This window comes from Hemitrygon akajei, chromosome 3 (genome assembly GCF_048418815.1).
Source record: "Hemitrygon akajei chromosome 3, sHemAka1.3, whole genome shotgun sequence".
Classification (NCBI taxonomy): domain Eukaryota; kingdom Metazoa; phylum Chordata; class Chondrichthyes; order Myliobatiformes; family Dasyatidae; genus Hemitrygon; species Hemitrygon akajei.
The window spans coordinates 204,397,456-204,685,813 of NC_133126.1; the positions used below are offsets into that span (position 1 = coordinate 204,397,456).

Below are 288,358 nucleotides of genomic sequence, written 5' to 3' on the forward strand. Positions count from 1 at the left end.
AGGAACAGATTTGTAATCAGTTAAGGAAATATGTAAAAATAATAGGGTTGTTGTCATGGGGGATTTCAACTTACCTCATATAAACTGGAACCTTCTTAGTGTAAGGGGCTTAGATGGGGCAGAATTTGTTAAGGGTATTCAGGTATGTTTCTTAAATCAACATGTACAGTCCAATGAGAGGGGGGTCTGTACTGGAGTTAGTGCAGGGTAATGAGCCTGTCCAGGTGACTGACCTTTCAGTGAGTGAACAGTTAGGGTCAGTGACCACAATTCCTTAACTTTCAGGATAGCTATAGATAAGAAGAGATATAATCTTTGTGGAGAGTTTTGAATTGGAGTAGGGCAAATTATGAAGGTGTTATGAGGGACTAGGAAGCATTAGTTGGAAACCCTTTTTCTCTGGTCAGTCCACATCAGCTTTGGAGGGTGTTTAAAGATCAGTTGCACAGAATGCAGAAAACATATGTTCCTGGTAGAAGGAAAGACAGGGATGGAAAGGTGTCCAGAGCGATGATGATTTTAGTCAAGAAGAAAAAGGAAATGTATGTCAAGTTTTAGAAGTTAGGATCAAATGAAACATATGAGAGGTATAAAGAAGCCAGAAAAGATTTAAAGGAACTTAAGGAAAGCTGGGCTGGGGAGGGGGGTCATGAAAAGTCCTTCTCAAGTAGAAACATAGAAAACCTACAGCAAAATATAGGCCCTTCGGCCCACAAAACTGTGGCGAATGTGTCCTTACTTTAGAAATTACCTAGGGTTACCCATAGCCCTCTATTTTTCTGAGCTCCATGTATCTGTCCAGGAGTCTCTTAGAAGACCCTATCGTATCTGCCTCCACCACCATCGCCAGCAGCCAATTTCACGCATTCACCACTCTCTGCGTAAAAAACTTACCCCCGACATTTCCTCTGTACCTACTTCCCAGCTCCTTAAACCTGTGTCCTCTTGTGGCAACCATTTCAGCCCTGGGGAAAAGCCTCTGACTATCCACATGATCAATGTCTCTCATCATCTTATACACCTCTATCAGGTCACCTCTCATCCTCCATCGCTCCGAGGAAAAAAGGCCGAGTTCACTCAACCTGTTCTCATAATGCGTGCTCCCCAATCCAGGCAACATCCTTGTAAATCTCCTCTGCACCCTTTCTGTCGTTTCCACATCCTTCCCGTAGTGAGGCAACCAGAACTGAGCACAGATCTCCAAGTGGGGTCTGACCAGGGTCCTATATAGCTGCAACATTACCTCTCGGCTCCTAAGCTCAATCCCACGATTGATAAAGGCCAATACACCATATGCTTTCTTAACCACCGAGTCAACCTGCACAGCAGCTTTGAGTGTCCTATGGATTTGGACCCCTATGGGCTCGGACCTCCAAGTAGGATTCAGGTGAATCCCAAGGCATTCTAGACATTCATGAAGAGCAAGAGGAGAACTAGGGAGAGGATAGGACCACTGAAGGATAACATTTACTTGGATGTGGAGAATATGAGTGAGGTACTTGACTTCAGTATTCTCTCTCACGATGGTGAGGGAGAATTTGCTGCTGATTCTCAAGTCAGGAAACTTGAAATAAAAAGCAATGCTTCAGACTGACTAACATCGAAATAGCAACTGTTGTCACCCCTCTTGCTGTGGAAGGAACAATATCTGTCTCCCCCTTGGTAGTATGAGAGAGAGAGCCTGTGGGATGTCGAAAATATTGGAATGAACCCTACCAGCCTACAGATCTTTTAAAGAAAGGGGCTTCCCTTCGTCCACTATCAACTCTGCCCTCCATCGCATCTCCCGTATTTCACGCACCTCTGCCCTCACCCCATCCCCCCGCCACCCACCAGGGATAGAGTCCCCCTGGTCTTCACCTATCACCCTACCAGCCTACAGATCCAACGTATAATCCTCCATAACTTCCGCCACCTCCCATGTGATCCCACCACCAGCCACATCTTCCCGTCCCCCCCACTCTCGGCTTTCCGCAGGGATCGCTCCCTACGCAACTCCCTTGTCCATTCATCCCCCCTATCCCTCCCCACCAACCTCCCTCCAGGCACTTATCCCTGCAAATGGAAGAAGTGCTACACCTGCCCCCACACTTCTTCCCTCACCACCATCCCAGGCCCCAGACAGTCCTTTCAGGTGAGGCACCACTTCACCTGCGAGTCAACTGGGGTGATATACTGTATCCGGTGCTCCCGATGTGGCCATTTATACATTGGGGAGACCCGCCGCAGACTGGGAGACAGTTTCACCGAACACCGGCGCTCAGTCCTCCAGCAGTGGCGGGATCTCCCTGTGGCCACACACTTCAATTCCACAGACCACTCCCACTCCGATATGTCTGTCCATGGCCTCCTCCACCGTCAAGATGAGGCTGCGTGCAGGTCGATGGAGCAATACCTTATCTCCCGCCTAGGTAGCCTCCTACCTGCTGGCATGAACATTCAACTCACAGACCTCCGTTGATACCCCTGCCCACCCCACCCCATCCCTATCTATAATTTTAGTCTGGTTCTCTTTCTCTCTCTTTTCCCCCCCTCACTATAATCTCCCCCCAGCCCTACCTTTCTTTCTCTTTTATTTCCCATAATTCTCCACCTTCCCCTTAGCCCATTTCCCTTCAGCCTATCACTTCCCAGCTCTCTACTTCATCCCTCCCCCCTCGACCATCCCATGTTACTTCACTCCTGATGAAGGGTTTCAGCCCGAAACGTCATCACTACCTCCTCCCATAGATGCAGTCTGGCCTGCTGAATTCTACCAGCATTTTGTGTTTTTATTTATTTCCAGCATCTGCAGATTCACTCATGTTGCCTTGGAATGAACAGTTAGTTTTTGATGTACTGTCTCACTTTGGGGGTGTTGTTGCCGGTATGGTGGGTGATGGGAATGCTGATGCTGCTTGTGTATGGGAGGGACAGGGGACTCTGCTGTTCTTACCTTATATTTCTGCTGTTCATTCTTTTGGGTTTTCTGTTTTGAGGATGTCTATGGAGAGTAATAATTCCAGGTTGTATATTGCATACATTCTCTGATAGTAAATGGAACTATTGAACTATTTGCCAAGGAAAAGGATAGAGAGGATCAGGAGATCAGTGCTGAATGTATAAATACGTAAATTCATTTAGAACTCAAAGAGGAGAAAGTGTTGGGCTTCCTAATGAATATTAAGGTGGATAAGTTCCCAGGACCTGATGGCATTTACCCCAGGTAATTGAAGTAGGCAAGAGCTGAGAATGTTGGGGCCCTGACCAGTATCTTTGTGTCCTCTCTAGCCACAGCCAAGCTGCTGGAGGGCTAGCGAGTAGCTAGTTGTACCTCTGTTTAAGAAGGGAACAAGGGAAAATTCTGGCAACTATAGACTGGTGAGTCTCATGACTGTTGTAGGGAAATTGCTGGAGAAAATTCTTAGGGATAAAATATATGAGCATTTGGAACACTAATTAGCATGGCTTTGTGTGTGGCTGGTCATGTCTTACCAACCTGATGAGCTTTCTGACAAGGTGATGAGAGAGATTGATGAGGATAGGGCAGTGGATGTTGTCTGCATAGATCTTAGTAAAACATTAGACAAAGTCCCTCGTGGGAGGCTAATCCAGAAGATTAAGATGCATGGGATTCTCTACCAATTGACTGTTTGGATTTAGAACTGGTTTGCATATAGAAGACAGGAGGTAGTAGTTGTAGTGACATACTCGAGCTTCAGGTCTGTATTTGTGCTGGGACCTCCGCTGCCTGAGATGTATATAAATGACCTGGATGAAAATGTAGATGGGTGAGTTAGTAAGTTTACAGAAGATATCGAGATTGTTGGAGTTGTGGATAGTGTAGAAGACTGGCGCAGAGTACAACATGATACAGACCAGTTACAGAAATAGAGAAGTGGCAGATGGAGTTTAACCCAGATAAATGTGAGTTGTTGCACCTTAGTAGGGCAAATGCAAGGAAACGGTACACTTTTAAGACTATAAAACCATTAGACATAGGACCAGAATTAGGCCATTCAGCCCATTGAGTCTGCGCAACCATTCCATCATGGCTGATCCCAGATCCCACTCAACCCCATGCACCTGCCTTCTTGCCATGTCATTTGATGCCCTGAGCAATCAGGTAACTATCAACTTCCACCTTAAATATACCCATGAACTTGGCCTCCACTGCAGTCTGTGGCAGAGCATTCCACAGATTTACTGCTCTCTGGCTAAAAAGGTTCCTCCTTACCTCTATTCTAAAGGGTTGCCCCTCAATTTTGAGGTTGTGCCCTCTAGTTCTGAATAGCCCCAGCATAGGAAACACCCTGATGCACCATCAATAACTCTCAGAGACGTGAGGCGAGATATAGGCTTTTATTGGCTGGAAGAAAGAACAAGCAGCAATTGACCACCACACTGCATCCTGGAGACTGAGGCCGGGGCGGTGTCTCCAATCGCCTTTATACCAGGGTATGTGGGAGGAGCCACGGTCAGTGGGAGGAGCCACAGGAACAGTCAGCAGGGTGGTGGTGTCCAGACAGGTATATGTAGTTCACCACACACCCTCTCTACGTCCACACTATCTATTCCTTTCAACATTTGGTAGGATTCAATGAGATTCCTATGCATTCTTCTAAATTCCAGTGAGTACAGGCCCAAAGCTACCAAACACTCCTCATATGTTAACCCCTTCATTTCTAGAATCATCCTCATGAACCTCCTCTGGACTCTCTCCAATGACAACACATCCTTTCTGAGATGTGCTCAAAACTGTCAACAATACTCTGGTGCGGCCTGACTAGTGTCTTATAAATGCTCAGCATTACCTCCTTGCTATTCCCCTTGAAATAAATGCCAACATTGCATTTGCCTTCTTTACCACAGAGTTAAACTGTGAATTCACCGGTTGGGAGTCTGGCATGAGGACTCCTAATTCCCTCTGCACCTCTGATGTTTGAACTTTCTCTCCATTTAGGTAATAGTCTGCACTATTGTTCCTTTTACCAAAATGCATTATCATATATTTCCCAACACTATATTCCATCTGCAACTTTTTTGCCCATTCTTCCAATTTGTCTAAGTCCTGTTGCAATCACATTGCTTCCTCAGTGCTACCTACCTCTACACTTATTTTTGTATCATCCACAAACTTTGCCACAAACCCATCAATTCCATTATGCAGATCATTGAGAAACAATGCAAAAAACAGCAATCCCAATACTGACCCCTGAGGAACACCATTAGTCATCGGCAGTCAACTAGGAAAGAGCCCTTTTTATTCCCACTCACTGCCTCCTGCCTGCTAGCCATTCACCATGTCAGTATCTTTCCTGGGACACCATAGGATTTTATCTTGTAAAGCAGACTTATGTATGGCACCTTATCAAATGCCTTCTGAAAATCCAAATAAATGGCATCCACTGCCTCTCCTTTGTCCACCTTGCTTGTTACTTCCTCAAAGAACTCTAACAGATTTGTCAAGCAAGATTTCCCTTTACAGAAACCATGCTGACTTTGGCTTATTTTATCATTAGAGTGAAGTGACATTTGCAATCTTCCAGTCCTCCAGGACCATGCCAGAGTCAAGTGATTCTTCAAAGATCATGACTAATGCATCTGTTATCTCTTCAGCAACATCTTTCTGAACTCTGGGATGTAGTCCATCATGTCCAGGTGACTTAGCCACCTCTTAACCTTTCAGTTTGCCTTCCAATGTTTCCTTTGTAATAGCAATGGCACTCAATCCTGCTCCTTGACATTCACGGTCTTCTGGCACACTGCTCATGTCTTCCACAGTAAAGACAGATGCAAAATACCCATTAAATTCATCTGCCATTTCTTTATCCCCCCCATTACTACCTCACCAACATCATTTTCCAGTGGTCCAACATCAACTCTCACCTCCCTTTTACTCTTCATAGAACTGGAAAAAAAACTTTTGATACCCTGCTTTATATTGGTTAGTGTGCCCTCATATCTCATCTTTTCCCTTCATACAACTTCCCAATCACTTTTGCTACATTATATGGCCTTTCCTTGGCTCTTATGAAATCCTTAACTTCCCTTGTCAACCGCAGTTGCCTACCCCTGCCATTGGAGAACTTCTTCCTCTGTGAGGTACATCTCTCCTGCCCCTTGGGAATTATTCCCAGAAACTTCAGCCATCTCTGTTCTTCTGTTATCCCCACCAGTATCCTCCTCCAATCCACCTGAGTAAGATCCTCGCTCATGCTTCTGTAATTCCCTTTATTCCATTGTGATACTGATACATGTGAGTTATGCCTCACCCTCTGAAATTGCTGTATGAATTCAATCATATTATGATCACTGCCTCCTAAGGATTCCTTGACATTAAGCTCCCTAATAAGATATGTGTTAGTATACGACGCCTAATCTTAGATAGCCTTTCCCCTTGTAGGCTCAACCACAAGCTACTCTAAACAACCATCTCTTAGGCATTCAACAAATAGCCTTTCTTGCAATCCAACACCAACTTCATTTTCCCAATTCCCTTGTACATTGAAGTCCCTCCCCCATTGCAATTGTGACAATATTGTGGTGATATCACGTGCAATGATGTGCTGGTACATGATTGGACAGAGCACTGAGCATGATCGGGGTTGACAGAATGTTGCAGCATGTGGCTAGGTTAAGACGTAGTTTTGTTTATTACTGTAAATAAAAGTTCTCTAATTCTTCCAGAGTATGATTCTTCATTGTTAACCCACAGTATGTTTAAACAGAAGTAACATAACATGGTGTCAGAAGAGGTTCTAGAAGAATAATACAGGAGAATCGAGAATGGAAGATAATCAAAAAAAAAAGAAAAAAAAGTTTGAACTGTAAACGGTAAAATGCAAGGGTTACAATCCCCATCAAAACTTCAGCTGACTGGCAATGTAGCTGAGAATTGGTGGATATTCAAGCAACAGTTTGAACTGTACTTATTGGCAGTCGATTATGAAGAATAATTGGAAAAAAAACAAAGCTGTGCTTCTGCTCCATGTAATCGGGAATGATGCTGTAGAGGTATATAATAATTTTGTCTTTGAAGATGGAGATAATTTCAATTTAAAGTCAATAATGGACAGATTTGCAGTATTTTGTATACCTAAGTGTAATTTAACATATGAGTGATATAAATTCTTCACACGTGCGCAGAGAGCTGCTGAAACAATTGATCAGTATGTTACTGAGTTAAGAAAGCGTAGTAGAACATGCCAATTTGGATTTCTCACTGACTCTCTCATTAAAAATAGAATTGTTTGTGGCATTCGAGATAATGCTCTGAGGGAAAGGCTGTTGAGAGAGCAAAATTTAAATTTTGAAAAAGCTTTGGCATTTTGCAAAGCTTCTGAGACCATGACGATGCAGGCTGAAGAGCTTTTGTCGAAAACTGCAATGTAAACTCTGTAAAAAAGCACCAATATATCAAGAAATATAATAATACATTGAAAAAACCAACAGAGAGAGAGCAAGATGGCATTTGAGAGAAAAAAGTCATGTGATCGCTATGATTGGGAACATCGTCCAAATCCGTGTCCCACATATGGCAAAATTTGCAATGGCTGCGGTAAGATTAATAATTTTTCACGCTATTGTAAAAGTAGAAAGAAGGAAAATAAAATGAAACAAGTAAATGCTGTGCTTGAAGATGAACGTGAGGAATTTTAAATACTTTGTGAAAATAAACAAAGTAGGAATGACTGGACTAGTCCATTGCAAGTTAATCAAAACAATATTCTGTTTAAACTTGATACTGGAGCGCAAGTAAATATTCTTGCAAAATCTGAGTTTAATGCTTTAAAGCCAAGACTGTAGTTACATCTGATGAATATAAAAGTGACTGGGTATTCAGGTGCAGACATTCCAGTTAAAGGAACATGCATGGCAAAGCTACCACACAAAAATAGTGTGCACACACTTTCATTTGAGGTTGTGCCAAAAAATGTACAGTCAATTCTGGGTTTATCTGCCTGTGAAAGACTTAATTTGGTGAAAAGAGTTTTAGTCTTGGATAATGACACAGAGCTGAAGCGATAGAATGGTGCATTACAGTCGGCAGAAGGTGATCACAAGTACACTGCAGATGCTGTGGTCAAATCAACACATACAAACAAGCTGGATGAACTCAGCAGGTCGGACAGCATCCGTTGAAATGAGCAGTCAACGTTTCGGGCTGAGACCCTTCATCAGGACTGAAGAAGGAGGGGGCAGGGACCCTATAAAGAAGGTGGGGGGAGGGTGGAATGTTCCAGGTGAAAAACCAATCAGAGGAAAGATCAAGGGGTGGGGGAGGGGAAGCAGGGAGGGGATAGGCCGGAGAGGTGAAGAAGGAATGTAAGGGGAAAGCACTATGGGTAGTAGAAGAAGGCAGAATCATGAGAGAGGTGATAGGCAGCTAGAAGAGGAGGCAGAGTGAAAGAGGGATGGGGGAAGGGAGAGGGAGGGAATTACTGGAAGATGGAAAATTCGATGTTCATACCAAGGGGCTGGAGACTACCCAGATGGTATATGAGGTGTTGCTCCTCCAACCTGAGTTTGGCCTCATCATGACAGTAGAGGAGGCCATGTATGGACATATCCAAATGGGAATGTGAAGCAGAGTTAAAGTGAGTGGCAACTGGGAGATCCTGTCTGTTGTGGCAGATGGAGCAGAGGTGCTCGATGAAGTGGTTCCCCAATCTGTGCCGGGTCTCGCCGATGTAGAGGAGGCCACACTGGGAGCACTGGATGCAATAGATGAGCCCAACAGACTCACAGGTGAAGTGTTGCCTCACCTAGAAGGACTGTTTGGGGCCCTGAATGGTGGTAAGAGAGGAGGTGTAGCACTTACGCTTGCAGGGATAAGTTCCAGGTGGGAGATCTGTGGGGAGAGAGGGAAAGATGTCCTTAGTGGTGGGGTCCTGTTGAAGGTGGCGGAAGGATAATGTGCTGGATCTGGAGGCAGGTGGGGTGATAGGTGAGGACAAGGGGAACATGGTCCATGTTGTGGTGACGGGAGGATGGGGTGAGGACCGAAGTGCGGGAAGTGGAGGAGATGCGGGTGAGGGCATCATTGATGACGGCAGTAGGAAAACCACGATTCTTAAAGAAAGAGGACATTTGGGATGTCCTGGAACAGAAAGCCTCATCCTTGCAGCAGATGCGGCGGAGACAGAGGAACTGGGAATAGGGAATAGCATTTTTACATTTAGCAGGGTGGGATGAGGTATAATCAAGGTAGTTATGGGAGTCAGTGGGTTTATAGAAGATGTCAGTGGACAGTCTATCTCCAGAGATGGAGACCAAGAGATCGAGAAAGGGGAGAGAAGTGTCTGAGAAGGACCAAGTGAATTTGAGGGCTGGGTGAAAGTTAGAGGCAAAATCGATTAAATTGACAAGCTCAGCATGGGTGCAGGAAGCAGCACCAATGTAGTCGTCAATGTAGCGGAGGAAAAGTTGGGGAGAGTACCAGTATAGATTTGGAGCATAGACTGTTCCACATAACCCACGAAGAGGCAGGCATAGCTGGGGCCCATGCGAGTGCCCATAGACCCTTGGACTGAAGAAAGTGTGAAGAGCCAAAAGAGAACTTATTAAGTGTGAGTACCAGTTCCGCCAACCTGAGGAGTGTGGTGGTGTTGGGGAACTGGTGAGGTCTATTGTCCAGAAAGTAGCAGAGGGCTTTGAGGCCTTCTTGATGGGGAATTGAAGTGTATAAGGATTGAACATCCATGATGAAAATGAAGTGGTCGGGACCAGGAAACTGGAAGTTATTGCAGAAGTGGAGGGCATGGGATGTATCCCGGATGTAGGTGGGGAGGAACTGAACTTTGGGTGACAAAATGGAGTCCAGGTAGGCAGATACAAGTTCGGTGGGGCAGGAGCAGGCTGAAACTCTAGGCTTACCAGGACAGCCAGGCTTATGGATCTTAGGGAGGAGGTAAAACCAAGCAGTGCGGGGTGTGGAAATTATGAGTTTTTTTGGCTGAGGATGGAAGGTCTCCAGAGTTGATAAGGGCAGTGACGGTACGGGAGACAATGGTTTGATGTTTTTTGGTTGGATCCTGTTCCAGGGGTAAGTCAGAGAGCTGCCGTTCGGCCTCACTGAGGTAGAGGTCCGTCCGCCAGACTACTACGGCACCACCTTTGTCTGCGGGTTTGATGATGAGATTAGGATTAGTGCGGAGAGAGTGGAGGGCAGTGCGTTCAGAGGTTGGAACAGGAGAGAGGAGTGGTGAAGTTGAGACGGTTGATGTCTCGGCGACAGTTGGAGATGAAAAGATCGCATGCAGGTAGAAGGCCCAGTGGGTGTGTCCAGGAGGAGGAGGAGGGTTGAAGATGGAAGAAGGGGTCATCAATAGGGGGAGGGGAATCCTTGTTGAAGTAGTAGGCTCGGAGACGTAAGCAACGGAAGAAGAGTTCAGCGTCATGCCAGGCACAGAACTCACTGAGGTGTGGACGGAGGGGGACAAAAGTGAGGCCCTTGCTGAGCACAGAACGCTCTGCCTCAGAGAGGGGAAGGTCAGAGGGGATGGTGAAGACATGGCAAGGGTTGGGGCTGGGGTCAGAAGGGGGTAAAGAGTGGGAGGTCTCAGGAGGAACAGGGTGTTGGGATGTTCAGAGAGAGTGGGCTGAGGGGAATGGAGGGGAGACGAGGGATGGAGGGAGTTTTGGGAGTCGCAGGGAGGATGGGGGTAGTAGAGGAATGAGACGAGCGGTAGGACCCAGCGGCAGTAATAACAGTCCCGGTTTTTCACCTGGCACATTCCACCCTCCCCCCACCTTCTTTATAGGGCCCCTGTCCCCTCCTTTTTCAGTCCTGATGAAGGGTCTAGGCCCGAAATGTTGACTGCGCCTTTCAACGGATGCTGCCTGACCTATTGAGTTCATCCAGCTTGTTTGTACGGGCAGAAGGAGATGTAACTCGACTGTAGGTCCAGCTCATGGAGGCAAATGCTGACATGGAGAATATAAAAGCAGTAGCTGCAGTGTCTGAGACGACCAAACAGGAGGCAATTGATGATGTGAAAAAGCAGTGGCAGGAGGAGGTTGCTTCAATGCTAGCGATAATGAAAGAGACACTGAGAGAATATGAGATTCAGTCTAATCACTGTCTAGAGCAAGGACACTCACAGTGGGCATGGTATAAGGAAGAAGTGAAAGCACAAGTGAAGGAATTGAGAAGATTTATTGAAATGATGAAGTTTCAACATAAAAAAGAGATTATACAGTTAATGAATGAATTACATGAAGAAAAGAAGATTCGTATTTCATTACTAACGGAAGTGGAACGTAAATTGACTGATCTAAGGAGACGTTTGTCTGAAGGACAAGGAGACAAGGTGGGGATACAAGATAAAATGAGCACATGGACACAGACCAGATCATACATGGTCCAAACAGAGGAGGGAGCAGCGTTAACAAGAAATCACAAAGACCTCTGATGCACCATCAATAACTCTCTGAGACGTGAGGCGAGATATCGGCTTTTATTGACTGGAAGAAAGAACAAGCAGCAATTGACCACCATGCTACATCCTGGAGACTGAGAGGTAGGGCTCAGGCCCCAATCGCCTTTATACCGGGGTCTGTGGGAGGAGCCACAGGAGCAGTCAGTGGGGGGGGGGGGGGGGGGGGGCGTGTCCAGAGAGGTATATGTAGTTCACCACAACCTCAAGAAAGAGCCTACTTCAGAGATTCAGTTAACGGATGCAGACGAGTCAAAACATGTAAATAATAACAAGGAAACACAAGATCTGTGTGAACCACTTAGGAGGTCTACTCATGTTCGTAAACCCACAGAGAGACTGATAGAGACTTGTTGAATTATGTATTTGCTTTGATTAGTGTTGTTAATTGTTTTTCTTTTTAAGGAAAAGAAGATGTGGTGATATCACGTGCAATGATGTGCCAGTACATGATTAGACAGATAACTGAACATGCGCGGGATTGCCAGAATGTTCCAGCACATGGCTGGGTTAAGACATGTTTGTTTATTACTGTAAATAAAAGTTCTCTAATTCTTCCACAATATGATTCTTTATTGTTAACCCATAGTATGTTTAAATAGAAGTAACATAACAATTATCTTACTAAATGCCCTTTCCAGCTCTCCTTGCAATCTCAACCCCACATCTTGTCTACAAATTGGAGGTCTATATATGTTTCCCAGAATGGTTTTTGCACCCTTGCAGTTTCTTAACTCCACCTACAAAAATTCAACATTCTCTGACCCTATGTCACCTCTTTCTAAAGGTGTAATTCCATCTCTTATCAATAGAGCCACACCACCACCTATGCCATCCTGCCTGTTCTTTTGATACAAAGTATATCCTTTGATGTTAAGCTCCCAACTATGGCTGTCTTTCAGTCACGACTCAGTGCAAAGGTGCATGCAAGCTTGATTTTGTTTTGGCCCATTGGGTCTGCTCAGCTATTTCATCATACCTAATTCACTTACTCCCTCAGCCCCAATCTCCTGCCTTCTCCCTGTATCCCTACATGCCCTGACTAATCAAGAATCTATCAACCTCTGCCTTAAATATACCCAATGATTTGGCCTCCACAGCTAACTGTGGCAACAAATTCCACAGATTCTTCACCCTCTGGCTAAAGAAATTCCTCATCTCCGTTATAAGAGGACACCCCTCAATTCTGAGCTTGTGTCCTCTGGTCCTAGACTATCCTACCATAGGAAACATCCTCTCCACATCCATTTTATCAAGGCTTTTCACCATTCAATAAGTTTTAATGAGATCACCTCATTCTTCTGAATTCTAGTGAATACAGGCCCAGAGCTATCAAATACTCTTCATATGACAAGGTGTTCAATCCTAGAATCATTTTGTGAACCTCCTTTGAACCATCTCCAACATCAACACAGCCTTTCAAAGAAAAGAGGCCCAAACCTGCACAATACTCTCAGTGAGGCCTCACCAGTGCTTTATAAAGTTTCAACATTACATCCTTGCTTTTATATTCCAGGACTCTTGAAATGAATGCTAACATCACATTTGCCTTCCACACCACAGCCTCAACCTACAGATTAATCCTTAGGGAATCCTGTTCCCAAGTCCCTTTGTGCCTCAGATAGTTTGTATTTTTTCTCCATTTAGAAAATAGTCTACCCTTTTAAATCTGCAGATGCTGGAAATCCAAGCAACACACACAAAATGCTGGAGGAACTCAGCCAGCCAGGCAGCATCTATGGAGAAAAGCACTGTTGCTGTTTCAGGACAAGGCCCTTCATCAGGACTGGAGAAAAAAGGATGAGGAGTAGATTTAAAAAGTAGAGGGAGGGGACGGAGAAACACAAGGTGATAAGTGAAATCTGAAGGGGGAGGGATGAAGTAAAGTGCTGGGAAGTTGATTGGTGAAAGAGATACAGGGCTGGAGAAGGATGAAACCAACAGAAGGTCATGGAAGAAAGAAAAGTGGAAATTGGAATGGGGAATGGTGAAGGTGGGGGGGGTTGGATTTCTGGACTGATCTCTACCTTGTTGAGTACTGGCGATAACTGTCAAGACACCTCCTCTTGCTTACCCGTCAAACAGGACCCCACTAAGGAGCACCAGGCCATGGATTCCCACATCATCACTGACCTTATTAACTCTAGGGATCTCCCATCCATTGCCATCAACCCCATAGTTCTCTCACCCACACTTCCCATGTCTATCTCCTACTCATGATCCATAAACCTGCCTGTCCAGGTAGACCCATTATTTCTGCATGTTCCTGCCCTACTGAACTTGTATCTGCATACCTCGACTCAAACAGTCCTTCCAGGTGAGGCGACTGTGCGTCAGTTATCTACTGTACCAGTGCTCCTGGTGTGGCCTCCTGTATATTGGTGAGACCCGACATAGATTGGGAGACTGCTTCGCCTAGCACCTACACTTCTTCTGCCAGGAACAATGGGATCTCCCAGTGGCCACCCATTTTAATTCCACTTCTTATTCCCATTCCCATTCCGATATCTCAGTCCATGGCCTCCTGCTTCTTCTGGCAGATGGAGTGTTGGTGCTCGGCAAAGCAGCTGTCCAATCTAAATCGTGACCCACCAATATACAGGAGGTCACACCAGGAGAACCAGATACAGTATGTGACCCCAAAAGACTCCCAGGTGAAGTGTGGCCTCACCTGGAAGGACTTTTTGGGGCCCTGAATGGTAGTGAGGGAGGAGGTATGACACTTGTTCCGCTTGCAAGGATAAGTGCCACGAGGGAGATCAGTGGGGAGAGATGAATGGACAAGGGAATCATGTAGGGAGCGATCCCCATGGACAGCAGAAATAAGGGGGAGGGAAAAATGCGCTTGGTGGTGGGATCCCATTGGAGATGGCGGAAGTTACAGAGAATTATGTGCTGGACGCAGATGCTGGTGGGGTGGTAGGTGAAAAAAAGAGGAACCTGGTAGGGTAGTGGGAGGGTGGGGTGAGGGCAGACGTGCATGAAATTGAAGAGATGCTGTTGAGGGCAGCATTGATGGTGGAGGAAGGGAATCCCCTTTCTTTGAAAAGGAGGACATCTCCTTCGTTCTGGAATGAAAAGCCTCATCTGAGAGCAAATGTGGCAGAGTCAGAGGAATTGAGAGAAGGGGGTGGTGTTTTTACAAATGACAGGGTGGGAAGAGCTATAGTCCAGGTAGCTGTGAGAGTCAGTGGGTTTATAATAGACATCAGTAGATAGCTGTCTCCAGACATAGAGACAGTGCGAATGAGAAAGGAAAGGGAGGTGTCGGAAATGGACTAGGTGAACTTGAGGGCAGGTTGGAAGTTGGAGGCAAATTTGATGAAATCCATGAGCTCCACATGCGTGCAGGAAACAGCATCAATGCAGTCATCAATGTAGCATAGGAAAAGTGGGAGACGAGCACCAGAACAGGCTTGGAACATAGACTGTTCCACGTAGTCGACTGGGATCCACTGAGCAGACTGAGCCAATGGCTACATCTTGTTTGAAGGAAGTGAGAGGAGCCCAAGGAAAAATTATTTAGAGTGAGGATAACTTCTGCTAGATGGAACAGAATTGTGGTGGAGGGGAACTGATTTGGTCTGGTGTCCAGCAAGAAACAGAGTTTTCAGGCCTTCCTGATGGGGGATGGAGGTGTATAGGAACTGGACATCCATGGTGAAAATAAGATGATGGGGGCCAGAAAACTTGAAAGCGTGTGAAGTGTCACAGATGTAGGTAGGAAGGGATAAGACTAGAGGGGGTAAACAGAGTCGCTGTATGCAGATGTGAGTTCAGTGGGGCAGGAACAAGTTGAAACAATGGGTCTACCTGGACAAGCAGGTTTGTGGATCTCGGGTCGGAGGTAGAAATGGGAGGTGTGGGGTGTGAGAACTATGACGTTGGTGACAGTGGATGGGAGATCCCCAAAGCTAATAAGGTTGATTACGGTGAGTCGGTAAGTCCCACTTTATTTCTTCTCCCAAAGTGCATGACCAGACACTTCCCAACACTGCATTCCATCTGCCATTTCTTTGCCCATTCTCCTAATCTGTCCTTCTGTAGCCTCTCTACATCCTCAAAACTACTTGCTCCTCCACTTATCTTTGTATCGTCCACAATCTGTGAAATAAAATCAATTTCATCATCTAAATCATTGACATATAATGTAAAAAGAAGCAGTCCCAATACAGACATCTCTGTGGAACACCACTAGTCACCAGCAGCCAGCCAGCAAAGGCCCCCTTTATTCCCACTCTTTGCCTCCTGCTATTCAGCCACTGCCTTATCCACGCTAGAATTTTCTTGTAATACCAAGGGCTCTTTACTTGTTAAGCAGCCTCATGTGGCACCTTGTCAAAGGCCTTCTGAAAATCAAAATACACAACATCAACCAATTCCCCTTTGACCATCCTGCTTGTTATTTCTTCAAAGAATTCCAAAAGACTTGTTAGGCAAGATTTTCCATTGAGGAAATCATGTTGACAACAGCCTATTTTATCACGTCTCCAAGTACCTTGAAACCACATCCTTAACAATTGATTCCAACAACTTCAATCACTGAGGTCAGACTAACCGGCCTATAATTTCCGTTCTTCTGCCTCTCTCCTTTCTTGAACAGTGGAGTGGCATTTGTAACTTTTCAGTCTTCTGGAACCATTCCAGAATCTAGTAATTCTTGAAAGATCATTACTAATGTCTCCACAATCTCTTCACCACCTCTTTCAGAACCCTGGGGTGTACACCATCCTGGTGACTTATCTACCTTCAGACCTTTCAGTTTCCCAAGTACTTTCTCCCTAATAATGGAAACTTCACACAATTCAGACCCTTGACACTATGGAACTTCCAGCATACTGCTGGTGCCCTCCACAATGAAGACATGCCAACTACTTATTCAGTTCATCAGCTATTTCCTTGTACCCCATTACTACTTCTCCAGCATTGCTTTCCATTCTCACCTCTCTATTTTGCTTGATGTTGCTGAAGAAACTTTTGGCATCATCTTTATTATTATTGGCTATCTTACTTTTGTATTCCATCTTTTCATTCTTAATGACATTTTTACTTGTCTTCTGTTGGTTTTTAAAAGCTTCACAGTCCTCTAACCTCCCAGTAATTTTTGCTGTATTATATGCTCTCTCTTTGGCTTTGACTTCCCTTGTTAGCCACACTTGTGTTATCTTGCCTTTAGAATACTTGTTCCTTTGGTATATACCCTGTGCCTTCTGAATTGCTTCCGGAAATTTCAGCCATTGTTGCTCTGTTGTCATCTCTGCCGGTGTTCTTTTTGAATCAATCTTGGCCAACTCCTTTCTCATGCCTCTGTATCCCTTTACACCGTTGTAATACTGATACATCTGATTTTATCTTTTCCTTCTCAAATTTCAAGGTGAATTTGATCCCCTTCCCCTAAGGTTATTTTACCTTAAGTTTCTAATCATTGCATAAGACCTAATCCAAAATATCTGCCCCCCTCGTGGGTTCAATCATGAGCTGCTCTGAAAACCATCTTGTAGGCATTCTAGAAATTCACCCTCTTGGGATCCAGCAACAACCTGATTTTCTCAATCTACCTGCATATTAGTCGGCTCCATCTTGGGTACTAGCTTACAAAGTACCCAGGACATCTTCAAGGAGCGGTGTTTCAGAAAGGCAGCATCCATTATTAAGGACTTCCAGCTCCCAGGCCATGCTGTTTTCTCACTGTTGCCATTGGGTAGGAGGTACAGAAGCCTGAAGGCACACTCTCAGTGATTCAGGAACAGCTTCTTCCCCTCTGTCATCCGATTCCAAAATGAACATTGAACCCTTGGACACTACCTCACTTTTTAAAATATGTAGTATTTCTGGTTTTTTGCATGATTTTTAATCTATTTGATATACATATACTGTAATTTATTTATTATTTTATCTTGTACTTTTTTCTTCTATATTATGTATTGCATTGAAATGTTACTGCTAAGTTAACATATCTCATGTCACATGCCAGTGATAATAAACTGATCCTGATTCTGATATTGAAATCCTTCATGACTATTGTAACATTATCCTTTTGGCACTAATTTTCTATTTCCTGTTGCAATTTGTACACCACATCTTCACTGCTGTTTGGGGGTCTGTAGATAACTCACATCAGGGTCTTTTACCCTTGTAGTTCCTTAGCTCTATCCAGAATGATTCAACACCTTCTGAGTCTATGTCACCTTTTTCTAATGATTTGATTTCTGCCTACCTGCCTGTCCTATCGATACATTGTGTATCCTTGGATGTTAAGCTGCCAGCTATAATGTTCTTTCAGCCATGAGTCAGTGATGCCCACAACATCATACATGCCCATCTATAACTGTGCTAAAATTTTATCTACTTTATTCCATATACTACATGCATTCAAATATAAGACCTTCAGTCCAGTATTCACACTTTTCGATTTTGTCTGCCTGTTACATTTCAACTCATCTTGTTACACATTGCCTTTATCTGTAAACCAACTACCTAACCCTCAGCACTATCAGTCCGGTTACCCCACTCCCCCAAATTAGTTTAAAACCTCCTGAACAACTCTAGCTATTTTTTGGTTTTGCTGACATTGAGTGAGAATGCTTGGATATCACATCAGTCTCATCCCTCCTTGGTGACCCCATTATTCTGCTTATGAAATACACTGGTTCTCCTTTCTGTGGTGTTATCTGTACTTGATGGGACAGGTAGTGTTGAGAAAGCAGGGAGTCTGCAGAAGGACTTAATCAGATTGGCAGAATTGGCAAAGAAGTGGCAGATGGAATGTAGAGAAGTGTATGGTCATGCATTTTGGTAGAAGGAATAATGGCACAGACTATTTTCTAAAAGGGGAGTAAATTTAAAAAAAAAATCAGAGGTGCTAAGGGTCTTGGAAGTCCTTCTGCAGGATTCCCTAAAGGTTAACTTGTAGGTATGGTCACAGACAAATGGAATGTTATTATTCATTTCCAAAGGACTAGAATACAAAACCAAGGATGTAATACTGAGGTTTATAAGGCAATGTCAGACCACACTTGGAGTATTGTGAGCAGTTTTGGACCTCTTACCTAAGAAAAAATGTGCTAGCATTGGAGAAAGTCCAGAGGCGGTTTATGAGAATGATTTGGGAATGAAAGTTAAACACGAATCTCATTTGTTGGTTCTGGCCTTTATTCACTGGAGCTTAAAAGAATGAAGGAGAGCTAATTGAAATCTGTCATATATTGAAAGACCTAGATAGAATGGACGCAGAGAGGATATTTCCTATAGTGGGGAGAGTCTAGGGCCAGAGGGCACAGCCTCAGAATAGTGGGATGTCCCTGTAGAACAATGTTGAGGAATTTCTTCAGCCCGAGAGTACTGAACCTGTGGATTCAATGCCACATGTGGCCATGGAGGCCAAGTCATTGTGGATATTTGAAGTGGAGGTTGATAAGATCTTGAACAGTAAGGGTGTCAACGGTTACTAAAAGGAAGGCAGGAGAATGTGGGTGGGCAGGATAATAAATTAGTCATGATGTAATGGCGGAGCCAACTCAATGGGACAACCAGTCTAATTCTGCTCCTATGTCTTATAGTTTAATAGAATTGTGATCTTGGTACATTTGCAAATTTTCATTTAGCTCTGAATTTCCCATGATCAGTCACTTTGGAAAACCTGGCTGCAAGCCAGTTACACTGAAATAAATTTTAATGGGTTTTTGTTGCTGTGAAGTCAGCTTAGACTTGATCAGACCTAGATGGGTTATGTCTTAAGTGGGTAAAACTTGCCCAGGAGTTCCAGGATGCTACTGGTTCAGTTTGTATTTGGGCTCAAAACCCATGCTGGCTAAGCACCACTCTTCCATACGATACCCAGAAATTCTGTCTGTTACTCCATGGCTTGGTGGAAACAACTTGTTATTTCAATTAAACACTGTGGTGCTTTCCATGCATTTCCCTTTCCATGCACACACAAGTCAGGATGTGGATATGAAAGATTTCCAATTCACTGAATATCCCTTGGAGCAGTTAAGTCAATCATCAAGAAATGGAAAGAATATGGCACAACCGTAAATCTGCGTAGAGCAGGCCACTCTCAAAAGCTGAGTGAACATATAAGAAGGGGACTAGTGAGGGAGGCCACCAAGAAACCTGTGACATCCCTGTAAGAGTTAACAGCTTCATTGTCTGAGATGGGAGAGACTGCATACAACAACTGTTGCCCAGGTGCCTCACTGGTTGCTGCTTTATGGCAGAGTGGCAAAGAGAAATCCACTGTTGAAAAACCTCAAATGAAATCTCACCTAGAGTTTGCCAGGAGGCATGTGGGAGAATCTGAAGCCAGCTGGAAGAAGGTTCTATGGTCTGATCAAACCAAAGTTGAGTTTTTTCACCATTAGACTAAATGCTAAGTTTGATGTAAGCCAAACACTGCACATTATCAAAAACTCAGCATCCCTACCATGAAGCATGGTGGTGGCTGCATCATTAATAGAAATGCTACACAGCAGCAGGCCCTGGAATGCTTGTGAAGGTAGAGGGTAAAATGAATGCAACAAAATACAGGGAAATCCTAGAGGAAAACCTGATGTAATCTGCAAGAGAACTGCCACATGGGAGATTTATTTTTCAGCAAGACAAGGAACCTAAACATAAAGACAAAGCTACACAGGAATGGCTTATAAACAGCAAAGTTAATGTTCCAGAGAGGCCATGTGAGAGTCCTGACCTCAATTTAATTGAGAATTTGCGGTTATTCACTCACAATCCCCATGCAATCTGACAGAGTTTAAGCAGTTTTGTAAAGAAGAATGGGGAAAAATTGCAGTGTCCAGATATGCAAAGCTGATAGAGATCTATTCACACAGACTCAGGGCTGTCAAAGGTGCATCTACTAAATACTGACTTGAAGGGGTGGATACTTATGCAATCAATTATTTTGTGTGTTTTTTTAAATTTGTAATTAATTTAGATCTAATCAGTGTCAAATAAGCCAAATTAAATCCACTGTGATTCAATATTGTTAAACAATAAAACATGAAAACTTCCAAGGTAAGTGAATACTTTTTATAGGCACTGTATTTGCTATTGCCTTCACAATCCTATATTCCTACATAACTACTTCTGATATGTAATCACTGTTGTAACTTGGCAGTAACACACTTTAGCTTAGAACATAGAACAGGACAGGCCCTTGAGCTCAAAATGTTATGCTGAACTTTTAACCTACTCCCAGGTCAATCAAACCTTTCCCTCCTACATACTCCCCCCCCCCCCCCATGTTTCTGTCATCTGTGTACCTATCTCTTTAAGAATCTCTTAAATGTCCCTATTATATCTGCCTCTATCAGCACCCCTGGTATGGAATTCCATGGCCCCACCACTCCTGAGTATTTAAAAAAATACTACCTCTAACATACCCCCCCATACTTTCCACTAATCACCTTAAAATTATGCCCCCTTGAGTGTGTTACCAATTTCTGCCCTGGGTTGTCCACTCTATGCCTCTTTCTGGACTGTGATGGAAAGGAAGTTGCAGGTAGTCAAAATTGCTCAATGTGTCACTGTCACAAGCCTACCCACCATCAAGGACAGAAAAAGGCCAGTAATATCATGAAAGATCCCACTCCCATCAGAAGCATCTACAGCAGGACCACCAGATTCAAAAACAGTTCCTTTCCCCAAGCAGTAAGGCTGACCAACACCTCCATCCTCTAATTCATCCCTCCACACCCCAACCACCACTACTTTATCATTTCCTGTCAGTCACCTTATGTAGGCACTCCAGTGCCTAGTGTCACTTTATGGACATGTATCAATGTACTGTATATACACTAATTCATGTATTTGTGTTTTTTTAAATTAGTGTTCTTTATCTGTTGTGTGTTTTTGTGCTGCATCAGAGCCGGAGTGAAAATTAATTCATTCTCGTTTACACTGGAGAGTCGGGCTGGAACTGGATGAACTCCAAATCATTCTGCAAGTTCAGGGGGTGATAGATAAGACATATAGAGAGGTAGTTACAGCCAAGGTGCAGGATACAGGAAACTGGATGACAGTCAGGAAAGGAGTTAAAAAGCAATGCAGAGTACCCCTAAGGCCATTCCCCCTCAAGAACAGGTATACCATTTTAAGTATTGTTGGGGGCATGACCTAGCAGAGGAAAGTTACAGTAGTCAGATCTCTGGCACTGTGACTCAGATGGGAAAGGTGGGGGTGGGGGTGGCAAGAAGAGACACACTGTAGCCATAGTGGATCTGCTAGTTAGGGGAACAAAAAGGAGGTTTTATGGGTGAAAATGAGATTCCTGGATTGTATGTTGCCTCCTGGATGCCAGGGTCTGGGACGCCTCAGAATGAGTCCTCAGTATTCTCAAATGGGAGGGTGAAGTCAGTTAGTGGTTCATGTAGCTGCCAATGACATGGGTAGGACAAGTGATGAGATTTTGCATAGGGAATTCAAGGAGTTAAGTGCTAAATTAAAGGGTGGGTCCTCCAGGGTTGTGATCTCACAATTGCAACCTACACTATGTGCTAGTGAGGCCAGAACTAGGAAGATTATACAGTTTACCACGTGGGCTAAGGAGTTGATGTAGGAGGGAGGTCAAAAGAATTTTGGATCATTGGGCTCTCTTCCAAGGAAGGGGGGACCTGTACAGAAGGGATGGTTTGCACCTGAACTGGAGGGGGATTAATATTCTAGTGTGAAGGTTTGCTAATACTGCATGGTGGGGTTTAAACTAGAGTTGCAGGAGGATGGGAACCAGATTGCCAGAAAAAGGTTGAGCATGGTGCAACTAGTGTCCTTAGTTGTGTATATTTCAATGTAAGAAAGGCTGATGAGCTCAAGGCATGGATCAACACTGGGTACTATGATATTGTAGCCATTAGTAAATCCTGATTGCAGGACAGCCAGAACAGGCAGCTCAATATTCTGAGATTCCGTTGTTTTAGACGTGATAGAGCAGGCGGGATTAAAGGAAGGAGGGGTGGTGTACTTATCAGGGAATGTCACAGCAGTACTCAGGCAGGACAGACTGGAGAACTCATCTATTGAGGCATTATGGATGAACCTAAGAAATAAGAAAGGTATGACCATTATACTGGGGCTATATTACAGACCACCCAACAGACTGAGGGATTCAGAGGAACAAATTTTTGGAGAGATCACAGACTGCTGCAAGAAACATAAGGTTATTATAGTAGGTAATTTTAACTTTCCACATAGTGACTGGGAATTCCATGCTATCAAAGGACTAGATGGAGTAGAATTTGACAAATGTGTTCAGGAAAGTTTCTTCCATCACTACATAGAAATCCCAACAAGACAGCATGTTGGGAATGAGACAGGGCAGGTGACAGAAGCCTGTGTAGGGAAACATTTGCATCTAGTGACCACAATATCATTAGTTTCAAAGGAAATATGTAAAGAGATAATTCCGCAGTTGAGATTCTAAATTGGAATTAGGCCAGCGTCGAAGGTATCATAAATGATCCGGCAAGTGTGGATTGGGATAGGTTGTTTTCTGGCAAAGGTGTACTTGGTAAGTGAGAGGCCTTCAGAAGTGAAATTTTGAGAGTACAATGCTTGTATGTGACTGTCAGAATGAACGGTATGGACAACCAGTGCAAGGAGTCTTGGTTTTCCAGAGGTATTAAGGTCCTGGTTAAGAGGAAAAAGGAGGCCCACAGCAGTTAGAAAGAAATGAAGTGCTTATGGAGCATAAGCAATGCAAGAGAACATTTAAAGAAAACAGGAAAGCTGAAAGAAGGCATGAAGTTGCTCTGGCAGACAAGTTGAAGGAGAATTTTCAGGGGTTGAACAGATACAGTATGTGCAGAGCAAAAGGATTGCAAGGGACAAAATTGGTCCTCTGGAAGAACAGAATGGTAATACACACATGGAGCCAAGACAGATGGGGGAGATCTTAATGCATCAGAAGACAGAGTCAGAGCCTATAGAAGTGAGGCAAAACTGCATCAACTTCATGGAGGAAGGTGTTTGCTATCCTGTGGAAAATCAGGGTGGATAAATCCCCAGGGTTTGGCAAGGTGTTCCTTCAGACCCTGCGGGACGCAAGTGCAGAAATTGCCGGGAACCTAGCAAAGATATTTAAATCATCCATGAGAGGTAGCAGAGGAATGGATAGTCTATGATGTTCCACTATTTAAGGGCTCTGTATATAAACTAGGAAATTATGGGCCAGTGAATCTGACATCAGTGTGGGAAAGTTGTAGGAAGGTATTCTAAGGGACCAGATGTATAAGTATTTGGATAGACACAGACTGATTAAGGATAGTCAGCATGGCTTTGTGTGGGGCAGGTCAGGTCCAACCAATTTAGAGAGTTTTCAAGGAGGTTAGCAGGAAAGTGGGTGAAGGCATGGCAGTGGAAGTTGTTTACATGGACTTCAGTAAGGCACTTGACAAAGTCTTGCATAGGAGGCTGGTGAAAAAGATTCAGTTGCTTGGCATTCAAGACCAGGAATTAAATTGAATTAGACATTGGCTTTGTGGGAGAGGGCAGAGAGTGGTAGTAGATGGTTGCCTCTCTGACTGGAAGCCTGTGGCTAGTGGTGTGCCACAGGGATCTGTGCCGGGTCCCTTATTGTTTGTCATATAGATCAGTGATCTGGATGATAATGTGGTCAACTGGATGACACCAAGATTGAGGATGTAGTGGACAGCAAGGAAGGCTATTATGTCTTACAGGGGTATTCTGCATTAGCTGGAAAAATGGGCTGAGAAACAGCAGATGGAATTTAATGCAGACACGTGTGAAGTGTCTTTGGTAGGACCAGCCAGGGTGGGTCTAAAACAGTGTACGGGAGGGCACTGAGGAGTGTGGTAGAATAGAGGGATCTGGGAATACAGGTCCATAATTCATTCAAAGTGGCATTACTGGTAGATAGGGTTGTAAAAAAATCTTTTGGCACATTGGCCTTCATAAGTCAATAAACTGAGTTCAGGTGTTGGGATGTTGAAGTTGTATAAGACATTCGTGAGGCCTAATTTAGAGGATTGTGTGCAGATTTGGTCACTTACGAATGCCAAAGATGTCATCAAGGTTGAAAGAGTACAGAGAAAATTTACAAGGATGTTGCTGGGTCTGGAGGACCTGAGTTACAGAGAAAGATTGAATAGGTTAGGACTATATTCCTTAGAACGTAGAAGACTGATAGGAGATTTGATAGAGATTGAGGGGTATTGACAGGGTAAATGCAAGGTTGGGTGAGACTACAACCAGAAGTCATGGGTCAAAGGTGAAAAGTTTAAGGGGAGTGAGAGGGGAAGCATCTTCACTCAGAGGGACGCGAGAGTGTGGAATGAGCTGCCAGCACAAGTGGTGCATGCAATCTTGATTTCAACATTTAAGAGAAGTTTGGATGGGTACATGGATGGTAGGGGTATGGAGGAGTCTGGTCCCGGTGTAGGTTGATGGGAGGAGGTAGTCTAAATGGTTTTAGTATGGACCAGATAGGCCGCAGGGCCTGGGTGTGTGCTGTACTTCTCCAAGACATACTGAAAATGACAATAAACAATCTTGAAATTTGAAGTCGCCTCTCCTCCTTCGAACTTGAGATGAGAGCTACCTTAGCGCAAGGGAAATGGGTACAAATGCTATTGAATAGGATAAATAAAATAACACAAGTCAACTTTTGCAAATATTTATGGTTTTTCAACTGATTTATTTATGTCACTCAGTTTGCAAAGTTTGTGCAATGTAGCTTGTCTTAACCGAACTGTCCTCACCCATCCTAAGGCAGCAGGACATGAGGACCCTGAGGATCCCTCAGCCCCGGAATGTCCATGTCCAATGTCCAAACCCTGACTCAGCTGTAGGCTGCAGAGACACTACTGGGACCAGCAGCCTGCACTGGGCAAAGGGGAAATAGCAGCAATTAAGGATGGACCTGGGGACAAATATCTTCCCCTTATCACTCACCGATACACAAGAGTAGTAGCTGCCATTAACACTCATGCACACCATCTTCCTGCAGATTCCTGGTTGAACACTTTCATGTTCACTACTCAAGAATAGCAGTAGTCTTGTAGAGAGGAAGGAGGTGGCACCTATAAGATGCAGCAATGGATTAACCAAATTTTCAGAGAGATGAGAGACCTCCCCCCAATGGGTTTAACAGCATGAGAATCATGTTAGCAAAAGGAACGACATGTCAACAAACAAACCTCTCTGATAGTGACTGCACTTTGGGAAATGGGCAAAAGGGGTCGATTAGTAATTAATCACAATTATTAGATTAGCTATGAGTTATTGCAGTGAACCCTTGTCTGCTGATAGTTTCAGCTTTAATTTAAACGGGTGCAGATAGTATATGGTTTAATTTACAAACGTGTTCACATACAGTCCCAGGACACAAACACTGGGGGGAGCATGGGCAACAGCAGATCATAAAAGAAAAACAACAAAATTGGAGATGGCTCTGGCCCACGGAGAGCAGCGAGTCCTCAGATGTCTGGATTGTGGGGTTTGGGGTGGGGGTGGTTTCCACACCAAAGATCAGGTTCTCATAGAAATCCCTCCCTCCGGAACTGCTCCTGCAGAATGTCCTTGTACTCATCGAAGCCTCCTTCCACTCTCCTCACGGTGCCACAGCCGCATACCCAGAGCTCTTTGCATACCATGCGGATCAGTCGCTCATCGTGAGACACCAGAATTACTCCGCCCTGCCAGAACACACACAGAATCACTGCAGCAATGGGGCAATTATAGACGCACATTTCCACAGAGTACATGCGCATGTGCTCGCACACTCACTGGCACAATTTCTCATTAGCTACCAGTGCCTAGTGCTGTTCCACGGGGGGAACCGCTCCTTTTTACATTATGTCAATGATTTCAATGATGGAATTGATGACCTTATGACCAAGCTTGCAGAGTATATGAAGAATGGTGGAGGGGTAGGTAGTGTTGAGGAAGCAGGGAGTCTGCAGAAAGACTTATAGACAGATTGGCAGAATGGGCAAAAGTGGTAGATGGAAATGTATGGTCATGCATTTTGAGAAGGAAGAAAGGTGTAGCTTATTTGCTAAATGGGAGAAAATTCAAAACTCAGAGGTGCAACATGGGAGTCCTCATGTAGGATTCCTGAAAGGTTACAGGTAAGGAAGGCAAATGCAATTATACCATTCATTTCAAGAGGGCTAGAATATAAACACAAAGGTGCAATGCTGAGGCTTTATAAGACATTAGTCAAACTGCACTTGGAGTACTGTGAACAGTTTCAGGCCCTTTGTCCAAGAAAAGATGTAGGCAACACACAGAAAATGCAGGACTCAGCAGGCCAGGCTGCATCTATGGAAAAAAGTATATTCGATGTTTCAGAGGCCAAAACCCTTGGCAGCACTGGAGAAGAAAAGCCGAGGAGTAGATTTAAAAGGTGGGCAGAGGGGGAGAGAAACACAAGGTGATAGGTGAAACCAGGAGAAGAAGAAGAGGTGGGAAGTTGATTGCTGAAAGAGACACAAGGCTGGAGAAGGAACAATCTGATAGGAGAGGACAGAAGGCCATGGAAGAAAGAAAAGGGGGAGGAGCACCAGAGGGAGGTGATGGGCAGGCAAGGAGATGAGGTGATTGGGAATGGTGGGGGAAGGAGCATTACTAGAAGTTTGAGAAATCGATGTTCATGCCATCAGGTTAGATGCTACCCAGTCTAGGTGTTGCTCCTCCAACCTGAGAGCGCCCCGTTGCGACAGTAGAGGAGGCCATCGATGGACATGTCAGAATGGGAATGGGAAGTGGAATTAAAATGGGTGGCCACTGGGAGATCCTGCTTTTCCTGGCAGATGAAGCGTAGGTGCTTAGCGAAGCGGTCTTCCAATCTACATCTGGTTTCACCAGTATACAAGAGGCCACACCGGGAGTACTGGATACAATAGATAACACCAACAAACTCACAGATAAAGTATCGCCTGGAAGGACTGTTTGGGGCCCTGAATGGTAGTGAGGGAGGAGGTGTAGGGGCAGCTGTAGCTCTTGTTCTGCTTGCAAGGATAAGTGCCACGAGGGAGGTCGGTGGGAAGGGACAAGGGAGTCGCGTAGAGAGCGATCCATGTGGAAACCAGAAGGTGTGTGGGGTTGGAGGGGCGGGAAGGAAAGAGGTGCTTGGTGTTGGGATCCCGTTGGAAATGGTGGAAGTTACAGAGAATTACGTAGTGGATGCAGTGGCTGGTCAGATGGCAGGTGAGGACAAGAGGAACCCTATCCCTGATAGGTTAGCGGGAGGATGGGGTAAGAGCAGACGTGCATGAAATTGAAGAGATGTGGTTGAGGGCAGAATTGATGGTGGAGGAAGGAAAGCCCCTTTCTTTGAAAACGGAAGACATCTCCTTTGTTCTCCACTGAAAAACCTTATCACATATGGAAAGGGCTAGATAGAGCAGATGCGCAGAGGATGTTTCCTATAGTGGGTGAGTCTAAGACCAGAAGGCACAGTCTCAGAATAGAGCGATATCCACTTCGAACAGAGATGAGAAGGAATTTCTTTAGCCAGAAGGTGATGAATCTGTGAAATTCATTGCCACAGGTGGCTGTAGAGGCCAAGTTATTGGGAAAATTTAAAGAAGTTGATATGTTCTTGATTAGTCAGAGAGTCAAAAGTTATGGAGAGAAGGCAGGGAAATGGGGATCAGAGGGATAATAAATCAGCCATAACGGAATGGCAGAGCAGACTCAATGGGCTGTATGGCCTGATTCAGCTCCTATGTCAATGTCTTGTGGTCTTGCAGGAGCCAGAGCCGCTGTGTGCATGGTCACCATTACTGGGGCTTGCAAGACGTTGCTGAGCCAGCTGTCAGCAGTGTTTCCGACCTTACAAACATGATTTGCTTTAAATTTGCTTCACTATCTGATCTGCATTAAAGAGACTGTGGAAATCCCAGTTCTCTCTTCCATTTCATTTGCAAACTAACCCTGGTATAAATGTTATGGAACACTAATGGTTAACTGCATTTTCAAAGTGGACAATTAAATGCCCCAGCAATGCGATCTCGGTATACGCAGCTGAGCTTTGGGGTGGCATGGCAGCATTACTGTGACTTCAACACTCACTGCGCCAGTGACAAGGGATCAATATCTGCTGCTGTCTGTAAGGGATTTGCACATTCTCCCTGTGAGCATGTGGGCTTCCTCCAGGAGCTCCGGTTCCCTCCCACATTCCAAAGGCATACCAGTAAGTTGTGAGCATGTTATGCTGGCATGGGAAGCATACTGGCTCTTGTGAACTGCCCACAGCACGTCCTTGGACTAAGCTGCTGTATGTTTCAACGTGCACATGACAAATAAAATTAACACAGTGGATTCCCATTAGTTGTGTCATCAGTTAATTGGGCAGCTAGTTACTTGGGACAAAAAAAACTGGAATTTCCTTTGTTTAATCTGGACACTATGAATTCAATTGGGAGAGGAGGCAGTTGCTGAACAGTTTAACTAATGTCGATCACGTGCACTTGCGTAGATGTTAAGACACCACAGCATGCTTAGAATGAACAGGTCACTTGCATGTTCATGCTCAAAAAGTAATGGTTCTTATCACTAATAGTCAGCGAGAAATAAGCAGTAAGACAATTCAGAACTTTTTGCTCATTGAGGTTTCAAGCATTCAGGCTTGGAGATCCTAGAAATGGCCAGAAGTGAAAATGAAATGATTTCACTGCTTCAGCAAGTTAGGAACTATGAAGAACTGGAAGGTATTGATAATCATCTTGAATGATACAATGAAAATGAAGATTTGGAGGATGCAAATCTTGTATGAAGGCAGGTTATTATCTGCACCAGGTGCCTGCACTGATTTGTTCACTTACAGTCAATGAAATGAACACGGCAGCCAGCATACACTGAATGAATTCCTCTGTCAATAACTATTAGGAACTAATACACAGTTCTATAGTACTGTAGTAGTATTGGTAATGTTTGAATTTGTTCTGTACCTCATTGAAATACAAAATTTGTTACTCAGTTAAATCGCAGTTTCTCTTTTTTTGTACCTTTTTAACTATTTTCATGAAACTGGCTAATTAAGCTGGTCATTTAATTGGGCCAAACTGTACTGGTCTCGATGTGTCCCAATTAAGCTAAATCCACTGAATTTAAATCTTTATCTTTATATTTGATGCTTATGCAGGGAGTCATCACGTTCTTGGCTGTAGCACATTAATCATATTCTTGGAAAATATCCCCAAGTAGTTTACCTTAAACTTCTCCAATGCATTTCCCAGTGCCTCTATTGTCTCCATGTCCAGGTGGTTGGTTGGTTCATCCAGGATATAGAAACTGGGGCTGTATGTTAAAATAAAAAGTAATACAACTGTGAGACTGAGAAATGACCACTGCTGATAATCACCAAGACCAGAATCCAACAACTGGTACAGAAATGCAGTGAGATACTGAGTGAACTTGATACCCTGATAAACACAAAAGCCCCAACCAATCCACCACACCTGGTCAAAATCACTCACCCCCTCAATGAACAGACTCCACAACCTGTGCACTCTCTTTCAAGGAGACTACAACTCATGTTCTAAATATTACCTATTATTTATTTCTCTATTATTATCGTTTTCTATTTATACAATATGTTGTCTTTTGCACATTGGTTGTTTGTCCATCTTATTGTGCACGGGTTTTCATTGTTACTATTGTGTTTCTTTATGTTTACGGTGAATACCCACAAGAAAATTAATTTCAGGCCATAGCAGTGCCTCTACATTATTAGAAGGTTTTGAAGATTTGGATAGTCATTTAAAACTTTGACAAACTTCTAAAAATGTGCAGTGGAGAGTATCCAGACTGATTGCATCATGGCCTGGCATAGAAATACCAATGCCTACAAAAAGTAGTGGATACAGCTCAGTCCATGATGGGTAAAGCCCTCTCCACCAATGAACGTATCTGCATGGAGTGCTGTTGCAGGAAGGCAGCATCCATCAAGGATTTTCCCTGCTGTTATCAGGAATAGTTATTATCCCTCAACCATCAGGCTCTCGAACCAGAGGAGAAAAACTCACTCAATTTCACTCACCCCAACACTGAACTGTTCCCACAACCTATAGACTCACTTTCAAAGGCTCTTCATCTCATGTTCTTGATACTTATTGCTTATTTATTATTATTTTGTGTGTTTTTTTTGTTTCCTTTGTATTTACTGTGAATGCCTGCAAGAAAATTGATTATCAGGTCTGTATATGGTGGCATTTATGTACTGTGATAAAACATTTAGAGCCCTACCATCCATGTACCTATGGAAACTTCTCTTAAACACTGAAATCGAGCTTGCATGTATCACTTGCACTGGCAGCTTATTCCACATTCTCTCCACCCTTTCCTTTGAAATTTGAAAATCAGCCCAATTGACAGTAGTTCAACATGGATACATGGAGAGAGTGGGGACCAAGTTTAAGCTTGAGAACATTCTGTGCAGACCGGTAAGTGTTGAATAGGTGTGCACTATTGTATGTCTGGGCTTTTAATGACTGTATAAGTCAAGGTCAGGTGACATTTCAGCCCTGAGGTAGGATGAGACTAGAACTAGAGGTGATGGATTAAGGGTCAAAGGTGAAAAATCTAAGGGGAACTCGAGGGGAACATCTTCACTCTGAGTGTGGAACCAGATGCCAGTGAAAGTAGTGGATCCCGGGTTTGAATCCGGCCGGTTCCTTATATGCATTCTATCCATGCTGGGTTAAGTGTCGAGTTAGCAATTCAGCTTTCTAAAAGAAAACAGACAAAATGCTAAAGAAATGGCAAAGATTGCCACTCGATGCAGAGAGAAACAACACCAAAATGGATGGGAGGTGTGTGGAGGGCTATGTTCATGTGTGGGTCGATGGAACTAGATAGAATAAACAGTTCAGCATGGACGAGATGGGCCAAAGGGCCTTTTTCTAAGCTGCAGTGCTTTATAATTCCATGACAGCAGTAATAACAGTTCATTGTACAAAGAAAGGAAAACCTTCAACCTCTCTATAGTGGAGATGTAGGAAGCACTATAATTAAGTCCAGACTTGGCAAGCAGAGAAAGCCATGCCAGTACTCAGTAACACTGAGGGATGGCTCCCTACCCAGCCCTGCTGAGATCTGATCCTGACTGCGGTGAGTTAGTATGTTCCCATTACCAGTGCATGGATTTCTCCTGGATTCTCTGGTGTTGTCAGAAATCCCAAAAACATGTTGTCTGTGAGCTAACTGGCTGTAAATCACTGGGTGTACCTGTGTGTGCGCGTGGTCTCTGTGTGTATGAATAAACATTTCTAAGGTTTCCAATCACAAACAAGAGCAAATCTGCAGATGCTGGAAATCTAAGCAACACAGAGAAAATGCTGGAGTAACTCGACGTAATGTCGACGTATCGGGCTTTGACCATTCTGCAGGACTACCATTGTGTGTGTGTGTCTCTTGGGCTTCCAGCTGGGGGTAAAGGTATCATTTTTAACTGATATTTCAATGACAAACGCCACCATCTTCATCAGGGATGATGCCTAGGCATGTCTAGTCTAGTGGTATATATACCCCCACCATCTGTCCCTTCTGATTGGCTTAGTCCTCATCCAATCAGGTTTCCATTACTTCACCTCGTTTACAATCAAATTCCAGTCTCTGTGTACTTCTGTCAAGGTGCCTGTGTGCATGTCACTGTCCCTGTGTGTGCTTGCCAGTACACGTGTGTGCAAATGTTCAAAAATTCAAAATAAATTTAATATCAAAGTACATATGTTAGATCATAAGACTATAAGCCATAGGAATAAAAATAGCCCATTGGCCTATCCAGTCTGCTCCGCCTTCCAATCATGGCTGATCCTTTTCTCCCCCCCCCCCCCACTCAGGCCCACTCCCTGGCCTTCTCCCCATAACCTTTGATGCCGTGTCCAAGCAAGAACCTATCAATCTCTGCCTTAAATACACCAAATGACCTGGCCTCCGCAGCTGCCTGTGGTAACAAATTCCACAAATTCACCACCCTCTACATCTCTTTTAAATCAATCTCCCTGTATCCAGAGGCTGTGCCCCCTTGTCCTAGATTCCCTCATCATGAGAAACATCCTTTCCACATCTACTCTGTCTATGCCTTTCAACATTCAAAAAGTTTCAGTGAGATCCCCGCTCATCTTTCTAAATTCCAGCGAGTGCAGACTTAGAGCTATCAAACGTTCCTCATATGATAACCCTTTCATTCTTGGAACCATCTTTGTCAACCTGCTCTGGACCCTCTCCAATGCCAGTACATCTTTTCTTAGATGAGGAGCCAAAACTGTTAACAATACTCAACGTGAGGCCTCACCAGTGCCTTATAAAGCTTCAGCATCATATCCTTGCTATTGTATTAACACAGAAACATAGAAAGACTACAGCACAATACAAGCCCTTCAACCCACAATGCTGCACCAAACATGTACTTAATTTAGAAATTACCTCGGGTTACCCTTAGCCATCTATTTTTCTAAGCTCCATGTACCTGTCCAGGAGTCTCTTTAAAGACGCTATCGTATCCGCCTTCACCACCATCAGCAGCAGCCCATTCGACGCACTCACCACTCTCTGCGTAAAAAACTTAGCCCTGACATCTCCTCTGTACCTACTTCCAAGTACCTTAAAACTGTGTCCTCTCATGATAGCTATTTCAGTCCTGGGGAAAAGCCTCTGACTATCCACATGATCAATGCCTCTCATCATCTTATACACCTCTATCAGGTCACCTCTCATCCTCCATCACTCCAAGGAGAAAAGGCCAAGTTCACTCAACCTATTCTCATAAGGCATGCTCCCCAATCCAGGTAACATCCTTGTGAATCTCCTCCGCATCCTTTCTATAGTTTCCACATCCTTCATGTAGTATGTCAATGTACCGTATGCCTTCTTATCCACACTGTCAACCAGCGCAGCAGCTTTGAGTGTCCTGTGGACTCGGACCCCAAGATCCCGCTGATCCTCCACACTGCCAAGAGTCTTACTACTAAAACTATATTCTGCCATCATATTTGACCTACCAAAATGAACCACCTCACACTTATCTGGGTTGAACTCCATCTGCCACTTCTCAGCCCAGTTTTGCATCCTATCGATGTCCTGCTGTAACCTCTGACAGCCCTCCACACTATCCACAACACCCCCAATCTTTGTGTCATCAGCAAATTTACGGACCCATCCCACCAAGTCAAGTCACTTTTTATTGTCACTTCGACTATAACTGCTGGTACAGTACACAGTAAAAATGAGACGTTTTTCAGGATCATGGTGCTACATGAAACAGTACAAAAACTACACTGAACTATGTGAAAACAACACAGGAAAAAAAACTACACTAGACTATAGACCTACTCACTACCTCATCCAGGTCATTTATAAAAATCATGAAGAGAAGGGGTCCCAGAACAGATCCCTGAGGCACACCACTGGTCACCGAACTCCATGCTGAATATGACCCATATACAATCACTCTTTGCCTTCTGTGGGCAAGCCAAATCTGGATCCATAAAGCAAGGTCTCCTTGGATCCCATGCCTCCTTACTTTCTCAATAAACTTTGCATGGGGTACCTTATCAAATGGCTTGCTGAAATCTATGTACACTACATCTACTGCTCTACCTTCATCAATGCATTTAGTCACATCCTCAAAAAATTTGATCAGGCTCGTAAGGCACAACCTGCCTTTGACAAAGCCATGCTGACTATTCCTAATCATATTATGCCTCTCCAAATGTTCATATATCCTGCCTCTCAGGATCTTTTCCATCAACTTACAAACTGGGCTATAATTTCCTGGGCTATCTCTACACCCTTTTTTGAATTAGGGAACAACATCTGCAACCCTCCAATCCTCTGGAACCTCCGCCGTCCCCACTGATGATGCAAAGATCATTGCTCGGCAATCTCCTCCCTCGCCTCTCACAGTAGCTGGGGTATATCTCGTTCAGTCCCGGTAACTTATCCAACTTGATGCTTTCCAAAAGCTCCAGCACATCCTCTTTCTTAATGTCTATATGCCCAAGCTTATTAATCCATTGTAAGTTCATCCCTACAATCGCCAAAGTCCTTTTCCATAGCAAATACTGAAGCAAAGTATTCATTAAATACCTGAGCTATCTCCTTCGGTTCCATATACACTTTTCTACTGTTACATTTGATTGGTCCTATTCTCTCACGTCTTATCCTCTTGCTCTTCACACACTTGTAGAATGCCTTGAGGTTTTCTTTAACCCTGCTCACTAAGGCCTTCTCTTGTCCCCTTCTGTCTTCCCTAAATTCATTCTTAAGCTCCTTCCTGCTAGCCTTATAATCTTGCAGATATCTATCATTACCTAGTTTGTTGAACCTTTCTTATTCTAGACCTCTTGAAATGAATGCTAACATGGCATTTACCTCCCCCACCACCGATTCAACCTGCAAGTTAACCTTTAGGATGTTCTGCACAGGAATCCCAAGTCCCTTTGCATCTCATTTTGGAGTTTCTTCCCGTTTAGAAAGTAGTTTGCACATTTATTGCTATGACTAAAGTGCATGACAATGCATTTTCCAATATTGTACTTCATTTGCCACTCTCTTACCCATTCTCCTAATCTGTCTGTCCTTCTGTAACCTACCTGTTTCCTCAACACTACCTGCCCCTCTACCTATCTTTGTATCAGAATCAGAATCTGCAAACTTGGCAACAAAGACATCTATTCCATCATCTAAATCATTGATATACAACAGAAAAAGAAGCGGTCGCAACACTGAATCCGCAGAACACCACTAGTAAGTGGCAGCCAACCAGAAAAGGATAAACAAGAGAACATCTGCAGATGCTGGAAATCTGAGCAACACACACAAAATGATGGAGGAACTTAGTAGGCCAGGCAGCATCTAGGGACAAAGTACAGTCGATGTTTTGGACCTAAAGCCTTTGGCTGAACCTTTTATTCCCACTTGCTGGTTCCTATCAATCAGCCAATGCTCTAACCATGCCAGTAACTTTCCTGCAATACAACGGTTCTTAACTTGGTAAACAGCCTCATGTATGGCACCTTGTCAAAGGCCTTCTGAAAGTCCAAATATACAACATCCACTGCATCCCCTTTACCTATCCTACCTGAAATCTCCTCAAAGAATTCCAACAGGTTTGTCAATCAAGATTTCCCCTCAAGGAAACCATGCTGACTTTGTCCTATCTTGTCCTGTGTCAGCAAGTATTCCATAACTTCATCCTGAACAACTGACTCCAACATTTTCCCAGCTACTGAGGTCAGGTTAACTGGTCTATAATTTCCTTTCTGCTGCCTTCCTCCTTTCTTAAAGAGTGGAGTGCAGTTGAGTGAAGTTATCCCCTTTGGTGCCTGATGGGTAATAACTGTTCCAGAACCTGGTGGTGTGAGACCTGAGGCTCCTATACCTGCTTCCTAATGGCCTGTGTGTACTTCTGTGCATGTGTGTGCCTGTGTGGACAGCAGGGTAACTACAGGAGAGTTGTAATGTGGCGGAGTAGGTGAAGAGGTTACAGGGAAATAAGATAGGGATTGTGGAGTTGACGAGAATGCATCATGAGCTAGCATGCTCAGCAGGTTCAATGAATAGCCTTCAATTTCATGAGAAAACAAGAAATATGGATGACATTCATGGGGTAGAGAGGAACTGAATTGCAGCAAAAGGCAACAACAGCCAGAACAGAAATAAAGTCATCTCAGAAACCAAAACAACACACACAAAATGCTGGAGGAGCTCAGCAGGTCAAGTGGCATCTATGGAAATGAATAAACAGTTGATGTTTCAGGCCAAGGCCTTCATCAGGACTGAGAAGGAAGTGGGAAGATGCCAGAAAAAGGTGGTGGAGGAGGACAAGCTAGAAGGTGATAGTTGAGTCCAAGTGGGTGGAGAAAGGGGATGAAGTAAGAAGCTGGGAGGTGATGGGTGGAAAAAGCAAAGGGCTGGAGAAGAAGGAAGTTGATAGGAGAGGAGAGTGGACCATGGAAGGAAAGAAAGCGTGGCAACAGGGAGAGGTGATAGGCAGGTGAGGAGAAGAGGCAAGAGGCTTGAGTGAGGAAATGAAGAGGGAAAGGGTAGTGGGAAAAAATTACGAGAAGCTGGAGAAATTGATGTTCATGCTATTAGGATGGAATATGAGGTGTTGCTCCTCCAACCTGAGAGTGGTCTCATCAAGGTCACGGACTGACTTGTCTGACTGGGAATGGGGATATTTTTATTCAGTGGGTCCAAACTGGGAAGCTTGAAAATGGAGCTGGAAACCGTGTGGAAAAAAGCAGTGAGGATGGCTTTGCAAGCTCTCTTTGGATGCAGACTAGTGGTGTGGGAGGTAATTAAGGAAGAAGACCAAGAAATGAAGCAGAGTATGGAAAACAGGGAAGGCTATGAGGTACATGTGGCAGCAGAATTAGGACAATCTTCCTATTGAGTCTGCTCTGTGGAAACTATGAAGTACCAAAGGGCTAGAAGCACCCTTAACACCATCAAAATCCTTTTAGAAGAGGAGTTAGCAACCTTTTTATGCCATGCATCTTTACCATTAACCAAACGGTCTTTGGTCCCTAGGTTGTGAATCCGTTTTAGAAGAACGACGGCAGAATCTCATGGAAAGCTATCATCAAATATTAAAAGGCCCAGACTGAGTGGACTTGCAGAGGATGTTTCCTATATTGGGAGAATCTAGGACCAGAAGGCACAGCCTCAGAAAAGAGGGTTGCCCCTTTAGAACAAAGATGAGAAGTAATTTCTTTAGCCAGAGGGTGGTGAATCAGGAATTCTTTGCCACAGGCGGCAGTGGAGGCAGGGTCACTGCGTATATTTAAAACAGAGGTTGATATGTTCTTGATTCATCGGAGTATCAAAGGTTACAGGAAGATGACAGGAGAATGGGGTTGAGAGGAATAATAAATCAGCAGTCCTAATGATGCTCCTGTCTTACAGAAATGGCCCTTACAGAGCAAAGGGAAAGGCAGTACAGACTGGGAGTGAAATGGCACAACTGGCCAGGTAGAACTCAAAGGCACAGGCCAAACTGACTACAAATCAACAGATGGTCAGGAAAGTCACAGTGATTACCAGGGCATCGTCATCTGTGCAAACGCCACCCTGCTCTTCTGTCCCCCTGATAGACTGGCAACAGGTCTCACTGCCAGGTCTCCCGATATCCCATAACCTCCCAGCTGATGTCGGTATTCCTCTTCTGTCTTCCCTGTAAACATCAGATCAAAAACAAAACCATTTAAGCACAGCTTAGGATTAGTAATACATCCAAGACTCACAATATAAAGAAAGATTAGTGTTGTTTCTTGCCACGTGTACATCAAAATAAACAGTGCCACACCCCGTTCTAAGTCAGATCAAATCTGGGCAGTTGGGGCTTCTCAGCAATGATTGGCAGTTCTGACCTCAAACCTCCACTGCCTTATGGATATACCCACTCATGGGGAAGGCTTTGGAAATTAACTCCAAGGAAAAATCTGGAGCTGGAATCCCTAAAACAGTCCTACGTTTGAGTTCACAATGACTGGCAATTCCTGCAATGCTGTTGGTGCCAAACTGTATGGGTCTCTGCCTTTCTTTTGTATTCATCAGCTGTGTGGTGAGGGAGAGCTTGCTGCATGGGCAACAGCTTGCTCTCCATATTGAACTGCCCTGACTTGCATATTACATAAACTGCTAGGACAATCCCGACCAATGGAGGGGCCTCAAACACCTTATAACTCTTCAACATGACATCCCAACTCCTGCGCTCAAAACGTTGATCTACGAAGGCCAAAGTGCCAAAAGTTCTCTTTATGACCCTATTTACCAGTAATGCCACTTTTAATGAATTATGGATCTGTATTCCCAGGTTCCTCTATTCTACTGACTTCCTCAGTGCCCTACCATTCAATGTGCAAGTCCTACTCTTGGTTGAAGAAGAAAATGCCTTGAGCCTACGCTCAAGTTCATGGCATATCCTCTTTACTATCTCCCCTCCATTTCATGTCAAGAGTATATCAATGTCTTAACTGTGGAGGAACAGAGGGGTTAAGAAGGTGTATGGTGCATTGGCCTTCTTTAGAAGGGGGAGTTGCGTTCAAGAGTCGCGAGGTCTATAAAATTCTGGCTGGTCCACACTTGGAATGTTGTGTTCAGTTCTGGTTGCCTCATTATAGGAAGGATGTGGAAGCTTTAGAGAGGGTGCAGAGGAAATTTACCAGGATGCTGCCTGGATTAGAGAGCATGGCTCATGAGGTTGAGTGAACTAGGGCTTTTCCCTTTGGATGAGAGGATGAGGGTGACTTGATATAACACGAAGCATCAAGTAACACTGAGGAAGCAGGAAGGCTGCTGAAGGACATGGACAGATTAGGAGAATGGGCAAACAAGTGGCAAATAGAATACAGTGTAAGGAATAAAAGCATAGACTATTTCTAAACCTGAAGGAAATTCTGATAGACTTGGGAGTCCTTGTGCACGATTCCCTAAAGGTTAATTTTCAGGTTGAATTGGTGGTGAGGAAGGCCAATGGGATGTTACCATTCACTTCGAGAGGAGTAGAGTATAAAAACCAAACATGTAATGCTGAAGTTTTCTAAGGTACTGGTGAGGCCTCCCTTGGGAGTATTGTGAGCAGTTTTGAGCCCTTTATTTAAGAAAGGATGTGCTGATATTGGAGTGGATCTAGAGCAGGTTCATGAGAATGATCCCGGAAATGAAATGTTCATCATATGAGGAGTGATTGATGGCTCTGGGCATTTATTCGCTGGAATTCAGAAAATGAGGGGGGAGTCTCATTGAAACCTATTGTATATTGAAAGGCCTAGATAGATTACATGTGGAAAGAACGTTTCCTATCATTTAGGACCAGAGGGTACAGCCTCAGAATAGAGGGATGTCTATTTAGAATAAAGATGAGGAGAAATTTCTTCAGCCAGAGGGTGGTAAATCTGTGCAATTCGTTGCCACAGATGGCAGTGGAGGCCAGGTCCGGGTGTACTTAAGGCAGAGATTGATAGATTCTTGATTAATTAGGGTGTGAACGTTTACAGGGAGAAGGCAGAAGAATGGGGTTGAGAGGGAAATACAGTATATCAACCATGATGGAACAGCATTGGAGACTCAATGGGCTGAATGGCTTCATTCTGTTCTTATGCCTTACAGTCTTATGATAAGAAGCATTGACCGAGGGGATAGACAGACATTTTCCTAGGGTGGAAATGGCAAATGCAAGGGGGCATAATTTTAAGGTGATTGAAGGAAAGTATAGGGGGGGATATTAGAGGCAGGCTTTTTACACAAAGAGTGGTAGATGTGTCGAACGTGCTGCCAGGTGATTTAAGCAACTCTTAGATAGGCACATGGATGATAGAAAAATGTAGGCTATGTAGGTGGGAAGGGCTAGATTGGCTTGGTACACGGATGACAGAAAAAGTGACTCTGTGACTCTAATAACATCATGGGCAGAAGGGTCTGTACTGTGCTGTAATGTTCTTTGTTCTATGTCAATAAGTGAATGAAGCAGAGTGGAGAAGTTGAAAAATTCAAAATTCACAACCCCTTCAGTAAATTTCTCATCGCAATCTTAACTGTACAACTCCCTTCCCCAAGACTGTCTCCACAATTCACCTGGGGAAATGACCCCTGGTATCAACCCATGAATTTCCTATAGAATCTCAGTAAAGCTGCTAAATCTAGTGACCTTAGGCATGGCACGGTAGCGTAACGGTTAGTGCAATGTTATTAAAATGCTAGCAACCCAGATTCAACTTTGCTACTGTCTGTAAAGAGTTCATACGCTCTCTCTGTGTCCACGTGGGTTTCCTCTGGGTGCTCCGGTTTCATCCCACATCTGAAAGATGCATGGGTTATTAAGTTGATTGGTCACATGGATGTAACTGGACCAGAAAGGCCTGTTACCATGCTTTATCTCTATATCAGGGGTTCCCAACCTTTTAATGCTATGAACCTCTACCAATAACCAAGGGCTCCATGGAGTCCAGGTTGGGAGCCCCTGCTCTAAACAAATAAATCTAACTTCCACTGAGTACACAACATCAATGCATGGTACGCAAACTGTACCATGGCAGACAGGAAGGTTCTACAATGGGTAGTCAAAACTGAATTCAACCTGTACCAAAATAGATTGTCATGGTGAATGCAGTGTAACACCTTGAACTGACTGCTTCAGTGCGCTGATGCCCTGCTCTCATCATCACTCCCCAACTAGGGTATTGTGGTGCAAGTTACCTGGGAACTTGGTTGCCAGAAGCTCCACTGAGCTGATGTTCATTTCCAGCTGGTCTATGTGATGCTGGCTGAAGTACCCAATTTTTAAATTCCTGTTTGGAGAAAAACAGAAAAACATAGAAAACCTACAGCACAATACAGGCCCTTCAACCCACAATGCTGTGCCAAACATGTACTTACTTCAGAAATTACCTAGGGTCAGCTACAGCCCTCTGTTTTTCTAAGCTCCATGTACCTATCCAGGAGTCTCTTAAAAGACCCTATTGTATCCCCCTCCACCACAGTTGCCGGCAGCCCATTCCACACACTCACCACTCTGCGTAAAAAACTTGCCCAACATCTCCTCTGCACCTACTTCCAAGCACCTTAAAACTGTGTCCTCTCATGTTAGCTATCTCACCCCTGAGAAAAGCCTCTGACTATCCACATGATCAAAGCCTCTCATCATCTTATACACCTCTATCAGGACACCTCTCACCCTCCACCACTCCGAGTTCACTCAACCTATTCTCATAAGGCCTACTCCCCAATGCAGGCAACATCCTTGTAAATCTCCTCTGCACCCTTTGTATAGTTTCCACATCCTACCTGTAGTGAGGTGATCAAAACTGAGTGCAGCACTCCAAGTCTGACTAGGCTAACCAGGCTCCTATATACCTGTAACCTCTTGGCTCTTAAACTCAGTCCCTCAGATGATGAAGGCCAATGAACTGTACGCCTTCTTAACCACATAGTCAACCTGCGCAGCTGCTTTGAGCATCCTATGGCCTCAGACCCCAAGATCCCTCTGATCCTCCACAATGCCAAGAGTCTTACCATTAATACTATATTCTGCTATCATATTTGACCTACCAAAATGAACCACCTCACACTTATCTGGGTTGAACTCCATCTGCCACCTCTCAGCCCAGTTTTGCATCCTATCAATGTCCCGCTGTAACCTTTGACAGCCCTCCACACTATCCACAACACCCTCAACCTTTGTGTCATCAGTAAATTTACTAACCCATCCCTCAACTTCCTCATCCAGATCATTTACAAAAATCACCTATAAAAAGTGGTGGATACAGCCCAGTCGAACACAGGCAAAGGCCTCCCCACCATTAAGCACGTTTACACAGAGCGCTCCCACAAGAAAACAATATCCATCATCAAAGGCCTCCGAACAGCAGCCAGGATGTGGGGTAAACACGAAATGGACAAGACATGTAAAAAGGTCAATCAGGAGGGATTTTAATATACAATGGTGCTGGATCTTAGGAGAGGGAATGCGTAGAGTGCATATGAGATGGCTTTTTACAGCAGCTTGTGGTTGAACCTGAGGGAAAAGGCAATTCTGGATTGGGTGTTGTGTAAGGAACCAGATTTGATTAGGGAGCTTAAGGTTAAGGAACCCTTAGGGTTGAATGGCGTCATTCTGCTCCTATGTCTTACAGTCTATCATCCACACCATACTCTCTTCTCGCTATTACTATCAGAAAGGAGATACAGAAGACTTAGGTACTACTCCACCAGGTTCAGGAACAGTTAATACCCTTCACCCATCTGGTGACTGAACAAGCATGAATAACTTCACTCACCACGATTCTGAACTGATTCTACAACTCATTTTCTCATTTTTATTTGCAGTTTGTCTTCTTTTGCACATTAGTTGTTTGTCTGTACAAGTATATTTTTCGTACATTTTACTGTATTTCTTTATTTTTCCTGTAGATGCCTGCAAGAAAATGAATCTCAAAGTTGTAGAGGAAATTTACCAGGATGCTGCTTGGATTAGACAGCGTGTCCTATGAGGATGGATTAATTGAGCTAGGTCTTTTGTCTTTGGAGTGAAGGAGGATGAGAGGTGATCCGACAGAGATGTAGATGATAAGACTTACAGATCAAATGGACAGCCAATGACTTTTTCCCCAGGGCAGAAATGGCTAATATAAGGGGGCATGAATTTATGGTTAGTGGAGGAAAGTAGGGGGTTTGGAATATCAGGGGTAGGCTTTTATTTATTTATTTATTTATTTTACACAAAGAGCGGTGGGTGCTTTGAACGCCCTATCAGGGGTGGCAGTAAGACTATAAGACATAGGAGCAGAATTAGGCCATCTGGCCCATCTAGACTGCTCTGCCATTCAATTATGGCTGATCCTTTTTTCTATTTCCTCCTCAACCCTAGTCCCCGGCATTCTCCCCGTAACCTTTGATGCCATGTCCAGTTAAGAACCTATCGATCTCTGCCTTAAATACACCCAATGACTTGGCCTCCACAGATGCATGTGGCAACAAATTCCACAAATTCACCACCCTTTACTTACAGAAATTTCTCCGCATCTCTGTTTTCAAAGGGCGCCCCTCTATCCTGAGGATGTGCCCTCTTGTCCTAGACTCTCCCACCACGGGAAATATCCTTTCCACATCTACTCTGTCTAGGTCTTTCAACATTCAAAAGATTTTAATGAGATCCCCCCCCCCACCCCATCCTTCTGAATTCCAGCAAGTACAGACCCACAGCCATCAAACGTTCCTCGTATGAAAACCCTTTCATTTCTGGAATCATCCTTGTGAACCTCCTCTGGACCCTCTCCAATGCCAGCACATCTTTTCTCAGAGGGGCTCAAAACTGTTCACAATACTCAAGGTGAAGCCTCACCAGTGCCTCATAAAGCCTCAGCATCACATCTTTGCTCTTGTATTCTAGATCTCTTGAAACGAATGCTAGCATGGCATTTGCCTTCCTCACCACTGACTCAACCTGCAAGTTAACCTTCAGGGTGTTCTGTACAAGGACTCCCAAGTCTCTCTGCATCTCAGATTCCTGGATTTTCTCCCTGTTTAGAAAATTAGTCCGTACATTTATTTCCTCTACCAAAGTGCATGTCCCAAATCCTCTGGATCAATCTGAATGTTTGACAAGTCAATCAGACAGATACTGGAGCCCCCTCTCATTCATAAAGTCAGTCTTGGACTAAAAGCTCACGTTCTGTAATGTGTCAACAGATCTCACAGGAGTGTGAAGTGTTAACTTGGAAAGATCCAGTAAGATAGCAGTGCACTCGGATGTAGTGGCCTCTGTGGGCCTAACCAAAGGTGTTATTGCTTTTTTTAAATGACTTTTTCATGATTGCAAGGCATTGCTGCACATTCAGAACCGCAGTTCTCCCCCATCAGGAATGCTGCAAGTCCGATGTCAAAGGAGCTGCGTGACCTCAGTTGTAATGCAGAAGATGTCTCACGACATGTTGTCGCTTGCTGCAGCCACCCAGAGGTGATGCTGAAGGTGGTGTGGCACATATTCCTTGCAGGACTGGGTGGCAGGCTCCTCCCATCAGTGCTGCTCTCCAGTGTTTGCTCGGTGGAAAACAAGCTGGATTGTATTCATCTGCTGACTGCTGCGGGCTGCCGACAACATCCATGGACTCAGGGATTTGTACTACTTTAGATTGTTTTTGTGTAACTACGTTTACTGCTGGTTGTGTGTTTTGCACCTTGGCCCCGGTGGAACACTGTTTCATTTGACTGTATTCATGTATGGTTGAATGACAACTGAATTTGAACTTGAATATACTGTCAGATTAGAATACAGATCCATGTTTCTGTGTTTCCTGGCTCCCTCGGTTCAAATAGTTGTTAATGAACACCGAATAAAATAACAGGTCATATTAATAATATCGCTCTCTGCGATGTTATGTCGGCTACACCCAACTCCAGTCAAATGAAAACTTAATTGATGCTCAGAATAATTCTGGTGGATGTCAGAGACGAGTTTTATTTCCACACAGAGAGTGGAGGGTATATGGAACACCCTGTCAAATGTGGTGATAAAGGCAGACACATTAGTGACATTTAAGAGAATCTTAAAGATATGTGGATTACGTGGAGGATTATGTGGGAGAAAAGGATTAGATTGATCTTGGAGAGCAGCACAACATTGTGGGCTGAAGGGCCTGGACTGTTCATAGACTGGAGGTCCTGGACTGTGCTGCAGTGTTTTATATGGGGACTGGTAAAGCCATTATTTCTCCTCCTCACATGGAGGCTGATTAGAATTCCACCATGTGCCTATTCCTCATTGTCTGTGATGCATTTATCCTGCTGTACAGAACAGGTATAGCAGGAGGAATGCAGCACAGGTGGGGAATCGGAAGCATTGAAACATTGTCAACACATCCACTTCAGTAAGTGAGAATAAAAATTTCATGTCTTATGGTCTTTTGACTTCTGCCAGAGAGAACCGGCACCTATTTCCCACGGCAGGAATGGCTAATGCGAGAGGATGATAGAAAAATGGAGGGTTATGTGGGAGGGTAGGGATTGATTGATCTTGCAGTAGGTTAAGAGCCGAATTATGAACTCTTGAGAACAAATGAACAAGTGTCCTCTTCCTGTGGTGTTCAACACTGAATCTCTAAGGGCACTCACTTCAAACCCTCTCTAACTGAGCAAAGATATATACAGCATAACTAGATTGTACCTGTGTGCGTGTCTAATACCCTGAACAGGTGCCAAGTCCCCAAGCAGCAACTTTAGCAATGTTGTTTTACCAGCGCCATTCTCGCCAACCTGTAAACAGAAGATAAGTTAAAAAATAACATAAGGCAGAAGGCTTTTACACCAAAAGATGTGTGGAAATATGAGACAAAATATATAAGAAGCTACTTCATGTAACAGTTGGGTGGAAAACAAAACAGGGGCAGAGATTTAAAGTAATTTCTGACTGGGCAACACGGTAGCGTACTGGTTAGCGCGATGCCGTTACAGCTTGTGGCATCGGAGTTCGGAGTTCAATTCCAGCGCCTTCAGTAAGGAGTCTGAATGTACTCCCAATGGAATGCGTGAATTTTCTCCAGGTGCTCCGGTTTCCTCCCACAGTTCAAAGATGTACCAGTTAGTAGGTTAATTAGTCATTGTAAATTGTCCTGTGACAGACTACGGTTAATTCACGGGTTAATGAGCAGCACAGCTTGATAGGCCTACTCTGCGCTATAGCTCAATCTATAAATAAATAAGAGTGGGAGGGAGCAGAGCAAAGTGACAGGACTGAAATTATAAGATTAGCTCTATTTGTCACATATCAAAACATACAGTGAAGTGCATGTTTGCGCCAAAGACCCACATAGTCTGAGGATGTGCCAGAGCGGCCTGCAAGTGTTGCCATACTTCTGGCAGTAACATCTCTATCTCCTTTACCATAGCATTGGAAAGGGATAGGAACAGACAAGTTAGGAAAGCGTTTAATTGGTGTAAGGGGAAATATGAAGCTATCAGGCAGGAACTTGGAAGCATAAATTGGAAACAAATGTTCTCAGGGAAATGTACGGCAGAAATGCGGCAAATGCTCGGGGATATTTACGTGGCATTCTGCATAGGTACGTTTCAATGAGACAGGGAAAGTATGGTGGGATACAAGAGCCATGGTATACAAAGGCTGTTGAAAATCCAGTCAAGAAGAAAAGCTTACAAAAGGTTCAAAAAACTAGGTAATGAAAGAGATCTAGAAGATTATAAGGCTAGCAGGAAGGAGCTTAAGAATGAAATTAGGAGAGCCAGACGAGGCCATGAGAAGGCTTTGGCAAGCAGGATTAAAGAAAACCCCAAGGCATTCTACAAGTATGTGAAGAGCAAGAGGATAAGATGTGAGAGAATAGAACCAATCAAGTGTGACAGTGGAAAAATGTGTATGGAACTGAGAGGAGATAGCAGAGGTACTTAATGAATACTTTGCTTCAGTATTCACTACGGAAAAGGATCTTGCCAATTGTAGGGATGACTTACAGTGGATTGAAAAGCTTGAGCATATAGACATTAAGGAAGAGGATGTGATGGAGCTTTTGGAAAGCATCAAGTTGGATAAGTCTGCAGGATTGGATGAGATGTACCCCAGGCTACTGTAGGAGGTGAGGGAGGAGATTGCTGAGCCTCTGGCAATGATCTTTACATCATCAATGGGGATGTGAGAGGTTCCAGAGCATTGGAAAGTTGCAGATGTTGTTCGCTTATTCAAGAAAAGGAGTAAGAGATAGCCCAGGAAACTAGAGACCAGTGAGTTTTACTTCAGTGGTTAATAAGTTGATGGAGAAGATCCTAAGAGGCAGACTGTATGAACATTTGGAGAGGCATAATATTAGGATTAGTCCGAATGGCCTTGTCAAGTGCAGGTCGTGCCTTACAAGCCTGATTGAATTTTCTGAGGATATGACTAAACAAATTGATGGAGGTAGAGCAGTAGATAGTGTATATGGATTACAGCAAACCATTTGAAAAGGTAATCCATGCAAGGCTTACCAAGAAAGTAAAAATGGATGGGTTCCAAAGGGAATTGGCTTGCCTACAGAAGGCAAACAGTGGTTGGAGACCGGTCATATATTGCACAGAGGTCTGTGACCAGTGGTGTGCCTCAGGGATCTGTTCTGGGACCCCTTCTCTTCGTGATTTTTATAAATGACCTGGATGAGGTAGTGGAGGGATGGGTTAGTAAATTTGCCGGTGACACAAAGGTTGGGAGTGTTGTGGATAGTGTGGAGGGCTGTCAGAGTTTACAGCGGGATATCGATAGGATGCAGAATTGGGCTGAGAAGTGGCAGATGGAGTTAAACCCAGATAAGTGTGAGTTGGTTCATTTTGGTAGGTCAAATATGATGGCAGAATATAGTATTAATGGTAAAACTTTTGGCAGTGTGGAGGATCAAAGGGATCTTGGGGTCCAAGTCCATAGGACCCTCAAAGCAGCTGCGCAGGTTGACTCTGTGGTTAAGAAGGAATATGGTATATTGGCCTTCATCAACCGTGGGATTGAGTTTAAGATCCAGGAGGTAATGTTACAGCTATATAGGACCCTGGTCAGACCCCACTTGGAGTACTGTGCTCAATCTGGTCAGATCACTACAGGAAGGATGTGGAAATTATAGAAAGGGTGCATAGGAGATTTACAAGGATGTTGCCTGGATTGGGGAGCATGCCTTATGAGAATAGGTTGAGTGAACTTGGCCTTTTCTCCTTCGAGCGACGAAGGATGAGAGGTGACCTGATAGATGTGTACAAGATAATGAAAGGCATTGATTTTGTGAATAGTCAGAGGCTTTTTCCCAGGGCTGAAATAGCTAACACGAGTGGGCACAGTTTTAAGGTGGTTGGAAGTAGGCACAGAGGAGATGTCAGGAGTAAGTTTTTTTACACAGAGAGCGGTGAGTGTGTGGAATGGGCTGCCGGCAACAGTGGTGGAGGTGAATATGGTAGGGTCTTTTAAGAGATTCCCCGATAGGTACGTGGAGCCTAATAAAAAGAGCACTAATAAATTACCCTAGGTAATTTCTAAAGTAAATAAAAGTTCAGCACAGCGTTGTGGGCCAAAGGGAATGTATTGTGATGTAGGTTTTCTATGTTTCTAAGTTAGCATGCCCACAATTTACTAAACCTTTCGAACGTGGAAGGAAGCACCTGGAGGAAACCCATGCGGTCATGGGGAGAATGTACAAACCCCTTACAGAGAGTGGCATCAATCAAACACAAGTTGCTGTAAATCATTATGTTAATCACTATGCCTCCGTGCCTCAAACAGTGGTGGTGGTGGTGGGAGAAACCCTCACCACATTTCATCAGTAGCTGGGTGTGTACTTGAAGAACAGTCACATGCAAGGCAAGATACGGTTGGGCTTGTTTTCAACTCGAACTGACACACTGAATAAATAGACTATAAGTCATAGGAACAGAATTAAGTCAGTTGACATATTGAATCTGTTCCACCATTCCATCAGGGCTGATTTATTAATCCTCTCAATGCCATTCTCCTGACTTCTCCCCGCAACCTTTGACACCCTGACTAATCAAGAACCTACCAAGCTCCACTTTAAATATACAGTGCCTATAAAAAGTATTCACCCCCCCCCTTCCCCAGAAGTTTTCATGTTTTGCTTTACAATATTGAATCACAGTGGATTTAATTTGACTTTTTTTTGACACTTTTGTGTCAAAGTGAAAACAGATCTCTACATAATGATCTAAATTAATCACAAATATAAAATAAAAAATAGTTGATTTCATAAATATTCACACCCTTCAAGGCAATATTTAGATGTGTCATGGTCCGGATCGGTTCCCCTTTAAATTTAGTTAGGTTGCAATCCGGACCATTGATGCCTTGTTCCCTTTTAATTCCGTTTCACGCGTCCCTTGAGCTTGGCAATCAAGGTAATCTACCCTCGACCAGAACCGGCAGCTTATAAGCCCTTGGCTTTAGCCGTTCGGCGCGAGAGTGTTAAGAAGCCTTTGCAAGTCGCTGCCATCGCCACAACAACAAGCCAGAGTGATCCAGCCCGCATCGGAGTACCAGCAATTCACCTTCCGTCACCAGAGTGATCCAGCCCGCATCGGAGTACCAGCAATTCACCTTCCGTCACCAGAGTGATCCAGCCCGCATCGGAGTACCAGCAATTCACCTTCCTTCGCCAGAGTGATCCAGCCCGCATCGGAGTACCAGCAATTCACCTTCCATCACCAGAGTGATCCAGCCCGCATCGGAGTACCAGCAATTCACCTTCCATCGCCAGAGTGACCCAGCCCGCATCGGAGTACCAGCAATTTACCTTCCGTCACCAGAGTGACCCAGCCCGCATCGGAGTACCAGCAATTCACCTTCCGTCGCCAGAGTGATCCAGCCCGCATCGGAGTACCAGCAATTCACCTTCCGTCACCAGAGAGGGTCCGGGCAAGGTCAATCTGCCAGGGGTGAGTGGAAGGCGGAGTCCTGACTCGATGTTTATGCCCCTTGTCTGTGTCTACCCCCGAAGAAGAGCCCCGGCTTGGTGCTTGAGCTGAAGGCGGAGTCCTGACTCGATGTTCCTGCCCGTTGTCCATGTCTACCCTTTGAAGAAGTCCGGGCTCGGTGCCTGAGTGGAAGGCGGAGTCCTGACTCGATGTTCATGCCCTTTATCCATGTCTACCCTTTGAAGGAGTCCCGGCTCAGTGCCTGAGTGGAAGGCGGAGTCCTGACTTGATGTTCCTACCCGTTGCCTCCGTTGGGCAGGTCCGGCCAGACTGCCACTGCCCGGCGGGGTTCTACCCCTTCCTACCCGTTGCCTCCGTCAGGAAGGTCCGGCTGGACTGCTGCTGCCCGGTGGGAGTTCTGCCCCCTTCCTACCCGTTGCCTCCGTCGGGCAGATCCGGCCAGACTGCCGCTGCCCAGCGGAGGCTCCCCCCTTTCTACCCATTGCTCCCCAAGGGCCGTGGCTGTCCCAGTCCCCAGGGTCTGAGTCCAAGGTCCGCGGCTGTCCATGCTCCCCCCGTCCAAGTCCAAGGTCCGCGGCTGTCCCAGCTCCCCCCATCCAAGTCCAAAGTCCGCAGCTGTCCACGTTCCCCCCGTCCAAGTCCAAGGTCCGCGGCTGTCCCAGTTCCCTGTTTCCAAGTCCCAGGTCCGTGGCGATCCAAGTCCCTAGTCCCCTAGTCCGAGGTTCATGTTTCTCTTTGTCCTCGATTTCCCGATCTTCTGTGTAGCGAGTAGTAAACGCTATTTTATTGTACCTAAGAAAGACGTGTTTGTGTCCTGCATGTGGGTCCTCTCCCAGCACCCTTATCCCAACCTCGTCACAAGATGTACCAAGCCTTGTACATCTTGTACACAAGCCTTGAGTCTGTGTGAACATGTCTCTATCAGCTTTGCACATCTGGACACTACAATTTTTCCTCATTGTTCATTGCAAAACTGCTCAAGCTCTGCCAGATTGTATGGGGATCATGAGTGAACAGCCCTTTTCAAGTCCAGACACAAATTCTCAATTGAATTGAGGTCTGGACTCTGACTTGGCCACATCAGGACGTTAACTTTGCCATTAGAATGGCTTAAGCCATTCCTGTGTAGCTTCAGCTTTATCCTCAGGGTCATTTTCTTATTGGAAAACAAATCTCCCAAGTCACAGTTCTCTTGCAAACTTTTCCTCCAAGATTTCCCTCTATTTTGCTGCATTCATTTTACCCTCTGCCTTCACAGGCCTTCCAGGGCCTGCTGCAGTGAAGCATCTCCATAACATGATGCAGCCACCACCATGCTTCACAGTAGGAATGGTGAGTTTTTGATGATGAGCAGTGTTTGGCTTATGCCAAACATAGTGTTTATTGGTTACAAGGGTGTAATTGGGCAGCATGGGCTCGTTGGCTTGGAAAAGGCCTGCTACCATGCAGTACCACCAAATTAAAATGATAGGGCACCACAATAGCATACCAGTAAGTATGGCACTTTTACAGCTCAGGGTATCGGAGTTTGCAGTTCAAATCCAGCACCGTTTGTAAGGAGTTTGTACATTCTCCCTGTGTACTGTATGGGTTTCCTCCCACAGTCTAAAGGCCTACCGGTTAGTAGGTTAATTGGTTATTGTAAATCGCCCTGTGATTGGGCTAGGGTTAAATCGGTGGATTTCTGAGCGGTGCAGCTTGTTGGCCCAGAAGGGCCTGGTCTGCACTGTATCTCTAAATAAATAAAGATGTGACAGCCACAGAGGAGTTTACAAACACTGTCAGGCATGCACTGTTCCCTTATAGATCACAATACCATTCCATCTGTACCCTGCCTTCCATATCATGCCTGTGCCGTTATAGAGCATTACAGCACAGAAACAGGTCCTTCAGCCCATCTAGTCTATGCTGAACTGTTACTCTGTCTGCTCCCATTGACCTTCACCTGGACCATAGCCCTCCATACTCTTCCTATCCTTGTACTTATTAAAACATCTCTTAAATGTTGAAAATGCTTTCACATCCGCCTTTCCTCTGGCCATTCATTCCACACTCGCGTTCTGTTAAGCATTTCACCTTTCACCCTTAACCTTTGACATCCAATAAGCCAGAGAATAAATATACGTACAATGCAAATCCGTGACTCCTGATCAGCAGACACTGAGAGGTTTTTGAAGATGGGACATTCAGTAGTATAACCGAAGTCTACATCAGTCATCTGTAATATCGGAGGTGACAGCTTCTCAAAATTTTCAGGGAACCTGAGGAGGGAAGGCAAGAGTAATAACAAGTAATTCACAGGAGAATACAGATGCCGTGCCGGATTACAGAAAATAGCTGAGGTCCCCTTCATTTATTTGGGACACTATGCCACTTAATTGGGACAGGAGATTGTTGCTGAACAGATTCTAATTAGCATGAGTTGTGAGGCTGTTAGACACTACAACATATTTAGAGCAAATAATTTTAAATAGTGTCACTTTCAAGTGCTTGTGACAAAAATCATTGTTTTTTGATAGCTGGCGAGAAATAAGTAGAAAGACGATTCAGAACTGCTTTGCTCATGGCTGTTTTAAGCATTCAGGCTTGGAGAAGTTATTAACAGCCGGGAGTGAAAATGAAACAATTTCATTACTTCAACAAGTTAGGACCTACGAAGAATTTGAAGATATCGACAATCATGTTGAATGTTACAATGAAAATGAAGATTTGGAGAACGCAATCATCAAAGCATTGATTGAAGGCAGTCCATTATCTGGACTAGGTCCTACTGATAATTTTGGTCACTTACAGTCAATAAAAGTGAATATGGCAGCGTACACTGGATGAATTCCTCCACTGATAACTATTAGGAACTAATACACAGTTTCATAGTATTGTAGTGGCATTGGCATTGTTCTAAGTTGTTCCATATTTTCTTTAAATACATAATTGGTTACTCAGTTAAGCAATAGTTTGTCTTTCTGATAGCTTTTTAACTATTTCCATGAAACTTCAACCAATTGGGGCAGGTGTTTAATTGGGCCTAAACGTACTGGTCACAATGCGTTCCGATTAACCAAATATACTGGGAATGCAGTTAAATTACAAACAAGATGCAAGACTTTAACATCCAATGGGAAGAGTAGCCAGAGGCCATGGGAGCATAATGGAAAGTGTAATGTTACTACAGTGCCAATGACCCATGTTCAATTCCAGCCACTGCCTGTAAGGAGTTTGTATGGTCTCACAGAGATCGCATGGGTTTCCACCCACATCTCAAAGGCGTACAGGGTAGCATTAGAGAGTTATGTACATGCTATGTTGGTGCCAAAGCATGGTGACACTTGTGAGCTGCCCCCTGCACATCCTCAGACTGTGTTGGTTGTTGAAGCATACGACACATTTCACTGTATGTCTTAATGTACATGTCACAAATAAAGCTAATATAATGTAATCTAAATGGGGTGTATGTGGTGTCCAGGATGGTGTAGCCCCTCTGGTGAAGGGGCTTGTTGTGTCCAATCTGGAGCATCTCATTCAGCTTTGGTCTCCACCAGACACTCAGCTCTCACCTGTGGCTCCAAGTAGCGACAAAACTGGGGCCACACCCCGGTGCACAATTTGACAGGCGGGCTAAGACAGGTGAGGGTAGTTGGCAGGCCTCATACCCTGGGGAGATAGGGACATGCCTGCGCTAGCATGTGAAGTCAATTCTGGTATACTGGGTGGATGAGATCAACAGTGTGACCCAATGGCCAGGAAGGTGGTTCTTCAACAAGGCACAGATGATGTCATGGTTATCCACTGCAACCAAGGAAGTCTCCAGTTTGTGATAACTACTTGTGCCACGGAACTTCTGAAGCGAGAGAGTGGAACTGCCCCAGTGAAACAGCTTTTCTACTTTACAAATTCTCTCACACAGGCTTCCTGCCATTACTCGATATGATGGACAACCACCAACGTAATCAAAATAGCAAGCATCCTAATCCATCATTCTCTATTTCAGCAAGGTGGGACAATAACATGCCTGTCTCATGCTACACATGAGCCTCTCCAGATTGAACACAGAATAATTCATTCTTGTGCTTCATCTGTACATATTTTGAACAAAGGCTTTTTCTATTCTGTCCACCTGGCCATTTTTATTAGGTCTCAATCTCACCTACTTACTCAACTAACCATCAAAAAATTATTTAATTAGATCACAAGAAACATTTGTGGTGCTGTTCTGATTTATTGTACAATGTGCTTGTTAAATTACCCTGCAACTTGAGTTATCCTGTGAAATTAAATACAACTGAAGCTCTACAGATGGATTGTGCACTTACTCAAATATCTGTTTATAATCCAGTTTTTGCCAAGTTCTGTCTCACACTGTTCAAATCAGCCTCCCCCACCCACCACAAAATTCAGAACCTTAATTTGAGGACCAACATTACCCCTTTCTTGTAACTACTTTTAAGCATGTGTGCAGTACTGTGCAAAAGTTTTGTGTGTGTGTGTATATATATATATATATATATGAGCTAGGGTGCCTAAAACCTTTGCATAGTACTGTAGTAATTTTATGTATTAGACTGTACTGCTGCCACAAAAAAAGACAAATTTAATGACATAAACTGGTTCTGATACGGTTCTCCATTGTAGACTGAGAATGGGAAGGGGGCAGGGGAGAGGGGAATCACAGTTGGGATAAGGGAAGGAAGATGGAAGGGAGCAGAACACCCAAACCCAACCTCACTATCAAACCCACAGATAAGGGAGGTGCTGTAACAGTCTAACATACTGACCTCTACGTTGCTGAGGCCCTGTGATAGCTCTCTGTCCCCCTCCACTTACCTACCCCTCAAACGGGACCCCACTCAGGAACACCAGGCTGTCGTCTGTCACACCACCACCAACCTTATTGATTCTGGGGATCTCTGATCCACCGCCACCAACCTCATAGTTCCCATACACCACACCTCCCGTTTTACTTTCTACCCAAGATCGACAAATCCACTTGTCCAGGTAGACCAAATCACAAACAAGAGAAAATCGGCTGATGTTGGAATCCGAACAACACACACAAAATGCTGGAGGAACTCAGCAAGCCAAGCACATCTATGGAAAGAGGTACAGTCGATGTTTCAGGCCGAAACCTTTCTGGTGGACTGGAGAAAAAAGCTGAAGTGCAGATTTAACAGGTAGGGGGAGGGGAGAGAGAAACACAAGGTGATAGGTGTGGTGATAGCATGTGTCATGTGTCAGAATGTGATTGGACCAAGTTGTGAGCATGCACAGAACTGACAGTGATCGAAAAGCTTGTATGTTAAGACGTGGTTGCTGCTTGCTGTTAAACAGAAGTTCTAGTTATGTTCTTGCAAAATATGTGTCTTTATGAGTAACCCACGGTACGTATAAAGAACACAACATGGTGTCAGAAGTCGGTCTGGAAGAAGAATTCGTTTCGCTAACAAGGGAGAAGTGAAGATAATCGAAAAAAGAGAGTGAACTTTTTCGTTGTTTGCTAACAGCTTTAATGGAAGTTTTGCAACCCCCATCGATGCTTCAGCTGACTGGAAATATAGCTGAAAACTGGAAAAGATTTAAACAGCGTTTTGAAATTTATTCATCGGCGATCAGAGCAGATAATAAAACAGAGAAAATGAAAGCTACAATTCTACTCCACGTGATTGGGGATGATGCATTTGAGGTATATTACCGTTATACTTTTGAAAAAGGAGATAATTTGAATCTAAAAACGATAATTGGCAAGTTTGAAGCATTTTGTATACCGAAGCGCAATGTGATGTATGAATGGTACAAATTCTTTACATGCAAGCAGAAAGCTAGTCAAACGATTGATCAATTTGTTACGGAATTAAGAAAACACAGTTAAGCATGCCAGTTTGCAGGGCTGACGGACTCCTCATTAAAGACAGAATTGTTTGTGACATTCTGGATAATGCTCTGAGAGAAAGACTCTTAAGAGAACCAGACGTAAATTTAGAAAAAGCTTTGATTCTTTGCAAAGCTTCTGACATCGTAGGCTAAAGAGCTTTTTATTGAGAGCAGCATAGATGCTGTAAAGCGCAAACATATTAGAAAAAATAATGAAGCGATAATGAAACCGACGGAGAGCAAGACGTCATCTGAAAGAAAAAAACTTGGTGATCGCTGTGAGCGGCAGCACTGACCTAAAAAGTGTCCAGCATATGGAAAAATGTGCAATCATTGCAGTAAGAGCAATCATTTTTCACGCTGTTTGAGAAGTAGAAAGGAAATAAAACACGTGCTTGAAAATGATAGATAGATAGATAGATAGATAGATACTTTATTCATCCCCAAGGGGAAATTCAATGTTCCTCCAGTATGATATCACATAAACACAAGACAGACCAAGACTAACTGACCAAAAAACCACATAATTATAACATACAGTTACAACAGTGCAAAGCAATACCATAATTTGATAAGAGCAGACCATGGGCACGGTAAAAAAAAAGTCTCAAAGTCCCAGATAGCCCATCATCTCACGCAGATGGCAGAAGGAAGAAACCTCCAACGTGGCAAAACTTCCCGATGCAGCCTCTGGAAGCACCCGAGCACAGCCAACTGTGAGTCCGTCCGAAAACTTCCGACAACTTCGTGCCTCCGACCAGCCCTCCGACACCGAGCACCGAGCACCATCTCTGCCGAGTGCTTCAACCCCGGCTCCGGCCACCAAGCAACAGGCAAAGCCGAGGATTCGGGGCCTTCCTCTCTGGAGATCTCTCCGATCGCTCAGTAGCAGCGTCAGCAGCACAGGCATGTCAGAAGTTTCGCCAGATGTTCCTCCGTGCTTCACACATCCGTCTCAATCAAATCAGGATTGTGCACGGCCCCTACTTACAGATAACGGATATTCCTTACTGGAGTGGCCGCTGCGCCCTGCGTCGTCGTGCTTTGTGAAAATAAACTAAGTAAGAATGACTGGACTATGCCATTGCAAGTGAACCAAAACAATATTCTGTATAAACTGGATACTGGAGCTAAATGTTCTTGCAGAATCTGAGCATTAAAGCCAAGACCAAAGTTACATCAGACAAATATAAAAGTGACTGGGTATTCAGGTGCAGACATTCCAGTTAAAGGAACATATCACACAAAAATAGGGTGCATACACTTCCATTTGTGGTCGTGCCTAAGAATGTACAGTCAATACTTCATTTATCTGCCTGTGAGAAACTGAATTTGGTGAAGAGTATTAGTTCTGGACAGTGACACAGAGTCAGAATACAGTGACTTGATGAAAGAGGGAGAGAGAACACAATTTGATTCCAACGCAGCAAAAGTAAAAGAAGTCATAAAGAAAGATCCCAGACCCATCCCTTTGTTACCAGCATCTGACAAAGCATTGCCAGCAAAACCAAACTTGCCGGTACAGTACAATACAGATCTGAAGCCAAGGTGTAACAAGGATCAGGATCCAATTGAAGAAGTGAAAGCTCAAGTGAAGGAATTGAGAAGTTTTATTGAAATGATGAAGTCTCAGCATAAAAAAGAGATTACACAGTTAATGAATGAATTACGATTTCTTCTCAAAGACCTCAAGAAAGAGCCAACTTCAGAGTTTCTGTTAACTGATTCAGACCAGACGACACATAAAAATAAGAACGAAACACGAGAACTGTGTGAATCACTTAGAAGATTTACTCAAGTTCGTAAACCCCCAGAGAGACTGATAGAGACATGTTAAATTATGTATTTGCTTTAATGTTGCTAATTGTTTTCTTTTTAAGAAAAGGAAGATGTGGTGATATCATGTGTCATGTGTCAGAACGTGATTGGACCGAGTTGTGAGCATGCGCAGAACTGACAGAACTATCGAGAAGCTTGTGTGTTAAGATGTGGTTGCTGTTCATGCCATCAGGTTGGAGGCTACCCAAATGGAATATAAGGTGTTCTCCAACCAAGTGTGGCCTCATCATGACAGTGGAGGAGGTCATGATGGACATAGCGGAATGGGAATGGAAAGAAGAATTAAAATGGGTGGCCGCTGTGAGATCCTGCTTGTTCTGGCTTTGATGCTTGGTAGAGCAGTGTCACAATCTGCATCGGCTCTCACTGATATACAGGAGGTCACACTGGGAGCACCGAACACAGTAAATAACTCCAATAGACTTACAGGTGAAGTGTTGCCTCACCTGGAAGGACTGTTTAGGGCCCTGAATGGTAGTGAGGGAGGAGGTATAGGGGCAGGTGTAGCACTTGTTCTACTTACAAGGATAAGTACTAGGAGAGATGAATGGACAAGGGAGTCGCAAAGGGAGTGATCCTGTGGAAAGCAGAAAGTGAGGGTGGGGGGGAAGAGGGAAAGATGTGCGTGGTGGTGGGAGTTTGAGAATTATATGCTGGACATGGAGGCTGGTGGGGTGGTAGGTGAGGACAAGTGGAACCCTACCCCTGGTAAGCTGGCAGGAAGATGGGGTAAGAGCAGATATGCATGAAATGGAAGAGAGCAGCGTTGATGGGGAAGGAAGGGAAGTCCCATTCTTTGAAAAGGAGGGCATCTCCTTTATTCCAGAATGAAAAGCCTAATTCTGAGAGCAGATGCCGCAGAGACGGAGGAATTGAGAGAAGGGGATGGCATTTTTACAAGTAGCAGGGTGGTACGAGGTGTAGTCCAGGTAGCTGTGAGAGTCCATTGGTTTATAATAGACATCAGTAGACAAGCTGTCTCCAGAGATAGAGACAGTGAGATCGAGAAAGAGAAGGGAGGTGTCGGAAATGAACAGGTGAATTTGAGGGCAGGTTGGAGGCAAAGTGGATGAAATCGACAAGTTCAGCATGGGTGCACTTTTCCTACAGTACATTGACGACTGCATTGGTGCTGCTTCCTGTGGGCAAGGAGATAAGGTGAGAGAGGGAAGTTTTCATGATTTATTGTTTTACAACTCTGAATCACAGTGGATTTAATTGGCTTTATTTGACATTGATCAACAGAAAAAGACTCTTCCGTGTCAAAGTGAAAACAAATCTCCACAAAGTGATCTAAGTTAATTACAAATATAAACCATAAACTAATTGATTGCATAAGTTTTTACTTCCTTCAAATCAGAATTTAGTAGATGCAACAATTATAGCCTTGAGTCTGTGTGGATAGGTCTCTAACAGCTTTGCACATCTGGACACCGCAATTCTTCCCCATTCTTCTTTACAAAACTGCTCAAGCTCTGTCAGATTGCATGAGGATCATGAGTGAACAGCTTTTTTCAAGTCCAGCCACAAATTCACAATTGGATTGTCTGCACTCTGACTTGGCCACTCCAGGGCATTAACTTTGTTATTTTTAAGCCATTCCTGTGTAGCTTTGGCTTTATGCTTGGGGTTATTTTCTTGCTAGAATACAAATCTTCTCCCAAGTCGCAGTTCTCCTGCAGATTGTACCAGGTTTCTTTCAGGAAATCCCTGTATTTTGCTGCATTCATTTTACCCGCTACCTTCATAAGCCTTCCAGAGCCTGTTGCAGTGAAGCAACCCCAGCATGATGCAGTCACCACCATGCTTCACGGTATGCAAGATATGTTTTTGACTATATGCGGTGTTTGGCTTACAACAAACATAGTGTTCAGTCAGATGGCCAAAAAGCTTTGGTTTTATCAGACCACAGAACCTTCTTCCAGCTAACTTCAGAGTCTCCGATATGCCTTCTGGCAAACCCTAGCTGAGATTCCATGTGAGGTTTTCTCCCCCAACAGTGGGTTTCTCTTTGCCACTCTCCCATAAAGCTGCGACTGATGAATCACCTGGGCAACAGTTGTTGTATCCAGTCTCTCCCATCTCAGACACTGAAGCTTGTAACTCCTCCAGAGTTGTCACAGGTCCTTTGATGGCCTCCCTCACTGGTCCCCTTCTTGCACAGTCACTCAGTTTTTGAGGATAACCTGCTCTAAGCAGATTTACAGCTGTGTCATATTCTTTTCCATTTCTAGATGATTGCTTAACTGTAGTTTTTGCCAGGATACTGACTCACCAGCAGTTGGACCTTCCGGATACAGGTGTGTTCTTACTACAATCAATTGAAACACCTTGAATGCACACAGGTGATCTCCGTTTAACTAATTATGAGACTTCTAAAAACCAACTGGCAGCACCAGTGATGATTTGGTGTGTTACATTTAAAAGGAGTGAATACCTATGCAATCAACTATTTTGTGTTATTATCTGTAATTAAGTTACATTACTTTGTAGAGATCTGTTTTCATCTTGACACAAAAGATTTTCTGTTGATCAGTGTCAAAGTGTGAAAAACAGCCAAATTAAATCCACTGTGATTCAATCTTGTAAAACAATATAACATGAAAACTTTCAAGGAGGAGTGAATACTTTTTATAGACACAGTATACATATCAAGACTTTTGCACAGTACTGTATACTGAGCGTAGTCACAGGAAAGCAGCATCAAGGACCCCCACTATCCAGGCCATGCTCTCTGCCATCAGGAAGGAACCTTCAAATCCAAGCCACCAGGTTCAGAAACAGTTATTATCCCTCAACCAGTGTGAGGTTTCTGAACCATTGTGGTTAACTTCACTCATCTCAACACTGAACTGATTCTATGATCTGAAGACTCACTTTCAAGTACTCAACAAATTTTCGGGTAGATGGAGCTCGTCAGCCTGGGAAGGCAGTTCATCTAAGAGAGGGAAAACTCTGATTTCAAACCTCCGCTGCCTTGCGGATATACCCACACATGGGAAAGGCTTTGGGAGTAAACCCTGAGGACAAATCCGGAGCTGGAGTCCCTAAGGCAGTCTGACGTTGCCTTCAACCTTGTTCTGGCAACTCCTGTGACAACACTGATGCCAAGCTGTATCGGCCCTTGCCCTTCCCTTGGATAACATCGGTGTCGTGGAGAGGGGAGACGTGCTACATGGGCAACTGCTGGTCTTCCATACAACCTTGCCCAGGCCTGCGCCCTTGAAACCATTCCAGGCGCAGATCCATGGTCTCGCGAGACTAACGGATGCCACCACAAACTCCTGTTCCCAGTATTATCTGCTTATTACCCCACTGTTTTCTTGGAGGGAATTCCATGATCTTGACCCAGCAACAATGAAGGAACAGTGATATGTTTCCAAGACAGGATGGCGAGCGACTTGGAAGTGGCTTTCAAAATGGTGGTGCTTCCAGCTATCTGTTGTTCTCGTTCTTCTAGATGGTTGTGGTCGTGGGTCTGGAAGAAGCTGCCTTAGGACTTTGGTGTGCTGTTGCAGTGCATCTTGTGACAGTACACACTGCTGCAACTGTTCGTCGATGGTAGAGGGATTGGATATTTGGATGCATAATAAACCGATTAGCAATACATCATTAGGATGTAAAAGAAAATCTGGCAGAAACACACAGTATCATAGGAAGAACATGCAAACTCCAGACAGACAGCAACCAGACACAATACTGTTTGTGCAGCAGTGCCCTTCAAATTATGAAGACCCTGCCTCCATCTCTAGCTCACTATTCACAGTATCTAATGAGACAGCTTGCTCAGTTCAATCCTGTAAGTCTCCTCAACGCTGAGAACTCTGTGCCGCATTCCTCTGCTAAGGAATAAGGCAATGGTCAAAACACACTGGAATTGTTCGGGAAGACTAGAAAATTGCAATTGTCAATCCACTCTTTAAGAAGGGAGGGAGGGAGGGAGGGAGGCAGAAGAAAGGAAATTATAGGCAAGTTAGCCTGACTTCAATGGTTGGGAAGATGTTGAAGTCCATTATTAAGGATGAGGTTTAGGGTACTTGGAGACATATAATAGGCCAAAGTCAGCATGGTTCCTTAAGGGAAAATCTTGCCTGACAAATCTGTTGGTATTGCAGGAAAGATTCTAGCATGGATAAAGCTTTGGCTGATTGGCAGGAGGCAAAGAGTGGGAATAAAGGGAACCTTTTCTGGCTGGCTGCTGGCGACTAGTGGTGTTCCACTGGGGTCTGTGACGGGATTGCTACATTTTACATCATGCATCAATGACTTGGATGATGGAAGTGATGGCTTTGTGGCCACGTCTGCGGAAGTTACAAAGATAGGGTAAGGAGAAGATAGTGTTGAAGAAGCAGGGGGTTTGCAGAAGGACTTAGATTAGGAGAAAGGGCAAAGAAGTGGCACAGTGTTGGGAAGTGTATGGTCATGTATTTTGATAGAAGGAATAAGGTGTGGAGTACTTTCTAAACAAAGAGAAAATGCAAAAGTCAGAGGTGCAAAGAGACTTGGGAATCCTCTTAACCTTCCCTAATAGTTAACTTACAGGCTGAGTCGGTGGTAAGGAAGGGAAATGCAATATTAGCATTCATTTCAAGAGGACTAGAATACAAGAGCAAGGATGTGATGCAGAGGCTTTATATGGCATTGGTTACTTACAATGAATATGAATATGATGTTTCCTATAGCAGAGGAGTCTAGGATCAGAGGGCACAGCCTCAGAATAGAGGTGTGTCCATTTAGAATATAAATGAGGAAGAATTTCTATTAGTGAATCGGTGGAATTCATTTGCACAGAGGGCTCCAGAGGCCAAGTCATTGGGTATATTGCAAGCGGTGGTTGATAGGTTCTTGATTGGTCAAGGTGTCAAAGGTTACAGGGAGAAGGCAAAAGAATGGAGTTGAGAGGGATTATAAGTCAGCCATGATGGAATGGCGGAGCAAAGTTGATGGTCCAAGTGGCCTAATTCTGATCCTATGTCTTATTATCTAACAGCATAAATTCTAGAACCTCTTGGAAATGGTGCTCTCACTTACACAGAGCAGCATATTTACTACTGTATATTCACGATTGTTCTGTTCATTCTCAGTATCTAGCATATATAAGAATGGTGCAGCACTGAGCAAGATAATTTCATGCAACTCGAACATTCCACTCACCTTATCGTCACGTCTGGCTCCTTCTCAAGAGGCTTCAGCTCTGGCCTGGGGAATTAAGATGGCACAAGTTCAAAAGGCGTTGGAAACAAAACAATCCAAGTATCACATTTTAAATTACGAGGTGTAACAAATACTCCACAGGCCTACCTGTTTCGCAGAGCAGTTATCCCTGGTTTAGAATTAGCTTTACTAGAGTACTACAGCACAATAACAGGCCTTTTGGTCCATCTAGTCCATATATGTCAAACTCAAGGCCCGCGGTGGAATTATCTTTGGCCCGCGAGATAATATCTAATTACTATTAAAGCTGGCCCCAGTAATCGAAGCGCCTATGGCGTATGATATGGCTAATGCTGAGTTTATTCAGGTACCAGGTTTTCAGGGTTTTTAGTGTTTATTCGGCAGTCTTGCTCGGCAGTCTTCTTCATAAGAAACGGAATTTGTAAAGTGAAACACTTTGTAGTTATGGCAGAGACTGAGACACATGAGAGCAGGCTGAAAAAACAGAGGCAACGAAAGCTGCGTTCGCACGCGTCCGACTGATCCGGCCCGCATGAAGCTGCATTTTGCTCAATCCGGCCCGTGACCTCCATACCAAACTATTAATCTGCCTAGTCCAGGGGTTCCTAACCTGGGATCTATGGATCCCTTGCTGAATAGTATTAAGTCCATGGCATGAAAAAGGCTGGGAACCTGTGGCCTAGTCCCATCGACCCGCACCTGGACATATCTTTTTCATCCACATCTCTATCCAAATTTTCCTTAAATGTTGAAACTAAACCTACATCCACCACTTCCACTGGCATCTCATTCTACACTTTCACCACCCCCTGAGTGAAGAAGTTCCCTCTTGTGTTCCCCTTAAACATTTCACCTTTCACTCTTAACCCATGACCTCTGTAGCCCCACCCACTCTCAGTGGGAAAAGCCTATTTGTATTTTCCTCTGATAATTTGGTATACCTCAATCAAATCTCCCATCATTCTCTAATGCTCCAGGAAGAAAAATCTCCTAACCTACTCATTTTTGCCTGTAAATCAGGTTATTCAGCCTATTTTTTCAGCTGGTCCAGATCCCACATGCTAGTTTTCCTCGCTGTCCACAACACCCCCAATCTTGGTGTCATCCACAAATTTGTTGATCCAGTTTACATCATCTAGGTTGTTGATATAGATGACAAGTAACAATGGACCCAGCACCAATCCTTGCAGCAAACTACTAGTCATAGGCCTCCAGTCAGAGAAGCAATCATACACTACCACTCCTTAGCTTCTCCGGCAAAGCCAAGGTCTAATCCAATTCACTACCTCATCTTAAAGACAAGTTAGATACAACTTACTACAGACCAAAGCCATGTTGACTGTGCCTAATCAGGCCTGGTCTATCCAAATACTTCCGGAATATATCTGGTCCCTTAGAATACCTTCCAATAACTTTCCCACTACTGATGTATGTCAGGCTCACTGGCCTATAAATTCCTGGATTATTCGTAGGGCCTTTCTTGAACAATGTAAAATGATTAGCTACCCGCTAATCCTCTGGCTAAGGACAGTTTAAATAACTCTTCTGTCCTAGGCTCCCACAAGGTCCATGGGGTTTTCTTGTCAGGCCCTGGGGATTTATCTCCCTTAATTGCCTCAAAACAAGCACCATCTCCTCTGTAATCCATAAACCAAAACAACAGCCTTCTCTACATCTGCTGTGACTCCAGAACTGGCAGGTAGTAATTTCAGTGTCTGTACAACAATAAGTCTCTTCGGTACAACAATAAGTCTCTTCTGCACAATAGATTACAAAAATATAGCATTTTAATCCAGACAGTCCCTGGGTTACGTACGAGTTCCGTTCCTGAGTCCGTCTTTAAGTTGGATTTGTACGTAAGTCGGTAAATCCGGTATTATTCAGCATCAGTTAGTCAAACGTTTGTCTTCGTATATAGTATATATTTTACCTTTCTATGCATATAAAACACTTAAGAAACATATGTATTCCAATAATTAAACCACTGCGTTGCTTAGTAATAATTGTAGTTTTCATCGGGGCAGGGCCTTTCACATGCTCCATTATTCTCACTTTATCTGTTATCCTTTAAATTGTTCCGATCATTGACTGACTGTAGCCTAACACTTTTCCAATGACCGATGGCGTTTCACCTCTTTCCAAACGCTTTATTATTTCCACTTTATTTTCAATTGCGATCGCTTCTTGTCAATGGAACAGAAACACTGCGGGCGGTGGGTACTGAGCTGCGCCGGCTCCTGAGGTCCACTGGGTCCTAAAGACCACCGCACTGAGACAGGCTAAATGGGACAAGTGGGGGCTGTGCTGGGTTTGGGTATTTGATCCTCCACAATATTCCGCGTGGGAATTTAAACTGGAGGTGGCAGTGTTTTTTTTTACCAGGTCGAGTTGCGAGCTCGACATCAACCCAACACAGATGGTATGGGAGTCACTGGATCAACATCAACACAGCACGGGAGCGGTCTGTCCTGGATCGAACTCGAGCCCGGCACTGTCTCACTAGCCAACCGGAATGGGGGGGGGGGGGGGGGGGGGGGGTCCAGGGTGAATCTTACTCTTACTAAGAAAAATTTAAGCCAAATACAAGGTTAAACACTTAACCCAGTGTCAACGGCAACAACTTAAAATGGCGGACGGCGTCATGATCCGACTTAAAATGGCAGACAGCATTCTCCTTCCTCAGTTCGTAAATACACGTTGTCCGTAAGTCAGACGTTCGTAACTCGAGGACTACCTGTATAGCCACTGTAAATATAGCATCTTAATTGATCCATCAAGCAGCAGCTTATTCCCATGACATAGAAAATAAAACACAGGAACAGGCCCTTTAGCACACAACGTTGTGCTGAATCAAATAAGTTAGTAATCAAATGGCCAACTAAACCAGTCCCTTCTGCCTACACAGTGTCCATATCCCCCCATTTTCCTCACATCCATGTGCCGATCTAAACATCTCTTAAAAGTCCCAAATTTTTCTCTCTCTACCAGCACAACAGGCAGCACATTCCAGGCACTCAGTACTTTCTGTTAAAAATATTTGCCTCCACATCTATGAAATTACTCCCTCGCACCTTAAATTCACACCTTCTGCTATTAGACATTTCAACCCTGGGAAAAAGATACCGTCTACCTACTGTACCTATGTCTCTCATCTTATAAACCTCCCCACAGTCTCCGCTGCTCCAGAGTTCGTTAACTACCTAAGTTTGTCCAACCTCACATCGGACATGCCCTTCAATCTAAGCAGTTTCTTGGTAAACCTGTTCTACACCCTCTTTAAAGTCTCAACATGCAACCTACAATGGGGTGACCAGAACCATATGCAATATTCCAGATGTGGCCTAACTAGAGTTTTCTAAAGATGCAATACAACTTCCTGACTTTTGAACCAAATGCCTTGACTAATAAATGGTGTACATATGTAGTTGTTCATTGTGTCCCCTAGTAGTTACAGTTCTTTATGATTCTGGAAGCTTCTTGGTAATGTATTATTTAAATAGGGGCCATCTGATTGGTTGACTCTTATTTACAAATTTGAATGTCTTACCTATGGGATACAAAAGCAATCAACACATTGGACAGCCATGTTTTAGACTTTTTCTGTTCTTTGCACTTAGCTACTGGACTTCAACTCTATGCTTCCAATTCTTTTTGCTTTATTAGCGCTTAATAAAATGATCGTGAAGCAACAGGTTTCATGCCACTTTCTTGACTTCCACAAGAACCTTGAATCAAAAACATCAGGATCCTACACAGGGGTGGTAGTAGAGGCAGATACATTAGGGGCATTTAAGAGACTCCTAGATAAGCACAAGGATGATAGAAAAATGGAGGGCAATCTGGGAAGGAAGGGTTAAATTGATCTTGGATTCGATTAAAAGGTCAGCACAACAATGGTTGGGATGAAGGGTCTGTACTGTACTGTAATGCTCTATTTATAAACTAAACTGTAAACAGTCAGTCCAGGACCACTGTTCTGGGAGAATGCATTAACAGATCTCTGGTCAGAGACCATAAGACCATATGACATAGGAACCATCATTCAATCACAACTGATTTATTATCCCTCTCAGCCCCATTACATAGAAAACCTACAGCACAATACGGGCCCTTTGGCCCACAAAGTTGTGCCGAACACATCCCTACCTCAGAAATTACTAGGCTTACCTATAGCTCTCTATTTTACTAAGCTCCATGTACCTATCTAAAAGCCTCTTAAAAGACCTTATCGTATCCACCTCCACCACCATTGCCGGCAGCCCATTCCACGCATTCACCACTCTCTGAGTAAAAAACCTACCCCTGACATCTCCTCTGTACCTACTCCCCAGCACCTTAAACCTGTGTCCTCTTGTGGCAACCATTTCAGCCCTGGGAAAAAGCCTCTGACTAACCACACGATCAATGTCTATCATCATCTTATACACCTCTATCAGGTCACCTCACATCCTTTGTCACTCCAAGGAGAAAAGGCCGAGTTCTCTCAACCTATCCTCATAAGACATGCTCCCCAATCCAGGCAACATCCTTGTAAATCTCCTCTGCACCCTTTCTATGGTTTCCACATCCTTCCTGTAGTGAGGCGACCAGAACTGAGCACAGTACTCCAAGTGGAGTCTGACCAGGGTCCTATACAGCTGCAACATTACCTCTCAGCTTCTAAATTCAATTCCACGATTGATGAAGGTCACTACACCATACGCCTTCTTAACCACAGAGTCAACCCTGCATAGCTGCTTTGAGCGTCCTATGGACTCGGAGCCCAAGATCCCTCTGATTCTCCACACTGCCTAGAGTCTTACCATTAATACTATATTCTGCCATCATATTTGACCTACCAAAGTGAACCACCTTACACTCACATTCTCCTGCTTTCTCCCTGTAACTTCTGATACCCTGGTTCATCAAGAAATAATCAACCTCAGGTTTATAAATACCCAAAGATACGGCTTCCACAGGAATCTCTGGAAATGAATTCCACAGACTCACTACCCTGATCGCTGTTCTAAATAGACATCCCTCTATTCTGAAGCTGTGCCTAGAGAATGTTTCCTAGGCTCCCCACCCTTGGAAACATTCTCTCCACATCCACTCTATCTAGGCCTTTCAATAGGTTTCAATGAGCCCCCCCCCCCCACCCCCATTCTTCTAAGCTCCAGCAAATACAGGCCCAGAGCCAGCAAACACTCCTCATATGTTAACCCTTTCATTCCTGGAATCATTCTCATGAACCTCCTCTGGATCCTCTTGAATGCCAGAACACTTCTTCTGAGATAAGGGCACCAAAGGTCGGGTGAAATCCTGGCCAGCTTACGCAAACCTCTCCATCCAGTATTTGATGGAGCCCTAGGTACAGCAAATGGTAGTTAGTCAGTAGCCATCTACAACCCACTGAATGCTGCAGTCTGGTGCTGCCAGAGAAATCGAGCCACTGCTCTTCTTACAAGTTCAAGTTCTAATTTATTGTCCTCTGACTTATGTACCTACAGCCAAACAAAACAATGTTCCTCTGGACCACGGTGCAACCACACAGCCTACATGAAACACAGCACATATAACAAAATATTACCAATAAATAAGTTAATAAAATAATAATTCAAAATGTATGGTGTATGCAGCACAGGAAAACAGTAAACAGTTCGCTATCCTAGTGACGTGACCTCGGTAGTGGCAGGGTATTTGTTAGTCTCACAGCCTGAGGGAAGAAACTGTTACCCAGACTGACATTCCTAGCCCTGATGCTCCTGTATCTCCTTCATGATGGTAGTGGGTCAAAGAGATTGTGGGATGGCTGGTAGGGTTCCTTGACAATGTTTTGGACCCTCTGTCTGTAATCCTCTTGGTCAATGTCACAGATGGAGGGAGGGGGAGGAGAGGGAAGTGATCCTCTTGGCAGTTTTTACTGTCCTCTGTAGCGTCTTGCGGTCCGACGCGTTGCGGCATTTGTACCACACAATGATGCAGCCAGACAGGACACTCTTGATGATGCTCCTGTAGAAAGTTGTTAGAATGGGGATGGGGAGCTAGATGGGAACTAGATAAAAACACTTAAGTATTTTATTTATTTCTTTAATGAGCTATATAAAGAACTGGTTAAATGTCAGTGTTTGATCTAAGTGACCACACATATGATTAAATGGTTGCAGAACTACACCTAAACTTGTCTATTGACCCATGGAATACTAACCAAGGGAGCAATGATGCATGGCTCCTAAAGGTTGTGATAGCTGGGGGGCAGGGAAATAGCTCCCTATTGAATGCTCCCAATGGTGTGCCCTCAAATAGCCTCTGACACCCAAGTGCTGGCCTTCACGTGTGGCTTAGCTACTAAGCTTGGCGGAACCATTTCTACAGACAGGAGAAGAGGCAAAGGCAGGATACTGGTATCTTAGAACCAGTCGCTTTGAGCACTGGTGGAAGGCAACTCATCTAGGAGAAGGAAAGCTCTGATCGCAAACATTCACTGCCTTACGACTATACCCACTTATGGGGAAGGCTTGGGTAAACCCAGAGCTGGAGTCCCTAAGGAATCCTATGTTGAGTTCAATGCTGACTGGCAACTCCTGCGACGCCGCTGGCTCCAAACTGTATCAGTCTCTGCTGTTCCTTTGGATTCATCAGCTGGGTGGACAGGGGGAGCTTGCTGCATGGGCAACAGCTTGCTTTCCACATCGTACTGCCCTGGCTTGCATATGACAGCTAGGATGCAACTTCTGTGTCCACCCTGATAACTACTAATGTCATATGTTTTCAAGACCTGTTCTTGGCAACAAACTGATAAATCCTCTAGATTTTATCTCAAGAGAGCAAGAACAGCAAGTCCAACTAATTAGAGGACTGTTTTGACTTTCTTTCAAAGTTATCATTGCTGTGTGTCTCCAATACTCACAGTTTCTCCAGGAGTTTCAGTTTGCTCTGTACTTGTGAAGCCCTGTTGGCATTATACCGGAATCTGTCAATGAACACCTAGTGGGTTGAGAAATATGGTTTGTTTAATAGAAAATCAGCACTTGGCTTCACATATTTTCATAGAACACAGAACACTACAGCACAGTCCAGGCCCTTCAGCCCACAATGCTGTGCCAACCTGTCAACCTAAACCAACACTTCCCTCTGACATAGCCCTCCATTCCTCTATCATCCATGTGCCTATTTAAGAATTTCTCAAATTTATTTATTTAGAGATACAGCATGGAATAGGCCCTTTTAGACAAAGTAAGCACCCAACAACCCACCTAATTTTACCCTTGCCTAATCACAGGACAATTTACAGTGACCAATTTAACTACTAACTAGTACATCATTGGACTGTGGGAGGAAACCGACACGGTTCATGGGGAGGATGTACAAACTCCTTACAGAGGGTGATGGAATTGAAATCCAATGCCCCGAGCTGTAATATCATCACACTTACCACTATGCTACCGTGGTGCCCCATATTCCTAATGTACCACCCCCGTCAATGCGTTCCACACATCTACCACTCTCTATTTAAAAAAAAAATTCTCTGATATCCACCAACACTTCCTTCCTATCACCTTAAAAGTGTGCCCCCCTAGTATCAGCCATTTCTGCCTTGGGAGAACGAGGCAGTCATAGATGAGAGCTACAGGGAGGTAGTCACACCTAGGCTGCCGGAAGCAGGTCTTTGGGTGACAGTCCGAGGGGGGAAAGCGAAGGAGAGTAGATAGGTAGTGCAGAGCACCCCAGTAGCCATTCCCCTGAATAATAAGTTTACCATCCTGGATGCTTTGGTGAGGACGACCGACCAGGTGTGAGCCACGGTGGCAGGGCCTCTGGCACTGAGTCTGACCCTGTGGTGCAGAAGGATGGGACGGAGAAGAGGAGAGCTGTCGTCATTGGAGACTCTATAGCCAGGGGAGCAGACAGGAGATTTTGTGGACGTGAGAAGGAAACCCGCATGGTTTGTTGCCTCCCGGGTGCCAGGGTCCGGGATGTCTCTGACCGGGTGCATGACATCCTGGTACGAGAGGGAAAGCAACCAGAAGTCGTGATACATGTTGGGACCAACGACATAGGTAGGAAGAGGGATGAGGTCCTGAAGTGTGAGTTTCGGGAACTAGGCAGAAGGCTGAAGAACAGGACCTCAAGGGTGGCATTCTCAGGATTGCTGCCAGTACTACGTGATAGTGATGGTAAGAATTGGAGGAGATGGCAGTTGAATGCGTGGCTGAGGAGTTGGTGCAGGGGGCAGGGTTTTAGATTTTTGGACCATTGGGATCTCTTCTGGGGAAGGTGGGACCTGTACAGATTGGGTGGGTTGCACCTGAACTCGAGGGGGAGCAATATCCTTGCTGGTAGGTTTGCTACCATGGTTCGGGAGGGTTTAAACTAATTTGCAAGGGGGATGGGACCCGGAGCAATAGAGCAGTGAAAGAAGTGCATGGAGTAAAGCCAAATCTAACATACAGAGAGGCTTTGAGGAAAGAGCAGCAGAATAAAGGGTTTGATCTGCTTCCGTCTGGTAGGCGCTTCAGATCCCTCCAGACTAAGACTAATAGGCACTGGAGAAGTTTTTTCCCTACTGCGGTCACTTTGCTGAACAGTTAACTGCCGGTTAACTGTTGGCTATTACTCGGATTGCACTACCTGTATGTATAATCTATACATACAGGTAGTGCAATCCAAGTAATAGTTAGCCGACAGTTAATATTTATCATTATTATTGTTATGAGCAGAGAGACAACATCTGCCGGAAGTAAATTCCTTGTATGTGCATAGGTACTTGGCGATTAAAGTCTGATTCTGATTCTGATAAAGGTAGTAAGGTAGAAGGGTTAAAGTGTGCGTACTTCAATGCAAGAAGCATCAGGAACAAAGGTGATGAACTGAGAGCTTGGATACATACATGGAATTATGATGTAGTGGCCATTATGGAGACTTGGCTGGTACCGGGGCAGGAATGGATTCTCAATATTCCTGGATTTCAGTGCTTTAAATGGGATAGAGAGGGGTGAAAAGGGGAGGAGGGGTGGCATTACTGGTCAGGGATACTATTACAGCTGCAGAAAGGGTGGGTAATGCAGCAGGATCCTCTTTTGAGTCAGTATGGGTGGAAGTCAGGAACAGGAAGGGAGCAGTTACTCTACTGGGGGTATTCTAAAGGCCCCCTGGTAGCAGCAGAGATACCGAGGAGCAGATTGGGAGGCAGATTTTGGAAAGGTGCAAAAATAACAGGGTTATTATCTTGGGTGACTTTAACTTCCCTAATATTGATTGGCACTTGATTAGTTCCAAGGGTTTAGATGGGCAGAGTTTGTTAAGTGTGTCCAGGATGGATTCCTGTCACAGTATGTTGACAGGCCGACTAGGGGGAATGCCATACTAGATCTAGTATTAGGTAACATAGAAACATAGAAAATAGGTGCAGGAGTAGGCCATTTAGCCCTTCGAGCCTGCACCGCCATTCAGTATGATCATGGCTGATCATCCAACTCAGAACCCTGTACCTGCTTTCTCTCCATACCCCCTGATCCCTTAAGCCACAAGGGCCATATCTAACTTCCTCTTAAATATAGCCAATGAACCGACCTCAACTGTTTCCTGTGGCAGAGAATTCCACAGATTCACCACTCTCTGTGTGAAGAAGTTTTTCCTCATCTCGGTCCTAAAAGGCTTCACCTTTATCCTTAAACTGTAACGAACTGGGTCAGGTCACAGACCTGTCAGTGGGTGAGCATCTGGGGGACAGTGATCACCGCTCTCTGACCTTTAGCATTATCATAGAAAAGGATAGAATCAGAGCGGATAGGAACATTTTTAATTGGGGAATGGCAAATTATGAGGCTATAAGGCTAGAACTTGCGGGTGTGAATTGGGATGATGTTTTTGCAGGGAAATGTACTATGGACATGTGGTCGATGTTTAAGGATCTCTTGCAGGATGTTAGGGATAAATTTGTCCCAGTGAGGAAGATAAAAAATGGTAAGGTGAAGGAACCATGGGTGACAAATGAAGTGGAAAATCTAGTCAGGTGGAAGAAGGCAGCATACATGAGGTTTAGGAAGCAAGGATCAGATGGTTCTATTGAGGAATATAGGATAGCAAGAAAGGAGCTTAAGAAGGGGCTGAGAAGAGCAAGAAGGGGGCATGAGAAGGCCTTGGCAAGTAGGGTAAAGGAAAACCCCAAGGCATTCTTCAATTATGTGAAGAACAAAAGGATGACAGGAGAGAAAGTAGGACCGATTAGAGATGAAAGTGGGAAGATGTGCCTGGAGGCTGTGGAAGTGAGCGAGGTCCTCAATGAATACTTCTCTTCGGTATTCACCGCTGAGAGGGAACTTGATGACGGTGAGGACAATATGAGTGAGGTTGATGTTCTGGAGCATGTTGATATTAAGGGAGAGGAGGTGTTGGAGTTGTTAAAATACATTAGGACGGATAAGTCCCCGGGGCCTGATGGAATATTCCCCAGGCTGCTCCACGAGGCAAGCGAAGAGACTGCTGAACCTCTGGCTAGGATCTTTATGTCCTCGTTGTCCACGGGAATGGTACTGGAGGATTGGAGGGAGGCAAATGTTGTCCCCTTGTTCAAAAAAGGTAGTAGGGATAGTCCAGGTAATTATAGACCAGTGAGCCTTACGTCTGTGGTGGGAAAGCTGTTGGAAAAGATACTTAGAGATAGGATCTATAGGTATTTAGAGAATCATGGTCTGATCAGGGACAGTCAGCATGGCTTTGTGAAGGGCAGATTGTGCCCAACAAGCCTGATAGAGTTCTTTGAGGAGGTGACCAGGCATATAGATGAGGGTAGTGCAGTGGATGTGATCTACATGGATTTTAGTAAGGCATTTGACAAGGTTCCACACGGTAGGCTTATTCAGAAAGTCAGAAGGCATGGGATCCAGGGAAGTTTGGCCAGGTGGATTCAGAATTGGCTTACCTGCAGAAGGCAGAGGGTCGTGGTGGAGGGAATACATTCAGATTGGAGGGTTGTGACTAGCGGTGTCCCACAAGGATCTGTTCTGGGACCTCTACTTTTTGTGATTTTTATTAACGACCTGGATGTAGGGGTAGAAGGGTGGGTTGGCAAGTTTGCAGACGACACAAAGGTTGGTGGTGTTGTAGATAGTGTAGAGGATTGTCAAAGATTGCAGAGAGACATTGATAGGATGCAGAAGTTGGCTGAGAAGTGGCAGATGGAGTTCAACCCAGAGAAGTGTGAGGTGGTACACTTTGGAAGGACAAATTCCAAGGCAGAGTATAAAGTAAACTGCAGGATACTTGGTAGTGTGGAGGAGCAGAGAGATCTGGGGGTACATGTCCACAGATCCCTGAAAGCTGCCTCACAGGTAGATAGGGTAGTTAAGAAAGCTTATGGGGTGTTAGCTTTCATAAGTCCAGGGACAGAGTTTAAGAGATGCGATGTAATGATGCAGCTCTATAAAACTCTAGTTAGGCCACACTTGGCGTACTGTGTCCAGATCTGGTCGCCTCAGTATAGGAAGGATGTGGAAGCATTGGAAAGGGTACAGAGGAGATTTACCAGGATGCTGCCTGGTTTAGAGAGATGGATTATGATCAGAGATTAAGGGAGCTAGGGTTTACTCTTTGGAGAGAAGGAGGATGAGAGAAGACATGATAGAGGTGTACAAGATATTAAGAGGAAAAGACAGAGTGGGCAGCCAGTGCCTCTTCCCCAGGGCATCACTGCTCAGTACAAGAGGACATGGCTTTAAGGTAAGGGGAGGAAGTTCAAGGGGGATATTAGAGGAAGGTATTTTACTCAGAGTGGTTGGTGTGTGGAATGCACTGCCTGAGTCAGTGGTGGAGACAGATACACTAGTGAAGTTTAAGAGACTACCAGACAGGTATATGGAGGAATTTAAGGTGGGGGGTTATATGGGAGGCAGGGTTTGAGGGATGGCACAACATTGTGGGCCGAAGGGCCTGTAATGTGCTGTACTATTCTATGTTATGTTCTATGTTGAAATGTCTCCGGCTGTCCTGTTTATGCCTGCTATCATCTTGTACAATTTTGGAGAGCTGGCCTCATTCTCTGTCACTCCAAAGCCTTAGTTCTCTCAACCTCTTTTTATTCTCAGATCCAGAGGATTCAAGACCAGTCCCTCAAAAAATTTCACCACCATAGACGTAAGTGCTACTGGATAATAGTTGTTAAGACAGCTCACACTACTCTTCTTGGACACTGGTATAATTGGTGACCTTTTGAAGTAGGTGGGAACTTCCAATAGCAGCAATGAGAAATTGAAGGTGTCTTTGAATTCCCCGCCAGTTGGTTAGCACAGTTTTCCAGAGCCTTACTAGGTACTCCTTTTGGGCCAGCGGCCTTGCAAGGGTTCACCCACTTGAAGAACAATCTGACGTAGGCCTCCGAGACAGAGATCACAGGGTTAACGAATTTCTCAACATACGTCAGTGATATTAAACCTCATTCTGATTCTGAGATCATGGCTGGTCTGTACCTCATCTGCATCTCCCTTTGCCTAGGTGTGGATCGGAAAAAGCTGCAGAAAGTTGTACAGCTCCATCATAAAACCAGCCTCTCCAGCAATGGGGACACCTTCAAAAGGTGAGGTTATTAAGGACCCCCATCAGCCAGAACATGCCATCAACACATTGCTACCATCAAAAAGGGTGTACAGGATCCTGAAGACATACATTCAACATTTTAGGAACAGGCTCTTCCCCTCTGCCATCAGATTTCTGAATGAACAATGAACAACCTGATGTACATTACCTCATTATTTTTTTGCTCTTTTTGCAACACTTAAATATTATTTTAAAATATATTCGAAATTGTTATTTATAGTTTTATTATTGTCATGTATCACAATGTAGTGCTGCCACAGAACAGCAAACTTCATGACATGCCAGTGATATTAAACCTTTCTGGTAGAAAGCCATCCGTGCTCCCTGTGCAAAGATAAATACCTGTATATGCTCTCTATACTGTTGTTGAGCCTCATACTCCCGCTGCTGATTTTTCAACCTCTCCGCTTTGGTCTTCACGAAGTTCTCATAGTCACCCCGATATGTTTCCAACCGGTGTGAGTGCAGATGAACGATGTCAGTGGCCACAGCATTTAGAAAATTGCGATCATGCGACACCACCAGAATAGTGGACTGCCAGGTCTGGAAAGTAACACCATAAGACCATAACACATTGGAGAATAAGACCATTCAGCCCATCAGGTCCTCTCCACCATTCTGTTATTGCTGATTTATTATCCCTCTCAACCCATTCTCCTGCCTTCTCCCTGTAACCTTTGATGCCCTGACTAATCAAGAACCCATCAACCTCCATTTTAAATATACTCAACGACGTGGTCTCCACAGCATCTGTGGCAATGAATTCCACAGACTCACCACTCGCTGCCCAACAAAATTTCTCCTCATCTCTATTCTAAATGAATGTCCCTCTACTCTGAGGATGTGCCCTCTGGACATAGACACCTCGACTATAGGAAATATTCTCTCCACATTCACTCTATCTGAAATCATGGATTTACTTTCACTGAATTAGATTAACTGATAACTTCAGAAATCAGAGGTGTAAAGGGCCCATAAGACCACAAGATACAGGAGCAGAATTAGGCAATTCTATTATGGCTGATTTGTTATCCCTCTCAACCCCAAGCTTCTGCCTTCTTCTTACTGAAAGCAATACAGTGATAGGGCAGAGAAGGTACTGAGTGCCAACACAGAGTGAAGACTCACCTGCAAGTAGTTTTCCAGCCACAAGATGGCTCGCACGTCCAACATGTTTGTAGGCTCTGAGAAAATCAGAAAGTTATTTCTGAGAACACTGACTGAGAATCCAAGTATCAATCTCAAATTTAATTGTCATTCAGCTATATATGACTAATCAGAAGAAAATGTGTTCTTCCGGAGCCAAGGTGCAAAACCAAATACCAACTGTCACACACAGCACATGATTACAATAACAGTGAAACATAGTCACAAAAAAATAATAATCTACCCCATGCCTGAGTATTATGTTCTGTAGATTGATGTTGCATGGAATGTTGTTGGCGCGAACAAGCCCTGCAGCAGTCTGATCATTCCGTGCCAGTGTAGTCACAGATGAATACAATCCAGCTTCTCTCCACTGAGCGAACATGATGAACAGCACCGTCGAGAGGGGCTAGCCCCCAACGCATCAAGGACACCACACCATGTTGCCTCATGTGTCTCCTCCCCTGGGTGACTGCAACAGGCAACTGGTGGCATGAGGGACTGGTTCGTGAAATAACCAGGGGCATGCAGTTCTCCACAGTCAGTCTCACCATAAACCAGTGAACCAGTCTTGCAGTATTCTCTATTAACATCTGAAATCAGCTATTTCATTTTTAACCTCAAAGGAGATGGTATACAGACACTTAAGTAGATGAAAAGTGCAGTTGCTCGTAAAATTGTGTCAATTCCCCTTGCAGGGACGGGGCAACCAGTTAAGACCACAAGACTATAAGACACAGGAGCGGAACTAGGCCATTCTGCCCATTGAATCTGCTCTGTCATTTGATCATTGCCGATTTATTATCCCTCTCAAGCCTATTCTTCTGACTCAGAACAGATCAAACTGCCCCCTTGGTCCATAATGTTATACCCACTCTTTAATCCAGTCTAAGATCAAATTAACACTCCTCCCCCCACAAAGCCCTCTATCTTTTCTTACATCCATGTGCCTATCTAAGAATCTCTTAACTGACCCTATTGTATCTGCCTCTACCACCACCCCTGGCAGGGCGCTCCATGCACCCATCACTCAGTAAAAAACCTACTTCTGACATCTCTCCTAATATATTCTTCCAACATCTGAAGTAATACCCTCCCATACCAGCCACTTCTGCCCTGGAAAGGAGTCTCTAGCTGTCCACTCTATCAATGCCTCTAATCATCTTGTACACTTCTATCAAGTCACCTCTCATCCTCATTTGCCACAAAGAGAAAAGCCCGAGCTCACTCATCCCATCCTCGTAAGACATGCTGTCTAACCCAGGTTGCATCCTGGTAAATAGACTCAGAATAAAGGTATGTCCCTTCAGAACACAGATGAGGAGGAATTTTTTCAGCCAAAGGATGGTGAATCTGTGGAAATCAATACCATACAGTTGTGAAAGCCAAGTCAATGGGTATATTTAAAGTGGAGGTAGGTAACTTCCTTATTATTAAAGGCGTCAAATGTTATGAGGGGAAGGCAGGAGAATGGGGTTGAAAGGTATCAGCCATGATGGAATAATGGAGCAGACATAATGGGCTGAGTGGCAGAGAAGGTTCTAAATGGACGTCCCTCTATTCTGAGGCTGTTCCTTTAAATCCTACATTTCTCCATGATAGGAAACATCTTCTCCACATCCACTCTATCTAGGGCTTTGAATATTCAGTAGGTTTCAATGAGATCCCTTCTTATTCTTCTAAATTCCAGTGAGCCATCAAAGGTTCCCCATACATTATCCTTTCATCGGAGTACTGTACATAAGGTAATACATGAATTGCATGTCTGAAAGAGGCAACTTACCATCTAGTAGCAGAAGATCAGGTCTGAGAGAGGAGAGAGAGATTAATGTAGATAGCTGTCAAATCACACATTAACATCACATTGTTGTTCCAGGCTTGTACCCCAACTACCAGCAAGGCAACAATTCTGCCTCACATTTCAGGCTGACAAAACACATCAAACAACAATTGTGAGCAAAAAGCCCCAAATCAAAGATGGAACAATTACACTACTAAGGCATGGAGTTTAAACTGCACACTGCAGAGGACAGAAAGCTCCACAGTAAAGGTTGAGTCAATGGCGAGGAAGAAAAATGCAATGTTAGCATTCATTTCGAGAAGATCAGAATATAAAAGCAAGGATGTAATGTTCAGGCTTTATAAAGCACTGGTGAGGCCTCACTTGGAGCATTGTGAACAGTTTGGGCCCCTTATCTAAGAAAGGATGTGTTGACATTGGAGAGGGTTCAAAGGAGATTCATGAAAATGATTTTGGGGTTGAAAGGCTTGTCATATGAGGAGAATTTAATGGCTGTGGGCTTCTACTCATTTGGAATTCAGAAGAAAGAGGAATGATCTCATTGAAACCTATCGAAAATTGAAAAGCCTCGATAGAGTAGATGTGGAAAGAATGTTTCCCATGGTGGTGGAGGAATCTAAGACCAGAGGACACAGAAAAGAGGGGTATTCTTTTAGAATGGAGATGAGCAGGAATTTCTTTAGCCAGAGAGTGATGAATCTGTGGAATTAGTTGCTACAGGCAGCTCGGGAGGCCAAGTCATTGGATATATTTAATGCAGAGGTTGATCGATTCTTCATTGGTCAGGGCATGAAGGGATACAAGGAGAAGGCAAGTAATTGGATCTGAGAGGGAAAATGGATCAGCCATGATGAAGGGGCAGAGCAGACTTGATGGATCAATTGGTCTGATTTTGCTCCTGTATCTTATGGGTAATCAAAACTGCCCAATGCATCACCAGCACCAGCCTACCCACTATCAAGGACATATATTTAGAAAGGTGCTGGAAAATGGCCAGTTATATCATGAAGGATCCCATACAAGTTCCCTATATGCACATCTATGTACATCATGCTACAAATGTGCAGTAGGGAGCATCCTAACATGCTATATCACTGCAGGGTATGGAAACTACACTGTGATAGACAGGAAAACTTTACAATGGGTAGTCAAAACTGCCCAATGCATCTCCAGCACCAGCCTACCTGCAATCAAGGACATTTATACAGAAATGTGCCAGAAAAGGGCCAGTAACATCATGAAGGATGTTACCCGCTCTGCTCATGAAATGTTTGACCCACTCCCATCAGGAGGAGGCTTCATAGCATCCACATCAGGACCACCAGACTCAAAAACAGTTACTTTCCCCAAGCAGTAAGGCTGATCAACACCTCCACCCACTATCCCACACCCCCAACCACCACTACTTTATCATTTCCTGTCACAGTCAGCTTATGTACCCCTGTGGGTAGCATCACTTTATGGACATACAATCAAGGAAAATGGCCAATCTATGTATATGAGCTATCTCCTATTTATATTTATTGTGTTTTTATTATTATTGTTATTTACTTTGTGTTTTTTGTGCTACATTGGATCTGGAGTAACAATTATTTTGTTTACCTTTACACTTGTATACTGGAAATTACATCAAACATTGTTGAATCTTGAATCATAAGACCATTAGGGTCCTAAGACTGTCATAGCCGGGGTTGGTAGTCAGGATAACCCCCCACTACCTATAAAGTGCTCCAAACGGTGTGCGTCTCTAACAGCCTCTGACAACCAAGTCCAACACTTGGCCTTCACATGTGGCTTCGCTACTAGGTCCAGCGGAACTGTTTCTACTGACAAGAGAAGGGGCAAAGACGGACCACTGGCACCACAAAACCAGTTTCTGCAGGCAGGTGGGGCTCGTCAACCTTGGACAGCAGCCCGCCTAGGAGAAGGAAAACTCTGATTTTAAAACTCCGCTGCCTTGCGGCCATGCCCACCCACGGGAAAGGCTTCAAGAGTAAACCTCAAGGAAGAAATCTGGAGCCGCGGTCCCTGAGGCAGTTTGATGTTGCTTACAATTTCACTTTGGGCACCTCTGCGACGACACTGGTGCCAAGCTGTTGTTGTATTGGCACTTGCCCTTCCTTTGGAATACATCAGTGACGTGGAGAACGGGAACCCACTGCATGGACAACAGCCGGTTCTTCAAATCTTCCCGCCCCGGCTTCTGCCCTGGAGAGGGCACAGTCCACCAGAGGTGCAAACCCATGATCCCCCTTGGGATCAATGGCTCCCTACTACTACCAAGACCATTATTAAATTGCAACATGCAGCCTGAATGATATGTCTCACACACAGACTGCAGCTTAAATCACAAATTATTTTCTTTTCTCACGGGCTCTATTATACAACTTTACTCTTCAGAACAACCTATTCATCATTTTGAGTACAGCTGCTATTGAAATTCAAAAGGTAGGCACTTGCCTTTTCTCAGAAAAAAGAACAATATTGTAGGGTTGGACCATTTCAAAGTTCAAAGTAAACTTATTATGAAAGCACATATATGTCACCATACATTTCCGACGGTTCAATCTGCAGCAGGAGCAGGCCACGAGGTTTCTCACATGTTGGGATGCTTGTTTAAAAGTACAGAAGGGGCAAGCGGGGCAGCCATTGTCGGGAGTAGGCCAGTGGTGTGAGTAGGATTGTCAGGATTTGGCTCGACAGAGGCCTTCGCTCTGGGTAAACTACTGTTAAGGTTCCTTTCTTCTTCTCGCTTACTGTAACTAGTGTAGTAAATGGCTGTTGTATGTCTTCATGCTGGATGTTAGAGTCCTGGGAGAGCCAGAGTCTACCAGGGAATGACATTGTGTGAAGTGCATCCAGCTGTAGCTCCATGAAAACACTGTCAGGGATCTGGTGCAGCAGCTGGATGACCTCTGGCCTGTACAAGAGAGTGAGGAGATAATCGATCAGAGTTACAGGGAAGTAGTTACCCTGAAGTTGCAGGAGGCCAGTAGCTAGATGACTGTTAGGAGAAATGGAAATGTGAATAGGCAATTAGTGCCCCTATGGCCATTCCCACAAAAATAAGTATACTGCTTTGGATACTGCTGTGGGGGATGACCTTCCTAGGGAATGCCACAGAGATCAGATTACTGGCACTGAGCATAGGTGCAGAAAAGGGAGAAGAGGGGAGTGATAGTGATAGGGGACTCAATAGTCAGGAGATTCTATGGACATGAACGGGACACATGGATGGTCAGGGATCAACAACATTTGTTTGCATCAACAACATTTTGGAGAGGGAGGGAGAGCAGCCAGATGTCTTGGTACATATTGGTACCAATGACATAGGAAGGAAAAGCAAAGAGGTCCTGAAGAGAGAATTTAGAGAGCTAGCAGAAAGCTGAGAAGCAGGACCTCCGATGTAGTAATTTCTGGATTGTTGCCTCTGCCACATGCCAGTGAGGGTAGAAACAGGATGATTTGGCAGATAAATGTGTGGCTGAGAAGCTGGCAGAGGGGGCAGGGGTTCAGGTTCTTGGATCATTGGAATCTCTTCTGGGGATGGTACGACCTGTTCAAAAGTGATGAGTTGCACTGAACCCAATCGGAACCAATATTCTCACAGGCAGGTTTGTTAAGAGCTGTTGGGGAGGGTTTAAAATAATTTGGCGGGGGGGTTGGGAACCAGAGTGAAGGGATCAGGATAGGACAGATGGTAACAAAAACAAAAATACCATGCAGTCACACTGTCAGGAAGGGCAGGCAGATGATAGGACAAAATTGCAGCCAGCAGGGTGAGTATCAGTGCATTAGGGATGCAGAATTAAAAAGGGTAGCAAATGCAGCACTCGAAGTGTTATATCTCCATGCATGGAGTACAAGAAATGAGGTGGATGATCTAGTTGCACTTTTACAGAACGTTGGGTATGATGTACCGAGAGTCTTCGGCGAGGAGGCTGAGGGAGAAGACTACGCCAGGCACAATTGGAGAGGGTGAAGACATGACCACTAAGCTGATTGAGTGTGTTACATGCATGATGTGGAAGGTCAGGGACACTGATGGTGCCCCGGCTGCTACAGCTGTGGAAAGTGTGTCCAGATTCAGCTTCTGAAGGAGCATATTGCAGCACTGAAGAAAGAACTAGATGACCTCAGGTTCATCCGTGAAAACGAGAGTTTTCTGGATAGGACCTACAGTGAGGTCGTTACACCGAGGATACCGGAAGAGAGAAAGGGGGCGACGATGAGGAAGGAAAGGATGCTTGAAGTACAGGAGACCCCTGAGTGGGCAAATGTATGGCAGATGCAGTTTAATGTGGATAAATGTGAGGTTATCCACTTTGGTGGCAAGAACAGGAAGGCAGATTACTATCTAAATGGAGTCAAGTTAGGAAAACGAGATCTAGGTGTTCTTGTACATCAGTCAATGAAAGTAAGCATGCAGGTACAGCAGGCAGTGAAGAAAGCTAATGGCATGCTGGCCTTTATAACAAGAGGAATTGAGTATAGGAGTAAAGAGGTCCTTCTGCAGCTGTACAGGGCCCTGGTGAGACCCCACCCAGAGTATTGTGTGCAGTTTTGGTCTCCAAATTTGAGGAAGGACATTCTTGCTATTGAGGGAGTGCAGCATAGGTTCACAAGGTTAATTCCTGGAATGGCGGGACTGTCATATGTTAAAAGATTGGAGCGACTGGGCTTGTATACACTGGAATTTAGAAGGATGAGAGGGGATCTGATTGAAACATATAAGATTATTAAGGGATTGGACATGCTGGAGGCAAGAAGCACGTTCCCGCCGATGGGTGAGTCCAGAACTAGAGGCCACAGTTTAAGAATAAGGGGTAGGCCATTTAGAACTGAGATGCGGAAAATTTTTTTCACCCAGAGTGGTGGATATGTGGAATGCTCTGCCCAGAAGGCAGTGGAGGCCAAGTCTCTGGATGCATTCAAGAGAGAGTTAGATAGAGCTCTTATAGATAGCAGGGTCAAGGGATATGGGGAGAGGGCAGGAACGGGGTACTGATTGTGTATGATCAGCCATGATCACAGTGAATGGCGGTGCTGGCTAGAAGGGCCGAATGGCCTGCTCCTGTACCTACTGTCTATTGTCTATTGATGTTGTGGTCATCACTGAATTGTGGCTGAAGGATGGTTGTAGTTGGGAGCTGGATGTCCAAGGTTACATGTTGTATCGGAGGGATAGGAAGGTAGGCAGAGGGAGGAGCATGGCTCTGCTGGTAAAGAATGGTATCAAATCAGCAGAAAGATGAGACATAGGATCGGAAGATGTTGAATTGTTGTGGGTGAGAGGGGGTTCTTTCAGAACAGATGTGAGGGACAAGTTATTTTTACTCAGAGAGTGGTGGGTATCTGGAATGCTCTGCCTGGGGTGGTGGTACATCAGAAACTTTTAAGAGACGTATAGATAGGAACATGAATGTGAGGAAAGTGGAAGGATATGGATGTTGTGCAGGCAGAAGATGGGATTAGTTAGGTTACCATATGACTACTAACTTAATTGGTAGGCAGAACATTGTGGGCCGATGGGCCTGTTCCTGTGTTAAGTTCTACGTTCTATGACAGAAAGAGGCATTTTGCCACAAGCCTGCTCCACTATTCAATGGTTTGTGAAAACAGGCATCTGATCCATATCTCTATTTAAAGCCCAACCACTATGGTCACCAGCTTTAAACTGAGTATGGACAGTGACATGGCAGATGAACCACTTACTTGGCAAACAACGCCCTGGCTAATGCCAGCCTCATTCTCCAGCCACCAGAGAACTCCCTGCAAAGAAAAAATACCATTATAATCAGTTTCTGGAACAAAACTATCATATTAGCTTCAAAGTCACAAAGAAAGGCACAGGATGCATTTGCTAGAAGGTGGAAGAGTATTAAAGTTCAAAGTAAATATACTATCAAAGTATGTATATTTTACCATATACTATCTTGAACGGACAAGATGGCACCAGTGACAAACGTGACTAACAGCAACATCCTGCAGACAGTCCACAAAACCACTTCTTCTCTATTGCATCCGGTGCTCTCGGTGTGGCCTCCTCTACATCAGCGAGACCCGACGCAGATTGGGGGACCGCTCCGTCGAGCACCTCCGCTCCGTCCGTCACAATAGACAGGACCTCCCGGTTGCCAGCCACTTCAACTCTGCCTCTCATTCCCATCTAGATATGTCCATACATGGCCTCCTCTACTGCCATGATGAGGCCAAACTCAGGTTGGAGGAGCAACACCTCATCTACCGTCTGGGTAGCCTCCAGCCTGGTGGTATGAACATTGAATTCTCCAATTTCTGGTAATTCCCTCCCCTTCCCCTATCCTAGGTCCCTCTCTGCCTCTCTCCCCTTTCAACTTTCTGCTCCTTTATCTCTACAGTTCTTTCATGCTTATCCCCTCCCCCCTTTATCCTTCCTCTGATTGGTTCTCCACCTGGCGCCTCTAGCCCTTCCCCCTCCCCATCTCTATTACTGGGCTTCGGCCCGAAACGTTGGCTACTCTTTTCTCATGGATGCTGCCTGACCTGCTGAGTTCTTCCAGCGCCATGTACGTATTCTTTGATCCACAGCATCTGCAGTTGTATTTTTGTGTTTTGATTCATTACTCCGCTGCGAAATCTCTTCGAGGTATGCCTACCCTGAAGAAGTTCAAATCTTCTCCTCAACAGGAGTTCAGTGAGACCCTCGCTCACTGCCCACCCTCTGTTATCTCCGCCTCTTCGACCACATCTTGACCCAGACACGGTACCATAGCCATGTCTCGTTTTTGGGAACGTATCTCCGCCGCCATCTCGTACCGAAGGGATTCCAGCTTCGGTTCCAGGCTTCCCAGTTCGGGCCCAGCGAGGATCCTAGGTACCGCCATTTTGTTAACCGATGCTCCCTCCGCTTCTCCTGTCAGATTCTCAGAGCCACGCTTACCGCCATGCGGAAATACCTGTGGTTCCTATCACCGTCTCTGCCACCACTCAGACCCACGCTTTCCACCGTCTGCCATGGTCCACTATTCCACTTCATTCTCCGTCAGATTCACGCCTCCAACCGCCGTTTCTTCTCCTTCCTCATGTCCAAGAAGGATTACAAGCTTACTCGCTTGCATCCCACGAGGACGACTGCCTCCAGCCCGGACTCCTACTTCTCAGACCTTTAGCACGTCGAAGAATTATCCACCTGGGACTCCGACCCCAACTGGCACCACGGCCCCCTGGACATGGGCACCAGCCCCCAGCAGACAATGAACTCTCTCTCTCCAAACTCTGACCACAGATTTGACGCCCTGCGGGCTATAAGCTCCGGAGGCCCCAGCTCTGGGTCCAGCTCAGACCGGGATCCTATGGCCGGGACCGTCGATGCTGCCGCCTGTCCTATTCCCCTGCTACCTCCTATTCTTGTTGTGACTCCCAGCCTTCCCTTCATCCCTTATCCCCTCTCCATCCCTCCGATCCCTCATCCTCCCCTCTGCCCGCTCTCCCTGAACATCCCAACACCCCTCCTCCCCGAGACTTCCCACTCCTCACCGTCCCTTAACCCCAGTCCCAACCATTGCCGTGTCTTCACCAACCCCCCTGACCTTCCCCTATCTGAGGCAGAACGCTCTGTCCTCAGTAAGGGCCTCAATTTTGTCCCCCTCAGCCCCCACCTCAGTGAGTTCCGTGCCCGCCATGATGCTGAGCTCTTCTTCCGCCGCCTACGTCTCCGAGCCTACTACATCAACAAGGATTCCCCCCTCCCCCCAGTGATGATCCATTCTCCCGGCTTCTACGCTCCTCCTCCTCCTCCTGGACACCCCCATCGGGCCTTCTACCTGCTCTCGACCTTTTCATCTCCAACTGTCGCCGAGACATCAACCGTCTCAACTTCACCACCCCCTCTCCTATTCTAACCTCACTCCCTCTGAACGCACTGCCCTCCACTCTCTCCGCACTAACCCCAACCTCACCATCAAACCTGCAGACAAAGGTGGTACCGTAGTAGTCTGGTGGACAGACCTCTACCTCACTGAGGCCAAACGGCAGCTCTCCGACACCACCTCGTACTTACCCCTGCCACAGGACCCCACCAAAAAACATCAATCCACTGTCTCCTGCACCATCTCCATCCTCATCAACTCTGGACACCTTCCTCCCTCAGCCAAAAAACTCATAATTCCCACACACCGCACAGCTCGGTTTTACCTCCTCCCCAAGATCCACAAGCCTGACTGTGCCGGTAGACCCATAGTTTCAGCCTGCTCCTGCCCCACCGAACTTGTGTCTGCCTACCTGGACTCCATTTTATCCCCCATAGTTCAGACTCTCCCCACCTACAACCAGGATACATCCCATGCCTCTTCAATAACTTCCAATTCCTCGGCCCCTACCGCTTCATTTTTACCATGGATGTTCAATCCTTATACACCTCCATCCCACTTCAAGAAAGCCTCAAAGCCCTCCGCTACTTTTTGGGTAACAGACCCCACCAGTTCCCCAGCACTACCACACTCCTCTGGTTGGCGGGGCTTGTTCTAAGTCTCAATAATTTCTCCTTTGGTTTTTCCCACTTTCTCCAGATCAAGGGCACTCACATGGGCCCCAGCTATGCCTGCCTCTTCGTGGGTTATGTGGAACAGTCTATGCTCCAAATCTATAGTGGTACTGCTCCCCAACTTTTCCTTCGATACATTGACGACTACATTGGTGCTGCTTCCTGCACCCATGCTGAGCTTGTCAATTTAATCAACTTTGCCTCTAACTTTCACCCAGCCCTCAAATTCACTTGGTCCATCTCAGACACTTCTCTCCCCTTTCTTGATCTCTCGGTCTCCATCTCCGGAGACAGACTATCTACTGACATCTTCTACAAACCCACTGACTCCCATAACTATCTTGACTATACCTCTTCCCACCCTGCCCAATGCAAAAATGCCATTCCCTATTCCCAGTTCCTCCGTCTCCGCTGCATCTGCTCCCAGGATGAGGCTTTCCGTTCCAGGACTTCTCAAATGTCCTCTTTCTTTCAGGATTGTGGTTTCCCTTCTAGCATCATCAAAGATGCCCTCACCCGCATCTCCTCCACCACCCGCACTTCAGCCCTTAACCCATCCTCCCGTCACCACAACAGGGACAGGGTTCCCCTTGTCCTCACCTACCACCCCACCAGCCTCCGGATCCAACACATTATCCACTGCAACTTCCATCACCTTCAACAGGACCCCACTACCCAGCACACCTTTCCCTCCCTACCCCTCTCAGCTTTTCGCAGGGATCGTTCCTTCCGCGACTACCTGGTCCACACGTCCCTCCCCACAGAACTCCCACCCAGCACTTATCCCTGTAAGCGCAAATGCTACACCTGTCCCCACACCTCCCCCCTTACCACCATTCTGGGCCCCAGACAGTCCTTCCAGGTGAGGCAACACTTCACCTGTGAGTCTGCTAGAGTCGTCTATTGCATCCGGTGCTCCCGGTGCGGCCTCCTCTACATCGGCGAGACCCGCCGCAGATTGGGGGACCGCTCCATCGAGCACCTCCGCTCCGTCCGTCGCAATAGACAGGACCTCCCGGTTGCCAGCCACTTCAACTCTGCCTCTCATTCCCATCTAGATATGTCCATACATGGCCTCCTCTACTGCCATGATGAGGCCAAACTCAGGTTGGAGGAGCAACACCTCATCTACCGTCTGGGTAGCCTCCAGCCTGGTGGTATGAACACTGAATTCTCCAATTTCCGGTAATTCCCTCCCCCTCCCCCTATCCTAGGTCCCTCTCTGCCTCTCTCCCCTTTCAACTTTCTGCTCCTTTACCTCTACAGTTCTTTCATGCTTATCCCCTCCCCCCTTTATCCTTCCTCTGATTGGTTCTCCACCTGGCGCCTCTAGCCCTTCCCCCTCCCCTATCTCTATTACTGGGCTTCGGCCCTCTCTTCCCCCCATTCCTGATGAAGGGTCTCGGCCCAAAACGTTGGCTAATCTTTTCTCACGGATGCTGCCTGACCTGCTGAGTTCTTCCAGCATTGTGCACGTATTCTTTGATCCACAGCATCTGCAGTTGTATTTTTGTGTTTTCACTTATTCTCTTTCTTCTTTTAAATATACTTCTACTACTAATTTGTGTGCGATTGCAGCCTTTAATGTACATTTTGATAATGTGTTTGTGGACTGAATGATCAATCTGGCGTGTTTGCTTCGCCCAAGGGAATTCGGCATGATTGAGAACAGAGCATGTGGCATAATAACACAACATAAACCCGTGATCAGCTCCAATTCTTGACAACTCGCCGACTAAAGCGTCGAGTAAGACTGAAATCGATGAAGGTGAGAGCAGAAGGCAAGTGGGTGGGTGCTCAGTGCCGTCTACCTGCATTTGACTGATTACCTCTCGCTGCTGCTGGAGGAAAGTGCAGGTGTCTTGGGTCTTGCGGAAGGTTTGATTGGTGTGGTTTGTGGATTGGACTCATTTTAGAGGACTCTGCATTTCATGTTATATGTGATGTTGGTTACTCCTTTTTTGTGGCTATTTTGTGCCATTTTGACTGGGGCGGACTGGCTCTGCAGCCTGCAGTCAATGAATGACACAGTGCAAAACTGAAATGAACTGAACTAAGCTGAATGTTCCTCAACGGCTTCAAGGACTCTGCAGTTTGATGGTTAATATTCTGTGTGTTGTTCACCCATGTTTTGCTGTTTTGCACAATTTGTTCGCTTTTTGTGCATTGGGTGTTTGATTTTTTTGAACCGGTTCCATGCTGTTTTTTTGTTTCGTAGCTGTCTGTGGGAAGATGAATATTAGGATTGTATACGACACACATACTTTGATAATAAATGTTCTTTGATTCATTTTCTTGCAGTCACTTACAGGAAAACACCCTGAATACCCTGCCACCAACAAGGTCTCATAATTAGGACAATGAGTTGTTTACTGTACTGTTTACCTGTGCTGTACACTACATGCATTTTGAATTATATTTGCTTTATTTGTGGTAATATTTCACTTTCTATTCTGTATGTGATATATATTTTGTGGGTGCACTGTGGTCTGACAAACATTGTTTTCTTTGGTTGTATATACGTACAGTCAGATGACAATAAACTTGAACTTGAAAAATAAAGAAATCTAATAGAATTTATGAAAAACTATACATAAACAAAGACTGACAAATACCCAATGTGCAAAAGAAGACAAACTATGCAAAGAAAAGTAAGTACTACTGAAAACATGAGTTGTAAAGAATCCTTAAAAGTGAGTCTGTAGATTGTGGAAGCAGCAAGGCATTTGATAAGGTACCCTATGCAAGACTTATTGAGAAAGTAAGGAGGCATGAGATCCAAGGGGACATTGCTTTGAGGATCCAGAACTGGCTTGCCCACAGTAGGCAAAGAGTGGTTGTAAAAGGGTCATATTCTGCATGGAGGTCAGTCACCAGTGGAGTGCCTTAGGGATCTGTTCTGGGACCCTTACTCTTCGTGATTTTTATAAATGACCTGGATGAGGAAGTGGAGGGATGGGTTAGTAAGTTTGCCAATGACACAAAGGTTGAAGGTGTTGTAGATTGTGTGGAACGCTGTCAAGAGGTTACAGCAGGACATTGATAGGATACAAAACTGGGCTGAAAAGTGGCAGATGGAGTTCAACCCAGATAAGTGTAAAGTGGTTCATTTTGGTAGGTCAAATATGATGGCAGAATATAGTATTAATGGTAAGACTCTTGGCAGTGTGAAGGATCAGAGGTCCGAGTCCATAGGACGCTCAAAGCAGCTGCACGTGTTGACTCTGTGGTTAAGAAGGCGCACAGTGTATTGGCCTTCATCAATCGTGGAATTGAATTTAGGAGCCAAGAGGTAATGTTGCAACTATATAGGACCCTGGTCAGGCCCCACTTGGAGTACTGTGCTCAGTTCTGGTCACCTCACTACAGGAAGGATGTGGAAACCATAAAAAGGGTGCAGAGGAGATTCACAAGGATGTTACCTGGATTGGGGAGCATGCCTTATGAGAACAGGTTCAGTGAACTCTGCCTTTTCTCCTTGGAACGAAAGAGGATAAGAGGTGACCTGATAGAGGTGTACAAGATGATGAGAGGCATTGATCGTGTGGATAATCAGAGGCTTTTTCCCAGGGCTGAAATGGTTGCCACAAGAGGACACAGGTTTAAGGTGCTGGAGAGTAGGTACAGAGGAGATGTCAGGGGTAAGTTTTTTACTCAGAGAGTGGTGAGTGCATGGAATGGGCTGCCGGCAACGGTGGTGGAGGCAGATACGATAGGGTCTTTTAAGAGGCTTTTAGATAGGTCCATGGAGCTTAGTAAAATAGAGGGCTAAAGGTAAGCCTAGTAATTTCTAAGGTAGGGACATGTTCGGCACAACCTTGTGGGCCGAAGGTCCTGTATTGTGCTGTTGGTTTTTTATGTTTCTATGTTAGTACAGAGTGGAGATGAGTGAAGTTATTCACAGTGGTTCAGGAGGCTCAGGGCTGTTTAGTAATAAATGTTGCTGAATCCATGTGGTGTGGGTCACAGGCTTCTGTACCTCCTGCCCGATGGTAGTAGTGAGAAGAGGGCACAAACTGGATGGTAGGGGTCTTTGATGAAGGATGCTGCTTTCTTGTGGCAGCGCTGCCTGTGAATGGCAAGAGCAGTTGTACAGTGCTTCCATCATGCTTCTCCGTTCCAAGAAAACTCCAGCAAATGCAACAATTAGCATTAAGACTGTCCTGCCTCAAGCTTGCTGTATTGGACTATTTCCTTTGCTTGTAATTTATATAACTACTTATATACATGTAACTGCTGAATATTTTTCATAGTGCTCACAGTATATATCTGCAGTTGTTCAGTGTACCCTCTGGTGGTTGCAGTTCTTTGTATCATTCTGGAAAGCTCTGGAAGCTTCTCTGGTGTTGTATTATTTGAATAGGGGCTATCTGATTGGTTAACTCTTATCAATGAACTTAAATAGAAAATCTCTGATCTATGGTTATAAAAACAGCTCATCACAAGACTCTGCCATCTTTGCTTCTTCTCTCCCTTCCATGACCCACCTCTGCTCCTGATTATTGTGTGTTTTCAATTCTCTCTGTGCTATTACTTAATAAAAGATCATGAAGCAACAAATTTTGTGCCTCATTCTTGAACTGCAAAAGAACCTTGGATTATAAACATCAAAATCCAACAAGCCTATAATCCCAAAGTCCTGTCAGTTCAAAACTCTGATCCATCCCATTTCTGAGTGCATACTGACTCAGTGCACACAGATCTTCATGGCATAATATTCTGAATATTTGTGACCTCTTAAGAAATATCTTCTCTCTTTAGACATAAACACGCACAAAATATTGGAGCAACTCATCAGGTCAGCTAGTACCTATGGAGGGAAACAAAATAGTTGACATTTCAGACCAAGACCCTTCAGCAGGACTGGAAAGGAAAGGGGCAGGAGCCAGAATAAGAAGTGGGGAGTGCAAGCTGTAAGGTGATAGGTGAAGCCAGGCGAGGAGGAAGGTGGGAGGGATGAAGTGAGAAAATGGGAGGGAATTAGTAAAAGCAGTAAAATACTGAAGAAGAAGTTATCTGATAGAAGAAGACAGTGAGTCATGGGTGAAACAGGAGGAGGGGAACCAGAGGGAGGGAATGGAAAAAGAGAAGGGGGGGATTAGAAACTATTGGAAGTTTGAGAAAATAATGGTCATGCCATCAGGTTGAGGGCTACCCAGATGGAATATGAGGTGCCCCTCCTACAACCTGAGTTTGGCCTCATCCTGACAGTAGAAGAGGTCATGGACCAATCTATTGGAATGGGAATGGGAAGTGGAATTAAACAGCCAACCCCTTTTCCAATCTACAGCCCTAAATCCAAGATGCAAGGAGAAACAACACCACATTAACCCAGGCAGGCGTCCCTCGAATCTGATCTTTGAAATAAGATTACTTCTTGCTTCCAAACTCAATGGACGAGATGAGAAAGGAGAAGGAACTGCAGAGATTACAAAAGGAAATGGGTAATGTACACACAGATACAAGGGATTCTGCAGATGCTGGAAATCTTGAGCAACAGACACAAACTGATGGAGGAACTCGGCAAGTCAAGAGGGCCCAGACCCGTGAAGGGCCTCGACATGAAATCTCCACTGTTTATTCTTCTCCACAGATGCAGCCCAACTTATTAAGTTTCTCCAGCATTTTGTTAAGCTTTGTTGCACATCATATGATGCTCTATAACTGATGAGTGGTATTACTGATAAAATACTATCTGATATTCCCCCTAATCAATTTAACAGAAATAACTATCTCTTACCTTGTTACTTGCTTCTGCATTTTGGAATTGAATCCCAAACCAGCTAGAATAACCGAAGCCCTAAAAATAGAACAATAGGTGACCAAATTGGACACAGAAACAGTGTGCAGAACAATTCATTTAAGAGGGGGAGAGAGTCTGAGCACCAGAAAGCAAGAGCTGAATGATTTTTTTCCCCTCTGTCCTGCACTTTATTATGTGCAGATTATGTACACAGTGAGTCATGTGCAGTTTCTGGTCAGTGGTAAACTCGGCGATATGGAGAGTTGGTGTGCGGGATACTTTGACAATACTGATACCAAATATCGTGAATGATAGCTGAGTTTATTTCTTGCTGGATATCGCCATTCCTGGGCTCAAATGTTACTTGCCACCTCTCAGTCCAGGCCTGTTTCTTTATCCAAAGAATCATGAATGCTCTGGCTCCTTAAGGTTGTCATAGCCAAGGGAGGTAATGGAGATAAGTTCCCACTACTTATTAAATGGTACTGTAGAGGTTCGTGCAATGCTATTAAAGCTCAGGGCATTCCTGAGTTTGGAGATCAATTCTGGCATTGGTCTGTAAAGAATCTCTGTGCGTCTTCCGTATGCATAGGTTTTTTCTGGGTCTTCTGGTTTCCTGCCAGTCCAAAGGCATACCAGGTAGGTTAATTGGTCATTGTAAACTGTCCTGTGACTAGATTAGGGTTAATCAGGTTTCTCAGGGGTTGCTCAAAGGGCCAGAAGATCTAACTCCATGCTGTATCACAAAATAAATAAATGCTCCCAACAGCATGTGTCTCAAATAGCCTCTGACAACCAAATCCAGCTCCTGGCTTTCTCGTGTGGCTTAGCTACTAAGCCCAGCGGAACCATTTCTACTGACAGGAAAAGGGGCAAAGGCAGGTTACTGGCACATTAAAACCATTTGCTTTGGGTAGGTGAGGCTTGTCATCCATAGTTGGCACCTCATCTTCGAGAAGGAAATCTCTTACCTCAAACTTCTGCTACCTTGCAGCAATACCTACTTATGGAGAAGACTTCGGCAGCTATCTCTGAGATAAAATCCGGAACAGGAGTCCTTAAGTAAGTCTCATGTTGAGTTCAAAACTGACTGGCAACTCCTGTGATGCCAGTTTGGTGCCAAACTGTATCGGTTTCTGCCAGTGTTTTGAATTCATCAACCGTGCGGAGAAGGAAGCCTGCTGCATGGGCAACAACTTGTTCTCCATATTGTATTGCCCTGGTTTGTATAGTGGCTTGTGTAGACAGCTAAAAAGCAATATCCATGGTCAACCCTGTTCAACAGAGTGCCTACGTGAATGCTGTACAAATTTAGAGTGCCACAGCAGCATAGCGTTTAGCATAATGCTTTACAGGGCCAGCGATCAGGGTCTGTAAAAAGCTTATACATAACCCACGCAGTCACAAGGGCAACCTCAAGGTGCTCTGGCTTCCTCCTACATTCTAAAGATGTGCAGGTTAGGATTAGCAATTTGTGGGCACAATATGGTTCACGGTGAATGGTGAAATGTTTAAAGGGAACATGAGGGGGAATTTCTTTACTCTCTGTACGCTGTGTAAGTGTGCAAGAAGTGGTGGATGCAGGTTCAATTTCAACAATTAAGAGATCGGGTATAGAGGTTTCGACAGGACTAGGTAGATTAACTGTTTGGCATGGACAAGATGGACTGCAGAGCACGTTTCTGTAGTGTTCTAATGAATCTCTAAAGGTGGCTGAGGTGTCCTCATTATTGCAACACACCTGGCTGGAGCCTTGTCTGCCTCGATCTCCTCCAATTTGGCATAAACTTCTGTCAACCGACTGCTCTCTGTACCATCGCCTCTGCAAGAAAAATTCAGAAAACAGGTTTTCATTTTGTGCAGTTACAAGCTGAACTTCATTATAAACTCACACCTTTTCCTTCATCCACTTTCTTTTCTCCTTGCTTGACTTTCACAGGACACAATGGGTGCTGAACCAGCAGTTCAAGTTGAGCCCAATCCGTAAGACATAGTAGCAGAATTGGGCCATTCAACCCATCAAGTGTACTCTGTCATTCCACTGGACTATGAGATCAATGGATTTGTGGTTAAATTTGCAGATAATACAAAGATAGGTGGAGGAGCGGGTCATGTTGAGGAAACAGAGAGCCTGCAGAGAGACTTAGATAGTTTAGGTGAATGGGCAAAGAATTGACTAAAGAAATGCAATGTTGGAAAGTATATGGTCATGCACTTTGGTGGAAGAGACTATTATTTAGATGGGAAGAGAATTCAAAATGCAGAGATGCAAAGGGACTTGGGAGTCCTTGTGCAGGACCCCCTAAAGGTTAACCTCCAGGTTGAGTCAGTAGTGAAGAAGGTGAATAAAATGCTGTCATTTATTTCTAGAGGTAGAGAATATCAGAGTAGGGATGTGATGTTGAGGCTCTATAAGGCAGTCATGAGACCACACTAGGAGCATTGTGTGCAGTTTTGGGTTCCTTATTTTAGAAAAGACATACCGATGTTGGAGAGGGTTCAGAGAAGATTCACAAGAATGATTCCAGGAGTGAATGAGTTACCGTGTGAGGAACGTCTGGCAGTCCTTGGGCTGTATTTCCTGGAGTTCAGGAGAATGAGGGGGGTTCTCATAGAAACACTCTGAATGTTAAAAGGCCTGAATAGATTAGATATGGCAAAGTTATTTCCCATGGTAGGGAAGTCTAGGACAAGAGAGCACAACTTCAGGATTGAAAGACGTCCATTTAGAACAGAGATGCGCAGACTTACTTTAGTCAAAGGGTGGTAAATCTGTGGAATTTGTTGCCGAGTGCGGCTGTGGAGCCAAGTCATCGGGTGTATTTAAGGCAGAGATTGATAGGTTCTTGATTATCAAGGGCATCAAGGGGTATGGGGAGAAGGCAGGGGAGTGGGGATGTCTGGAAGAATTGGAGCAGCCTATGATTGAATGGCAAAGTCAAATGTCCTACTTCTGCACCCATATCTTATGGTCTTATTATGCCTGATTTATTATCCCTCTCAACCCTATTTCTCCTGCCTTCTCCTTGTAACATTTGGCACCTTTACTAATCAAGACTCTATCAACCTCCACTTTAAACATACCCAATGACTTGGCCTCCACAGCTGCCTGTAGCAAAGAATTCCATAGATTTACTACCCCCAACTAAAGAAATTCCTCCTCATCTCTGTTCTAATTGGATGTCCATCTATTCTGAGGCTGTGCCCTCTAGTTCTAGACTCCCCCACTATAGGAAATATCCTCTCTACATCCACTCTATCTAGGATTTTCAATATTCAATAGCTTTCAATGAGACCGACCCTCATTCTTCTGAACTCCATGAGTACAGGCACAGAGCCATCAACCACTTCACATACATTAACTCTTTCACTCCCCGAATCATTCTTGTGGACCTACTCTGGGACCTCTCCAATCCATCAGTTCCCATTACTTGAATTGAATTGACATTATTACTTACATCTTTCACATACAAGAGTAAAAATCTTTGTATTGCTTCTCCGTCTAAATGTGCAATGTGCAATTTATAGTAATTTGTATGTACAACAGGACAGTCAATATAACAGAGAAATACAATTGTATCAATGTGAATTAATCAGGTTGGTGGCATGGTGGAAGAAGCTGTCCCAGAGCCTGTTGGTCCTGGCTTTTCTGCTGCGGTATTGTTTCCTGGATGGCAACAGCTGGAACAGGTTGTAAATGTCCTGAATAGTGGGAAGTTCTCATCTACAGATACGCTGGGCAGTCCACACCACACTCTGCAGAGTCCTGCGATTGAGGGAAGTACAGTTCCCATACCAGGCAGTGATGCAGCCAGTCAGGATGCTCTCAATTGTGCCTCTGCAGAAAGTTCTTAGGATTTGGGGACCCATACGAAACTTACTCAACCGTCTGAGGTGAAAGAGGCACTGTTGTGCCTTTTTCACCACACAGCCCATATGTTCAGACCACGTGAGATCCTCGGTGATGTCTACGCCAGTCACCCTCTCAACCCCAAAACCATTGACGTCAATAGGGGCTAGTCTGTCTCCATTCCTCCTGTAGTCCACAACCAGCTCCTTTGTTTTTGTGACATTGAGAGAGAGGTTGTTTTCTTGACACTGTGTTAGGGTGATGGTTTCTTGTCTGTAGGGTGCCTCGTTATTATTTGAGATTAGGCCAATCAATGTAGTATCCCACTTTCCCAACAGGGAGTCACCTTGCAGTGAACTGGACCAACTTCTTCTCTCCTCAAGCAGACACAAAGGTCAAAGTCAGCACCAGCGTCACAGTGTTGAATGTTCCACCCTCCCTTTCCCTCTTCTTCCATTCTTCACTATGGCCACCCTCTTAACAACTCTCATCTATCTATCACCTTCCCCTGGGGCCTCTCCTTCCCTGTCTCTCATGGTCCACTCTCCTCTATCAAATTCATTCTTCTCCAGCCCTTAGGCTTTTCAATCAATCACCTCGCAGCTTCATATATCACACCCCTCTCCCATCCACCTAACTTCACCTTTCACATTCCAGCTTGTCCTCCTTCCACTCCCCCCACCTTCCTATTCTGGTATTTCCTCCTTCCTTTTCAGTCCTGATGAGGAGTCTCGGCTGAAATGTCATCTGTTTATTCACATCCACAGATGCTGCCTGACCTGCTGAAATTCTCCAGCATCTTGTGTGTGTTACTCTGGATTTCCAGCACCTGCAGAATCTCTTATGTTTTGTATATTTCTACTGTCTCTGCTCGGGAGATAATCTAACAGTATTAATCGAGTCACAATTGCTCCCTTCATTTCATGAACTGTACAGAAGCCAGCAAAAGTGAATAGGGAACCATTTCATGGAATGTACAGTATACTTAAAGCGGAGGTTGATAGGTTCTATATTAGTAAAGGTATCAAAGGTGAAGGCAGGAGAATGAGGTAAAGAGGAAAAATAAATGAGACAAAGGAGCAGAATTAGGCCACTTAGCCCATCAATTATGCTCCATCATGGTTGAGTTATTATCCTTCTCAACCCTATTCTCTTACCTTCACTCTGTAACCTTCGATGCCCTGACTAATCAAGGACCTCTCAACTTCCGTCTTAACTATACCCAAATGACTTGGCCCCCACAGCCATATGTGGCAATGTATTCTGCAGATTTATTAAACTCTGGCTGAAGAAATTCCTCCTCCCTTCTGTTCTAAATGGATGTCCATCTATTCTGAGGGAGTGCCCTCTGATACCAGGCTCACCCGTGATAGAAAACACCCTCACAACATCCATTCTGTCTGGACCTTTCAATATTAGATACATGTTCAATGAGATTCCCCTCAAGCTCTGGTTTGTTGCCTGTGCCACTTACCAGTGAAGGTAAGAGCAGGATGATTTGGTAGGTGAATGTACGGCTGAGGAAATGGCGCAGGGTGCAGGGATTCAGATTTATGGATAATTGGGATCCCTACTGAGGAAGGTAAGACCTATACAAAAGGGATGGGTTACACCCGAACCTAAAGAGGGACAATATCGTTGAAGGCATTTTTGCAAGAGCTGTTTAAACTAATTTGGTAGGGGAATGGGAACTGGAGTGATAGTGCTGAAGTTGAGGTAGTTGGTTTACAAACAAAGGCAATCTGTAGACAGACTCCTAGCAAGGAGAGCCTGATGATAGGGCAAAACTGCAGTCAACAGGATAAGTTGCAACATAAAAAGCAGACAAAATTGAAAAGGGTATTAAATTTGAATGCATGCAGTGTATGGAATAAGGTAGATTGTAGATTGTAGTTACAGATTGGCATATATGATATTGCAGGGATCACTGAATCATGGCTGAAAGAAGATTATAGCTGGGAGCTTAATCCCCAGGGATATACATTGTATGGAAAGGACAGAAGGGTAGGCAGAGGGGCAGAGTGGCTCTGTTGGTAAAAAATTAAATAAAATCATTGAAAGAGGTATGGTTCTATCGTCTAACATGGTCTAACACTGGGTTAGAAGGTGTTGAATTATTGTGGGTGGAGCTAAGAAATGCAAGGGTAAAAAGACCCTGATGGGAGCTACACACAGACCCCAAAACAGTAGTATGGAAGTGGTCTACAAATTAAAAAGTGAGGTAGAAAATCATGCTTTTTTTAATAGTAACAGTTATTATTTTAAAGCACTGAAAATTCTGTTATCCTTCAAGATATTATCATCATCACTCTCCTCCTGACTGTCTTTATTTCAAAAACGGTAGGAGATGCAGGTCTACTTGTCCTGCTCCTTCTTATTCAATTGTCCCCTGTGCCAAAACTCAACAATGACCAGCACAAGGATAGAACAGTGACAGCGCGCCAGTATGCGGAGCGCGTTATTTGATCTGGAGCGCATTTTTTATTTTGAGAATGTACGTGCACCTGCGCACTACTCATGTCCATCACTTAACAGAAATGACATGTAACATGTAAGGCTTATTGAAAAAAATATTTTCAAATGCATTTTTTACATAACACAGCGAAGAAACTTATTTTTAATTTCAGTGGGAACAGTGTTGTTGGTCTCCCTTTTTAGCCAGCGCATCAAAGTCTGGATTTAGTTTTGTTGTGGCGAAAACGCCAGAATTGCGGGGAAAAAACCGTTAACAAGGTTTATTAATATAATTTCATCAAGTTCTGCGGGCCGGATTAAAAAGCTTAACGGGCCGCATATGGCCCCCGGGCCGTAGTTTGCCCATGCCTGACTTAGGCAGATTAGGAGAATGGACAAAGAAATGTCAGATGGAATACTGTGTCAGGGCATACATGGCCATGGAGTTTATTTTAGAACAAATAAAAGGGTTGACTATTCTCTAAATGGAGAGAAAATACAAAAAAACTGAGGCACAAAGGGACTTGGGAGTCCTTGTACAGGATTCCCTGAAGGTTAATTTGCAAAGTGAGTCTGTGGTGAGGAAGACAAACACAATGTTAGCATTCATTTCAAGAGGATTAGAATATAAAAGCAAGGAAGTAATGTTGAAACTTTATAACGCACTGGTGAGGACTCACTTGGAGTACTGTGAGCAGGTTTGGGCCCCTTATCTTAGAAAGAACGTGCTGATGCTGGAGAGAGTTGAAAGAAGTTGGAAAAAATTGATTCCAGGATTGAATGGCTTGTCATATGAAGAGTGTTTGATAGATCTGGGCCTGTATTCACTAGAATTCAGAAGAATGAGGGGAACCTCATTGAACCTATTGAATGGTGAAAGGCCTTGATAGAGTCAATGTGGAGAGGATGTTTCCGGGCTGGGCTGGACCGGAATCAAAGTCCTAGGGGGAGCATTTGCTACTGCTGTTCAGGAGGCTTTAAACTAATGTGGCAGGGGGATGGGAACAAGTGCAGAGAGACAGAGGGGTGTAAAATGAGGGTAGAAGCAAAAAGTAGTAAGCTGAAAAGTAAAACTGGCAGGCAAGCAAATCCAGGGCAAAAAGCAAAAAGAGCCACTTTTCAACATAATTGTATACGGACTAAGAGTGTTGTAAAAACAAGCCTGAAGGCTTTGTGTGTCAATGCGAGGAGCATTCGTAACAAGGTGGATGAATTGAATGTGCAGATAGTTATTAATGAATATGATATAGTTGGGATCACAGAGACATGGCTCCAGGGTGACCAAGGATGGGAGCTCAACATCCAGGGATATTCAATATTCAGGAGGGATAGACAGGAAAGAAAAGGAGGTGGGGTAGCATTGCTGGTTAGAGAGGAGATTAACGCAATAGAAAGGAAGGACATTAGCCTGGAGGATGTGGAATCGATATGGGTAGAGCTGCATAACACTAAGGGGCGGAAAACGCTGGTGGGAGTTGTGTACGGGCCACCTAACAGTAGTAGTGAGGTTGGGGATGGCATTAAACAGGAAATTAGAAATGCGTGCAATAAAGGAACAGTAATTATAAAGGGTGACTTCAATCTACATATAGATTGGGTGAACCAAATTGGTAAGGGTGCTGAGGAAGAGGATTTCTTGGAATGTATGCGGGATGGTTTTCTGAACCAACATGTCGAGGAACCAACTAGAGAGCAGGCCATTCTAGATTGGGTATTGAGCAATAAGGAAGGGTTAGTTAGAAATCTTGTCGTGCGAGGCCCCTTGGGTAAGAGTGATCATAATATGGTGGAATTCTTCATTAAGATGGAGAGTGACATAGTTAATTCAGAAACAAAGGTTCTGAACTTAAAGAAGGGTAACTTTGAAGGTATGAGACGTGAATTAGCTGAGATAGACTGGCAAATGATACTTAAAGGGTTGACGGTGGATATGCAATGGCAAGCATTTAAAGATCGCATGGATGAACTACAACAATTGTTCATCCCAGTTTGGCAAAAGAATAAACCAGGGAAGGTAGTGCACCCGTGGCTGACAAGGGAAATTAGGGATAGTATCAAGTCCAAAGAAGAAACATATAAATTAGCAAAAAAAAGCATCACACCTGAGGACTGGGAGAAATTCAGAGACCAGCAGAGGAGGACAAAGGGCTTAATTAGGAAAGGGAAAAAAGATTATGAGAGAAACCTGGCAGGGAACATAAAAACTGACTGTAAAAGCTTTTATAGATACGTGAAAAGAAAAAGATTGGTCAAGACAAATGTAGGTCCTTTACAGTCAGAAACAGGTGAATTGATCATAGGGAACAAAGACATGGCAGACCAATTGAATAACTGCTTTGGTTCTGTCTTCACTAAGGAGGACATAAATAATCTTCAGGAAATAGTAAGGGACCGAGGGTCTAGTGAGATGGAGGAACTGAGGGAAATACATGTTAGTAGGGAAGTGGTGTTAGGTAAATTGAAGGGATTAAAGGCAGATAAATCACCAGGGCCAGATGGTCTGAATCCCAGAGTGCTTAGGAAGTAGCCCAAGAAATAGTGGATGCATTAGTGATAATTTTTCAAAACTCCTTAGATTCTGGATTAGTTCCTGAGGATTGGACGGTGGCTAATGTAACCCCACTTTTTAAAAAAGGAGGGAGAGAGAAACCGGGGAATTATAGACTGGTTAGTCTGACATCGGTGTTGGGGAAAATGCTAGAGTCGGTTATCAAAGATGTGATAACAGCACATTTGGAAAGAGGTGAAATCATCGGACAAAGTCAGCATGGATTTGTGAAAGGAAAATCATATCTGACGAATCTTATAGAATTTTTTGAAGATGTAACTAGTAGAGTGGATAGGGGAGAGCCAGTGAATGTGGTATATTTAGATTTTCAAAAGGCTTTTGACAAGGTCCCACAGAGGAGATTAGTGTGCAAACTTAAAGCACACGGTATTGGGGATATGGTATTGATGTGGATAGAGAATTGGTTGGCAGACAGGAAGCAAAGAGTGGGAGTAAACGGGACCTTTTCAGAATGGCAGGCAGTGACTAGTGGGGTACCGCATGGCTCAGTGCTGGGACCCCAGTTGTTTACAATATATATTAATGATTTAGACGAGGGAATTAAATGCAGCATCTCCAAGTTTGCGGATGACACGAAGCTGGGCGGCAGTGTTAGCTGTGAGGAGGATGCTAAGAGGATGCAGGGTGACTTGGATAGGTTAGGTGAGTGGGCAAATTCATGGCAGATGCAATTTAATGTGGATAAATGTGAGGTTATCCACTTTGGTTGCAAGAACAGGAAAACAGATTATTATCTGAACGGTGGCCGATTAGGAAAACGGGAGATGGGTGTCATTGTACACCAGTCATTGAAGGTGGGCATGCAGGTACAGCAGGCGGTGAAAAAGGCAAATGGTATGTTGGCATTCATAGCAAAAGTATTTGAGTACAGGAGCAGGGAGGTTCTACTGCAGTTGTACAAGGCCTTGGTGAGACCGCACCTAGAATATTGTGTGCAGTTTTGGTCCCCTAATCTGAGGAAAGACATTCTTGCCATAGAGGGAGTACAGAGAAGGTTCACCAGATTGATTCCTGGGGTGGCAGGACTTTCATATGAAGAAAGACTGGATCGACTAGGCTTATACTCACTGGAATTTAGAAGATTGAGGGGGGATCTTATTGAAATGTATAAAATTCTAAAGGGATTGGACAGGCTAGATGCAGGAAGATTGTTTCCAGTGTTGGGGAAGTCCAGAACGAGGGGTCACAGTTTAAAGATAAAAGGGAAGCCTTTTAGGACCGAGATGAGGAAAAACTTCTTCACACAGAGAGTGGTGAATCTGTGGAATTCTCTGCCACAGGAAACAGTTGAGGCCGGTTCATTGCCTATATTTAAGAGGAAGTTAGATATGGCCCTTGTGGCTAAAGGGATCAGGGGGTATGGAGAGAAAGCAGGTACAGGGTTCTGAGTTGGATGATCAGCCATGATCATACTGAATGGCGGTGCAGGCTCGAAGGGCAGAATGGCCTACTCCTGCACCTATTTTCTATGTTTCTTGCGGGAGAGTCTAATACCAGAGGACACAGCGTTAGAATAGAGGGGTGGTCCTTTTAGAACAAAGATGAGATTGAACTTTTTTAGCCAGGGTGTGGTGAATTTGCAGAATTATTTGCCACAGGTGGCTGTGGAGGGCACATCTTTATGTATATCTAGCCAGAAGTTGATAGATTCTTGACTGGTCAGGGCATGAAAGGACACAGGGAAAAGGCAGGAGATAGGGGCTGAGTGGAAAATTGGATCAGCCATGATGAAATAGTGAAACAGACTCAATGGACCAAGTAGCTTAATTCTGCTCCTATATCTAATGGTCTTATGGTCTAAATAGCCTTTGACAACCAAGTCCAGCTCCTGACCTTCATGTGTAGCTTTGCTACTAAGCCCAACACAACCATTTCCACTGACAGGAGAAAGGGCAAAGGAGGGTTACTGGCCTCTTAAAACAAGTCACTACGGTTAGATGGAGATCGTCGGCCTTGGTTGGCGTCTCATATAGGATAAAGAAAAAGCTGACCTCAAACCTACGCAGCCTTGCAGCTATACCCACTCATGGGGAAAGCTTTGAGAGTAAACTCCGAAGTGCTGAAGTCCTTAAGGCAGTCTGACATTGGGTTAAAAGCTGACTGGCAACTCCTTCAATGTCACTGGTGTATCAGTCTCCACTGTTCCTTCAGATTCATCTGCTGTGTAGAGAGTGGGAGCCTGCTGCATGGACAACAGTTCGCTCTCCAAATTGTGCAGCCCTAGCTTGCGTATCAACTTAGACAGCTAGGAAGCAACATTCCTTGTTGATGTAGACCAACGAAGGCCAAGACAGAAAACTTTAGAGTAATTTATTGTCTTGCACTATCACTAAAACAAAAAATTTCACTGCATATGTCAGAGATAATTAGCCTGATTCTGATCCTGAGAGCATGTTCAGCTGTCAGAGCTGAGGGATCAGGGGACGTGAACAAGTACCGAGTTTTTGTACAAACACTTGTTACCTCCCGCTCTAGTTTACTCACAGGCCAGCGTTTATCTTCGCCGTCAGAGCCTTCTCCTCCTGCAACAGGCCTTCCCTCACTGTGTCGCACTCCAGCACGCTCTGTAAGGCCGGTGTGTCGTCCCCAACCACCTCCTGTTCCACATGCAGGATGCTGATATGAGAGGGAATGCGAAGACTTCGCGCCGACATCATCTTCAGCAGCGTCGTTTTCCCCAAGCCATTTCGACCAACTAAACCATAACGTCTACCATAAGCAAGGTGCAAATCTGCACCATTAAGTAAGGCCCTTGAAGAAAGAAGGAACATGCTTTAAAACATATATCCTATACCTGATATTTTAATTAATACTTCATTATACACCATTCTATAGCTTCAAAGAAATTATAAACATAGAACATTACAGCACAGTAAAGGCCCATCAGCCCGCAATGTTAAACTGACTCTTTAAACTACTCGAAGATCAACCTAACCCTTCTCTCTCAAATAGCCCCTCAATTTCCTTTCACCCATGTTGAGGATTCGAGATTGTTTAAAGTCATTTCCACTACAAAAGTGTAAAGGAGAACAAAATAATTGCTACTTTTACAGCACAATACAGCACAAAAAATCCACAAAAACACAATGCTGTAAGATAAAGAAAATAACGATAATAAAAAAACATAATAAATACTTAAGATAGCTTTTATACGTAGATTGATTGTATGTCCATAAAGTGATGCTAGACACAGGAGTGTTTGTACATAAGGTGACTCCGACAGAAAAAGATAAAGTAGTGGTGGTTGGGGGTGTGGAGGTGTTACTGCTTGGGGAAAGTAACTGTTCTTGTGTCTGATGGTCCTGGTGTGGATGCTAAACAGCCTCCTCCCTGGCTGGAGTGGAACAAACAGTCCATGACAGGGTAGGTGGGCTCCTTCATGATGTTACTGGCCCTTTCTCTATACAGTTGCAAGAAACAGTGAACTTTTTGCAATTGCCTGGTTTTCTGCATTAATTACCTGTAACGTGCTGTAATAGTTTCTCTGTAATGTTTCACTGCTAAGGCTAATGAAATGGCTTCTCTGTAATGTTCACTGCTGAAGTAACGGTTTCTCTGTAGCAGCAATGTTTGGGCTATGGCCGAGATAACAAGACTGTGGTATCCATGTTAGCTAATCAGGATTTTGTTGCCCTGTCTTGTGAATCTGGAAAGAGTTTATTTTGCAGGAGAGAGAGAGGGGGGGGGGAGAGAGAGGGGGGGAGAGAGAGAGGGGGGAGAGAGAGGGGGGAGAGGGGAGAGGGGAGAGGGGGGAGAGGGGAGAGGGGGGAGAGGGGAGAGGGGGGAGAGGGGGGAGAGGGGGGAGAGGGGGGAGAGGGGGGAGAGGGGGGAGAGGGGGGAGAGGGGGGAGAGGGGGGAGAGGGGGGAGAGGGGGGGAGAGAGGGGGAGAGAGGGGGGAGAGAGGGGGGAGAGAGGGAGGAGAGAGGGGGGAGAGAGGGTGGAGAGAGGGGGGAGAGAGGGGGGAGAGAGGGGGGAGAGAGGGGGAGAGAGGGGGAGAGAGGGGGAGAGGGAGGGGGGAGAGAGGGGGGAGAGAGGGGGGAGAGAGGGGGGAAGACGAGACGCGAATGGAGAGATTTGGTAGACCACCAGACGGGGTGGACTTGGAGCGAGGGTCCGAAGGGCAGCGACGATTGGAGGAGGTCGATGGTGGACGATCGGCTTATCAGTGAGCTCCAACACTGTTTAATAAGATTGGGCCCTTTTATTTCCTTTTATTTCGTTTCTCTGCTAAGCATATACTCAATGTAAGAGTTATAAAGCTTAATCGTTTAATCGCATATTGTGCACTGTTTGTTATTTCAGGGTACTGATTTTTAACAGGGGACACATCGCACAGCATCCACCCAAACAAGATTTCTTAAGTTTGGCTGGGCCAGAGGTTATCAACCCCTATATTAAGCCGCTAGGCAAAGCGAGTGTTACATATAAAATCTGGTCTGATCTTCATCTAAGTCACAATAGTAGACAAAAACAATCTGCCTAACCTAATAACACACAAACAATTGTATTTCTCTTGTCTTTATTAAACGCACTGTTTAATTATCCACAGTCCAGTCTGGAAAAAAGTATGTGAACCCCTGTATTTAATAACTGGTAGAACCTCTTTTAACAGTGGAAATGGTAAAGGGCTGGACAAGGAACCTGATCCATAGGTGCTGTCTGACCAGCCGAGCTCCTCCAGCATTTTGTGTGCGCCAGCATCTATCATCTTGTACAACTATATGAAGTCACCTCTCATCCTCAATCAAATTCATCAGACATAATCTTCCCTTCAAGCCATATCAGCTTCCTCTGATTTGCCCATTCTTTTCCTCGTGACAAAATTCTTTCTGTTATCAACCCTCCCACAGGTCTACAGTTACTGACTTGTCTGTACTGTCGTTTTTGAAAGGCAGAATCAAATGTGCTGCCCTCCTCTCACCCCAAGCCACCATTGAACACATCTACCGTATATGGAACACTGTCGCAGGAAAGCAGGGACCCCCACTATTCAGACCAAATTCTATTCTCGTTGCTACCTATTACCATTAATCCATTTTTTCCTTTTTTGTATTTGCAGTTTGCTGTCTTTTGCACACTGGTTGATTGTCCATCTTGTTGTATTTGGTCTTTCATTGATTCTATCGCTTTTCTTTGTACTTACTGTGAATATCCGCAAGAAAATGAATCTCAGGGTTGTACATGGTGACAAATACATACTTTGATAATAAAGTTACCTTGAACTTTGGTACCTCACTTCCGATTAGCAGAGATTTAAAAATCTCAGCCAGAGACTTAGCAAACGCCTCCCTTGTCTTCCATTGTAGCCTGTGAAAAATCCCATCTAGTCCTCGGGAATTTCCCCCCTTTTAGCCCACCAAGACACTGAGTGTCTCCTTGTTATTCATGGAGACTTTTAGGCACCCCTTCACTGAATTTTCCAAACTACAAAGTCTTTTTCCTTTGTGAGTACAGACGGAAAGAAATTGTTCTGGCTCCAAGCACAGGCGGCCCATGTTTTCCCTACTGAGCCTTATTCTTTCTCTGAATGCTCCTTTATCATATAACATAAAAGGTATAGGAGAAGAACTTAGCCACTCAACCCATTGAGTTGCTTTACCATTCCATCATGACTTATTTATTATCTGCTGCCTTTTCCCCATAACCTTTGATGCCCTGATTAATCAAGAACTTATCAACCTCCACTTTAAATATATTCAATGACTTGGCTTCCATAGCCATTGTGGCAATGAATTCCAGAGATTCACTCCCCTCATCTCCGCTTTAAATGGAATTCCTTCTATTTTGAAGGCTGTGTCTTTTGGTCCTTGAGTCCCCCACTTTTCCGCATCCACTGTAGGCCTTTCAATATTCAGTAGGTTTTAGTGAGATCCCTCTCATTCTTCTGAACTCCAGGCCCAGGCCCATCAAACGTTCCTCACACATTAACCCTTTTATTTCATGAATCATTCTTGTAAAATTCCTCCGAACCCTCTTCAATGCCAGCACATCTTTTCTTAGATAAGGAGCCCAAAACTGTTCACAATACTCCAAGTGATGCCTCACCAGTGCCTTATAAAGCCTCAAAATTACATCCTTGCTTTTATATTCTAGTCCTTTCAGGATAAATGCTAACATTGTATTTTGCACTGATTTCTGAATTTGCTCCTGGATTACAAAACAGTCTACGCCTTTACTCCTTCTATCAAAGTACATGACTAGACACTTCCCTAGACTATACTCCATCAGTCACTTCTTTGTCCATTCTCCGAGTCTATCCAAGCCCTTCTGCAGACATCCTGCTTCCACACCACCACCTGCATTTCCACGTATCTTCATATTGTCTGCAAACTTGACTTCAAAGACATTAATCCAGTCATCCAAATCATTGACATATAATGTGAAAAGATTCAAACCCAACTACAAAGTGTGTTTCCTTTCTGAGTACTGAGGAAAATTATGCGTTTCACCTGTATGTCCTGAGTCCAGGCACACACAGCCCATATGCTGTTGTTAATGGGCCCCACTCTTTCTCTGAATATTCTTCCTTAGAATACTTATTGAACGCTCAGATTTACTTTAATCTTGTCTGCTGTGATTTCTCATTACCCATCTTAACTTTCCTATTTCAGTCCCACACTAGTTTTATCTGCAATTATTTATTTAGCGGTATAGCATGGAATAGGCCCTTCCGGCACTTCGAACCACACCGACAACAACCCTGATTAACCCTAAACTAATCACGGGACAATTTACACTGGCCAATTAACCCATCCAGTACATCTTTGGTCTGTGGGAGGAAACTAGGGAAAACCCACACATTCCACAGGAGGACACACAGAGACACTTTACAGAACGGCTTCGGAGTTGAACTCCGGATCCGGAATGCTCCGAGCTGTAACAGCATTGCAATAACCGCTATGCTACTATGGTGCCACTGTCGATTTTACGTCTTGAGAGGCCTTCCCTATTATTAGTTCTCTATACTCTTCTCTCTATGCAACTCTCAATATATCCTGACATCCAGGAGGCATTGATTGTAATTGATTAGATTTCAAAGACTAAATAAAGAGCAAGAACATAAGCTATAAATTACAATAAGCATATGTAAAAAATCAGTTAAATAAATAGTGCAAAAACAGAAGGAAAAAATTCAGAGGAATTGTTCATGGATTTACTGTCCATTCAGAAATCTAATAGCAACAGGGGAAGAAACTATTCCTGAAACATTGATTGTGTGTCTTCAGGGTCCTGTATTCAAGAACAGAGAACAGAAAACAGAAAACTACAGGCCATTTTAGAAAAATTATTAAATCAATTATTGAGGTAAAAACAGCGCATGAAGTAAATCAATGCTGCATGTGTATTGAACATGGAGAACATTCAAAAGCTTTATAACAGCAAGATACAATCCCATATGATTTAATAATAATATCTCATGCCCCTATTGACATCAATGGATCTGGGGTTGAGAGGGTAAACAGCCTTAAGTTCCACGGCATCCACATCACCAAGGACCTCACAGGGTCTGTGCACACCAGCTGTGTGGTGAAAAAGGCACAACAGTGCCTCTTTCACCTCAGACTGTTGAGGAAGTTTGGTATAGCTCCCAAATCCTCAGAACTTTCTACAGGGGCACAATTGAGAGCATCCTGACTGGCTGCATCACTGCCTGGTATGGGAACTGTACCTCCCTTAATCGCAGGATTCTGCAGAGAGTGGTGCAGACAGCCCTCTACACCTGTAGTTGTGAACTTTCCATGATTCAGGACATTTACAAAGACGGGTGTGAGAAAAGGGCCCAAAGGATCACTGGGGACCCGAGTCACCCCAACCACAATCTATACGCTGATTTGAGTGTATTTCTATGTTGCATTGACTGTTGTATTTATTATAAATTAATATAAATTATTATTAATAGTACTATAAATTCATTTCAATTCATGGTCCAAATATATGACATTCACTGGTTCTCTCATCCTTTAGAATTGACTGAGAAATTGATTGCAGACTTGGGGAAGGGGAAGGGGAAGTTGAGAAAACACACCAGTCCTCGTCAAGGACACCTTCAAAAGGCAACACCTCAAAAAGCTGGTATCGTGGTTTCCCGTGACGTCATCGTCGAGAATGGCAGCTTAAGTCACTAGCTCCTCTGGAAAAACGTGTATTAAGCCCCGTTAACCCATCAAATATAATATTTTTTGAAAAATACTTGAACTGAAAAGAGGGGCAAGAATGGGGAAAAGAAATGGAAATAAAAAAAGCAACACTGCGGAGCCTGCGTCTGAGAGGAGTGCAGCGAGCAGCTCTCCTACCCAACCGCGTGCTAGCGAGGCGGACGCTGGGCCTTGTTCAGGCAAAATGGCGAATATGTTCGAAATTCTGAAAGAAATAATAGAGGTCCAGAAAGATATAAAACAGCAGATCCGTGATATTAAGTCAGAGCTCGCCAGCGTCAATCAAAAAATATCGGTGGCAGAGACTCGAATTGAGAAGGTGGAAGATAGCATTCAAAACATGGAACAGATACTGAGTAAAACAATAAAAATATTACATCACCAAGAAGATAAACTACTTGACCTGGAGAGAAGAGCACAGCAGAAAAATATCAGAATCTACAACGTTCCCGAAGGAGTGGAGGGCTCGTCTATGACAGAGTTTGTCGTAAAGTTACTGCGGGACGCACTGGATCTTCCCTCGGATATGAAGCTGGAAGTCGAAAGAGCCCACCGTGCGCTCGCCCTGAAACCTACCCAGGACAGAATGCCACGCTCAATAATAATTAAATTCCTTCAATACAACACCAAGGCGGAGATTCTACGAAGGGCCTGGGATAAGAAGAGAGTGTTTTTCGATGATAAATTAATATATTTCGACCAAGATTACCCCCCCCCCCCGCAGTCTTGCAGAAACGCAAAGAATATTCTGAAGCGAGTAATAAAGCAAAAAAAGATTAGATTTCAAACTCTGTACCCTGCTAAACTTCGAGTGTTTTATGACAACGGGACGCAGTTATACCAGACAGTGGAAGAGGCGACTACAGACATGAAGGCCAGAGGGTTGCCCATCAGCGTGACCAAAACGAGGGAAAGCCTGGCTGAGGAACTATCCCGCTCCACTTGGGAAATACTGCGAGAATCGAGAACGCAGGAGACGGGAGGAGGTCGAGAGAAGTATATCAGGAAGAGACCGGGAGTTTCCCAAAGACAGTCCTCACCCTCTTCAGAAGAGCCATCAGGTTTGGCTAACTTTAAAAATGTTCAGAAGTTAAACGGAAGCAAAAGTACACAGTGATATACCTATCTTGAGAAATACTTATTATAATGTGGATTTTATATTACTTACGGTAGTTGTTATTCTTTATTCACTCACTTACTCCTTTTTCCCCACCAAAATGAGAATATATATGTGTGTATATATGTGTATGTATGTAATATATGTGTGTGTATCATATATATTTGTGTGTGTGCACATATATATATATATATAGGAGGAGTACACAGGGAAATCTTTTCTGTGTAATGGATTTGTTCACTGACTTTTATGAATACTGCAATGGGGGCCCTCAACTCACAAGTAGGAGGGGTTATCCCCCACAGCTAGACGTTTCCTCTAGCTCAACACAGGGTCATCTACTAGAGACCTCAGCCTTGGAATCACATGTTCATTGCCATTTTTGTTATTATTTGCGTTTCTTGGTTCTTATTTGTTCAGGGAGTAGAACGATTAAGTTTTATTCTAATTTCAATGATACATTGACAGATAAATACAGATGGCTACGGACAAGGTAAAATTCATTTCTTTTAATGTCAATGGGCTATTAAATGCAATCAAACGTAAGAGAAATAAAAAAAGAACAAGCCCATGTAGTATATTTACAGGAAACTCATTTAAGTGATAATGAGCATAAAAAACTAAAGAGAATGGGCTTCACTAATCTGTTTTTCTCCTCATATAAATCAGGACATAGGAGAGGAGTTGCTATTATCTCAAGTAAGCTAAATTTTGAAAAAGTATTCGAAATGGGAGATAAAGAGGGCAGATATATTCTGGTAAGGGGGAATATAGACGGCAATTCAGTTACTCTATTGAATATATATGCACCCTTGGGAAGTGATATTGGTTTCTTTCAGAAAATTACAGATATTATGGTAACAGAAACAGAAGGTCTCCTGATATGTGGGGGAGACTTAAATTTACAATTACAACCAAACTTAGACTCTTCCAATAGAAAAACCTATGAAACAAAATCTTTACATAAGAATGTTAATACACTTTCTGAGGATGTTGGTCTAATTGATATATGGAGGGACCTTTTCCTTGACAGAAGGGATTACACTCATTATTCTGCTCCTCATTCTGTATATACAAGAATAGACTATTTCACAACATTTGGAAAAGACAAAGACAAAATAAACACCTGTGGAATTGGGGACAATAGATGTAAGTGACCATGCACCTATATATTTATCTGTTAATTTTGACCTACAACCAAAGAATGCTATTTGGAAACTAAATTCAAGTCTACTCAATGATCCATACTTTAAGGAACAAATTAAAAAAGAAATTGGTCTCTGCTTAGAATTTAATGATAATGGAGAGGTTTCACCTCCCATTTTATGGGATACTCTGAAGGTGGTCTTAAGAGGGAAAATTATAGCGATATCTTCATATAAGAAAAAAATAAGGAATAAAACATTAGAGGAATTACAAAATAGGCTGAAGGAACTAGAGAAAAAACACAAATTGAATTTGGCACAGGATACATTAGGGGAAATTAAAAGAATTAGGAATGAAATAATTAGTTCGGCTACGCAAGAAAACAGGAAAAACTTAATGTTTCTGAAACAGAGACATTATGAAAGTGGATCGAAATCTATGAAAATACTGGTGTGGTAACTGAAAAAAAGATAGCAGAAAATACAATTCACAGAATTAGGGACCCAAGAACAAAAACGATAAAAAATAAGCTAAGTGAAATTCAAGAAGCTTTTGAAGTGTTTTACAAAACTCTATATTCCAGAGTTCCGGGGAAAGCATAACCCAAATTGACACCTTCTTGAATTCTCTAGAGTTACCCACTTTAAGCAAAGAACAAAATAGAATGATGACTGCTGACATAACTGAAGTTGAATTAGAAGCTGCAATTAGTAGGCTTAAATTAAGCAAGTCTCCAGGATCAGATGGGTATACATCAGAGTGGTACAAAGAATTTAAAAATAAGTTAATTCTTGTTTTACTCCCCACACTGAACTGGGCTCTAAAAAAGGCACAAATGCCACCCAGTTGGAAGGAAGCAAAAATCTCAGCTATACCGAAAGAAGGCAAGGATGAAATGGAATGCAGGTCATTTAGACCAATATCCGTTCTTAATATAGATTATATATTATTTACTTCCATCATGGCCAAACGATTAGAGGAGTTTCTACCCATACTGATACGTAACGATCAGACAGGTTTTATACGACAACGCCAAACACAAGACAATATATGAAGGACACTTCACATTACGGATCATATACAAAAAACTAAAATCAAAGCAATAGTGATAAGCGCGGACACTGAAAAAGCATTTGATTCGGTTAATTGGAATTTTCTTTACAGAGTTTTACATAGATTTGGTTTCCATGACACAATTATTAAAACTATACAGACACTATATGACAATCCTACTGCTAGGATTAAAATCAATGGATATTTATCAAATAGTCTTACCCTATAAAGGGGCATGAGACAGGGTTGTGCATGGTCACCGCTACTCTTCGCGTTATATCTGGAACCATTAACTCAATACATCAGACAAAATGAAGATATCAGGGGAATTACTATTAAAGGGACAGAGCATAAATTGGCTTGTTATGCGGAAGACATTTTGATCTATCTAGGGCAACCAACATACTCTTTACCTAAATTGATGCAATCCTTTGAACAACATGGTCAATTATCAGGATACAAGATCAACATAGATAAAACCCAATTACTTTCATATTACTAAGGCCCACCAAGAGAAATTGAAAGTCGATACCCCTGGGCATGGCACACAGAGTCTTTCAAATATTTGGGCATCATTATGCCAAAAGATTTGGCAAAATTATCAGAATGTAATTATCAGCCTTTATATAAAAAAAAATTAAGGAAGATGTGGCAAGATGGAACCCGATTCCTTTTTTCAGTCTCAGTTCAAGGATTGAGTCTATTAAAATGAATATACTGCCCAGACTGTTATATCTCTTTCAGACCCTACCAATAGAGATTAATCAAAATCAATTCAATGAAAGGAACAAGATGCTATCAAGGTATATTTGGCAGGGTAAAAGGCCTACAGTTCATCTCAAAACTTTGCAATTGGCAAATGAAAAGGGGGGATGGGGCCTACCTTCTCTTAGAGATTATTATTTTGCAGCACAGTTGAGAGCTGTGATATGTTGGTGCAACCCATCATATGACGCTCAATGGAAGAACATTGAGGAGCGGGTACTTCCCATCCCCATACAAGCAATTTTGGCTGATAACAACCTGCAAAGGTACATAAATACTATTGATAACCCATGGGTGAAATTGACTCTTAAAATATGGAAAACTACTATAAAAGAATATAATCTAGAGGGAGATATGGCAATTCTTAAATGGTGTGCATATGATTCGGATTTTACACCAAATAAATTGGATGCTAGATTTAAGGACTGGACAGCTAAAGGAATCTTTGCAACATAATGAAAGAAGGAACACTCACGAGGAAATCTGCAGATGCTGGAAATTCAAACAACAACACAGACAAAATGCTGGTGGAACACAGCAGGCCAGGCAGCATCTATAGTGAGAAGCACTGTCGACGTTTCGGGCCGAGACCCTTCGTCAGGACTAACCAAAAGGAAAGATAGTAAGAGATTTGAAAGTAGTGGGGAGAGGGGGAAATGCAAAATGATAGAAGACCGGAGGGGGTGGGATGAAGCTAAGAGCTGGAAAGGTGATTGGCGAAAGTGATACAGAGCTGGAGAAGGGAAAGGATCATGGGACGGGAGGCCTCAGGAGAAAGAAAGGTGGGGGGAGCACCAGAGGGAGATGGAGATCAGGCAAACAACTAAATATGTCAGGGATGGGGTAAGAAGGGGAGGAGGGGCATTAACGTAAGTTAGAGAAGTCAATATTCATGCCATCAGGTTGGAGGCTACCCAGCCGGTATATAAGGTGTTGTTCCTCCAATCTGAGTTTGGATTCATTTTGACAGTAGAGGAGGCCATGGATAGACATATCAGAATGGGAATGGGACATGGAATTAAAATGTGTGGCCACTGGGAGATCCTGCTTTTTCTGGCAGACTGAGCGTAGGTGCTTAGCGAAATGGTCTCCCAGTCTGCGTCAGGTCTCACCAATATATAAAAGGCCACACTGGGAGCACCGGATGCAGTATATCACACCAGCCGACTCACAGGTGAAGTGTCGCCTCACCTGGAAGGACCGTCTGGGGCCCTGAATGGTGGTGAGGGAGGAAGTGTAAGGGCAGGTGTAGCACTTGTTCCGTTTACAAGGATAAGTGCCAGGAGGGAGATCAGTGGGAAGGGATGGGGGGGGGGGGGCAAGTGGACAAGGGAGTCGCGTAGGGAGCGATCCCTGCGAAAAGCAGAAAGGGAGGGGGGAGGGAAAAATGTGTTTGGTAGTGGGATCCCGTTGGAGGTGGCGGAAGTTACGGAGAATTATACACTGGACCTGGAGGCTGGTGGGGTGGTAGGTAAGGACAAGGGGAACCCTATCCCGAGTGGGGTGGCGGGTGGATGGGGTGAGGGCAGATGTGTGGTAAATGGGAGAGATGCGTTTGAGAGCAGAGTTGATGGTGGACGAAGGGAAGCCCCTTTGTTTAAAAAAGGAAGACATCTCCTTTGGGGGAGACAGAGGAATTGTGAGAAGAAGGAACACTATTCTGTTTTGAAATGCTTAAAGAGAAACACTTATTAGAAAAACAAGATTTTTATTGGTATTTCCAGATGCAACAATATGTTAATAAGACGCTTAAAAATGTAACCAAGGCAAGTACATGCTTGATAGAGCTATTTAGAAAAGCATTAATTCAGATAATGATAGTAGAATCATTTCAAGCATGTATAAGGGGTTGTCAAATCTTAAAACACATTTGACTTCATACATTAAAACAAAATGGGAGAAGGAAGGAGGGATAATTATATCTGAGGAAGAATGGACAACAATATGGAGGTATCAATGGAAGTGTACCAGTTCACAGAAATGGAGGGAGTTTGGATGGAAAAACTTGATAAGATATTTTATTACACCCTCTCATTAATCCCATTATGATAGTAACCTCCCTGTTTGCTGGAGAAATTGTGGAAATCAAAATGCAAATCATTATCATATTTTTTGGGACTGCCCTGTTATCAAAAACTATTGGAGGGGGATACACAATGCCCTACAAGACATCTTTAAATGTGAAATACCCTTAGAGAGTAAGACCATATATTTTGGATATATACCTCAAGAATGGATGAAAAGAGATAAATATTTAATGAATATACTGTTGGTGGCTGGCAAAAAGACTCTTACTAGGAAATGGTTATCACAGGAGAGCCCAACTTTAAATACATGGATGGAAATTACAATGGACATTTACAAAATGGAGAAGATAACAGCATCTGTTAATCATAAGCTGGAACAATTTGATTCATACTGGGGAAAATGGTTTAACTACATAATGCCTCATAGGCCTGATTTTATTCTCACAAATCAATGAATCTGTTGTAAAAAAAATCACTCCCTACTTGTACATAGCTCTTTCCTTTGGCTTGATTTTTCTTTCCTATAAGTGTATACCTCAGATAAATACTTTGTGGAGATTTGTGATATATATGATATATATGTACAATGTTTGAAATACATCTTATGGAAATGATTGATGATGAACTCCAATAAAAAAATAAATTACAAAAAAAAAAGCTGGTATCACAAAGGACCTCATTCACCCAGTCGTGCCCTCTTCTCATTACTACCACCAAGGAGGTGGTACAGGAGCCTGAAGACACATATTCAACATTTCAGTAACAGCTTCTTCCTCTCTGACATCAAATTTCTGAATGGATAACGTGCCTCACTTCTTTTTAAAACCCCTTTTTGGACTACTTATTTTACTTGTTTTACACTTATGACTGTAAGGCTAAGCACAGCTCCAATGCCATATTCAAGTTTGCTGATGACACCACTGTCACAGGCAACTAATATCAAAGAAGATACTAAAAGCTTTTTTAAGTATATAATGGGTAAAAGAGAGTCGAGGGTAGATATAGGACCAATAGAAAATAACGCTGCAGATATTGTTTTGAGAGATGCAGAGATGGCAGGGGAACTGAATGCTATTTTGCATCAGTCTTCACAGTGGAAGACATCCGCAGTATACCGGACATTCTAAGATCGTTAGGGAAGTGAAGTATGTATAGTGAAAATAACAACTGAGAAGGTGCTCAGGAAACTTAATGGTCTGAGGGTGGATAAATCTCCTGGACCTGATGGAATGCATCCTTGGCTTCTGAAGGAAGGAGCTGGAGAGACTGCAAAAGCATTACCAGTGATCTTTCAAGAGTCGATAGATTCTGGCATTGTATTGGATGACTGGAAAACAGCAAATGTTCTGCTCTTTAGGTAGGGTGGGAGGTAGCAAAAAGGAAACTATAGACCTGTTAGCCTGACATTAGTGATTGGGAAGTGGTTGGAATTGATTGGTAGGGATGAGATTACAGATTACCTGGAGGCAATGACAAGATAGGCCAAAGCCAGCATGGTTTCCTGAAAGGAAAATCCTGCCTGACTAACCTACTGCAATTTTTTGAGAAAATTATAAGCAGGGTAGACAAAGGAGATGCAGTTGATGTGGTGTACTTGGACTTTCAGAAGGCCTTTGACAAGGTGCCGCACATGAGGCTGCTTAGCAAGACAAGAGCCCATGGAATTACAGGGAAGTTACTAGATTGCCTGATCAGCAAAAAACAGAGAGTGGGAATAAAGAGATCCTATTCTGGCTGGCTGCTGGTTACCAGTGGAGATCCACAGGGGTCAGTGTTGGGACCGCTACTTTTTATGATGTATGTCAATAATTTGGACTATGGGATTAATGGATTTGTGGCTAAATTTGCCAATGATACAAAGATAGGTGGAGGAGCTGGTAGTGTTGAGGAAACAGAGAGCCTGCAGAGATTTAGACAGTTGAGGGGAATGGGCAAAGAAGTGGCAAATGAAATACAATGTTGGAAAGTGTATGGTCATGCACTTTGGTGGAAGAAATAAATGAACAGACTATTATTTAGATGTGGAGAGAATTCAAAATGCAGAGATGCAAAGGGACTTGGGAGTCCTTGTGCAGGATACCCTAAAGCAGGGGTAGGCAACCTACGGCCACCCCCCCCCCCCCCCCGAAGGTATTTTGACCGGCCCGCAAGCAAATATTGGGATACTATGCTTATCTGACCTGCAAGTGATTTTTCCTTATTCTGAGTGTTTCACACAACCACACTCATGGACATGCATAGCGTCTAGTTACACTGGCCCCAGGGTCCATTTTGTTCCATGAGGGGAAGGCAGACTACCTTATTAATATGTATTAGATACTCTCCATGCACACACAGGCTTTCAGATGGGATCGTTCAAATTTGTAAACAGAAACAGCATCACTGTGTTTTAACAAGAAATCTACGCTAAGTATCCAGATATTTACATGTGCTGCAATACTTGTTGAATAACTTGCATTTTGAAATAAAATCGATGAAAAAGAAATCGGCTCGTTTTGCTGATTTTTGCTTGCATGCAAATGAGTTCAAGCTGTTTGCTACTCCATTTAATGTGGAGGAAGTGGATACTGCATCAGAAATTTTTCAAATGGAATTGATTGAGATGCAGCGTAATGACATATTGAGATCGAAATTTCATTCCAAAGTTGTGTCAGTGCTTGACTTCTATAGAAAATATATTCATACAAATAACCATATATAACCATATAACAATTACAGCACGGAAACAGGCTATCTCAGCCCTTCTAGTCCGTGCCGAACGCTTACTCTCACCTAGTCCCACTGACCTGCACTCAGTCCATAACCCTCCATTCCTTTCCTGTCCATATACCCATCCAATTTGTTTTTTAAATGACAAAATCGAACCTGCCTCTACCACTTCTACTGGAAGCTTGCTCCACACAGCTACCACTCTCTGAGTAAAGAAGTTCCCCCTCATGATACCCCCAAACTTTTGCCCCCTAACTCTCAACTTATGTCCTCTTGTTTGAATCTCCCCTACACTCAACGGAAAAAGCCTACCCATGTCAACTCTATCCATCCCCCTCATAATTTTAAATACCTCTATCAAGTCCCCCCTCAACCTTCTACACTCCAAAGAATAAAGACCTAACTTGTTCAACCTTTCTCTGTAACTTAGGTGCTGAAACCCAGGTAACATTCTAGTAAATCTTCTCTGTACTCTCTCTATTTTATTGACATCTTTCCTCTAATTCGGTGACCAGAACTGTACACAATACTCCAAATTTGGCCTCACCAATGCCTTTGTACAATTTTAACATTACATCTCAACTCCTATACTCAATGCTCTAATTTATAAAGGCCAGCATACCAAAAGCTTTCTTCACCACCCTATCCACATGAGATTCCACCTTCAAGGAACTAAGCACCATTATTCCTAGATCACTCTGTTCTACTGCATTCCTCAATGCCCTATCATTTACCATGTATGTTCTATTATGATTTAGACAGTTGAGGGAAGTGCGAAGTATCCTAACTTAGTGGACCATGCAAAAATGAGGGCATCATTGTTTGGCAGCACTTACCTGTGTGAGCAACTATTTTCAAAAATGAAGCACACCGAGAACCATTTGAGAACATGGACTGATGCCCATCTGGATAATGTCTTCCTCTTGGCATCAACAAGTCTGACACCCAATATTCAGAAGCTTTCAAGCAGCAAACAGCATCAAGTTTCACATTGATTTTTCGACTGTTTGCATTAAAATTTTCTTTTTTATTATACTTAATTTACCACCATTCAATGCATCATGTTCATATGTTTTATGTTTAAAGATTATTTGTGTCCTTTTAATAGATTCAAAAGATGCCTTGATTGAAATAAATTGCAACTAAACTGAGTTCTTTGATTACTTCCGTAATTGGCATCCTTGGTTAAGCACAAATGATTGTCTAGCATGCGTTATTCATTAATTTGAGACAAAACATAACTAGATGCATTTAAATGGATAATTCCCATATTTCAAGTTTTTATGGCATTTATCTGGCTTATTAATACGAGATCCGGCCCACAGAGGCAAAAAGTTTGCCGACCCCTATCCTAAAGGTTAACCTCCAGGTTGAAATGGTGGTGAAGATGGCACAGAATATAAGAGCAGGGATGTGATGTGAGGCTCTATAAGGCACTCGTGAAACCACACTTGGGAGTATTGTGTGCAGTGCTGGGCTCCTTATTTTGGAAAGGATATACTGACATTGGAGAGGGTTCAGAAAATGATTCCAGGAATGAAAAGGTGACCCTATGAGAAGTGTCTGGCAGCTCTTGGGCTGTATTCCCTGGAGTTCAGGAGAATGAAGTGGGATCTCACAGAAACATTTTGAAAGTTAAAAGGCCTGAACAGATTAGATATGGCAAAGTTACTTCCCATAGTAGGGGATTCTAGGACAAGAGGGCATGACTTCAGGATTGAAGGACATCCATTTAGAACAAAGATGCGCAGAAACTACTTTAGTCAGAGGGTAGTAAATCTGTGGAATTTGTTGCCGAGTGTGGCTGTGGAGCCAAGTCATTGAGTGTATTTAAGGCAGAGATTGATAGGTTCTTGATTATCAAGGGCATCAAGGGGTATGGGGAGAAGGCAGGGGAGTGGGGATGTCTGGAAGAATTGGAGCAGCCTGGCAGCTCTTGGGCTGTATTCAGCGGACTGGTGTGCTCAGGACATTTTTAATCTCTCCCTCTCCCTGCATGTACTGCCCTCCTGTTTCAAATTGTCCACCTTTGTCCCTGTACCTAAGGAAACCAAGGTAGCAATTTTGAACGACTGATGCCCTGTCATACCTACCTCAATTACAAGCAAATATTTTTAGAGGCCGGTTAAAAACTATATCTGCAGCATGCTACCACCCACACTGGACCGCCTACAATTCGCCTAAAAATGGAACTGGTCTACCGATGCCACCATAGCCACAGCACTACACAACGTCCTCACTCACACACACATTAGAATGCTGTTCTTGAACTAAGTTCAGCATTCAACAGCATAGTTTCCTCCAGACTTGACAGGAATCTCAGAGACCTCAGCCTGCATCCCACCTTGTGTAGCTGGATCCTAGACTTGCTAACACATCACAGACAGGTGGTAAGGATGGGCTCCCTCACCTCTGCCCCTCTGACCGTCAACACAGGTGCCCCCCCAAGGTTGTGTTCTGAGTCCCCTTCTCTACTCCCTTTATATCCATGACTGTACTGCCACACAGCTTCAATCTGCTGATCAAATTCACCGATGACACGATTTTGATCGGTCTTATCTCTAGTGGTAATGAGACAGCCTACAGAGGAGAGGTTAACACCCTGACACAGTATGCCAGGATAACAACCTCTCTCTCAATGTCAAAAAAAGAAACAGCTGATTGTGGATTACAGGAGGGATGGAGACAGGCTGGCCCCAATCAACATCAATGGGTCTGCAGTTGAGAGGGTGAGTAGTTTCAGTTCCATGGTATTCACATCACAGATGATCTCACCTGGACTGTACACACCAGCTTTGTGGCAAAAAAAAAGCACAACAGTGACTCTTCCACCTCAGGCAACTGAATAAGTTCAGTATAGGCCTCCAAATCCTCAGGACCTTCTACAGGGGCACCATGTCAGGGGCATCCTGACTGGCTGTATCACCGCTTGGTATGGGAACTGCACCAACGTTGATTGCTGGGCACTGCAGAGAGTGGTATAGACAGCCCAGAGCATCTATGGATGTGAACTTCCCTCCATTGTGGACATTTATAGCAGCAGGTGCAGAAAGAAAGCCTGAAAGATCAGTGGGGACACCAGTCACACCAACCATAAACTGTTTCATCTGTTTCCATCTGGCAAACAGTACTGCCGCATTAAAGCCAGGACCAACAGGACAGCTTCTTTTTACAAGCTGTTAGACTTTTAAATTCACGTGTCTGTACATTGCAACGGGGTCATGACGCCAAGATTTTTCTCACATAAATCTCACATTGTGGGATGGATGTAAGATTTAAATAAACTATTTTTATATAAATTCTAAACCTCTATGATAGAAGTTTCTAAGATTATGGGAGGCAAAGATGAATGGATATTTAGACAGACAATATATTTTTCTTGAGATTAAAATGACTAATAGCAGAGGGCATGCATTTAAGGCGAGAAGGGTAGTTTCAAAGTTTATGATGGGCAAATATTTCTTACACAGAGAGCAGTGGATCCATGGAATGTGGTGCCTGGGATTGTGGCACAGGCAAAAACATTAGAGACTTTTAAGGGACATTTAGATAGGTACACAAGTGTGAGGAAAACTGTTATTGTATAGACAGAAGAGATTGGTCAAGTTAGTCATTTGATTATTAATTTAATTGGTTCTGCATAACATTGTGGACCAAAGGGCCTGTTCCTGTGCTGTAGTGTTCTATGTCCTATTATTATGACTACTGTATTTTTTTTTTTTCTCAGCTCAAGCTGGTAAAACCTGAGGGACAGGCATAACCAAGCAGTCATTTCTCAATTGCTAGACACTCTTGGACTATTCTAGTGGTGTTTAGTATTGTGGCTTTCTGGAGATTTACATAAATATTGCTGTCCAGGCCTAATTGTTTAATATTATTGTGTAGTGACTTTGGGATGATACCAGTTGTAGGTATTACCATCGGGACAATGTGTACCCTGTTCATGTTCCGTAGTCTATTATTATTATGTTCAGATTCAGGCACTTTTCAAACCAAAGTACCTTCTGGTAACCGCTTTATTTTGGGTGACAGCAGTAAAGCATTTACTTTTGTTAGTTGACACTTTTTTTAAGGTAAGTGGATACTTCAGATATAAAGATCACTGCAGGACGTTATAAACAAACCTACCATCAAACTCGCTGTTCAAAAGCAAATTAAACATTTAATGAGAATTCACTAAATACAAGTTCCCCATATGCACATCTATAATCACATCAAGCTACAGATGTGCAGTGGGGAGCATCCTAACATGCTATATCACTGCAGGGTAGGGAAACTGCACTGCGGCAGACAGGAGAGCTCTACAATGGGTAGTCAGAACTGCCCAACGCATCACCAGCCTACCCATTATCAAGGACATTTATACAGAAACATGCCAGAAAAGGGCCAGTAACATCATGAAGGATCTCACCCGCCCTGCTCCTGGACTGTTTGTCCCATTCCCATCAGGGAGGAGATTATGTAGCATCCACACCAGAACCAACCAAAAAGAGTTACTTTCCCCAAGCAGTAAGGCTGATCAGCACCTCCACCCACTAACCTACCCATTCACACCCCAACCTCCACTACATTATCACTTCCTGTCAGTCACCTTGTGTACAGACACTCCTGTGCCTAGAGTCACGGTATGGTCATACAATCAATGTTTATAAGCTATCTTATATATTTATATTCACTGTGTTTTTTTATTATAGTGTTCTGTTTTTTTGTGCTGCATCAAATCTGGAGTAACAATTACTTTTTTCTCCTTTACTGGGAAAAAAAGGTCTGGGAACGCTCAAATATTTTTCCCATATAAATTAATGGTAATTGCTTCTTCGCTTTATGACATTTCGGATTACAAATGGTTTCATAGGAACACTCTACCTTCGGATTGCAGGGGAAACCTGTATTTCATTAGGGGTTTGAGGAGATTTGGTATGTCACCAAAGACATTGGCGAATTTCTACAGTTGTACCATGGAGAACATTCTAACTGGCTGCATCACCATCTGGTATGGGCGGGGGGGGGGGGGGGGGGGCTACTACGCAGGACCAAAATAAACTGCAGAGAGTCGTTAATGTAGTCAGCTCCATCATGGGAACTAGCCTCCATAGTAACCAGGACATCTTCAAAGAGCAATTCCTCAAAAGGCAGCACCCATCATTAAGGACCCACAACACCAGGACATGCCCTCTTCTCCATGCATCAGAATGGAGGTACGGGAGCCTAAAAGCACACACTCAGTGATTCAGGAACAGCTTCTTCTCCTCTGCCATTCGAATTCTAAATGGATATTGAAGCCACGAATACTACCACTACTTTTTTATTTCTATTTTTGCACTGCTTTTTAATTTAACTGTAATTGATTACTTTTTTCTTTTTCTATTATTATGTACAAATTTCAATACATAAGCCAGTCATATTAAACCTCATTCTGATGTATGGGAGACCAGGAGAAATAGTCACTTTTTCCAAAGTCTAGTGCATACTGACCACCTATACAGCAACATGGGTGGCATGGTTGCATAGCAGTTCGTGCAATGCTTTATAGCACCAGTAACAGGGATTCATTTCCTGAAGCTGTCTGTGAGGAGACTGTATGTTCTCCCCATGACCAGGTCTCTTTCCAAAATCCAAAGATGTCCAGTTTAGTGTTACTAAGTTGTGGGCATGCTGTGTTGGTGCCAGAAAAGTAACAACACTCACGGGCTGACTCCTGTACACCTTTGGACTGTGGTGGTTATTAATGAAAATTACCATTTCAGGGCATGTTTCAATGAACACGTGACAGATGAAGATCATCTTTAAAGGGGAATGAAGAGGGGAGTGAAAGTCCAAGGTCCATGCTGAGAGGATGGTGATTACACAGCGTACGATGTGGAATATTGCCTCACCCTGCCAGTTCACCCCAGATTCAGCATGTCATCTAAAACTTTGTGACAAACTTCAAAAGATATGTGGTGGAGAGTCAACTGACCAGCTGTATCACACCCTAGTATAGAGACACTAATGCTCTTGATCAGAAAAGCTCACAGTTCAAAGTCAATTCCTTATCAAAGTACATTTTCTTGTGTGCATTCTCAGTAAATCCAAACACCATAATAGAATCAATGAAAGACCACTGCCAACAGGACAAATAACCAATGTGAAACTGTGCAAATATAAACGAAAAAAATAAATATTAATAATAGATAAATAAGCAATAAATATCGAGAACAGACAAAAAAACTTCAAAGGCTAGTGGATACTGTGCAGCCCATCACGGGTAAAGCCCTTCCTACCATTGAGCATGTCTACAAGGAGCAATGGCACGGGAAAGCAGCATCCATCATCAAGGACCCCCTCCATCCAGGCCATGCTCTCTTTTCACTGTTGCCATAAGGGAGGTGGCACAGGAGTCTCAGGTCCCTTACCAGCAGGTTCAGAAACAGTTATTACCCCTCAACTGTCAAAACCTTGAACCAGAGTATAACCTCACTTGCCCCATCACTGAACTGTTCCCACAATCTGTTGACTCACTATCAAGGACATTTCATGTTATCAATATCTCTTGCTTAATTTTTTTCAATATTATCATTTTGTTTTTCTTTTTTGTATCTGCAATTTGCTGCTTTTGCACATTGGCTGATTGTCCATCTTGTGTGCGGTTCTTCATTGATTCTATTGTGCTTCTTTGAATTTACTGTGAATGCCTGCAAGAAAATGAATCTCAGGGTTGCCTATAGTGACATATACACACATTGACAGAACATTTACTTTGTACTTTCATCAATTACATTACAGAGACCCAAACAAAAGTTACTGTCAATAGTGGTACTCACCTGTCTCCATAGGAGACATCAAAGTTTTCAATTTTAATGTCATATGACTTGTTCTTTCCCGAAGCTTCTAAGCGGCTTTCCTTCTTATTGGAAGCTTGGCTGGCCGAAGCTTCCTCGAGAACCCTAAATATAAATAATATGTTAAATTATTAAGCAATTGTTAACATAATGAAAGACTATTGTGGTGCAAGCAACATCTGAATTTGGACAATCATCAATAAGCTTCTGCTGCCACTCCAATTTCAGAAGGTCTATACTCCATCATCCTGCAGATGTGTGGTCCATGCTCACATCATTCCACAGATGTGCAGAAGAGAGCATCCTAACATGCTGCAACACTGTGTGGTATGGAGACTGCACAGGAAAGGACAGGAAGAGCTCACAATTTTACATACAGACACTCCTGTGCCTAGCGTCACTTTATGGACATGCAACCAATCTACATATATAAGATATCATGTATTTAAACAGACTTTTGTATAGAACAGTAGTAATTTTATGCATTGCACTGTAATGCTGCCACAAAAAAAAACTTCATGATATATGTGAGTGATGATACACCTAATTCTGATCTGGTCTCTATTGTGGACTAAGAGTGGGAATGGAGCAGGGGAAGGGAGAGTGGAGGGAGCAAGCGGGAAGCACCAGAAATATTCTGTAATCATTAATAAACCAATAAACCAATTGTTTGAAATCAAATGACATTGCCTGAAGTTTCAGGGTTGGAAGTGTCTGCACCCTTGCCATCCCCTGTCCTGGGACTCCCATACTGTTAAAGGTCTAGACGGGTTAAAGTTTGTAAAATGTGTTCAGGAAAGTTTTCTAAATCAATATATAGAGGTACCGACCAGAGAGAATGCAATATTAGATCTCCTATTAGGAAACAAGTTAGGACAGGTGACAGAAGTGTGTGTAGGGGAACACTTTGGTCCCAGTGATCATAACACCATTAGTTTCAACTTGATCATGGATAAAGGTAGATTTGGTCCTCGGGTTGAGGTTCTAAACTGGATAAAGGCCAAATTTAAAGAAATGAGAAAGGATCTAAAAAGCGTGGATTGGGACAGGTTGTTCTCTGGCAAGGATGTCAGCGATAAGTGGGAGGCCTTCAAAGGAGAAATTTTGAGAGTGCAGAGTTTGTATGTTCCTGTCAGGATTAAAGGCAAAGTGAATAATAAGGAACCTTGGTTCTCCAGGGATATTGGAACTCTGATAAAGAAGAAGAGAGAGATGTATGACATGTATTGGAAACAGGGAGCAAATAAGGTGCTTGAGGAGTATAAAAAGTGCAAAAAAATACTTAAGAAAGAAATCAGGAGGGCTAAAAGAAGACATCCAAAGAGCATCTATAGGTATATTAAGAGCAAAAGGATAGTAAGGGATAAAATTGATCCTCTTGAAGATCAGAGTGGTTGGCTATGTATGGAACCAAAAGAAATGGGGGAGATCTTAAGTGGGTTTCTTGCGTCTGTATTTACTAAGGAAACTGGCATGGAGTCAATGGAAATAAGGCAAACAAGTAGTGAGGTCATGGAACCTATACAGATTGAAGAGGAGGAAGTGCTTGCTATCTTGAGACAAATTAGAGTAGATAAATCCCCAGAACCTGACAGGGTATTCCCTTGGACCTTGAAGGAGACTAGTGTTGAAATTGCAGGGTCCCTGGTAGATATATTTAATGAGGTGCCGGAGGATTGGAAGATAGCTCATGTCATTCCGTTGTTTAAAAAAGGCTCTAAAAGTAATCCGGGAAATTATACGCCGGTAAGTTTGACGTCAGTAGTAGGTAAATTATTGGAAGGAGTACTAAGAGATAGGATCTACAAGTATTTAGATAGACAGGGACTTATTAGGGAGAGTCAACACGGCTTTGTGCGTGGTAGGTCATGTTTAACAAATCTATTAGAGTTTTTCAAGGAGGTTACAAGGAAAGTGAATGAAGGGAAGGCAGTGGATGTTGTCTACATGGACTTCAGTAAGGCCTTTGAAAAGGTCCCGCATGGGAGGTTAGTTAGGAAGATTCAGTCGCTAGGTATACATGGTGAGGTAGTAAATTGGATTAGACATTGGCTCAATGGGAGAAGTCAGAGATTGGTAGTGGAGGATTGCTTCTCTGAGTGGAGGTGCAGTGGACAGTGAGGAAGGTTTTCAAAGCTTGCAGAGAGATTTGGACCAGCTGGAAAAATGGGCTGAAAAATGGCAGATGGAGTTTAATACAGACAAGTGTGAGGTATTGCACTTTGCAAGGAAAAACCAAGGTAGAACATACAAGGTGAATGGTAGGGCACTGAGGAGTGCAGTAGAACAGAGGGATCTGGGAATACAGATACAAAATTTCCTAAAAGTGGAGTCACAGGTAGATAGGGTAGTAAAGAAAGCTTTTGGCACATTGGCCTTTATAAATCAAAGTATTGAGTATAAGAGTTGGAATGTTATGGTGAGGTTGTATAAGGCATTGGTGAGGCCGAATTTGGAGTATCGTATGCAGTTTTGGTCACCGAATTACAGGAAGGATATTAATAAGGTTGAAAGAATGCAGAGAAGGTTTGCAAGGATGTTACCAGGGCTTGAGAAACTGAGTTACAGAGAAAGGTTGAATAGGTTAGGACTTTATTCTCGGGAACATGGAAGAATCAGAGGAGATTTGATAGAGGTATATAAAATTATGATGGGTATAGAGAGAATGAATACAAACAGGCTTTTTCCAGTGAGGCTAGGGGAGAAAAAAACCAGAGGACATGGGTTAAGGGTGAAGGGGAAAAGTTTAAAGGGAACATAAGGGGGGGGGCTTCTTCACACAGAGAGTGGTAAGAGTTTGGAATGAGCTGCCAAATAAAGTGGTAAATGCGGGCTCACTTTTAACACTTAAGAAAACCTTGGACAGGTACATGGATGAGAGGTGTATGGAGGGATATGGTCCAGGTGCAGGTCAGTGGGACTAGGCAGAAAAATGGTTTGGCACAGCCATGAAGGGCCAAAAGGCCTGTTTCTGTGCTGTAATCTTCTATGGTTCTCTGCCACGTCTCACACCCCCTCCCACAGCGTTCCACCCTCACCATTCCCAACATCGTTTACTTCCAAACAACACACACAAAATGCTGGTGGAACACAGCAGGCCAGTTAGCATCTATAGGAAGAAGCACTGTCAACGTTTCAGACCGAGACCTTTCGTCAGGACCTTTACTTTCTTTACTTCCATCAGTCTGCAAATTTGCTCTCTGCTCTACATTGACAAATGCCTTAGGCACCCTAGCTATATCGATGTGCCTGGGACTTTTTGCACGGTATTGTATTCATTGTGTTTTATTATTATTATTGTATTCTTTGTCATATTGTGCTTTTTGCTGAGCTGCTTCGAATCTGGAATTACATTATTTTGTTCTCCTTTATACTGGAAATGACATTAAACAATATTGAATCTTGAACAGCTGATCTGAATCCAGATCAATGCACATACCACTTGGTTCTGGGCCCAATTCAAATAATAATTTTGGCTTAGAAAGCAGGCTGTTTGACTCTAATATCACTATCAGAATCAGAATCATGTTTAACATCCTTGGCATATGTCACAAAGCTTGTTGTTTTGCGGCAGCAATACTTTGATATATATAGTAATATATTAAAAACTATATAGTTAAATACATAGAAATATTAAAAAAAACATAGAAAATTTACAGCACATTACAGGCCCTTTGGCCCACAATGCCGCGCCGACCATGAAGCCTACTCTAGTAGCTGCCTCGAATTTCCCTACCACATAGCCCTCTATTTTGCTAAGCTCTCTGTACATATCTAAGAGTCTTTTGTTACGAATGTGCCACAACTCTGAGGGGCCGAAGGGTACAAAGTAACCCCCTCCTTTTTGAGAATCGCAAGATCGCTATTAATTCGGGTCTGGGACCCAGGAAATGAGAGAGAGACGTCCAGAATACACAAGGTTTGGAATGTGTCCTGGCCTCAGCAAGACGGAACCACTGATAACGGCTATTGTCTCTTGGAGACGGAATTGTCTATTGAGTACTGTACTATTCATTGAAGCCCTCAGGGAATGACCAGAGTGGGCTGGTTGAGGGATTGCATCATCCCAACCTGATTGACATCTGAGACCCCGTGAGTAAGGATAAAAGAGGGTCTGGGGAACAACCCCTTTAGACACACCAGGAGAAACGTATGAGACCGGTGGGGACTTGTGTGTGTGTCCATCCTTGCCCGGATGACAAGTCTTCCACGGAACGGCCTCGCTAAAGGACGAATACGGATCATGATCGGATAAAGGAAAGCCGGCAAGTTTCTAAAATCTCTCTCTCTCCAACCAAAAGGCTGCAGCCTGAATGAACTGAGTGACTTTTATATTTCCATCGGACAATACATTATCCCCTAGACAACGATAGAGCTTATTTCTTATTGATTATTATTATACCCGCACTTTTAGATTTAGTATTGACGACGTATATTATCAGTATGTTTGCATTGATATTATTTATGTGTATTTTTACCAATAAATACTGTTAAAAATAGTACCATCAGACTTAAACGGAACTCTCTATCTTTGCTGGTAAGTGACCCAGTTACGGGGTTCGTAACACTTTTAAAAGACCCTATTGTATCTGCCTCCACCACCTTCACCGGAAGCACATCGTATGCACCCACCACTCTCTGTGTGAAAAACTTAACCTCTGACATCCCCCTTGTACCTACTTCTAAGCACCTTAAAACTATGCATCCTGTTAGCGATTTTAGCCTTGGGAAAAAGCCTCAAGCTAGCCACACGATCAATGCCTCTCATCACCTTATACACCTCTATCAGGTCACCGCTCATCCTCTGTCGCTCCAAGGAGAAAAGGCCAAGTTCACTCAACCTATTCTCATAAGGCAAGCTCTCCAATCCAAGCAACATCCTTGTAAATCTCCTCTGCACTCTCTCTATAGCATCCACATCCTTCCTGTAGTGAGGTGACCAGGACATATATATAAAATTAAATAAGTTGTACAAAGAGAGAACAAAAAAAAAGTTAGTGCTCATTGTTTATTCACCCAGGAACTTGAAATTTGCTCAGCCTTTCCACTTCATATAACTCTCACAAATTTATTAAGATATACCATGAACGGCATTCTAACTGTTGCATCGCCATCTGGTCGGGGAGGGGCCACTGCACAGTACTGAAAAAAGCTGCAGAGTTGTAAACTCTGCCAGTTTCATCATGGGCACTAGCCCCCCCTCCATCGAGGACACCTTCAAAAGGTGAACCCTCAAAAAGGTGGCATCCATCATTAAGGACCCCTATCACCCAGATGAGCTTTTCTCAACCTTTTTCTCCTGGAGGAACTGTGAAAATAATTTTCAGGTCTCAGGGTACCCCTACATAAAAATTATTATATCTACAGCTCACAGTACATTAGCGTGATCAGTAAATTGTAGACATAATAATCCAAAAATAATTGACAATGCTCTTTTGAGTAGAGAATGAATTTTTAGTCAACTTTTCTTGAAAAAACAGGTAGTTAAGCTTAACTTACCTTTCTTGAAATTAATCTCTTTCTTTCCCTTTCATAAATTTTAAAAACTCATAAGGCAAATATAATAAATTTCTGTTAAATAACTGGCTTAAGGCAAAATGGGATTTAATTTTTCTGAAAGCAGGCTCAGTAGATTTAAGTTAAAGGCTGTAAATTGATTTTAATTAATGCTATTGAGAATTTATTGACAATGTTAAATACCGTAGATGTCGGATTATAAGCCGCTACTTTTTTCCCACATTTTGAACAGCTTTGAACACTGCGGCCTTTACTACGGTGCGGCTAATGCATGATTTTTTTTCATGCCGCCAAAAACATTTTGCCTCGTAACAGTAAACCAATAAAATTGATGAGTAGTTCAGAGAGGTCCAATGAAATTGTACGATAAATCAAGCGCACTTTCACAATTAAATTATTGTAAATCAGTCATTTGTACTCACCCTCATCAACATGGAAAACACTCGAAGAAAAGCATTGTGCTGCCTTTATGGCAGTTATTTAGTTTATAATATTTTCGCTTAGTAATTCATTTGTTAGTAATTTCTAGTTAAAGTTAGAAGTGTTTTAACTATATTTGTTTTCTGTACTACATCCCGGGATGCTATGACGTCACACCCGGTTTCACCGCGTCTTGTGGGAAATACCGGTTTGCGATAAACGGGAAGGTGGGGGCGAGCGGCATTAGATCTGAGCGAACGCTGCTTTTAAGTTAAAGGCGATCAATAACTTTTCCTGGTAGGCTGCAGTATATATATTTTTTACCAGTCGTTAGGAGATATTGGAATGTTGTTCAGTAAAAAAGTATACGCAACGTAATTTGTGTGTTACCGATACGTATGTATATTTAAAAGTAGCCGTGTTACAGGCACGGTTCAAAAAAAAAAGCATTTGCAATATGTATTTGTTTATGTTACCATATGGATTTAATTAAAAGTTAAAAAATCCTCACGTGTAATATCTTTCTGTGTAAATATCTCATATTACAACGTGGGACACCTGCGGCCTAAAATCCGGTGCGGCTTGTACAAGTACAAAATTGATTTTCTTTCTAAAATTAGAGCCAGCGGCTTTTAATCAGGTGCGCTCTGTAGTGCGAAATCTACGGTAGTAAAATTACTAAAAACCGTAAGCCAAAGCAATATGAATGAAAATATAGCCTAGGACACAATTTTATACAAGCATTAAAAAAAACATTTTGTTATACTAAGTGTCATGATCAGGCTCAAAACTCGGCCTAGCATGTGAAACTTGTGCTTGTTTTTTGTTGCACAAATAACCATATAACAACTACAGCACGGAAACAGGCCATCTCGGCCTTTCTAGTCCGTGCTGAACGCTTACCCTCACCTCGTCCCACCAACCTGAACTCAGCCCATAACCCTCCATTCATTTCCTGTCCATATACTTATCCAATTTTACTTTAAATGACAATATCGAACCTGCCTCTACCACTTCTACTGGAAGCTCGTTCCACACAGCTACCACACACTGAGTAAAGAAGTTCCTCCTCGTGTTACCCCTAAACTTTTGCCCCTTAACTCTCAACTCATGTCCTCTTGTTTGAATCTCCCCTACTCTCAATGGAAAAAGCCTATCCATGTCATCTTCAACATGAGCCTGGAGCAGAGAAGAGTACCCAGACAGTGGCAAAAAAAACATCCTATATTGTCCCGGTACCGAAGAAACCACAACCAAAGGAGTTGAATGACTTCAGACCTGTTGCCTTGACGTCGCACGTGATGAAGACCATGGAGCGGCTGATAATACAGAATCTGAGGCCACAAACCAGGCACGCCCGGGATCCTCTTCAGTTTGCGTATAAGGAGAAGGTGGGAGTGGAGGATGCCATCACGTATTTGCTGCACAAATCCCTCTCTCACCTGGATGGGGTCAGTGGTGCTGTGAGGATTACATTCCTGGACTTCTCTAGTGCCTTTAACACCATCCAGCCCAAGATCTTAAGGCACAAACTAACGGAGATGGGAGTAGACTCTCACATGGTGGATTGGATAGTGGACTACTTGACAGATAGACCTCAGTATGTGCGGTTGGGAGACTGTAGGTCTGACATGGTGGTCAGCAGCACAGGAGCGCCGCAGGGGACCGTGCTCTCTCCGGTCCTGTTCACCCTGTACACATCAGACTTCCAATATAACTCGGAGTCCTGCCATGTGCAGAAGTTCGCTGACGACACGGCCATAGTGGGGTGTGTCAGGAATGGACAAGAGGAAGAGTATAGGAAACTGATACAGGACTTTGTGATACGGTGCAACTCAAACTACCTGCGTCTCAATATCACCAAGACCAAGGAGCTGGTGGTGGACTTTAGGAGATCTAGGCCTCATATGGAGCCAGTGATCATTAATGGAGAATGTGTGGAGCAGGTTAAGACCTACAAGTATCTGGGAGTACAGTTAGACGAGAAGCTAGACTGGACTGCCAACACAGATGCCTTGTGCAGGAAGGCACAGAGTTGACTGTACTTCCTTAGAAGGTTCGCGTCATTCAATGTTTGTAGTGAGATGCTGAAGATGTTCTATAGGTCAGTTGTGGAGAGCGCCCTCTTCTTTGTGGTGGCGTGTTGGGGAGGCAGCATTAAGAAGAGGGACACCTCACGTCTTAATAAGCTGGTAAGGAAGGCGGGCTCTGTCGTGGGCAAAGTACTGGAGAGTATAACATCGGTAGCAGAGCAAAGGGCGCTGAGTAGGCTACGGTCAATTATGGAAAACCCTGAACATCCTCTACATAGCACCATCCAGAGACAGAGAAGCAGTTTCAGCGACAGGTTACTATCGATGCAATGCTCCTCAGACAGGATGAAGAGATCAATACTCCCCAATGCCATTCGGCTTTACAATTCAACCGCCAGGAGTAAGATATGTTAAAGTGCCGGGGTTAGGACTCAATGTATTTAAGGTTAGGACTCAATGTATTTAAGTAAACTACTTAAGAACTTTTTAAAAGCTATTATTAATGCTTTTTGAGAGGGTGATTTTAGATGCATATCATATTTTTACTGAGTTAAGTATTGTATGTAATTAGTTTTGCTACAATAAGTGTATGGGACATTGGAAAAAATGATGAATTTCCCCATGGGGATGAATAAAGTATCTATCTATCTATCTATTTATCTAACTCTATCTTTCCCCCTCATAATTTTACATACCTCTATCAAGTCCCCCCTCAACCTTCTACACTCCAAAGAATAAAGACCTAACTTGTTCAATCTTTCCCTGTAACTTAGGTGCTGAAACACAGGTAACATTCTAGTAAATCTCCTCTGCACTCTCTCTATTTTGTTGACATCTTTCCTACAATTTGGTGACCAGAACTGTACACAATACTCCAAATTTGGCCTTGTACAACTTTAACATTACATCCCAACTCCTATACTCAATGCTCTGATTTATAAAGGCCAGCATACCAAAAACATTCTTTACCACCCTATCCACATGAGATTCCATCTTCAGGGAACTATGCACCATTATTCCTAGATCACTCTGTTCTACTGCATTTTTCAATGCCCTAACATTTACCATGTATGTCCTATTTTGATTATTCCTACCAAAATGTAGCACCTCACATTTATCAGCATTAAACTCCATCTGCCATCTTTCAGCCCACTCTTCTAACTGGCCTAAATCTCTCTGCAAGCTTTGAAAACTTACTTCAATATACACAACACCACCTATCTTAGTATCATCTGCATACTTACTAATCCAATTTACCATATTAATGTATATGACAAACAACACTGGACCCAGTACAGATCCCTGAGGCACACCACTAGTCACCAGCCTCCAACCTGACAAACAGTTATCCACCACTACTCTCTGGCATCTCCCATCCAGCCACTGTTGAATCCTTTTTACTACTTCAATATTAATACCTAACGATTGAACCTTCCTAACTAACCTTCCGTGTAGAACCTTGTCAAAGGCCTTACTGAAGTCCATATAGACAACATCCACTGCTTTACCCTCGTCAACTTTCCTCGTAACCTCTTCAAAAAATTCAATAAGATGTGTCAAACATGACCTTCCACGCACAAATCCATGTTGACTGTTCCTAATCAGACCCTGTCTATCCAGATAATTATATATACCATCTCTAAGAATACTTTCCATTAATTTACCCACCACTGACGTTAAACTTACAGGTCTATAATTGCTAGGTTTACTCTTAGAACCCTTTTTAAACAATGTAACAACATGAGCAATACGCCAATCCTCCGGCACCATCCAAGTTTCTAATGACATTTGAAATATGTCTGTCAGAGCCCCTGCTATTTCTATACTAATTTCCCTCAAGGTCCTAGGGAATATCCTGTCAAGACCCGGAGATTTATCCACTTTTATATTCCTTAAAAGCACCAGTACTTCCTCCTCTTTAATCACCATAGTTTCCATAACTTCCCTACTTGTTTCCCTTACCTTACACAATTCAATATCCTTCTCCTTAGTGAATACCAAAGAAAAGAAATTGTTCAAAATCTCCCCATCTCTTTTGGCTCCACACATAGCTGTCCACTCTGATTCTCTAAGGGACCAATTTTATCCCTCACTATCCTTTTGCTATTAATGTAATTGCAGAAACCCTTTGGATTTATTTTCACCTTACTTGCCAAAGCAACCTCGTATCTTCTTTTAGCTTTTCTAATTTCTTTCTTAAGATTCTTTTTACATTCTTTATATTCCTCGAGCACCTCATTTATTCCATGCTGCCTATATTTATGGTAGATATTTCTTTTTTCCCCAATATCCCTTGAAAACCATGGCTCTCTCAAACTTTTAACCTTTCCTTTCAACCTAACAGGAACATAAAGATTCTGCACCCTCAAAATTTTACCTTTAAGTGACCTCCATTTCTCTATTACATCCTTCCCATAAAACAAATTGTCCCAATCCACTCCTTCTAAATCCTTTTGCATCTCCTCAAAGTTAGCCTTTCTCCAATCAAAAATCTCAACCCTGGGTCCAGTCCTATCCTTCTCCATAATTATACTGAAACTAATGGTATTGTGATCACTGGACCCGAAGTGCTCCCTAACACATACCTCTGTCACCTGACCTATCTCATTCCCCAACAGGAGATCCAACACTGCCCCTTCTCTAGTTGGTACCTCTATGTATTGCTGCAAAAAACTATCCTGCACACATTTTACAAACTCCAAACCATCCAGCCCTTTTACAGAATGGGCTTCCCAGTCTATATGTGGAAAATCAAAATCTCCCACAATCACAACCTTGTGCTTACTACAAATATCTGCTATCTCCTTACAAATTTGCTCCTCCAATTCTCACTCCCCATTAGGTGGTCTATAATACACACCTATAAGTGTTACTACACCTTTCCCATTCGTCAATTCCACCCAAATAGCTTCCCTAGATGAGCCCTCTGATCTATCCTGCCAGAGCACCGCTGTAATATTTTCTCTGACAAGCAACGCAACACCTGCCCCTCTTGTCCCTCCGATTCTATCACACCTGAAGCAACGAAATCCAGGAATATTTAGTTGCCAATCACACCCTTCCTGCAACCATGTTTCACTAATAGCTACATCATATTTCCAGGTATCAATCCATGCTCTAAGCTCATCCACCTTTCTTACAATGCTCCTAGCATTAAAATAAATGCATTTAAGAAATTATCCACCTCTTACTCTCTGTTTATCTCTAACGGTGCAAACAACTTTACTATCTTCTTTTTCTTCCTTCTCCCATACATCTGTTCCTACACTCTGGTTCCCCTCCCCCCTTGTATCTAGTTTAAATCCACTGAAGCCTCTCCAGCAAACCTATCTGCAAGAATATTTGTCCCCCACCAGTTCAGATGTAAACCATCTCGCCGGAACAGGTCCCACCTTCCCTGGAAAACTGCCCAATTATCTATAAATCTGAGGCCCTCCCTCCTGCACCACGTCTTCAGCCACGTGTTCATCTGCACTATCTTACTATCTCTAAACTCACCTGCACGTGGCACTGGTAGCAATCCTGAGATTGCTATCCTGGAGGTCCAGTCCTTTAACTTGGTGCCTAACTCCCTAAACTCACCTTTCAGGACCTCTTCACTCTTCCTACCCACATCATTGGTCCCTACATGGACCATGACATCTGGCTGCTCACCCTCCCTCTTGAAAATACTGAGAACTCGATCCCAGATATCGCGGACCCTGGCACCAGGGAGGCAACAGACCATCCGGGATTCTCGATCTCTTTCACAGAACCTCTTGTCTGTCCCCTTAACTATCGAATTCCCTATCACTACTGCTCTCCTCTTTTCTCTCCTTCCCTTCTGAGCCGAGGGTCCAGTCTCGGTGCCGGAGATGCAACCACTGCAACTTGGTCGTCCCCATCAACAATATCCAAAATGATATACTTATTATTGGTGGAAACGGCCACAGGGGTGCTCTGCTCATTCTGTCTATTCCCCTTCCCTCTCCTGACAGTCACCCAGCTACCTGTCTCCTGACACTGAGGGGTGACTATCTCCCTGTAACTCCTGTTTATTTCTGCCTCTGCCTCCCGAATTGATCCGAAGTTCATCCAGCTCCAGTTCCCTAATATGGTTAGTCTGGAGCTGCAGCTGGATGCACCTTTTGCAGATGTAGTCATCAGGGACAATTGTGCTCACCCTGACTTCCCACATACTGCAAGCGGAGCACTCAACTGCCCTAACAGCTGCCTCCATTACCTACTTCTAAGCTAATTAGAGTTATTAAAGGAGCTTACCCGGCCTTACCTCACTGGGAGCAAGCTTGTCCTCGGCCTCTGCTCGCCAAAGCCTCTCGAGCCAAAGCCTTCCTACTCTGTCTCCCACTACTCCATCGCCAATCTGCTCGCTTTTTAAATTCTCCCGCTGCCTCACAGGCCAACTTCACGCGCTTGCGCAGTCGTGCCCCATTCAAACTGCTGAAGAAATGACCACCCCCTTCTCAATCTGCTCGCTTTTTAAACTCTCCCACTGCCTCACAGGCCAATTTCACACGCTTGCGCAGTCGTGCCCCATTCAAACTGCTGAAGAAATGACCAGCCCTTCTCAATCTGCTCGCTTTTTAAATTCTCCCGCTGCCTCACAGGCCAACTTCACGCGCTTGCGCAGTCATGCCCCATCAAACTGCCGAAGAAATGGCCACCCCCTTCTCAATCTGCTTGCTTTTTAAGTTCTCCCGCTGCCTCACGGGCCGACTTTCACGCGCTTGTGCAGTTGTATCCCGTTCAAACTGCCGAAGAAATGAAAATACTCAATTCTGGGTTGAGCTTGAGATGGATTTCACCATCAACTGAAATGAGACAATTTCTATCCTTGGTCTTGATGCTTATAAAACAAGAAAAAGCTTGCTCACACATTCAAGAAGTTGAAAACTGCAGCAAAATGTTCATTGTTTTCCTATGAATGGTAGGATACTGGTGGTTTTCAATAAGACGTGAGACTTATTGATATTGTTCCTCACTCTCAAGCCCAAGCAGCAGTGGGAACATTTAAAGATTTCTTTTTGCAACATGATTTTTCCACAGATTCAGTTTCCTTTTAAATTCAAAAATCTTGCCACTTGAAGTCAAAACATTTTCTCCAGGGCCTTGCAGAGATTTGTTTAACTGGCCCATATGATGAAAAATGTCTGCTAAGTAGGCTAGTTTCTGCAGCCATTCTTCATCTTCAAAACACTCAGCAAAATCTGGCCTACTATTTTCTTGAAAGCACCCCTATAATTCACCTTCCAGTTCAAACCCTGTTGAGAACTCTTCCTCTGCTAAACCACCAGATTTCTGTATGTAGCAGTATATTGGTGTGCTCTTTGTCCACGTCTTCACAGGTTTTTTTTTTAAACATTCTCAAGTGAACTAGTCTTTGTTTAATAAAGTTAACCATTTTTGTAGCATCATCCAGAACTTTTATCATTTCATCTCCAAGAGATTTTGATATCAGCATGTCTGTGAAGAAAGCAGGGTGATGTGACAATGTCAGGATTTTCTTTTTTTTAAAAAAAGAGAAACCTCCCATGGAGCCAACCACTGATGGGGCACCATCAGTACAGATGTCAACACAGTTCCTCTGAGATAGACTTTTTGTTTCCAGAAATGAAGATAAAACATTAAAAGTATCTTGGCCTTTGCTTACTTCAGGTAGCTGTTTGCAACAGAAAAAGTTTTCTTGAATTTGACCATCATTTACAAATCTTACAAATGCTGCAACATGACATTTATTAGAGAAATCTGTTGATTCATCAAACTGAATAGAGAAGCTGTTTTTTTTCCAGTTTATCACACAAAACCTCTTCAGCATCATGTGACAGGTTATCAATACATCGACTCATCGTACTGTCTGAGTGACCACCTCTTTGCCTGAACAAAAACCTTGCAAGAGCCCATTCTCGAGCTATTAGATATGGTCAACAGTGTTCTTCCCACGCACACAGAGGACTCGCTAAAGGCTGCAGAGGCTTTTGAGTTAATGGCCAGGCTGAAAAAAATCAATGATTCTCCATCAGAAGCTCCCTCGTGACACTTACAACCCACCTTGGGTCACCACTGACAATCATCCTCTCACTACTGTTGAGTAGTTCACCTACCTGGGCAGTGTCATCTCCAACAACACTACGGTAGTAAGGGATGTTGACAATCGACTCACCAGAGCTGGCTGTGCCTTCGGGCACCTCCAGAAACGTGTGGAAGAACCACCAGCTGCATCTGTCCACAAAAATCCAGGTGTACAGGGCTGCCATCGTCATAACACTGCTATACGGCTCCAAAGCCTGGGACCTGTACTGCAAGCAAATCCAGTTGCTCGAGTGCTTCCATTAGCGCTGCTTCTGCTCCATCATGGATATCAGTTGGCAGGATCGTGTCTCCAACAATGAGGTTCAATTTCCAAGTATTGAAGCCACCTTGCTGCTCAGCAGCTCTGCTGGCCAGGCCACGTGTCTCACATAGACAACTCACATTACTGAAAACAGTACTCTACGGAGAACTCTCTCAGGGCAAGAGAGATCGCGGTGCCCCGCGCAAGAGGTACAAAGACCAACTTAAGCAGCAGCTCTCTCAGTCAAATATCGAGGTCAACAATGGGCAGCAGCTGGCTTGTGACTGAGACCACTGGAGAACTCTGTTCCACGGCGTAGCCAAGAATTTTGAGGAATCCAGAACAGCGACTGCTGATGAGAAGAGGAGAATCAGGAAGGATCCTTCTACCCAAGCGCCAGCATCCCAACAGTTCCCATGTCCCTACTGTTTCAGAATCTTCAGAACCAGAATTAGCCTCTACAGTCACCAAAGATTATGCCTTCTCATCTGAGAACCCTTCTTCCCTCCTGATCTTTGCAAGCAAAGAACCAGCCATCATCACCATTGAACACGAAACCTTTTCAATATCTTGTAGTGCATCTTGTCCTAGCATTTTACCCACTATGATTTTACATGCTAGCATTATTACATTCTCACTTATCGTGCGACTTTTCCTTTTCTGGGTAATAAGTTCTGCTACTTAAACAACTTAATTGCTGGTTCTTTTTACTGACTGTGACTTTACTGATAAAAGCTTTATGTTGTTTGCTTTGAGATTCCAATAGCACTTTTATGCATCATGTGGCTGTGATTTGTAGTTAAGTGTCTTTTCAATTTTGCTGGAGCCATTGCTGCATCTGTAAGTTGTTTGTCATAGACTAGGCACAGTGGAATCGGATGACATGGGTCACCGGTCCGTGTAAAACCCACTGATAAATAGTTTTCATTGTAAAGACGGACTTTTTTTGTGTCCGTTGTTGCTCTAGTGCAGTGAAATGACTCAGAAGATCGTAATTCAAAAATCACCACACTGGACCATTAAACACATCTGTAAAACACAGGGGTTCATAAAATATAAAAATGGATGATTCCATTCAATGCTCCGAAAATTCACTTCACACTTCTCATCAGCTTCTCTGTGCAATACAACGCTCATCAATTATCAATGGCCTCCCCTTTCTTGCTTCAAAAACTGAGAACGGACTCAAGCAAACAAACACGGTCCTACTGTGCCCTGCCAGACTGGGCTGAGAGATCTCTAATGTGATTACTAACAGGGCTGCTCGGTCACTGCCTACCACTGCAAGCGCTAGCATCGCGTGTCATGTGAAGTTCAAAAAATGGTTTTTTTTCCAGCACAATCTCTTGCAAAACCCCAAGCAACCTCTCGCAGAACCCCAGTTGAGAAAACCTGACCTAGATCATATTCTCTTCTCATTGCTACCCCCAGGGAGGAGATACAGCAGCCTGAAGGCAAACACTCCATGTTTCAAGAACAACTTCTTCTCCTCCATTATGTTTTGGAATGGACAATGAACTCATGTACACCACTTCACTATGTTTTGCTCTCATTTTGCATAACTTATTTAATGAATATATTTCTTACTGTAGTAAATGATAATAAAAATGCAAAAATTACAAAGTACTGCTGCTATAAAGCAAAGTGCACTGCTGATTGTTGAACAGTCATGCACTGATGATATCTCTTTGCACGGTGATGGAATGCTTGCAATAATTTGCCAAGATTAGAGAACAACTCAACCCAACCATTTTTATTTATTTAGAGATACACTACAGAACAGGCCCTTCCGCAGCAATGATCCGCACTGCCCAGCAACACACCCATTTAACACTAGCCTATTTTCTTCCTGAAGAAAGAAAGGTTTCCTCCGACGGCTCCACTTTCCTCCCACAGTCCAAAGGTGTAATTTGTTATGATGAGTTCTCCTGTGATTAGGACAGGGTTAAATGGTTGGTTGCTGTTTGAACAGAGGGCTTGCTCTGTGCTCTACAATAAAATGAGCAATTAACCTAATAACTGGGATGTCTTTAGAATCTGGAAGGAAACTAGAGCACCCGGAGGAAATCCACGCTGTAATGAGGAAAACATCTCTACTCCTTACAAAGGATTCTCAAAATGAATGCCCCAAGCTGTAATAACATTGCACTAACTACTACACTACAAAATGTTAAAAAGTTGCAGATAGTGGAAATCTGAAATAAAAACAAAGTGCTGGAGATACGTATCAGCTGGGGGAGCATCTGCCAATACAACAAGCTTTTCACTGTATGTCTAACAATAATAAACCGATTGACCAAATGAGGCTCCTCAGTAAAACACTCAAGGACACTGCAGTGGTGAGAAAACAAGGTACAGAGATGGTGTGCACGGGTGAGTCATACAAATCGAATACCTCAGATATTCTACACTTCAGAAATATTGCAAAGTTACGTCTGTTTCTGTCACTTAATGATGCTGAAAAACTAATTCACACCTTTATATGCAATGAATTAGATTCGTGGAATACACTTTCTACTGGCCTTCCAAAGCAATCTATTTACAAATTTTAACTCATTCAGAACTTTGCTGCTAAGCTTTTAATTAAAACCAGGATGAGGAATCATACTACTCTCACCCTAGCTACTCTGTATTGGCTTCCTGGATCTCTTAGAATTGATTTTAAAGTTCTCTTACTTGTTATTTAAAGCTCTTAATAGTCTGGGACTGGAGTACACACAGAATCAGTTTTGTTTTATAATCCTGCTTGAGTTCTCAAGTGTACTTCCAGCGGTCTCTTAAATTTAAATAATCTCCCTCAAAAGGTAATTGGCAGCTCAGCTTTTTTTGAACCTCCTAAAGTGTGGAATACAATACGTAAAACTATAAAGAATGTAGACTCCATAAGGCCATTTGGCCCATCAAGTCTGCTCTGTCATTCCATCATGTCTAATTAATTAACTCTCCTGCCTTCTCACCGTAACCTTTGACAGCATGACAAATCAAGACCCATCAATTTCTGTTTTAAATATATTCAATGATTCAGACTCCACAGCCTCTGTGGCAATTAATTCCACAGATTCATCAACCTCTGGCTAAAAAAGAATCCTCTTCATCTCTGTCTTAAAAGGACATTCCTCTATTCTGAGACTGTGCCATCTGGTCCTAGACTCCTCCACTGCTGGAATATCTTCTCCATGTCCACTCTATATAGGCTTTTCAATGTTCAATAGGTTTCAATGAGGTCCCCTCATTTTTCTAAATTCCAGTGAGTACAGACCCAGAGCCATCAAACGTTCCTCATACATTAACCTTTTCATTCTCGTAATCATTCTCATGAACCTCTTCCGGACCCTCTCCAATGCCAGCACATCCTTTCTTAGATAAGAGACCAAAAACTGTTGACAATTCTCCAAGTGGGGTCTGAACAATGCCTTATAAAGCCTGAACCTTGCAGTAGGTTGCAGTATATCATCCTTGCAGTATATCATAGTCCTCTCAAAATGAATGCTAACAATGCATTTTCCTTCCTTACCACCAAACTTAGCCTGCAAGTTAACCTTTAGCGAATCTCCCAAGCCCCTTTGCACCTCTGAATCTGGAATATTTTCCCCACTTAGAAAATAATCTACATTTTTACTCATACTACTGAAGTGCATGACCGTACACTTCCCTACACTATATTCCATCTGCTATTTCTTTGCCCATTCTCCATTCTGTCTGCAGACTCTCTGCTTCCTCAAAACTACCTGCCTCTACATCTATCTTTGTATCATCGGTAACCTGACCAGAGTCATCAATACAGAATCAAAATCAAGTTTAATATCACTAGCATATGTCATTAAATTTGTTGTTTTGCAGCAGCAGTACATTGTAATACCTAGTAATAAAAACTATAAATTAAATAAAAAGTACAGATTGTGTCCACTGCAGGAATATCTTCTCCATGTCCACTCATATATATACACACACATATATGTATCTTTGCCTCCTAACAGTCAGCCAATCCTCTGTCCATGCTGGCATCTTTCCTGTAATACCATGGGCTCTTATCTTTTAAGCAACATAATATATATGGCACCTTGTCAAAAACATTCTGACTTCCGGTAAGATGGCGATTGTTTAGCTGCCCGAACTTTTGTTCCGTTACTGTCGCTATCTTTGCACTAAATGTCTTCATTTTTTAAACCTTAGGAATTATTTCGGTATCTCTTACTTGCCTGTGAATATATCTAACTTACAATGTCTAGCAAGAGTTCTAAATCCGGGAGAAAAGAAACTATGACCCCGTCGGACGAGACGCTGGTTGCGCTTGGAAAGCTCCGAGACGAAATCTTAAAGGAATTTAAAACCGCTTTCAAACAGTTAGAAGACAAACTGGATCGGTTCAACGATAAAGTGGACAAACATGCTGAACACTTATCTCGCATCGATTCGACTTCTGAAGGTTTAGAGAGTCGTGTTCGATACTTGGAGACTCTCTGTTCCAGCTTAGAGGAAAAATCTAATAAACTTCTTTCCAAAATGGTGGATCTCGAAAATCGTAGCAGACGCTGCAATATCAGAATTCTGGGATTACCAGAGGCGACTGAAAAGGGATCAACCGTGAAGTTTTTCGCCGAGTTTCTCTGTGAGTTATTCGGGAAAGATTTGCTTCCGAAGCCGCCCGAGCTCGAACGGGCAAACAGAGTTTACGTTCCCCCCGGAATTCTGGGCTCCCGCCCGCGACCAGTAATCTTGTGTTTCCATCAATACCAGGTAAAACACAGTCTGATTGTAGAGGCACGTCGCAGGGGGTTGCTTCCTTTCAAGGATACAACCATTCGCTTTGTGGAAGATTTTGCACCCCAGACCTTAAAGATGCGCGCTGAGTTTAAAGGTGCAATGAAAGTGCTTTTTGATCGTGGTTTCAAACCTTCCCTTCGTAACCTTGCTGATCTACGAATCAAGCTTAATACCGGGAAATTCAAGTGGTTCAAATCAGCGAAGGAAGCTGAAGCATTTATGGCAAGTCTTCCGGCTATCCAGTCATCTTCGGAATCTGATCGGACCTCCTAAAATGGTGGATAAGTACTCCTCGTAGTAAAATTACTTTCTTTGGACTCGGAATTCACTTGAATCACTCAGACATTATTCATTGAAACTTTAAGGGCTGTTAACAATCTCTCCCGGGATTTGGTGTATGTGTAATCTATTTTTATTCTTGTATAACTTTACCTACAGAGCTCTACAACTAACTCTAACTTGTTTTGGAGGTTCGAAGTCTTTAGTGAAGGCCTCCCTGTTTGTCGGTTCACAGTTCAACTGCCGATTTATTTTTCCTTTGTTTTAAATATTTATTTATTTTATCTTTTTCTTTTCTTCACCCCTTTTTTTTCTAATCTTTGAATTTTTTTCTCCCTCCTCTGTAAACAGTTGATAAATACTCGTCTTGAATTTATAATTTTCCCCTTCCTCTTCTTTTTTCTTTTTCCTTCTTACCTTTTTTTTCCCCTTTCTCTTACTTTATTCTTCTATAATTTTTCGCGGGTAGGTTAGTTTTGGTTTTCTTCCGATTTTCTCTGTATTAAGTTTTATATTTCTGCAGAAGGTGTTCTAATCTGTAGTTATGTTTTCTAGTGCATAAACTAGTTATTATTTGCTATAGTATTTATACGGAACTGTTGTTAATGACACAGATCTGGAAGTTGTATTTGGATTAATTTTTTTGGTAGAGCTAGCTACTTGTTTTGATAGCCGTCTAGTTTTGGGTTGTGCGGGTGGGGTGGATTTTCCAGTTCCAACATCTCTTTATTGCTTAGGACATGTTTATATTTTGACCTTACGAATCTATGTTTACATCTCTGCTCCCAGACTGCTATTGTACTGCTTGACTTTTTATATGCCTGCTGCCTTTTATGCATTAGTAATTGATAATGGCTAGTGCACTTAAATTTGTGAGCTGGAATGTAAAGGGATTGAACCACCCTGTTAAAAGGAGGAAGGTATTCTCACATATTAAACAACTCAAAGCTGACATTGCTTTCCTCCAAGAAACTCATATTCGTTGTGTTCTTAATTCGGATCTAAAGTTCCATAAGGTCTGGGGACCTTTTATCGAGTACTTTCATAACCTTCCTCCTGACTAGGGTTTTTTTGTTTCTCTTTTTTTTTTCTTCTTTTCGGTCCCTTGCTTCCAGCTCCCTTTTTTTTTCTGGTAGTAGGCATTATTATCCTCTGTTGCTAAGTGTATTCACAGTCTGGGAGTTTGACTGTCCGGACTTATACTCTTTATACTGTGTGGTGGTTGGTCTGGAGTTGTTGTTTTTTTTCTTGTGTTGTGGGGCTTGGGGAGGACACCAAGCTCACTTGTCTTTAATTTAGGTGCTTTTTTGTTAAATTCTCTTCCTTTGTAGCATATTGTTATTGTATGCTTAATCTTGCACTGTATTAATGCTCCTCATTGGGATTTGGGGTATTTAATTTTGTAAAATGTTTTGAAAAACTAATAAAAAAATTTTAAAAAAAAAACATTCTGAAATTCCAAGTACATAGAACATAGAAAACCTACAGCACAATACAGGCCCTTCGGCCCCTAGAGCTGTGCCGAACATGTCCTTACCTTAGAACTACCTAGGCTTACCCATAGCCCTCTATTTTTCTAATCTCCACGTACCTATCCAGGAGTCTCTTAAGAGTCCCTATCATTTCCACCTCCACCACCGTTGCCGGCAGCCCATTCCACGCACTCAACGCCCTCTGTGTAAGAAAACTTACCCCTGACATCTCCTCGGTACCTCTGTAAACAACATCCACTGACTATCTTTTGTTGATCCTTTGCCTCCACCACATTTGTTTCCAGGATAAGGCCTTCCTGTCCTTCATTACTGATGTTGACCTGACCTGCATCTTCTCCATTTCCCATACATCTGCGAAATGCACTCACCCCATCTTCCCACTGCCGAAACAGTGATAAGAGTTCCTATTGTCCTTACCTACCACCACATCAGCCTCCACATCCAACACATCATTTCCTACACTACTTTTCACAGGGATTTCTCCCTCCATAATTCCCTTGCTCATTCATCCCTCCCCACTAATCTCACTCCTGCACGACGCTGCAAACTGCCGAAGTGCTACACCTGCCCATTCACTTCCTTTCTCACCACGATTTGGGCCCCAAACAGTCCTTCCAAGTGAGGCAACACTTCACCCGTGAATCTGCTGAGGCTGTCTATTGTCTCCAATGGTCCCAATATAGCCTCCACTACATTGGTGAGACCCATCAGGTACTGCTTCATTGAGAACTCTGCTCCATCTGTCAAAGTGAAACTTCCCAGTGGCCAAACATTTTAACTCTGATTCCCATTCATGTTCCCACATGTCAGTCATGACCTCTTCTTCTGCCAAGGTGAGGCCACCTTCAGGATGGAGGGGCAATACTTCGGTAGCCTTCAACCTGATGGCATGATAGCAAGAATGTCCATTTCTCTTTCTGGTGAAAAAGTATTTTTCCTCTCTCCCTCCTTCTATTCCCCACACTGACCTTTCACCTCTTCTTACCTGCTCATTACTTCCCCTGGGTTCCCTCCTCCTTCCTTTCTTCTGTGGTCCTCTCTCCTCTCCATTGGATTCCTTCTGCTCCAACTCCTTAACTTTTCTACCCACGTCTTCTGCCATCACTTCCTAGCTATCCTCTTTCCCCCTCCCCAAATTTTTTATTCTGGTTTGCTTTCCTCTTCCTTTCCAGTCGTGATGAAGGGTCTCGGCCCAAAACAGCACCTCTTTTTTCATTTAACTAAATGCCACCTGACCTGCTGAGTTCCTCCAGCATTTTGTGAGTGTTATTTCCTCAAAGATTTCCAACAGATTCGATAGGCAAGATTTTCTCTTGAGGAAACCACACTGACTTTGGTCCAAGTACCCCAAAAACCTCAGCCTTAATAATGGATTCCAACATCTTTCCAACCACTGAAGCTAGGCTAATTGGCCTATAGTTTCCTTTCCTCTGCCTCCCTCCCTTCTTCAGGAGGTCAGTGACATTTGCAATTTTCTAGTCCTCAGAAACCATTCCAGAACCGGGTGATTCTTGAAAGATCAGTTCACTCAGTTGATACATTCAAAAACCTGCTCAAAACTAATTTATTTAATCTTGCTTTTACCTGACATATTTTTTCTTTTATTTTCATGTTTTTTTTAATTGTTTGCACGTTATTACATTGTAAAGTACTTTGAACTACATTGTCCATATGAAAAGTGCTCTATAAATAAGTTTTTTTTTGGGAGGAGGGGTGTATGGGGTGTCTAGAGAGAGGATAGCATCTCTGATGAAGGGGCTTGTCATGTCTATTCTGGGGCAGCTTACTCACCTTTGGTCCCCACCGGACACTCAGCTCTCGCAAGTGTCTCCAAGTAACAAGAGCCCAGTACACTGGCTAAACCAGGTGAGGGCAGCCTGCAGGCCTCATACCCTGATGAGATAGGGACATGCCTTTCCTAGCATGCGAGGTTAGCTCCAGCAGTGAGATCCAATGGTTATGAAGGTGGTACTGTAATGCTCCATGGAAAGCAAAGGGAATCACAAGGCATGTCATCCACGGCAACCAAGGAAGACCCCAATTTGTGACATTTCTTTGTACCACTGGACTTGGACTTCTGAGGTCGAGAGAGAGGAACTGTCCTAGTTTTTCCACTATAAATACTCTCCCGCACAGGTTTCCTGTCATTGTCAGACATGATGGACAACCACCATTATCATTTTTATGTGAGAGGCTGGGGATGTCTTGCTGATTGCCTAGTTTAAGGAGGAGTTTGAGTGAGTGAGAGTGAGAGAGTCAGACAGTTTATCTCTCTCTCGGGACAACTCAGCACAGCAAAATGGAAAGGTCAAGAGGTTAAAGGTTAAAATACAATTAATGTTTCAGGTCAAACATTTCCTTAGAACTGTACTTGATGGATCTTCATGTACAGCTTAAACTATTTTGCATTTGGCAGATGCTACTCCAGCGGTTTCCAGTATTTTGGTCAAGCACAACAGCGTCTCCACTTCCCAAGGAGATTGATGTGATTGCAGCTCCCTCCTCCCCACCACTCTAACCATTTTTTTTAATGGGGTACCATTGAGAGCCCTGACCAGCTGCATCACTAACTGGTACAGGAATTGCAAAGATTTTGACCGCAAGTCCCTATAAAAGACTGCAAGGACTGCTGAGAGGAGCTTCAGGGTCTCTCTTCCACAAATTAGAGGTATTTATCAGGAGCGCTGCATATGGAGGGCCTTTGGCATTGTCAATAATCACTCCCATCTGTCCAACAATCTCTTTGATCTCCTATCATCAGGAAGGAGGTACTGTAGCATTAAAACAAAAATGGTTACGATGGAAAGCAACTTCTTCTCTTAGGCTGTGAGACTACTGAACTCCCTGCCACCAACCAGGTCTCATCACACATGAAGCACCAGCAGTGCTATACTTTACTTTTTAACTTGTGTCATAAATGCACACCGTATTATCCTGTTAATTTATTTGCGGTAACATTACTTTGTGTGTTGTCTATGAGTTATATGTACTGTGTTGCGCACCTTGGTCCCGAGAAACATTGTTTCATTTGGTGGGATACATGTGTATGGTTAGATAACAATAAATTGAATTTGAACTTGTTTTAATTTCAGATTTTCAGCATCTGCCAATTTTTTTGACTTTTCAAAGAAACTGTGCCTTGGGAATGTTTCAAACTTTTGTTACCCTGAAATAACCCAAAAATCTGGCAGTATGAATAACCCACAGTATTACCCTTAAAATATAAAAACAAGAATATGAAAAGAAAACATCAACTTCTTACAATAACTTAATCTGCAAGAGGACTAACCACATCACAGGCAGCAGGTCCAGAAGAAACCTACTTCATGGGTGTTTTGAAGTTTATACGTTAACTCACTACTTATCAGCTTTTAAACCAGAAACATACTTCTACAATTCTTCCAAGAGAGAAATAAAATGAAACAATATCTTCCACTTTCAGCACTCAAAACATTTTAGGTCTTTATATCACAAATGTTTGTTACTTGGAAACTGTGCTATTTCAGTTAGCTTAGAGAAATTCCCTTCCAAATTTTAAGATGTTGGAACCATAGTTATATCCAGTTTCAATAACAATCCCTGCCCAGTTTCAATAAGCCTGATCTTTCATGCTCAAGCAAGAGACAGTGGATGTGAATGCTGTCACAGAGTCACAGAGCAAAACAGCACAGCCACAGGCCTTTCAGCCCAACATGCGACCACAGCGCACACCCAGCTGGACCCATATCCTCTAAGCTCCACGCCTTCAATGTGGAGATCCAAGTGTTTCTTAAATAAACCATTGTACCTGTCTCAACCACTTCCTCTAGTAGCTCATTCCATACACTCACCACCCTATGGGTGAAGAAGTTGGCCTTTGGGCCCTTTTTAAATCTCTCCTCTCTCACATTAAACCTATAATCCTTGTATTGGATTTCACTACCCAAGGGAAAAGATTGTTCCCATTAAGGGTCTCCATTTTACCCTCCTTATCATTCATCTATCATCAATGAGGACTCTGTCATCTTCAAACTCAAAATTACAATCAGCAAGGTTAGCCTAAACCACTCAGTTTTACAGTTTGTTCATCAAGTAACTATTTCCTTATGCCTCTTTATCTTAATGACTCCCCATTAATTTCTTTTCCCTCTTGTCAGACCCCGATTCTGCTACATTCACATTTTTCTTCACAGCTCATTCTCCTGTTTTCCTCTTCTTCATTTAACAGATCCCAGTCTCCCCCTCCTGTTTCCATCTATTTTTGTTACCACTTTCCCCAACTAACCCTACGAACTGCTTTTTTTTTACAAATGCTCCCTTCTGTCCTCCAATAAATTCAGAGGATTCACGATCCATTCTCTGTGACACAGAAAGGATGGCCTGGTAACACAGCGGTAGTGTAACAGTTTTACAGCACCAGCTGTAAGATAAGGATCAACTCTCACTGTTATCTGTAGAGTTTGGACACTGTCCCTGTGAGTTTTCCCTGGGAGCTCCAAAGATGTGGACAGCTATGTTGGTGGCAGAACTGTGATGACACTTGCAGGCTGCCCCAGCAAATCTTGACTCAAATAATGCACTTCATCGTACATTTCACTAGACATGTGACAAAAAAGGACAATCAACTTTATTCACTTTATACATTTACAGGTATTAGTTATTTGCTGTGGAGTGTTGGTCAGGGTGTGGCATGCAACAAAAACAACATTCAACAATAACAAAAAACAAAGAATTACATCAAACATAAAGTACAGATATGGAATAACATGTGAATACATAAATACAAATATAAGAATTGTGTGAAGTGTTCATAGTGCAGTCCAGTGACGGGTGCAATTGACAGAGGTGGATGGGGAGGTATGAACTAGAATGGTCGATCAAGTTAACTGTCTGTGGCAAGAAACTTTTAAGATAGTGTGAAGTTTTGTTTTAATAGCTCTATAGCACTTACAAGAAGGGAACTTTTAGAAAAGGCAGTTTGCAGGATCGGTAGTGTCTGCAATGATTTTTTTCCTGCCTGATTCTTTGTCCTAGATACATACAAATCCTGTAGTGATGGTAGACTGCAGCAAATGACCATTTCTGCTGACCTGACAGTTTGCTGTAGTTTTGTATATTGTGAGAGGATGCTGCAGCAAACCAGACAGTAGTGGTGAGGATCCTCTCTATGATGGCAGTGTAGAATCACACCTGAATGCTCTGGAGAAGATGGATTTTTAATAACTGCTGCTAATCTTTAGAATTTTAAGGGCTCCTGGCCAAAATGCTCCACTACACCTTTCTATAACAGTTGATCAGACTGGGAAAAACAAAGTGCAATACTGGGACATGCTGGGTAACTTCAAAGAGACAGAATGCTTGCTCACAGGAGCCAAAGAGCTGATGAGGCTTATTTTTTTTGAGAGAAATATTTTAAAAAACACTGCTCATAAAGCTGTGCCAATATTATCCCTGGACCGGCGAATGAGTACAAACAGAAGGCAATTCTTCTTAGTCAATTTTCCATTCCTCACAAAGCACTATTCGCCTGCAGCTCACTGCCCTACAATAGGAGGGCTGGGGTGAGTTAGAATTCGTTACATGCTGCTTAGAATCTGATTTTTCCCCTCCCTTTATTTCCCACTCTGGCTCCCCTCTTTCCTTTCCTCTTCACCTGCCTATCACCTATCCCCGGAGCCCCCTCACTTCCCTTTCTCCCATGGTACACTCTCCTCTCATATTAGATTCCTTCTTCTCTAGCCCCTTAACTGTTTCCATTTACTCCCCAGATTCTTCCTTCATCTCCCCCTCCCCCATCCACCTGGCCTCACCTATCACCTTCTACCTTGTTCTCCTTCTCCTCCTCCTCCACATTTCTTTAATATCTAAAATCTTCCATCTTTTTTTCAAGTCCTGATGAAGGCACTTGGCCCAAAACTTTGACAGTTTATTCATTTCCATAGATTCTGCATGATCTGCTGAGTTTTTCCAGCACTTTGTGTGCGCTGCTCTGGATTTCCAACATCTGCAGAATCTCCTGTGTTTAAACTATTTACAAACCTTGCAGATTCTAATAAGTGATTCTGTAGATGCTGGAAATCCAGAGCAACACACACAAAATGCTGGAGGAATTCAGTAGGTCAAGTAGCATTTATGGAGAGGAATAAACGTTCAATGTTTCAGGCCAAGACCCTCCGACAGGACTGGAAAGGAAAGGGGAAGAAGCCAGAACGAGAAGGTGGGAGCAAATGGAGGAGTGCAAGCTGGAAGGTGATAGGTGAAACCAGATGAGGTGGGGGGGGGTGGTGGAATGAAATGAGAAACTGGGAGATCGGTGAAGGATGTAAAAATCTAAAGAAAAAGGAATCTGTTAGGACAGTGGGCCATGAGAGAAAAGAAAGGAGGAGGGGAACGAGAGAGGTAATGGGCAGGTAAGAGAGGGGTGAGAGGGGAGCCAGAATGGGGAATGCAAAAAAACAAGGGAGGCAAGAGAAATTAGTTGAAGTTAGAGAAATTGATGTTCTTGCCGTCAGGTTGGATGCTATCCAGATGAAATATGAGGTGTTGCTACTCCAACCTGAGCTTGGCCTCAGCGTTGCAGCAGACGTCTACTAAAAGGTCTGACGTTAGGTAAATCACCTGGACCAGATGGTGTAAACACCAGAGTTCTGAAACAGGTGGCGGAAGAAATTGTGGAGGCATTTACAATGATCTTTCAAGAATCACTAGATTCTGGGATAGTTCTGGAAGACTGAAAAATTGCAAATGTTACTCCACTCTTCAAGAAGTGAGAGAAACAGAAGAAAGGAAACTACAGGCTAGTCAGTGTGACCTCAGTAGTTAGTAAGATGTTGGAGTCAATTATTAAGGATGAGGTCTTAGAATACTTTAAGGCACATGTAAAATAGGCCGCAGTCAGCACTGTTTCCGCAAGGGGAAATCTTGCCTCACAAATCTGTTGGTATTCTTTGAAGAAGTAACAAGCAGGCTAAACAAAGGAGAATCGATTGTTGTGTACTTGGATTTTCAGAAGGCCTTTGACAAGGTGCCATACATGAGGCTGCTTAAAAGCTCCAAGCCCATGGTCCTACAAAAAAGATTCCTGTGGGAAAAAAAGAGCCTTTTTTTGACTGGCTGCTGGTGAGTAGAGGTTTTCCACAGGAGTCTGTATTAGGACTGATTCTTTTTATTCTACAAGTCAATGATTTGGATGATGTAAGCTTTTATAAGTATATAAAGAGTAAAAGAGAGTAGAGGGTAGATATAGGACCAATACAAAATGTCTCTGGAGATATTGTAATGAGAGATGCAGAGATGGCAGAGTGTCCTCTTGTCCTAGAATCCCCTACCATATCTAATAACTTTGCCATATCTAATCTGTTCAGGCCTTTTAACATTCTGAATCTTTCTATGAGATCCCCCCCCCCCCCTCCCCTCATTCTCCTGAACTCCAGGGAATACAGCCCAAGAGCTGCCAGTCATTCCTCATACTGTAACCCTTTCATTCCTGGAATCATTCTCGTGAATCTTCTCCGAACCCTCTCCAACGTCAGTATATCCTTTCTAAAATAAGGAGCCCAAAACTGCACACAATACTCCAAGTGTGGTCTAGAAAGTGCCTCAACATCACATCCCGGCTCTTATATTCTATATCTCTAGAAATAAATGCCAACTTACATTCGCCTTCTTCACAACCGACTCAACCTGGAGGTTAATCTTTAGGTATCTTGCACAAGGACTCGCAAGTCCCTTTGTATCTCTGCATTTTGAATTCTCTCCCCATCTAAATAATAGTCCCTTCCACCAAAGTGCATGACCATATACTTTCCCACATTGTATTTCATTTTCCAGTTCTTTGCCCATTCCCCTAAACTATCCAAGTCTCTCTGCAGGCTCTCTGTTTCTTCATCACTATCTGCTCCTCCACCTATCTTTGTATCATCATCAAATTTAACCAAAAATCCATTAATACTGTAGTCCAAGTCATTGACGTATGTAGTAAAAAGCAGCGGTCCCAAAACCGACCCCTGTGGAACTCCACTGGTAACCAGCAGCCAGACAGAATAGGATCCCTTTATTCCCACTCTGTTTTCTGCTGACCAGCCAATGCTCCACCCATGATAGTAACTTCCCTGTAATTCCATGGACTCTTATCTTGCTAAGCAGCCTCATGTGTGGCACCTTGTCAAAGGCCTTCTGAAAATCCAAGTACACCACATCTACTGCATCTCCTTTGTCTACCCTGCTTGTAATTCCTCAAAGAATTGCAGTAGGTTTGTCAGGCAGGATTTTCCTTTCAGGAAACCATGCTGGCAGAGGAACTGAATGCGTATTTTGCATCAGTCTTCACAGTGGAAGACATATGTAGTATACCAGACATTCAAGAGTGTCAGGGAAGTGAAGTTTGTGTAGTGAAAATTATGACTGAGAAGGTGCTCAGGAAGCTTAATGGTCTGAGGGTGGATAAGTCTCCTGGACCTGATGGAATGCGCCCTCGGGGTCTGAAGGAAGTAGCTGGAGAGATTGTGGAGGCATTAACAATGATCTTTCAAGAATTGATAGATTCTGGCATTGTACCAGATGACTGGAAAATTGCAAATGTTACTCCGCTATTTAAGAAGGGTGGGAGGCAGCAGAAAGGAAACTGTAGGCCTGTTAGCTTGACACTAAGCTCTACCTATCGCTCCAAGTAACTGTTCACATGCAACAGTAGCTACACCCCACTACACCATTTCAACAGGTGGACTAACCATGTGATGGCAGCTGGCGTGCCTATAAACCAGTAAGACAGGGACATGCCTGTCCCAGCATGTGCAGTCTGTTCCGGCAGTCTGGACTAGTGAGATCAGCAATGATCTCCAACGGCCAGTAAGGCAATTCTGCAATACTTCATGGACAGTGAAGGGCACTGTAAGCACAGAAGATGCCATGGTCATCACAGCAACCAACAAAGACACCAATTTGTGATGGCAACCAGTATCACTGGACCTGGACGAGGTCCGGAGAGTGGAACTGTTCAAGTGCAATGGCTTTTCCACTTTAAAATTTCTCCTGCACTGGTGGCCTTACACTATTGGATACAATGGACAATCAACACTGAGCACCCAATCCTGGATGCCCTGCAGCTACATCTCAAGCAGATCAATCTGATATGTTATCTCTAACGGCTGCAGCACCTGCAAAGTGCCACTCAAATCATACAGATGGACATGCTCAATACTTACAAGGGGCTTGCTGACTTCTGTGAACTCTTCTCAGTCCTCTTCTCCTGCTTTGCTTTCAGCCTGGCTTCAGCTTTCTCCAGTTTCTTCGCATCTACCGTCTGAAATCACAATGAATGAAAAATGGGTTAAGTCAGGAATCAAGATTCAGAGAGCTTATGTACATAGAATGATTGTACGTCCATAAAGTGACGCATAAGGTGACTGATGTAAATGACAAAACAGTGGTGGTTGGGTGTGAGAAGGGGAAAGAAACTACTTTTGAGTATGGTGGTCCTGGCATGGATGCTATGTGGGCTTCTCAAAGATGGGAATGGGTCAAAAAAATCTATGAGCAGGAGGGTGTGATCCTTCAAGATTTTACTAGCCTTTTTCCAGCACATTCCTGTACATATGTCATTGATGGCTTGTAGGTTGCTGCTGATGATACGATGGGCAGTTTTGACTATTGTAGCTGAGCCCTCCTGTCCACTGCAGTGTAGAATCCATACCATGCAGTGATGTAGCTTGTCAGGATGCTCTCTACTGCGTATCTGTAGAATGATGCAAGGGCAGATGCGCATAAACTGTCTTCAGCCTCCTCAGAAAGTAGAGGTGTTGGTGAGCTTTCCTGATTGAGTAGTATATGTTCTGGGACCATGAGAGTTTGTGCAGGATGTGTATTCCCAGGTGTTTGAAACTGCTTGTAGTTTCCACCGCTGTGCCATCAATGTAAAGGGTTGTGAGTGGTGCGACCAATTGCAACTAGAAAACCCAGTGATGGATTTGCTGCTCTCCACCATTCACCTTCTGTAAATGCAGAATCACCTCACCTTACCCCAAAGTGCAGTCCTTCCTCATCTCTGGCTACACTTAGAGCAGAGAACATAGAATAGTACAGGCCCTTCAGTCCACAATGATGCGCTGAACCAAACAAATTAGTAATCAAATGACCAACTAAACTAATCTCTTCTGCCTACACACAGGAAAGATGTTGTCTAGGAGATCTAGGCCTCATATGGAGCCAGTGATCATTAATGGAGAATGTGTGGAGCAGGTTAAGACCTACAAGTATCTGGGAGTACAGTTAGACGAGAAGCTAGACTGGACTGCCAACACAGATGCCTTGTGCAGGAAGGCACAGAGTCGAATGTACTTCCTAAGAAGGTTGGCGTCATTCAATGTCTGTAGTGAGATGCTGAAGATGTTCTATAGGTCAGTTGTGGAGAGCGCCCTCTTCTTTGTGGTGGCGTGTTGGGGAGGAAGCATTAAGAAGAGGGACGCCTCACGTCTTAATAAGCTGGTAAGGAAGGCGGGCTCTGTCGTGGGCAAAGTACTGGAGAGTTTAACATGAAGGGCGCTGAGTAGGCTACGGTCAATTATGGATAACTCTGAACATCCTCTACATAGCACCATCCTGAGACAGAGAAGCAGTTTAAGCGACAGGTTACTATCGATGCAATGCTCCTCAGACAGGATGAAGAGGTCAATACTCCCCAGTGCCATTAGGCTTTACAATTCTACCGCCAGGACTTAAGAACTTTTTAAAGCTATTATTAATGCTTTTTGAGATGGTGACTTAGATGCATATCACATTTTTTTTACTGAGTTACGTATTGTATGTAATTAGTTTTGCTACAACAAGTGTATGGGACATTGGAAAAAAGTTGAATTTCCCCATGGGGATGAATAAAGTATCTATCTATCTATCTATCTATCTATCTATCATTGGCAATTTTATGGGATTCACCATTTTGTTTGTTCATAACGTTCCATGTCATATGACATGGGCGAACATGGTCTTTTCATGACCATGATTATTGTTGGCAAGCTTTTCTACAGAAGTGGTTTGCCATCATCTTCTTCCAGGCAGTGTCTTTACAAGATGGATGACCCCAGTATTATCAATACCCTTCAGAGACTGTCTGACTGGCAACAGTGGTCATATAACTAGGACTTGTGATATGCACCATGCAACCATCATTGCTTAACTTGACCCTGATTTGGGTGGGGGGTGGTCTAATTACGTGCTATACCTTGCCCAAGGGTGACCTGCAGACAAGTGGAGGGAAGGAGCACCTTACACCTTCTTTGGTAGGGATGCATCTCCACCTGCCACCCATGGCATTCACCACAGCAGTTCATATAATTAACCTCCCTACTCACCTACCTTATGGAACATAATGAGCAGGGTATCTGCCAGCTAAAGTCTACTGCTGGAGAACAAGAGATGTATCAACACAGTTCCACAATTTAAATACACAGATTGTGTTTTCTTTATCCACTTGCCTCAGAGATGAATGAAGACAAATAGAATGGATGCCAAGTTAAATTTTAAGAAGTCTAATATTATATTGCCATCAGATGAAATAATGCAGATTAAATCATTTAAAGGTTTGATGGAATAACATATTAAATGATATAACTCATTCATACAATTAGTAATAATGTAAGAAGGGGAAGTTGAGGAAATATACACCAGCCTCAGTGAGGAATCAACAGCAGGAAGGGTGAACAGTTTCAAATTCCTGGGTGTCAACATCTCTGAGGATCTATCACGGACCCAACATGTTGATGTGGACTTCAGGAAGGGGAAGTCTAGGGAACATACACCAGTCCTCATCAAGGGATCAGCAGTGAAAAGGGTGAGCAGTTTCAAGTTCCTGGAAGTCAAAATCTCTGAAGATCTATCCTGGGCCCAACATATTGATGTAATTACAAAGTAGGCAATACAGTGGCTATATTCCAATCATAGTTTGAGGAGACTTGGTATGTCACCAAAGCCTCTCACAAACTTCCACAGATGTATTGCAGGGAGCATTCTAACTGGTTGAATCACTGTCTAGTATAGGGGAACCGATGCACAGAAGTGGAAAAAGCTGCAGAGGGTTGCAGACACAGCCAACTCCATCATGGGCATTGGCATCCAGGATATCTTCAAAAGGTAAAGCCTCAAGAAGGGGGCATCCATCAATTAGGACCCTCAGCATCCAGGACATGCCCTCTTTTCCTTCCTACCACCAGGGAAAGGCACAGGGACCTGAAAACACACTCAACATTTTAGGAACATCTTCTTCCCCATCACCATGAGGTTTCTGAAACATCCATGAACCCATGACACTATCTCACTATTTTGATCTCATTTTATACTATCTATTCTTTTTATATTTTTTATTATTACATAGTAATTTTTATCATATTGCACTGTACCACTGTCATGAAACAACAAATTTCACAACATATATCAGTGCTAATAAACCTGATTCTGACATAACTCTTCCCCACCTATTGCACTGTGTCCATCACACTGGTTCATGGAAACCACTCTTTGTGCTAGCTATGGACTGGTCCATTCAATGAACACTGCAGGACTTCCCACCAGCTGCCATTATACCCATGACATCACAGAGCTAGTAGAGTATAAATCCAATGTGCTGAAAGCAAGCAATCTCTCTTTACTCTCTAGCTCACCATGGACTGGGTTGTGACCAGTGCTCAGGAAACAACTGAAGTGTAGCGCAGTACGAGAGGGCCCAGGCGCATACTTTAGATAAGTATTTGTAATAGGGTGCAAGTTGTAGGGTTTACTAAATGCTTAATGTCTGTCTTGTCCTTCCACTTTGAGCACACACTTAAATTGTGTGGGTCTAACTTGAATAGTTTACTGAAGGTTTAGTATCTATCCTGTCCTGTAAGTAAATGGTTAACTTACTTACCAGTTGTGTCCATCTTCTGTCCCCACTCACTGAACCAGTGATCCAGATTTCACACAACGGAGGAGAAAGCAGAGTTACTTAATGAATACTTTGCTTCAGTATTCACTATGGAAAAGGACTTTGGCGATTGAAGGGATGACTTACAACAGACTGAAAAAATTGAGCATATAGACATTAAGAAAGGAGCTTTTGGAAAACATAAAGTTGAAAGTCACCGGGACCAGACGAGATATACCACAGACTACTATGGGAGGTGAGGGAGGAGACTGCTGAGCCTCTGGCAATGATCTTTGCATCATCAATAGGGATGGAAGAGGTTCCAGAGGATTGGAGAGTTGCAGATGTGGTTCCCTTATTCAAAGAAAGGGAGTACAGATAGCCCAGGAAATCACAGATCAGTGAGTCTTACTTCAGTGGTTGGTAAGTTGATGGAGAAGATCCTGAGTGGCAGTATTTATGAACATTTGGAGAGGCATAATATGACTAGGAATAGTCAGCATGGCCTTACGAGTCTGAATTTTTTGAGGATGTGACTAAACATGTTGATGAAGGAGATGTAGTGTATATGGATTTCAGCAAGCCATTTAAGAAGGTTTATCAAATTCAAGGTTTATTGAGAAAGTAAGGAGGCATGGGATCCAAAGGGACCTTGCTTTGTGGAGCCAGAATTGACCTGTCCACAGAAGGCAAAGAATGGTTGTAAACAGGTCATATTCTGCACGGTGACCAGTGGTGTGCCTCAGGCATCTGTTCTGAAACCCCTTCTCTTCATGATTTTTTATAAATGACATAAATGAGGAAGTGAAGGGATGGGTTAGTAAAGTGGCTGATGGCACAAAGGTCGGAGGTGTTGTGGATAGTGCAGAGGGCTCTCAGAGTTTACAGTGATACATCGATATGATGCAAAACTGGGCTGATTTGTGGCAAATGGAGTTCAACCCAGGTAAGTGTGAGGTGGTTCATTTTAGTAGGTCAAATATGATGGCAGAATATAGTATTAATAGTAGGACTCCTGGCAGTGTGGAGGATCAGAGGGATCTTGGGGTCTGTGCCCACAGGACACTCAAAGCTGCTGCGCAGGTTGACTGAGTGGTTAAGAAGGCAAACAGTGCATTGGCTTTCATCAAACATGGGATTGAGTTCAAGAGCTGAGAGGTAATGTTACAGGTATATAGGACCCTGGTCAGACCCCACTTGGAGTACTGTGCTCTATTCTGGTCACTTCACTATAGGAAGGATGTGGAAATTATAGAAAGGGTGCAGAAGAGATTTACAAGGATGTTGCCTGGATTGGAGAGCATGCCTTTCAAGAATAGGTTGAGTGAACTTGGCCTTTTCTCCTTCGAGCAACGGAGGATGAGAGATGACCTGATAGAGGTGTACAAGATGATGACAGGCATTGATTGTGTGGATAGTCAGAGGCTTTTTCCTAGGACTGAAATGGCTAACATGAGAGGGCACAGTATTAAGGTGCTTAGAAGCAGGTACAGAAGGGATGTCAGGGCTAAAAAAAATTTTACGCAACGAGTGGCAACTGCGTGGAATGGGCTGCTGGCGATTCTGGTGGAGGCAGATACAATAGAGTCTTTTAAGAGGCTCCTGAATAGGTACATGGAGCTTAGAAAAATAGAGGGTATGGGTAAACTTAGGTAATTTCTAAAGTAAGTACATGTTTGGCACAGCATTGTGAGCCAAAAGTCCTGAATTGTATCGTAGGTTTTCTATGTTTCTATAAACCCTCAAAACTTTGAATTTCAGTGGAGTTTCTCTTATTTCAGAAACCCCCATGCAGAGTAACTGTGACCAATTCCATCCTTTGCAACTAATCACACATTCTAATAACAAGTGATACTTAATTAAAGTTGCCTCTGAGCAAGCGTGGTATGCAAACATATTACTAATGCATCTTGAGCTTGGAATCCTAGGGCATACACAAACGATTTGCAAAATCAAAACAAGATGATATTTATCAAAAGCACCACATGCTAAAATGCTGAGAAACTCAGGTCAGGTAGCATCTATGGAAATAAATAATGTGGGGGAGGGGAAGAAGTACAAGCTAAAAGCCTAGGTGGATTGGAGTTGGAGTAATAAGAAGTTGTGAGGTGATAGGTGGAAAAGATAAAGGACTGGAGAAGAAAGAATTTGATTGGAGAGCAGGGTGGACCATGGGATAAAAGGAAGGTGGAGGAGCACCAGGGGAGGTGACAGGCAGGTGAGGAGAAGAAGTAAGAAGGCAAGAGTGGGGAATTGATGACAAGGGAATAGGGAAAGGGAAAAATTACTGGAAGGTAGAGAAATTGATGTTCACACTATCAGGTTGGAGGTTACCTTGACGGAATATGAGGTGTTGTTCCTCCAACATGGGTGTCCTTATTGTGGCAGTAGAAGAGACCATGGATCGACATGTCAGAATGGGAAGAGGAATGGAATTAAAATGGCCAGTCTCCGGGAAATCCTGCATTTTGTGTGTGTGTTGCCCTGGATTTCCAGCATCTGCAAACCTCTTCTGTTTATGATATTTATAAAAGTTTTTTTTTTGCTGACACCAATTCATTGAGCTTTTGGTATTTCTAATTAGGGGGTTACAAGGAATTAGGGATGGAAGTTAATTTGTTTGCTTAATAAGGGGAAGAAATTCATGTGAAGTATCAGAACAGAGCTGTGGAAGTTTCTTTAAAGTCTCAAGAACACAAAAGTGACAATCAAGTTACTTTCTGCAGTCTTCCTGTGAAACAAATATCAGTGAAAACAATGGCACCCAGACCAGGACCACCAGACTCAAAAACAGTTAGTTTCCCGAAGCAGTAGAGCTGATCAACACCTTCCACCCACTACTCTCCATCCCCAACCACCACTACTTTATTACTTCCTGTCTGTCACCTTATGTACAGACACTCATGTGCCTAGTGTCACTTTATGGACATACAATCAATCTATGTGTACAAAATATATTATGTATTTATATCTTTGTGCTGCATCAGATTCAGAGTAACAATTACTTATTTACACTTGCGTACAGGAAATGACAGGAAACAATCTTGAATTTTGAATTTGTACTGAAGTTTTGACAGTACCGCACAGAAACAGGCCCTTCAGCTCACAATGTCTATGCTGACCTTGGTGCTGATCTAAAACATTCCCAACTGTATGCATCTGGTCTATATTCCAGCATTGCCTGCCTTGAAATGTGTCTGTGTCAATGCCTCTCAACTGGGGCTATCATACAGTATCTGCTGCCAGCACCACAGCTGGCAACACCTTCCAAGCAACTCCCCACAGAGGAAAATAAAAACTTGCCCTCCATATCTCCTATAAACTTTGCCCCTTCCAACTTAAACTTATGCCCTTTGAGTATGTACAAATCTACCCTGGGAAAAAGACACCAACTATCTCCTCCAGTTATTGTTGGCAGAATTTCAGGTGGTGACGAGGAGGCGTACAGGAGCAAGATAGGTCAGCTGGTTGAGTGGTGTTGCAGCAACAACCTTGTACTCAACATCAGTGAGACCAAGGACCTGATTGTGGACTGATTAAGAATCCTCATCACCCAGGACATGCCTTCTTCTTGTTCCTATCATCAAGGAGGTGGTAGAGGGACATGAAGATACACACTCAACACATAGGAACAGCTTCTTTCCCTACACCATCAGATTTCTGAATGGACAATGAACCCATGAACACTTCACTTTTTTCCCCTCTACTTTTGCACTACTTAATTAATTTAGTTTTTATTATATATACTGTTGTTTTATTATATATACTGTTGTAAATGTTGCAAAAGGTGGATTGTGTAGGTTAGAAGTAAATTGTGTTGTGAAGTTTTTGTATTTTTACGGTTTTCTCGTTTAGTTATTTATTATGTCTTTTTTTAATATTTTATTAACCCTGTGTTAAGACAAGGTGTAATAAAAAAATAGAAAACATTTCACTCAAATAGTACAATAAGTCGACGAATTGATGAAGAGGTTTTATGTGATAAACTGAAATACAACAGCTTCTCTATCCAGGTTGATGAGTCAACAGATTTCAGCAATAAATGTCATGTTGTAGCACTTGTAAGATTTGTAAATGATGGTGAAAGTCAAGAAAACTTTTTCTGTTGCAAAGAGCAGCCCAAAACAAGCAGTATTTAATGTTTTGTCTTCATATCTGGAAACAAAAGGTGTCTTGAAGGAACTGTGCTGGCATCCGTACTGATGGTGCCCCATCAATGAATGATAAGCTCCATGAGAAGTTTCATTTCTCTTGGAAAAAAAAGAGAAAATCCTGACATTGTCACAACACCCTGCTTTCTTCACAGAGAAACGCTGATGTCAAAAACTCTTGGAGATGAAATGAAAAAGTTCTGGATAATGCTACAAAAATATTTAACTTTATTAAACAAAGACCAGTTCACTTGAAAATTAAAAAAAAACTATGTGAAGACCTGGACAAAGAGCACACCAATCTCATGCTACATACAGAAATCTGGTGGCTTAGCAGTAGAATTACAGGGGTACTTTCAAGAAAATAGTAGGCCAGATTTTCCTGAGTGCTTTGAAGATGAAGAATGCCTGCAGAAACTAGCCTTCTTAGGAGACATATTTCATGAACCAGTTAAAAAAGTCTCTGCAAGGCCCTGGAGAAAATGTTTTGACTTCAAGTGACAAGATTTTTGGATTTAAAAGGATCATGATTTTTTAAAAAAATCAAGTTGTAAAAGGAAATCTTGAAATGTTTCCACTGCTGCTTGGGCTTGAGAGTGAGGAAAAATATCATTGAAAACATAAATTTATTATGTTTGCTTTATGATTTTTAAAAAATTATTAAAGGAAAAGAAAGATTAATTTCAAGAAAGGTACGCTAAGCTTTTTAAAGAAAGTTTGGCTAAAAACTCATTCTCTACTCAAAAGAGCATTGACAATTATTTTTGGATTATTATATCTACAACTTACTGATCACACAAACATACCGTGAGCAGTAGATATACTAATTTCTACACAAGTTTTCCCTGGGACCTGAAAATTATTTCAAGGGTTTCGCCACAGCAAAAAGCTTGAGAAAAGCTTGATCTATGATATTTTGGCTTTAGTATGTACTGTTATTTCACTACCACGTTCTACACACAAGCGATTCTACAAATGCTGGAAATCTAGATAAACTCACACAAAATGCTGGACGAACTCAGTAGGTCAGACAGATCTTTGGAAATGAATAAACAATTTATTTTTCAGGCTCAGACCCATTCATAAGGACTGGAAAGAAAGGGGAAAGATACTAGAATACTGAATTCTGCAAGATAGCACAGTGCAGAAAATAAGAGTTTTTTTAAATGAAAACATTATGGGAGCAGGGCATTGCTTTCAAATACTTAGAAATTTTCCATCCTTAATTGTTACTGGTGGTGGGCTTGTGATAAATAACTCTGAATTCTTCCAAGGACCGAAAGAGACATTAATAGGATTGTCTCCTGGAATTCATTGCTCCAAAAACATGACAGCTTCATTTCTCACATTAATGAGATCATATTATAGCTCCATTGAAAAGCCAATGCTGACAATACTTTATAATGTATTCACTGGCTATGAATTGTTTTACGACATCGTGAGGTTGTAAGAGGAGGTATCTTTATAATAACAGGAGTTAAGTATAGCTTACATTTTAGATAAATTCAAAGAGTGAACTTTATGGGACAGAAGACTTTTATCAAAGAATAAATGTGAAAACTGTTTAGGTATTACTTTGGAAGACCTTCCCTTCATTAAATTACATCTTCTACAACACCAGCACACAATTATCGCAGTGTCTATCATCTACAGAATGAACTGCAGTTACTCGCATAGGCTACGCCATAAGGCACGGGCAGAGTTAAGCCATTTGACTCATTGAATCTGCCCCACCATTCGACCATGGTTGATTTATTACCCCTCTCAACACAATTCTCCTGCCTTTTCCCTATAACCCTCATGCCCTTACTAATCAAGATATACCCAAATACTCCACAGCCATCTGTGGCAATGAATTCCACTGATTCACCACACCTTTGGCTAAAGAAATTCCTCCTCACAAGGTCATAAGGTCTATAAGATCACCCCCTCACATCCTACATTCCAGCGAGAATAAAGCCACCTTATCCAATCTTTTGTTATAACCACAGCCTTCCATTCTAGACAACATCCTGGTGATTCTCTTCTGCACTCTCTCTGTCTATTGTTACATCTTTCCTGTGCTATGGAGACAGGAAATGCACACAATATTCCAAGTGTGGTCTAACCACAGTTTTGTACAGCTACAATATGACGACAACTGAGTGTATCTGATGTATGACCTCCCCACAAGCAGAACCAGTATAGCTGGCGTGTGCAAACGTTACTCTCTGGAGCGTACAGGAGGACCGTGGAGAGCATTCTCACTGGTTGCATCACCGTCTGGTAGGAAGGAATGAAAAAAGCTGCAGAAAGTTGTAAACTCAGCCAGCTCCATCATGGTCACTGGCTCCCCAGTATCTAGGACATCTTGAAAAGGCGATGTCACAAAAAATCAGCACCGTTATTAAGGACCACTATGACCCAGGAAATGCCTTCTACTCATTGATATCATGAAGGAAGAGGTACAGGAGCCTGCAGACACATACTCAACATTTTGGGAACAGATTATTCCCCAACACCATCATATTCCTGAATGGACAATAAACCCCTGCATGCTAACTCACTATATTTGTTCTTGTTTTTTTTTGCCGGGGGGGGGGGGGTGTGTGTGTGTGTGCATATACACACACATATATTTTTTAAATTATAATTTATATAGTTTATTACGTATTGCAATGTATTGCTGCCGCAAAACAACAAACTTCACGACATATGCCAGTGATATTAAGCCTGATTCTCATTCTAATCCAATACAAGTCCATTAAGTTGGAAGATTGTTTTGACTCACCGTGCCCATATCCCTTCTCATCATCCAGATTCCTTTGACATCTTCTGTTTTGTAGTCTGCATGTAGTACACAATAAAAATAAATCAGTACATCTTTATCTCAAGATTGAAGATTTGTTAAATGTCATGTACAGTACACAAGTGCAAAGAAGATCAAAATAACTGTTACTCTGGATCCAATGCAGCACACAAAACACAACTAATAAAAAAAAACTTAATAAATAGATAAGACAGCTTTTATGTACACACACACACACACACACACACACACACACACACACACACACACACACACACACACACACACACACACACACACACACACACACACACACACACACACACACACACACACACACACACACACACACACACACACACACACACACACACACACACACACACACACACACACACACACACACACACACACACACACACACACACACACACACAAAAAACGATTGTACGTCCATAAAGTGATGCTAGGCATGGGAGTGTCTATACAAAAGGTGACTGACAGGAACTGATAAAATAGTGCCTGTTAGGGTTGGAAAGGGTGAGTTAGTGGGTGTAGTCATTGATCAGCCTTATTGCATGGGGTAAGTAACTGTTTTTGAGTCTGGTGGTCCTGGTGTGGATGCTACGCAGCCTACTCCAATGGGAGTGGGACAAACAGTCGACGAGGAGGGTGGCTGGGATCCTTCATGATATTTCCAGGCTTTTCTGATACCTTTCTGTATATACGATCCTGATGGAGGGATCAAGATCACTGCCAGTGATGCGCTGGGCAGTTTTCACTACCATGCAGTGATGCAGCCACAATGTCTGCCACAGTGCAGTTTCCATACCGTGCAGTGATGCAGCTTGTTCAGATGCTCCCTACTGTGCAGCTACAGAATGTCTTGAGTATAGATGTGCATAGTTCATAGCTCTGGTATACTTTAATCTAGTTGCTTCACACTCTAGCTGAACAAGCCAGGATTCAAAGTACATGTGGAAGTTGCGGTAAAGCAAGGGTTAAAGACAACATCCAGCCAAGATTGACTGAGGCAGTGTGTAGTCAACCAAGCCAAGGGAGACCTTTGACTGGGGCATCTGAAGTGAGGCCTTTTCGAGAAAGATCTTTGAAGAACATAGCTTCCATTTATACAGTAGGGGTGCTGGAGAAAGACAATAACAGAAGATGTGAGTAACTCAACAACTAAGGGACGATTATTTTACTAACTTCGAAGTGTCATCGGTTGTCAGCTTGTAATTATTGATTTTTAACATCTCTGTTGTGAATGGCAAATGATTTTGCAAGTAGGGAATTGAAACATAACACAATTTACGAAATGGTCAGTATCTGTAACAGATAAGCGAATTCTGTATATAAAAAAACAGCAATTTTCTGTCCTGACTTCAGAACATTGTGGGGACAGGGGCCATGGTGCTGTCCTGTGCACAAGTAAACTAAAGTGTGGTTGAGTCATAAGTGTGCATGTGTTCTGTGTCCAGTTATTTTATTATCAACAATACCACTAAGGTAAGAAATAAAAGACAGTTTCCAGATTAGTTCATCTCTACATCGAAGGTGTCAAGTGTCGTTGGGATCTGCTGGTGTCATCGACTGTATCTGGTGCTCCCAGTGTGGCCTCCTGTATATCGGTGAGACCTGACATAGATTGGGAGACCACTTCGTCAAGCACCTTCACCCCATCCACCACAAAAAGCGGGATCTCCCAGTAGCCATCAATTTCAATTCTACAAACGTACTTCCCATTCCAATATGTCTGTCCATGTAAACACGAAGTACGCTGCAGATGCTATGGTCAAATCAACACATACAAACAAGCTGGATGAACTCAGCAGGTCGGGCAGCATCCGTTGACTGCTTATTTCAACGGATGCTGCCCGACCTGCTGAGTTCGTCCAGCGTGTCTGTCCATGGCCTCCTCTACTGCCCCCAATGAGGCCACAGTCAGGATGAAGAAGCAAGACCTTTGTTCCATCTGGGTAGCCTCCAAATTGACAGAATGAACATTAATTTCTTGAACTTCTGGTAATTGTCCCCCTTCCTTTCCTTTACCATTCCCCATTCCTGTCTCCCTCTCTCATCTTATTTCCTCACCTGCCCATCACCTCCCTCTGATGCTCCTACCCCTTCCCTTTCTTCTAGGGTCTTCTATCCTCTCTGATCAGATCCTCTCTTCTCCAGCCCTTTATCTCTCACCAATCAACTTTTCAGCTCTTTATTTCACCCCCTTCCCCTCTCCCAGTTTCACCTACCACCAGCCACCTTGCACTTTTTCTACCCCTTCCCTCACATTCTTACTCTCACTTCTCCCCTTGCTTTCCAGTCCCGATGAAGGGTCTGAAATATTGACTGTTTACTCTTTTCTATAAATGCTACCTGACCTGCTGAGTTCCTCCAGCATTTTGTGTGTGGTTCCTTTTTGTTTTCTGCTCAATAACGGGATTGTTTAACAGTAAATAATCAGAAACACTTTCAAAAGCAAAATAAAAATGAAACATTTCACTTCTCATTTGTGGTTCACTCTGAGTAATACAGAGGAACACAGGAATAAAATTATACTATTCAGCAGGAAATAGCCTACATTTCAGAGGCCCATTATCTTTCAAGTAGTGAAAACTAAATGCTGCTTGAGCCAAAACTTCCCCCAGTTTCAAAGTCAAAGTAAATTTAACCATATAGAGTGGATTCCAGTTCATTGGATCATCGGATAATAGTATTAGGAGTGATATAATTTGTTCTGTATTTCATTTAAATACATAATTTGTTACTCAGTTACGGTTGTTCATCTTTTTTTTACACCATTTTAGCTATTTCCATTGAACTTTGGCTAATTGAGGCAGCCTCTTAATTGGACCAAAATATACTGGTTCTGGCGTGTCCCAATTAACCTGAATTTTCTGTACCACCTCAGGATTTACCTTCTTGCACAAAGAACCACAGAACATTACAGCATAGTAACAGGCCTTCTGGCCATTCTTGGCTGTGCTGAACCATTTTTCTACCTAGTCCCACTGACCTGCACCTGCCCCATATCCCTCCATACACCTCTCATCCATGTACCTGTCCAAGTTTTTCTTAAATGTTAAAAGTGAGCCCGCATTTACCACTTCATCTGGCAGCTCATTCCACACTCCCACCACTCTTTGTATGAAGAAGCCCCCCCCCTAATGTTCCCTTTAAACTTTTCCCCCTTCACCCTTAACCCATGTCCTCTGGTTTTTTTCTCCCCTAGCCTCACTGGAAAAAGACTGCTTGCATTCACTCTATTTATACCCATCATAATTTTATATACGTCTATCAAGTCTCCCCTCATTCTTCTACGCTCCAGGGAATAAAGTTCTAATCTATTCAACCTTTCTCTGTAACTCAGCTTCTCAAGTCCCAGCAACATCCTTGTAAACCTTCTCTGCATTCTTTCAATCTTATTAATATCCTTCCTCTAATTCGGTGACCAAAACTGCACACAATACTCCAAATTCGGCCTCACCAATGCCTTATACAACCTCACCATAACATTCCAACTCTTATACTCAATACAGCTTTGCAGGAAAATAAAGAACGCAACAGAATTTATTATTAAAATATGTTCTTGGTACCATATTCTACCTTAAGATTAATTTTCTTGCAGGCATACGAGGCAAAATAAAGAAATACAATAAAACTTGTGAAAATCTTTAGATAACTAATGAATGACAAAATCAATGTGCAAAAGACAAATTGTGCGAATACAAAAGCATGCTTATTTCACATTTACACAATCTGTAGTACTTTCTTTACCTACAGTATGAGATAATGTGTTTCAATAAGAACTCAATGACCTAAGACTTCTCTACTTTTATACTCCCTTCACATAAAGCACAGATTCCCATTAACCTCCTAGATCCCAGCTACACCTGCACACATGCTCACAGCTTCATCTACAAGAATCACTATTTGCTTGTGCTACAGCCATTGTTTTGTCCCACTCCCATCAGGGAGGAGGCTATGTAGCTTCCATGCCAGGGCCACCATACTCAGAAACAATTACTTTCCACAAGCAGTAAGGCTGATTAACCCCATTAACCCCTAACCACTCAAATTTTATCATTTCCTGTCAGTCACCTTATGTACAGATACTCCTGTGCCTAGTGTTACTTTATTAACACACAATCGATCTATGTCTAAAAGTTGTCTTAAGTATTTATATTTATTGTGTTTGATTTTATTGTGCTACACTGGATCTGCAGGAACAATTATATCATTCTCCTTTAGACTTGTGTATACTTTATACTTGTGTACTCGAAGCGATCATAATATGATTGAATTCATATTGATATTTGAGAGGGAGAAGCACAAGTCACATGTATCAGTATTGCAGTGGAATAAAGGGAATTACAGAGGCATGAGAGAGGAGCTTGCCCAGGTGGACTGGAGGAGGATACTGGCGGGGATGACAGTAGAACAGAGGTGGCTGAAGTTTCTGGGAATAGTTCACAAGGCGCAGGTTAGCTATGCTCCACAGAAGTTGTTGTTCTCAAATGGCAGGGCTAGGCAAGCGTGGCTGACAAGGAAAGTTAAGGACTGCATAAAAGCCAAGGAAAGGGCATACAAGGCAGCAAAAGTGAGTGGGAAGATGGATGACTGGGAAGCTTTTAAATCCAACTAAAGGCAACTAAAAAAAAAGAAGCAAAAAGATGAAACACGAGGGCAAACTAGTCGATAATATAAAGCTAGGTACTAAAAGGTTTTCAGTTATAGAAAGAATAAAAAGGTGAGAGTTGATATTGGACCACTGGAAAATGATGCTGGTGAGGGAGTAATGGAGGACAAAGAAATAGCAGATGAACTTAAGAAGTGACAGACAGACATATTTTATTGATCCTGAAAGAAACTGGGTTTTGTTACAGTCGCACCAACCAAGAATAGTGTAGAAATATAGCAATGTAAAACCATAAATAATTAAATAATAAGTAAATTATGCCAAGTGGAAATTAGTCCAGGGCCAGCTTTTTGGCTCAGGGTGCCTGATACTCTGAGGGATGAGTTGTAGAGTTTGATGGCCACAGGCAGGAATGACTTCCTATGACGCTCAGTGTTGCATCTCGGTGGAATGACTCTCTGGCTGAATGTTCTCCTGTGCCTAACCAGTACATTATGGAGTGGATGGGAGACACTGTCCAAGATGGCATGCAACTTGGACAACATTCTCTTTTCAGGCACCACTGTCAGAGAGTCCAGTTCCACCCCCACAACATCACTGGCCTTACGAATGAGTTTGTTGATTCTGTTGGTGTCTGCTACCCTCAGCCTGCTGCCCCAGCACACAACAGCAAACATGATAGCGTTGGCCACCACAGACTCATAGAACACCCTCAGCATCGTCCGGCAGATGTTAAAGCAAAGTGTTTTCCTTTACAGTGGAAGACACTAGCTGTATGCCAGAGGTCCATGAGCGTCAGAGAGCAGGAGTGAGTGCCATTGCTATTACAAAGGAAAAAGTGCTAGGCAAACTGAAAGGTCTTAAGGTGGATAAGTTCCTGGGCCAGATGGACTACATCTCAGAGTCCTGAGAGAGATTGCTGAGACAGATGCATTGGTCAGGATCTTTCAAGAATAACTTGACTCTGGCATGGTCCCAGAGGACTAGAAAATTGCAAATGTCACGTCACTCCACTCCACTCTTTAAGAATCTAGGAAATTATAGGCCAGTTAGCCTAACCTCAGTGGCTGTGAAGGTGTTGGAGACCATTACTAAGAACGAGGTTTTGGGGCATTTGTAGTCTTATGATAAAATAAGTCAAAGTCAGCATGGTTTCTGTAGAGGGACATCTTGCCTGACAAACATGTTGGAATTCTTCAAGAAATAGTCAGAAGGAATTTGATAAGGTGCCTTATATGAGGCAGAAGACATAGGAGCAGAATTAGGCCATTTGGCTCATTGAATCTGCTCCACCACTCAATCATGGCTGATCCTTTTTCTCCCCCTCCTCAGCCCCACTCCTGTCTTCTCCCTGCAACCTTTGATTCCATGTCCAATCAAGAACCTATCAAGCTCTGCCTTAAATACACCCAAAGACCTGGCCTCTACAGCTGCCTGTGGTAATATATTCCACCATTTCACCACCCTATGGCTAAAAAAAAACTCTACATCTCTGTTTTATATGGACACCCCTCTATCCTGAGGCTATGCCCTCTTATCCTAGACTTCCCCCATCATGGGAAACATCCTTTCTCAGACTAGGACTTTCAACACTCGAAAAGTGTCAATGAGGTTCCCCGTTCATCCTTCTAAATTCCAGCTTGTACAGACCCAGAGCTATCAAATATTCCTTGTCTTATAACCCTTTCATTCCCAGAATCATCTTTGCGAACCTCCTCTGAACCCTCTCCAATGCCAGTACATCTTTTCTAAGATGAGGAGCCCAAAACTGCTCACAATGCTCAAGGTGAGGGCTCACCAGTATCTTATAAAGCCTCAGCTTCACATCCTGCTCCTGCATTCTCGATCTATTGAAATGAATGTTAACATGGCATTAACTTCCTCATCATCGACTCAACCTGCCAGTTGAACTTTAGTGTGTTCCGCACAAGGACTCCTAAGTCCCTTTGCATCTCAGAGCTTTAGCTTTTCTCCCTGTTTAGAAAATATTCTGTACATGTATTTCTACTACCAAAGTGCATGACAATACAGTTCCCACTTTCTTGCCCATTCTCTCCTAATCTATCTAGGTCCTTCTGCAGCCTACCTGTTTCCTATACACTACCTGCCTCTCCACCAATCTTCGAATCATCTGTAAACTTGGCAACAAAGCCACCTATTTCATCATCTAAATCACTGATATAATCAGCATAAAAAGAAGCAGTCTCAACACTGGCCCCTGCATAACAGCACTTGTCATTGGCAACCAACCAGAAAGGATCCTTTTATTCCCAGTTGCTGCCTCCTACCAAACACCCAATGCTCTAACCATGCCAGTAACTTTCCTGTTTATAATCCTATGGTGTTACAGGAAATGTATTGGTATGAATAGAGGAATGGTTTACAGGCAGGAGGCAGCAAGTGGAAACAAAGGGGGCCTTTTCTGGTTGGTTGCCAGTGCCTAGTGGGGTTCCTTAGGGGGTCAGTATTGAGAACACTACTTTTCATATTGTTTCTCAATGATTTAAATAGTGGAATTGATGGCTTTGTGGCAAAGTTTGGGGATGATACGAAGATAGGTGGAGGGGTAGGTAATGCTGAGGAAGCAATGCAATTGCAGCAAGACTTAGACAAATTGGAAGAATGGACAAAAATGTGGCAGATGAAATACAGCCTCAAAATTGAGGGTCAACCTTTTAGAACAAGAAGCAAGGAGGATTTTGTTTTTAGCCAAAGAGTGGTGCATCTGTGGAATGCTCTGCCGCAGACTGTGGTGGAGACCAAGTCAGTGGGTATATTTAAAGGAAAGTTGATAGATTCCTGATTAGTTGGGGCATCAAGGGGTATGGTGAGAAAGCAGGTATATGGGGTTGAATGGGATCCAGGATCAGCCATGATGATATGGCAGAGCGGACTCAATAGGCTGAATGGCCTAATTCTGCTCCTATGTTTTACAGTCTAAATGACATTAAACAATCTTGAATTCCCCAGAAAATAGTCAGCTAGATCAATCGAGCAAACTGAATTTTACTGATTTTTATCCCACTTATTTATCAATATCTGTCTGCATTTCTTCACAACTTTCTTCCCTCCAACTTTCCTACCACCCTTCAAGTTGGAATTCAGGAAGGGGAAATTGAGGGAACACATAGTTATTTCTTGAGGGATCAGCAATGGAAAGGGTGAGCAGTTTCAAGTTCCTAGATGTCAACATCTCTTCTCATTGCTACCATCCAGGAGGTGGTGCAAGAGCCTGAAGACACTATTCAGCACAGCTTCTTCCCCTCTGCCATCAGATTTCTGAACGTACAATGAAGCCATGAACACTCACTATATCTTTTACTCTAATCTAACTTTTATTAAATGAATTTCTTATTGTAATTTATAGAAACATAGAAAACCTACAGCACAATACAGTCTCTTCGGGCCAAAAAGCTGTGCTGTACATGTCCTAACCTTACAATTACCTTGCGTTTCCCATAGTCCTCTATTTTTCTGAGCTCCATATACATGTCCAGGAGTCTCTTAAAAGACCCTATCGTAACTGCTTTCACAGTCATTGCCAGCAGCCCCTTCCATGCACTCACCACTCTCTGCGTAAAAGACTTACCCCTGACATCTCCTCTGTACCTACTTCCAAGCACCTTAAACCCATGCCCTCAGCCCTGGGAAAAAACCTCTGACTACCCACATGATCAATGTCTCTCATCATCTTGTAGACCACCATCAGGTCACTTCTCATCTTCCGTCACTCGAAGGAGAAAAGGCTAAGTTCCCTCAACCTATTCTCGAAAGGAATGCTCCCCAATCCAGGCAACATCCTTGTAAATCTCTTCTGCACCCTTTCTATAGTTTCCACATCCTTCCTATAGTGAAGTGACCAGAATAGAGCACAGTACTCCAAGTGGGGTCTGACCAGGGTCCTATATACCTGTAACATTACCTCTCGGCTCTTGAACTCAATCTCATGTTTCATGAAAGCCAATGCACTGTATGCCTTCTTAACACCACAGTCAACCTACGCAGCAGCTTTGAATGTTCTGTGGACATAGACCCCAAGATCCCTCTGATCCTCCGCACTGCCACAATAGTAAGAGTCTTACTATTTATACTATATGCTGCCATCATATTTGACCTACCAAAATGAACCACTTCACACTTATCTGGGCTGAGTATGTTATTACTCTGTAATGGATGTCAGCTGTCGCAAAACAACTAATTTTACAACACATGCCAATGATATTAAACCTGATTCTGATGCTGTACGTTTGCTTCCTTCCTCTCGATAATTAATATATGAACAACAGGTTTCACAATGTGGCACTGCATTGTAGTGCAGCAGTCAGAGTAACACTGTTGAAGCACCAGCAAAAAGGATTCAGTTTCTGCCTCTGTCTATAGAATTCATATGCTCTCCCCGTGACCTCCAGGTACTCCAGTTTGCTCCTGTATTCTAAAGACATACAGTGGCACTAGGAAGTTTTCTTGTAGAATTTTCTCTATTTCTGCATAAATACGACCTAAAATATGATCAGATCTTCACATAAGACCTAAAGCTAGATAAAGAGAACCCCTAAATAACACAAAAATATACTTGTTCATTTATTTATATTTTGAGAAAATTCTACAGGGTTTACAAACTTTCTAGCACCAATGTACAGGTTCAAAGTTCACAGTAAATTTATTGTACATATATGTCACCATATAAACCTTGAGATTCATTTTCTTGCAGGCATTCACAGTAAATTCAAAGGATACAAAAAACAATCAATAATAAATAAGTGATAGATATTGAGAGCATGAAGAGTCCTTGAAAATGAGCCTATTGGTTGTGGGAACAGTTCAGCATTGGGGTGAGTGAAGTTATCCCCTCTGGTTCAAGAGCCAGATGGTTCAGGCTCATTATAGTTCTTGATCCCGATGATGCAGGACCTGAAGTTCCTGTACCTCCTTCCTGAAGGCAACAGCAAGGAGAGAAACTGGCCTGATGGTGGGGGCCCTGGATGATGTATGATGGGTTAATAGGTTAATTCATCACATGGATATAATTAGATGATGCATGCTCGTTTGCCCAGAAGGGCCTGTTGTTGTGCTGCATCTCTAAATAAATAAACAAACAGATCCCGGCAGCACTGCATTGGTCACAGGTTGCCGATTTGAAATGACCTCCTTATTCCAAGTCACTCCTTTCTGCTAACTATCCAGTCTTCTCTCTACACTAGCACACTACCTTGCTAAATAATCCTGTGTGCAGCACTACATCAAATGCCTTTCCTCATTATAAGAAGGATGTGTAAGCTTTAGAGAGGGTGCAGAGGAGATTTCCCAGGATGCTGCCTGGATTAGAGAGGGTGCAGAGGAGATTCACCAGGATGCTGTCTGGATTAGAGAGGGTGCAGAGGAGATTCACCAGGATGCTGCCTGGATTAGAGAGGGTGCAGAGGAGATTCACCAGGATGCTGCCTGGATTAGAGAGGGTGCAGAGGAGATTCACCAGGATGCTGTCTGGATTAGAGAGGGTGCAGAGGAGATTCACCAGGATGCTGCCTGGATTAGAGAGGGTGCAGAGGAGATTCAGCAGGATGCTGCCTGGATTAGAGAGGGTGCAGAGGAGATTCACCAGGATGCTGCCTGGATTAGAGAGCATATCTTATGAAGACAGGTTGTGCAAGCTACGGCTTTTCACTTTGGAGTGAAGGAGGATGAGAGGTTACTTTATAGAGATGTACATGATGATAAGCGGCATATATCAAGTGCACAGCCAAAGACTTTTTCGCAGGGCAGAAATGGCAAATATGAGGGGCCATAACATTAAAGTGTTGGGAGGAAATATGGAGGGGATTACAGAGGTAGGCGGGATGGTGGTAGATGTTGTGCCATTTTTAACATATTGCAAGATGAATCTAACCCGTCCCTTCCACATTGCCCTCATTTTCCTATGTGTCTAGCTAAGAATGTATTAATGAGGCAACTCAGGTGCCTCAGCTCATCCAGAAGCATTTTTTTTTTAAAAAGCGGTTCGAGTGGCTGCCTTTTGTTTTACATCCCGCCTGGTGGTGCAATAATATCAGCACCAGGCTCCGGAGTGAAGGTTCCCGAGTTCGAATCCAAGTCGGGTTGAGCATCGAGCTAGCAACTCGGCCTCATAAAAACAGGAATAGTTTGCTACGTAAACACCATCAAAAGACAGTGCCCTGGTAACTCCACTGCCGAGTTAGGGCTATTCTTCTTCTTCCTTTTGTTTTAGGTCTTATAGAGCCAAGATGGTGCCAGTTAAGCCTAGTGACATATTGCAGGCTGCTTACAAAACTTCTAAATATACCTCTTTTGAACTATACTCTCTGCAATCTACTGCTTGTAAATTCCATTACAGATTTCTTTTTCTCTTTCGTGGTCGCAGTTTGTTGTCCTTTGTACATTGGCTGTTTGCCAATGCTGTTGAGTGCGGTCTTTCATTGATTCTATTGTTTCTTGGAATTACTGTGTATGCCCACAAGAAAATGAATTCAGGGTGGTATATAGTGACGTACAGGCACTTTGATAATAAATTTTACTTTGAACCTTACCTCGTAAGCAGTGCATTCCAAATTGCAATCACTGCCCAGATTCTTCCTCAAATCCCCTTTATGCCTCTTACTCACCTTAAATCTATGTTTTCTAAACCCAGACGCTTCTTCCATGGGGAAGAGATTCTTACGATCCAAGATAAAATAGTGCCTCTCTTGGGATTTATGTTTGAAAAGTCTCCGCGTAGTATGATACTACTGCACAATACAGTACAGGCCCCTTCAGCCTTCAATGTTGTTCCGACCTTCAACCTACTCCAATATTAATCTAACCCTTCCCTCCCACATAGCCCACCATTTTTCTATCATCCATGCGCCCATCAAAATGCCTCCTAAATGTCCATACTCTATCTGCCTCTACCATCACCTCTGGCAAGACTTTCTGCACACTCATCACTCCCTGTGTAAAAAAAAATACCTCTGGTATCCTTAGAAGGTGGCATTACATACAAAGAACTTTCATCTATGAGATATCACTCAGATGATGAGGGTTTACAGTGAAAAATAAAAATGCTACTTTCAAAAGGAAGTGAGGAAAATAAAAGGTGACAGAATTGGCTATGAGAAAGTCATAAAATAAAAATTCTGCATTTAAGATAAAAGTACTGAGAGTATTACTCACCTGAGTTGTTGGTTACTTTTGAGAGCTGTATTGGTGCTTTCAGCAGTACATTTGATTTTGAGGAGTTGGATGTGTTTCTGGAAAGTAAAAACACAAAGGATTACATTACCCTGGCTGGCTCCTAGAAACATTCATTTACAGACTAAACTACTCACACGGTATGATAAATTTGTGAATAATGAAGATCTTTTTTTTTGAACTGTTTAATTGTTATTTTCTTTGCAGCTTAACAATTTAGGCCTGCTAGTATAATTACTTATATACATGTAACTGTTTAGTATATTTCTTAGTGGTCACAGTATGTATAAGCAGTTGTTCAGTTTTTATGATTCTGGAAAGCTCTGGAAGCTTCTCTGGTGCTTCCAGAGATTTCCAGGGTCATCCAGTTAGTTAACTCTTATCTATGAATTTGAATGGAATGTTTCTTAGCGTATCTATGGGTATAAAGAGAGCTGACCACACAGCTCCGCCATCTTTGTTTCTTCTCTCCCTTCCACTACTAGCCTCTGCTCCTATTACTGTCTGTTTTAGATTCTCTTTGTCCTATTAACGCTGAACAATTGTGAAACAAGTTTTGTGCCTCTTTCCTGACTTCTAATCCTGATTTAGGATTAAAACATGAGAATCCAACAATTTTAAACTCTGACAAAGAGCCAGAAAGGAAATTAAGTAATTTTCAAGAGTATAAGGTGGCATCAAAAGATAGAAAAGGAGTCAAAACCCAAAACAGGTGTCAATATTTGCTAAAGCCGAATAATTGTATAAATGTTACATTAGTTTATTAAATGGACCAACACACTCAGATTTATTTATCACATATACATCGAAACATATGGTGAAATACCTCACCTGTATTCCCTGGAGTTTAGAAGAATGAAGGGAGATCTCATTGAAACCTATCGAATACTGATAGATGCAGACAGAGTGCATGTGGAGAAGATGTTTCCTATACTGAGTGAGTTTAGGACCAGAAGGCACAGCCTCAGAATAAAGGGAACGTCCATTTAGAACAAAGATAAAGAGGAATTTCTTTAGAGGTTCTTGATTAGTCAGGGCGTCAAAGGTTACGTGGAAAAGGCAGGAGAATGGGTTGACAATGGGATTGGATAATAAATCAGCCATGATGGAATGGTGGACCGGACTTGATGGGCCGAATTGCCCTAATTCTACTCCTAATTCGTATGGGCTTACGGTCTGTGTCAACAACCTAATGATGAGTTAAGGGCAGCCCGCAAATTTAAACACACATTCCAACGCCAGCATTACATGTCCACAATGTTTATGAATTAGTCACAAGTTCTATCATGCTAAAAAAGTTATTTATTAGTGGGGGCCTTGTCATTCACCTGTAAAAGGAGCCATCAGCCTTTAAGGCTTTCATTGACCTCCCTTGTTGATCAGCTGGGATTCAGCCATTTGCATTTTCTTCCTATTCAGGGTGCCACATCATAATCACCACACTATAGGAAAAATGTGGAGGCTTTGGCAAGGGTACCGAGGAGGTTCACAGTGAAAGTCAAAGTACATTTATTATCAAACAGGCAAGCAGCCACAAAACAAAGAAACACACACTACACAGACTATCAAACATCCAATGTGCAAAAAAAGAACAAATTGTGCAAACAATAAAAAAAGCAAAAAAAAAGAGAACATGAACACAGAGTCTCTGAAAGAGTGCCCACAGCCACAGAGCAGCTGAGGTGAGTAAAGTCTCACAGACCAGTGAGTTAAACACCAGCTCATGCTTCAGCCTATGCCTCGATGCCTTAATCTTTATAATCTGGCTCGGTGCTTGAATCAGCTGAACGTCAGTTGATTTTTCATCGTCAGACCCCAGCTCCACCACTTCAATATAGCCCAAAGTACACTCCATCCACAGCCACTGCAGCTGTAACTGCATTCTCGAGAGTCCAGTTCACCGAACCCTTTTGGATACTACAAAAATGCCAGGTTGCACAGACTGTTCAAAAGCACAATTCCAAAAGGGAAATTACAGGCTGCAAATTGTAGTGATCATAGTGCAGAGAAAGTATATTTAGTAGAATAGTTAGTAGCTTGGTTATCTGCCCACAAAATGTCACCATGTCTTGCCAGCATCATCTTGGACCACCAGTATGTTGTCAAATTGCAAAAGTATTAGCTGTAAGGAGAGGTTCGACACACTTGGGTTGTTTTCTCTGGGTGTCGGAAATTGAGCAATGGAGCTACATAAGTACATAAAAATTACTGAAGACCTAGACAGAACAGGGTGAAAATGGCAAACACTAGAGTATAGAGGTTGATGTTCCTAGAATGTTACAGCACAGTACAGGCCCTTCGGCCCACAATGTTGTCTTTACCTTTTAACATACTCAAACTAGCCCTCCATTTTTCTATCCATGTGCGTATCTGAGAGATTCTTATATGTCTCTAATGTATGTGCCTCTACCACCACCCCTGGCAAGTGCAGGACTTGCACGGTGAAAGGTCAGGCACTAAGGTGTGGGGTAGAACAAAGGGATGGGGAATATTGGTGGATAATTCAGAAAACGCAGCATCACAGTATAATAGCATATATGAGCATAAAAAAAGCCTTTGGTGCATTGGCCTTTATAAATCAAAGTATTGAGTACAGCAGATGAGATGTTATGTTGAAGTTGTATAAGACATTGGTCAGACTTAATTGGAGTACTGTGTGCAGTTCTGGTCACTTATGTACAGGAAAGATGTAAATAAAGCTAAAAGAGTACAGAGAGAAGTTTAGAAGAACAGTGCCAGGACTTCAGGACCTGAATTATAGGGAAAGGATGAATAGATTTGGACTTTATTCCCTGAAGCATCGTAGAATGGGAGGTGATTTGATATAAAAAGATACGCAAAATCATGAGGGGTATAGATAGGGTAAACACAAGCAGGCTTTTTCCACTGAGGTAGGGTGAGACTAGAACTAGAAGACATAGGTTAGGGTGAAAGGTGAAATATTTAAGGGGAACATAGGAGGAACTTCACTCCAAGGGTGGTGAGTGTGGAATGAGTTGCCACAAGAAGTGGTGGATGTGGGTTTGATTTAAACATTTTATGAGAAATTTGGACAAGTATGTGGATGGGAAGGGTATGGAGCCCTGTGGTCCAGATGTGGGCGATGGGACTGGTCAGAATAACAGTTGGGTATGGACTAGATGGGCCAAAGTGACTGCTTGCGGTACTGTAGGACAAACTCCTGGGAATAAACCCAGCCTATCCAATCAATTTTACAAGTGAAGAATGTCATTTTTGACAAATCTCTTCTGCACTCTTTCTAATGCTACCAACATCCATCCTGTAGGAGACAAACTATATACAAGTGTAGCCAGGTATGGGTACAACACAACATCCATTTTTTTTAATATAAGCTCGAGATTCAGCAGATGCTGGAAATCTTGAGCAGCACACACAAATTGCTGGAGGAACGCAATAGGTCAGGCAGCATCTATGGAAATGAATAAACAGTTGACATTTTGAGGTATGATTCTTCATCATGTGGTCCTGATGTAGGATCTCTCCCCAAAATGTCAACCGTTTATTCCTTTCCAATGTTTTTATACTTCATGACAAATGCCATTTTCACTGCTCTGTCCATTCATGTCTCCAGTGTCAGGGTGTTAATAACTTTAACTCAAGGGTTGCCCTGCACACCAAAATTTCTACAGTGCCAGTCATTATTGCACATGTCCTGTTAAGGTCAAAAATAGGTCTATCAGTTTGTGTGGTACACTGTGACCTCAAAGAAGACAGCAAACAACCTACTAGGAGAACAGTGCATTGAGCAGCATTTGTGGGAGAAAGGAATTGTTGATGTTTTGGGTTGAAATCTATCTGCAGTCTCTTGTGTTTCTACAATTTTGTCAAGTTTGATACACTGCATTATCCACCGGGGTAATGAACTTTGCTCGTATGTAAGCCTGATATTGGGGTGTATGTGTTAGCATCTCTAGTTAAGGGACTTGTCGTGTCCATTCTGGGATTGCTCACTCACCTTTGGGACCTATTGGACACTCATCTCTTATCTGTAGTTGTCTGACTGTCTGCATGCGATAACAGCCACACCCCAGTACACTGTCTCAACAGGCAGGCTAAAATAGGCGAGGGTAGCTGGCTGGCCTCTTACCCTGGTGAGATAGGAACATGTCTGTCCCAGCACATGAAATCCGACTGGACAGAGATCCACAGTAGGATCCAATGCCCAGGAAGGCGGCTCTATAATGCTTTGTGGAGAGAAAAGGGCATGACAAGACACAGAAGTAGTCATGGTCATCTACTGCAACCAAAGAAGACCCCAGTTTACGACGACTACTTGTACCACTGGACCTGGACTCATGAGAGTGGACCTGCCCCAGTGCAATGGCTTTTCCACTTTAAAAACTCTCCCACAGTTTTCCCACCACATTTGGATACGACAGACAACCAACAAACCTGATATTCCTACTCAGACAACTGATGTTCTCCATATTTATTGCTCATTTATTCATTATTATCATTTTCTTTTCTTCCTGTATTTGCAGTTTGTTATCTTTTGCACATTAGTCATTTGCCCGTTTCTGTTGTGAGTGGTTCTTCATTGATTTTGCAGTGTAATTTATAATGATAAACAACAGTAAACAAAACATCAATAAAAACATTTACTCACAATTTAAGCGTATTGAACATTTTCTGACAGATCTCACGCACATCATCTTCATTTTTTGAGGCTGAGACTTCCTGAAGAACATCTCCAATGGCCTCAAATATCTCATCCACAGATTCAAAATCAGCAGCACTGCTGTCCAGCACACCTGAGAAAAACAAGGCATTGCCCTCAATTTGACTGATTCCACAATGCAAACCAGGTAAACTGCAACACACAGACAAAGTAAACCATAGAAAGCTGGGGCACTAACGGTAGTGTAGCTGTTAGCACAACGCTATTACAGCTTGGGGCATTGGAGTTCGAGTTACAATCCTGACATTCGCTGTGAGGAGTAACTGTATGTCCTCCCTGTGGAATGTGTGGGGTTTCCCCACGTGCTCTGGTTTCCTCCCATGTTCCAAAGACCTACTGGTTAGTAGGGTAATTGGTCCTTACAAATTGTCCCATGATTAGGTTAGGATTAAATCAAGATTGTTGAGGTTGCTGGGTTGGCTTGGCTTGAAGGGCCTGTTCCACGCTATATCTCTAAATAAAATAAATAAATTTAAATGCAGACAATTGTGAGGTTTGCAATTTGGTAGGATCAATCAGCGTAGATGGTGAATGGTAGGGCACTATAGAGTGTGCTAGAACAAAGAGATCTGGGAATACAGGTACCTACGATCAGAGTTTATTTCCCACTGCTGTCTATAAGGAGTTTGTACATTCACCCCATGACCTTGCGGGTTTCCACCCACATCCCAAAGATATACAGCTTAGGGTTAGTAAGTTGTGGCCACGCTTTGTTGGCACTGGAGGCATGGTGACACTTGTGGGCATTTGCCAGACCTCACTTGGAGTATTATGAGCAGTTTGGGCCCCTTATCCAAGAAAATTGAAAAAGGTCCAGAAGAGGTTCATGAGAATGATCCCAGGAATGAAAGGGTTAGCGTATGAGGAGCATTTGATAGCTCTAGGCCTCTACTTGCTGGAGTTTAGAAGAATTAGGGGGATCTCATTGAAGCCTTTCAAATACTGAAAGACCTAGATAAAGTTGATGTGGAGAGGGTGCTTCCTATAGTGCTGGAGTCTAGGACCAGAGGGCACAGCCTCTGAATCGAGGAACATCCATTTAGAACAGAGATGAGCAGGAATTTCTTCAGTCAAAGGCTGGTGAACTTGTGGAATTAATTAACACAGAGGCCAAGTCATTGAGTATTCTTAAAGCAGAGTTTGATAGGTTCTTGATTAGTCAGGGCATCAAAGGTTATTTGCAAAAGGTAGGGGAATGGGATTGAAGGGAATAGTAAATCAGTAATGATCGAATGACTAATTCTGCTCCTATGTCTTATCACTGCAGGAAATGTACTCAAGCTGAAAACCGATGTTCCCAAAAGAAATTAGTGTCTCAGTAGCACAGGTACACAATAAGAAATAAAACACAAGTTACCTTAAAAATAAGATTTACAAGTCAAAGATTACAAGTTTTACAAATTCACACTGATAAAATGGAAGTGCAAGAATTACCGTAATATCATACAGTAATGGGTGCACATTCACACCGTGAAGAAGTGATGGTGTAGGATTCACAGGGTGTGGTGAACAGAGGTTAATAACAGTCTAACAGGAGGTGGTCATCACTTCCCTGGCTATAGGTTGACTCATATAGAGCCTAAAGACTGAGGGAAAGAATGACCACATAGAGCACTCTCTGGAGCAGCACAGTTGTCTTCGTCTATTACTGAAAGTGCTCCTCTGTTCAGCCAAGGTGGCATGCAGAGGATGAGAAATATCACCCAGAATTGCCAGGATTTTCCATAGGGTCCTTTGTTCTAGCACAGCCTCCAGTGTGCCCAGTTTAACTCCTATAACAGAGCCAGTCTTTCTAATCAGTTTATTGAGCCTGTTGGCATCACCCGTGTTGATGCCATTGCTCCAGCACACCACCACACAGAAGATTGTACAGGTGACAACAGGCTGGTGGAATATGTGAAGGAGAGGCCTGCATACTTCAAAGGTCCTCAGTTTCCTCAGGAAGTAAATGCAACCCTGGCCCTTCTTAAACACAGTCTGTGTTGGTGCTCTGCTCAAGTCTGTTATCCAGGTGCACCCCCAGGTCATCACCACCAATAGTAACAGAGAGCAGTGCAGGCTTAGTCTTCCTAAAGTCTATCTCCAACTCCTTTGTCTGACTGATGTTGAGCTTGCACCATTCAACAAAGTCCTCCACCAGGGCCCTGTATTCATCCACCCATCCCCTCCCTTTATAAACCCAACAATTGTTGATTCATCAGAGAATTTCTTCAGGTGACATGACTCAGTGTTGTATCTAAAATCCAAAGTACACAGGGTAAACAGGAAGGGACCCAATACAGTCCCCCACGGGGCCCCAATACTGCTTATAGCCATGTCTGACACACAACTCTGAAGCCACAAAAGCTGTGGTCTGCCAATCAGGTAGTCCATTATCCAGGATACAATGGAAGTGCCAACCTATAATGAATGGAGCTTTTCCCCCCAGCAATGAGGGCTGTATGGTATTGAAGGTACTAGAAAAATCAAAAAACATGGTCTACACAGTGGTGCCCTGCTTAGCCAAATAGGAGTAGGCTCTGTTTAGCAGGCAGATGACAGCACTGTCAACTCCACTGTGCTCCTGGTAGACAAACTGCAGGGGATCAAGGGCAAATCTGACCAGGGGTCAGAGGTGAGCCAGGACCAGCCTCTCTAAGGTCTTCATGATGTAATGAGCTCAGGGCCACTGGATGGTAGTCATTCAAGATTTTCAGTCAACCATTCTTGGGTACTGGGGCCACATATGATGTCTTACACACAGTTGAGAACCTTTCCAGGCTGAGACTCAGATTGAGAATGCACTGGAGAACTCCACACAGCTGCTCAGCACATTCCTTCAGGACCTCGGGGTTCACACCATCAGGTCCCAATGCTTTGCCAGATCTGAGTTTCCCCAGAGCCCTTCACCTGCTCAGTAGTGAAGGTCAGTCCATGATGACTGGGTGAAAGGCAAGGCTGGGGGAGGTGAAGATTGGAACAATAACAGTTGGTAGTGGAGGTGTGTACTGTAGGTGCTGAGGAAGTAAGGGATTCAGATAGCGGTAGCCTGTGTTGTTCATCCAAGTGTTGAACTGGAGGAGGGGAGAAAACATTGTGTGCCTGGGCACCAAGGCTCATAGCCTTCTATTTTTCCAAGCTCCGTGTACCTATCCAGGAGTCTCTTAAAAGACCCTATTGTATCTGGCTCCACCACAGTCACCAGTAACCTATTCCACGCACTCACCACTCTGCATAAAAAACTTACCCCTAACATCCCTTCCATACCTTCTTCTAATCACCTTAAAACTATGATCTCTCATGTTAGCCATTTCAGTCCTGGGAAAAAGCTTCTGACTATCCACACGATCAATGCCTCTCATAATCTTATACACCTCTATCAGGTCACCTCTCATCCTCCATTACACCAAAGAGAAAAGGCCAAGTTTAATCAACCTATTTCTCATAAGACATGCTCCCCAATCCTGATAACATCCTTGTAAATCTCCTCTACACTCTTTCTACAGTTTCCACATCCTTCCTGTAGTGAGGAGACGAGAACTGAGCACAGTACTCCAAGTACGGTCTGACCAGGGTCCTATATAGCTGTAACATTACCTCTTGGCTCTTGAATTCAAACTCACGGTTGATGAAGGCCAATGCACTGTTTGACTTCTTACCCACACAGTCAACATGCACAGCAGCTTTGAGCGTACTATGGACACGGAACCCAAGCTCCCTCTGATCTTCCAAACTGCCAAGAGTCTTGCCATTAATACAGGTAGTCCCCGAGTTACGAACGTCCAACTTACAGACAACTCGTACTTACGAACCGAGGAAGGAGAACACCGTCCGCCATTTTAAGTCGTTGCCATTGACACTGTGTTGAGTGTTTAACTTTGTATTTGGCTTAAATTTTTCTTAGTAAGATTCACCCTGACCCCCCCCCCCCCCCCCGCCGTTCTGGTCGGCTGGTGACGCAGTGAGATCAGTGAGTTCGATCTAGGACAGACCGCTCTCGTGCCGGGTTGATGTCAATCCAGTGACTCCTGTACCATCCGTGCCGGGTTGATGTCATGCTCGCAACTCGACCTCGTAAAAAAAACACTGCCACCTCCAGTTTAAATACCCACGCAGAATATTGTGGAGGATCAAATACCCAAACCCAGCACAGCCCCCACTTGTCCCATTTAGCCTGTCTCAATGCGGTGGTCCTTAGGACCCAGCGGACCTCAAGAGCTGGCGGAGCGCGGGACCCACCGCCCGCAGTGTTTCTGTTCCATTGACGGGAAGCGATCACAATTGAAAATAAACTGGAAATAATAAAGCGTTTGGAAAGACGTGAAACACCACCAGTCATTGGAAAAGTGTTAGGCTACAGTCGGTCAACGATCGGAACAATTTTAAAGGATAACGGATAAAGTGAGGCTAATGGAGCATGTGTAACACCCTGCCCCGATGAAAGCTACAATTATTACTAAGCAACGCAGTGGTTTAATTATTGGAATACATACGTCTCTTAAGTGTTTTATATGCATAGAAAGGTAAAATATATACTATATACGAAGACAAACGTTTGACTAACTGATGCTAAATAATACCGGATGTACCGACTTACGTACAAATCCGACTTAAAGATGGACTCAGGAACGGAACTCGTACATAACCCGGTGCTATAATCCGCCTGTGCTATATTCTGCCATCATATTCGACCTACTAAAATGAAACACCTCACACTTATCTGGGTTGAACTCCATCTGCCACTTCTCAGCCCAGTTTTGTATCCTACCAATGTCCTGCTGTAACCTCTGACAGCCCTCCACTCTATCCAAAACACCTCCAACCTTTGGGTCATCAGTAAATTTACTAACCCATCCTCCACTTCCTCATCCAGGTCATTTATAAAATTTACGAAGAGATGGGGTCCCAGAACAGATCCTTGAGGCACACCACTGGTAACAAACCTCCATACAGAATATGACCCGTCTACAACCACTCCTTGCCTGCTTTGGGCAAGCCAATTCTGGATCCAAAAAGGAAGGCCCCCTAGGATCCCATGCCTCCTTACTTTCTCAATAAGCCTTGCATGGGGTCCCTTATCAAATGCCTTGCTGAAATCCATATACACTACATCCACTGCTCTACCTTCATTATTGTGTTCAGTCACATCCTCAAAAAATTCATTCAGGCTCCCAAAGCATGACCTGCCTTTGACAAAGCCATGCTGACTATTCCTAATCATATTATGCCTCTCCAAATGTTCATAAATCCTGCCTCTCAGGATCTTCTCCATCAACTTACAAACCACTGAAGTAAGACTCACTGGTCTATAATTTCCTGGGCTATTTCTACTCCCTTTCTTGAATAAGGGTAACAACACCTGTAACCCTCCAATCCTCCAGAACCTCTCCCATCCCCATTGATGATGCAAAGGTCACTGCCAGAGACTCAGCAATCTCCACCGTCACCTCCCACAGTAGCCCGGGGAATATCTCGTCTGGTCCCAGTGACTTATCAAACATGATGCTTTCCAAAAGTGCCAGCACATCCTCTTTCTTAATGTCTGTATGTTCAAGCTTTTCAGTCTGCTGTAAGTCATCCCTACAATTGCCAAGGTCCTTTTCCATAGTGAACACTGAAGCAAAGTATTCATTACGTACTTCCATTATTTCCTCTAGTTCCATACACACTTGTCTACTGTCACACATGACTGGTCCTATTCTCTCACATCTTATCCTCTTGCTCTTCATATACTTGTAGAATGCCTTGGGGCTTTCCTTGATCTTGTCCGCCAAGGCTTTCTCATTGCCGCTTCTGGCTGTCCTAATTTCATTCTTAAGCTCCTTCCTGCTAGCCTTATAATCTTCTAGATCTCTATCATTACCTAGTTTTTTTAACCTTACTTAAGCTTTTCTTTTCTTCTTTACTAGATTTACAACAGCCTTTGTACACCATGGTTCCTGTACCATACCATCCTTTCCCTAGCTCATTGGAACGGACCTATGTAGAACTCCACACAAATATCCCCTGAACATTTGCCACATTTCTACCGTACATTTCCCTGAGAACATCTGTTCCCAATTTTTGCTTCCAAATTCCTGCCTGATAGCTTCATATTTCTCCTTAATCCAATTAAACACTTTCCTAACTTATCTGTTCCTCTCTCTCTCCAATGCTATGATAAAGGAGATAGAATTGTGATCACTACCTCCAAAATGCTCTCTCACTGAGAGACCTGACACCCTACCAGGTTCATTTCCCAATACCAGATCAAGTACAGCCTCTCCTCTTGTAGGCTTATTTATATACTGTGCAGGAAACCTTCCTGAACACACCTAACAAACTCCACCCCATCTAAACCCCTTGCTTGAGGGAGATGCCAATCAATATTTGGGAAATTAAAATCTTCCACGACAACCCTGTTATTATTGTATCTTTCCAGAATCCGTCTCTCTATCTGCTCCTCAATGTCTCTGTCACTATTGGGTGGTCTATAAAAAACACACAGTTGAGTTATTGACCCTTCCTGTTCATAACTTCCACCCAGAGAGACTCAGAAGACAATCCCTCCATGACCTCCTCCTTTTCTGCAGCCATGACACTATCTCTGATCAGCAGTGCCACACCCCCACCTCTTTTGCCTCCCTCCCTGTCCTTTCTGAAACATCTAAAGCCTGGCACTCCAAGTAGCCATTTTTGCCCCTGAGCCATCCAAGTCTCTGTAATGGCCACAACATCATAGCTTCAAGTATTGATCCACGCTCTAAGCTTATCTGCTTTGTTCATGATACTCCTTTGTTCATAGACACATCTCACACCATCCTTTGAGCATATCCCTTCTCTAACACCTGCCTATCCTTCTTCTCACACTGTCTACAAGGTATCTCTATTTGTGAGCCAACCACCCCTTTCTCTGTCTCTTCAGTTTGATTCCCACCCCCAGCAATTCTAGTTTAAACTCTCCCAATAGCCTTAGCAAACCTCCCTGCCAGGATATTGGTCCCCCTCAGATTCAAGTGCAACCCGTCGTTTTTGTACAGGTCACACCTGCCCCAAAAGAGGTCCCAATGATCCAGAAATCTGAATCCCTGTCCCCTGCTCCAATCCCTCAGCCGTGCATTTACCCTCCACCTCAATCTATTCCTATACTCTCTGTCATGTGGCACAAGCAGAAATCCTGAGATTGCTACCTTTGAGGTCCCGCTTCTCAACTTCCTTGCTAACTCTCTATAGTCTGTTTTCAGGACCTCCTCCTTTTTCCTGCCTATGTCGTTGGTACCAATATGTACCACGACCTCTGGCTGTTCTCCTTCCCACTTCAGGATATCGTGGATGCGATCAGAAACATCCCAGATCCTGGCACCTGGGAGGCAAACTACCATCCCTGCTTCTTTCCTGAGTCCACAGAATCGCCTGTCTGACCCTCTAACTGTAGAGTCCCCTATCACTGCTGCCATCCTCTTCCTTTCCCTACCATTCTGAGCCATGGGGCCAGACTCTGTGCCAGAGGCACAGCCACTGTTGGTTCCCTCAGGCAGGTCCCCCCCCCTCCCAAAAGTACTCAAATAGGAGTACTTATTGTTAAGGGGGGACAGCCAAAGGGGTACTCTCTAGTGTCTGACTCTTGCCCTTCCCTCTCCTGATTGTTACCCACTTATCTGTCTCCCGAGGCCCTGGTGTGACTACTTGCCTATCGAGCTGCATCTCCACTTCCCTAACCTGGTAGCTAAGGAGCTGCAGCTCGACACACCTGGAGCAGATCTGGCCGTCCAAGAAGCTGGGAGTCTCCCAGACATCCCACATCTGACACTCAGTACAGAACACCGGTCTCACAGACATACTTCCCATTCCTATTCTTCACAACTAACTTACCTCGCCTCGACCCATTGAGCCAAAGCCCTCCTACTCTGACTCCCTCTACTCCAACACCCGCTCTATAAATCCATCTTCTTTTTAAATTCTGCCCGCCGGCCTAACTCGCTGACGTCCAAGTGCCTGCGTGGTTGTACCTGCTCTCAATGGCACCATGCAGACTGCATTCCAAGGCTCTACAGCCTGACTGAAAGAGATTTGGCCAATAGCAAGCAAGAAATCTGTGAGACCTTAAGTTGTTAAGGAAAGCCTGTTGGGTGATTAAAAAATAACTTAGACGTGTGCTGTTATTTAGTGTAATGTCAAAACTGTCCTAGGATGGCAAATAATTTCCTTGTCAATAGCTGAAGGCAATGATACTGTTAAAGCATCATTTGCCACAAAAAAAAACTGACTCAAGTTACAACAGCGAAGTCACTTCTGGTGGAAACAGAACCGACAGTTTCAAAATTATGTTCATAAGACCATGTGACATAAGAGCAGAATTAGGCCATTCAACCCATCATGTCTGCTCCACCATTCCATCATGGCTGATTTATTACCCCTCTCTATCCCATTCTCCTACCTTCTCCCTGTAACTTTTCATGCCCAGACTAATCAAGAACCTATCAACTTCTGCCTTAAATATACCCAATGACTTGACCTCCACAGCCATCTGTGGCAATGAATTAAACAGTTTCACCACCCTCTGGCTAAAGCAATTCCTCACCTCTGTTCTACACGGATGTCCTTCTATTCTGAGGCTGTGCGCTCTGGTCTTAGACCACCCCACTATAGGAAACATCTACTCTACCTAGGCCTTTCAATATTCGATAATGCAGGATCAGTCCTGGCCGAAACAGAACCGATGCTTTCAAAATGTCAACTTGAACAGTATCAAAAGGGAAAGCTCTGAACCTTTGAAGAGGACGGGTGGTATAACCTGCACCAGCTTCAAATTCCAGCAAGACTTTAAGCCCATGGTTTGTACAGGTATTCTGGTGGTATTGTGGGCATCCAATTTGAACAGGACGGCTATATCATACACATTTGTCAATGTAAAGTTCCTTAAAGTTTTCATAGTTGGGGTTTAGGATCAGTGGGGTTAAACTCCCACCCTTAAATGCTCCCAATGGTGTGCATCTCAAATAGCCTCTGACAAACAAGTCCAGCTCCTGGATTAGCGACTAAACCCAGCAAAACTATTTCTACTGACAGGAGCAGGGGCAAAGGTGAGCTACCGGCAGCCTAAAACCAGTCGCTTTGGGCAGATGGGGCTTGTCAGCCATGGCTGGTAGCTCAACAAGGAGAAAGAAGACTCTGATCTCAAACCAACACTGCTCTACAACTATACCTACTCACAGCGAAGGATCTGGAAGTAAACCACAAGAAAAATCCAGAGCTAGACTTTTTTAAGGCAGTTCTGCATAGAGTTCAATGCTGACTGGTAATTCCTGCAGCACTGCAGGTGTCAAACTGTATTGGTCTCTATCATTCCATTAGATTTAGCAGTGTGAAGTCTCCAACAATCCCAACCATAGTGTTGGGGGGGGGGGGGGGTCAAAGCTGGCATTGCAGTCAAAAAGCCCGAAGAATTGTTCAGCATCCCTTATTTCCATCCCACAATCTCTTTGACCCATTACTGTCACAGGAAGGAGTTACAGGAGCATCAGGACTAGGACTGTCAGACTGGGTAACAGCTCTTCCCTCAGGCTGTGAGACTCATAAATACGCTGCCACCGTCGAGGTCTCGTCGCTAGGACAGCAAACTTTACCAGTGTTACACACTACATACATTTTGAAAAGTAATATTTATGGTTTGTGTGCCGTTTTGTGGGCGTACCATGGTCCAGAGGAACATCGTTTTACTTGGTTGTATACATGCACAGTCAGATGACAATAAACTTGAACTTAATTTCACCTCACAGGGGATGGGACCTGACGACCAGCCGTCTGCGGATGTCAGTGCGTCCAGACCAGCCTATCTATAATACTATAAGACAAAGGAGTAGAATTAGGCCATTCTACCTATCGCCTGTGCTCTGCCATTCCACCAAGGCTGATTTATGATCCCTCTCCTTCCTTCTCCCCGTAACCTTTGACACCCTAATCAAGAACCGATCAACCTCTATTTTAAATACACCAATGGTTTAATCTCCACAGGGGTTCGTAGCAATGAATTCCACACAGATTTACTCTATGCCCGGAGACGCGGCGGGATTCACCTCACAGGAGCCGGGATCTGATCTGATGACGAGCCGTGTCCCGGTGCCAATGGGCCGCCGGTCGGCCTGTCTGTGCCCGGGAACGGACAGCTGGAAGGCTGGATGCTGGGTGAAGAAAGAAGAGTCATATCCCCGGCCGCCGGCGGTCTCCCTCACCTGTCACATATTGGAAGAGCTCCGAGTCGATGTCGGGGAACTCGTGCCTGATGATCTCCACATAAGTCGCCATGTTCTTTTCACGGGCCAGCCGGGTCCTGTCACCACTGCGCCTGTGCAATGTCTCCGTTCCGCGTGGTATGCCGGGACTGGTAGTTCCACATCTTGAAGCACGAGACTCGATTGCCTCGAGACAACTTGACTACATTTCCCGGAGGGCAGAGCGGCCCGGCTGAGGGAGGCGGGGTTTGGCGGATGATTGACGGCGGCGGTTGCCCATCCCGGGCAATGTGGCGGGTCAGTCCGGGACGTCAGAAGTCTCCATTCCCAGATAATGGCGGAGCAGACACGATGGGCCAAACAGTCTAGTTCTGCTCTTATGTCTTATGGTAAGTCTGGGTGAGCCAATGTTCACAGTAATGGAAAGGTTGAGGCATCATGGAGTTACCCAACATGGGAACAGACCATTCAGCCCAACCCATCTATGCTAACCAAAGTAATACACAAAAAAAATGCTGGAGTAATTTAGCAGGCCAGGCAGCATCTATGGAAAAGAGGACAGTCGACTTTTCGGGCCGAGACCCTTCCGCAGGACTGGAGAAAAAAAGCTGAGCAGATTTAAAAGGTGGGGAGGGGAGAGAGAAACACACAAGGTGATGGGTGAAACCGCGAGGGGGAGGGGTGAAGACCTTGGAAGATGAATGGTGAAAGAAATACAGGGCTGGAGAAGGGGGAATCAGATAGAAAAGGACAGAAGGCCATGGAAAATAGAAAAGGAGGAGGAGCACCAGAGGAAGGCAATGGGCAGGTAAGGCGAGAGAGGGAAAAGGGGATGGGGAATGTCAGCAACTTTAGTTTACTTCATTAGCAGTTTGTAGAGATTTGGTATCTCGCCAAAACCTACAGCATACTTTCCATTATTTATGACATTTACCAGGAGTGTTGTGCACGGAGGGCCCAAGGATTCCACACATCATACATCACCCATCCCATAATCTCTTTGACCTACAACTGTCAGCAAGAGGTACAGGAGCATCAGGACTAGGACTGTCAGACTGGGAAACAACTTCTTCCCTCAGGCTGTGAGACTAATGTTTATTTGTATTTTAATTTGTGGTAATAATTTGTTTTGTCTGCTGTGTTGTTTCATTTGCTTGTATGTGTAGTCAGATGACAATAAACTTGAATTTGAACTCGAAGCTTCCGCAGATTCTGACTAGTTGCTTCACAATCTGGTCTGGAGGGGCCACTGCTCAGGATCAGAAAAAGCTGCAGAGGGCTGTAAACTCAGCCAGCTCCATCGTGGGTACGAGCCTCCCCATCAACAATGACTTCATCAAAACGTGATGCTTCAGCACCCACCCAGGACGTGCCCTCTTCTCATTGCTATCATCGATGATGAGGAACAGGAGCCTGAACACACACACTCAATGTTTTAGGAAAGCTTTTCCCCCAGCTGGGTGGCGAATGTAGATATGTCTCTATAAAGGAGGTGTAAGATGTAATTCTGCTCCTGTTTCTTATAGGAGAAGGGGGGTGAATTTGGATGATGAAGAGGAGGGTGGAAATTGGAAAAGAAAGGCACGCAGGGCGTGTGGGTTACCTGAGGTTGGAAAACTCAACATCCATTCAATTGCGCTGAATATAAGGTCATATTTCTTCTCGTTTAAGTTTAAGCTTAATTGTCATTCAATTATGCACATAAATACAGCCAAATGAAACAGCATTCCTCCAAGGCCAGGTGCAAATCACAGTATCAGCAGTCACACAGAGCACATACAATTAAGATAGCAGGAAACATCTTTATGCAAAAAACATCATCTAGCCCAAGTCCCTGAATGTCATGTTCTGTAGATTGATGTGGTTGGCAAGGATAAGCTGCAACAGTCTGATTATCACGCACCAGTCATCACACTCCCCTCAATGCTGCATTCATGCAGTGTAGCTCACCAGCTACTTTATCACGAATGGTATAAGGAACCGGACCTTATTGACTCTGGGGATTCCCATCCACCGCCACCAATCTCATTGTTCCCGCACCCCGCACCTCCTGTTTCTAACTCCTACCCAAAATCCACAAACCCACTTGTCCAGGTAGACCCATTATGGAGTTTACAGACTCCTTGTTCCTGCCCCACTGAACTCATATTGGCTTACCTCGACTCTTTTATCACCCCCGGTTCAGTCCCTTCCTACCTACATTCGTGACACCTCACACACTCTTCATCTTTTCAAGGATTTCAGGCCCCCATCATCTTATTTTTACCGTGGATGTCCAGTCCCTATACACCTCCATCCCCCACCAGACCAAATCAGTTCCCCTCCACCACCACTCTCCTCTGCCTAGTAGAACTTGTCCTCACTCCAAATCATTTCTCCTTTGGCTCCTCCCACCTCCTTCAAACAAAAGGGAGGAATGAATGGACAAGGGAGTGGCGTAGGGAGCAATCACTGTGGAAAGCAGAAAGTTGGGGGTAGGTGTTGATACGCTTGGTTCTGTGATCCCAGTGGAGGTGGCAGAGGTTTCAGGGAATTATGTGGTGGATGCAGAGGCTGATGAGGTGGTAAGTGAGAACAAGAGAAACCCTATCCCAGGTTGGGTGGTGGGAAGATGGGGTAAGAGCTGATGTGCATGAAATGGAAGAAATGCGGTTGAGGACAGCGTTGCTGGTGGAGGAAGGGAAGCCCCTTTCTTAGGATTAGGTCTGGTGGCCTTCCCGCTGGGGGATGGTGGTGTATAGGGACTGGACATTCATGGTAAAAGGCACTTATCCTTGCGAGCAGAACAAGCACTACACCTGCCCCTACACCACCTCCTTCACCACCATTCAGGGCCCCCAAACAATCCTTCCAGGTGAGGCAACACTGCACCGGTGAGTCTGTTGGGGTCATATACTGTGTTTGATTCTCCTGGTGTGGCCTTCTGTATATCAGTGAGACATGACGTAGATAGGGAGACCACTTTGCCAAGCTTCTACACTCCATCTGCCAGAGAAAGCAGGATCTCCCGGTGGCCACCCATTTTAATTCCACTTCCCATTCCCATTCCAATATGTCCATCCACGGCCTCCTCCACTGTCGTGATAAGGCCACACTTAGTTTAAAGAATGACACTTTATATTCCATTTGGGTAGCCTCCAGTCTGATGGCATGAAATAAACTTCCAATAATGCCCCTACCACCCCCTTCACCGTTTCCCATCCCCTTTTCCCTCTCTCACTTTATCCCCTTGCCCGCTCATCACCTCCCTCTGCTGCTCCTTCCCCCCTTTTTCTTTCTTCTGCTTCCTCCCACCTTTTAAATCTGCTCCTCAGCTTTTTTTATCCAGTGTTGCTGAACGGTTTCAGCCCGAAATGTCGACTGTACATAGATGCTGCCTGGCCTGCTGAGATCCTCCAGCATTTTGTGTGTGTTGCTCGGAACCAGATGGGTTTTGTAAAATTTGGGTGTGCCATTTTCATTTAACACTGTTTTAGTCTTGATATGTCTGAGTTTTCCAATGTCATTCCTGAACATTATCCAGCACCTTTATTAATTTGCTTTCAGTTGACTCTATTGCTGAATACTGGTGATCCGTGCATTATCGTGGGTGGCATTCCTTGGCTCATGATTTTCCACAACACAAACCTGTGTCACAAGTTTAATTGTCATTCAACCATCCATGAATACCACAACCAAACAAAATGCTGTTACTCAGGGTCCAAACACAGTACCAACAATCGTACTCAGCCCAAAGCCCAAATAAGATAGCAGTGGACATATAGTCACACCAGGAATATAATATAGTCCAAATCCCTCAGGGTCATGTCCTGTAGGTTGATGTCGTTGGCAAGCAGCAGTTGGCAGATGGTCTCAATCCAGCAGGTTTTCCACTGAGTGAACACTGGAGAGCAATGTCGTCAGGGAGGGCCAGCCCCCAACCCAGCATGGATATCTGCCATGCCACACAGCCTCTGGAACCTCCTCCCCTGGGCAGCTGCAACAGGAAACCCTGCAGCGTGAAGGCCTGGTCTGCCCAGCAATCCAGGCCACACAGCTCTCCGCCTTACTAGAAGTTTGCATTTGGTTTCTCCCTGGCAGTGGAGCTTGATGTGCTACACTTGAACTTTAAAGAAGCTTTTGGTAAAATATAAAAGAAAGGAGGTTTAGATGCAATTTTTCAGATGCTATTGAGACGACACCCAGAGTATAGTATGTAGTTTATTTATTCCAGATTGTTTAATGTTATCTCCAGTACTCACATGTAAAGGAGAACAAAATGTTGTTCCTCCAGATCTGATGGACAACAAAGAAGCACAATAAGATAAAGAACACAGTAATAAAGACTCAATAGTTACATACATTGACTGTATGTCCATAAAAGTGACACTAGGCACAGGATTGTCTGTACATAAGGTGACTGACAGGAAATGATAAAGTAGTGGAGGTTGAGGGTGTGGAGGGGTGGGTTAGTGGGTGGAGGTGTTGATCAGCCTTAAGATACTGCACGGTAAAAGGCCCTCCTGGCCCAGTGAGCCCATGCCACCCAATTGCCTCCATGTGTCCAATTAACCTGCTAAGGTTGGACTGTGGGAGGAAGCAGAGCACCTGGAGGAAGCCTGTTAGTCGTGAGGAGGATGTACAGACTGCTTGTGGCAGGATTTGAACCCATTTCACTGCTGCTGTTACAGGTTACACTAACTGCTATGCTACCGTTCCCGTTTACTGAAGACTGTTCCTGCGGAGAAGTCTCAGCTGATGGATTGTTGAGCTGAAAGAGTGGAACTGTGGAAGGAGCTGGTGCAGGCTATTCCAGTGCTCTGAGTTCAGAAGAATGAGAGGTAGTTTTGTTGCAACACATGGGCATCTTACTGTGATTGACAGGTTCAACGCTCATAGGATTTTTCTTTTTGGAGGAATAGCGAGTACTGGGGGTGGCATGTCTTCAGAATAAAGTGTTTCCTAATGAAAACAGAAGTGAAGGACAATTTTTTTTCTCTCAGATGGCCCTTTTCTACCCCAGAGAGCAATGAAGGTGGAGTTTTTGAATGTACTCAATGTGTATATTTTTTTTCTCTCAGATGGCCCTTTTCTACCCCAGAGAGCAATGAAGGTGGAGTTTTTGAATGTACTCAATGTGTAAAGGTTCTGTACATTGTGAAGTATTCAAGTCAGTCAAAGGAATGCACTTCCTTTCCAGTCCTGATAAAAGGTCTTGACCTGAAACATTTCACTGTTCATTCCCCTCCATAGACGCTGCCTGACTTGATAAGTTCCTCCAGCATTTTGTACGTTGTTCCAGACTGTCTGGACATCATAGAAACCAGCCTCCCACCGTGGATTCTGTCTGTACTTCTCACTGCCTCAGTAAAGCAGGTAGGCAGATCAAAGACTTCACCACCACTCCCCCCCCACCTCTCTTCACTCCTCTCCTATTGCCAGAAGATACAATAGTCTGAAAGCACGTAAAACCACACTGAACAACAGCTTCTATCCCAGTGTTATAAAACCATTGAATGGTTTCCTAGTACAATAAATGGATTCTTGACATCACAAACTACCCCGATATGATCTTACACCTTATTGATTAGCTGCACTGTCCTTTCTCTACAGCTCTTACACTTTATTCTGCATTCTGTTACTGTTTTACCTTGTTCTACCTCAATGCACTGTGTAATGATTTAATCTGTATGAACTGTGCCAGACAAACTTCACTGTACATCTGAAAAACTTGTTTTGCATTTTGTTTATACAGCAGAGAAGTGGGAGGGGTCAGGAGGGGGGGAGAAAGAGGAAAGGGCAGGGCAAGGAGTGGGCAAGGGAAGGGTGTGGAGGGAGACAAGAGTTCAGGGAGGAGGAGAAGGGGAGGGTGGGAGCAGAAGTGGGAGGGTGTGGAGGGAGGTGGAGAAGGCAGGAAGGAGGTGGTGAAAGTGGAGAGAAGGAATGGGCTCAGATGACAGGGAAGAGGAAAGGAGGAAGAGAGGTGGGAAGAAGGGAGCTGGAGTTGAGGAGAGATGGGGATTGAGGTTACTCACATCCAAACTGCACTGTCTCTGTGGAGTGGGTTGCTCTCCAGAACAAATCTTTATTCCTGATTTTAACCGTACAGCTGAAGATATTGTGCCAGTTTGTGTTGTTTCTGTAATGCAAGGTCATATTGAAATGCCTTTTAGCTGTTTCCGGGTTGGGGGGGGGGGGTGCGTAACATTGATACAAGGTCACGGTGTAGTGAAGCAGCTCCGAGTCTCACCTCCCGACAGTCAGCAGTGAGGGAGATCACGGGACTGGAAGACTGAGAGGGACTGGAATCTGGGCAGGCTGGGAAGTTCTGAAAGTTTAAATGCCATTACATTAACTAACTATCTTTGTCTATTTTCACTGCTTCATGACGAATTGATGTGGTCGCAATGTGATTTGAAGAGTTCAGGATCAAGCACTGGGGAGAAGATTGGTGGGGCGGAGCAGACTCGATGGGCTAATCCTGCTCCTATGTCTTATGGTCTAATGTGACAATAATAAACCAATTCTAATTCCAATCTGCTGTACTTGCCTAGTCTGTAGCTTCTACTGACCCAGCAGTACCAGTGTAGATCATCTTTATCTGCCTCTCCACTTGGGGCAGTTAGTGATTAACAGTTAATGGAGATATCTGTACGTATAAAAATGCCCAGGATAATGACTGTAGAAATCTGTACACAATGAGGAGCCATTCTGCATAGTTTGGGCAAACCCAGTTTTTGACCCAGTACAGTAGAGCACAATACAGACCCTTCAGCCCATAATGTTGTACCAACAGTTCAACCTGCTCCAGGATCAATCTAATCCTTCTCTCCTACGTAGCCCACCTTTTTTCTTTCATCCGTCTGCCTGTCTTAAGAGTCTCTTAGCAAACACGAGGAAATCTGCAGATGCTGGAAATTCAAACAACAACACACACAAAATGCTGGGAGAACACAGCAGGCCAGGCAGCATCTATAGGGAGAAGCGCTGTCGATGTTTCGGGCCGAGACCCTCTGTCAGGACTAACCGAAAGGAAAGATACTAAGAGATTTGAAAGTAGTGGGGGGAGGGGGAAATGCGAAATGATAGGAGAAGACCAGAGGGGGTGGGATGAAGCTAAGAGCTGGAAAGGTGATTGGCAAAAGTGATACAGAGCTGGAGAAGGGAAAGGATCATGGGACGGGAGGCCTCAGGAGAAAGAAAGGGGGGGAGCACCAGAGGGAGATGGAGAACAGGCAAACAACTAAATATGTCAGGGATGGGGTAAGAAGGGGAGGAGGGGCATTAACGGAAGTTAGAGAAGTCAATGTTCATGCCATCAGGTTGGAGGCTACCCAGCCGATATATAAGGTGTTGTTCCTCCAACCTGAGTTTGGATTCATTTTGACAGTAGAGGAGGCCATGGATAGACATATCAGAATGGGAATGGGACATGGAATTAAAATGTTTGGCCACTGGGAGATCCTGCTTTTTCTGGCGGACCGAGCGTAGGTGTTCAGCGAAACGGTCTCCCAGTCTGCGTCGGGTCTCACCAATATATAAAAGGCCACACCGGGAGCACCGGACGCAGTATACCACACCAGCCGACTCACAGGTGAAGTGTCGCCTCACCTGGAAGGACTGTCTGGGGCCCTGAATGGTGGTGAGGGAGGAAGTGTAAGGGCAGGTGTAGCACTTGTTCTGCTTACAAGGATAAGTGCCAGGAGGGAGATCGATGGGAAGGGATGGGGGGGGACGAGTGGACAAGGGAGTCGTGTAGGGAGCGATCCCTGCGAAAAGCAGAAAGGGGGGGAGGGAAAAATGTGTTTGGTAGTGGGATCCTGTTGGAGGTGGCAGAAGTTACGGAGAATTATATGTTGGACCTGGAGGCTGGTGGGGTGGTAGGTATTGGTGGGAGTCTCTTAAATGTCCATAATGTATCTGCCTCTACCGTCAAACCTGGCAGGGATTTCCACACATCCACCACAATCAACGTGTAATGGTTCTGTACATTGTAAAGTAGAAATATCATCTGGAACCTGACCCAACCCAGGAAAAGTGTGGCCTGAAATGCTTTAACAAAACTAGTCACTCCCCACCACTGACACACAGTGGCAGCACTTCAGACCATCTACATACTGCACTGCAGTAACTCACGGAGTCTCCTAAGATAGCACCTCCTGCTGGCTAAAGGGCAAGGGCAGTGAGAGTATAATAAAATTAATATTAATAATCATAATACCAATCCATTACCACGATAGGACAATGGATAAGCATCTGGATAAACAAGCAAGAATAACTTACTTAGTAGATATAGCTATTCCAAACACATAGCATACAGAAATCAATAAGTGAAAAACACCAGAAATGTGCTGAATTAAAAAATAAATTGAAAGACTGGAACATGAACGGGGTATACATTGTCCCGATAGTAATATCTACAACTGGTATCATCCCAAAGTCACTACACAACAGTATTAAACAATTTGGCCTACATTTATGTAAATTTTCAGAAAGCCACAATACTAAAGACCACTAGAATAGTCCGAAAGTTCCTAGAAGTTGAGAAAAGACTGTGCTTGACTGTGCCCATACCTCAGGTTTTACCAGCTCGAGCTGAGAAATAATAAAAACAGTAATAAAGCTATGGCACAAGATCAGGCCATTCGGCCCACAATGCTGTGCCAGAACAAATAAATTAATAATCACACATCTCTTTAAAGTCATCAGTGTTTCTGCCTCTACCACCGCCACCCCAGGCAGCAGATTCCAGGTACCCACAACTCTCTGTGTAAAAACACTTGCCCTTCACATATCCTATGAAATTAGCCCCTCCCACCTTAAATACTTGCCGTCTGCAATTAGACATTTAAACCCTGGGAAAAGGATATTGTCTGTCTACCCTATCTATGCCTCTCATCGTCTTATAAACCTCTATCAGATCTCCCCTCTGCCTCCGCCACTGTTACTTAATAATAATTGAGTTATAGAGCACTTTTCATACAGACAACATAGTTCAACTTGCTGTACACTGGGATGAAGTGCAAACAGGAAAATAAAAAACTAAACATGAAAATAAAAGACAAAAGAGATGTTCATTAAAAGCAAGGTTAAATAAATAGGTTTTGGACTGGTGTTTAAAAGTGTCAATTGAGACTGCATCCCTTACAGTTTCAGGTATTGAATTCCACAGTTTAGGAGAGTAGTTCAAAAAAGCTGAGCTGCCAATTATCTTTTGAGGAAGATTGTTTACATTTAGGAGACCGGTGGAAGAAGACCTGAGAGCTTGAACAAGATTACAAAACGGAAGTGATTCTGTGATGTCCTCTGTTATGGAGAACACTACTGCCTGGAAGCCACACAACCTCTGGCAAAGTAGCCACCACTCTCTGTATAAAACACCTATGTCTGACGTCCTCTCTATACCTTCCTCTGATAACCCTAAAATTATGCCCATTCCTATTAGTCAGTGCTGCCCAGGGAAAAAGATCCTTACTGCCCACTCTTATCAGTGCATCAATGCACTGGGAGAGTCCGGGCTTCCGGTAAGATGCCAGTGCACGCAGATGCAGCGGTCTCTGGCTCCAACAGAAGGTGCAATTGTTTGTAGTTAATGTGTCTTTCTCACAATCACAAGACATTGCTGGGCATTAAGAACAGGTCTACCCCATTAGTGATGAGGTCCCATTAGGTCGATCAGTCCCATTGCACGATAGCATTAGAGCTGGATTAGTTGTGAATTGTGTTGCAACCTACTTCAACCACCCAGAGAAAAAGGAACCAAAGGTGGTGCATGGAGGCAGGGCGTGATCCAAAAAACGGTCTTGGATGTTTATCTGACAATCGCAGAACCCTGTTGGACATTGGTAACGTGGAATACTGCAAGTTAAGTTTACGTTCATTGACGAGACTGATGGCAGGGAGCTGCATGGCCTCGGTTGTAGTGCAGACTAGGGCCTCATGCCACAGGGTCGCTTGTTGCAGCTGCCCCAAGGGAGGAGATTCTGGAGGCGGTGTGGTGCAGTGTCCATGCTGGATTGGGATTTATCCCTCCTTTCAGTGCTGCTCTCTAGAGTTTGCTCAAAACAAGCAGGATTGTGTTCGTCTGCGGCTGCACTTGCTTTTAGTTTGTCACAATCGGATTGCTGCAAGTTTATTCTTGCTGACAACATCCCATGTGCCACCAATCTATATATTTATGTGACTGTATGTTTTGTGCGGTAGCGGGGTAGAGATACGTCTCTACCAAAGGAGGTGTAAGGCAATTCACCCCTCTGCTAGCCTGCAGGTCACCCTTGAGCAAGGTGTAGCACCTGCTTGGCCCCCTGATCAGGGTCACTTGAAGCCATGGGAACAACTGGTGGATGGTCGTATATGCATTGCACAATTACTTGTTATGTGACCACTGACGCCAGGCAGACAATCTCTGAAGAGTACTGATAATAGCTGAGGTCACCGTCTTGTAAAGTCACTGCACAGAAGAAAGCAGTGGCAAACCACTCTGTAGAAAAATTTGCCAAAAACATTCATGTCGGACCATGATTGCCGACATCATAGGACATCATAGCTAATGATGATGTGGCTTGTGCTGTGTGTGACTGTTGGTACTGTGTTTTGTATCTTGGCTCTGGGGTAACACTGTTTATTTGGCTGTGTTCATGTATGGTTGAATGACAATTAAACTTGAACTTAACAATAAAGTTTTGAACATTTTTACACCAGATGACAGGGAAGTTAATGCATTTTCCTATTCCCCTGAGAAGGTGGTACTGAAATACTTTCATGAACCAGTACAGTTTTAAGTGCTGTTTTAATCAGCTAGATGTGTGAGGTTCTGAAGCTGCGGCTCTGTAAATGAACACTAGGGGACATCACCAACACAATTTACTGAAGGAGCATTGCTTGTGTGCTGTGGAAAGAGGAGACAGGGCCAAAAACACAGGTTTTATCATCCTGTCAGAACAGTCTCTGCTGCTTTCTTTTTATCAGTTCTGTCACATCTGTAAGAATCTAATCTAGCAGAGAGTTTGAAGAGAATTCATATCTCCCCAAAGACTGACAAAATTCTACAGATGTACCATAGAGAGCATTTTAACTGGTTTCATCAGTGGCTGGTATGGAGGGGCCACTGCACAGGATCAGAAAAAAAGCTGCAGAAAGTTGTAAACTCAGCTAATTCCATCTTGAGCACTAGCCTCCCCAGCATCGAGGACATCTTCAAAAGGTGGTGCCTCAAAAAGGTAGCATCTGTCATTAAGGACCCCCATTTTCCAGGACGTGCCCTCTTCTCATTGCTACCATTGAGGTGGAGGTACGCACACTCAACATTGCAGGAACAGCTTTTTCCCTTCCACCATCAATTTCTGAAAGCTCAATCAACCAATGAACACCTCAATATTTCCCTCACTTTATGCATTAGTTATTTAGTTTATATTTATATATGATTTATTATTATGTATCACAATGTACTGCCGCTGCAAAACAATAAATTTCACAACATTTGCCACTGATATTAAACCTGATTCTGATACAGTTCTGGTCACCCCATTACAGGAAGGATGTCGAGGCATTGGAGAGGATGCAGAAGAGGTTCACCAGAAAGGTACCAGGTTTAGAGGGCATGTGCTATCATGAGAGGTTGGACAAACTTGGGTTGTTTTCTCTGGAGCGGCAGAGGCTGAGGGGAGATCTGATGGAGGTTTATAAGATTATGAGAGGCACAGATAGAATAGACAGTCTTTTTCCCAGGGCTGAAATGTCTGATAACCAGAGGGCATGCAGTTGAGCTGAGAGGGGGTAATTTCAAAGGAGATGTGAGGGGCAAGCTTTTCACACAGAGAGTGGTGGGTGTCTGGAATGTGCTGCCTGGGGTGGTGGCAGAGGCAGATACATTAGAGACTGAAGAGATGTTTAGATAAGCAGATGAATGTGAGGAAAATGGAAGGATATGGACATTGTGTAGGCAGAAGAGATTGGTTTAGTTGGCCAATTGATTACTAATTTAATTGGTTCAGCACAACGTCGTGGGCTGAAGGGAGTGTGTCTGTGCTGTACTGTTCTACGTTCTAATTTCAGAGTCAGCAGATTGTGGCTTCAAGTGCCGATTGGATTAAAGAATAGTTTTATTTATCACGGAAAATGCACATTTGCATCAAATCAAATTGGTGAGCATTGCATCGCCATGATTCTGGCACCAACACTGCATGCACCCTAACCTACACGTACTGCAGGTACACACAAGAGATTCTGCACACGCTGGAAATCCAGAGCAACACACACTTTTTGAGAAGAGGTATGAGGTCAGAGTTGAGGATAGTTGAAGAGGAAGGGAAGGGGTAAAAAAAAGAAACAAAAAATAAAACTACCAGAAGGATAATGTGGTGTCAGAACAGGAATGAGGATAGGAATTAAAATGGATTGGCCACGGGGAAATTCTGCTTTTGGTGGATGGAGTGGAAGTGCTCGACAAAACGGTTCTTCAATTTATGTTGAGTGTCACGAATGTAGAGGAGGCCTCTTTGGAACAGTGGATGCAACAGATGACTCCAAAAGATTCCCAGGTGAAGAGTCATCTTGCCTGGAAGGACAGTTAGGGACCCTGAATGAAGATGAGGAAGGAGGTGAACGGGCAAGTGCCTGTACATGGATATAGGGTTAGTAAGTTGCAGCTACCTGGTACAATCCGCACTGATTTGATTTGACACAACACCTTTCACTATGTTAAGATGTACACATAACAAGTAAAGCTGATCTGATCTCAAAAGAATTGCAAGGGGCAAAATTGGTCGACTGGAAGATCAGAATGATAATCTATGCACGAGCCGAGTGATGGGGGAAATCTTAAATGGATTATTTGCATCTGTATTTACTTGGGAGATGGACACAGAGTCCATAGAAGTGAGGAAATGCAACCGCGAGGTCATGGACCCTCTAAAGATTACAGAGGAGGAGGCTTGCTGCCTTGAGGCAAATTAGGGTGGATAAAACCCCAGGGTCTGACAATATGCTTCCTCAGGCTCTGGGAGGTTAGTAGAGAAATTGCCAGGGCTCTAGCAGAGATATTTATAACATCCTCAGCCACAAGTGAGGTGCTGAATGATTGGAGGATAGCTAATGTTGTTTCATTGTTTAAGAAATGCTCTAAACCAAATCCAGGAAATTATAGGCCAGTAAGCCAGACATCAGTAGTGGCAAAGTTAATGGAAGGCATTCTAGGGGACTGGATATATGATTATTTGGACAGACAGGGACTGAATAGTGATAGTCAAATTGGCTTTGTGCATAAGGCGGCTCTAACCAATCTTAAAGAGTTTTTTGAGGAAGTGAACAAAGTTAATGAAGGCAAGGCAGTGGATGTTATCTACATGGACTTACGCAAGACCTTTGCCAAGGTCCCACATGGGAAGCTGGTTAAGAAGGTTCAGTCGCTCAGCATTCAAGATGAGTTAGTAAATTGGATTAGACATCAGCTTCGCAGGAGCAACCACAGAGTGGGAGGCCTGTGACTACTAGGGTGCCACAGGGATTGGTACTAGGTTTACTGTTGTCTATCATCTACAATATATCAACGATCTGGAGGATAATGTGGTTAACTGGATCAGCAAATTTGCGGATAACCTCAATATTGGCTGTGTAGTGGACTGCAAGGAAGAATATCAAAGCCTGCAGCAGGATCTGAACCAGCTGAAAAAATGGGCTGAAAATGGCAAATGGAATTTAATGCAGACAAGTGTGAGGTGTTATGCTTCAGTAGGACCAACGAGGGTAGGTCTCATACTGTGAAGGTTAGGGCACTGAGGCAGAACAAAGGAATCTGGGAATACAAGTCCATAATTCCTTGGAAGTGGTTGCACAGGTAGAATGCTTTGGCACATTGGCCTTCATAAATCAAAGTATTGAATGTAGGGGATGGGATGTTGAAGTTGTTGATGCCTAATGGAGCATAGTGTGCAGTTTTGGTCACCTATCTACAGGAAAAATGCCAATAAAATAGAAAGAGTACAGGTAAAATTTATAAGGATGTTGCTAGGACTTGAAGACCTGAGTAAGAGAGAAAGGTCGAATAGGTTAGGACTTTATTCCCTAGAACATTAGAAGATTGAGGGGAGATTTGATAGAGGTATACATAATTATGAAGGGTATAGATAAGGAAAATTTGAGTAGGCTTTTTCCACTGAGATTGAGTTAGACAACAACTAGAAGTCATGGGTTAAGGGTGAAAGGTGAAATGTTTAAGGGAAACATGAGGGAAAACTTCTTCAGTCAGAGGGTGGCAGGACTGTGGAAGGAGCTGCCAGTGGAAGTGGTGGATGCAGGTTAGACTTCAACATCTAAGAGAAATTTGGATCGGTACATGGATAGTAGAGGTATGGAGGGGCCTATCCTCCTCACTATTATTGGCAACAGATCATAAGCACAAGAAATTCTGCAGCTGGTGGAAATCCAAAACATCACACACAAAATGCTGGAGGAACTGAGTAGGTCAGGCAACATCTGTGGAAATGAATAGATGATTGACATTTTGGGCCATGACCCTTCATCAGGGAGAAGCACTGTCGACGTTTCAGGCCGAGACCATGCTGCCTGGCCTGCTGTGTTCCACCAGCATTTTGTGTGTGTTGTTTGAATTTCCAGCATCTGCAGATTTCCTCGTGTTTACCCTTAATCAAAACTTCATTGATGGTCCCTGCATTCATGGTCCCTGGAAATTTACGCTGTCTGTAAGATATTTTCTTTTTCTTTGATAGCATGGGTTTCCTCCGGGTGCTCCAGTGTGTTCCCACGTTCCAAAGATGTACGGAATAGGGCTAATAAGTTGTGGGCATGCTGTGTTGGTGCTGGAAGTGTGGTAACGCAGGTTGCCTCCAGCACATTCTCAGATTGTGTTGATCATTGACACTAGCGATGCATTTCACTGCATGTTTTGATTTTTCAATGTACATGTGACAAATATATCTAATCTATTTAAAGGGGGATTTATTTTGTATCCAACCTGAACTGATTCTGTCCTGGGACTGTGTGAAAGGACTGTATAAAGGAAGTTTTATGCTTGTCTAACGTGTGCTGTCAGAATCAGAACTAGAATCAGGTTTAATATCATTGGCATTTGTCGTGAAATTTGTTGTTTTGCAGCAGCAGTACATTCTAATATAATAAAAAACTATAAATTACAAATTACAATTGTTACGGATTCAAGCAACAATAAATATATGAGTTAGGCAGGGGTTAATAACATGTTTATTAAACACTGAAAACAAACCCCCCAAAAGTAAACAAATCACTAACGTAACCGGAAATCAGCTGCTGTGCGGCAGCTTAAACAGTTCTTAAAGCAATGAAGCTTAAACAGTTCTTAAAGTGATGTTGCAAAAAAAACAGTTCTTCAAAGTAGTTTTGCCAAAAGTTCAAAATGCTCATGGTCCATTTAAGGGAGAGACTTTTTAAGACGATTTAAATTCTTTCACGTCATGTTGTTTCGGTTCCCAATTCGAACTTTTCCCATGAAGAATTTACGAAACAAAATGGCTTAAAGGCACTGACCTTTCCTTTACAACACTGTTCCCAATCCTTTCTGATATTTCACAGGGATTAACACAAGAACAGTCAATGAATTCCTTCCGAATAAGGATCAAACAAGGTCGAACCTGTTTCACCGTCCAAATCGATTCTCCTCGATCTTTTAACTCCCGAACTCCGATCGTCACTCTCCACTGATTCTCAACTAGCAGTGTTATAAAGAAACTGCTGGCAATGACCTTTTAAACTTTAGGCATTAGATAAAACTTCATCTTTCAACTAAACTGCGTCATAACATTAAATCACGCAGTGGCATGAAGTCAACATGGCAAATCCAGCCACGAACTGCCCCTCCTCACAGGGAGGGGTCCTCCTTTTATACCCTGTAAAAAAAAACCTGTCACATGACCTCTACTGGTGAGAAAATGACGTCACTCCACCATCACAAGACCATTACCTCAAGTCCAGTATAGCTTCAACACCTGTCATGTGACAAGTACACCACTGTCACGTGTCATGGGTACGTAACACCTCCCTCCAAAAAAACATTTTTGGTCTGACAAGAACAAAAATTTTAACAATTATTTACAAGAAAAACAAATGTATAAATATTATAACATACACAATATACAATACAGTATCATCATATAACATCTAACAATACAGTAGGAGTGTTATAATTATAAAATAAACCACTCCATAAAAAAATTACATTGTACATTCAACATCGAGATAGACAATCAGCAACCACATTATCTTTACCTTAAATATGTGTTATCACAATATTGTACTCTTGTAACATCAAACTCCAATTTAATAATCTTCTGTTTTTGTTTTTCATCTTACTCAGAAAAACTAACGGCTTATGATCAGTGTAAACAATAAGTGGTTTTTGAGTTGTACCAACACATACCTCAAAATATTCTAAAGCTAAAACAAGAGATAACAATTCCTTCTCTATTGTCAAATAGTTTCTTTGATGCTTATTAAATTTCTTAGAAAAGTAAGCTACTGGATGATCAACCTCATCACCCTCACTCCTTTGCATTAATACTGCTCCTGCAGCCTCATCACTAGCATCTACAGCTAATGAAAAAGGTTTTTCAAAGTCAGGTGCCTTAAGCACAGGTTGTTGACATATCACTGTTTTCAGTTTTTCAAATGCTTCTTGACAAGGCACTGTCCACACAAACTTTACATTCTTCTTCAAAAGGTTAGTTAATGGAAGGGCAACATTAGCAAAATTCTTAGAAAATTTTCGATAATATCCTACCATTCCCAAGAATCTTCTGAGAGTTTTTTTCCACGTTGGAGTGGGAATCTCTAAAATTGCCCGAACTTTTGCCTGAACAGGAGCTACCTTACCTTGACCCACAACATAACCAAGGTAAGTCACAGTGGCATGTCCAAATTCACTCTTAGCTAAATTAATAGTTAAGTTAGCTTTTGAAAGCCTTTCAAACAATTTCTCCACCGCAATAATGTGTGCTTCCCAAGTATCATTTCCTGTCACTAAATCATCAATATAAGCATCAGTATCTTTCAATCCCTGAATCACAGAGTTAATCATCCTCTGGAAAGTACCTGGGGCATTCTTCATCCCAAATGGAAGAACATTATATTCATATAGCCCAAATGGAGTTACAAATGCAGAAATCTCTCTACCTCTGTCTGTTAGTGGAACACACCAATACCCTTTCAATAAATCACTCTTTGTAAGGAACTTTGCTTTTCCAACCTTATCTACACAATCATCTACTCTAGGAATTGGATATGCATCTGTTTTTGTTACAGCATTCACCTTCCTATAGTCCATACACAACCTAATACTACCATCTGGTTTTGGCACCATAACACATGGTGAACTCCAATTCAAGTTAGAATGTCTAATAATATGATTCTCTAACATATATTTAATTTCTTTCTCAGCAAGTTCACATTTTCCTATGTTCATCCTATATGGGTGTAGTTTGATAGGTTTGGCATCTCCAACATCTACATCATGTGAAGCTATAGTAGTCCTTCTCGGAACATCTGGAAACAAATCCTTATATTTAAAAATTAATTCCTTCATCTGCTGTTTCTGCTCTAGCTGTAAATGTGCTAATTTCTCATCAATATTTTCCAGAATGGTTGAATTTGGTAACCTGACAGAGACAATGTTGGCTTTAGAATGAAATTCAGATGAATCATCTATCATGTTCCTAGTTAAATCAAACTCATTCTCACTAACCACAACAGTCACAGTATCAGATTGTTTCCCAAAATATGGTTTTATCATATTCATATGGAAAAGTTGTGTTGACCTTCTACGATCTGGAGTTTTTATCATGTAATCCACATCATTGATTTTAGACACAATTTCATAAGGACCATGAAATCTAGCTTGTAAAGGATTCGTTTGCACCGGGAAAAGAACCAACACCTTATCTCCAGGCTTAAACATCCTCATCCTAGCTTCTTTATCATACCAAGTTTTCATTTTCTCCTGAGCCAATTTTTAATTTTCCTTGGCTAAGCTACAAGCTTTATGTAACCTGTCCTTAAATTTCAAAACATAGTCCAACAAATTAGTGTGTATTTCCTTACTAATCCACTGTTCTTTTAATAAAGCTAAAGGTCCTCTAACTCTATGCCCAAATACAAGTTCAAATGGACTAAAACCTAAAGATTCTTGTACCGATTCCCTTACTGCAAATAAAAGTAAGTTTATACCCTCATCCCAGTCACTTTCATTTTCCACACAATATGTCCTAATCATATTCTTGAGGGTAGAATGAAACTTCTCCAAGGCACCTTGCGATTCTGGATGGTATGCAGACGAAGTGATTTGCTTAGCTCCCAATTTATAAACTATCTGTTGAAACAATCCAGACATAAAATTACTGCCTTGATCAGTTTGTATTTCCTTAGGTAATCCAAAATAAGTAAAGAATTTTATAAGAGCCTTTGTCACAGTTTTAGCTTTTATATTCCTAAGTGGTACTGTCTCTGGAAACCTAGACGAAGTACACATGATAGTCAACAAATACTGATAACCTGTTTTTGTCTTTGGTAATGGACCAACACAATCTACAATAACTTTAGAAAACGGTTCACCAAATGCTGGAATAGGTTGTAATGGAGCCACTGGTGTAACTTGATTTGGTTTACCCACAATTTAACAAGTATGGCACTTTTTACAAAACATCGCTACATCTTTTCTTAGACCAGGCCAGTAAAAATGTTTTAAAATCTTCTCTACAGTTTTCCTTACCCCTTGATGTCCACCTAAAGGCACACTATGAGCTAAAGTCAAAATCTCATTTCAATAAACTTTAGGGACAACTACCTGGTAAACAATATTCCATTCCTCACTTGCAGGAATTGTAGATGATCTCCACTTCCTCATCAACACTCCTTTTTCCAAGTAATATCCTACTGGCACCTTCTCAATTTCACTATCTAGTAGAGCTTGTTCCCTTAATTTTATAATCTCAGGGTCCCTATTCTGCTCTGCTATCATCTCCTTCCGAGACAGAGATAAATCTTCATTGTCAGACTTACTCCCAGAATCTTGTTCAAACAACGAAGGTAAGAAAGTCACTGACACATCCTCAAAACTCAAATCCTGAGTTGAACAGTCATGAGTAACAACCTCATTCTGAGCATCAATCTTTTTAGCCATAGCTCTAGTCACAACACAGGAAGAATCTGTGTTAGAATTCATCTCTGGTTCCTCTGACTCCATTGTCAAATGCACTTCAGGAAAAACTTGTCCACCTGCCAAGTCATTACCTAATAATAAAGAAATATCCTTCACAGGTAAGCTATGCTGTAATCCTACTTTAACAAATCCTGTAACTAACCCTGACTTTAAATTTACTTTATGCAAATGTACAGGCATAAAATCACTCCCAACACCTCTTATATAATTTACCTCACCAGAATCAGACTCTTCATTAAACTTCAATACACTGTCTAACATCAGTGATTGAGAAGCTCCAGTATCCCTAAGGATTTTTATTGGCACCGGAGTAGATCCTTCTTTCAAGGATACAAACCCTTCAGTTATAAAATGATCATATCCCTTTCTAACTTGGTCAGACTCTAACAAAACCTCATTTGTGTTTATCGAACCCTGTAATTTTACAGGTGCTTAAGTATGTTGCACACAAGCATCTGGAACTGCTTCCTTCTCTTTCTTTTTCAATCTGAAACAGTTAGCTATTACATGGCCAGGCTTCCTACAATAGTTACAAATAAGACCAAACTGTCTTTCCTTCACAGGTTTTCCTTCCTCCTTACCTTTCTCATTAACTTCTGATTTAATTTCTGATTTACCTTGAGTCTCCATGTTACTTTTCCTCTTAAAAATTCTGCCCTGAGGAAATTTATTCTTATGGATTAAAACATACTCATCAGCTAATCTAGCACAGTCCTGCAATTTATCAGTATCCCTCTCATTTAAGTAGGTCCTTACTTCAACAGGAATGCTTCTTTTAAATTCCTCCATTAAAATCAGCTCTTTCAATGTATCATAGTCCTCATTTACATTTTTAGAGGAAACCCATCTCTCAAAACACACAGCTTTATCATAGGCAAATTCCACATAAGTTTTTTCCACAGACTTCTTCAAATTTCTGAATCTTTCTCTATACACTTCTGGGACCAATTCGTATGATTTTAAAATATGCATTTTCACAATATCATAATCAAGTGCTTGCGCAGCAGTTAAAGCTGTATAAACTTGTTGTGCTTTGCCTTTAATTACACTTTGTAACAACACTGACCATTTATCTTTCGGCCACTCTGAAATCTGAGCAATCGTTTCAAAATGTTGGAAATATCTTTCCACTTCAGTTTCACTAAATGGAGGGACCAATTTAATTTCTTGACTAGCAACAAACGGTTTTTTAGAACCAGAAGACTGATTCCCAGACCTTAATTCCATCATTGCATATTCAAAATCCCTTTTTTTCTGATCAGCTTCTAACCTACAACGCTCCAATTCCGCCTTACTTTGTTCCAACTTCATTTGTTCGATTTGCAACTGCATCTCTATATTACTTATTGGAAACGACTCTAATACCGATTCATCAAAATCACCCGAACCCACATAGTGTGACGCAATTTTTCTCTGTATTACAGCCTTAGATGTAGTATTCAAAATACCTTTAAGTTGCAATCTACTAGCTATCTCAGAAACCTCAGATTTCTTCGCCTTCGCTAACAACTCTGCTCCTGGCGAAACCAGAAACTCATCAATATTTATTGTTGCCGAATACCACTCACAAGCCAATCAAACAAAAGAATCAAATATTCCCCTTTTCCAAAACACCGACTCAAAATTTAACAAGCATTTAAACTCAAATGATCCAATCCCAGACGAGCCCCCATATTTATGTTACGGATTCAAGCAACAATAAATATATGAGTTAGGCAGGGGTTTTTATAACAAATAACATGTTTATTAAACACTGAAAACAAACCCCCCAAAAGTAAACAAATCACTAACGTAACCGGAAATCAGCTGCTGTGTGGCAGCTTAAACAGTTCTTAAAGCAATGAAGCTTAAACAGTTCTTAAAGCGAAGTTGCAAAAAAAACAGTTCTTCAAAGTAGTTTTGCCAAAAGTTCAAAATGCTCATGGTCCATTTAAGGGAGAGACTTTTTAAGACGATTTAAATTCTCTTTCACGTCATGTTGTTTCGGTTCCCAATTTGAACTTTTCCCATGAAGAATTTACGAAACAAAACGGCTTAAAGGCACTGACCTTTCCTTTACAACACTGTTCCCAATCCTTTCTGATATTTCACAGGGATTAGCACGAGAACAGTCAACGAATTCCTTCCGAATAAGGATCAAACAAGGTCGAACCTGTTTCACCGTCGAAATTGATTCTCCTCGATCTTTTAACTCCCAAACTCTGATCTTCACTCTCCACTGATTCTCAACTAGCAGTGTTATAAAGAAACTGCTGGCAATGACCTTTTAAACTTTAGGCATTAGATAAAACTTCATCTTTCAACTAAACTGCGTCATAACATTAAATCACGCAGTTGCATGAAGTCAACATGGCAAATCCAGCCACGAACTGCCCCTCCTCACAGGGAGGGGTCCTCCTTTTATACCCTGTAAAAAAAACCTGTCACATGACCTCTACTGGCGGGAAAATGACGTCACTCCACCATCACAAGACCATTACCTCAAGTCCAGTATAGCTTCAACACCTGTCACGTGACAAGTACACCACTGTCACGTGTCACGGGTACGTAACACAATAAGCAAATAAAAGGTGAGGTGGTTTACGTGGGCTCATTGTCCACTTGGAAATCTGAGTGCCGGGGAGGAAGCTGTTGCTGAATGTTAAGTGTGTGTCTTCATGATCTGATACCTCCTTGTTGATGGTAGCAATGAGAAGAGTACATGTCCTCGGTCATGGGGGTCATTAATGATGGGTGCTGTCTTTTTGAGGCATCGCATTTTGAAGATTTCCTCGATACTGGGGACACTAGTGCCCATGATGGAGTTGGCAGAGTTTACAACTTCCTGCAGCTTTTTCTGATCCTTTGCAGTGGCCCCTCCATACCAGGCAGTGATGCATCCAGTTAGAATGCTCTCCATGGTACGTCTGTAGAAAGTTGGAAGAGTCCTTGGTGACATACTAAGTCTCCTCAGTCTTCTACTGAAATATAGCCACTGTTGTGCATTCTTTGTAATTGTATCAATATGTTGGACGCAGGATAGATCTTCAGAGATGTTGAGACCCAGGAATTTGAAACTGCTCATCTGTTCTACTACTGGTCCCTCAAAGAGACTAGAGTGTGTTCCCTCAACTTCTCCTTCCTGAACTTTATGGTTGATAGAAAAGTTGGAATTTGAAACTGCTGATCTGTTCCACCACTGGTGAGGGACAGGACTAATTTGTACCAGGGGAGGCAGCAAGGATTTGTAAAGGGGAGATACTGTCTAACAAGTTCCATGGCATTCTTCATGGATTTGACTACATGTGTCCATAGGGGTTACGGAGTTAATGTTGTCTGCAATGTGAACTTCAGTAAGGCTCTTGGCAAGGTCCCACATGGGAGATTGGCCCACAAGTAAGATCCCATAGGATTCAGGGAATTGGCAAATGCCTACATAAATATTATTGACAACATTGTAAAAACCATAAAACATAGGGGCAGAATTAGACCATTTGGCCCATTAAGTCTGCTCCACCATTCCATCATGACTGATTAATTACCCATCTTAACCCAACTTACCTGCCTTATCCACATAACCTTTGACTCCCTTATTAATAAAGAGCCTATTAATCTCTAGTTCAAGTACTCCCATTGTCTTGTCCTTCACAGTCGTCTGTGGCAATGAATTCCACAGATTCACCACCCACTGGCTTCTCCTGGACTCTCTCTCTCTCCTGGAGGTTCATGGGCTGAATAAATATAAAGACTTCTATATGCCCCAGTTTCAGCTCCATGTGGCTTAGTCTGTGTCAGTCACAACATTTGTGGACTTGTCTCGGATACGTTCGTGACCTGTACCTGGTCAGCAACCTCAGCAGTGTAAGGGAGTGAATATTTTTAACACTAGCACCCTGCACAATGTCCTGGGCAATGGGGGTCCTTAATGATGGAGGCTGTCTATTTGAGGCATTGCCTTTTAAAGGTATCCTCGATGCTGGGGAGGCTGGTGCCCAAGATGAAGCTAGCTGAGCTTACAACTTTCTGCAGCCTTTTCCAATCCTGTGCAATGGCCTCTCCATTGCAAACAGTGATGCAACCAGTTAGAATGCTCTCCACGGTACATCCATAGAAATTTGTGAGAGTCTTTGGTGACATACCAAACCTGTAATAAAGTTTAGCCACTGTTGTGCCTTCTTTGTAATTGCATCAATATGTTGAGCTCAGGGTAGATCCACAGAGATGTTGACACCAAGGAAGTTGAAATTGCTCATCCTTTCCAGTGTTCTTACTGCATGGTGTAGAGGGTCAAATCCTGGTTCACCCTTGCTAAAAATGCTTTCAAATATTTGTTGAGATCCCAACACTGAAACTGAAAGCCAGCTCTGGACATCAAGGAGCAAACACGAGGAAATCTGCAGATGCTGGAAATTCAAACAACACACACAAAATGCTGGTGGAACACAGCAGGCCAGGCAGCATCTATAGGGAGAAGCACTGTCGACATTTCGGGCCGAGACCCTTCGTCAGGACTAACTGAAAGGAGAGATACTAAGAGATTTGAAAGTAGTGGGGCGAGGGGGAAATGCGAAATGGTAGGAGAAGACCGGAGGGGGTGGGATGAAGCTAAGAGCTGGAAAGGTGATTGGCGAAAGTGATACAGAGCTGGAGAAGGGAAAGGATCATGGGATGGGAGGCCTTGGGAGAAAGGAAGGTGGGGGGGAAGCACCAGAGGGAGATGGAGAACAGGCAGAGTGATGGGCAGAGAGAGAGAGAGAAACAAACAAACAACTAAATATGTCAGGGATGGGGTAAGAAGGAGAGGAGGGGCATTAACAGAAATTAGAGAAGTCAATGTTCATGCCATCAGGTTGGAGGCTACCCAGCCGGTATATAAGGTGTTCCTCCAACCTGAGTTTGGATTTATTTTGACAGTAGAGGAGGCCATAGATAGACATATCAGAATGGGAATGGGACATGGAATTAAAATGTGTGGCCACTGGGAGATCCTGCTTTCTCTGGCGGACCGAGCATAGGTGTTCAGTGAAATGGTCTCCCAGTCTGCGTCGGGTCTCACCAATATATAAAAGGCCACACCGGGAGCACCGGACGCAGTATACCACACCAGCCGACTCACAGGTGAAGTGTCGCCTCACCTGGAAAGACTGTCTGGGGCCCTGAATGGTGGTGAGGGAGGAAGTGTAAGGGCAGGTGTAGCATTTGTTCCGTTTACCTCATCACCCTCACCACCATTTCCTCCTCATCTACATTCTAAGTGGACACCCCACTATTCTGAGGTTGTGCTCTCTAGTCCGAGACTCTCCCACTATAGACGTCCTCTCCAAATCCACTCTATCTAGGCCTTTCAATCTTCAATAGGTTTCAATGAGATTGTCCTTCATTATTCTGAACTCCATTGAGTACAGCCACAGAACCTTAAAACAGTCTTCATAAATTAACACTTTAATTCCTGGAATCGTTCTCGTTAACCTCCTCTGGACCCTCTCCAATGCCAGTATATCTTTTGTTAGATAAAGAGCCCAAAACTTCTCACATTACTCCAAGTGCAAGAGAGAGGGAGGTAACATCTCCATTACTGGTGCAGCCTAGGTTAACAATTCAGTTATAAAGCATTACGGGAGACTTGTTCCACAGTTTTATTTAAAGAAATGTCTGACTCACTCCAACATCTTGATTCTTTTCCACTACAAGAGTGCTGGAGCAACTTTGTACTTTATTCTTTCCAGATGTCGATACTTCCTACACCTCTATGGAGCTGTTGCATTAAGCTCATATATTGTATAAACCTGGCTCAAACATCTGGCTGGATCCTTCACCCAAAACAATTCTTTCACAGTTCTCTGCCAGACCCACAAACTTCACAACAGCTCCTTATTCAGAGCAACACACACAAAATGCTGAAGGAACTCTTCAGATCAGGCAGCATCTATGGAGAGGAATAAATAGTTGCCGTTTCAGGCCGAGACCCTTCATCAGGATGGGAAAAGAAGGGGAAGGTTCCAGAGTAAGAAGGTGCGGGGGAGGGAAAAGAGGACAAGCTAGCAGGTTATAGGTGAGACCAGGTGGGTGGGAGTTGGTGGTGGAATGAAGTAAGAAGCTGGGAGGTGATAGGTGGAAGAGGTAAAGGGCTAGAGAGAAAGGAATTTGTTATGAGACGAGAATGAACTATGGGAGAAAGGGAAGGAGGAGGGGAAACAGGAGGAGGTGATATGCAGGTGAGGAGAACAGGTAAGAGGCCAGAGTGGAGAAATGAAGAAGAGAGAATGGGGAGAGGGAAAAAATTACTGGAAAGAGAAATTGATGTTCATGCCATTAGGTTGGAGGCTACCTAGATGGAATATGAGGTGTTCATCTTCCAACCTGAGTGTGGCCTCATTGTGGCAGAGGAGGCCATGTCAGAATGGGAATGGGGAAAGGAATTGAAGTGGTTGGCCACCAGGAAATTCTGTTTTTTGCAGATGGAGTGAAGATGGCATGCTGAAAGTGTTGATTCATAATGTCTACTTTTCCCTGCACACAGGTATTGTACTGCATGGGCACTTTATCTGTGTAAGAATTATTCACACTGAAACCTACTCTGGCATGCACTGCTGTAGATTTATCAGGCATAGACAGCAGAGATGGTATTTTTAAATTTATTTAGAGATACACCATGGTAACAGGCCCTTCCAGCCCAACGAGCCCATGCTGTCCAATTACACCCATGTGACCAATTAACCAACTAACCTGTAGGCCTTTGAAATGTGGGAGGAGACTGGAGCACCTGGAGGAAACTCATGAGTCAAGGAGAACGTAGAAACTCCTTACAGGCAGCGGCAGATTAAACCTGTGTCACTGGTACTATAATAGCATGCAAAAAAAAAAGTTAGTCTTATTTGTCATATGTACATCAAAACATCAGAAAATACATTGAAATGCCTAATTTATTTAAATCAAATCTTCAAGGATTATGCTGAGTAGCCAGCAAGTGTTGCCATGCTTTTGGAATGTGGAAGGAAAGTAGAGGAACCATGAGCTTACATGGGGAGAATGTACAAACTCCTTACAGACAGCAGAGGGAAATGAACCTCAGTCTTACAGCTGGCTACCACTACACTGCCATGTTGCCTGTATTTACTTCCTATTTTCTCTTATACCTGATCAAGATTGTTTAATGCCATTTCCAGTACACAATATAAAAGAGAACAAAATAATTGTTTCTCTGGATCCGATACTGCACAAGAAAACACAATAGGATAAAAACACAATAATAAAAACACCCAATAAATATAAATACATAAGATAGCTTATATAAATAGATTGATTGTATGTCCATAAAATGATACTAAGCACAGGAGTGTCTGTATCTAAGGTGACTCTAACTCTAACTCTAAAGTGGTGAAGTTGGCGGGTGGAGGTGTTGATCAGCCTTACTGCTTTGGGAAAGTAACTGTTTTTGCCACTAAGAGGCCAGCTCAGGGTGGAGGAGCAGCACTTCATATCCCACCTCGGTCGCCTCCAAATAGATGGCATGAATATCAATTTTTCTTTCCGGTAATTTTCTACTACTCCCTCTTCCCTCTTCTTCATTCCCCACTCTGGTCTCTTGCCACTTCTCCTCACCTGCCTATCACCTCCCCCTGGTGCCCCCCTCCTTCACTTTCTCCCATGGTCCACTCTCCTCTCCCAGCAGATTCCTTCTTCTCCAGCCCTTTACCTTTTCCATCTATCGTCTTCCAGCTTCTTACTTTAACTGCTTCTTCACCCATATAGTTTCACCCATCACTTAGCTTGTTCTCCTTCCCCTCCCCTCTCTTCTTATTCTTGTTGAGTTCCGCCAGCGGATTGTATTTATTGCTTTGGATATCCCGCATCTGTAGACTTTCTCGTGTTTGTAACTGATTTTGAGTCTGGTGGTCCTGGCATGGATGCTACGTAGCATCCTTCCTGATGGTGGAGGTCTATGAGCAGGGTGGGTGGGATCCTTCATGATATTACTGGCACTTTTCCTCTACCTTTCTGTTTATACATCCTTGATGGCAGGTAGACTGGTGCTGACGATGTGTTGGGCTGTTTTGACTACCTGTTGTAGAGCCTTTCTGTCCAGTGCAGCATAGTTTCCACACCCTGCAGTGATACCGCTTGCGAGGATGCTCTCTCTGGGCATCTGTAGAAGAACATGAGTCTCGATGTGCAGTCCAGCTCTCTTCAACCTCCTCAGAAAGTAAAAGCCACATTCACTCCAACTATACTTTCAATCCTATCCTCATTCTTCACTCTTTCCCCCTCATTCTTCTAAACTCTAGTGAGTATAGGCCCAGAGCCATAGAATGTGCCTCATACATTAACCCTTTCATTCCTGGAATCATTCTCACGAACCTCCTCAGGACCCTCTCCAATCTCAGCACATCTTTTCTTTAATAAGGGAGCCAAAACTGCTCACATACTATCATGAAGTGATGCAAGAAGGTGATTCTAAATTAAACGCTTGTCAATCAGTCCTTAACGGAAGAGATTCTGCAGATGGTGGTAATCTGGAGTAACACACACAAAGTGCTGGAGGAACTCAGCAGGTCAGGCAGCATCTACAGATGACGTTTCAGGTCAGGCCCCTTCTTCAGGACTGGAGAGGAAAGGAACAGAAGCCAGAATGAGAAGGTGGTAGGCAAGAGACAACTTGCCATTCCCATTCTGACATGTCAGTCCATGGCCTCCACTCAGCTCGGAGAAGCAACACCTCATTCCAGCAGGTGGCCTCCAACCTGATGGCATAAACATCAATTTCTCTAATACCGCCTCCCTTCCTTTTTTCCATTCCAATTCTGGTTACCCTCTCACCCCTTCTCTTCTCACCTGCCCATCACCTCTGGTGCCCCTTCCTCCTTCCCTTTGTTCCATGGTCCACTGCCTTCTCCTATTAGATTGTTTCTTCAGCCCCTTACATCTTCCACCTACTGTCTCCTAACTCCTAACAGACTGTCTCCTGTCTCCCCCAACCACCCACCTTCCCATTCACCCGGTCTCACCCATCACTTGCCAACTTGTCCTCCTTTACCTTGGCCCACCATCTTATTCTGGCTTCTTTCTCCTTCCTTTCCAGTCCCAAAGAAGGGTCTCAGCCCAAATCATCAACTGTTTATTCCTTTCCATAGATGCTTCCCAACCTGCTGAGTTGCTCCAGCATTCTGTGTGTGTTCCAATCAGTCCTCGGTATGAGCTGCATACAGTGGATCCTGGTTAATTGGTTATTTGGGACAACTCTTCAAGAACAAAAACTAATTGACAGAATGATTAGGGTTTTCTTCATTTATTTGGAACACTCTGCTGTTTAATTACAGGAGACTGTTGCAGGACAGTTTCTAAGTTACATCAGTCACATGCGCTTGTGTGGCAGTGATTTGTGTCACTGATAGTTGGCGAGAAATAAGCAGGTAAGACAATTCAGAACTGTTTTGCTCACTGTGGTTTTAAGCATTCAGGTTTGGAGATGCCATAAACGGCCGGGAGTGAAAAAGAAACTATTTAACTACTTCAACAAGTTAGGAACTATGAAGAATTTGACGGTCATCTTGAATGTTACCTTTGATCACCATCGGGCACTCAGCTCTCACCTGTTGCTACAGTTTGCATACAATAGCAGCCACTGCCAGGTACACAGTTTTGATAGGTGGGCTAAAACATTTGAGGGTAGCTTGTGGGTCTCGTACCCCAGTGAGATTGGGACCTGCCTGACCTAACATGTGAATTCAGCTCCAGCTGAATGAGCAGATGAAATCTACAGTGACCAGGATGACAGCTCTGTGACACTTCATGGAGAGCAAACAGCATGGTGAGGCACAGGAGAAGTCATGGTCATCCACTGTAAGAAAAACACCAGTTGTGATGACTTCCAAGGTTGAAAGAGTGGCACTGCCCCAGTGCAATGGTTTTTCCATTTTTAAAACTCTCCCACACAGGTTTCCTGTCATCCTCGGATGCAACGGACAAACTCCAGTAATATTAATTATGTTCTAATTTGTTTCTGTATTTGTTCTGTATTTCATTTAATTGCATAATTTGTTACTCAGTGAAACAGTGGTTTGTCTTTTTAATACATTTTGAAGTATTTCATTGAAACTTTGGCTAATTGGCCACTTAATTAGGCCAAAGTGTACTGATCCTGATGTGTCTCAATTAACTGGAATCCACTATATAAGTTAGATCTCCAGCTGCATTTTAATACTTTAATTCAACAGGTACCTGTTGCGTTAAAGGACCAAGGAGAATATTTCAGTCTTTCAGCTAAGGAGAGTAAGTTGAGTATTTTTCTTTGTTTATCACAGGGTAACATTATTACCCTGAGATAAAATGTTCCAGGCTGCTGTTCTGTTTAATAAGCTGCAGAAAAAGACACATTTTTGAGTTTTATAATTAAGTAATTAAATTGGAAGTTAATTATTTTGGTTTCAGAATAATAATCAGAATCATGATTATTATCACTTACATTTGTCATGAAATTTGTTGTTTTGTGACAGCAGTACAGTGCAATACACAATAATAGAAACTATAAATTACTACATATAAGGATAAAAAGTAACGTAAAAAAGAGAACAAAATAGTGAGGTAGTGTAGATAACACAAAATGCTGGAGGACTTCAGCAGGCCAGGCAGCATCTGTGGAAAAGAGTACAGTCGACGTTTCAGGCCGAGACCCTTCCGCAGGACTGGCGAAAAGTGATGAGGAATCAGAGAAAGAAGGTGAGGGAAGGGAGGAAGAAACACAAGGTGAAAGGTAAAACCGAAGGGGGAGAGGTGAAGTAAAGAGCTAGGAAGTTGATGGTGAATGAGATACAGGGCTGGAGAAGGGTGAATCTAATGGGAGAGGACAGGAGGCCAAGGAAAAAAGAAAAATGGGGAGGATCACCAGAGGGAGGTGATGGGCAGGCAAAGAGATAGGTGAAAGAGGGCAAAGGGGATGGGGAATGGTGAAGGAGGGGATGGGGAATGGTGAAGGAGCTGGTGGGGGGGGGGGGCCTTACTGGAAATTTGAGAAATCGATGTTTATCCCATCAGGTTGGAGGCTAGCCAGACAGTCCTCCAAACTGAGTGTGGCCTCTTTGCAACAGTAGAAGAGGCCATGGATGGATATGTCGGAAAGGGAATGGGAAGTGGAATTAACATGGGTGGCCACTGGGAGATCCTGCTTCTTCTGGTGAACGGAGTGTATATGCTCAGCAACACCGGGAGCATCGGATACAGTAACTGACCCCGACAGACTCACAGGTGAAGTGCCGCCTCACCTGGAAGAAATGTTTGGGACCCTGAATGGTAGTGAGGGAGGAGTTGAAGGGGCAGTGTGGAACTGCCCTAGTGCAAAGGCTTTTCCACTTTGAAAACTCTCCCAGACAAGTCTGCTGTCACTGTCAGACACGATGGACAACCACCACAGTTAACAGAAAACGTGACAATTCAGAGTTAAAGCAAGCATGAATGGGTATTTCCACTTTGGATTCTGATGTATTTATCACATGTAAATGGAAACATACAGTGAAATGCATCATTTGTGTTATCAACAAATACACGTATGGATGTGCTGGGGGCAGACCGCATAGAGAGTGGTGGGCGCAGGGAATGCACTCCCAGTGAAGTAGGTAGAGGCGGATACAATGGGGTCTTTTAAAAGTCTCTTAGATAGGTACATGGAGCTTAGAAAAGTAGAGGGCTACGTGGTAGGAAAATTCTAGGCAGTTTCTAGAGTAGGTTATTTACAAGGAGAAGATTTACAAGGATGTTGCCTGGATTGGGGATCATGCCTTATGAGAGTAGGTTGAGTGAACTCAGCCTTTTCTCCTTGGAGTAGCAGAGGATGAGAGGTGACCTGATAGAGGTGTATAAGATGATGAGAGGCATTGATCGTGTGGATAGTCAGAGGCTTTTTCCCTGGGCTGAAATGGCTAACATGAGAGGGCACGGTTTTAAGGTGCTTGGAAGTAGGTACAGAGGAGATGTCGGGGGTAAGTCTTTCATGCAGAGAGTGGTAAGTGTGTGGAATGAGCTGCCGGCAACGGTGGTGGAGGCGGAAACAATAGGGTCTTTTAAGAGACTCCTGGACAGGTACATGGAGCTTAGAAAAATAGAGGGCTATGGGTAACCCTAGGTAATTTCTATAGTAAGTGCATGTTCGGTGCAGCATTGTGGGCTGAAGAGCCTGTATTGTGCTGTAGGTTTTCCATGTTATGTGGTCAGCAACACAGCGTGAGCCAAAGGGCCTGTATTGTGCTGCAGATTTCTATGTTTTTATCTTCCCAACCACCGAGGTCAAACTAAATGGCCTGTAGTTTCATTTCTTCTGCCTTTCTCCCTTATTTTTCCAGTCTTCCGGAACCATTGCAGGTTCTAGTGATTCTTGAAAGATCATTACAAATGCCTGAACGATCTCTTCTTCCACCTCTTTCAGAATTCTGGGGTATACATCATCTGGTCCAAGTGACTTATCTACCTTCAGATCTTTCAGATTCCCAAGAACCTTCTCTCTAGTAATGGTACCTTCACACACTTCACGTCCACTGACACCTGGTACTTCCACTATACTGCTAGTGTCTTTCACACCTGATGCAAAATACTGATTCAGTTCATCCACTATTCCATTGTTTCCCATTACTAGCTCTCCAGCATTGTTTTCCAGTGGCCCAATATCCACTCTCGCTTCTCTTTTACACTTCATGTATCTGAAGAAACTTTTGGTATCCTCTTTTGAATCAACTTTTGTTGACCTTAGCTATTTATGGGAAATTAACATTCTTAAATAGTCAACAAGAAGATATCATTCCAGCTGCCACTCTGGCTTTACCTAGATTAAAAAAACTTATACAAAGTGTGAATGCATAACTTTACTCATTTGCTTCCATGCCCTAACCCACATGACAAATTACCCATAATTAACATGCTACACAAAGTACAATACAGACAGAAAGTAGATACAAGGTTACTTCCAGTACATTGCAATACATAATAATAGTAAAACTATTAATTACAATTATATATACACTTAAATTAGGTAAGTAGTATAAAAAGAGAGCAAAAAAAAGAAAAAAATAGAGTTCAAAAAATTAGGTAATGATAGAGATCTAGAAGATTATAAGGCTAGCAGGAAGGAGCTTATGAATGAAATTAGGAGAGCCAGAAGGGGCCAGGAGAAGGCCTTGGTGGGCAGGATTAAGGAAAACCCCACGGCATTCTACAAGTGTGTGAAGAGCAAGAGGATAAGACGTAAGAGAATAGGACCAATCAAGTGTGACAGTGGGAGAGTGTGTATGGAACTGGAGGAAACAGTAGAGGTACTTAATGAATACTTTGCTGCAGTATTCACTCTGGAAAAGGATCTTGGGTATTGTAAGTATGACTTACAGCAGATTGAAAAGCTTGATCATATAGACATTAAGAAAGAGGATGTGCTAGAGCTTTTGGAAAGCATCAAGTTGAATAAATCTCCAGGACCGACGAGATGTACCCCAGGCTACTGTGGGAAGTGAGGGAGGAGATTTCTGAGCCTCTGGCAATGATCTTTGCATCACCAGTGGGGACGGGAGAGGTTCCAGAGCATTGGAGGGTTGCAGATGTTGTTCCCTTATTCAAGAAAGGGAGTAGAGATAGCACAGGAAATTATAGACCAGTGATTCTTACTTCAGTGGCTGGTAAGTTGATGGAGAAGATCCTAAGAGGCAGAATTTATAAACATTTGGAGAGGCATAATACGATTAGGAAGAGTCAGCATGGCTTTGTCAAAGGCAGGTCGTGCCTTACGAGCCTGATTGAATTCTCTGAGGATGTGACTAAACATGTTGATGAAGGTAGAGCAGTAGATGTAGTGTATATGGATTTCAGCAAGGCATTTGATAAGGTACCGCATGCAAGGCTTATTGAGAAAGCAGAAGGCATGGGATCCAAGGGGACCTTGCTTTGTGGATCCAGAACTGGCTTGCCCACAAAAGACAAAGATTGGTTGTAAATGGGTCATATTCAGCATGGAGGTCAGTGACCAGTGGTGTGCCTCAGGGATCTGTTCTGGGCCCCCTTCTCTTCATGATTTTTATAAATGACCTGGATGAGGAAGTGGAAGGATGGGTTAATAAATTTGCTGATGACACAAAGCTTGTGGTGTTGTGGATAGTGAGGAAGGCTGTCAGAGGTTACAACGGGACATTGATAGGATGCAAAACTGGGCTGAGAAGTGGCAGATGGAGTTCAACCCAGATAAGTGTGAAGTGGTTCATTTTAGTAGGTCAAATATGATTGCAGAATATGGTATTAATGGTAAGACTCTTGGCAGTGTGGAGGATCAGAGGGATCTTGGGGTCCGAATCCATAGGACACTCAAAGCTACTGCACAGGTTGACTCTGTGGTTCAGCAGACATATGATGTATTGGCCTTCATGAACCGTGAGATTAAGTTCAAGAACTGAGAGTTAATGTTACAGCTATATAGGACCCTGGTCAGACTCCACTTGGAGTGCTGTGCTCAGTTCTGGTCACCTCACTACAGGAAGGATGTGGAAACTATAGAAGGGGTGCAGAAGAGATTTACAATGATGTTATCTGGATTGGGGAGCATGCCTTATGAGAATAGGTTGAGTGAACTTGGCCTTTTCTCTTTAGAGTGGTGGAGGTTGAGAGCTGACCTGATAGAGGTGTATAAGATGATGAGAAGCATTGATCATGTGGATAGCCAAAGGCTTTTTCCCAGGGCTGAAATGGCTAACACGGGAGGGCACAGTTTTAAGGTTATTGGAAGTAGGTACAGAGGAGATGTCAGGGGTAAGTTTTTTATGCAGAGAGTGGTGAATGTGTGGAATAGGCTGCCAGTGATGGTGGTAGAGGTGGATACAATAGGGTCTTTTAAGAGACTCCTGGATAGGTACATGGAGCTTAGAATAATAGAGGGCTAATTTCTAAAGTGAGTGCATGTTCGGCACAGCATTGTGGGCTGAATGGCCTGTATATGCTGTAGGTTTTCTATGTTTTATTGTTCATTCAGAGATCTGATAACAAAGGGGAAGAAGCTGTTCCTGAATCATTGAATGTATGTCTTTAGGCTCCTCTACCTCTTCCATGATGAAGAAGAGGGTATGTCCTGGATGACAAGCTCCTTAAAAATGGATGCTGTCTTTTTGAGTCATTGCCTTTTGAAGATATGACTTGGTAGAGGTGTATATGATGACAGGTGATGTTGATAGAATGAACAGCCACCATCTTTTTCTCAGAGTGGAAATGGCTAATTCAAGAGGGCATAATTTTAAAGTGGTTGGAGTGGTTTTTACACATATTGTTCCATTTTTCTCAGAGTCCTCAGTCACCTTAAACTTAGCCATCAGCAGGAAGCCACACAGTTGAAGTTCAGAAAGGTGCCAGAAAAGGACCAGTAGCACCATGAAGGATCATATCCACCCTGCGTATGGACTGTTTGTCCCACTCCCATCAAGGAGGAGACTATGTAGCATCCACACCAGAATCACCAGACTCAGAAAAACAGTTACTTTCCCCAAGCAGTAAGGCGGATCAACACCTCCACCCACTAACCCACTCCTCCACACCCCGAACCACCACTATATCATTTCCTGTCAGGGTCACCTTGTGTACTGACACACCTGTGTCTAGTGCCACTTTATGGACAGACGATCAATCTATGTACATAAGCTACCTTATGGATTTATATTTATTGTGTTTTATTATTATTGTATTCTTTATCTTATTGTGTCTTTTTCTGCTGCAACAGATCTGGAGTAACAATTATTTTGTTCTCCTTTTCACTGTGTATTGGAAATGACATTAAACCATCTTGAATCTTGAATTTTGAGAGGGCATAATTTTAAAATGATTGGAAGGGTTTTTACACATGTTTTTCCATTTTTCTTTGTATCTGTAATCACTTTATAATGGCTTTCTTTAAAAGCCATACAGTTGCATTGAGTTATAGCTCCGACTTGGGACTGAAACTGCCACCCTGTGGTCTGGGTTGGATTGATCTGCATTCCAGAAACTTGCTCAGCATTTGGCACAACTCTTTATCCAGCTGGACACCATGGTTGCATAGTGGTTAGCATGATGATATTACAGCTCGGGGAGTCAGAGTTTGCAGTTCAATTCCAACACTGTCTGGAAGAAGTTTGTATACCCTCCCTGTAAAACGCACCATTTCCTCTGGGTGCTCCAGTTTTCTCCCATAATCTAATGACATACCAGTTCAGTAGGTTAATTGGTCATTGTAAATTGAGCCGTGATTAGGCAAGGGTTAAATAGGTGAATTGCTGTGTGGTGCAGCTCAAAGTCAAAGTTCAAAGTAAATTTGTTATCCAAATACATATATGTCACCATATACAATCCTGAGATTCATTTCCTGTATGCATACTCAATAAATCCAATAACCATAATAGAATCAATGAAAGACCGCACCAGCAGGGTGGACATCCAGTCTGCAAAGGATTACAAACTGTGCCAATGCAAAATGAAAGAAAAATAGAATAATAAATAAGCAATAAATATTGAGAACATGAGATGAAGAGTACAAAGGTTGTGGAACAGTTCAGTGTTGGGCTGAGTGAAGTTATCCCCTCTGGTTCAAGAGCCTGACGGTTTGTGGGTAATAACTGTTCCTGAGCCTAGTGGTGTGAGTCCTGAGGCTCCTGGACCTCCTTTCTGCTAGCAGCGGCATGGGCTCATTGGGACTGAAGGGCCTGTTCTGTACTGTATATCGAAAATAAGTAATTACATGGGTTCCAATGTCAACTGAGAAAAGTTCCGAGGAGCCATACTCCTGGCTAGAATCTAACTTCAGCTGGTCACCAGCCAATTGGCAAGAAGCCATGCTGACCATAATTTACCATGTCTGCAGAAAACTAAATTCTCCGAATCCCATTAATTTTTATGAGACATGCTCATTATCAAGTGCCATATGCATATTTCGTCTTGCAAAGCAATCAGCCACATGCAATCCAACGTATTGCTGGACCGCCAATGCCTGATCTGATCCAGCTATCACACAGCAGTATACCATCAGCAACACACACCAAATGCTGGAGGAACTCAGCAGGTCAGGCAGCATCTACAGAATTGAATAAACAGCCAATATTTCAGGGCAAGACCCTTCATCAGAACTGGAAATGAAGAGGGTAGGTGCTCGAATAAGAAAAGAGTGGGAAGGAGGACAAGCTAGAAGGTGTCACTTCTCAGCCTCCTTCACTCCAAAGGGAAAAGGCTTTCTTCATAATACATGCTCCTTAAATCTCCTCTGCAACCTCTCTAAAGCTTTCACGTCTTTCCTATAACGAGGCAACCAGAACCGAATACAATATTCCAAATGTGGTCTAACCAGGGTTCTAGAGAGCTGCAACATTACCTTGTGGCTCTTGAACTCAATCCCCTGACTACTGAAGGCTTTCACACCATATGCATTAGTAATCACCCAATCAACTTGTGCAAAAAATTTGAGGGATCTCTAGATGTGGACCCCATGATCCCCCTATTCTACCTTCAGGTTCAACACGGTGATTCATTTCACACTGTTCTGGTTTGAACTCCATCCGCCACTTTTCAGCCCAGCTTTTTCCCCTCCACCATCAGATTTCTGACTGGTCAATTGATCCCTGAACACTACCTCATTACCCTTTTTTTGTGTGGTTATACAATGTCGGCAGTGGAAGTGAGCTGATACTTGCGGGCTGCCCCCAGCACATTCTTGGACTGTTGGTCATTGATGCAAGTGATGCATTTCCCTGTATGTTTCAATGTTTCAATATTCATATGTCAGGTAAAGCTAATGTCAAACCTGTGAACAGTGCTGCAGAGTCTGTGCAGCTGAAACAGAGAGAGGAGGTTAAGTATGTTCAGGGTCTTGTGAGGGGTCTCGGCCTAAAGCATTGACTATTTATTCCCCTCCAGAGATGCTGTCTGACCTGCGGAGTTCCTCCACCATTTTGTGTGCTTTGCTCTGGATTTCCAGCATCTGTAAAATTCTTATGTATTGATGGGTTAACACAAGTGGCAGAAGTATAGCCTTCCAAGAGGACTACAACCTTATTGGAGTTTGGAGCCTTGTGTGCCTCATAACCTGGAGAGCTCTGATGGCTGGAGTCAGGGCTTTATGCTTTGGCTCTTGGTAAGGCCACCCATGCCAAACAGGTCAAAAGGTGGGAGGCCAGACCAAGAGAGGTCAGTCCTCCGGATTCATGTTCATCTCAGGCGTTAGAATCCTGACTGGTCAAACAGAACTCTTACAGAAGGAGCAATGAGGAATCTGAGTGTGATGGCATTCCTGAGTCTCCACCCAGAACTTGCATGACTGACAGTAGGGAAAACCATGAGGAATCTACTTACATGATGAAGGAAGTTCTGAACACTGCCAAAGATGGGGGATCTTCATTGCTGCCCTAAACACCAGCAGCAAAATGTAAGAAAAGACAATGCAATACACAATAAAAAACTATAAATTACAATAACAAATATATATATTATACAGTACTTAAGCACATGTATGTAGGACTTTTTCACACTGCAGTACATTAACCGTTTCATTCATGAAATCTTTCTCATGAAATTCCTCTGGAGAAGATGACCAAGTACAGACAGAGATGGAAGACTTCCATTACTGCCCTAAATGCCAGTGACTTCCACATGGAAGGTTAGTTAGGAAGGTTCAATCCTTAGGTATTAATATTGAAGTAGTAAAATGGATTCAACAGTGGCTGGGTGGGAGATGCCAGAGAGTAGTGGTGCATAACTGTTTGTCAGGTTGGAGGCCGGTGACTAGTGGTGTGCCTCAGGGATCTGTACTAGGTCCAATGTTGTTTGTCATATACATTAATGATCTGGATGATGGGGTGGTAAATTGGATTAGTAAGTATGCAGATGATAATAAGATAGGTGGCGTTGTGGATAATGAAGTAGGTTTTCAAAGCTTTCAGAGAGATTTAGGCCAGTTAGAAGAGTGGGCTGAAAGATGGCAGATGGAGTTTAATGCTGATAAGTGTGAGGTGCTACATTTTGGTACGACTAGCAGTATAGGAGTTGGGATGTAATGTTAAAATTGTACAAGGCATTGGTAAGGCCAAATTTGGAGTATTGTGTACAGTTCTGGTCACCGAATTATAGGAAAGATGTCAACAAAATAGAGTACAGAGAAGATTTACTAGAATGTTAGCTGGGTTTCAGCACCTAAGTTACAGAGAAAGGTTGAACAAGTTAGGTCTTTATTCTTTGGAGCATAGAAGGTTGGGGGGGGGACTTGATAGAGGTATTTAAAATTATGAGGGGGATAGATAGAGTTGACGTGGATAGGCTTTTTCCATTGAGAGTAGGGGAGATTCAAACAAGAGGACATGAGTTGAGAGTTAGGGGGCAAAAGTTTAGGGTAATTCAAGGGGGAATTTCTTTACTCGGAGAGTGGTAGCTGTGTGGAAGGAGCTTCCAGTAGAAGTAGTAGAGGCAGATTCGATATTGTCATTTAAAGTAAAATTGGATAGGTATATGGACAGGAAAGGAATGGAGGGTTATGGGCTGAGTGCAGGTCGGTGGGATTAGGTGAGAGTAAGCATTCAGCACGGACTAGAAGGGCCGAGATGGCCGGTTTCTGTGCTGTAATTGTTATATAGTTATATGGACTTAACAGGCAGTAAGTAAGACACAGCAGCGTGTCTGCACTTCAGAAATATTGCAAAGTTATGTCTGTTTCTGTCACATAACAATGCTGAAAAACTAATTCATGTCTTTATATCGAATGGATTAAGTTACTGCAATGCACTTTTTACTAAATTTCCAAAACAATCTGCCAGTCATTCAGATTGCCACCCCTAGACTTTTAACCAAAACCAGGATGAGGGAACATATCACTTCCCACCTCAGCTACTCTGCAATGGCTTCCTGTATCTTTTAGACTGGATTTTAAAGCTCTTTATAATCCTGCTCTAACTCTCAAGTCTTCTTCTGGCCTCTTAAATTTAAAGAATCTCCCTCAAAAGATAATTGTCAGCTCAGCTTTTATGAACTGTGCTACTAAACTGTGGAATTCAATACCTAAAACTATAAGGGATGCAGACTCAGTCGACACACGATGAAGGAAGTTCTGAACACCGCCAGAGATTGCGGATTTTCATTGCTGCTTTAAACACCAGCAATGTAATGTAAGAAAATACAGTGCAATACAATGCAATGCGGTTTGATCAGGGCATGACTGCGCAAGCACGTGGACATCAGCCAGTGAGAACAGAGAGAAGAGTTTGAAAGGAGACAGCTTTATAGAGTGGGTGACAGAGGAGAGGGAGACAGAGTAGGAAGGCTTTGGCTCAACGGGACTTCGGCGATAATGGGTCGAGGCGAGGTACGTTACTTGTGTAGAATACAGACAGGAAGTATATGTGTGAGGCCAGTGTTCTGCGTGTCAGATGTGGGAAGTCCGGGAGACTCCCAACCTCCTGGACAGCCACATCTGCACCAGGTGCGTTGAGTTGCAGCTCCTTAGGGACCGGGTTAGGGAACTGGAGATACAGCTCAATGACCTTCGTCTAGTCAGGGAGAGTGAGGAGGTAATAGAGAGGAGCTACAGGCAGGTAGTCACACCGGGGCCTCAGGAAACCGATAAGTGGGTAACAGTCAGAAGAAGGAAGGGCAAGAGGCAGATGCCAGAGAGTACCCCAGCGGCTGTCCCCCTCAACAATAAGTATTCCTGTTTGAGTACTGTTGGGGGAGATGGCCGACCTGGGTGTAGCAACAGTGGTCGCGCCTCTGGCACAGAGTCTGGCCCTGTGACTCAGAAGGGTAGGGAAAGGAAGAAGACAGCAGTGATAGGGGACTCTATAGTTAGGGGGTCAGACAGACGATTCTGTGGACACAGGAAAGAAACACGGATGGTAGTTTGCCTCCCAGGTTCCAGGGTGCGGGATGTTTATAATTGCATCCACAATATCCTGAAGTGGGAAGGAGAACAGCCAGAGGTTGTGGTACATATTGGTACCAACGACATAGGTAGGAAAAGAGTGGAGGTCCTGAAAGTAGACTACAGGGAGTTAGGAAGGAAGTTGAGAAGCAGGACCTGAAAGGTAGTAATCTCAGGATTACTGCCTGTGCCACGTGACAGTGAGTATAGGAATAGAAAGAGGTGGAGGATAAATGCATGGCTGAGGGATTGGAGTAGGGGTCAGGAATTCAAATTTCTGGATCATTGGGACCGCTTTTGGGGCAGGTATGACCTGTACAAAAATTATGGATTGCACTTGAATCCCAGGGAGTCCAATATCCTGGCAGGGAGGTTTGCAAAGGCTATTGGAGAGAGTTTAAACTAGGATTTCTTGTGGGTGGGAACCGAACTGAAGTGACGGAGGAAAGGGCAGTTGGCTCACAAATAGAGAAAGCTTCGAGACAGTGAGGGAGGGAGGATAGGCAGGTCATAGAGGAGGGATGCACTCAGACCGATGGTTTGAGATGTGTCTATTTTAATGCGAGGAGTATTATGAACAAAGCAGATGAACTTACAGAGTGGATCAGCACTTGGAGCTATGTTGTTGTGGCCATTACAGAGACTTGGACAGGGCAGGGGCTGGAATTGCTACTTCAAGTACCAGGCTTTAGATGTTTCAGAAAGGACAGGGACATAGGCAAAAGAGGTGGGGTTGGTACTGTTGATCAGAGATAGTGTCATGGCTGCAGAAAAGGAAGAAGTCAGGGAGGGGTTGTCTATGGAGTCTCTGTGGGTGGAAGTGAAGAACAGGAAGGGGTCAATTACTCCACTGGGTGTTTTTATAGACCATCCAATAGTAACAGGGACATCAAGGAGCGGATAGGGAGACAGATTCTGGAAAGGAATAATAATAACAGGGTTGTTGTGGTGGGAGATTTTAATTTCCCAAATATTGATTGGCATCTCCCTAGAGTGAGGGGTTTAGATGGGGTGGAGTTTGTTAGGTGTGTTCAGGAAGGTTTCCTGACACAATATGTAAATAGGCCTATAAGAGGAGAGGCTGTGCTTGATCTAGTATTGCGAAATTAACCTGGTCTGTTCTCTCATTGGGACAGTATTTTGGAGATAGTGATCACAATTCTATCTCCTTTAACATAGCATTGGAGAGGGATAGGAACAGACAAGTTAGAGAAGTGTTTAATTGGAGTAAGAGGAAATATGAGGCTATCAGGCTGTTCTCAGGGATATGTACAGAAGAAATGTGGCAAATATTCAGGGGATATTTGCGTGGTGTTCTGCATAGATACATTCCATTGAAACAAGGAAAGGATGATAGAAATCTTGAAGATTATAAGGCTAGCAGGAAGGAGCTTAAGAATGAAATTAGGAGAGCCGGAAGCAGCCATGAGAAGGCCTTGGCAGACAAGATTAAGGAAAACCCCAAGGCATTCTACAAGTATGTGAAATGCACATACTTGTAGAATAAGATGTGAGAGAATAGGACCAATCAAGTGTGACAGTGTATGGAACCGGAGGAGATAGCAGAGGTACTTAATGAATACTTTGTTTCAGTATTCACTATGGAAAAGGACATTGGCGATTGTAGGGATGACTTGCAGTGGACTGAAAAGCTTGAGCATGTAGATTTTAAGGAAGAGGATGTGCTGGAACTTTTAGAAAGCATCAACTTGGATAAGCCACTGGGACCAGACAGGATGTACCCCAGGCTACTGTGGGAAGCAAGGGAGGAGATTACTGAGCAATGATCTTTGATCATCAATGAAGACGGGAGAGATTCTGGAGGATTGGAGGGTTGTGGATGTTGTTCCCTTATTCAAGAAAGGGAGTAGAGATAGCTCAGGAAATTATAGACCAGTGAGTCTTACTTCAGTGGTTGGTAAGTTGATGGAAAAGATCCTGAGAGGCAGGATTTATGAACATTTGGAGTGGCATAATATGATCAGGAATAGTCAGCATAGCTTTGTCAAAGGCAGGTCGTGCCTTACGAGCCTGACTGAATTTTTTGAGGATGTGACTAAAGACATTGATGAAGGTAGAGCTGTAGGTGTAGTGTATATGGATTTCAGCAAGGCATTTGATAAGGTATCCCATGCAAGGCTTATTTAGAAAGTAAGGAGGCATGGGATCCAAGGGGACTTTGCTTTCTGGATCCAGAACTGGCCTGCCCACAGAAGGCAAAGAGCAGTTGTAGACAGGTCATATTCTGCATGGAGGTCGGTGACCAGTGGTATGACTCAGGAATCTGTTCTGGGATCCCTTCTCTTCGTGATTTTTATAAATGACCTGGATGAGGAAGTGGAAGGATAGGTTAATAAATTTCCTGATGACACAAAGCTTGTGGTGTTGTGGGTAGTGAGGAAGGCTGTCAGAGGTTACAGCAGGATATCGATAGGTTGCAAAACTGGGCTGAGATGTGGCAAATGGAGTTTAACCCAGATAAGTGTGTGGTGGTTCATTTTGGTAGGTCAAATATGATGGCAGAATATAGTATTAATAGTAAGACTTTTGGCAGTGTGGAGGATCAGAGGGATCTTGGGGTCTGAGTCCATAGGACGCTCAAAGCAGCTGCGCAGGTTGACTCTGTGGTTAAGAAGGCGTATGGTGTATTGGGAGTCATCAATCATGGAATTGAATTTAGGAGCCAAGAGGTAATGTTGCAGCTATATAGGACCCTGGTCAGACCCCACTTGGAGTACTGTGCTCAGTTCTGGTTGCCTCACAACAGGAAGGATGTGGAAACTATACAAAGGGTGCAGAGGAGATTTACAAGGATATTGCCTGCACTGGGGAGCATGCCTTATAAGAATAGGTTGAATGAACTTGGCCTTTTCTCCTTGAAGTGACAGAGGATGAGAGGTGACCTGATAGAGGTGTACAAGATGATGAGAGGCATTGATCGTGTAGATAATCAGAGGCTTTTTCCCAGGACTGAAATGGCTAGCATGAGAGGGCATAGTTTTCAGGCGCTTGGAAGTAGGTTAGAGAAGATGTCAGGGGTAAGTTTTTTATGCAGAGAGTGGTGAGTGCATGAAATGGGCTGCCGGCGGCAGTGGTGGAGGCGGATATGATAGGGTCTGTTAAGATAGCGTCTGTCTGGAGCTTAGAAAAATAGAGGGTTATGAGTAAGTCTAGGTAATTTCTAAGAAAAGGTCATGTTTGGCACAGCTTTGTGGGCCAAAGGGCCTGTATTGTGCTGTAGGTTTTCTATGTTTCTATGACACTTTTAAACACCAGCTCAAAACTTATTTTGGGGAGATGGGGAGAAGCAGGGGAGTGGGATGACTGGAAGAATTGGATCAGCCTATGATTGAATGGCAGAGCACTCTCGATGAGCCGAAGGGCCTACTTCTGCTCTTATATCTTATGGTCTTATTTATTTAACCTTGTTTTTAACGAACATCATTTTGTCTTTTATTTTCATGTTTATTTTTATATTTTATTTTATTTTCCTGTTTGCACTTTATCCCAGTGTAAAGCATTTTGAACTACACTCTCTATATGAAAAGTGCTGTATAACTCAATTATTATTATTATGGCATCCATCCCATCTCCACTGAGGTTCAGAAAGGGCCAATTGTACCTTTGTTTTCAACGAGAACACAGCCTCCCTCTTGCCCACTGCCATGGCAGTTAACCTACAAGGATGCCCATTGGTCAGCCAGCCAGAAACCTGAGAATCTCCTTGCAGCTGAGAGTGCAACTATCAACCACAACACAAAGAGGCAAACATCTTCCTGGTGGTTTTCTGCCTGCTAAAATAAAGAAGCATATCCTTGCTGGAAAAACTCACCCTTCTACTCCGTAATAATGCTCCACCCCGGAACATAACTGAACCAAAAGGTACATCAAAAGACTTAGTCTTGGCACTGAACTCTCTATCCTTCAAAATTCAAGATTATTTATTGTCATTTCCAGTATATAAGTGGTTCCTTAAGTTTGTTATAGCCAGGGTTGTAATGGGGATAAGCTCCCACTACCTATTCAATGCCCTCAATGGTGTGCACCTCAAATACCCTATGACAACCAAGTCCAGCTCCTGGCTTTCAAGTGTGGCTTAGTTACTAAGCCCGGCACAACTGTTTCTACTGACAGGAGAAGGGGCAAAGATGGGTTACTGGTGCCTTAAGACCAGTCACTTTGAGCAGATACGGCTCATCAGCCATGATTGGTAGCTCATCCAGGAGAAACATAGAAAATAGGTGCAGGAGTAGGCCATTCGGCCCTTCGAGCCGGCACCGCCATTCAGTATGATCATGGCTGATCATCCAACTTAAAACCCTGTACCTGCTTTCTCTCCATACCCCCTGATCCCTTTAGCCACAAGGGCCATATCTAACTTCCTCTTAAATATAGCCAATGAACCGGCCTCAACTGTTTCCTGTGGCAGAGAATTCCACAGATTCACCACTCTCTGTGTGAAGAAGTTTTTCCTCATCTCGGTCCTAAAAGGCTTCCCCTTTATCCTTAAACTGTGACCCCTCGTTCTGGACTTCCCCAACATTGGAAACAATCTTCCTGCATCTAGCCTGTCCAATCCTTTTAGAATTTTATACGTTTAAATAAGATCCCCCCTCAATCTTCTAAATTCCAGTGAGTATAAGCCTAGTCGATCCAGTCTTTCTTCATATGAAAGTCCTGCCATCCCAGGAATCAATCTGGTGAACCTTCTCTATACTCCCTCTATGGCAAGAATGTCTTTCCTCAGATTAGGGAACCAAAACTGCACACAATATTCTAGGTGCGGTCTCACCAAGGCCTTGTACAACTGCAGTAGAACCTCCCTGCTCCTGTACTCAAATCCTTTTGCTATGAATGCCAACTTACCATTTGCCTTTTTCATCGCCTGCTGTACCTGCATGCCCACCTTCAATGACTGGTGTACAATGACACCCAGGTCTCGTTGCATCTCCCCTTTCCTAATTGGCCACCGTTTAGATAATAATCTGTTTTCCTGTTCTTGCAACCAAAGTGGATAACCTCACATTTATCCACATTAAATTGCATCTGCCATGAATTTGCCCACTCACCTAACCTATCCAAGTCACCCTGCATCCTCTTTGCATCCTCCTCACAGCTAACACCACCGCCCAGCTTCGTGTCATCTGCAAAATTGGAGATGCTGCATTTAATTCCCGCGTCTAAATCATTAATATATATTGTAAACAACTGGGGTCCCAGCACTGAGCCTTGCGGTACCCCACTAGTCACTGCCTGCCATTCTGAAAAGGTCCCGTTTACTCCCACTCTTTGCTTCCTGTCTGCCAACCAATTCTCTATCCACATCAATACCATACCCCCAATACCATGTGCTTTAAGTTTGCACACTAATCTCCTGTGTGGGACCTTGTCAAAAGCCTTTTGAAAATCTAAATATGCCACATTCACTGGCTCTCCCCTATCTACTCTACTAGTTACATCTTCAGAAAATTCTATAAGATTCGTCAGACATGATTTTCCTTTCACAAATCCATGCTGACTTTGCCCGATGATTTCACCTCCTTCCAAATGTGCTGTTATCACATCTTTGATAACCGACTCTAGCATTTTCCCCACCACCGATGTCAGACTAACCAGTCTATAATTCCCCGGTTTCTCTCTCCCTCCTTTTTTAAAAAGTGGGGTTACATTAGCCACCCTCCAATCCTCAGGAACTAATCCAGAATCTAAGGAGTTTTGAAAAATTATCACTAATGCATCCACTATTTCTTGGGCTACTTCCTTAAGCCTTTAATCCCTTCAATTTACCTAACACCACTTCCCTACTAACATGTATTTCCCTCAGTTCCTCCATCTCACTAGACCCTCGGTCCCTTACTACTTCTGGAAGATTATTTATGTCCTCCTTAGGGAAGACAGAACCAAAGTAGTTATTCAATTGGTCTGCCATATCTTTGTTCCCTATGATCAATTCACCTGTTTCTGACTGTAAAGGACCTACATTTGTCTTGACCAATCTTTTTCTTTTCACGTATCTGTAAAAGTTTTTACAGTCAGTTTTTATGTTCCCTGCCAGCTTTCTCTCATAATCTTTTTTCCCTTTCCTAATTAAGCCCTTTGTCCTCCTCTGCTGGTCTCTGAATTTCTCCCAGTCCTCAGGTTTCTCCAGTCCTCAGAGAAGGAAAACTCTGATCTCAAACCCCCACTGCCTTGTGGCTATACTTGTGCGGAAGGCTTTGGGAGTAAACCCAGAGAGAAAAATCCATAGCTGGAGTCCCACATAGCTGACTGGCATCTCATGTGATGCTGCTGGTACCAAACTGTATCAGTTTGTGCCGTCCTTTGGGTTCATCAGATGGTTGGAGAGGGGGAGCTTGTTACATGGGAACAGCTTCCTCTCCATATTGTACTGCTCAGGCTTGCAATATACGTGGTCGACCCTGACCGACTGAGGCCTCAGACTCAGAGGAAAATGAAGTAATTGTTGCTCTGCATTCAATGCAGCACAAAACAAATACACAATAAATATAAATACCAAAATAGTTTACATAAATAGTTTGATTGTATGTTGGCACAGGAGTCTCTGTACATAAGTTAACTGAGAGGAAATGATAAAGTAGTGGTGGTTGGGGGTGTGGAGAGGTGGGTTGGTGGGTGGAGGTGTTGATCAGCCTTACTACTTGGGGAAAGGAACTGTTTTTGAGTCAGGTGGTCCTGGCGTGGACGCTACGTAGCCTCCTCCCTGATGGGAGTGGGACAAGCACCATGAGCAGAGTGGGTGGGATCCTTCTTGACATTACTGGCCCTTTTCTGACACCATCCTGTGTATATGGTAGGTACATCAAAAGACTCAACCTTGGCATTAAATCTTCTATCCTTATTGCTCCTGGCAAATTAATATCGAGGTTGAATAAAGTCTTGGCCGCTGGAGAAATTTCTTTTGATTCAGTTCCAATCGAGACACTTCAACTAAAGTTCTGTAGACCCTACAAGCAAAACAACGAACTTGGGAGCTTGGATGCAACCTGGAGAGGCAATGGAAGTCCAGGGAAACCTGAGGTCTGATGCCTGGCTCATTAGGAGAGACAGCAAATGTTTGTTCTGGCCTTCCAAATTTTGGAATTACTTTTAGAAAAGGAAATCACGGTACTCCAAAAAACCTATCTTTCAAAACATTTTCATTTTTGAAAGGAAATTGAGGAGCCACCTAAAGTTCACCCGGACACTTAGCTCAATCAAGACTTACAGAATTACAGGACTGCTACATCACAGAGGTCAGCCATTCGGCCCATTGACTCCATGCCAGCACAGTGTAAAAGCAATTCAGTGGGTCCTTCCACAACCCACTCCCAATATATTGGCAAATTATTAAAGTTGAATGATTTGGGCACTGTGGTAGTGTAGCAGTTAGTGTGACACTATTATTGAGTTTGGAGTTCAATTCCAGCGCAATTCTGTAAGGAGTCTGTGTACATCCTTGCCATGGAATGTGTGGGTTTTTCCCGTAGGTGCTTCAGCACCTGGGAAAACCCAACAGCGTCTCTACTTTCTGTGAAGGCTGAGAAATATCCATCTCCCACCCCCATCCTCACCACATTCTACAGACGTTGTATTGAGAGCATCCTGAGCAGCTGCATCACTGCCTGGTTCGGGAATTGCACCATCTCGGATCGCAAGACCCTGCAGCAGATAGTGAGGTCAGCTGAGAAGATCATCGGGGTCTCTCTTCATTTACACCACATGCTGCACCCTCAAAGATAACAGTATTGCGAAAGACCCCACGCACCCCTCATACAAACTCTTCTCCCTCCTGCCGTCTGGCAAAAGGTACCGAAGCATTCGGGCTCTCATGACCAGACTATGTAACAGTTTCTTCCCCCAAGCCATCAGACTCCTCAATACCCAGAGTCCAGACTGACACCTACATCATCCATTATTATATTGTAATTTGTCCTCTTCTGTGCCTGTTGTCTTGTTTATATAGTTATTGTACTGCCCTGCACTGTTTTGTGCACTTTGTAGTCCTATGCAGGTCTGTTGTCTAGTGCAGTTTTTATGTTCTTTTATGTGTCTAGTGTAGCCTTGAGATGTCTCACATGGTCTAGTGTAGTTTTGTATTGTTTCATGTAGCACCAGGGTCCTGGAGGAACGTTGTTTCATTTTTACTGTGTACTGTACCAGTAGTCTATGGTCGAAATGACAATAAACTTGACCTGACTTGACTCCTCCCACAGACCAAAGACATATGGGGTAGGTTAATTGATCATTGTAAATAATCCTGTGATTAGGTTTGGATTAATTGGGTCATGGGGTTGTTGGGGTCATGGGGATCGAAGGGCCAGAAGAGCCGAGTCCGGGTTGTATCACTAAATAAAATAAAAGATCAGCTTTGTTTGTCATATGCACGTTGAAACACGCAGTGAAATGCGTCGTGTGTGAGGTGGAACCAGTGAGGATTGTGCTCAACAGCCTGCAGGTGTCGCCATCCTTCCAGTGCCAACATAACAGTTTACTAATCCTAACCCTAGCCTGTATGTCTTTGGAATGTGAGAGGAAACTGGAGCACCTGGAAGAAACTCGCACAGTCACAGGGAGAACATACAAACCCCATTCGGATATGTCCATACATGGACTCCTCTACTGCCATGATGAGGCCAAACTCAGGTTGGAGGAGCAACATCTCATATACCATCTGGGTAGTCTCCAACCCCTTGGTATGAACATTGAATTCTCCAACTTCCGGTAATTCCCTCCCTCTCGCTTCCCCCTTCCCACTTTCACTCTGCCTCCTCTTCTAGCTGCCTATCACCTCTCTCATGATTCTGCCTTCTTCTACCACGCATAGTGCTTTCCCCTTACATTCCTTCTTCACCTTTCTGCCTATCCCCTCCCTGCTTCCCCTCCCCCACCCCTTGATCTTTCCTTTGATTGGTTTTTCACCTGACACCTTCCACTCTCCCCCCACCTTCCTTATAAGGCCCCTGCCCCCTCTTTCTTTAGTCCTGACGAAGGGTCTCGGCCCAAAACATTGACTGCTCATTTCAACAGATGCTGCCCGACCTGCTGAGTTCATCCAGCTTGTTTGTACGTGTTGATACAAACCCTTTACCATCAGCGATGGGAATCAAACCTGAGTTGCTGATTGCTGGTGCTGTAAAGTTTTGCGTTAATCGCTACTTTACCATGCTGCTCTTGGTGTGCTGTGTGCAGTTCTGGTCACCCAGTAACAGAAAGGATCTGATTAAGCCAGAAAGGATGCAAAAATGATTCATAAAGATGTTAAGACCATAAGACAAAGCAGTGGAATTAGGCCATTCTGTCACGGTCCAGTCTGTTGACTCCTCATTTCTGTTAATTTCCTCATCCCCATGTTCTACTGGGCTCCTTGATTAGGGCACCTGATCCTCATTCAAACCGGCAGCATAAAAACTCCAGCTTACATCTACTCGGGGCTGGACCGTCACCTGAGTCACAGCCGCAATGCACGTTCCGGGCCACCGAGAATAGTGGACTTTCAGTTGCTTCAGTGCCTGAGGTTGCTTTAGGAATTCTGTCATTTTCGTGTCCAGCTGAGTTTTGCCGGCCGTTTGCCACTACTCCGAGTCAAGATATGAATTTTGTCGTTTTCGTGGGCAGCTGAGAATTGCAGACCATTTGCCACTACTCTGAGCCAAGATACGAATTGCCTGTCGTCATTTGGTTTTGTCGTCTTGTGTCCAGCTGAGGATTGTAGGCCATTTGCCACTACTCCAAGTCTTAGTCCAAGCTCCGTGTCTGAGTCCCAGCTCTGTGTTCAAGTCTGGGTCCCGGCTCCATGTCCAAGTCCAGTTCCAGGTCCCAGCTCCCTGTCCAAGTCCAGTTCCGGGTCCCAGCTCAGTGTCCAAGTCCAGTTCCGGGTCCCAGCTTCGTGTCCAAGTCCAGTTCCGGGTCCCAGCTCCATGTCCAAGTCCAAGTCTGGGTCCCAGCTCAGTGTCCAAGTCCAGTTCCGGGTCCCAGCTTCGTGTCCAAGTCCAGTTCCGGGTCCCAGCTCCATGTCCAAGTCCAGTTCTGGGTCCCAGCTCCATGTCCAAGTCCAGTTCCGGGTCCCAGCTCCATGTCCAAGTCCAGTTCCGGGTCCCAGCTTCGTGTCCAAGTCCAGTTCTGGGTCCCAGCTCCATGTCCAAGTCCAAGTCTGGGTCCCAGCTTCGTGTCCAAGTCCAAGTCTGGGTCCCGGCTCCATGTCCAAGTCCAGTTCTGGGTCCCAGCTTCGTGTCCAAGTCCAGTTCTGGGTCCCAGCTCCATGTCCAAGTCCAAGTCTGGGTCCCAGCTCAGTGTCCAAGTCCAGTTCCGGGTCCCAGCTTCGTGTCCAAGTCCAGTTCCGGGTCCCAGCTCCATGTCCAAGTCCAGTTCTGGGTCCCAGCTCCATGTCCAAGTCCAGTTCCGGGTCCCAGCTCCATGTCCAAGTCCAGTTCCGGGTCCCAGCTTCGTGTCCAAGTCCAGTTCTGGGTCCCAGCTCCATGTCCAAGTCCAGTTCCAGGTCCCAGCTTCGTGTCCAAGTCCAGTTCCGGGTCCCAGCTTCGTGTCCAAATCCGAGACCTGGCTCTGTGTTCAAGTCCAAGTACCAGCTTTGTGTCCAAGTCCAGACTCTATGTTCAAGTCCAAGCCCAAGCTCCATATCTGAGTGCCAGTTCTGTGTTCAAGTCCGAGTCCCGGCTTCATGTCCAAGTCCAAGTCCAGATGCGTCAGGATACGAATCCTGTCATTTTCATGTCCGACTGAGAATTGCTCACCGTAGCCAGTGTGGTATGCATGTTCCAAGCCACTGGGAATAAGGGACCGTCTTCCGAGCCCGAGTCAAGTCAAGTTCCGAGCCTGAGTCAGGTTCCAGGGGTCGATGCAGAGCCTGCCATCCAGCTGAGTGTTGCCACTCTGAGCCTAGATACGAATGGACTGTCATTGTGTGATTCTGTCTCTTCATTGTCCAAGTCCTTCCAGCTGAGTAGGTCCGGCCGTTTGCCACTACTCCGAGTTGGGTATTCTGTCTCCTCATGATCCTAGTCCAAGTCCAGGCCTCAAATCGTGTTCCAGTTCCAGGCTGTGTGTCAAGTTCCAAGTCCAAGTCAAGACCCAAGTTCCGAGTTCGAGTCCAAGTCCAGGCCAAGTCCAGGTTTTACCGGTTTGTTATTCAACATTTACGTCCATGTTGACATTTTGTCCTCGCTCCCTGCCCTTCCTAGTAACTATCAATAAGCACTGTTCTGTTTATACTACCTCTGTGTCTGTGTCCTGCACTTGGGTCTACTCCCAATGCCCCTTTGTAACACTACCTCGCTACTTTTTGATTTCCGTTTTTTTTTCACTACTTATTTTAACTTAACTATTAAATAGATATACATACATACTTAATGTAACTCAATTTTTTTCTCTATATTTATTTATCACATTTCATTTTACTGCTGCAGTAAAGTTAACAAATTTCATAACATATGCTGGTGATATTAATTCTGATTCTGGTATCTTGCCAATTATCAGTGACAAAAATCACTGCTTTTTGAACACAAGCACACACACAACTGACACTATTTTAAAATGCTCGCTCTAAACACAGTGTATCGTCTAATGGCCATGCATATGCCCCCCCCCCTTGCGGGCAGGTTTGCTAGAGCTGTTGGAAGTGGTTTAAACTAATATGGCAGGGGATGGAAACCAAATATGATAGAGCTGAGGACCAGCCAGCAGGTTTACAAGTAAATGATATAATATGTAACATGAATGTAGGGAAGGACAAGCCAGTGATTTGATACACTGCAGACAGAGCAAAGACTTCAGTTGTAGCACAGAGGCAAAATCATAAGGGCAAACCGATGGTGCGGAATATAAATGTGCACACCATTTGGAATAAAGTGGACAAGCTCGTGGTGCAATTAGACATTAGTCGATATGACGTGGGCATCACTGAGTCGTGGCTGAAAGAAAGTCATAGTTGGGTTTTAACATCAAACGATATAGTTTGTTTCGAAAGGACAGGAAGGAAGGTGTAGACGCTGGTGTGGATCTGTTGGTAAGAGATGGAATGACATCTTTAGAAAGAGGCAACATGGGGTCAGAGAATGTTAAATCTTTTTGGGTGGAGTTAGGAAACTCTAAGGGTAAAAAAAAATGGGAATCATATATAGGCCTCCAAATAAACAAAATGTGGGGTTGAGATTGCAAAGGGAGCTGGAAAAGACATGTAATAAAGGTAATGACACAATTGTAATGGGGAATTTCAATATGCAAGAGATTTGAGAAAATCAGGTTGGTGTCAGATTGCAAGAGAGGGAATGGATTGAATGCCTATGAGATGGCTTTTTAGAGCAGTTTGTGCTTGAGCCTACTCAGGGAAAGGCTATCTTAGGTGCTACGTTATAACCCAGATTTTATTAGTCTGCTTAACGTAAAGGAACCCTTAGGTAGCATTGATCGTAATATGATTGAATTCACACTGCAATTTGAGAGGGAGAAGCATAACTCACATGTATCAGTATCACAATGGAATAAAGAGAATTAGAGAGGCGTGAGAGAGGAGTTTGCCCAGGTGGATTGGAGGAGGATACTGGCGGGGATGACAGTAGAACAGAGGTGGCTCAAGTTTCTGGGAATAGTTCACAAGGCGCACAGAGGTTGTTGTTCACAAATGGCAGGGCTAAGCAACTGTGGCTGACAAAGGAAGTTAAGGACTGCATGAAAGCCAAGGAAAGAGCATACAAAGTAGCAAAAGTGAGTGGGAAGTTGGATGACTGGGAAGCTTTTAAAATCCAACAGGAGCAATATTGCAGCTCGATAAAAGCCTGGTTAGACCACACTTGGAATATCATGTTCAGTGGTCTGGTCGCCTCATTATTTGAAGGATGTGGGAACTTTGTGAGTGCAGACGAGATTTACCAGGATATTGACTGGATTAGAGAGCATGCCTTATGAGGATAGGTTAAGTGAGCTTGGGCTTTTCTCTTTGGAGTGGAAGATGAGAGGTGACTTGATGTTAAGAGCTATAAATCGAGTGGACTTTTCCCTAGAGTGAAAATGACATGTGCAAGGGGCATAATTGTAAGGTAATGGGGGGAAGGGCATCAGTGGTAAGTTCTTTATTCACAGAGCGGTGGGTAAATCAAACGTTCTTCCAGGGGTGGTGGTAGAGGCAGATACATTAGGGACATTTCAGAGACTCTTTCATAAGCATATGGATGATCAATAACTGAGGAGTTTTGTGGGAGAGAAGGGTTAGACTGATCTTTGAGTAGGTTAAATGGTCAACGCAACATTATGGGCCAAGGGGCCTGGACTATGCTGTACTGTTCTGTGTTCAGTGTTCTATAGCTGACCAGCTAATCTGTTTTAGACATGAAGGGGGGTTAATTATTGCCCTAGGACATAGAGGAGGATCTCAAGCTCTCCTTCAATATAGTTCTATTGGACCATATTCAACTGAAGGAAGAGAGCTGAACTATGTACGTCGATACTCCTGTCATTCTACAGATGTACAGTAGAGGACATCCTATCAAGCTGTCTCACTGCAGGGTAGGGAAACTGTACTGCAGTGGACAGCAAGGCTCTATAACTGGTAGTCAAAACTGACCAATACCTTACTGGCAGCAGCTTACCCGCCATCAAAGACATATATACAGAAAGGTGCTGGAAAAGGGCCAGTAATATCTTGAAGGATCCCACCCACCCTGATCATGGACTATTTGTCCCACTCCCATCAGGGAGGAGGCTACATAGCATCCACATCTGGACCACCAGACTCAAAAACAGTTACTTTCCCTAATCAAGTCAAGTCAAGTCAAGTCATTTTTTAATTGTCATTTTGACCATAACTGCTGGTACAGTACACAGTAAAAGCGAGACAACATTTTTCAGGGATCATGGTGCTACATGAAACAATACAAAAACTACACTGAACGATGTAAAAACAACACAAAAAAACTACACTAGATTACAGACCTACCCAGGACTGCATAAAGTGCACAAAAACAGTGCAGGCATTACAATAAATAATAAACAAGACAATAGGCACAGTGGAGGGCAGTAAGTTGGTGTCAGTCCAGACTCTGGGTATTGAGGAGTCTGATGGCTTGGGGGAAGAAACTGTTACATAGTCTGGTCGTGATAGCCCAAATGCTTTGGTGCCTTTTCCCAGATGGCAGGAGGGAGAAGAGTTTGTAGGAGGGGTGCGTGGGGTCCTTCATAATGCTGTTTGCTTTGCGGATGCAGCGTGTAGTGTAAATGTCCGTAATGGCGGGAGGAGAGACCCCGATGATCTTCTCAGCTCACCTCACTATCCGCTGATCTTGTGAACCGAGATGGTGCAATTTCCAAACCAGGCAGTGATGCAGCTGCTCAGGATGCTCTCAATACAACCCCTGTAGAAGGTGATGAGGATGGGGGGTGGGAGATGGACTCTCCTCAGCCTTCGCAGAAAGTAGAGATGCTGCTGGGCTTTCTTTGCTATGGAGCTGGTGTTGAGGGACCAGGTGAGATTCTCTGCCAGGTGAACACCAAGAAATTTGGTGCTCTTAACGATCTCTACCGAGGAGCTGTCAATGTTCAGCGGAGAGTGGTCGCTCTGTGCCCTCCTGAAGTTAACAACCATCTCTTTTGTTTTGTCCACATTCAGAGGCAGGTTGTTGGCTCTGCACCAGTCCGTTAGCTGCTGCACCTCCTCTCTGTATACTGACTCGTCGTTCTTGCTGATAAGACCCACCACGGTCGTGTCATCGGCGAACTTGATGGTGTGGTTCGAGCTGTGTGTTGCAGCACAGTCATGGGTCAGCAGCGTGAACAGCAGTGGACTGAGCACACAGCCCTTGGGGGCCCCCAGTATTCAGTAAGGCTGATTGATCCACACTTCCACCCACTAACCCACCCTCCACACCCCCAACCACCACTACTTTATCATTTCCTGTCAGTCACCTTATGTACAGACTCTCTTGTGCCTCGCGTCACTTTATGGACATACAATCAAACTATGTATATAGTTAGCTTATGTATTTATATTGATTGTGTTTTTTTATTGTTATTGTGTTCCTTGTTTTATTGTGTGTGTCTTTTGTGCTGTATTGGATCTGAAGTAACAATTATTTTGTTCTCCTTTATACTTGTATACTGTAGAGAGTGGTAAAAGTAGTCAGATCCTTCATGGGTACCAACCTCTATGCTATCCAAGACATTTCCAAGGAGCAGTGCCTCAGAAAGGTGGTATCTATTATTAAGGACCGCCATCACCCAGAACATACCCTCTTCTCCATGTTACCCTCAGGAAGGAGGTACAGGAGCCTGAAGGAACACAGTTAGTGATTCAGGAACAGCTTTTTCCCCTCTGCCATTCGACTTCTAAATCGACATTGAACCCATGAACACCACCTCAGTACTTTTTTAAAATTTCTGTTTTTGCACTACTTATCTAATTTAACTATTTAATATACATTTATATACTTACTGTAATTCAGTTTTTTCTATATTTATCATGTATTGCATTGTACTGCTTCTGCAATACAAAGATTTCACAATATATGCCAGTGATATTAAACCTGATTCTGATTCTGAAAAAGGCATTAAACAATCTTGAATCTTGCATTTTGAGCTATTTTCTCTAAAAGCACAGCCTTGTCCTACAGAGAGTTCCTCTGTGCTGACCCACTTAGCCGAAAGGTGTTGAAAACTATTTCGAATTTGCCATATGTTTGGAAATAATGGCAGCAAATTGAAAGTCCTTTGTTTCCTCTGCCTGCCTGTTCTCAGAGTTATTGGGCTGAGTGTAAGGGAAGGAAAGTTCTGTGAATGGAAAGTAAACACAAGGGCCGGGGAGTGGTGTGAGGTGCGTTTGAAGGCTGGGTTAGCTCAAGTCTCTCACATCCAATGTACACAAGTAACTTCCCATCTCCTCTGATTAGCTCAAGTTCCTCATCCAGTCATAACATCAAATGTTCGACCGGCCTCCAAGTTCAACACTCCACCATAGTATTTTTGCTCTCAATCCAGTGCCAATCCACCGACTGATCCCCCTCTCACTCTCTTTTTGTTGGCCAAGGACACTTCATTGAGGCCGATCTCCTGAGAGTACTGACGCAGGTTCGGGTGTGATAGTATGAGCTCTCTCTTACAAGGACTGAACAGTCTGTTCCCGGACATCATTGTCTGATACACTAACACACCCCCAGAGTGACAAATGAGAACACACACACACACACACACACACACACACACACACACACACACACACACACACACACACACACACACACACACACACACACACACACACACACACACACACACACACACACACACACACACACACACACACACACCTGTCCTGTTTGGCCTGTCCATCGTTGTGTGGTACAGAAGCTGCAAGACATGGGACAGCAAGAGCCTACAGAGGACAGTAAAAGCTGCCAACAGGATCACTGGGGTCTTCCTCCCTGCAATTTGTGACACTTACAGAGAATGTAGCAGGCAAAGTATTGTTGAGAATCCCTACCACCCATGCCACAATCTCACGTACTACTATCAGGAAGGAGGTACAGGAGCATCAGGACTGGGACTGTCAGACTGGGTAACAGCTTCTTCCCTCAGGCTGTGAGGCTAACAAATATTCTGCCACCACTGGGGTCTAGTCACTAGGACTGTGAGCCTGTTTACTGTTTACCTGTGCTGTGCACTCACGCTTTTTGAATTATATTTTATTAACTTATTTATTTTATTTTATGTTTGGTGTCTGATATATGCTGTATGGGTGCACTCTGGTTCGGAGGAATGTTGTTTGGTTGTATATATGTACAGTCAGATGGCAATAAACTTCAACTTGAGTAAAAGTTATTCAGAGTCACTTACCACCATTCATCCTGACATCAATGCAGGATGGATTATTGGGTAATGTTCCAGGGATAGCACAAATTACATTTGCAGGATGCGGATAAATCATAGGAGATTAGATTGTGGGCTTTAGGAAGTTTTATTTATTACTTAAATTAAGCACTGTAAGTGTTATTTGATTATATATATACTGTATGAATACATTTCCTGTTGTAATTTATAGTTTTTATTATGTATTGCAATGTACTGCTGCTGCAAAACAAATTTTACAATATCAATGATTTAGATATAAATTTCGGTGTTGGGAATTTTCAGAAGGTGATATCACAAAGCACTGGCAGTGTGGTTCATAGAGACAACATAGAATATAGAACATTATGGCACTGTACAGCCCAATGACCTTTTAATCTTCTCTAAGAACAGTCTAACCTTTCTCTCTCACAGAGCCCACCAGTTCTCGTTTATCTATGTCTCTGTCTAAGAGTTTCTTAAATGTCCTTAATGTATCTGCCTTTACCACCACCCTTGGTGGGGTGTTCAATGCACCACCACTGTCTATGTAAAAAAAATACTACCTGACATCTTCCCTATACTTTTCTTTAATCACCTTAAAATTAGGTGCCACTGTAGTATAGCGGTTGGTGTAACACTATTTCAGCTCAGGTCAATCCGGAGTTCAGAGTTCAATTCCTGTGCCGTTCTGTAAGGAGTCTCTGTACATCCTCCCAATGGAATGTGTGGGTTTTCCCCGGATACTCAAGTTTCCTCCCACAGCCCAAAGACTTACCAGATAGGTTAATTGGTCATTGTAAATTGTCCCATGACTACATTAGTATTAATTGGGGTTGTGATGTTACTGGGTTGGCAAAGCTTGAACGGCTAGAAGGGCCTTCTCTGAGCTGTATTGCTAATTAAAATAAGCTATGCCCCTTTGGACTAACCATTTCTGTCCTGGGACAAAGTCTCCAGCAGTCCTCTTGATCTATGCCTCTTATCGTCTTGTATACCTCTAACAAGTCACCTCTCATCCTCCTTCTCTTCAGAAGGAAAAGTCCTAACTCGATCAACCTATCCTCATAAAACACCCTCTCTAATCCAGGCAGCATCTTTGTAAATCTCCTCAACACCCTCTCTAATCCAGGCAGCATCCTGGTAAATTTCCTTGGCACCATTTCTAATCCAGGCAGCATCCTGGTAATCTCCTCTGCGCCCTCTCCAATCTAGGCAGCATCCTGGTAAATCTCCTTGGCACCCTCTCCAATCCAGGCAGCATCCTGGTAAACATGAGGAAATCTGCAGAAGCTGGAAATTCAAGCAACACACACAAAATGCTGGTGGAACGCAGCAGGCCAGGCAGCATCTATAGGGAGAAGCGCTGTTGACATTTTGGGCCGAGACCCTTCGTCAGGATTCACGAAGTTGCTGCCTGGCCTGCTGCGTTCCATCAGCATTTTGTGTGTGTAGCATCCTGGTAAATCTCCTCTGCACCCACAGGATATAGAACATGGAACATTACAGCCCAGTGCAGCCTCTTCAGCCCACGATGTTGTTCCGACCCTTTGACCTACCCCATGATCAACCTAATCCTTCCCACCAACATAGCTCTCCATTTTTCTATCATCCATGTGCCTGAGGGGGCTCTGCCCTCATTCTAGATGGGAGAAGAGGTGTAAGAGCAAATAGAACATCATATCAACAGGATCAACGAGCCAATGCAGAGAAACCATAGAATTACACAGAATGGAAAACAGGCCATTTGGCCCAACTCCTCCCTGCTAACCAAGTTGTCTAGTTGAGTGAGTCCCATTTGCCTGCATATGGTTGAGAACCTTATGAACCTTTCCTTTCAATGTACCAGTCAGAGTCTTTCAAACATAATTGTACCAACCTAGATTCATAGGGTCATAGAGCACTACAGCATTGCAATAGACCCTAGCAAGTCAGTCTAAGCTATTAATTGGCCCAGTCTAATCGACCTACACCTGGCCCATAGCCCTGCATAGCCCTTCATTCCTTGCATCAATCCAAATTTCTCTTAAATGGTGAAATGGAACCCGCCACCACCACTACGATCATTAATGGAGAATGTGTGGAGCAGGTTAAGACCTACAAGTATCTGGGAGTACAGTTAGACGAGAAGCTAGACTGGACTGCCAACACAGATGCCTTGTGCAGGAAGGCACAGAGTCGACTGTACTTCCTTAGAAGGTTGGCGTCATTCAATGTCTGTAGTGAGATGCTGAAGATGTTCTATAGGTCAGTTGTGGAGAGCGCCCTCTTCTTTGTGGTGGCGTGTTGGGGAGGCAGCATTAAGAAGAGGGATGCCTCATGTCTTAATAAGCTGGTAAGGAAGGCGGGCTCTGTCGTGGGCAAAGTACTGGAGAGTATAACATCGGTAGCTGAGTGAAGGGCGCTGAGTAGGCTATGGTCAATTATGGAAAACCCTGAACATCCTCTACATAGCACCATCCAGAGACAGAGAAGCAGTTTCAGCGACAGGTTGCTATCGATGCAATGCTCCTCAGACAGGATGAAGAGGTCAATACTCCCCAATGCCATTAGGCTTTACAATTCAACCGCCAGGAGTAAGATATGTTAAAGTGCCGGGGTTGATTGTATTTAATGTATTTAAGTAAACTACTTAAGAACTTTTTAAAAGCTATTATTAATGCTTTTTGAGAGAGTAATTTAGATGCATATCATATTTTTACTGAGTTAAGTATTGTATGTAATTAGTTTTGCTACAACAAGTGTATGGGACATTGGAAAAAATGTTGAATTTCCCCATGGGGATGAATAAAGTATCTATCTATCTATCTATCTATCTATCTATCTATCTATCTATCTATCTATCTATCTATCTACTTCTGCTGGCAGCTCACACCACACTCTGAGTGAAGAGATTCTACCTCATGTTCTCTGTAACTGTTTCACCTTTCACCCATGACCTCTAGTTCTAGTCTTAACCAACCTCAGTGGAAAAAGCTTGTTTTAATGTACCCTATCAAATCTCCCCTCATTCTCCTATGTTCCAGGGAATAAAGTCCTAACGTAATCAACCGTTCATCTTTGGATTAACCATTTCTGCCCACTCAGGTGCAAAAGCCCCAGCAACATCCATGTAAATTTTCTCTGCACTCTTTCAATCTTATTGACATCCTTCCTGTAGGTAGGTGACCAGAACTGTACAGAATGTTCCAAATTAGGCCTCATGAATGTCTGATACAACTTCATAACATTCCAACTCCTGTATTCAGTACATTGGTTTATGAAGACCAATCTACAACCTCTTCTGACAACTTGTTCCACACACCCACCACTCACCTTCTGTGTGAAAAGGTTGCCACTCAGCTCCTCTTTAAATCTGTCTTGAATGAATCTCAGAGTTGTATATGGTGACATATCAGGTCACCTCTCATCCTACGTTGCTCCAAGGAGAAAAGGCTGAGTTCACTCAATCTATTCTCATAAGGCATGCTCCCCAATCCAGGCAACATCCTTGTAAATCTCCTCTGCACCCTTTCTATGGCTTCCACATCCTTCCTGTACTGAGGCGACCAGAATTGAGCACAGTACTCCAAGTGGGGTCTGACCAAGGTCCTATATAGCTGCAACATTACCTCTTGGAGGTAACAATAAAATGTAGAAACTTCCAAGGGGGGTGAATACTTTTTAGAGGCACTGTATGTCCTCTAGTTTTAGACTCCTGGGTTAAAGACTGACCACTCCCATTATTGAATTGAGTGATCTTTATTGTCATTATACATAGATACAATGAAACTCTGTTTGGCTTCCTCTCAGGCAATCAAACAAAGCGGTAGATAAAAACAAGACAGTAATAGAAAAACTGTACTAAATAGATAAGTAGCAGAAAATAAGTTACAGCAGCACCAGAATGTCACAGTAATGCACAAAGTGTCCCTCATGGTTTTATTATGCCATCCCGCAGCTTCGTACACTCCAAGGGTAAAAGCCCCAGTCCACACGGACTCTCCTTATAACTTAATCCCTCCAACCCTGGTAATATCCTGGTGAATTTTTTCTGCGCCCTTTGCAGCCTAATAGTATTCCTCCTATAGTGGGATGGCAGAGGACTATATTTACCGCATCGCTTCACAGCACAATCAATCACTGATGGGGTTTGATTCTTGTCACTGTCTGTACTGATTTTCTATATTCTCTCCTGTGACTATATGGCTTTCCTCTGAGTGTTCTGGTATCCTCCCATGTACCAAAAACGTACCGGTTAGGGTTAGTGAATTGTTGGCTGCCCAGCACAAACCTCACTGATCTGATGCAAACAATGCATTTCACTGTTTTTTGATGTTTCCATGTGCATGGGATAAATAAAGTTCATCTTGGTCTTTTAGTTCTGTGACTAGTACTATACATGATCTCACCAACAACTCCTACAGTTGTAAAATGGAATCCCAATTCCTGTACTCAGTGCCCCGACTGAGCACAGCAAGCATGCCAAATGTCCTTTCTTTTCAAGACTCAAGATTCTTTAATGTCATTTCCAGCACACAAGTGCAAAGGTCAACGAAACACTTGCTACTCCAGATCCAATGCACCTCCAAGAGGACCACAATCTTGTCGTAGGGTTTGAAGGCTTGCATACCTCAATGACCCAGAGAGGTATGTTGGCTGCAGTCAGGGCTTTATGCTTTGGCTTTGGTAGGATCACCCACAGACCATACTATAAGGAGCAAAATTAGGCCATTTGACCCATCAAGTCTGCTCCACCATTTCAGTATTGCTGATCTACAAAGTTTGTAATTTTCCTCTCAGCCCCAATTTCTTCATATCCCTCCATGCCCTGACCAATCAAGAATCTATCAACTTCTGTCTTAAATACACATAAAGACTTGGCTTCCATAGCTTCCTGTGGCAAAGAATTCCACAGATTCACTACTACTGGCTAAAGAAATTTCTCCTCATCTCCATTCTCAAATGGCACCCCTCTATTCTGAGTCTGTGTCCTCTGGTCTTAGACTCTCCCACCATAGGTAACATCCCCTTTCCATCCACTCTATCAAGGCCTTTCATTATCTGATAGGTTTCAAAGAGGTTACCCATCACTCTTCTGAATTCTAGTGAATACCGGCCCAGAGCCATCAAACACTCTTCATATGAAAAGCCATTCAATCCTGGAATCATTTTTGTGAACCTCCTTTGAACCCTCTCTATCCAACACATGCTTTCTCAGAAAATAGCTCTCAGTTCTCCAAGTGAGGCCTCCCCAGTGCTTTATAAAGTCTCAATGTTACATTTTTGATTTTATATTCTAGTCCACTTGAAATGACTGCTAATATTGCATTTGCCTTCCTCCCCACAGACTCAACATGCAAATTAACCTTCAGGAAAATTCTTCACAAAGACTCCCAAGTCCATTTGCACTCAGTTTTTTGTATTTTCTCTCCATTTAGAAAATAGTTAACCCTTCCATTTCTTGTACCAAAGAGCATGACCATTCACTTTGCAACACTGTATTCCATCTGCTTTTTTTTGCCCATTTTCCTAATCTAAGTCCTTCTGTAGCCTCTCTGTTTTCATAACATTGTCTGCTCTTCCACCTATCTTCAAATCATCTGCAAACTTTGCAACATCAATTCCTTCATCCAAATCACTGACATATAGTATAAAATGAATTGGTCCCAACACAGACCCCTGTGGAACACCACTAGTCACTGGCAACCAGACAAAAAAAGCTCCCTTTATTCCCACTCATTGCCTCCTTCCAATCAGCCACTGCTTTATCCATGCTAGGATCTTTTTCTGTAAAACGATGGGCTCGTAGCATGTTACACAGCCTCATGTGTGACACCTTGTCAAAGGCCTTCTGAAAATCAAAGTACACAACATCAACTGATTCTCCTTTGTCTATCCTGCTTGTTATTTCCTCAAAGAATTCCAAAAGATCTGTCAATCAAGATTTTTCCTTCAGGAAACCATGTTAACTATGGCCTATTTTAATATGTATCTCCAAGTACCCAAAAACCACATCCTTAACAATTCATTCCAACATCTTCCCAACCACTGAGGTCAGACTAACTAGCCTATAATTTCCTTTCTTCTGCCTCTCTCCCTTCTTGAATAGTGGAGTGACATTTGTAATTTTCCAGTCTCCCAGAACCATTCCAGAATCTAGTGATTCTTGAAAGATCATTACTGATGCTTCCACAATCTCTTCAACCACCTTTTTCAGAACTCTGGGGTGTTCATCATCTGGTCCAGATGACTTACTTACCTCCAGACCTTTCAGTTTCCCAAGCAGCTTCTCTCTAGTTATGATAAATTCACACACTTCATGACCCTGGAACTTTCACCATACTGCTAGTGTCTTGTACAGTGAAGACTGATGCAAAATAGTTATTCAGTTTGTCCACCATTTTGTTGTCCCTCATTACTACTTCCACAGCATTGTTTTCCAGTGGTCCGATATCTACTCTTGCCTCTCTTTTACACTTTATGTATCTGAAAAAACTTTTGGTAACCTCTTTAATATTTTGGCTAGCTTACCTTCATCTTCAATCTTTACTTTCCTAATTACTTTTTTAGTTGCCTTCTGTTAATTTTTAAGAACTTCCCACTGTTTTTTTCTATTATATGCTCTCTCTTTGGCTTTTATGCTGCCTTTGACTTCTCTTGTTAGCAACTGTTGTGTCATCTTGCCTTCATGGGGAACTTCTTACTCTTTGGGATGTGCATATCCTGCTCGTTGCACTCAATCCAGAATAGCTGATCCTCTAGTGGGCTCAACAAGTTGCTCAAGAAAGCCATCTGGTAGCCACTCTAGAAATACCCCTCCTGGAATCCAGCACCAACCTGATTTCCCCAATCTACCCCGTTGATTATTATAACGTTGCCCTTTTGGCATCCATTTTCTATGTCTGGTTGTAATTTGTAGACCACATCCTTACTGCTGTTTGGGGGTCTGTATACAAATCCCATCAGGGTCTTTACACCCTTGCAGATCCTTAGCTCTATCCACAATGGTTCATCACCTTCTGCCCCTATGTCAGCTCTTTGTAATGAATTGATTTCATTTTTTAACCAACGCCGCCCCCTCTGCCTTCAGCCTGTCCTTTAGACACAATGTGCTAAACACATCCCAAACAGATCAAAGGGTAGAGGCCAGGCTAAGAGTGGTCCCCCACCGGGTTCGGGGGTTCAACTCAGGGCAAACACCCCTGACTGGTAAAACAAAATTGTTAGGGAATCAGCAATGAAGAATCCTTCTACATCTGAGTGCGATGGTATTCCTGAGTCTCCACCCGGGACTTGCGTGACTGACAGTAGTGAAAACCGAGAGGAAGCTACTGACATGACGAAGGGAGCCCTGAACACCGCCGGAGGTGGAGGACCCTCATTGCTGTCCTAAACACCAGTAGTGCAATGGGCAAAACTGGATCCGATGTAACACAAAAAAATCACAATGAGATAAAGAACACAATAATTGTGATTGTTTTTATTGTTATCTTGAATGGGTGCTGGAATAGCATGTCCTCTGTAGCCTCCCGTGTTGCTCTGGTGGAGACTGGACAGCAAACGCTGTTGGCCAGTGGTGCCCGTCCCGGGCTCACTCCCCTCCAGCAATCCGGGAGGTGGGACGGATGCAAAGGGGATGCCGCCGATCGTGCTCCTGGCGGGGTATAAATACCAGGGCGGCGGGAGCGGAGTAACAGAGTCTACAAGCGCTCCGGCAGACCAGAGCGAGGGAGAAGGTGAGGACAGGACTCCCGGCGGTCGCTCACCCGTGAGATACGCCGCCTTTAATATCTGCGGGGTACGTAGAAGCAAACAGCAGGCGCAGAGTGTGTTGGAGTCCCTTCTTATTGCAATGTTTCAAAATAAATTTCTGGCTGTATTCTTTTCTCTCCCTCTGTTATGCTTATTTCCTGAAAAGTGATTATTCGGATTTTTAAGCACAAGAGGTTCTGCAGATGTGAAAATCCAGAGGAATACTTACAGAATGCGGCAGACCCTCAAGTGTCTCGGCCCGAAATATCGACTCCACGTTCCTCTCCGGAGAATCCGACAGATCCGAGGACATGCCCTCTCGTTACCACCATCAAGGAGAAGGCACAGGAGTCTGAAGAGACACACATTCAACGTTTCAGGCACAGCTTCTTCCCGAACGCCATTACATTTCTGAATGGGCAATGAACCCATGTACACCAGCTCAGTATTAATTTTCCTTTCACGCTCTCCTTTTGCACGGCTTATATGTTTATTTATGATTGCAATAATTTTTATTATGGATCGCAATGCACTGCTACCTTAAAAACAACCAATTCACGACAGATACCACTGATATTAAACTGCATTCTGAATTTTAGGTAGAATTCTGAAATGTTATACCTTTGCAGCATTTCAAACGTAACTCCGGATTAACCTTCAATTTATCCTTCGCAGGCTCGTTCTTCCGTTGTAAAGTAACAAATTTCTGGAGGAACTCCGGAGTCGGGCAGCGTCTATGCAGGCGTTGGCGTCGTATTTATCTTTTTTCTCTCTCTCTCCTCCCTCTCTCTTTCTCTCCCCCCCCCCCCCCCCCCACTGCAGGACTAGAGTATAAAAGCACAGATGTAATGCTGAGGTTTTATAAGGCATTGGTCAGACCGCACTTAGAGTATAGTGAGCCAAAAGGTGCGCTGGCATTGGAGAGGGTCCAGAGAAGGTTCACGCGAATGATCCCAGGAATGTAAGGGTTAACATATTAGAAGCGTTTGATGGCTCTGTCCTTGTGATCGCTGGATTTTAAAAGAATGAGGGGGATCTCACTGAAACCTGTAAAATATTTAAAGGTCTGACTAGAATGGATGCGGAGAGGATGTTTCCTGTGGAGGAGTCTAGGACCAGAGGACGCTGCCTCAGAATAAAGGGACATCCCTTTCGAACAGAGATGAGAAGAAATTTCTTTAGTCAGAGTGTAGTGAATCTGTGGAATTCATTGCCACAGACAGCTGTGGAGGCCAAGTCATTGGATGTACTTAAAGCAGAGGTTGATGGGTTCCTGATGTGTCAGGGCACCAAAGGTTAAGGGGAGAAGGCAGGAGAATGGGATTGTGAAGGAAGTTAAATCAGTCATAATGGAATGGTGAAGCTTTCCCAAGTTTTATGGTTTGATAATTGTTGAATGTTGTTGGCTTTTGTTGCATGTCACAGCCCTACCAACACACCAAAGCAAATTCATAAAGCATGCAAATATACCGACGAATAAAGCTGATCCTTGAGACATGAGTACCGCTCTCACTCAATACCTGACATCAGGACTGCTACTCTTGCCTTTTCCCTCCTTCTTTTACATTCCTGACAAAGGGTCTTCGATGGTTTATCCCTCTCCACAGGTGCTGCTTGACCTGCTAAGTTCCTCCAGCATGGTGTGTTTGTGTATGTTGCTCTGGAGTTCGAGCGTCTGCAGAATCTCTTATGTTTGTGATCTGTGATTTCTGGTCCTGCTGAGTTGAAACAGTGGTTCTGGATGTGATTATGAATTGTTAACCATAGCAGTGTAATATGTTAACTCCCAGAGTTGGACTTACGTTCAAAGACATGACATTTCATGCTCTCAAAGTTAAGTACTTATCAATCTATCTATCTACCTAGTTTAGAGATATCATAAGTCCATAAGATATAGGAGCAGACAGGCCATTTGGCTCCCAGATGGTTGAGATGGTTAATGGTTGATCCATTACACTCCCAGCCTCGATCTTCTCCCCGTAGCGTTTCATGCCCTGAATAATCAAGAATCATTCAACCTCTGCCTTAAATACACCCAATGTTTATAGAGGGCAGAGGAAGGCCTTGCAGCCCAATGAGCTACTTCACCCAGAAACCCACCCTAACCTAACCTAACCAGGCATTTAACCCTAACCTATCACAGGACAATTTACAATGACCAATTAACCTGCTAACCGGTACGTCTCTGCAATGTGAGAGGAAACCCACAGGAGTCAGCCCGAAGTGTTGTCTGTACCTCAACGCTGCCTGGCCTTCTGTGTGTGTTGCTCAGATTTCCAGCATCTGCAGATTTTCTCTTGTTTGTGGAAGGAATAGACAAACTCCTTACAAACTGTACAGGAATTGAACTCTAACTTATTTACCTCAAATCAGAATCAGTTTTCACAACAGTGGAAAATGTCCTGGCAGCAGTACAGTGCAATACAGTGGTGTTAGAAAGTTTGTGAACCCTGCAGAATTTTCTCTATTTCTGCATAAATATGACCTAAAATGTGATCAGATCTTCACCTCTCAAACTAGATAAAGAAGCCCAATTAAATTAATACCACAAAAACATTATACTTGTTCATTTATTTATTGAGAAAAAAAGATCCAATATTACATGTTGTTGTTGGAAAAAGTATGTGAACCTTTGCTTTCAATAATTGGTGTGACTACCTTGTACAGTAATAAATTCAACCAAAACTGCTTCAACTCTGAGATGTTGTGGACTTCCTTGCATGAACAGCTTGCCTGAGGTCCTTCCACAACATAGCTATAGGATTCAGGTCAAGACTTTAACTCAGCCATTCTTCTTTTTAAAACTATTTGTTGTTGATTTACTCTTGTCTTTTAGATCATTGTCTTGTTGCATTATCCATCTTCTAGTAAGCTTCAGGTGACAGACTGCTACCCTGACATTCTCCTGTAAAATATCTTGATACAATTTTTAATCCATTGTTCCCTCAGTGATTGCAAGCTATGCAGGTCCTGAGGCAGCAAAGCAGCCCAAACCATGATGCCTCTTCAACCATGCTTCACAGTTGGGATGAGGTTTCGGTGTTGGTGTACAGTGCCTTTTTTCTCTGAACATAGCAATGTGCATTTCTGCTGAACAGTTCCACTTTTGTCTCATCTGTCCACAGAAAATTATGCCAGAAGTGTGGTAGAACATCCAGGTGGTCTTCTGCAAAGTTGAGACATGCAGCAATGTTTTTCTGCAGAGCAGAGGTTTCCTCTGTGGTGTCCTTCAATGAACACTATTCTTGTTCAGAGTTTTTCTTATAGTAGTGACATGAACAGAGACTTTAGCAAGTTCTGGAGATTTCTGCAGGTCTTTTGCTGTTACCCTTGGGTTCTTTTTCACCTCCTTCAGCATTGCACGTTGTGCTCTTTGTGTGATGCCCGCTCCTGGAGACAGTAGTAACAGTACTGAGTTACTATAGAGGGCGCCCTTTCAAAACAGTGATGCAGAGAAATTTCTTTAGCCAAAGGGTGGTGAATTTGTGGAATTTGTTGCCACATGCAGTGTGGAGGCCAGGTCATTGGGCGTATTTAAGGCAGAGATTGATAGGTTCTTGATTGGACATGGCATCAAAGGTTATGGGGAGAAGGCCAGGAACTGGGGTTGAGGAGGAGAGAAAAAAAGGATCAGCCATGACTGAATGGCAGAGCTGACTCGATGGGCCAGATGGCTTAATTTTGCTCCTATGTCTTATGAAGGAAACACTGTCACTGTGGACTGATGGACATTCAAGTCTTTGGAAATGCTTTTGTAGCCTTTTCCAGCCTCATGCATCTCTACAATTCTTCTTCTAAGGTCCTCTGATTCATATAAGGTCGTTATATGATTGAAACCTATAAGATTATTAAGGGATTGGACACACTAGAGGCAGGAAACATCTTCCCAATGTTGGGGAGTCCAGAACCAGAGGCCACAGTTTAAGAATAAGGGGTAGGCCATTCGGAACGGAGTTAAGGAAAAACTTTTTCACCCAGAGAGTTGTGGATTTATGGAATGCTCTGCCTCAGAAGGCAGCGGAGGCAAATTCTCTGGATGCTTTCAAGAAAGAGTTAGATAGTGCTCTTAAAGATAGCAGAGTCAAGGGATGTGGGGAGAAGGCAGGAACAGGGTACTGATTGTGTATGATCAGCCATGATCACATTGAATAGCGGTGCTGGCTCAAAGGGCTGAATGGCTTACTCCTGCACCTATTGTCTATTGTCTCTGTAAGTTGTTTTGATCAAGGCATAGTGCACATAAACAGATCTTTCTTGAGAAAAGCAGGCTCTGTCAAAAAAGACTTTGTGTGTCTCTTTTGGGGCAGGGCACTTCTACAATCCACACCTCTACTCTCATCTCATTGTTCAGAACACCTGACTCCAAGTAGCTTTTGAGAAGGCATTGCCCCAGAGGTTCACATAATTTTTTCAACAAATACATGTAATATTGGATCATTTTTCTCAATAAATAAAGGAACAAGTATAATTTTTGTGTTATTTATTTAATTGGGTTCTCTTCGTCTCACTTCAGGGCTTACATCAGAATCAGATTTATTATCACTGGCATATGTCGTGAAATTTGTTAACTAATTTTGTGAATTAAATATGAAGTTCTAATCACATTTTAAGTCATATTTATGCAGAAATAGAGAAAATTCTACAGGGTTCACAAACTTTTGAGCACCACTATATATAATGATAAAGAACTAGACATCACATCAAGACATGTATTGTTATTATTATTTATATTATTATGTATTTGCAAAGATTGCCTACTTTTCCACATTGGCTGTCTTTCAGTCTTTTATACAGTCTTTCATTGATTCTATTGAATTTCTTTGTCCTACTGCGAATGCCTGGAAGAAAATGAATCTCAGACAAACATATGGTGCATTTATATATGCTTTGAAAGCAAACACATTTTGAACCTTGAAAATTGCGGTCTGTCTCCCCAGATGGTGGGATCTCGACAGATTCTGCTTCACGTGTTAGTCCTGCTGGCTTCCACCAAATGGAGTAACGCAAGAGAGACCATCCCGGCGGACGCAGAGGTAAACAGAGAGAGTGAGGTGTGGAGTGTGAGTGAGGTGCAGAGAGAGTGAGGCGTGGAGTGTGAATGAGATAGGGAGAGTGAGGTGTGGAGTGTGAGTGAGGTACAGAGAGAGTGTGGTGTGAGTGTGAATGAGGTACAGAGAGAGTGAGGGGTGGAGTGTGAGTGAGGTGCAGAGAGAGTGGGGCGTGGAGTGTGAGTGAGGTACAGAGAGAGTGAGGCGTGGAATGTGAGTGAGATAGGGAGAGTGAGGTGTGGAGTGTGAGTGAGATAGGGAGAGTGAGGTGTGGAGTGTGAGTGAGGTACAGAGAGAGTGAGGCGTGGAATGTGAGTGAGATAGGGAGAGTGTGGTGTGGAGTGTGAGTGAGGTACAGAAAGAGTGAGGCGTGGAGTGTGAGTGAGGTACAGAGAGAGTGAGAGTTGGAGTGTGAGTGAGATAGGGAGAGTGAGGTGTGGTGTGTGAGTGAGGTACAGAGAGAGTGAGGGGTGGAGTGTGAGTGAGGTACAGAGAGAGTGAGGGGTGGAGTGTGAGTGAGATAGGGAGAGAGGTGTGGAGTGTGAGTGAGGTACAGAGAGAGTGAGGGGTGGAGTGTGAGTGAGGTACAGAGAGAGTGAGGTGTGGAGTGTGAGTGAGGTGCAGAGAGAGTGAGGCGTGGAGTGTGAGTGAGGTACAGAGAGAGTGAGGGGTGGAGTGTGAGTGAGGTACAGAGAGAGTGAGGCGTGGAATGTGAGTGAGATAGGGAGAGTGAGGTGTGGAATGTGAGTGAGATAGGGAGAGTGAGGTGTGGAGTGTGAGTGAGGTACAGAGAGAGTGAGGTGTGGAGTGTGAGTGAGATAGGGAGAGTGAGGTGTGGAGTGTGAGTGAGATAGGGAGAGTGAGGTGTGGAATGTGAGTGAGATAGGGAGAGTGAGGTGTGGAGTGTGAGTGAGGTACAGAGAGAGTGAGGTGTGGAGTGTGAGTGAGATAGGGAGAGAGGTGTGGAGTGTGAGTGAGGTACAGAGAGAGTGAGGGGTGGAGTGTGAGTGAGGTACAGTGAGAGTGAGGGGTGGAGTGTGAGTGAGGTGCAGAGAGAGTGAGGCGTGGAGTGTGAGTGAGATATGGAGAGTGAGGCATGGAGTGTGAGTGAGGTACAGAGAGAGTGAGGGGTGGAGTGTGAGTGAGGTACAGAGAGAGTGAGGGGTGGAGTGTGAGTGAGATAGGGAGAGTGAGGGGTGGCGTGTGAGTGAGGTGCAGCGAGAGTGAGGGGTGGAGTGTGAGTGAGGTACAGAGAGAGTGAGGTGTGGAGTGTGAGTGAGATAGGGAGAGTGAGGTGTGGAGTATGAGTGAGGTATAGAGAGAGTGAGGCATGGAATGTGAGTGAGGTGTGGAGTGTGAGTGAGGTACAGAGAGAGTGAGGTGTGGAGTGTGAGTGAGATAGGGAGAGTGAGGTGTGGAGTGGAGTGAGATAGGGAGAGTGAGGTGTGGAGTGTGAGTGAGATAGGGAGAGTGAGGGGTGGAGTGTGAGTGAGGTACAGAAAGAGTGAGGGGTGGAGTGTGAGTGAGGTACAGAGAGAGTGAGGGGTGGAGTGTGAGTGAGGTACAGAGAGAGTGAGGGGTGGAGTGTGAGTGAGATAGGGAGAGTGAGGGGTGGTGTGTGAGTGAGGTACAGCGAGAGTGAGGCGTGGAGTGTGAGTGAGGTACAGAGAGAGTGAGGTGTGGAGTGTGAGTGAGATAGGGAGAGTGAGGTGTGGAGTGTGAGTGAGGTACAGAGAGAGTGAGGCGTGGAATGTGAGTGAGATAGGGAGAGTGAGGTGTGGAGTGTGAGTGAGATAGGGAGAGTGAGGTGTGGAGTGTGAATGAGGTACAGAGAGAGTGAGGCGTGGAATGTGAGTGAGATAGGGAGAGTGTGGTGTGGAGTGTGAGTGAGGTACAGAAAGAGTGAGGCGTGGAGTGTGAGTGAGGTACAGAGAGAGTGAGAGTTGGAGTGTGAGTGAGATAGGGAGAGTGAGGTGTGGAGTGTGAGTGAGGTACAGAGAGAGTGAGGCGTGGAGTGTGAGTGAGGTACAGAGAGAGTGAGGTGTGGAGTGTGTGAGATAGGGAGAGTGAGGTGTGGAGTGTGAGTGAGGTACAGAGAGAGTGAGGCGTGGAGTGTGAGTGAGGTACAGAGAGAGTGAGGTGTGGAGTGTGAGTGAGATAGGGAGAGAGGTGTGGAGTGTGAGTGAGGTACAGAGAGAGTGAGGCGTGGAGTGTGAGTGAGGTACAGAGAGGGTGAAGCGTGGAGTGTGAGTGAGGTACAGAGAGAGTGAGGTGTGGAGTGTGTGAGATAGGGAGAGTGAGGTGTGGAGTGTGAGTGAGGTACAGAGAGAGTGAGGCGTGGAGTGTGAGTGAGGTACAGAGAGAGTGAGGTGTGGAGTGTGAGTGAGATAGGGAGAGAGGTGTGGAGTGTGAGTGAGGTACAGAGAGAGTGAGGCGTGGAGTGTGAGTGAGATAGGGAGAGTGAGGTGTGGAGTGTGAGTGAGGTACAGAGAGAGTGAGGCGTGGAGTGTGAGTGAGGTACAGAGAGGGTGAAGCGTGGAGTGTGAGTGAGGTACAGAGAGAGTGAGGGGTGGAGTGTGAGTGAGATAGGAAGAGTGAGGGGTGGAGTGTGAGTGAGATATGGAGAGTGAGGGGTGGAGTGTGTGGTGTTAAAGAGAGTGTGATCTCTATATTTTGATCACTCTATATCACCCCCCCACACACTCTCTACCTCACTCACACTCCTCCCCTCGCTCACTCTCTCAAACTCCACCCCTCATTTCTCCATATTATTAATGCTCCATCCCTCACTCTGTCCGTATCACTCACTCTCCCCCTCACCGTCTTTGTATCTCACTCTCCCCCTCATTCTCCCCTATCTCACTCATTCTCCTCCCCTCACTACCTCTGTATTTCATGCACACTCTGACCTTCAGTCTCTCCCTATCTCTCACACTCAACCCCTCACTCTCCCTATCTCACTCACACTCGACCCCTCACTCCCTATCTCACTCATACTCCAGCCCTCACTCTCCCAAACTCATAACACTCCACCTCTCACTTTCTCTGTATCTCCCTCCCACATCACTGCCCCACCCAAAGTGTGACTCTCCCTCAGTATCACCCTACCCACAGTGCAACACTCCCTCACTTCCGCCTGTCCCATCGTGTGACTCTCCCTCAGTACCATCCATGCACCCCACATAAGAACACCCCACCCTCAGTTTGACCCTCCAACAGTGTGAAACCCCCTCAGTACTGCCCCTCCCACACTGTTACCCTTCTTCAGTATCACCCCACCCAGTGTGAAACTGCCTTAGTACCACCCCTCCCACAGTGTGAACCTCCTTCAATATCACTCCACCCTCAGTATCAAAAACGGTTCCTTTCCCCAAGGAAAGGATCAACACCTCCAACCACCATTATTCATCATTTCCTGTCAGGGTCACCTTATATACAGACACTCCTGTTCCTATTGTCACTGTATGGACGTACAATCAATCTATCTATATAAGCTATCTTATGTTTATCTCTTTTTATTATTTTTGTGTTCTTATATCTTATTGTGTTTAATTGGATCCGGAGTAACTATTTTTCATTTTTCTTTGCACTTGTGTCCCGGAATTGATGTTAAACAATCCTGAATCTTCAATCTTCAAAGTGTTAATCTGCTTCAGTCCTCAGAGCTCTCCCCTCGGGCAAACACAGTTCTAACATCAGCAGTGGAAGAGACAGGTTGGGATCAACCAGCCCGGCTCCCTCTCCGCAGCCAGCTCGCTGGCCCTCACACTCCAGAGACAAGATGGAAGAGAGAGACCTCTAACTCACTCACCAGGTTCAATAGACACCCGCCCAAGTTCAAGACCTTGAAACCCAGACAGCAGTGAGTCATCCACCCTTGCTCTTTGCAAAACTTCTTCCAATTGTCCCGACTTGGCTCATTCCCATCTGCGGAGTTCAATGCCACAGATAGCTGTGGGAGCCTAGTCACTGAGTACACCTAAAATAGAGGATGATCGTTTTCGTTTAGTCAGTGTGTCAGAGGTTATCGGGATAAGGCAGGAGAGTGTGAGTGTATCAACACGTACAAACAAGCTGGAGGAACTCAGCAGGTCGGACAGCATCCGTGGAAACGAGCAGTCAGCGTTTCGGGCCGAGACCCTTCGTCAGGACTGAAGAAGGAGGGGGCAGGGGCCCTATAAAGAAGGTGGGGGAGGGTGGGAAGGAGAAGGCTGGTAGGTACCAGGTGAAAAACCGGTAAGGGGAAAGATCAAGGGGTGGGGGAGGGGAAGCAGGGAGGGGATAGGCCGGAGAGGTGAAGAAGGAATGTAAGGGGAAAGCACTATGGGTAGTAGAAGAAGACAGAATCATGAGAGAGGTGATAGGCAGCTGGAAGAGAAGGCAGAGTGAAAGTGGGATGGGGGAAGGGAGAGGGAGGGAATTACTGGAAGTTGGAGAATTCGATGTTCATACCAAGGGGCTGGAGACTACCCAGATGGTATATGAGGTGTTGCTCCTCCAACCTGAGTTTGGCCTCATCATGGCAGTAGAGGAGGCCATGTATGGACATATCCGAATGGGAATGTGAAGCAGAGTTGAAGTGGGTGGCAACCGGGAGGTCCTGTCTGTTGTGATGGACGGAGCGGAGGTGATCGACAAAGCAGTCCCCCAATCTGCGTCGGGTCTCGCCGATGTAGAGGAGGTCGCACCGGGAGCACCGGATGCAATAGATTACCCCAACAGACCCACAAGTGAAGTGTTGCCTCACCTGGAAGGACTGTTTGGGGGCCTGAATGGGGGTAAGAGAGGTGTACAACTTACGCTTGCAGGGATAAGTGCCAGGTGGGAGATCTGTGGGGAGGGACGTGTGGACCAGGCAGTCGCGGAGGGAACAATCCCTGTGAAAAGCGGAGAGGGGTAGAGAGGGAAAGATGTGCTTAGTGGCGGGGTCCTATTGAAGGTGGCAGAAGTTGCGGAGGATAATATGCTGGATCCAGATGCTGGTGGGGTGGTAGGTGAGGACAAGGGGAACACGGTCCCTGTTGTGTTGACGGAAGGATGGGGTGAGGGTTGAAGTGCGGGAAGTGGAGGAGATGCGGGTGAGGGCATCATTGATGACAGTGTGAGTGTTGGTGTCAGAGCCCTGAAGAACTCAAGAGAGAGGATAAAGGGAGCAGATTCAGGCCAGGTCATCACCTCATCCTTAACAAATGACTCTAATATCTTCCCAACCACTGAGGCCAGGCTAACTTATCTATAATTTCCTTTCTGCTGCCTTCTTTCTTAAAGAGTGGAGTAACATTCGCAATTTTCCAGTCCGCTGGCACCATGCCAGAGTCCAGTGATCTTTGGAAGATCATTACTAATGCCATCACAATCTCTAATGCTACCTCTTTCAGAACCCTAGGGTGCAGTTCATCTGGTAAGGGTGACTTATGTACCTTTAGCTCTTTTAATTTTTTGAGCACCTTCTCTCTTATAACAGTAACTGCACCCATTTCTCTTCCTCCACACACTACAACATTAGGGATACTGCTAGTGTCTTCCACAGTGAAGACTGATGTAAAGTGCTCATTTAGTTCAGCAGCCATCTCCTTGTCCCTCATTATTAGTTCTCTTGCCTCATTTCCTAGTGGTCCTATATCCACTCTCATTCCTCTTTTATTTTTAACATACTTGAAAAAACTTTTACTATCCACTTTGATATTATTTGCTAGCTTCCTTTCATATTTAATCATTTCCCTTCTAGTGATTGTTTTAGTTGCTCTCTGTAGGTTTTTAAAACTTCCCAATCCTCTATCTTCCCACTAATTTTTGCTTTGTTGTATGCCCTTTCTTTTGCTTTTACATTAGCTTTGACTTCCCTTGTCAGCCATGGTTGTACTATTTTGCCATTTGAGTATTTCTTCATTTTTGGAATACACATGTCCTGCTCCTTCCTCATTTTCCCCAGAAACACACCATTGCTGCTCTGTTGACATCCCTGACATCAGCTCCTTCCAATTTAATTTGGCCGATTCCTCTCTCATACCACTGTAGTTTCCCTTACTCCAATGAAACACTGCTACATCAGACTTTACTTTCTCGCTATCAGATTTCAAGTTGAACACAATCGTATTGTGATCACTGGTTCCTAAGAGTTACTTTACCTTAAGCTCCCTAATTGCCTCTGGTTCATTACATAACACCCAATCAGTATAGCTGATCCCCTAGTCGACTCAATGACAAACTGCTCTAAAAAACTATCTCTTAGGCATTCAACAAACTCACTCTCTTGAGATCCATTACCAATCTGATTTTCACAATCGACCTACGTATTAAAATCTCCCATGACTACCATAACATTACCATTTTGACTCACCTTTTCATTTCCTGTTGTAACCATGTGGTCCTCCTCCCAGCCACTGCTGGGAGGCCTGTATATAACCGCCATCAACGTCCTTTTACCCTTGCAGTTTCTTAACTCAACCCATAAGGATTCAAAATCATCCAATCCTATGTCACATCTTTCTACTGATTTGATACCATTCTTCACCAGTAGAGCCACTCCACCCACTCTGCCTACCTTCCTATCTCCCCGATACAATGTGTAACCTTGGACATTCATCTCCCAAGTACAACCATCCTTCAGCCATGATTCAGTGATGGCCACATCATACCTGGCAATCTGTAATATTGCAACAGATCATCCACCTTATTTCTGATACTACACACATACAGATGCAACACCTTGAGAACCATATTTGCTGTCCTTTCTGATTCTGCATCCCTAATGATTTGATATTCAACCTGTTGGCTGCAACTGTCCCATCACCTGCCTGTCCTTCCTGAAAGTCTGCTAGCACACTATCTTTATTTTTTTAACCCTCTGTCCTTTCCTGAGTCTCTTCACTATGGTCCCACCTGCCTCTCAAGTTATTTTAAACCCTCCCCAACAGCTCTAACAAAGCTGCCTGTGAGAATATTGGTCCCCCTCTGGTTCAGGTGCAAACCGTCACTTTTTAATAGGTCATATCTCCCCTAGAAGAGATCCCAATTACCCAAGAACCTGAAACCATGCCCCCACATAATCTTCTCAGCCACGCATTTATCTGCCAAGTCATCCTGTTTCTACCCTCACTGGCACGTGGCATGGGTAGCAATCCAGAAATTACTATCCCGCAGGTCCAGCTTCTCGGCTTCCTACCTAACTCTCAAAATTCTCTTTTCAGGACTTCTTTGCTTTTCCTTCCTATGTCATTGGTACCATTAAGTATCAAGACATTTGGCTGCTCTCCCACTCCCTCTCCAAAATGTTGAGGACATGATCTGAGACATCCCTAACCCTGGCACCTGGGAGGCAACATACCAACGGGGTGTCCCATTCACAAGCACAGAATATCCTGTCTGTTCCCCTCACTATCAAGTCCCCTATCACTACCACTCCCTTCTGCAACACAGACCCATGCTCAGTGCCTGTAACGCGGTTGCCATGGCATTCTCCCGGGAGGCCATCCCCCAAAAAAGTATCCAAAGAGATATACTTGTTTTTGAGGGGAATGGCCACAGGGATGCTCTACTCTCACTGCCTATTTCCATTTCTCCTGACAGTCACCCAGCTCCTCACCTCCTTCAACTTCGGGTGACTATTTCCCTGTAACTCTGATCGATTATCTCCTCACTCTCCTGTACAAGCTGAAGGTCATCCAGCTGTTGCTCCAGATCCCTAACACAGTCTTCAATGATCTGCAGCCAGATGCACTTCATGCAGATGAAGTTCCCTGGGAGACATTGGGTCTTCCAGTTCTCCAACATCCGGCACAAAGAGTACACCACAGACATTTAAATGGTACAATAAGAGAGGGGAAAAAAACAAAAAGGAAACCTTAACAGATAGCAACACACACAAAATGCTGGTGGAATGCAGCAGGCCAGGCAGCATCTATAGGAAAAAGCACTGTCGACATTTCGGGCCGAGTCCTGGCCTGCTGCGTTCCACCAGCATTTTGTGTGTGTTGCTTGAATTTCCAGCATCTGCAGATTTCCTCGTGTTAACCTTAACGGATACTTTACACAGAGCCGATGCCTGTTCCGAGCCAAAGCCTCCATTGAGCTAAAGCCTCTTGCTTCTACTCTCATCTCTGGCCTACTCCCAACAATGGCCGCTCCGCTTATCCCTTCTGCACTTTTATTTAGTTCATAGAGCTCTGTTGATGCCGCTGATAGGCCGCGTACAATGGACAAATGCTCTCAGAGCTCCCTTTTTAAATAACTGTCGCCAACCTGAGAGAAATCCCTCTTGGTAAAGCTCTGTTGTCGCCGCTGACAAGCCATGAACAATATTGCAACTTTAACACGCAGTTAACAGAAAAAAGGCCCATTACAGTTAAACCAATCTCTGATGTGCACATGTACATTGGAGCGCATTGTTTTGAGTGCTTCACGATAATTACTCACTGCACTGAACCCACATTCTGCATGAAAGACACCAGTCTCCATTCAAACTTCCCTCAAAGTCCTTAACTCAGAAATATTTACACTTCCTCTGTGGAACCATTTGCACTGTCTGTCCTTTCAGACGGGGTTCCACAAGCACCTTCCATTGTCTCTTCCCCACACCTCACTTCTTCTCCAACTCCTGTAAAAAGACCCAAAACCAACACACATTCTCCTAGAAATCGGACCCCCTCTCCCTACCCCACAATCTCTCTCAAATGTTCCATGGCATCCTGCCAGACAGAATGTCATCAAGACAAACCCAACTGGCTGACACAACGTTCCTAAGCAGATCAAATGGCTCCTTATCTTAACAGAAACCAAAATACTGGACTGTAAGATGGAGGATTATGGACATGGTGTAGATGAGGAAGATGGAGGGATATGGACATGGTGTAGGTGAGGAAGACGGAGGGATTATGGACATGGTGTAGGTGAGGAAGATGGAGGCATATGGACATGGTGTAGGTGAGGAAGACGGAGGGATAGGGACATGATGGAGGGATATGGACATGGTGTAGGTGAGGAAGACGGAGGGATATGGACATGGTGTAGGTGAGGAAGATGGAGGGAATGGACATGGTGTAGATGAGGAAGATGGAGGGATATGGATGGTGTAGGTGAGGAAGATGGAGGGATATGGACATGGTGTAGGTAGAAGGAATTAAAGGAATTAGTGTTCAAATGCGTTTGATTTGCTTTTCAGCTGGTTCAGCACAACGTGGGCTGAATGGCCTGTTCTTGTGCTGTACCATTCTGTATTCTATTGAGGTTGAGGGGGATAATAAATCAGCCATGATGCAATGGTGGAACAGACTAAATGGGCTGAATGACCTCATTCTGCTCCTATACCTAATAATTTAAAGGCAATTGGATAAAAGTATTGGGGAGATGTCAGAAGTAAGTTTTATTTTATTTTAAGACAGCTAAAGTTTTATTTTTTATAACACAGAACTATGTAGTTCAGGAACAGCCCCTTTGGTCCACAATTTTGTGCTGAACCAATTAAATCAGTAAACAAATGGCCATCTAAATGAATTCCCTCATGCCTACACAAAGTCCACATCCTTACATTTTCCTCACATTCATGTGCCTGACTAAACATCTTACCACCTTAGTGTAAGGGTGCTTTTTAGGTGCGCCAAAAATCATACTTACAAAACTTATTGAAGATAGTGAAAAGAAAATGCCAATATTTATAAGGTGCTTAGCAGAAAACACAAAAATAGCCCTGTACTTGTACTTGGTCAGTGTGAACTCCTGACTGCTTCCATCTCTCTCTCCCTCCCTGCTGTGAGCAGCAAACTGACTCATTTTTTAGGCATTAGGACATAGCATCTTTAATTACCCACAAAGTTAACTTGAGACTACATATTAATCAGAATATGATGTAGTTACGGTCATACCTTACATACAGTATACAAATAACATATACACATTTATATATCCCCGTTACTAAAGAAGTGGAGAATTCCACCGTGTGTGGTGCAAAAGACAGCACAAAGCCAACCAGGGTGTGTCAGCTCGGTTACCCATTTTGAGAATATACATACCAGGGAAGGTATTGAAGTGCACACACTCTGCACGGTGACAGCAAGGTGACAAGGCACTGTTTGTGTGTGTAAAATGTGTGTGTGTAAGGAGTGTGTTTACCAAGCACTCTCCGTCACAGTGACCTTTGCCCAGAATGTATGACCCGTGCCCAAGGTGTGACCTGCAGCCGGAATATGACCTGTGGCCAGGATGTGACAGGGGTGGGGGATGTCTGGAGATTCTGATCACCCTGCGGAGAAATGTGTGTGGGGGGCCAGGTCTTGTGTCTGTCTTTCATGGCCACTCCATCCCACACTCTGACCCCCTTTCTCCCTTTCCGAGGAAAATGCTCGGGCCCCGGCGGAGACGGGTAAGTTTTCCAATGGATCGGATTGGCCGCAGCTACTTGCCGAAGATCAAACACTGACAAGACCCGGTAGGTGCTGATCAGACGGCTGCCTCCAGGGGCAATTCCCACACTTGTTAGGAAATACAGAAAAGGCTTAACCCAGAAGCAAAGCAGTGGAGACAATTTAGCAGTAAATTATATTTTACTAATAAACTGCAAAATAACAAGCCATGAGGGGTCACAAAACAAGAGGGAACAGGTACATAAACAGGCAAACTAACCGAAGGCTGGGAGAAACTGGTTCAATGTGTGAGCAAGGACTGTGGCTGAGAACTGGGTTTAAATAGGCTGCAGGTGATGAGCTGGAAACAAGTGGCAGGTGACTCCTGTTAGCTGGGTGGAGACTGGGAGGTTCCTGCCTGTGTAGGCCTGGCAAAACCATGTTCATTGCATGCATAGAACACTCTCACTGTGGGCAGAATTATCCTAATCCATGGGAAATTAAGGGAAACTGAGGTGACATTAAATGGAGTATGGTTGAATTTGGATATCAGAGATTCAAAGGGACTTGGGAATCTTAGTGCATGATTCACCAAATGTTGATTTACAACTTGAGACGGAAGTAAAGAAGACAAATACAATGGTGCCATTTATTTTGAGAGGACTGGAATACAAGATGGTATGCTGAGACTTTATTAGACATTGGTTAGACCACATGTTGATTATTGCGAATAGTATTGAACAGATCTAAGAAAGGATCTAGTGGCATTGGAGAGGGTTCAGAGGAGATTCACAAGAATGATCCCAGGAATGAGGGAGTTAATGTATGAGGAACGTTTGATGGCTCTGGGACTGTACTCACTAGAGCTTTCAAGAATGAGTGTAGACCTCGTTGAAACCTATCAAATATTGAAAGGCCTAGATAGAGTGGATGTGGAGAAGATGTTTTCTATAGTGGAGGAGTCTAAGACCAGACAGCACAGCCTCAGGATAGAGGGACGTCCATTTGGAACAGAGATGAGAAGGAATTTCTTTAGCCAGAGAGTGGTGAATCTGTGGAATGCATTGCCACAAGTGGCTGTGGAGGCCACAATATTGGCTATATTTAGTCAGGACATCAAAGGCTATGGGAAGAAGACAAGAGAATGGGGTTCAGCTCCTATGTCCTCTGGAGTATGGAACCGTCCAGGAATAGGGCTAAAGATTTCATTCCAGGAATCTGGATGGGTGGCCCCAGTGTCTCTCTGATCCCCAGGGCCTGAGAATAGCTGGACCAGGGAGAGACTTACCCCTTCACTCCAGGGTCAGACAGAGTTCCCAGAGTATTCAAGGCATGAGACACTTTCATAGTGGTTTAACAACCACAGCATTTTTCCAGACTCATACCACAGGAGCAAAATTAGGCCATTCAGCCCATCGAGTATTTGGGCCCCTTATCTCATAAAGGATGTATTATCATTGGACAGAGTTCAGAGGAGGTTCACGAGGATGATTCCTGGAATGAAGGGTTAAAATATGAGGAGTGTTTGGCAGCTTTGGGCCTGTACTCACTGGAATTTTGAAGAATGTGGGGAGAAGCTCATTGAAACCTACGGAATGTTAAGGACTAGATAAGGGGGATGTGGAGAAGATGTTTCCTCTGGTGGGGGTATCCAGAACTAGAGGGCAAAGCCTCAAAGTTGAGGGGTGACCTTATAGAACAGAAGTAAGGAGGAATTTTTTTTAGACAAAGAGTGGTGAATCTGTGGAATGCTCTGCCACAGCCTGTGGTTGAGACCAAGTCCATGGGTATATTTAAGGTGGAAGTTGATAGATTCTTGATTGGTCGGGGCATCAAGGGATATGGTGAGAGGGCAGGTGTATGGGATTGAATGGTATCCAGGATCAGTCATGATGGAATGGTGGAGCGGACTCAATAGGCTGAATGGCCTAATTCTGCTCCTATGTCTTATGGTCGTCTCCGCCATTCTATCATGGCTGATTTATCATCACTCTCAAACCTCATTCTCCTGCCTTCTCCCCGTAACCTTTGACACCTTTACTAATTAAGAATTTATCAATCTGTGCTTTAAATATACCCAATGACTTGGCCTCCATAAACATCTGTGGTAATAAATTCCACAGATTTACCACCCTCTGGCTAACAAAATTCCTCCTTATCTCTGTTCTAAAGGGATGTCCTGGCATTCTGAGGCTGTGCCCTTTGGTCCTAAATTCCTCCATTGTAGGAAGCATCCTCTCCACATCCACCCTATCTAGGCCCTTCAATTTGATAGGTTTCTATGAGATCCCCCTTCATTCTTCTAAACTCCAGCGAGTACAGACCTGGAGCCATCAAACTCGCTGGAATTTAGAAGAAAGTCTGGGGACCATTGGAAGAGCAAGGTTTGCATTATGTTCAGAGGCACCATACATGCAACATTTTACAGTGCCAACAATCAATGCTTAGATTTTGGCACTGTCTGTGAGGAGTTTGTACATTATCCCGGTGACTGCAGGGTTCCCTCCGGGTGCACTGGTTTCCTCCCACATTCCAAAGATGTACAGGTTAGGGTTGCTTGGTATTGGGCATGCTATGTTGGCACAACTTAGAGGCTACCCCCAGCACATGCTTGCACTGTTACTCATTGACACAAGTGGCACATTTCACTGTATGTTTCAATATGTGACAAATAATGTTCTTTACCCTTTTCACAGTTCATCATCCAAGTCAGGATTCAGCTGAAAATTCCCAGCGAGACGATCCCTGTCCACGAGATGCATGCGTTTCTGCTTTTGTTTATTGCACCGTCGCCATGAACGTGGCCAAAAACCAGAGCTCCTGTTGTACCCTCACTAATAAATTCAATATGTTGTAGCACGAGAGACTGGCGAAGCCTGTTTCACAAAGCACAACATCACAACGCACTCTGCAGGAGGGGAGGGGGACCTTTTCCAATGTGTCAGACCTTCCCTCAGCCTCCGCCACTCCAGTGAAAACAACCCAAGTTTGTCCCACTTCACACTGGAATGTGTGTTAATGTCTGGGGTGACTGGGGTCTTTGACTGTTTTACTGAGACAGCAAGAAGTGTAGACAGAGTCCATGGCAGGGAGGCTGGTTTCTGTGATGTGCTGAGCTGTGTCCACAACTCTCTGTGGTTTCTTGCGATCGCAGTTGCCATACCGAGCTGTGATGCATCTAGATAGGGTGTTGTCTGTGGTGCATTGATTCTGCTTTCTCATGCCCATGACTTTCTGTAAACAAGTGTCAACAGTGCTCTGTCTGAGAAGCTCTGTATGCAGAGTTTACATAATTGGCAATAATTTAATCATCATTTCAGGTTAACGATACAATGAAATGTACCAGGAATGTAAGGCTTTTGAGGGTCAAGGTCTATCCGATGGTCAACTGTGGAATTCACTGTCACAGGCAGCTGTGGAGGCCAAATCATTGAGTATATTTAAAGCAAAGGCTGATAGGTTCTTGATTAGTCAGGGCATAAAGGGATATGGGGAAAAGGCAGGAGAATGGTGATCCAGGATCGGTCATGATAGAATGGTGGAGCAGACTTAATGGGCTGAAAGGCCTATTTCTGCTCCTGTATCTTATGGTCCTATGGTCCTTTCTGGAGATCAGAAGAATGAGAAGGGATCTCATTGAAACCTATTGAATATTGAAAGGCTGAGATAGAGTGGGTGTGGACAAGATGTTTTCTATAGTGGGGAGTCTAAATCCAGAGAGCACAGCCTCAGAACATCCCTTTAGAACCGAGATGGGGAGGAATTTCTTTAGAGGGCAGTGAGTCAGATGACTGTGAAGGGAGAGTCATTGGATATATTTAAAGTGGAGGTTGATGGGCTCTTGATTAGTCAGGGTGTCAAAGGTTACGGGGAGAAGGTAAAAGAATGGGGTTGAGAGGATTTATAAATCAGCCATGACTCGATGGGCCGCATGGCCTCTCATGCTGATACTATGTCAGTGTGGCTGCCTGGGACAGAGTGAAGTGGCTGATGGTCTCAGGCACAATACAGCCCTTCTGATCCATGCCTGGCCCGCTGCTATTACCGAAACACACGATCCGTAACCACTCACAGCGGAGAAGCGGCATTCAGGGCAGGACAGTTTCCAGCCCCAGGCCTCAGGTGGAGTCAGAATTCAAGTGCAAAGTAAATTTATTTACTTTCCATTTTAAGAGCAGTTTCGATGGGTACATGAGTGGGGGGGGGGGGTGGTATGGAGGGTTATGGTCTAGGTGGGAGTCATTGGGACTAGACAGAATAATAGTTTGGCACAGACTAGATGGGCTAAATGGCCTGATTCTGTGCTGTAGTGCTCTGTGAAAGGGGTACCAGCACAATGGTGGGAAACAAGGAGAGAGAAGGTTACCTGAGGTTGGGGAATTGAAGATATTGCTTCTGCATTTTAAGCGGGATCTCAGTGTGATACTTTATTGTCACCAAACAATTGATACTAGAGCGTACAATCATCACAATGATATTTGATTCTGCGCTTTGCGCTCCCTGAAGTACAAATCGAAGTAAATATAATAAATATTTAAATTATAAATTATAATTAGAAAATAGAAAAGGGAAAGTAAGGTAGTACAATTCAGGTCCAGATATTTGGAAGGTACGGCCCAGATCCGGGTCAGGATCTGTTCAGCAGTCTTATCACAGTTGGAAGGAAGCTGTTCCCAAATCTGGCTGTACGAATCTTCATGCTCCTGAACCTTCTCCCGGAGGGAAGAGGGACAAAAAGTGTGTCGGCTGGGTGGGTCGTGTCCTTGATTATCCTGGCAGCACTGCTCCAACAGCGTGCGGTGTAAAGTGAGTCCAAGGATGGAAGATTGGTTTGTGTGATGTGCTGGGCTATGTTCACGATCTTCTGCAGCTTCTTCTGGTCTTGGACAGGACAACTTCCATACCAGGTTGTGATGCACCCTAGAAGAATGCTTTCTACGGTGCATCTATAAAAATTAGTGAGGGTTTTAAGGGACAGGCCAAATTTCTTCAGCTTTCTCAGGAAGAAAAGGCACTGGTGGGCCTTCTTGGCAGTGGACTCTGCTTGGTTAGACCAAGTCAGGTCATTTGTGATATTCACCCCGAGGAACTTAAAGCTTTTGACCTGTTCCACCTGCACACCACCAATGTAGATGGGGTCATGCGGTCCACTACTCCTTCTGAAGTCAACAACCAATTCCTTCTTCTTGCTGATGTTGGGGGATAGGGAAGGAGGCCACACACAGGCAGGTTGGGACACCAATGGGATCGGCAGCAGGAAGCTGAGGTTCACTCCTGTGCACTGAGCACTGTGCCCGGTGGCTCCAGATGAGCTGGGCCCAAGGGACTGGTTCCATGTTGTATAGGTCCCAGACAATGTGGATCTTCCTCAGTCCCTTTTTTTATATAAATGTACACCACGTTATCAAATACCGAAGACATACAAAGGTTAGGGGGTTACAATATGGTTAGCGAATTCAAATTAAAATACAGTTATTACCATCACTTAGTTCCCTGGGGGGCACTGTTCCCAGAAATCCCCCACTGTACCCATAAATGTTGCATGCTCCCTTTCCAAGGACACCCTGGCTCAAATGTAGCCCCGGAAGAGGGGCAGGCATTCGGCTCCAGCAACGCCCTCGACAGCCCGCTGCCTGGACCCACGAAAAGCCATCTTAGCTAGGCCCAGGAGCAAGCCAACCAGAACATCCACCGAGCGACCCGGCCCAGTCCGTACTGGGTGCGCGGGGCTGAAGTGCAGGGAGAACTGGAGGAGCAGCCTCTTCACCCTTCAGATATTCAAACAGGGGCTGCAACCTCTCGCACTGCATGTAGACACAGTGCACTCACTCCTCCGCTCCACAGAAAGGACAGATAGGCGGGGTGTCTGTGACCCCGCTCGGGAATCTACTGCACGGTTGATGCACCATCAATAACTCTCGGAGACGTGGAAGAAAGAACAAGCAGCAATTGACCACCACACTGCATCCTGGAGACTGAGGCCGGGGCGGTGTCCCCAATCGCCTTTATACCGGGGTCTGTGGGAGGACCCACAGGAGCAGTCAGCAGAGGGAGCGTGTCCACACAGGTATATGTAGTTCACCACAACGGTGCAGCCGCAGGTCCCCAACATGCACAGAGAGACTTCCAGCGGGGCTTTCCCTCACCGCCTGATAGTAAGACAGACCGCCACGACGTGTCCGAACGGCAGGCGAAGGAAATTGTGTGCCAGAGCAGCCGGTACGGGAACCGTCTCGGCGCATCGCGGATGGCACAGCGGGTATCTCCACCTGTCGGCTCGTGTTGTGTAGGACTGGCTCCTGAAGGAGATCTCGGGGTTTGGGTCCCAGAACCACCTCCGGGCGAGCAGGGGTTGGTGTGCCCAGAACCACTGACCCAGTGTGGCGGGATGTGAAATGACCACCACGATACTCCTGCGGGCGCAGGAGCGCTCTGACCCGAGGAGACTCTATCTCACACCCATAATAGCTTCCCGTGAAATCGTGGCAGCTCCTGCAGAGCGGGGCGGATGATGCACGCTACCGGGAGCGGCGTTCCCTCCTGAAGGTAATGCCGCCCGGAGAGGAAAGTGTGTAGAAGGGTGGTGACTGTAACTGCAGCATCCTGAGCAGGAGAGTGCCATTTCGGTACATGTACACGCCAGTGACGGACAGTGCTCCGCAATCGACAGACTCAGGACCGCAGGAGAGATTCAGTGACTTGTTTCACCAGGAGAAGTCCACTGACTTCCTCTGGGTCCTGGTGACAAATACAGTGGGCAGGACTAGCTGGCTACCAACACCATGCCCGGTACGAGGTTGCGCGGAGCAGACCCGACCAGCGTACCGGCCGGGCAGAGACTTTCGTCTCTTAAGTCCCATAAATTCGCAGGGGGAAGGGTCTCCGCAATGGAGCTTGTGTATACCCCCAGATAGAGGAGATGTGTGGTGCTCCACACTAATGGTCTTTGCTCCTCTCGCACTGACCCACTAAAAGACCAGAGCACTTTCTCCGTTTGACCGCGGCGGAGGACGCGGCTGAGAAGACCCACAGACAGACAGCCTCGCGTCCTCTCTGCAGGTCAACAGAATCGCCTATCATTAGGAGGATATGATCAGCATGAGCCGAAAGGACTACCTTCATCTGCGGCTCGCCCAGAACCAGACCTGTCAATCGCTTCCGAAAAGGCACAGGGTATGGTCTATGAAGACAGTTACCCCGACAGCGGGCGGCCCTGATTCAGCCCCTCCCAAAGCAAAGGGACGCTGTCAATGCATTGACCGGGAACTGCTTCGCAGCGGACAACACAGACACAGGTAACAAAACGCTGTCTGATTCCGAACTCGCCCAGAGTCCGGATAAGGTAGCCATGGCTCACCCTGTCTGATCGAGAGAGAGAGAGAAAGGAAACTGATAGCCAGTCTCACCGGACAGATGGATCTGGTCCCGGACGAGGTGGATATTGTCCTGAATGGACCGTGTAGAATGACCCAGGCGATTGGCCATTGCCGGGACAAAGATCTTGCATTCGGTGAACAGGTCTCCAATTCTTCAGACAGCGAAGATCTCCCTTCTTCAGCAACAGGCCCACGACCCTCCTACGCCAAGACGGCGGCATCTCACCTGTCGCCAGGCTTTCGCCCAGGACGCTGGTGCAGTCAATACCCGGTAGGCCCTCAGGAACTCCAGCCCGTCCAACCCCATGGACTTGCCTCCCCGTAGCTGGTTAGGGGCGCGATAGGGAAGACAGCAGCGGCTGGACGGCCTTTGGCGGGTCCTCCCATAGCACTCCCTGCGCCTCCTCCCATGACGGGTCCGGCGAGAACTCGGTCGCATAAGAAAGCGGACTTCTTTAACGATTCTCGTTCGATCCTCTACTAGTTGTCGGCGCACACCCCTTCATTTCTCCAGAGAGTAAAAGGACGAGGCACGGTCCAGATCTTGTAACAGCTGGATCTCTGACCTCACGAAAGCACATCGGGAGCCTTCAAGCTGTAGGTCCCTCAGCGCTTTCTTCCTCCCCTGGTACGTCTGCCAAAGCAGCCGATCTCCAGTGGTTAGGGTCTTTCTCGAGCTGCTCCATGCGGCCGGTGCTGTTCTCGGACCATCATCTGGAGCACCGTCCGCTTCATGGTCGACCCTCGCAGAAGTGTCGGACATGAAATTTGCCCGAGTCCCACCAGCGCTTCAGGGAGGGAAAACCACTCCGCTTTCCCCTCGAGGCTTCCCAGAACAGTCGAAACGAGACCCAGAATCAGCCAAACTCCAGCAAGCAGTTGTTGAAATGCCAATACGCGGACCCCACCCACGTTGGCACTACATCCACACCAGATGGTGGCCCAACGTTGAAATCGAGCTCACATATACCACTTGTTCTGGCAGCTCATCCCCCTCATATTTCCCGTAAACTTTATCACTTTTTCCCTTAATCCATGACCTCTGGTTGTAGTCCCACCAACCTCAGTGGAAAGAGCCTGTTTTCAGTTACCCTTTCTATACCCCTCATAATTTTGTATACTGCTATCAAATCTCCTCTCAGTCTTCCACGTTCTACAGTCCTAACCTATTCAATCTTTCCTTATAACTCAGGTCCTCCAGACCCGGCAACATCCCTACAACTTTTCTCTGCACTCTTTCAACCTTGTTCACACCTTTCCTTCAGGTAGATGACCAAAACTTCACACAATATTCCAAATTCAGCCTCACCAATGGCTTATACAACTTGAACATAACATCTCCGCCCTTCTGTACTCAAAACATTGATTTATGAAAGCCAATGTGTAATGGCTTTCTTTACAACCCTATATACCTGTAAAACAGCTTTCAATGAATTATGTACCCGAATTCCCAGATCCCTTTGTTCTACCACACTCCTTAGCCCCCTACTACTCTTAGTGTAAGACCTACCCTGTGTCGGTCCTACCAAAGTGAAAAACCTCACACTTGGCTGCATTAAATTCCGTCTGATATTTATCAGCTGATCCAGATCCCATTACAAGCCACGATAGCCTTCCTCACTGTCCACTACAACGCAATCTTGGTATCATCCCCAAATTTACTGATCCAGTAAACCACATTATCATCCAATCATTGATATAGATGACAAACAACAAAGGACCCAGCACCATTCCTAGTGGCACACTGCTAGTCACAGGCCTCCAGTCAGAGACACAACCATCTACTACCACTCTCGAGCTCCTCCCACAAGCCAATGTCTAATCCAATTAACTGCCTCACCCACATACTGAGTGACTGAACTTTCTTAACCAGCTTGCCATCCAGAACCTTGTCAAATGCTTTACTAAAATCCATGTAGACAACATCCACTGCCCTGCCTTCACCTACTCTCCTGGTAACTTCCTTGAAAAACTCTATAAGATTGGTTAAACATGACAAACCACACATGAAGCCATGTTGATTTCATGGGGGATTTCAAGATACAGGTAGATTGAGAAAACTGGGTTGATGCTGGATCACAGGAGGGGGAATTTCCAGGAGGCCTATGAGATGGCATTTTACAAAAGCTCAGCTGAGCCCACCAGTGGATCAAATATTCTGGCTTGGGTGCTGTGCAATGAACCAAAGGTGATTGGAGAGCTTAAGGTAAAGGAACCCTAAAGGACAAGTGAACACAATATGATAGTATTTATACTGCAGTTTCAGAAGGAGAAACTGAAGTCAGATGTATCAGTATTACAGAAGAGTAAAAGGAATTACTGAGGCATGAGGGAGGGGCTAACCAAAATTGATTGTGTAACATGCTGTGGGGTTTCTCTGATAATGTAATGGTTTCTCTGTAGCAGCAATGTTTGGGTTATGACTAGAGATAATGGGGTTTGGAATGCTGTTGTTCTTTCTTGTGAGTCTGAAAAAGAGATTTTCACGGTCTTTTGCCAGGGAGAGATGAGGAGAAAAGACACGAATGGAGAGAGTTGGTAAACCGCCGGATAGGGTGGACTTGGAGCGAGGGTCCAAACAGCAGCGACAATCGGCTTATCAGTGAGCTCCAACATTGTACAACAGACTGTTTAATAAGATTGGGCCCTTTTTTTTTCTTTTTAAAAATTTCTTTCCTAACCATATAACAATCCAATCCAAGATGGCGGCACAATGCAGTTTGCAGTGGCCTTCCGGAGCTGATATCTGTTATTTGTTAAGCGGGGTGCTGTACACAATCCTAATCTGATGAGAAGTGGACGTGGGAGCATGGAGGAGCATCTGGAAATCTCCAGGAAGGCCTTCTTTGTTGCTGCTGCTGCTGTGAGGTCCGGGTCTCTGCTGGGAAGAACAGGACCCCAGTCCCCGGGGTTGTGTTGCCAATGGCCGTTGGCAGGGGTGTCTTAATGCACTCGGCAGAGGATGGTGCTCTGAGAAGCTGTGCCGGAGGGGATGGTCGGAGGCTCAGAGGTTTGATGGACTCGGAGTCCGCTGCGGTCGGGGCGCTTTCACTGTGTGCTGTGTCTACTAGGCTGGGTCCGGTGGCGCTTTCACTGTGTGCTGTGTCTGCTAGGCTGGGTCCGGTGGCGCTTTCACTGTGTGCTGTGTCTGTGAGGCTGGGTTCGACAGAGCTTTCACTGTGTGCTGTGTCTGCGAGGCTGGGTCCAACGGAGCTTTCACTGTGTGCTGTGTCTGCGAGGCTGGGTCCAACGGAGCTTTCACTGTGTGCTGTGTCTGCGAGGCTGGGTCCGGTGGCGCTTTCACTGTGTGCTGTGTCTGCGAGGCTGGGTCCAACGGAGCTTTCACTGTGTGCTGTGTCTGCGAGGCTGGGTCCGACGGAGCTTTCACTGTGTGCTGTGTCTGCGAGGCTGAGTCCGGCGGCGCCATGGAAGTCTATAGCGGGGGTATTCCCTTCTGCCGCCTGCGTGGGATGACAAGTCTATCGGGACCTTGAAGATTTGTGGGAACTGTGTGGTGGTTTCTTTTGAACTTATGGTCTTTTAACATCTTTGGACTATTTTTTACTGTGTCCATGGTCTGTTTTTGTTTTATCAATTATGGTATTGTTGTAACTATAACTGTATGTAACTATGTGGTTTTGAGTAGGTCTTGTAGCTTTAGTTTTTGGCTTGTTGGGTGGTAGAGTTGGTCTCCTGACTTGGTGTGTCTGGGTAGTCTTGTTTTGTCTGGTGGGTTTGGTGCTCCTTTCTGGGGAATGCACTAAGATGGTAGCGCGATATTATTACGAGCAGCCTCTCCGGACTCTGGATTTGGGGATTGCCAAACGTTATGTGGATTTCCTGGTGTAGTCTGTTTTGTCGTGTGCTTTTGTGATATCAATCTGGAGGAACGTTGTTTAATTTTTTAACTGCATTGCAGTTGTGGTTTCTAAATGACAATAAACTGAAATTCAATTCAATATAGTCAAAGTAAGAGTTATAAAGCTTAATCATTTAATCACATATTGTGTACTGTTTGTTATTTCAGGGTACTGATTTGTAACAGGGGACACATTGTGCAGCATCCACCCAAACGAGATTTCGTAAGTTTGGCTATCACCCCCTATATTAAGCCGCTAGCCAAAGCGAGAGTTACAATTGTGGGGGCTACGTTCAGGGTTGATTCCGTTGGATGCTGTGTGATTACCCTGAGCAATGAACCAGTGGGGCAGGTATTTGTACTCTGGATGTATTGTTGATTACTGTTGAAGTTGTGATTGTGGGTGGAGGTTTGATGAAATGGCAGGTGCAGCTCTTGTTTTAATGCAGACCAGCACTGAGGAAGCGGTAGCTGGGGACAAAGATTTCAAAGACAGGGTTTTCTCGTTTCTGAGGAGTGAGGGAAGGAGTGGTTGGATTTGGAATGTCTATTAGTCCACATCCCCCGGTGAAGAGAGAGAATTCTCAGTTAGATTTCGCCCTTACTCCTCTGGCAAATAAATGGAAAAATCAGGTTCAAACTCCCAGCGATGACAGGCTCCACCTATTCTCTGGAATAATGCCCACCCCTAGAGGGGAGGAGGAGTGTGAGACTTGGGCGGAAGGGACCTCTCAGTTGTTAGATGAGTGGCAGTGCTCGGATGATGAAAAGCGACAAGAGATTGGTTGAAAGTCTGAATGGGCGGGCCGCTGACGTTCTGAGAGCTGTCAGGTTGAAATCTCCCGTAGCGACAGCTGTCAATTACATGCAAGCACTGGACAATGCTTTTGTTCTGACTGGAAGCCCAATGGAGCTCATGGTGGGGTTTCAGAACATGCATCAGGAGAAGTGGGAGAAGCTTTCTGCTTTTATTTTTCGGCTAGAGTGGCAGCTAAATTGCTTGCAGCGCAGAGGGGTCATTCAGGCGGCTGAGGTGGATCAGTTAAGAGTGGACCGGATAGCCGGGGGCGCCCAGTCCCATTACCGGATTGCGTGGGGTCTCCGACAGTCTCGTAAGATGCGCCTCCCTCCATCTTTTGTTGAGCTGATCAGAGAGGTACGGAAAGAGGAGAGGACTCTGTCAGCAGGGTATAGTCCTCGGTAGTAGTCCCCTGCGGTGAAGTGACCACAGAGAGCCTGCCCCGGGGAGCGGGCAAACAGTGTGGAGGGCAGCTGGCAGCAGGTGTCACGCTAGAGGGAGAGGGAGCCCCCGGGTACCTCAGCAGGGAGAGTCGTTGAGAAAACCTAGAGGAGACCCAGTGAGCGAACAGCCTGGTGTCTCTGGGGGAGCACATTCACAGCAATGTACTCGAAATCGAAAGGCCCAATTCCTGAAGGCTTAGTGGGTCCACACTCCAGTGTGTTGCTATGAATAGAGGGTATTTATGCTAACGCCATACTCGACACTGAGTCGCTGGTCATGTTGTTGTACCGTTCGTTCTACAACCAGTATCTGAAGCATTTACCCTTGACCCCATTCGGGGCGCTGGAGATCTGGGGGCTTAGTGCTGGTGATTATCCATACGATGGTTATTTGTCAGTGAAGTTGGAGTTCTCAGAGGCCGATGTGGGAGTGTTTGAGGTCCTTGATACATTAGTGCTGGTTTGTCCGGACCCTGTTGAGAAGGGCGGCGTTTCAATTCTGGTGAGGACCAACACCCCTCTTGTGAGGAGGCTCCTGGGGGCCTGCAAGGAGAAGGAGGGTGAGAGCTTTCTGGGAACATTGTCCGTGCACCCGGGGTTTCGAGCTGCTCTTGAGGAAGTGCGTGGCAGCATTGGGCCAGTTACCAAATTTAGATGAGGGACTGTGTGGTTCACCCAGGCGAAGCCAATGGTGGTACGGCCTGGGGAAGTAGCGAGACTGATGGGGACCCCCATATTTCCTGGACTGCCTGAGGGCGAAGCCCTCTTAGTGGACACTCCGGAAGACCACGAGGGGGGAGTCGGGATTTCCTGCTGGGGTACTGGTGAGGCCCGAACTGCAGAAGCCCTCGGTTGTATAGGAACTCAGGAGCACTGCGAAGAAGGTCACCTACAAGCGGGGGTTGCCCCTGGCACATTTGTTCCCAGTGACGGTAATGTCTAGTGCCCCTGTGAGACACGCTGGGGAGAATCTATTGGAAAGGGGGAGAAAGTTGACCGCTGAGTCATTCAGCTTCGGGAATTCCCCGGTTCCGGCAGGTTGGAAAAGGAGGCTGGTAGAGAAGATATTGAAGCTGGAAGGTGTCTTTTCCACTGATGAGTTTGACGTGGGTTGTTCCAAGAGCATGCGTCACACTATCCGGGTGACTGAGGATACCCCGTTCAGAGAAAGGTCGCAGCGACTGGCCCCTGCAGAGGTGGAGGACGTTCGGCAGCATTTATGTAAATTGAAGGAGGCTGGGATCATCACTGAGCCCTGAAGTCCCTATGTGTCCCCAATAGTAGTGGCCCGAAGGAAGAATGGGAAGGTACGGATGTGTGTGGACTATAGCACTCTGAACAGGCGCACCGTCCCTGACCAGTATACTGTCCCGAGGATTGAAGACGTGCTGGCCTGCCTGAGTGGTGCGAAGTGGTTCAGTGTGCTGGACTTGAGGAGTGGGTATTACCAGATCCCGATGAGTGAGGCTGACAAAGAGAAGACGGCATTTATTTGTCGCCTGGGATTTTTCCAGTTCAAAAGGATGCCCCAGGGCATCTCCGGAGCTCCTGCAACCTTCCAGCGGGTCATGGAGAAGACGGTGGGGGATATGAACTTGCTTGAGGTGTTGGTGCATCTGGATGACCTCATAGTATTTGGATCCACCTTGGAAGAACATGAAGCGAGGCTGCTGAAGGCGCTGGGCCGCCTGAAAGCTGAAGGACTAAAACCTGTCCTGGACAAGTGCCAGTTCTGCCAAACGTCTGTTCGCTATGTTGGGCACATAGTCTCACAGGATGGAGTAGCTACAGACCCAGCTAAGATCAAGGTGGTTACCACTTGGCCAAGACCCCAGACTGTGAGCACTCTGCGCTTGTTCCTCAGGTTCTGTGGTTACCATCGGAGGTTTGTGAAAGGTTACGCGAAAGTGAGTCACCCTTTGAATCAGCTTCTGTGTGGTTACTCTCCCCTGGGGAAGAAACGGGGGGGGGGGGGGAAGGACAGGGGGGTGGAGAGTATCTTAGCCCATCGGTGCCCTTTGGACGGAGGTGGGATGAAAAATGTGAGGAGGCCTTTCAGTCACTGAAGGAGCTGCTGACCCAGGCGCTGGTGATGGCTTTTGCAGATCCCCGATTACCATATGTACTGCACATGGATGCCAGCCGGGAGGGTTTAGGGGGCGTCCTGTACCAGGATCAGGGCTCTGGGTTGAGACTCATTGCGTTTGTCAGCCGGAGTCTGTTGCCCTCTGAGAAAAATTATCCCACGCACAAGTTGGAATTTCTGGCGTTGAAATGGGCGGTGGCGGATAAGCTGAGTAGCTACCTCTACGGCCAAGCTTGAGGCGAGGACAGACCTTACTTATATCTTTACCTCAGTGAAACTGGATGCACAGGCCATTGATGGTTGGCAGCGTTGTCTGCCTATGAGTTCGGCCTGAAGTACCGGCCAGGAAGCAGGAACATTGATGCTGATGCTTTGTCCCGACGGGCGCTTGAGGGACTGGTCGGGGACGAGGAGTGGGAGAGCGTTCCTGCCCCAGGGTGAAGGCCATGTGTCAGTTTGCCATCACCGTGAATGCAGAGGAAACGGAGGGGCAGGAGCAAGCAGTGGATCAATTGAAGGTTCCTGATGACGCCATTCCCCAAGTTTATTGTAATCTGACTGATCTGAAGACAAGTCAGCTGCCAGAATTGAGTTCTGGGGAAGTGGCTGCTGCTCGGAGATATGATCCGGGCAATGGTGCCATTTGGGCGGCGGTCGAAAAGGGAGATGTGGCTCAGGCCGAGAGGGCAAAATACGCATCGGTGCCTCCATTATGATGAGAATGGCCTCGGTTGCAGTTGAAGAACCCGATCTTATACCGGGTCACGTCACCCCCGGACCGACACCTGCGTTGCCAGCTGGTTTTGTCCGAGGAGTATCGGAGGATTACATTGAATCACTTTGTGATGATTCTGGACATTTGGAGGTGGAAAAGACCTATGGATTGCTCAGAGACCAGTTTTACTGACCTCAGTGAAGCCGGAGGTTGAAGAGTACTGCCAGTCGTGCGTTCGCTGCATACGGCAGAAGACACTGCCTACGCGGGCAGCTCCTTTGTCCCACTTACAGACTGCAGGTCCCCTGGACCTGGTGTGTATGAATTTTCTGTCAATAGAACCCGATGCCAGCAACACGGCGAATGTCTTAGTCATCACGGACCACTACACCAGATATGCTCAGGCTTTTCCTACCAAGGACCAGGAGGTGTTCACTGTGGCCAAAATGTTATGAGAGAAGTATTTAATCTATTATGGCCTCCCCAGGCGGATACATAGTGATCAGGGACGGGACTTCGAGAGCAGGCTCATCCGTGAGTTACTGGGCATGCTTGGAGTCGAGAAGTTGAAGACCATGCCCTATCACCCGCAGGGTGATCCCCAGCCTGAGAGGTTTAATCAGACCTTGCTAGACATGCTCGGGACCCTGGAGATCAGCAAGAAGAGCAGGTGGAGTCAACATATTGGGCATCTGGTTCACAGTTATAACTGTACACTGGGTACTCGCCATATTATCTGATGTTTGGGAGTGAGGTGAGGTTGCCCAATGACCTTTGTTTTGGGACTGATGAGGGTGACTTACCACCAAAGCCTTATCCGAAGTATGTGTCTGACATGAGGAGAGAGTTGAAAAGGGCTTATGTATTAGCTGGGGTCACGGCTGCCCAGCAGAATCGAGGAAATAAGAGGAGATATGATCAAAAAGTGAGGTTCTCCCAACTCCTGCTGGGAGACCGGGTCCTCATAAGGAATTTGGGGCTACCTGGAAAGCATAAGTTTGCTGACTGCTGGGCGGCTACGCCCTGTGTGGTGGAGAGTCAGATGCCAAACCTACCAGTTTTCTGGGTGAAACCAGAGGATGGGAATGGGCCTGGCAAGATTC

The 288,358-nt window shown here is 44.0% G+C and overlaps 1 protein-coding gene and 1 long non-coding RNA gene across 5 annotated transcripts; one reads left to right on the forward strand and one right to left on the reverse strand.

Moving 5' to 3' along the window:
- Window positions 1-25,039: 25,039 nt before the first annotated feature.
- On the reverse strand, window positions 25,040-207,792 carry abcf3 (ATP-binding cassette, sub-family F (GCN20), member 3). Of its 3 annotated transcripts, none has more exons than XM_073041715.1 (21): window positions 207,597-207,792; window positions 181,733-181,877; window positions 177,088-177,164; window positions 165,264-165,319; window positions 154,654-154,751; window positions 124,617-124,739; window positions 103,325-103,591; window positions 93,709-93,789; window positions 91,965-92,024; window positions 83,416-83,472; window positions 77,683-77,705; window positions 75,882-75,937; window positions 75,096-75,296; window positions 69,070-69,146; window positions 62,160-62,204; window positions 51,430-51,562; window positions 45,052-45,140; window positions 40,587-40,678; window positions 37,431-37,563; window positions 29,594-29,681; window positions 25,040-26,071 (listed from the first exon to the last, which is right to left on the reverse strand). In XM_073041715.1, the coding sequence occupies exons 2-21, from the start codon at window positions 181,750-181,752 to the stop codon at window positions 25,913-25,915; spliced, it is 1,935 nt and encodes a 644-aa protein (XP_072897816.1). In that variant the 5' UTR covers window positions 181,753-181,877; window positions 207,597-207,792; the 3' UTR covers window positions 25,040-25,912. The 3 variants fall into 3 exon arrangements, with proteins under 3 accessions (XP_072897816.1, XP_072897814.1, XP_072897815.1); XM_073041713.1 differs by lacking the exon at window positions 207,597-207,792 and adding an exon at window positions 191,995-192,117; XM_073041714.1 differs by lacking the exon at window positions 207,597-207,792 and adding an exon at window positions 191,839-191,959.
- LOC140725795 (uncharacterized) lies at window positions 192,272-202,607 on the forward strand. Of its 2 annotated transcripts, none has more exons than XR_012098463.1 (3): window positions 192,272-192,383; window positions 197,227-197,349; window positions 201,212-202,607. It is a non-coding gene; the product is annotated as an uncharacterized lncRNA (long non-coding RNA). The 2 variants fall into 2 exon arrangements; XR_012098462.1 differs by lacking the exon at window positions 201,212-202,607 and adding an exon at window positions 198,394-198,509.
- Window positions 207,793-288,358: the final 80,566 nt, after the last annotated feature.

What these genes read in the sequence shown, in the direction of transcription:
- abcf3 (XM_073041713.1), bottom strand. Translation starts at nt 192,067, where the DNA reads ATGGCGACTTATGTGGAGATCATCAGGCACGAGTTCCCCGACATCGAC. An exon ending in GCAGACAAGGCTCCAGCCAG is followed by an intron (nt 92,025 to 93,708) that starts GTGTGTTGCAAT and finishes TTCTATTTTTAG; the next exon opens with GGCTTCGGTTATTCTAGCTG. An exon ending in ATGCAGAAGCAAGTAACAAG is followed by an intron (nt 83,473 to 91,964) that starts GTAAGAGATAGT and finishes TTTTCTTTGCAG; the next exon opens with GGAGTTCTCTGGTGGCTGGA.